The sequence below is a fragment of the Haemorhous mexicanus genome, chromosome 4, assembly GCF_027477595.1.
Source record: "Haemorhous mexicanus isolate bHaeMex1 chromosome 4, bHaeMex1.pri, whole genome shotgun sequence".
Lineage (NCBI taxonomy): Eukaryota > Metazoa > Chordata > Aves > Passeriformes > Fringillidae > Haemorhous > Haemorhous mexicanus.
Genome location: NC_082344.1, coordinates 38484960 through 38773317, shown reverse-complemented (window position 1 = coordinate 38773317; position 288358 = coordinate 38484960). Strand labels below are relative to the sequence as shown.

At 36.7% G+C, this 288358-nt stretch overlaps 1 protein-coding gene across 1 annotated transcript; it reads left to right on the top strand.

The window, feature by feature from the left end:
• The first annotated feature begins 85224 nt into the window (after nucleotides 1–85224).
• Nucleotides 85225–248145, top strand: SPOCK3 (SPARC (osteonectin), cwcv and kazal like domains proteoglycan 3). The gene is made up of 11 exons (XM_059844493.1): nucleotides 85225–85315; nucleotides 85478–85651; nucleotides 146742–146787; nucleotides 158526–158640; nucleotides 183223–183349; nucleotides 201336–201450; nucleotides 228701–228820; nucleotides 236895–237116; nucleotides 243623–243685; nucleotides 244853–244990; nucleotides 245999–248145. Exons 2-11 carry the CDS (start codon nucleotides 85478–85480, stop codon nucleotides 246166–246168), a joined length of 1290 nt encoding a protein of 429 aa, XP_059700476.1. The 5' UTR covers nucleotides 85225–85315; the 3' UTR covers nucleotides 246169–248145.
• Nucleotides 248146–288358: the final 40213 nt, after the last annotated feature.

Genomic DNA, 288358 nt, shown 5'->3' with positions numbered 1-288358 from the left:
TGTGGACAAGACTCTGACATCTCCTGCAGCCATACTTAGCTGCTCACTCATCAGTCTGCTGAGATAGAAGTGAGGAAAAAACAACACACTCAGGCTGGTCTGGGCTGCAGCAAGGAAAAACTCTTTTTTAAGGATTAAATTCAGGATTTTTAGATTAAATTTTAAGAGATGACATTGTGTTAGATCCTTGCTTTGAGAACTCATAACAAAACTACGAAATCTATTATCCTCAGGTTTTTATTCACTATCCTGGAATGTCTAAAATGAGGATTGGCTGAACCATGTTGCCAGTATAGCAGAATATAATCTATTCTGCAGTGTTCATCATCTGCTGCTATATATAATCAGTTTAATACACACACATTAGACAACTGTTATTCCATTTTCTTATTTATAATAAGGTAATGATTTCTAGACCCTGAAGACTGAACTGCAGAGAGACGTGTTATCTCAAAGAAAGCATCCTGGTATAAAATGCTTCATCAACTCTCTTCCAGATTAACAGTAGTCTGTTAGCCATTTGTTTAACAAAGCATAAGCCTTTTTCTGTCTTCTTTTACATCCTGTGTTTTTCATTTCAGCTTACATAGTCCACAAAAATAATTTCAGATTAGGAACAGTTAGCCACTGCTGCAGCGTAGCAAACAAAACTCTGAAATGCCTTCCCTGAACATAAAATGTAACTTGTTTAACCTGTTTACAAAGAAAGTTAAAATCTTAAACTTGACATCAACAAGAAGGCATATCATGCCACCCCACTCCTGGTAAAAAAAGAAGAGAAAAAAGTAAAAAAACCCCAAGCAAACTAGTAAACAAAAAACAAGCCAGAAAAAAAATCCACATCTTCTTGAAGTTCTGAAGTTCTACGGACAAACATAAGCACCATTTTATTTCTAAATGAAAATTTTTGACAAATTGTATAGATTAGGAATTCGGGTGGAAATGTGTATATTTGTACATCAATTTTTCATTCATTTAAATTAATACACTATGAAATTTCAGCTGCTCTCATTCCATATCACCATGATAAAGTAAATGCAGAAAATATATCATTGTAAATTTTAAGGGAGATAGAAAATTCCAGGATGTGATGCTTTTATGTATATACTTTTCTTCTCCACCCTTTTGTAACTTTACAGTCATTACTTAAAAGAGACTGAGCATAAAGAAAAAATTCTGATTTTCTTTTTCTATTCCTCTGACTCTGAGTCAGCACAAGGAATGGCACAGAAGGGTGCCAAAAGGATATGAGGTTCACTTTTCAGAGGAGAAAAACGAGGCAAAGGTTTTCCAGGGTGCTCTCTGCCATGTCAGCTTTTCCAGTAGTGCTGCCTTTTCTAGGCAGCTCAGCCCTGCCTTGTTTCACTTGGTTGAAGCTGCCTGTGCTGCTCAGGCAATGCTGACATGTGTGCAGCCGTGGTGTCAGAGCAGCTCTCCACACCTCAGCTCTCCTTATCCTCCAGGTGACCCCATGCCAGCTTTGCTGGTGAGGCTGAGAGTTTGGGCTGGGGTAACAGTGTGTTTGGGTTTCATACTGTCCTACTGCCATTTGCTGAGCTGGGCTGTGTCTCAATAGGAACCTAGTGATTAAATTAAATTAAATGACTGAGGTTATTTAATTTTGGTTCATTGTATTTGTTTATAGTTATCAGCTTTTACAACAATTTTTTTTTCACTAATTTATTTTCGGATTAGCTTTCTTATTGTTCATCAGCTGTGTGATTAGCAGAGAGCTTTTCACAGTTGTCAAGGAAGTTCTTATTGGAATTGGTTTTTGTTTTGCTCTTAATGACATTCTCAAAGCAAAGATTTAGAGTCTGCATTATGGTTATTAAACTACAGTTTATCTGTAATACTATAGAGGTGTCTTTTTGTAATGACTTCAGTTTGTGGATCTTATTACTGAGTAACTTCAAGACAGAGATTCATTAAATGAACATCCCAGTCATATTGTATGAAATAGGTACCTGAAGTTATGCTTATATTTCCTATTGTCTTCATAGTTTTCCATTTCTTACTTTTCTTCTCTCAATTTTTAAAAAGAAAGCCTAGTTTCATTGTGTAACTCTATTCCCCAGATTTATGCATCATTCAGTGTTCCTTTTACTTTGCTTTCTTCATCTCTTCCCATATCAATTTTATATCAAGGTGACCTTAATTTAGCTTGGTAATATAATGTAGTGTTGTTGTAGGACCACCAGGCATCACATTTATTATCCACTAGCAATTTTTCTCTGAAAATTCTGCTTGCCACCAGGAAAAGAGTAATGGAACTAAGATGTACACTCACTCATGTATTGATGTTGCTCTGAAGGTATTTTTTTTAATCCATGCCTCTAAATTCTGCAGTTCATAACTCATCATCATGGAAGAGCAAGAAGTTAGATGAAATTTAATTGCATGAAATTTCAAAGATGCAAATTGGTCAGGGAAGGGAATATTTAATCTATTAAGTTTTGAAAAGCATCTGATGTTAACATTAAAGAAGCTCAAGAGGCAACAGAATTCAGTGTGTGATGAAGTTCTTCTCTGTAAATCTGTTTTGCACAGTCTCCTCATAAACTGAGAAAAGCTCCTATATATCTGCATTTGCAAGTGGAGCAGAGAAAGGCACTCACTGTGGTAATGACATTAAGCCTCTAATTCCCATACTACTCTCTCAAGCAACTTGTGAAACATTATGCTTATGTACAGCTTTAATTTAAACATGGAAGTAAGTTTAAGCCACTCAATAAATGTGCCAGCAATGCTGTGTTTTCCCAGTAGTAGCTAGTAGGTAACTGTAAAAGCCTCTCACTTGAGGCAAGCTGGTTTGTCTGCATATTAAATGGCCACAGAGCAAACTTCTGATTTTTTCCAGTGCTGTGACTTATATTTTTTGCCAAAAAAGTATGACTTGGAGAAGTACAGTGTTCTCAATGAAACCTTAAGCAGGTGAATGAGGGAGGCATTGTCCCCCCCACACCAGACTGAGAGGCCACTTCTCTAGCAATGAGATGTGAGGGAGTCTCATATTTGATCCTAGCTACCTGACCTAATTTGAGAGGGAAAGAGGAAAAGGAAAGGGTGCTGCTGTGCTCTGACATAAAATCTGAATGTGTTCAGGAAGGAAGATTGCTCAAGATGTCTAAAAGTACTTTCTCTTCTCTCCCAATGATTCTGTGACAACCTTAGCAGTAGGGACTGTGAGCTGCTAGGAGTAGCATTAAGCCCAAAGGAAGGAATTGGCTATCCAGATGGTTAATAAAGAATGGATAACCAGACAAATTAGACTGGTTTTAGAGGAAAGCACCTCTTTGGAGTGAGAGTTTGTGATAGCTTTAAAGTTTAATGTGTAGTATGTAATAAATTAATGAATGAAAGGGGAAAGCCTTTGTGTGAACAGAATTGCTCTCATCAGTGCAGTGCATGCTCATATAATGTGTCATTTCATGTATTGTAATGTGTCTTTAAGATTATTTTTAAAGAGGATAATTTAAAAATTGCAGACCTAGAGATACTCTGCTCCCCTTTTAAATTGGATTTGTCATGTAGATTTCAGTAGAAGCTTTCTGTAAGTAGGTGCTGCAAGCTCAACCACCTTGTACAAAATAAAATCCATAAAAGTGATTCAGTAAACAGCTACATTTAAGCTTGCATTTTGCTGTAACCATGTGAATTGTGATTAGTTTCACTGACCTTAGGGCAGCTCCCATGCATGAGTTTTGTTCAACAGTGTCTGCAGGAACTTAGAAAGAATCACTTTCTAAACACTGAAAAATTAAAGATAAGAAAAAGGAAGGTAGTTTTGGTTCATAGCTTTTTTAGTTCTCAAATGTAAAAGTAACTTTTCCTAGCCTCCAAGCCCATTGTGAGCAATAGTACTGTAGGAATACTCTGTATTTTTATCTCAAGGCTTAAAACTAGTTTCTGTGGCTGCAGCTCTCTTCAGAGAGAGCAGCAGACACAACTTCCCCAGGAAAAATCCTGGGGAAGGCAGTGAGAAAGCTCAGAGAAGGGAATTATTAGAAATTCTTATCTCAATTTACTGCGCCTGTTGTTTGGCACATGTGGAATGTGTTATGGAGATTGTTTACTGAAAAGGGATTTTTTAATTGGACTCTGGTGATGGTTGTTTGGATTGATTGACCAACTATGGCAAAGCTGTGTCATGACTGTCTGAAAGGGTCATGGGTTTTTCTTTACTTTAGTATTAGTACAGTATAATACAGAATAGCTTAATAAAGCAATCATCCAGCCTCCTGAATCATGGAGTCACTGCATGTTATTCCCTGTTCAGGGGTTTGCCATAGCAAGTTTCCCTTTCTTCACATAATGCTTAATATACCTCAAAGTCATTTAATGCAATTGAGAACAATGATCACCCACTTTGTCCTGAGATTTCTTCTTAAAAGTGTCTTCATCCACTTTCTCAACCACTTCACTGGTATGAGTGCTCTTATGCAAACAGTGAGTGAAGAAAAAACTCCTTTACTTGAAATTGCTTTCTTTTTTTATCTTGGGCTATTTTCCTTTATCATCGTTGTAAATTGGCATGATAGATTACAACTTCTTTATTTTTTATGTAGCACAAGGCTAAGTTTTGAAGTCTGGCAGCTGAATAATTGAGAACAAAAATAGTTACACTTACAGCAGTCCCAGTATTTGTAGTAGCAATACAAACACCTGTGTGAGCTGGAGGGTCCTAGCTCACTGACTTCAGTGGTGGTGATTGTGATGCTATCTCTTTCCCAGGATTTTTACCTAGATTTTGGGATAAAAATGGCTGTCTGGAGGAACAGAGATGACAGCTATGACATATTTCTGCTCTTTTATTTTTTTTCTTCCTTTCAGTCTAACATCTCCTCTCTGATGTGCTGCCAACTTTGGTTAGAGATCTCACAAAGTATAATTTCTGGAGATGACAAGCCTAGTTACAGGCTTTCTGAGCACATTGATGATCACAGGATTCAATCCAGTTTATACTTCAGCCTGTGTCATAATCACTTTATGGTAATTAACCAGCCTTCCCTAATGATCAAGTGTAGCAAATCAGAATATGTTTTTCGTATTAATCTAAATTTCCTGCCAAGGAGTTGTGAGTCTTATTCTATTGCTGATTTCAATTAGATGGTTTTGTCACAGTGATTACTTAGAATTAAGAAAAGTAAGTGAACAATTAATTATGAATTATTTATAAATACTAATCATGATTACATCACAGGAAAGCTGTGTCAGTTGTCAGAGTAGAATGAAACTGGGCAGAATCTATCCAACATATGCTCACTGGTCATTTAAAGAGCCACAGTTTTACTTCAGCAGAGACTCAGACATGAGGAAACATTCCTTTAATGTGAAAATCAGAGGATGAGATGCTGCCCTTCATACTACAATGCCCAAATCTACATAGGTCACTCACATTTATTTAAGTCCTGCATTGGTAATATCATTAATATCAAAGATCCAATAACAGCCATGCTAGTGTTTCTTTTCTTTAAAGAAGACTTGGAGTCAAAACTGCTTCTACTGGGATGAAGTTCAACAAGTCCAAGTGCCGAGTCCTGCACTTTGGCCACAATAACCCCCTGCAACGTTATAGGCTGGGGATGGTGTGGCTGGACAGTGCTCAGGAGGAAAAGGAACCTGGGGGTGTTGGTTGACAGTCGACTGAACATGAGCCAGCAGTGTGCCCAGGTGGCCAAGAGGGCCAATGGCATCCTGGCTAGTATCAGGAATAGTGTGGCCAGCAGGAGCAGGGAGGTCATTCTTCCCCTGTACTCGGCACTGGTGAGGCCACACCTTGAGTATTGCGTCCAGTTCTGGCCGCTCAGTTTAGGAGGGATGTTGAGATGCTTGAGCGTGTCCAAAGGAGAGCAACGAGGCTGGTGAGGGGCTTGGAACACAAGCCGTATGAAGAACGACTGAGGGAGCTGGGGTTGTTCAGCCTGGAGAAAAGGAGACTCAGAGGTGACCTTATCACTCTCTTCAACTTCCTGAAGGGTGGCTGTGGTGAGCTGGGGGTCGGACTCTTTCTCCAGGCAACAACAGATAGAACAAGAGGACACAGTCTCAAGCTGCATCAAGGGAGATACAGGCTAGAATTAAGGAGGAAGTTTTTCAGAGAAAGGGTGGTCAGATACTGGAATCATCTGCCCAGGGAGGTGGTGGAGTCACCATCCCTCAATGTGTTTAAAATAAGACTGGATGTGGCGCTTGGTGCCACGTTCTAGTTGAGGTATTGGAGTGTGGGTTGGACTCGATGATCATAAAGGTCTCTTCCAACCTAGAAATTCTGTGATTCTGTAATTCCCCGCTCACAAATGGGGAATCCATAAACATTCAAGGTGGTGTAGCAGATTCTGGTGACCTCCTGGTAGCACCTGGAAAACTAGTGTGTCATCACACACCCTTTCTGTAGTGTGTGGGGCCATCCCTGATGCTTCTGGGCTCTGCCAGCCCCTCCCTGCACGTCTCCGGGCACTGTTCCAGCACAGCCCCTGTGCTCTGCTGGCAGGGCTGTGCGGGGCGCTTTGGGAACCCCTCCCTGCTGCCTTGGTGGGAGGCTTCTCCAAACCCACAGAGACTGCTCTGCAGGGCCTCCAAGCTTACCTTGTGTCATAGCAATAGCCCATCTGCTTTTTGGCTTCTTTGAGTTAAGCTGTAACTAGTATAAGAGAAGCATTGCATCATCTGGCTTAAGTTTAGGTTTTTAAATAAAAAATTAGACCTTGCCTTCCTAGTTTCTTCCTTCTTCTTGAACATGCTCCAAGTGGGCAGGGGGTGTTAGCCTCCCTTCCTCACCCTGACATGCTGGGAGTGCAGGCAGCAGCTCAGGATAGTGCAGCTCCTCTCTGTCAGGAGCCTGCTCCTCCTGCTCCATTGCCGCTGGTGTTTCCCATCGGTCCCACTTCCCTGGGCTTTCCCTCCTTGGGCTGCAGTTCCTGAGCTGTCCTTACCTCTCTTTCGCCACCTTTGGCCTGGGCCACCTGGAGACTCAGTGCCACATAGCAGGGGAGATGCCTGAGCCACACTGCTTGAAACCAACGTGTAAGGCTGCACCTCTCTTCAGGAAGGATAATAATGAAAATACCTCTTTAAGTATTTATTAAAGAAAGAAATCATTGTAGCTCATGCTCTTCTTTGTTCCATCAAGACTCGGTTTCTTGGTATCTGAGCAACTCTATGCATAATATGTGTAGTAAAAATAACAATATAACTTGCTTAAAATTCAAGTCACTTTCCGATAATTTTTTTAAGTCCCTCCCCACATGACTTCTGCTGTGCTAATTATGCTCCCCTGTAGGATCAATGCTTTACTCATTTAAATATGTTGTAACAATATTGTTACCAATTATCTTTACTGCTTCAAAAGGCAAATTGCTTTATGCCAACAATTAGGAAAAAAATTGCTTTGTTTTTCCTTTATGTAAATTATTTGGCATTAGCATTTACCTTTTCAAGTAGGCGTTTGATACAGGACAAGTAGCTGCATTACAGACAGGGGTAGAAAGCAAAAAAACAATCATATCTCTCAAGAGAGATAAAATTATAGTAGTCTCTGTGATAAACAGGTAATTCTTGGAAATCAGCTATTGGAGTTACATCTGCTCTTGGGAAACCTGATCAGCGGATATTGTACACAGCAGGTAGGGCATGTTCTCACAGCACTGAGAGAAATTACAACAGCCATCCTTACACCTGTAAAACACATGGTATGCCTGATTTATTTTTAAACTTAGGATTTGCTTTTCTTTAAATGTTAGGCACTGTGTGCTTCTGTGGTAACATACAGTCTGTACCAGCAAACTATTTTAGGGGCAAGTACTACTCACCTTACGTGAACTATCACATTGATAGTCCTGAACAATTGTTCACTTAAGAAAAGATTTGCTGCCTCTCCTTGTCTGTTCCTTTAACTTCATAAATGCTTGACTGTAAGAGGAAAGGAGAAAGAAGAGCAATGTCTCTTCAATAGAAACACTCACATTTGTTTGCTTGCTTGATGGAAAACCAGTGTGTGTAACTGGCAATTAAAAAAAGATTGTATACTGAAATGGACAGAGTAATATCTCCCTTTTGGGCTTTGATTTTCAGTTTCTTGTCCTTTCATTTGCTGTTTGGGATAATGAAGCAGTCACTAACTGAAGACAGAGACATCCATTTTAAGGCATTTCACAATTCAGCTTGAGTGAGGTAACTGTCTGTCTGATGCTGAGGCTTAGGGATGGTTTAATGTACATGCAGCATTTGAGGCTCACTGCTTTATTCAGTCAACATTAGGATTCCCAAAACTTGATTGAGTTGGGAAATGTCTGGGAACTGGTTAGGTAGGGGTTTTGGGGTGGGTTTTGTTTTTGTTTTTGTTTTTATTGTCTGGTTGGTTGGTTGGGTTTTTTTCTCTCATAAAAATATTACCTTTACCTTTCTCACTTAGGTGTCAGAATAACATGTGTCCATCTGAAATTATCATGTGGATGAGCTGGAGTGTTTGAGTTCATAAAACACTTGTATTTTTTAAGTGTTAGAACCAATTTTCCTATTTAACCATGGTGTAAAGAGCTTGTGAAAAAAATAATTCTTTACACTGAGCACACTGACATTAAAATTTATGTGAGAAAGGTGCCTGGGTAATCTGCATGCCCAGACAGCACCTGCAGACCAGGAGTCACTGGTTTGTCTGCAGAGCAGGGAGGTGTCTGTCTCCCAGCAGCTCTGGGCAAGACTCACCTTTTTAGCTGGGAGCACAGGTGGAGCAGGGCACTCTTTGCCACGTGGGTGACACCAGCAAGGGGCTCTGGATGTGCCTCTGCCCTCACAGGATTGTGCATGTGCCACAGCAGCCCCAGCATGAGCTCTTTACCCCAGCATGAGTGGTAAACCTGAGCTGTAGTGAAGTAAAAAAATAACTTCATCAAAATCAGAGTGCCCAGCTGGTCATGCTCACCAAGAAGTACCTGAAGTTGTGAAGTTTTAGTGGGATGCTTAATTAATGCCTATGCTTCTTCTAAAAACAACAGGTAAAAATTTAGTGTGTACTGTTTATGTCTGAAAATGACCATTAATCAGTGGCCAGTTTACCTTCCTCTTATGAACAAGTAGGAATTCACAGCCTTGTTTGGGAGCATGTGCCCTTATTCCCTGCAGAGCAAAGTCCCTTCTCCTGCAGCTCTGCTTGTATCTGTTCCTCAAAGGTCAGCTGGGCTGATGGGAGACCACTTTAAACACTGCAGAGCTGGTGCTTAAATAATATTCAAATGAACCCCATTCCATCTCCATGCTATTGTTGTAGCAGGTCTGCTTCACAAAGCAGTGCAGGCTTTCATGTCTTTCTCTGAAGGAATAAATCCGTGGCTTCATTCACATGAAAAAATCTCAGTATGATTTATTTACAGGTTAAGGGCCCAAGCACATCCCTATAAATAATGCTTTAGCTTTATTTTTTCCTTTGTGAACTTTGCATTTTTGTGTCTCCTAAGGCCTTCGGGTTATTATCACAGTGAATATCGCTACATTTTATGTACTGTGTAGGAAATGACAAGTTGTTTTCCTTCAACCTAAAGAGCTAACACCTAAATCTAGTCTGTGTAGTACTGATATTTGAAATCCTGTCTTCTATTAATTCCTACCATGATTCTATTTCTTTCCAAAGTAGATACCTAACTACCACTCATCCATCTGTTTTGATATATATTTCAAGATGCTGCAAGTAGTCCAAATAAAAACTGTTAGGTTAGACAGGTTTGTTTCCAATATGATTATGGTCATATAAAATAAAGAGAAATTGAACTAAACACATTACATAATATCGAGGAAAAAAGGTATTTTATTTTCGTAACTTTCTTCAAAGACAAGGCATAGTCTTTCCAACTTTTAAATTACAAGTATTAATGTGGTTTACTAGAAGTCTAGCTTTGACACATTATGCTACCAGCTACAAAATATTATTAATCTTCACACAGATTATGCATTAATATTCATTAACTACTAACTATAACTAAATAATTATTTTAACTGAAATAAGAGCTACAAGTCTGAAACCAGAACATTAAGAAAATTGCAGAACAAAACCAGAGTCATGTAAAACTTCCAATTTATTTGAAAATGGGCTTCCATAAGGAGATCATACTTTGGCATTGATTTTATTGCTGAAATCAATAAAAATATGTCTTTTAAAATGTCTTTCTGATATTTTCATGTCTGACACTTTTAGCCTAGTGTGTGAGAATAAAATACAATTACACATATCTTACTGGGCTACCAGATGATCTCTTGGTGGAATGACCCCAAGGTCAAAGATATAACAGGCTACTTGCTGTTTTTTATGATGTTTTTACTGGAACTGTTTTTATTAGAATTATAGTGGATGCTGTTATGTGTCTAGTGAGTCAGGGCCTTGGGACATTTATGCCACCTGTCATCCCCTTGTAACAGCTTTGATCTTGCATGCACTGGTTGAAAAAATTATTGTGCCATTTTTCAGTTTCAGCCTGCAGTGGTTTAACACAGCTACTGACACTTTTTCACAATATGAGTTGATACAGACAAGCATTTTTGAAGAAAGCCCCAAGGCTAACAACAATATTTATATCTTCTGCCATTCATGGAAAAGTAGAGCCAATAAAGCAGGCAAAGGAGCTGGTATGTGTTCCCTTTTGCTCATTAATGTTTCAGCTGAATCTGTGGGTGTTCTGTGAAAGAGTGGTTGCTTTCATTTTCTCATGAAAAGAAAATGCTATATTTCTTATTCAAGTCTATTGCCTTTAAGATTCCTCTTTAAGATTTTTCTTGAAGGATGTTGCTCATCTCCTTTACACAGAGAGATGCAAAACACAGAAATATATGTGTATTGAACAATGCTGGATTGGCCTTGAAAAAACAGATGCACTGCAGAAACAATGTGTGACAAATGCAGATGGAGAAACAGAGTGCCTGGCACAACAGGAAGTGCCTACAGCCTTCTAGGCTGAATATCTGCTTGAAGGAAGAGGGGAAAGGTTTTCAGAAAGGCAAACCTCACCTTTCTGTGGTTGCATGTAAAAGTTATATTTCTCATCCTGAAGGTCTGTCTTTGACTCCCCTGATACAATGACTATCCAGCTCCCACTGCTCTTTTCTCTGGCTGATTTGTAACATGCTTCCGTTCTCTCCCAGTGCCCCATCACTGTGAGGTGCTGTGTATCCCTCTCATATTAACACAAATTTTAAGAGTGCATTTCCTCTGAGTTCTTGCTCAGGTGCTTAAGCCTCACATCACTTTCCCTTCTTTAATTACTCAGTCTCAGAAGGCTTATAAAAGAACTTATGATCCTAAAGCAGAATGTCGAACAGAAATAGAATTTGGGTTGCAATATTCCATGTTGAACCTGTTGGTACCTGTTTGAGTGGTTTAACAAAATAAACCTTTTTCTGCCTATTTTATTCTTTACTACAGTCAAAATATCCCCTCTACAACTTCAGAACCACAATTTTGCAGCATGGTGGTAGCAAAAAATTGTGACATAGAGATGGGGCTGATGCTTCACTCCAGCATCTGCTAGAGAAACAGAAAGATTTATGGTCCTGAAATAAAATTATCCTTTCTGCCACTGAAGAATTGGGAGCAGCAGTCAGGGATGTCTATGCAGGTGCATGGGAGCAGAGCCATGGCACTTTTATGTTCAGCCCATTTGGATTTGTATTAACCAGTCCAATAAGGCCCTGTACTGAATGATGCAAGTTGTTGGGGTTTTTTGTTTGGTTGGTTTGGGTTTTTTTTAAGGTAATTAATTTTAAAAGAGCCAAGAAAGATCATTCTGTTCACCCACTCACATCTGTTTATAAAAATATCACACATGCCTTTGGACCCAAAGCAATCAACAAGATTTTAAATGAAAAAATGTCCTTGACAGAATAGGCAATAAATAAATTATCCTTTTAAGAGAGAAAACATGGTTTTGTAGATAAAATTGGACTGATTAAGACTGATTTAGAAAATATTTCTTAATTGAATCCAAGAGAGAATCTAATCTGTGTCTGGGATGGAATTTGGATGTAAACTACCTTGATATAGGCCAAGATAAATAAAATGAATTTTTATCAGTTTAAAGTACCAAAGTATGTAAAGTAGCAAAATAAATGCCATTGTTTGCATTGTGAGCACAAAATGCACATTGGGGATTTGTATGTATTGTTTGACATTCATCATAACTTGCTCACATATGTGGTACTTTATGTATTTTAATACTGGTTTTCTGGATGTTCAATTTCAAATTAAGAGGACCAAATCTGCTAGAAAGTCCTTAGAATAATCCATAGGAAAAATTGAAAAATGTTGATGGATACATTTAAATAATTATTTTTCATTTTCATCTTTTGAAGTGCTATTGTGTGGAGAAAAGTTTGGATTAGGTTGATTACCATTTCTTAGAAACTAGTCACAAAATCCAGGATAATTCCATGACAGTGTGGGCACCTGGCTGTCCTACCTAAATTAGGATTCTGAATTAGAAAGTTGAGTTCTAATGGTGAGTTTGATATTCAGTGGGCTGAATAATGTTTGAAAGTGATTTCACTTGAAAACCATTGATAGTATAAGAAATAAGAATAGATTTCATTAAAATGCTGACAATGTATTGATGTGAATCTGGAGCCCATATGGAGCAGTGGCATTCCAGCTGTTTTCCTTTGTGCCTAATTTTGTGCTGGTCAGTGAAGCCAGTGTTTCTCACCAGCTCCATGTATTGCACCCACCTGTTCTTTGCCACTGTTTCTCAGTCATCCAAGTCATCCTAAATGATGTGAAACAATAAAGTGCTACTGAAATGTCAGGGGCCAGATAGAAAAATCAGGTAATCAGTCAAAGCTGAGACACACTGAAAATTCACAGGAAGATGAGAATAATACATAGGAAGATCAGGGTGACCTTAAAACAGCATTAATAGAAATGGAATGAAATGTTCTAGTACAAGGTCAGGTGCTTAAGAACTGCTAATAAAAAGTCTACTGTAAATTAAAAATGAGTGATAAAGACAGAGATGCAGTTAATAATAGAATCTCTGTGTAATAGAGCTTTGAGAAAATCAAAAACCTTCCTAGAACGTTTAAGTTCAGAGACAGAAAAAGTATTTGTGCTTTTGTAAAAGGTTTTGGTGAAATCATGGTCATATTCCAAAACTACTAGCATACTTTCGTGCATATAATTCAATAAATTTTCTGGTTAAAGAAAAAAAAAAAACCCAGCAAAAATAAACCCCTCCTAATTCAAAATCACAAAGTATTATGTTTGTTTTTATAAGGGAAAATTAAATGACCGCCTGATGACTGCATAGTCTTTTTTCTTTATGGCAGCTGCCTCTCTTAACACTTTTATAGCCTCAGCCCTCCTTATATTTTTATTGCCACAGCTACAGACTACAATTCCTCATCCAGTCCCATCTGATTCTAGTCATTTGTTATGTTAAATATGTACTTGAAAATAGTACAGGTTATGGATTATAAAATAGTGAACTTTTAAAGTGAAAGTTTCACAAAAGAGCCTGTGGGATGATGGGGACAACAGAGGACATACCTTTGGGGCAAGACTGAAAGATCTTTTATCAGTTTTTGTGAAGGAAACTTTCCAGTCTGACCATTCATGAGACCCTCTGGAAGTCACACAGGACAGTAGGATTGCTTTTCCTCCAAGTCCTGTTCATGCCTTCAGTTGGGTGAGCAGATTAACACAGAAAGCTACTACTTCAGATAAAAGGTAAAGAAAACTTTAACAAAAACGGTAACGGGCCTGAGTAAACATACTTTCTGTTCGAAGAAAAAAGAAGTATAAATACTGTAGGAGTTATATTCTGGAACAGCCTTGAAACACGAGCAGTGGAGAAGGAAGCCTTCAAAACTAATTGGTCTTCTTTGATTAGTTTAAAATGGGATTAATTATGTACTTTTTTTTTATCATAGCAGGAGACTGGGCTTGATGGCTCTTGAGGGAGTTTCCAGTTTTTATTCTTTTAGTTTTTTTCTGATTACAAAATCCTTTTTTTTCTTTACCAGACACCAACTTTAAAATTTTTACTTACCTTTTCCTAGTTTCAGTTCGGAAAGCAACATTCAGTTCTCTTGGCACTGACACAGAAGTTCTTGTGAGTTAATAAAGGACCAGTTATTTATATTATAGCAAAAACTACTTGATTAAATTGGGTACTATGTGTTATTATTTGTCAGTCCCAGGGCGAGTTAGAATGTTATAGCACTTAGAATGTTATATAGACTTTTATTGTTCAGAAAGTGCTAAGTGTTTTACCAGGAGTAATTAAATTCACAGCAGTTCAGTGACCTATTGACCTCCTGCAATGATAGCTATTGAGTCAATGACAGTGCTCCAAAAAGAGTATTTCTCTAATTCTACAAGTTAGAACATTTCTTTCCACTCACTAGAAGATAACAACATAGGCCTATTTTTACTGTCTTGTACTGTATGTAATACTATTGTATACAGTATGGTTCTGTGAAGAAAAATATAAATACAGCTTTACTTCATAATATTCGAGAAATACTGTCTCATGATGCAAGAATGTTTACACAGACTTAATTTGTAAAAAAGTTCATTCCCTGTATCTTTATCTCAGTTTTAGAGTTATTGATTATCCCTAGAATATACTACTTGGCTGAAAAAAAAGTTATAAATAAAAATAGAGACTTTTTAAATGCTGGCAGTAATGAAAGAGCAATGTTGCATCATTTGTCTCTTTGCATCATTGGATGTTGACACAGCCTCATTAATTTTTCCTAAGCTGACATTTCCAGAACTAAGCACTTGATTAATTAAGGTTCATGTCCCAGAAATATTGGTGGTACAAGCATCTCTCATACATCTCAGTATCTAGACAAATAAGTACAAAAAATGGTACAAGTGTAAATGTGGTGGATTGCCTAGAGAAGTATGTGGTGTCTGCTTTCTTTGTCAATCCTTTGAACAATGGAGTGGTAAAGAAGTTGTATGAGAATTACGTTCACCTGAGTTGTACTGAAACTCTGGAGAGTTGTGAATGATGAATAAATTATTTTTTTCTGGTAGAGGCATGTGCCCTTACTATGTGGTGTCATGCTGAGTCGCTGAAAGTGAGACAGTGGGGACATGATGCCGTAGTGATATAAGTTTGGATTGAGAAAAACAACCAAGCCCAAAGAAAACACAGAAATTTGAGATCATAAACATGACTTGTGAAAGTAGGTCTTTTTCTAGTGTGCAGGTGTTGTGCTAGGCCATTTCAAATGAAGCCATAATAAACCAACCATTGAAAAAGTTACTTTGGGAAACATAAGCAAGGATGAAGACTTACATTGCAGACTTATGTTAAAAATGTGTGAGCCACAGGGGGCATCTGCTACCTGCACTGACCCATCTGGATAGTTGCAAGCAGTCAAACTTCCAGTGGGTTAAATATGAAGTAGGCATCATTCTTTATACCATTTGCAAAAGTACAAATGTTTCTTTCAAATGTCAGTGCGAATAGAATCTTGCTTTTGATTGTGCTTAAAGTTGTGTTATGTACAGCAGGAAATAGTGTAAGCCAGGGGAATGTGATTAAAAAAATATGTGAAATATGTGTTCTCTTGGGTGATAAAACCATGTAATCTCTGTCTTGCCCTCTTCCACCATCCAGGAAGGATGTTATAGTAAAGTTTCATGAAGATTAGTTTTGGTAAAGTCAGATATTGTGTCTACCCATCGAGGGAATTGGAAAAAGATGCTTGTATCACTAATTTGTTATGTCCCTTATATTTCTTACAGGTCAGTACCTAAAGAGGATATCCTAGCATTAAGCACAAAAAGGTCCAAAAATCTCACCCATTCTATATCTATTACTCATCTACCTCCAAAAGTTGCCCGGTAGTTCTGTACAACAAAAGAGCTTGATTATTGTCAATCAAAAATCTCAGGTCAGGTATAGGAAGAAATCTAGCCATTAAGTACAGTGCAAGCTGCAAAATTCATCTAGGAAGCAAGAAAATTTATTTTTTCCTGCCGTATTTTTTCTAAGTTTAGGCTTATTTGAAATGAAATATGTAAATTCTCTTGCACTTAGGATAAAATCATGACTTCTGTGTTGATATAGTAATCGTTTAGGAAGTTTGTCACATCATTTTAGACATGATAAGGAATGAGAAGAATAATGATAGGTGTTTACATATATTGAACAAGTATAACTGAAGCAGTAAAGAAGACTGTTGCCTCGTTATGGAATGAATATATCTTGGTGGCTCTCTTTGAGAAAATTGAAGAATGCAGTTGTAATTTGTCATGAAAACTGCATCTGTTAGAAAGCAGCAGATTTATTGCCAGAAAGTGATAGTACAGTAAAACGCATACAGCAGCCTTTTCCCCCAGTAAAATACCTGTTCAAGGCCTGAAGCTGTGGATTCTGTCAAACTCAACCAGTCTGCCCTGTAGCTATCTATAACATTCCCAGGGAAGATTGAGTTTCAAGTTGTATTTCAAGTGGCATTCAAATTCTCATGAATCTGTATATGAAACTCTCTTGTCTGGCTTTTGTATGTGTGCTGTCTTGTGAAGAAAACCGTGGCTCCGTTTTTAATTGTCTGCCTTCCCAAAATGCTGTCAGGCTAAGGCATATTATCTTATATATCATCCATGAAGAGTTCAAGATTAATTAGCCTTTCACCCATTTTAAAGGTATCATCTATATCCTGAAGGCAGAGTATGGTGTTTGGCAGCCTCTTCAATCACTTCAAATTCTTCTCTGTGTACTGTATAAATAATCTGTGGAAAAATTACCCTGTGAATAGAATAGCTAGAGGAGGCATATTCTGTACAACTCCACACTCTGAATCTATACAGATTACCCCATTTGAACATTATATGAAGGATTATGAATATTTTTCATGTGTTCTATAATCCTACAACAAATCTGACATATAAGAATTCATTCTGTGATTTTAGGGCCTCATGCATTTTTTATTTGCCTAGTAAATGTTATTAAGTGCACGCAGAAAAAATGGGAGAGCAGATGATAATCGGTTGCAGTGACAATATTTGTATGCCTTACCTATATGAGGATAATTAGCTACTGTCGTAAGCAGATTTAATAACCTGCTTGTTTATTTCCTGAGATTCCTGCTTATTAGTCCCATTTCTTGTGAATTTAAATATCTGCCCAGTATCCACAAGTATGAAAATATGCTGTCTGCTGTAATAGTTGTGTCTGCAGTCTGAAGACACACAGAACACTTTTTCTAATGACTGCAGTTTTGTCTATAGCTTGTTTGTGATGTTGGGATTTTACCTCCCTTAATGGCCAACAGTGAAGAGGGAGCAAAATGGAGACATGCTCTTTTCCTGTGTAATGCACTGTGAACTGGCATCTTATTATCTCACTGTACACTAGGGTAAGTGCTATTATTGGGCTTGGCTGTCTACGTTAAACATTGGTGACCATTGCCTGAGGGTAAAATCCCCAGTAAAAGTCTCAAAGATTAGAAAAATAAGGAGCAAAATGCTGAAAGGAAGAAAACTGTGTCTATCTACAGAAGCGTTTTAAGTCCAGTAATTCTGGGAGAAGTCTTTACCACAAAGGTGCATTTTACAACCCTGTCTGACACCATTAAGGGCTGGATTTAACCTCATTTCTGTCTTGGCCATCGTGTGGGCAGGATTTTCTTCCAGGACATGCTCTGGCCCCAGGATCTGAGTCAGCTGGTTGTTGCTGCCTGACAATACTGCAGCTGATGGAATCTAAGCTGTCACTTATAAATAAATAAACAGGCTTCCTGCATTACAAAACCAGCATTCATAATGTGGGCTGATGTACCACTTTCTCAACAAACTGCCCTTGTGCAAAATCGTCGTGAGCCGAACAGTAGAATAATTGAAGTATGAGCTTAATTACCCTAGGTTCCAATATTGCTCTTACTTCAAAGTTATTTAAACAAGCTATACTCTTATGCACAAAAAATGTGATTTTTTCTAAATGACTTGTACATTAGCCAAAATGTCTTGGCCCAATAAGGAAATGGAATACATGACCTAGTGCATATTCTCTATTCTTAATGACTGAGAACTACTTTTGTTGAAATTGCCAGGAAGAACAGAATTTACTTCTTTTTTACCTTGCTTCTATATTTTTGGTTAAAGCATATGTAGGTTCTTCTCTGAGGTCAGTATAAAACCAGCCAAAATCCAATATTTTTCTGTCATTCTCTTATATAAATTGTTTTACTTAATTTCCATTATATTTGGACTTCTTTCTTTTCTGCTGTGATTCGATCAATACAATTGTTGCTGAAGTGAGATCAGAAGGCAGTGTCTGAATATTTTTTTACATGTAAATGAGTTTTGAGCCCCCCTGCCTTTTTTAATATCCATTTTAAAGATGAGATTGTGAAATATCTTGGAGCTTTATATAATGACATTGATATATTCAAGACAATACTTTTCTTTGCATTGATGCAAATATTATAAAGCTGTCTTAAAGTTATGGATGAGAGAAACGCTTGAAACCTTTTGAGAATATACCAAGAAATGAAGGAGACACTTATATTATTAAGTACCATGTATACAAGCGTACATACTTTTCATCCTGGATTGGATTATCTTTAGAACTCCTGGTAAAAACTCACTGAGGGGAAAACATGAAATTTACCTACATCCACTGTGGAGATTAGAGCCTTTGACTTAGTGGGTCCATGCATCTCAACTGTGTCTCTCATGCTCCCAGCAAGCTGAGATAACAGGTACCTCTGGCAGGATTACTCAACCTACAGTTTGTAGCTCTCAGCTTTTCTGCATATTTCTGTTGTAAGTGTGAGAATGTCAATGTACCGGGGCGAGAGCAACAGAAGGTCATCTCATTGCACAGTGCACACTTCTCATTTCAGGGGAATATAAAATTCAGTCACTGTGTGGATTTTGGGCATTTTCCACAAAACTGCCAGAAGAAGGCCATGGCCTTTAATGATCACCAGCATCTATGCTCAATTGAGTGTGACTAGATGAAACAAGAATTCAAACTGAGTCTATTCAGTAAATTGTCTGCTGATTAAGATGTAGCTCAGTGAGAGTAAAATAGTCCCATGAGAACAAATTTCTCTGGAAAAAGCAAGTGGAAAACCTGATTTGAGGTTAGGAAGTGTTTTCTGGACAGGCTATGATGCAGAATTCTCATAAAGATGGAAGGGAGGGTGATAACAAAATTCTTGCTTACAGTTATTATTTTTGAGAAAGAAAAATGCACATCACTTGATGATACAAAAATAAAACCCCAACTCTTGGTTTCTTGCTCTTTCTGTGCAAATATATTCTTTATAATCTGCACATAGAACTCATGAAAATTTCCATGACTCATGTTGCTCAGACTTTCAATATTCCTTTTGTGAGATATTTCAGATTAGTAACTGGCACATTGTGTTGAATTAAAGAGCAGCTTTGAGTCACACACTCAGCATTGCTAACTTTTATAGGCACCTTATTGGGTGAGAATTGGCAGAATTTCCCTCAATTTCTACCTTTCTGTTGTTCTTATTCTATAGTGGATAGTAAAATATTTGAAAACATAGTAGGGAATAAAAGAAAAAAGAGCCACAGGAGGAGAGTTTATTATATAGCACAGGAAAATTCCCCTAAGATACAATCTCTTTTTACACAAAGAGAAAAATGCTGTCTGCCTATAACAGCATAGTACATTCAAGCCTTTGCAAACCACTCTGCTTCCTCACAGACTGGGAAAGGGCCTCAGAAAAGGGTGAGCTTTTGGGATGATGATGATCTACTCTGCAGTTCCTTCCACACAGGGAAAATTCTTAGAGGCAGTCTTTTCCCTCATCTTCACCCCAAATCAGAGGTGTTTATGGGAGAGCCTGTTTGACATGAGCCATGTCATAGAAATACAAATGGTATTTTTACTTTTCTAGCCAAAATATCAGTTTTTTCAATTAACTTAACCATAATTTTTATCTGACCATTCCAATTCTTACTTGAGTATGGACAATTCTGTGTAAAAATTAGAATTCTATCTGCCTTTTTTTTTTTTTTTTTTTTTTGTAATGAGCATTATTGTAAATGTGTAACTGTCTGCCCTGAAGTATGCAATAGATAAATGCAGACAGAGCATACATAGGTAATGAGGATGGTTTGTCATAGCCTTATAGTCTTCAGGGGCCTAGTATAAATCAAGGGGTAACTCATCCCAGGGGGCTCGTAATTTTTAGAGTATAGTTTTATTTTCCATTTGTATTCTGATAACAAGTCATATTTATTATGATCTTACTAATGGCATGTCTTCACTCAAGTATTAAAGAATATATAATTCACAGGTGACTAGAATGGAAAATAAATAGGCCTTGAAGAATATCATCCCTATATCATTACTCAAACCATTTTAATGAAAAAATGTGCATTTTGATGAGACAAATAAAAAGAATGCAGATTAAGACACAGAAATTGAAAATTTACAGTACACAAACAATATTTGCATACAAGCTACTGGCTTATAGGTGATTTACATTTCTTTCAGAAATTAAACTACAGCAGAAAAATTGCTGGTTTTTTTATACAGTTAATTACCTAACTATACAGCAAGTGTTTTTTATTATTATATGAACTCATATAAAGGTTGTCTGCTACACAAGTGGCATATCATATATTTGGATTCAACCCAGTTTTAAATCATGGTTAAACTGCACAGTGAATGCCAGTTGAAAATGCATCAAGACATTTAATTTGGAAAATGTACTTTTGGAAAAGTAAATACCTGAACTGGAAAGAGATGACCAACCAGTTGCCCAGCCAGCACTAGGGCTTCAGAGGAAAGAAACAGGACTCTGTACATAAAGCCAATTATCCTTCCACATTTGGTTTATGATAGCCTAAGTCCCAAAGCAGCAGATTCAGTACTGCTCTGCAAATTTCAGCAATAATCTTGGCAATGCTGGAATGTCCTGTAAAAATGACTGTGAAGTCATTAAGTAACAATACTCAGATGGTGCACAGCCAGTTTTTCTTTCAGTTGCACTCTGCTCCAATTGCTTATGTACACTCTAGGGTTGGATCAAGTTTAAACCTGCAAACTAAAAAATTTGTTTATAAAAATGGTGTTATTCCCATGCTTCACTCAAATTTCTGAAAGTGGCAGTTCCAATTTTTTGGTCCCAGGGCTGAGATTCTGAGATGTTTCACCCTAAGCTAGTGTTAGTAGGAGAAAGAAAGTTGTGATACTACTACTACTACTACAAATACTACTACCGCAACTACTACTGTTGCTACAACTACTACTGCTGCCTTTACTATTACTCAAAAATGAAGTGCATTTGTTTGCATTATATAACACAAAGCTTTTCTAGGAATGTTTATCTATATGTAACCAGTTCATACTGCCAGGTTTTTTTCCTAGTGGAAGAGACTATTGCTACGGTATGAAATATTTTAATACCAATTCCTTCTAAAATAAAACATGCAATATTGGATGAGAAGCATTTCTAATAACTCAGCAACTCCTATCAACTTTCTATGAAGAGTGCTGAATGTTACTCTTTCTTCATGCTAGTAGACTGAAGTGTCTTTCTAAACAAAAATAACAATTTTTGGATTAAAAAATAAATCTGAGGCTCAGGCATATTTATATCCATAACATAATTAGTCTAATGGGCTGTCATTTATGTTGCTAACATTCTTAATATATGTTTGAAAGATCTGGCATTTCTTCAGCAGTGCAAATATTTCTTTTAATCATGGTGACAGTTTACATGAAAAGCAAATTATATGAAGTCAGAAAATTTGATCTATTCTAAAAATTCAGAAAGGACTTTCTGATTCTCAACTAAATTTGTACTTTTAGATGGTGAAATAAATGCATAAGATTGAACATGTAGATATATTTTTTAAAATACACTTTTTGTAGTTTTTCACAGTTTTTCTTGTTTTTGCAGGCAGAGTTAAATGGCCTTTCTTGTAGGTATCACACACAGAGTATATTTTAAATCTCATAATATATAATTCCCAGGAGCATAAAAAGCATTCAGTTCTATTACACTATCCCAGTTAACATCTGATTTAGAGGATTATCAAAACCTGATATAACTGCATCTTGGAAATATTTATTCACATTTTTCTATATATTCTTGTCTACCATGCTCACACACATTTCCTGCTCTCTTTGACCAACTATTTATTCAACTGGATCTCTTAAATTTACAGGACAACACATTCATTGAATCAGTTGATCTAGCACTGCTCTTTGCAAACATGAGGCCTTTCCATGAGCATTGTGTTAGACCAAAACTGGGCAGGAGTTGAGTGAATAGCCATGATATATATGTAGAACTGTAAGGTTACAGGAATTTACATTCCTTTGTCCTCACTCATAAAATTCTGTTATTTGTTCCTGTAGTTTTCTTTTTCTTTTTCCCATTCTGCTCATTTTTCTTGATTTTTTTATGGTGCAATTTTCCTTTCCACAGTAGTGTTTTTTAAAAGTTTATATTTTGTACTATTACAGTGAAGTTTCTGAGTTTATACTAAGTAAATGTTATACAAATGCAAAAGCAAATACCCAAAGTAATTTTTAGGTATGTTAAACCAAGAAAAACTCACCTGTACCGAAAAAATAAGAGTCCTTTGCCATTAATGACTCACTGGAGTTATTTATGATAATTAAGCAGAATCAGTGTATTGATTTTTATGCTAATTAGTTCCGCTGGAGAAGATCCTTTCTACCAAGTGATTGTCATGCTCTTAGTGGAGGCCCCATATCTATTGGAAGCACTTCACAGGAAGGTCACAGCAGAAAAAACTGCAGCTAAATTACCAGGGTTAGAGATAAGCTTCTGCTTTTCCATTTTAGTCTTTTTGCATATCTAAATCAGAGACTCCCCTAATTGAATGTCTTAACCTTGCTAGCCAAGGTTTACTGTTACTGAGGCTCTTCATGCTTTAAATCTGTGAATCACTCACAGTGACAGAGCCCCATGCCACCCTCTAAGAATATTTCAAGTGGAAGAAACCAAAATGTCACAGCTGAACTCCAGAAGACTGAGACATGACTTCAGTGTCTCTTCAGCTCCTCTTTATCATGTCAGCTACGAGTGTTAGGTGACAAGGATGGCTGGGGGAGAGGTAGGACAGCATGGCCTGGCGCCTTTGTGGGTGACCAGCCTTTCCTCCAAAGTGAGAGCCCTTTGCCTGCCCTGCCAGGAGGGAGCCCCTGTTACCTCCCCTGAGCATGGCTCCAATGAGCCTTACATTGAAAAAGCTGAACTGTCTGGTGGAGCACATCAACAATGGAATGGTATGGCGTGTTTTTTTATTGCTTTCCTCCCCTGGCTCTTATCCCCTGAAAAGTAACATCGCCATATGAACACCCCATGGACCTTAATAACTGAACAAAACTCGAGACAGCTTAAACATAGGGTGAAAATGAATCATGTTTTTAATGGCGTGTGGTGTTGGGAAAAGTCTAGTTGTGGATATTCTTGTATGTAACACAGTGAGTAGGGATCAGAAAAGATCTTCTGGGTTGGGAGGTCTCCGGTCTTCTAGTGCAGGATTGTTCTTCATAAAACATTTCTTAAAAACACATTCTCGCTTTGTTTGGTCAGGAGTCTCAAGCAGTAGGAATCAAAGAGAAAGAGCATTTGAAAGGCTATTTGGCAACTTGATTTTTATGACTCAGAAATCTTTTCTCCTCTCTTAATATTATTTGGCTCATCATACAAAACTTTTTCATACTGTGTTATACATGACCTAGATGCACATCCTCCTGTAGATACTGCACAGGGTCTTGCCTCCTAAGCATCAGCTATTGTCAGAGATTCACAGCCAGGGGTTCTATTTGCCATAGTAGGGACTCAATACTCTGTCTCCTTAACCTCATTTGGAATAGATAATTTTAAAAGGTGAGTGACTAGGTCAAGTTCCTTTATTCTTCCAGCTTTACTTTCATTTCTAAGGGTGAAATTTGGTTTCCCATACACATTAGCATCCAGTGACATTTTAGATATATTGAAGCATCCTGCGTGCCCTCCAGTCACCACTGCAAGGCAGTGTGGGTCTCCCCTGCCCGATTTACTTACTCTGTACGGGTCATTGTCCCCCAAGGATGTAGCAGAGAAGGATAGGTAGCTAAATAACAACCAAAATGTCTGCACTAGACATGGACAAGTGAATTTAGACCATGAAGCAACACATTTAAAATTTACTCCTGAAATAGTGTTAAGGACAATGATTCAGAAGTATCCTTTTAGAGGCTGATAACCCATAAACACTCAGTAAGTATGTTACTTAGAGATGTCAAATTGGCTGGGAAAAAGGAAACAGCACTAAATGTGGGCATGCAGACTAACTATGCCCTGCCCCCACTACTCCCCCTCCTTCTCTCCCCCACCCCAATTCCTATGGGTCAGTTTTGAGTCTCCTTTCAAGTGCAAAATTCAGTGATTTCTGTTATCCATCTATGGATGATAATTCACTTCACAATTACTATTAATGACAAGTGTTAGCATTCATTTGGGTAAGTTCAGGTAAAGATGGTATTTGAAGAAGTATCATGACAGTTGATAATAGCATTAAAACCTAAATTAAAAAAAAATCTGAAATTAGCCTGTATCTTTTAGGAGATCATGTGAGACAACTGGAATGACCAAAATAGTATTCTTTAGCTCAATACTGAATTAAAAGCATGAGTTCCAGTAAAAGTGTTCATGCCAAATTATATTAATATATCAATTTTACCCCCTGTGGTAATTCTTTTGTTGTTCTGCAGCTCATACCAAATCATTAATTTGATATAAAATACTGCTGATGATAAGAAAAGATGTCCCTGCACTATTGAATAGTAGGGTCAACACTTTCTCCATTTTTTGCTGTAAATTTGACAGCTATGTCTTTGCAAAAGCCAAACTAATAAGGTCAAAGTAAAACATCTGTAAAAAGAAAACTGCTGGTCCAGCGATATTTCATGGTGCTGACACAAAATATGAGGTACCTCTTCAGCTTGCTTAGTGGACATATAATTTTCTATTGATACTGATATTATTTTGTTACCTTTTTTAGTGATACTGCACTTCTCACATTTTAGCTGCATTTAGTTTTGATGGTAACCAACAATTTGCTTTATATATGTAGGATTTTATAAGGATCTATTATTTTTCTGTTCAAAACCGTTGTCTATTTTTAAACTTTCCACTGAAGCAACTTATTTTTACTCAGATTTTTTTCTGCTAGTATTTTTTTAAAAGTTGGCATTGTAAGACCTTTCTATCCACTGAGAAATGCCAGCAATAATCTACAATAATACAAATATTTTTTATTATTTGCTTTAGGAACTATTAGTGTCTCCCTCAAAACATAAAAGGCTACAAATTCCCTGTAGTGAAGGAGTTGAATAAATTGATTTCTAGAAATAACAACTTTGTAATAAGAAGGACTTATAACTTCAGAACATGGTAAGTAAACAAACAATTGAAATACTCTTGTACAATATTTTTATTGTATTAAAGTATCATTGAATTAAAACATCCACTGCTTTCTTCAAAACTTGAACTTTAGTCTCTTGGTTTTTTGTTGTAGTTTTTTTTGGTTTTTGGTTTGGTTGGGTTGGTTTTTATTTTTGTTTTGGTTTGGTTTTTTTCTCAAATAAATATAGTAGTCTTTTTAATTTTGTTGATGGTATATTGAGAAGGTTATTGAAGGCCTATTAAAAATGATTTTCATAATTCTGTTGAACAGCTAAAATAGCCTTGACCTTGTGACAGACACACAGAGTACAAAACATAAATAAAATATTGTTTCCAGCATTTAAGGAAATGGGAAATACACCAGCCAAAAATATATAAAGCACTGACAAAGGTTATGCAGTAATTCCACACTGTTCCTTGAAAGACAAATTCAACGACAGCTGAAAAATCCATGTGATTCACTTGTTTCCACTGCAGCTGTAGTCTCAGGGACAGCACTTTTCAGACACTTGTGGGCAACTTCATTAGAAAAGGAAAAGCAGCTGGTTAGAATGTCTGGCCTCCAGAGTGGTGCCTGTTAACAAGGAGAGCTTAAATGGGTGCAGGAGCAGTCCCTGGCTGCATTTCTGTTCCCATCACGGTGCGTTAACTGGTAACTCTGGCAGAGTGAAGAACCCAGCTGTGGTTAAAGCACAGCTTCCTAATGTCCAGGTTTTACTTACTGTGCTCCTACCTCACTGCAATGTGGAGGTAACTTTGGGAATGGGTCATGGACCTCTTTTCTGGAGGTGTGTTGAACCACAGGACATTCATTGTGAAGCTAGTCAATACTTTTCTTCTTTCAAGATCATACAGAAAAAGTTAAGCGGTGTACTGAAACAACGGTGAAAGTTAGTTGCTTAAAAAAAGGTGCATTTTTTTGTAATTTCCCAGACATATCCTTTTGCCTGAAAGATAAATCAATCTACTGCAAAAGAATCACTGGGGAATGGCCATAATACAGTTATTTTAAAGGGAAAAGGATTGTGAAAATTGGCTCAGATGGATAACAAAAGTATTTCAAGACATGAACTTACCTAATTAGTCATGTTTTCTTTTTATAATTATTTGAATGGCCATCTTTTGTGGATCTGTTGAAGCTTAAACTCTGTTGAAAAAAGTTACATCCTGAAAAATTTTGGATGACTAGTCCACATAATAAATGCCTGGATAATCCAAAAGAGAGATGTGTTCCTCTACAGCACTCCACAGAAACATGCTTCCGAGCTATTCCAATGTAAATCACCCACCGGATTTCTAGCTTAATATGTGACATTTTTATTGGGCACACAAAAACATAAGAATTAGACTCCAAGAAGTGAGTACTTGCTTTTAAATTGAAATACTCCAAATAATTACGCTGTAACTTCCTCTCCAATTAATATTTTTCTCTTCTATTTTAATTAGGTAAAATCAAACTCAGTTTTTTTCACTTTGCAGTCTGTGCTCTTCCCCAGGGAAACATCATCTTTACAGCAACTGAAAACAACTGTTGTGCTTAAATGTGTATGTCAGTCTACCTTTCAAGGATGAAGTCTAAGATTATTATCTCCAAGCTGAAAGCTGATAATCACCTTAAATTTTCTGATTAACATCATGTCTGGGCCCGGTACTAAAGCATGTACCAGATACTAGTCTGTGCAGGTGAAAAATTCTGCTCATTATCAAAATGGGCTAAGAATCTGCTCAGTGCTTTGCCAAACACCAGCACACTTGCTTCCTGAAAAAAAATTGTCAATCTGACGATGTTTGGGATGAGAAAGGACAAAAACTGAGAAGAGTTGACTTCAAGGTAGAATTCATGGTCTGAACATTCTCTATAAAATGCACACATGGAACGCTGGATATGTTTTGCAACCAATTTTTGTCCTATATGTCTGAATGCCTGAAGTTTGTCAGCTGGAGGTAGAAAATCTGTGGATCAGAAGCTGAAAAATATAGCCTGGTCTTCTTTCCTGTCAAGCACCTGCTTCTGTAAGTGTTTGTTACTTTGTATTTATGAAACTCAAAATATACAGAAATATTTTGCCTTAGTCTCTTGTACATCAACAAAGATGTGCAATGATTCTAGCAGAGTAAGATTAGCTTGTCTTTAAAGGACTTCATCTCACTGATAGTTGCACCCTTCAAACTTGATTTGGAAGGCTTGTTGATCTTGGCTTAGGACTCTCAGCTTGCATTCCTGATTTACCACACAGGCCAAGAAGGCAAGGATCTGGTGGCTGCTCTGAACATGTAGACTTATTGGTGGGAAGCAAGGGTTTTTACTAAGATAGGGGTTCAATGAAAGGCAGACACCCTAATGACCTGATTTTAGTATGTGTGCACCCTTTATCATGCTTATATTTTTTAAATGATCATTATATAAAAAATTTTTGTAGATTTAAAGTAAATATGTAGACTATTTTCAAAAAGCCTGTTAGATGTAGGTTCTTTTTTCACAATATTATTTTCCTATGCAATTTTCTGATCCGTCTCTGTTTATTTTCTGTTCAGCTGATAGAACATTCCCAATGTTCCAGAAACATAACAAATACTTCATATTGATAGTCACACTTTTATTGCTTTTACATGAGGTTTTATAGCTTTTGGCCAAATTATCCCCTTGCTTACACTGAAGGCAAACTTTAGTCTTTAAATTTGTATGAACTAGATATGAAAACCCATAAATGCTTCTTAGTGATTTTTTTTTTTCCTAACAGCAGAGTAATAGTTCATTTTTTTTTCTATCATGTTTGTGGGAGATACCATAGTCATTAGCATGGATTGAAAGAGCATACAATGATATTCAATAAAGCAATACAGAATATGTATCTCCAAATGTGGCTTCCAGAGTTCTGAAACGGCTGTGCCTCAGCCCATCCCCTTGCATAACTTATTGAAAAAACATGGCACTGATATTTTTGACTTTTGAAAAAGCATTATTTATGGTGAATTATATTTGTCACTAAGTCAATGCCCAGCTCGGAGCTGGACAGGGGGAGGTCTCCTCTTGTCCAGGGCCAGAACTCAAAAGGAACTTCCAGTGGGAGTTCACAGTTTTTAACCCCCTGTGTTCTCAGAGGCGTATCCATGCCCTCAGTGGACAAACCAGGTGCCAATATTAAAATCTGGACACTGATTGGCGTGACCACACCATCCCAAAAAAAAAAAAAACATTTCCCCTCAAACCACGACAATTTTTCAATACATTTTCAGCTTTTCAATATCTTTTCCTGTTCTGAGATAATTCTCTTTACACTTGAATGTATGTAACTCATATTGGTAGTAAGTTCTTTGCTGTAGGCAACATGCTTAGCTAAAAGATAATGTTCTTAAAATAGAGAGAGATGTAAAATCCACATCAACTCTGTAATAATCTCTTTAAGCTTAGTGACGACACAAGGAAATGCTGCCAAATAAGGCATGTAAATAGTAAATGTTTGTATTTTCATTGTAACTGGAAAAACTTACATCAGGAGTGAAACTGTGGCCTGTCTGTAATGGCTGGAGTTTCTACCACCACTAGCTTCAAGCAGTCAGGAAGCCAGGAGCTAATGGATTAAAAGCATCACATGCTCTTAACAGAGTCACTTCCAAAGATGCTTTTGAAAGTCCTGCTCTACTTCATGATGTCAGTTGTATAACAGCAATGCACTCAAGCATATTTTTCATTAAAAAATAACCATTCTGAACTCCTTAATTTGTCATGTGTCCATTAAAAAGGAATAAACTGCTTTTATATTGTACAAGACATTCTTGAACGAAAAAATAAATGTTTTTAAAGTGAGCTGAAACTGTCTGTGACTGCAGCCAAAGAACACAATTGTCACCTGCCAATTCTCACTTGCCACAGGTGAAGTTTGGGGACCCTGACTGTAGTTGACATATGACATGAGCTAAAAGCAAACTGTGTGTGATGCAGGGTTCAAACCCATGGTAGATCTCGGCTGTGTTACTGCTGCTTGACAAGATCTTTCTTGTCTCATTTGGGCTACAGGAACAGGCAGCATGAATCTTCTTCACCTGTCTCAGCTCCAGAGTGAAGCAAGCTATCTGAAATTCAGGTTGAGGAAGTCTCAGCTTTGGAGTTTGACAGCTAAGGGAGAAACTCAGGGGACATACTCAGCTTGGGCACACTGTTTCTCATGATAGTGGACCTTTCTGGCAGTCTACTGTGAACCTTAAAGAACACTGTCAGAAAATACTCTTTTGTTCCAACTCTACTTCCTCAGATTCTTCCACAAGAGAGCCCCACTCCTCCTAGTCAAATAACTAATGCAGTAGATCACAGCAGTTTGCCTGTTACACTTAAAAAACCTAAATATAGTGAAATGAATTGGTTTCTTCCTAAGCTGTTATAGGTGTTATGTAGAATCTTGGTTGTATTTTCATGTAATTATCTCACACAGTCCTGCCCGGGGAATAAAAGGGAATTCAGAAAAAATGTTTGCTTTTCATTTCCTTATTTTCCACATCAGAAGACCCAGTTTTAAAATTATAAGACTACAACTTTGTTCAAAATATATTATAATTTCATTAAGACAGCTGATGGACTTAGCGCCCTTTGATGACAGTTATTAAAAATTATTTTATAGAACACCTGCAAAAAATACCACTGTGTTTTGGAACACTTACTCAGTGGCTTATTTTAGTAGTCAATTTCCTTGAGTACTACAAACCATAATGACAGATTTTTCTCTTAGAAGTCATTCATCATTGCCTTGAGCTTGTCAAGATGAGTAAGGCTATGCCCTGCTCTTCTATAATGGCATTCATATTTTTAAAGCCAAAGATTCCACAAAGGTAAGTCTCTAGCAGTTAGAAAAGTTTGAACAGGTTCTTTGAAATATTTAAAATCATTCCTTAATTAATATATAAACTCTAGAAAGACAAATTTTATAATTTCTAAGAGCTACTAAAGAAAACAAGAGTTTAATGTTGCTCGTTACTTTCTTTTAGAATGGCATAGTAAGTAAATCTCAATTATCTATACAGTGAAATGACAATAGGTAAAATATGTCCTTTTAGCTGCTTTTTAGTCTTTGAATTTTATACCAAATTAATTTTCATATTTATGTTGAATCTAGAGATAACACAACAAATCAAAATTCTGTGGAAGAGACAGCCATAAAGTATACTAAAAATAATGTAATTGTTCACTGAGGATGTTTGGGCATGGAGCCAGTGAATAGGCAGCCCCTATAACAGTGATGGCCATGCAGGCCTCCATCTAATTGCTGAGTGTTCAGCTGGGGGGAGACCAGAATCCACTTCACCCTAGGCCTCTCCCGTGACAAATCTGTCCACATCCTGGATGTGAATGGGGTGGGCAGCTTTGCCCTGTTCATGTGAGGTCTCAGACCCATAGACTGAAGTTTTGGTTCTCTGAGTGAAACAAAACAGGCAGGGAGTACTTGGCTGGCTCAGATTTCCAGTGGGTATCAGCATTAATAAACAGCATGCATCTTGCTTCCTATATAACCTGTATTAAGAGGCAATTAGGCTGGAAATAAGGAAATCAGGTAAGCTTATTTGGTAAAGATATATATCTAAGAACCTGAAACAGTTACTCCTGGGTTTCAAAAACATAAATAGCTTTATGCCTGTTTTTCTGACAGATGTGAATTCATTCAGCTTGAAAACCCTTCAAAGTCTGAGGTATGTAAGTTCGTGGCAGGCATTGCTCTTGCTCCAGATGGCTGCAGCTTTAGGTTTGTAGCATTTTTTAGGAGTTCTTTTTTGAGTTCTTCGGATATGCCTCCACATTTTTGAGAACATATGGTAATACAGAACAATGACGTCAGCCAGAAGGCAGAACCCCTCAGTACCCTGACCCCAGCACACTTCATTTTCCATTATTTATTTAAACATAAAATAATGGAGCTGAAGAACCTGACAGGATGATTTATAAAGAGTGCAAATAGAATGAATGGAATTTGAAAATATAGCATGTGAGGCAGACAGGAGAGAATTGAGAGTGTTACAGAAAAAGTAGTATTTTAATCTATTTTCTAGTAGTTTGTTCCATTTTTCCTATGGGAATAAAGAAAATGAATGATCAACACCACCGTGTTCTTTTAAAAGTGGAATTCAAAGATAATTCTATGATTATCTCCATTAAGATGTTTGTAAACACAGAAGGTAGAACTAATCATCTGTACAGTCTGTATCATATCTAAACCCTTTAGCCTTTAACATATTGTAGTACTAACATTCCTGTCCTGTAAAGTTTGAAAATGTGATTTTGTCATGTAAGGTGTGAGAAACGGAGGCAGAGAAAGGGGGATCCCTGCAGAAGGACAAAAATGTTGTCAGTTACAGGTGCAACACTGAAGCTGGTAGAGAATGGATTAAGTATACTGTTACAAGGAGGAGACTAAAAAGTAAAACATTTCTTTTAGAGAGTGTCTGGAGGCAACAGGGCTTTATATATTTTCAATGCAAGATTTTGAGAAAGAAATTACTTTGCTAGGTGTCTCAAAAATGCATTCCAACTAATGGGAATGTGTCCCATTTATCCAATGTAAATTCCTCCTCTTTTCATCTTTCCCCTTTTGAGCTACAATAGGATAAGCCCCACTAGTGACCCTGCATTTACTGGCTCCAGGGAGTTTTGGTGCTCCACATAAAGTTTTTCACCATTTAATGATATAATTTGGCTTACATTTTTACTTTACCCTTATCCTCTTTACCTACAGGAATTGTAGGAATTGTATTAGCTCTTTTGCACATATCCACAAAAACAGACTTTAGGTGGTTTCAGGTGAGGCAGGAGACCCTTAGCTAGTCTGAATTATTTTTGCCGTGCTGATTCCTTCTTCCTGCTCAGCTTCATCTATCTAACTGGGGAGTTTTTAAGGTTTTTAAGGTCTTGAATTTTGTCTGGAGATACATGCTTTACTTAAGATCTTCAGGTTAAAAAAAAATATACATGCAATATTAATACTTACTTCATGGAAGCACAGAATCACGAAATGGTAAGTCTGGAAGGGACCACTGGATGTCTTCTAGTCCAACCTCCCTGCACAGGGAGTCTGGCTCCTCTTCATAATTTTCTCTCATTGGGTGCTTGTGCATGCTGAGATCCCCCATGAGTCTTCTCTTTTCCAGGCTGAATGGTCCCAGCTCTCTCAGCCCGTATGAGAGATGCTCCAGTCTCTTAATCATCTTTGCAGTCCTGTGTTGGACTCACACAAACAAGTCCATGTCTTACTTCTGCTCAGAAGTCCAGAACTGGACTCAGCACTTGAGATGTGGACTCATATTTACCAAGAAGAGAGGGAGAATCATCTGACAGGAAGGATCCTTATACAGCTGGGGACACTTTTTGCTTCAAGAGTGTCCTGCTGGCTTCGATTGCTTTTCTCAGAGCCACTGAAGCCCTTCTTAGGAAAGCTGCTTTCCAACTGGTGAGCCCCCAGGACATAGAGATGCTTCAGGATATTCCTCCCTGTGTGCAGAGCCCTGCATTTCTTCTTGAACTGCATGTTCCCCTCAGCCACCCTCTGGCTTCTCCAGGCCCTCTGACAGATGGCACAACTATCTGGTGTACCAGCTATTCCTTCCTCTTTTGTATCCTCTGTGAACTTGCTGAGGCTGCTCTCTGTCCCACAGTCCAGGTAGGTCATCAGTGAGGATACTGAACAGCCTTGGGCCCGTTAGTGAGCCCTGTGATGCAGCACTCAGGACTTTCCTTCAGCTGGACCAAAGCCCCAGTAAAATTGTGGTAAGCAACATCCACAGCTCTCCTCTCATCCACCATCCATCCTTCAGGTTGGTCAAGTGTGATTTCCCCTTCCTGAGTTGACTATTTTCAGTTAAAGTTTCTTGAGTTTTCATGTGTTTGGAAATATTTCTCAGGAGTATCTTTTGCTATAAAAGGGGAGTTAATAAGGCAGATTTTATCTGTGTTATTCTCCGTATTTCACATATGAAGACACAAGGTTAGAAAGTAGATTTCTACTATAGGGTGACTTTTCTTGTATCGAAACTTGACAGACACTAATAGTTAATTTTTCCAGTGTTCTCTATTTTGTTGAATATATTACCAGACAGTAGTTACAACAATATGGGCAAGAAGAAGGAACAGAAGAATACAGATACTTTTCAATCAGGACCTCAGTATTTATTTTGAACAGTCGTTACCAAAATTAAACAACACAATTATCTCAAATAGCTGTGCTCTGTAGAGCCATCACTTTGGACATATTTTAGTTTGGGGGCAATCTGTCAGGCATGACCACTGTTCTCTCAGCAAATGCTATGGTTATAGTTCATAACAACTTGAAAAGCAAAGAGGAAAATTGATGTGGTTGATTGTTGCAGAGGTAATGTTAAGCACTTGGCTGGGCTGCCTAAATTAGGAGTCTCTCTAGCCTTAGTGTCTAGAGAGAAAAGAGAAAAATAAGCATCATCAGAAGGTATTTTTGATCCTAGGCAAACTGTGTTGCTTCCTTTGAAGCCTTTGTCTCATCAGATGATAAGAGCCATGAACAGTCTCCACATTGAGGTGAAGTTCTCAAAAGCCTAGAGGCAGGAAGAAGAAAATAAAGCCTCTGTTCAAATGAGAGACATGAATGTTAAAAGTGTTTAACATGTGGCTTCAGCCACATCATTGCCACATACCACTGCTTCATGGACCCACAGACACCCCCACATGTTCAGTAAGACTTTACTGTGCTGCGTGCTGGGATGCCTGTGTGAAACCTCAATGACCTCAGAGTGTCTCCGCGCAAGCCTGCAGCAGAGCTGGCTGCAGAACTAGAGAGGAAAGGGACTCAAAGTTTGCAAGTGGAAAGCAGCATCAGTTAGGGCCCCCCCAGAAAATCGTGCTTCTCTCAGGAGTGCTGAATTGGGAAAGAACATGTTCAGTAATGGTGTAAAAATTGAACCCCTTTAAAGAAATAGAACACAAGAGAGTCTGTAACAGAAGATTTGATTTCTACCTTTTGAGCTGACCATTGGATATCCATTTGCATCCAAAACTTTTGCATTTAGTGTCTTCTACTTTGCCACACTTCTACTGCCTCTGCATTAGAATTGACTAATCAGCAGCTCCAAGATTTTAACAGTATATACTGGGTGGAACCAATACAACCACCAGACTTTAAACACCTCACTTCTCCTCGGAATATACAGAATACATTAATTTCTTTATCAATACCTGGGGAATTTATTCTAATTTCAAATTTAGACAACAAGTTTTTATAGGTTTAATTTTTTTTATAAACTCTCAAAGAGATATAGATTGTGGTGATGTCCTTTCCTGTTCACATGGAGAACAGATAGTTGTTTTTAGAGTGTCTGGTTTATATGATATACAGTACAAGACTGGCAAGTGCTCTACAAAAATAAGTCAATGAAAGATTTATGTCATAGACATAGATACCAGGTCATTCACTAGTTTTCATGAGATGGATGAATAAATTAATTTTCTGTTATGGAAATCCACTTAGACCACACTCCTCAGAAAGGGACCTATCTCGGTCTCCTATACAGGCACACTTCTCTAAAATATGAGACAAATTGTGGTTTAGGCTTAGCCAACCCAGTAAAACCTTTCTTTTTGCCCATGCCTACAGATTCTATAGCTCAGTTTCATCCCTATGAACTTTAAGATTCTAACCAAGACGATTAAGTTGAGAAAGAGAGTGTTCTCTGCTCCTTCTGTAGACTTTGGTGATGCAGCAAGAGGCCCTCAGGGAGTGACTGGCTCCCATAGAGGCAGGTGATGTTGGTGCTCCTTTGATGACAGAGTCTGGATAGCTGCATTCAGCTCAAGGCACTTAATTAGATGTGGGTTGGAAATTATTAGCTAAGTGCTAATTGATTGATAGGGATTACTAATTTAAATTTACAGGCCTTAAACTCCTTCCTGTGTTGTATCATGATTTCAGTAGGAGTATCCTTGGGCTAGGATAACTTGTGGTTTGGGCTGAGGACCCTGGCAGCAACTTTCAGTTCTTTTGGCTCAATTCATATTTCTTGCCTTTGTTGGTTTTTTGTTTGTTTGTTTGTTTGTGGGGTCTTTGTTTTTTATTTTTCTGAGAATTCTTTGACTACTGAAGACAAAATGGTGAGGTAGGTGAATAGAACTACTTGTGACTAAAACAATTATTTTTTCTTGTTTTCTTCAGTTGTTTCTATAACTCAAAAGATGTGTGCTGACAAGCCTGTTCACACAGAGGGACTCTCTCTACATCCTATAAATCAATGTCTAAACTTGGGAAATGGTAACATTTCAGGTACATTCTTCTTTCTAGCTTCCTTTACTGGCCCCTTCAGACAGCTTCCTAGTAAAATTTTATAGGATGTAGGAAATCAACCATCAATTTAATTTTGAATAAAAAAGAAGGAAAAATAATTAAAGTTACACAGAGCTCTTGCCCAGGGCTGTAGTGACCCTTGTGGCAATGATGCAAGAGCAGTACTGAGCTGCTTTACTCTCCCACCTCCCAGTTTCTTTGAGCAGCTGTGGACATTGGCAAAAGGACAGATGTGGCAGGTCATACATATCCTGTGTATCTCCAGAACATGGTCTCAGTTTTAAATCAATGAAGTAATTGAGGTCCTTATTTCCTTCCTACAGGACTTAAAGAGCCAAAGTAAAGGGTTTGGTCATGCCAGATGTGTTGCTTGATACCACACCAAAGAGAAACACTAGTGCAAATAATTTGTTGCTGGCACAAATTAATGAGTTCTTGCTTTTAAGATAAAAAACACAAAAGACTGAGTCCTTGCTTTTAAGATAAAAAACCCGAAAGGGCTTGGCTGTATCCAAATCTTGAGTCCTGCTCTTCAAATCGATGAGCTTGAGCTGTTCAAATTGCTGCCTCTTTGCTATTTCTTGTAATAACCTAGGCTTATTTTGGGTAAGATTTCTGCAAACAAGCTCACTTTAAATCTGTGGGTTTTTAAGTCAAATTTTGCAGCCTTTACAGTGCCTAAAGTTACTGCTTCAAAGAGCAACCTATTCTCTCCTCACTTTTTTTCAAAAATCCATCTTTCCCCAGTTGTTTAACCATAAATGTGGGTGGTGGGAGAATCTCATTTCAGCTCACTTTTCCAATGCATTGCTTTGAATTTTTAATGATGGCAGCTAAATAATAAACAGTTCCCAAAGGTAACAAAATCACAGTAACATTCTGATGACTTCTCTGTAGTCTGCTTTGGAAACAAACATCTGTGAAAGATGATTTCCTTTAATGCTGCCTGATGGAGATGACCTTTCGAGTTATCACAAAAACAATGCTTTAACCACCTGCAGAGGAAGAAAAGGCAGATATCTACATGGTAAATATTTTAACTGCTGCAGGGAAAAATAAAAAAAAAATTAGGTAAATCATCAAATTACATAATAGTTGGAAATTGGACACTAGGAATTTCTCCAAAGTTATGTTGTTACTGTTGCTGTTCATGTTTAGTAGGTTATAACAACACAAAGGAATAATGCAAAAATACCAAATACCTAGGTTTTTGAATATGCACACACAGTATTTCACCTGCAAATTGGGAGAGAAAAACTTTAAAAAATATATTAAATATTAAATTCAAAGTTACCAAGACTTTGGTAAGATGTGCAAAGTAATGGCTGCAGTACAGACTAAGGGAACCTGTGCCAGAGTAGCACCAGGGTAGCAGCTGGAAGTACACTCAGTGGTGGTGATATGGGCTGATGCAAACTAGCAAATGCCTTCTGAAAAATTTCCTAAGTTGAAATGGGAAGCAGAATTTACAGGAAACATCTATAAAACAGATTAGAGTTTGAGAACAGTGGCCTGATAAACTTTGAGCATATGAGTGTCATTTTTTTCAAGGGGAAAAAAGTTCAAAATATTTCATTTTATGTCTGTATATTTTTTTTACTAAAATCCAGTTATATTTGCATGTAGGCAACACTATGCTGACATATCAATATAATTCTACATAATATTCATAGAACTCCACAGGGTTGGAAGGGACCTCTAAGATCACCTAGTCCCAACTCTCTCTCCAATGGGCAGTGACACCTCCCACTGTATTAGGTTGCTCAAGGCCTTATCCAATCTGACCTTGAAAAATATATTTACACAAAATGCAGGGGGAAAAACCCACTAATTATTCACTTTATTTTGAAATTTAATTCTAATTTTCCACTAAATTATAATTGCTTATCTTTGACTCCACCCAGCAGTGACTCCACCCAGCAGTAAGTAAGGTGTTGGGTTTTTGTTTTTTTTTTTTTTTTTTTTTTTTTGGTTTTTTTGGTTTGGTTTTGGTTTTGGGTTTTTTGGGTTTTTTTTTTGTGTGCAGTGAAAAAGTTTGTACCCCCAGAAACGCATTTCTTCCAACATTAGTTGGGGGCATTGGTTAATTTGGCCTTGAAAACAAGATGAGCCATAAGTAAAGCCTCAAAACACATTGAGCTACCAGAATTTTTGGGAAATCTCTCCATTCATGTCCTTGCTTATGCTGTCAGAAGGCATTGAGTCACAGAACGTGGCTCAATGTATATCCTTGCCTCTTGGGTTTTTTTGTTTGCTTTGGGTTGTGGGGTTTTTTTTGTGTTGTGTGTTTGGTTCTTTCCTCCTCTTTATTTCCCATTCAGATGGGCCTGGTTCTTAGTGAAGAGATGTAACAATCTCTAAAGTGTCAGTGATGTTTTCTTGTTTGTTTAGGTTTTTCCCTATTAGCATATAGATTTGACTTTCACAAAGTAATCTTTAATACTTAAGGGACTACATTCTCAACACAGCCGTATGTGGGGAGAATACCTGTGATTATCAAGAATAAAAATAAATAAGAAATCTAAAGGGTTGAAAATGTATCTTTATTTTTCCCAGACATTGATTTAATGACTGGAAAAGAGGTAAAATTGATTTTTTTTTTTTCAGAGAAAAGCAATTATCAAAGTTGGTTAACTGTTAACTGCTGGATTTAATAAACCTTAAATGATCCAGACAGAAGATAAATCATTAAAGTCAGCCTTTAATTATAGAGGCTGGGCATTTCTGGTAGGAGTTCATGCAAAATATCCTCTCTATACAAATAGTGTAAATCCATTTCTTTTAATATATCAGGTATGGTGCAAGATTTTGACAATGGTTTCCTTAGACTCAGTGTAGGTAGATCAATGTTAGTGGAGTTTTTGTAAGTATTTTCTTGAGATTTTTTTTCCTATGTCATAATTCAAGCTGAGATTAAATAATTTTGTCTATAGTTTTCCTGGCATGAGATTTTACCAGTTTACAGTTCCTTGAGAACTGTTCTTCTTTCAGCTGAGTTGACGGATACCTTTTTTCTGATACTCATGCAGCCCATTTGGATCTTGGCTCTGCAGGGAATGCATGCTACAAGATCAGCCTTCCTCCCACATAAACTGTTCTATGATTTGAGAGATAATTTCTGGATTTTCATGGACCTGTTCTCAGAAAAGCAATAACCCTCTTTTTCCCAAGTTTTGAGAAATGACTTACTTGTATGATGTTTGAATTTCAGCTTGAGTTACCTTGGAAGTGTTCTGGGTAAATAAGAGAAAAGTTTCCTTTTAAGAGCCTAAAGTGAAATAATTTAAGAGCACTGGTATCAGTAGGTACTTGTTAATCCTGGACTAGAGACATTCTTTGCTTATGGGTAGCTTATGGTTGTGAGAAGACTTGGAGGTTAAGAGGAAATGTATTACTTTGAGTTGCCAGAAATTAAGAGTTGAAGCTAATGTCAGAGGAATTTTAGAAAGTAAAAATTTTAAGTGCATCACGTTATGTGGCAAATAATTGAAGCATGCTCTCAGCTTCTACCTTAATCATAAGACTAATAAAATTCAATTATCAGTGATCAGGAGCAAGAATGTGTGAAGTATCTTCTTTAGGGATCAATCTAAATTTTAATGAAGGATTACATTTGGGACTTTGAAAACAATATAAAGCTCTATCTGTTGGTCTACAGTGAGAAAAATCATGAGGGCTGAAATATTGATGATTCAAGGATTTGGGTGTTTAAGCAGTTTGTCTATGCTGAGATTGTTTTATAAGACCTTCATTAAAATTCTGTTTGAGCAGCTAAAGGAGAGAAATAGCATTGCTAAATCCATTTTCTTGTAGTAGGACTATTATATTGTGATCCACCTAAATTCTAACTAAAGCATTTAGCCTGTTTAGGTCTGGGATATAGGCCCATATCCGCAAAGCTCTTTGAGAACCTAATTCTTATTTGACCACCTAATTGCTACTGACTTTGGGAGACTGGACTTGCCAGAATGGGAGTTAAGTGCTGAAATGCCTTGGAATAGCTGATCAGTAACGCTTTTCTTCAGAGCTGTAGCTTATGTTATGCAGGTACCTAGCTCTAATTTTTTGTCAAACTAGGCAATACCTTTCTAACCTTTTTTATTCAAACAACACGTACCTGCAAATTACAGTCTGACACTTAAACAGGAAGGCTTTTATCACTTATTCTTGTCTACATTGCTGCAGAAATATAAAAGCTAGACATTTTTGTAAGCAAAGAATGCCTTGCCAGTGCATTTCTTCAATATGCTTTGACTTTGTAGTTGTTAATGCTCTCTCTCTGAAATGTTGATGCCAACAGCTAAATGAAGCTCTTGTGAATAAGCAGGGGATTTTTCTTAACTGGAAGTGCAATATTCAGCCAGCAGAGCCACCTGATTACTTCATATCTTTATGTTTATGTAGCTAGACTCACTTCCATGTAATTGGGCTGCTGCTATTAGCAGAAACCGTTCAGACTTTATTAAACATATTTGTAAACCTAATTTTTATTAAATATGTAACACCTGCATTTTTGTCTGCTGGCTTCTGCCTTCCTACCTGAAACAGTCAAAACTAGACACATTATCCATCTGTCATTTTTCATAATCTAGACTGCCTGAAAAAGGAACTATGCATTTATATTTTCTAATGAAAAGAAATCCTCTGAATGCCAACTAGTAGACACAAATGATTATCTTTCTATTTGCCAGGCTTGGATTGTCAGACATTAAATTTTTTAACAGCCACTTCCACTGAATTATTGATGTTCTCGCTATTTAGAAAATGGATCACATCACTAGAGTAATTAGCACCCTGCCACTTCTGGCTATCTTATTTAATGTGTCACCAGAGAAGGCTGTGTGCAACTATTTCTTTTTAAGTGCATGACTAGCATTGTTTCTCATCCATTGCCCTGTTGCATATCATCCAACTGGTGTAGACAGATGGTCTTCCACGGGGTTAGGATCCAATATGCATGTGTGGCTTCCATCTTGTATAAGTATACATGCTTCTTGTTGGAATTTAGTGGCATAGATTTTTCCTCAGGAATAATTTTTACATGCAAGACAGAATGGATATCTTCTGAAATTGTTGAAATTGCAGTAAAGGCAGTAATTGGAGGTGTGTGCAAATTCATAAAACAGAGGGTTATCCCTTATATGTAAGATAACTTACTTCAGGAAAATTAAATATTTTAAAATAATGATGATTAGTAGATTTTAATCCTTTCAAATGAATAAAAAAGAATGCTGCTTTGAGCTTTATATTCAACAAATATCACTTTGTGAAGAAGTATCTACAAATTCAGAAGAAGAAAAAAAATCTAAAGGCCATCAACCTAAGTATAGGCTATTGAAATCACATCAGAGGAAAAGTTCCTTGCCATCATTTTCTATCCTTTTACAAAATTAAGATGCAGCATTCATGGTTTTGCTTTCTTCTTGATTTATATACATCTATGCACTTTGGAATTTGTTATCTTAGTCATCTGTTTCTTCCCAAGAGCCTGCTAGAAATGACTGAAAACAGAACAAAATGTCTATCAGCAAAGTAATTTTTATCAGGCCAGTAATTTATAAACATACTGCCTGTTACTTAGAAGTATAAATTTTAGAGCATATGTGGAACTGCATATTTTCTTGTGTTATTGTGCACTTAACTGAGCACTCAGTCATTCTCTGAATTTAATGTATATCAATATCTGATCCTTGAGAAAGCAGTAATAATAATGGAGGTACTTAAAAAAATAAGAAGGTGGGAAAAAAATCTCATAAAGCTCATGCTTATCCAAGTTTTTTTAAAAATCAGCATGTACCTAAACAAGAGACTGCAGAAAGAGAAACTGGCCTCATTCGGGTATTTAAATGGACAAGGACATTGATCAGCATAATAGGATGCTTAACTGGACGTGCTAGTCTATGGACTTGAATGTGTAACTGTGATACACAGTATTTAAAGGTAAGTACTGAAAGTGTTTTGTTTCAAAGGGCTTTGTTTTCTGGTTTCAGGCTATTTATATTGCTGAAGAATGTAGATTATGTAACAAGGACAACAGGGGCAAAAAAACCCAGATGCAAACAAGAATCTTCCACAGAATAAATAAAACAAAAGCTGAAACTTTAAAATGAAAACTAAGCAATTATAAACAGAATAAATATAATGACCTCCTGGCACTTCTTAAGATAATTTATTCTCAGTGATGGACATGCATATAAATTGTGTCCTGCAATTGAAAAGTGAAATTGTGTCCTTATTTCCAAGTTTAAGTGGATTTTTCTTGACGAAATTATAGAAGCTGAGGAAACGGAATCTTTCCCTCTTGACATCTAGCACATTTGGGGTGGAAGAACTGCCAGGCAATTTCTGTGATCACCTGGCAGGAGTCTCTAATTTGAGTGCATTATGCCTTAGGATGCATTTCATGCATTAGTGGAGGATAGAATCACTTAGGTTGGAAAAGACCTCTAAGAATATATAGTCCAACCACTAACCAAGCCCTGCCACACCCACCCCAAACCATGGCTATAAGTGCCTTGTCTACCTGTCTTTTATACACAGACAGGGGTAGTGACTCCACCATGTGGCAGCCTGTTCCAATACTTGATTGCCCTTTCAGTGAAAAAAATCTTTCCTAATATCTGATCTAAACCTCCTCTGGAACAGCTTGAGGCCCTTTCCTCTTCTGTCACTTCTTATGGGAGAAGAAACTGAGCCTCACCTGGCCACACCTTTCTTTCAGGCAGTCCTTGAGAGCAATGAGGTCTTCCCAGAGCCTCCTTTAATCCAGGCTAAACATCCCCAGCTCCCTCAGCTGCTCCTCATGGGACTTGTGCTGCAGACCCTCCAGCAGCTCAACGTGTTTCCTGTAGTGAACTGGCCACAGTACTCGAGGTGCAGCCTCACCAGTGCTGAGTGAAAAAAACAGGGAAAAAACCCTGCCCTGGTCCTGCTGGCCACACTGTTGCTGACAGAGGCCAGGATGACACTGGGTATCTTTGCCACCTGAGCACAGCTGGCTCATGTTCAGCCACTGTCAACCAGCACCCCAGGCCCTTTTCCTCTGGGCAGCTTCCCAGTCACTGTCCCAGCCTGTAGTGCTGCATAGGGTTGTTGGGATCCAAGGGCATGGCCCAGCCTTTTCTTCATTCACCAGATGGGTCACTTTATCATAAAGGAGATGAGGTTAGTCAAGGATTTATTTCTGTAATGCAGCACTGGGATTCGCTATAGGGTCTGCCAGATTTTTCCCTATGCCCAAGCTGTCATGATTTCCTATGAAGACCTTTATCTCTGCAGAGTTCTTTACCAGTGTTAGATGTTGTATAGCCTCCTTTTCAGTGCTGTAGAAATACATTGTATATTGTTACCTTTACCTGAAAGTACAGTAATTTGTGATTTGCTCTTACTTTCATTGGGAATAGGGCAAAGGGAGATACTGGTACCAGTAATAGAAGCTACAAAAAAAGCCAGCAAAGAACATGTGTTCTAAGTGACTAAGGCAGTGCTGATCACACTGCCAATGAAAGCACACCACGCATCTACTGGCTTTGCTGTTGTCAGACTGAGCTGCTTGCTGTGCATTGGAGAGCTGATGCAGTGCTCTAGAGAGGAGATGTGAGTCCTTGCCAGACTGCTCAACTTACTTTAATGCTGATGTAGGAGGCATTGATGTCAGGCTGGGTTTCAAGACCTGAGAACAAGGTAGCAGATGTGTTGGACTGGTGTGCTTGATGAGCCTATGCAAGCTTGTGTGTTTTCAGTAGAAGGTTGCTCCTGGGGTAAAGCTCCTCCAAGGAGGCTGCTTCCATATAGGTGCCCTAAATTAGGGTGGTGGCATTGCCCCAAGGGGAATTGTATTCTGATGCAAGTGAGTTTATGGGCTGTGAAGCACTTGTAGTAGAAAAGCAGAATATTTGATTTCTATGCAGAATGGAAAATAAGCGGTAAACTGTCCATATACCGGCTGGTATCAGAGAGAGAGACTGAGATATTTGAATCGGGCAAGTCACTTGGCTATTTTGTCTTTCTCCCTTTCTTACTGTTCTTGCCCATACACTCTTTCATATTTACTAAGTTGTCCTGAGCAGACCAAATTCTGTTTCTGCACCATGTTAAAAAACTCACTGTGCTGGATCCCTTGCGCTTCCTGATTCTGCAGCTAAACCTCTTGCTTGCTGACTCTCAGATTACTGCAGAGAAAAGCTTGCCTTCTGTTGTAGACTCAGTTTCTGGATTAGGATCTGAAACTTCTCCTTTTGTTCCAGAAGTTGTCATCTTGGCTACAAAACTAGAAAATGTTTGATCCTTCCCACAAGGTGTGGTTTACTTTTCCCCTTTGTTTCAGAGTTCACAATTCAAAGCTGAAGTTCTTCTCCAGTAGCAAACTTCAATAAGAAAGAAAAAAGGAATTGAAATGTAATGTCTCTAAACTTAATGGCTTGCACTCCTGCAGTCAGCACTAACAGGGGGATAGCACTCCAGTGGAATCTCTGGCCAGTGGAAATGCAGGACAGGAGTGGCTCCTGAGCTGTCAGTTGCTACGTGTATATCTTGGTTTGCTTTCCAAAGTGTGTACTACCAGTACTTGCATACCTTTTAAAATTAAGTCTGTAGCAGAAAAGGACTGCTATTATGGTCTCAGAATACAAATTGGGAAGTTCTATCAGCAAAAAAGGAGCATGTGCGTGTGCTAAAAATTGCTTGAATTATGTTGGGTTTATATTGTCTTTTGTGTAATTAGTTTGGTTGTACTTCAAAGAACAATTGTGGTTTACAAATCCTTTTTTCCTAAGTACAGCCTAATAATCATGAACAAAAGAGGTGTAGGAAAAAAAAATTTAAAAATCACTTGTGTTGCTTTCAAAAGTAATTATGTACACAGAGAAAAAAATAAGAGACATTGCAGACTAATAATTGAATTTAATATTTTAATTTATCTTAGATGGCTGCAATTGTCCAGAAGACTACTTAACTTCTCTTTCTTTTCTATTAGGATTATAAAACTCATGTAACATTGTGTTTTTACTCACCTTATGTCAATATGAAAGTCTTGTATCTCTCTGCTGTAAAAATCTTGCTGTAGTATTTGACTTAAATAATTACATCACACTGTCTCATGGAAATAACAATAAAGAAAAAAGTACTTTGGTGACTCAGGACTTCCTTCTCATTGACTTTCAATTATACACAGGAGTCTGCAAGTCTTACTGAGTCATACAGAAAGCTGAACATTAGAACAGAATTTAGACAGACTTCAAGCCCATACTTCTGTTAAAAAAAGTCCAATTTAGCAGTCATCTTCTCCTAAAACTCAGTACCTTCTACTTATTTGATCTGGCATTTGCCAGCCTCTTGATGCAGCCAGTCTGACCATCTGACTCTTACCTAAGCTTTGCAGAGATCTAGAAATTAGGGCAAGAGATGTTTAGTCCTTTGGAAGACTTTTCTGGCACTTCTGCTCTAGGAGTGCCCTAGAAGTGGCTTGAAACACTGGCTAGGCATGGCAGCCTTTTTTTTTTTTTTTTCCCCACTGTCAGACAGCTTAGCTGCCTTTGGGAGAGCACCTCGGGGTAGAAGCTTCAGGTGCCTTCTGTGGTTTCTAATGGTGAAGGAGCAATGGGAAAGGGCTAAAACAGTGGTTTCCAATCTCCAATCCATGAGTCTTCCAGGTCTCCCTGAACTCTTTTAAAGATAAAATCCAAAAAAAGGAAATGCAGTAAATTTAGCTAATTATTTATTTGGTGTCAGCTCACAATATAGAACTATTAAAAAACAATGACAACAAAAAACCCCACAACAAACAAACAAAACACCAAAACCCTGAAAATTTGTTTATTTGCCTCAATCTCACTGATCTATGGATTTGATCCTGAACTTAGATTTTTGGGCAGTCTTAAATGCCTCATCTCTTTACCATTACAGGGACATATAAAGTATTTAGGGATAAATAGAGACTCTCTAACAGGACATCTAAATCCTATATGTAAGACTCAAACCAGTATATTGGGGCTCTGAGAAACTCTTTATTTGCTAAAGTATCATTTTGAGCTTTTAAATAGAGGACTAGAAAGACTATCAACATTAAAAGATGGCTTCCATGTGTACCTGCATTCATGCTTAGGAGCCTAACTTGCAGCTTTGCCTGTGTTCTCTCAGAGTGCACACACAAACCTATGTCGATTTTGTACCCTGAAATAATGTTTAGTAGGTAATACAGACTCCCTGCAAAACAAAATGAAAATAATGATTTTGTTTTTCTCTTTGGTAAACTTCCTGTGAAATAATGAGGATAAAATGGGTGTTTTCTGTGGTAGACTGCCAGGAAGGTAATGAAAATATCTGAGTATATAAAGCTGCTCAATTATTTCTGGATTTTATGCACTGTACTTCTGCACCCATATGTTTATTATTTTACATGGCTGATGTTCAAATGAAAACTATGTATGTGTGTGCTAATATGCTCTACCTGGGGAATTCCAGTGCAGAAACTAATTATTTCTTCAAACTGACACTGCACAATTGATGCTGATGGGTGATGAGATTATAATTTCTTGTAGTTATACTGATTTAAAAAGTAGTGTTGCCTGTTAGTGGTTAAGGGTTGCTTGATACTGCAATTGAGTGACAGCCATAAACTCATTGTCATATGCAGTTGTGTTGTTACCTGTTCACAGTAAGAACCTCTTGGACTTGAAGTTCATAGCGATTGATTTTTCTTTTTAATGTGCTGCCAAGAAGATACAAATTCTAGTTGTACTAACATGGCTACATTTCCAGCCAATCGTGGTAAAACTGTCTCAGGGCTTGTCCATGAGGAAGCCAGGTCTGTCATAACAGCAGAGGTTTTTCCTTTATGGCTTTGATTACAAGTGGGAGCCCAGCAGCAGTGGTGTGAGGGACAGAGAGCAGAGTATTTAGGATTTGTTATCAACATGAACTGTCATATATTTATTTCTTTTTGCATTGAGAATGGACAGGAACAAGGGAAAAAAAGACACCCTGAAAAAAGATCATCTGGACATCTATTTTATCCAGAAATGAGCTTCATTTCTCTTTCTTGTCAGCCATAGATCTGCTACTCTACTGGCTCTGTGACACATTTTTTTAGGCCTTTGTATGTCCTGAAAGTAATAGTGTTGCATTTGGTTTATTTACATGTTTTGGATTCAAGGGGAAATCTCTGCCCCTTGGGAAAAATGCAAGGGCAGAGGACGAAGAGAAGAGCATAAAAGTGTATTAGGAGACAGACTGGTTTCTCTGCATTAGTTATGGCCTAATTTTAAGCCTTTTTAAAGAATTTAACATTATTTCTAGAACTGCAAAGTCAAATACTTCAAAATGGATTGCCAGGATCATTTCGGAATCATTGTCATTTTGAGCATATGAGTGGCAACAACCTTAATGTGGTCACATACTGCTCCCTTAACCCCTCTAAGTCCCTAGACTTATTCAATGTGCAGAATGTGCTTTGCAATTAGGAGGTAGGAACTGTTAGTTAACCTTTTACCTTACTACTTGGAATACAGCACTCAAGTTTATCTAGTTTGCTATTCTAACCTTCCGAGAGATACAAAAATATTTTACCCATATGCTTTTCTGTAAATCTTCACTATCCTATCCAAATGCTTAAACTAGTTTTCATGATACTGAGAAAATGGATGTTATTCCATTAGCCCCATTTCCCAGATAGAAGACCTGGGACATCAAGTAGCATCAGTATTGGAACAGATTCAGGCTTTCTTCTTTGGAAAAGCTTGCATTGCAAACTTGATGCCTTGAAAGCACGATTCTGAACAGCTTTAGACCCAGTTGTGACTATTCAGTGACTCAAACTCCAGAGTCTCAAGATGCGTGTATATAAGTAGAAAATATATTGGTATCCAGCTGTGAAGCTTAATATCAATGACTGTGGAAGTGTGATGTCAGCCTGAATCAGCAGTAGTGCGGCCAGCAGGATCAAGGCAGTGATTGTCCCCCTGAACTCAGCACTGGTGGGGCCACACTCTAAATACTGGGTCCAGTTCTGGGCCCCTCACTACAGAAAACACACTGAGGTGCTGGAGCCTGTCCAGAGAAGGGCAATGGAGATGGTGAAGGGTCTGGAGCACAAGTCTTCTGAGGAGCAGCTGGGGCAGCTGGGGTTGTTTAGCCTGAAAAAAGGAGATTTGGGGGAGATTTTATCACTCTCTACAGCTGTCTGAAAGGAGGGATATTGTAGAGGAGTTGGTCTCTTCTCAGAGCTAACAAGTGGTAGGACAAAAGTAAAGGAGATTTAGATTGGCTATTAGGAGATGTTTCTTCACTGAAAGCATTGGAACAGGCCAAGTGGTAGAGTCACCATCCCTGGAGGTATTTAAGAGATGCATAGATATGGCACTTAGGCGCATGGTTTTGTGGTGGCCCTGCGATTTCTGGGTTAATGGTCAGACTTGATCTTAGAGGTATTTTTCAACCTAAAGAATCCCACGATTCTGTGATTCTATCACAGTTCACATTAGTGTGTTGCTGCACCATTTACATCCCTTTGCTTACAGGCAGAGTTCAGCAGATCTGCATTAGCATGGCATTCCCACTTTGTCTGCTTTGGTTAGCCTCAGTGGAGCCAGCACAGCACTGTGCTGTGGACATAGATCCTGTCAGATGCAGCACTGGCATCCAGCTTGGCACTGTGCTATTTGTGTCCTTGTTCACAGGAGCAGCTTCTGTCTCTGAGTATTTATTCTGCCCCTTGTATTTATTCACTTAATCCCCAAAATAATGTAATATCTGGTAGAAAACAGGTCCACCTGTTTATTTAAAGCTATGTGGAGAAAACTAGTGCCAAATAAGGTCTTGGAAGATTTTACTTTTATGCATTTGTGCAAGGTACTTGGTTTGAAAAGCTTAATTTTATTCAGTGGGGTTTTTAGGAAAAAGCACTCCCAGGGAATTCTGATACCACTTGCCTGATTTATTCCATATTCTTATCTTCTTCTTCTTCTTACAAAAATGTATTTACTCTGTTGTTTACTGTGACAATGCCATTTTGCCCACATTTTTTTCTCTCTGCATCCATCATATGTGATCCTGTCTCTTGCCAAGCAGTTGCCCCCACTTCCTAACAAGCTATAACAAATCAATTTCTCTAAATGGATGCAAAATGGCAGACCTTTCCAATGCATTTTAAAATACGAATGTTCCCACTTTGACAACAATGTTAATTAAAGTACCATACTTTTAAAATAATTATAGCACAAGCAGCAAGGTGTGTTTTGGTTTTGTGTTTGGTGCTTGGGTTAATTTATTATTCGTTTGGTTTTGTTTTCATTCCAATACATTTATTTGATCCTATAAACCCACCTTTGGAAATTCTGGTGCAGCTCTGTTCATGACTCTGACAACTCATCAGACACTAGGAGGACAGTGCACAGTCCTGGGAAACAACAGGGATCAGATGAGGACTGAATCACAACTCACTTATTACTTAACATCAGAGGGGAAGTAAATTCTCTCATTCTTACTCGTAGGGTATCTTGCATCTCCCTTCCCCTTAGTTTGTGTCAGCTTCACCTCCCTGTCTGGGAGCAAAATGATATTCTGTCTGTTGCAGGGGTCCCTTGCTTCACATACAAAGTGCCTGGCATTCCCCCACAGAGGGGGAGTTCAGGAGATCAGCAGAACACCTCCTTTGCTTCCATGAGGACTTGTGGCCTGGCCTGCAAAGCAGTCACCAGCTTCTGTTTGCTTCAGCACTGCTCTTACCCTACAGGACAGTGCTGGGATCTTTTGTTATGCCTTCTTCTTGCTCTATTTTTTGTTAAGTGATATTCAGGGTATGCTCTTATCAGATGCTTCTGAAAAACTAAAGTATGCACCATTTCCACACGTCTGCTGTAATGGTAAGGTCTTAAAAAATGTCTTGCAAGTCACTAGTGACATTTATCTTTCAAATTCATGTTTGGTCTCTGTCAGAGCATGTTTTTCATTCAGTGTGGAATTTATTCTTTTTACTAAATCTGATGTTAATATGTGTATAACTCTGTTCATCCTCCTTCAGTAGTGCTCAGCTACTTTATAAATACACTGAACCTGGTTTTACACTGCAAGTATGACATTATCCTTCTAAGAACACTTTTTTAAAACTCTGTTTTCTGTCCTTTATGGGAGGGTGGATTTATGTTTCATACAGAGAGAATCTTAACATATGGGATGTGAGCTTGTACTATTAAATGCCTCAAACCTCCATTTACTTCTCTGCCCAAGTAATAGTATGGAGAAATCAATACTGAAGGTTGAAGGCAACTGAGCTTTTCTCCCTCTGCTTTTTCTTCAACCCAGACTGTGGTTTGTACATATCTGCTCTGCAGTCATTGGACTTCCAGAGTCAGAAGTTTTGTTGCAATAATCTACAGATCAGTGAAATACCAGGGTAAGTAAGCCTATGCCATGACAGCACAGGAGACTTCTGGTTTTTTACTCTGCAAAAGATTACAAACCTTAGGGAGATTACAAATGTACATCTATGGTGGTATTTCAGGTAGTGCTAGAAGGCTCTTTCTCCAGAAAGTTTTTCTTTTTCCTGGCTGTGAATTAAGAGGGGTGTCATGATAGTTTTGTTTCAGATGGGGTAAAGCCACCAGAGTCTCTTCTATGGCTATTTTCTGAGTAGCTGTAATGTTCTAATATTTTTCAGGCTTTTGATTAGTGTGACAAAAAAACTTTCTTCATTTCAATCTTCATTTCCTTCCAGTCTCTTAGCGATGTATCGCTAGACAGAGTACTTTGTCTATTTTAATACATGACTAATCTTTTCAGACCCATTTCCATTGCTATCTGTGCACTACAATTGCTAACTGCATTATGCCATTCAATATGGTATGCAGCAGTCCATCAATCCTCTTTCTTCATCTAAAGGCAGAAAATATATAGTAATTGCTTAATAAATCTGCCATTCCTTTATCTCAGTCTCCCATTTCCCCATTTGCATTTTTAGTACTTTTATCTTTAGGGCTGGCTGGTCATCTAACCAAGACAGGACGATAGCTAACTTTTACAGTACAGAAAGCAATAGGATTCTATGGTGAATTAATATTTTTTTTATTAACAACAGATACTAAATCTTGATGGTATAGTTAATGTCATGCATAGCTCCAACCCCTGCAGAACCTGTCTTGGGTTCCTGGGATGAATAGTATTCTCTTCATTTGCCTCAGACTTGTAACACAAAGAAGTTTCCTGCATTCTGGCACAAATAATTTGACAACAAATTATTAATTCAGGGCTGAATTCCAGCAAGGTCAGCTTTTTCCTCTATTCTTAGCAACTATTCTTTTCAAGAGGATTGTTATATTTTTAATGAAAATAGTGGCATATTATTGTTACAAGGAATTCTTATTGTTTCTTTCTGAGCAATGACAGGTGTGATCTTATTTCTCTGCTATAGTATGAGAGATATCACGTTAGATGAAAGTATTAATGATTTCAGGTTTTTATGTATAGAGTTATTTATGAATTGACAAGAATGGTTTGCCATTGAGAAATCTAAAATTCCTAGCTAAGAAAAACAAAGGAAAAGCACAAGACTTTCAGTTAGTATGTTAACCACACTCATGTTTTATACCTCATTCTGTGCTGCGCTGAAGCTTAAGAACACCCCATTCCTTAACTGAAGTTTAATTTTCTAATGATTGTTTCCCTTCTGAACTTTGGGCTGTGTGATAGGGAGGATGTGCAAGGAGGCACTTGTCACTGGTCTTGCTTATATATATTGCTTCTTGCCATTTCTGAACAGGACCTACTCTTGTGCAAATCTCCTGATTTGATAGTGAAAATTTTCAGCATTTAGGAAGCATGAACCTCTGCACACTCATAAAGCATATCTCATCAGCAAAACAGCTTTTTGTAAACATCTTTGGCCCATCCCATCCAAGCAAGTCCAAGATCTTTGTCTTCATCTTGAGAGAACTCCATAAGTCTTCAGATATCTAAAAAATATTATGAAATATAATTATGAAACTTAAGAAATTGTGGCATAAAAGCTGCTGTGGATAACTGGCATGATGCACCATCCTACCTAGGATTAAATCTCATTTTTGATGACAGTGAAACTTTTAAAGGCTCTGCTTGAGACAATGGACTAAATGGGGAATTTTGACAAATACAAGTCTCACGTCTCCTCTCTTTAAACTATGTCCTTGCTAGAATAAATACATAGCAATAGACAGAAATGAAGAAAAAATCCCCAAACCAAACATTTTTAAAAGCAAATTGGAGAAGTCACTAAGTCAAGACATTGATTGCCTGTGCTCCTGAAGGACTGTTAATAAATGGAAACACATGGATGATATTTAGTTACTTTGCCTAAATAAATGCCCAGGAAATATTAAAGGCAACCTTTGGAGGATTTCCATAGAACTGCCAAAATGTATTGCTGCTGGCTGCTATTGCAACCTGCATCAACATTCAGGAGCAATCTAAAATCACTCATTTATTTTGAATTGAGTGCCAAAGCGAGAGGACTAAGCAATTTTGAAATAAGTAAGTACAATAATATAACACACAGCTCCGGCCTTACGCTTCAGGGAACTAAGGAGATTTTATTTCTGGGGAAGTAGAGGTACATAAGGGAGTATAAAGTGGAAGAATTACTGCTTTAATGTTTACATTTTCAACATAATGGGGAAAAAAAAAAAGAGAAAAACTTTTGTCGTTAAGCTGAACAAATATTTTTTCATGGAATCTTCTACTGTAATTTTTTTCAGATGTAGAATGGATCAAATAGTGAGTATGTGACGAATCAGGCTTCCTGTGGCACGTGGTCCATCACAAGCTGCACAAGCAGGGAGACTATCTCAAACTTTAAAAGAATATATTTGAATGCTGACAAATGAGCACAGCAAGGAACAGAACTGTGCATTATATGGAACAAAGACACATTCTGAAATTGTAGATCTTAAAAAAGAGTTACAAGAGTACTTAATCCAGACTTGCAATAGAATTCCTGCTTAAAGGTGGGATAGCCACATCCAGTTAATTTTCTGACTTTTAAAGAGCCACACGTGAGTACTATAATCAGAGATCTTCCTGCAGGGAGATTGCTCTGTGTGTGTGAATATCTCTCTTTCCTCCCTCCTATAATGGAGAGACAACCTCTTTCTTATTCTTCAGTCTGCTTTCGATTCACCTAGGAATTTTAAATTCCTTTAAATTTTTCAGAGTATTCCATATTTAAAACTATTCTCATTGCTTCTATTGTTCTTGATTATTCAATTATATATGATAAAATTGGTCTTTGTTGCCCTATTTTCTTTTAATTTCACCTTGGGTGAATTTCAGTTATATTCTTTTCTTGTTCTCCTTGCAAGTTTTGATCCTATTTTCTTAGACTATTTTACATTTTTAAAAAATACTTATGTTAAAAAAATAACTTCCTTTTTTTTTTTTTTTTTGGTAGTGCTTTCTTGGATGTTTATATTAGTGAAAGTGTTTTATTGAAGTATTCTCTAATATTAAATTCACCCGCTTTACTTTTTCCCATTTTGTGTATGAGTTTATGGGCAGCCTTTTTCTACATTGCCTTGTCAGGACACCAAAAGGCTCAATCTCACTCCCTTTTAAAGTGGAAAAAAAAATCCTTCTGATTTATCTAAGGGTGAGATTGAGGCTTCTTGTAAATATCCCTAGAAATGTCTCCCAAGTTCCACATGTGCTGTTCTTCTCCCAAACTGTACCCCTGCATTTTCCACAGGTCTCATGAAACATTTCTACAGGCATTCAGCAGGATACATCATTCATCTAACAGGCAAAATGAACAGGGTAACTTCCCTGTATTTCTCACCATCTATCATTCTTTACCTTTACAACTGACCTGCTTCCTGCCCTGCTTTTCTCTATATATTTGATAAAATGTGCATTCTTGTATTTTTTTGTTCCGTAGGTTTGTACTTCAGTCAACCTTTGGTATATTAGAGTGAGTAGGATGTGTGGAAAAAAGGGCATGTGTGGGTTTTTTGCCTTTTTTTCTTTTAAATTTTCAGTGCTTTCTAAATGTCTTCATGTAGGTAAAAAGGAAGCCAGCCCTTGCTATCTGTGTAACACTTGAATATCAAGGCTTATACCTGTAGTTAAAGTCCAGATGACTTCACTAACTAAAATCTGTGAAGTCTGTTTTAAATGGCTATGCTTCTGCAGTGGTAATGTCAGTAAAAGCCTGGAACTGCTATAAATAAAACAAATATAAAGTTGAATAATTTCTTTTTCTGTCCCGTAACACCAAGCTATTTCTGGGAAAAGAAACTTAAAATTGTTTCGTGTCAGCAATGTATATGAAGTTGGCTTCTCTGTTCAGGAGGAGAAAAAAAAAGACTGGGAGGCAGAAGGCAAAAGAATAAAGTAGTATTTTGAATTATTTTTCTGTGTGACATGTCTATGTACCACTTAATTCTGTATCAGCACGGGGTTTAAAAAAAAAGAGACCCTCATAAGAGAAACAAAACAATGAGCCAACTTGAGACTTGAATCATAAATTAATGCAGGGATTTCTACAGAAATTGCCAGTGTATATACTTGGAAAATCCATTGTGCAGGATGTATCTTCTTCTAGCTTGCTTTGGCTGATCAGCTACACGAACGCGAAATGTTTCAAGTGGAGGCTCAATGGGGACTGAAGAGTTCTGATCCTAGGGAAGTGCTAAACTTTAAGAGATCTCAGCAGAGCTCAGGTTTCAGCTGAGGAGTCAGGAGACATTCCTAGTCGTGCTGGTTGCAGGCTTGGAGCTGAGAGTGGGGGAAGTTGATGTGAACTGTACTAAGCCACTGCAGATAATGACACACAGTAAGCTTTGAAGGAATTAATTTGCTTACTTCATTATTAATTAATGAATGCGTACTCTCTCTCCACCCTACACCACACCCCTCTCTCTCCCCAGACTCTCTTTTGTAGTGACCATAGGGATACTATCGTTAAAAACTAAAATTATACACTATCATTATAAACTTAAATTCTAATTTTGAAAAGAACTGTTTCTCCAGTGGCCTCAGAAATGTTATTCCATGTTCCCAATCTTATTGCTGGAACAGTAAGCTAATTTCTAAGGCATCAGGAAACTATTTGGTATGGAGGTTTTCTGAAGGTCTGGGAACACCATTTCTCCAAGAGGAAATGATCCACTTGCCAGCTAAATTCTCAGTGTCACCCCTGTAAAGTTTTTGCTTCTTGACAATGAACAGCAGCAGAAGGGTTCAGATCAGAAATGAGAAACCAACATCAATAAACTAGTCTAGCCTATAATGATACAGAATAAATAAATATAAATATAAATATGTAAATATATATATGTATGTGTGTGTGTGTGTGAGATATTAATTATGAAACAAAAATTCCATCTAGAATATCTTTGTTTAGGCTATTTTCAGTTTGGACAAATGGGAATCTGGAAATCACTTTACTGTTGCCAGTATGTATTACTATCTGTTTCTGGGTTTTATTATATTTCTTTTACAGCTGTGATTTGTGATCATTTGCATTTTTGCTGACAGGTACTAAGGGTAAGTCAATATTTATAAAGCACTTTTTCCTATGCCTACCTTTTACTAGAGACTTTCCTGGTTGTAATGAGATCTTTTTTCAGAAAGTGAAATACAATTTGGATGCACATGCCAACAATAATTGTACTTGTCCAAAGAAACAGATAACATTATAACTGCCTGAAATTTAATCACAAGAAATGCGATAATTCATATGGGAAATAATGTTTTATAATTTCTTTCTTTCCATGTGGTTTAGAGAAGTTAAGGGGGAAAAAAATTATTCTGTTTAGGCCAAGCATGCAGAACGGCATAAAAGGCAATTTAATGCAAAGCTTTTCAAATGTGTTGGTGTTTCCTGCCAACAGAAATGTACCTGAGACTACAACAATAAAAACACCGTATGAGAAGTTGGAAAAAAGTAATTATGTTTAATAGCTGTACAATATACTTTGTTTGATTTAATTTCAAATTTTAAGATTTCTCTTTTAAATTTTTGGCATTTCTGCTGGGAGCAAGTATAATGTAGCATATGTAATAACATTTCAGCTGTGAAGTGTGAGATCTAGTTCTGTCATTAGTGTAGCTGGGGTAATTCATTACATCAGATTTGTTCCATATTGATAGCCATATAAGTGAAGCTTCAACCTGCGCCCAATCTTTTATATTAAAATCCACTGTAATTTTAAATTCTGCTTTACAATAACAACAATCAAATTACTTTCTAACAGCATCAGCCTGTTGCTCTAAAAGTGAAGAAACCCCAGATCACAAACTCAACAAAACCAATCAAACAGTAAAAGCCAGCTAATCAATCAAAAAGTTATTAACAAAATATTTTCTCATTTTTGCATTTTTAATTATGTTTTCATACCAACCAAGATGTGTTCTTGCTATGTTGCTTGGAGAACCTCATAACCATAATGAAGGTAGATCTTTAGAGACAGACTTTAGATGTGTGAGCCTGGCTGGAGAGAAGAGCAGAGAGCTCGTGTGCTTGGTTACCCTACAGAAAGCCTAGACAGAGCTCTGGCAAGGGTCAGGCACACTGGCTTAGCTGTGAGCCTTGATTTGCATGCCAGCTCTTCCCAGCCAACATCTTCGTCATCTGTCATCTTCTGGAGGTATTTGGATAACTTTTGGTATCCCTGTTTACTGGAGGCATCTTGGTTAGCAATAGGGAGTGGCTGATTTACTTGAGATGTGTCTAAAAACTTTGGAAAGAATGGGTAAAAGTACATTCATTACTCAAGTATGTATCTAGCCTTTGCAAGAATAGTCAGGATGAGGATCTTTACTCATTTGGATGTGTGTGTGTGTGTGTGTGTTTTTGGTTTGGTTTGTTTTTTGCCAGTGTTCTGCAAAGCAACAATTCCATTGCACAATCCAAATTAAATACAAAAGAAGAGTCAGTAAGTTGTTTATCATTGTGTTCCTCTCAGAAGTACCAAAAAATGAATATGTTGTTTTCTCCTGGAATGATTTGCTTGAATTTGGTCAATGAGCAGTAGGGGTAGTCCATGTGGGCTGGAACTGAGACTCTGCCTACTTTGCTTTAAACATATTGAGTTGTCCTGCAAACGGGGAAACATAGCAATTCAGCAGTCCTTTGAAGTTTCTATGATTGTGATGTTCCCTGCCTAGAAATGGAGTTCTGGAAATGAATAGCAACAGGAGGTTTTAATGAAAACAGGCCACAACAAAGAAAAGCAGGAAGTTTAAAATGAAGATGATTATAAATGCAGTTTAGAATAATGATTATATACTTTTCATCAAGGCTGACAGAGATTTCTTTGGCCCGCTAGGAAAATTATCAACAGTTCAATGGCAGGAGATTCTTTATACTCAGTACTTGTTAATGTGTAAAGAAAATAAAATGGCTTGTAGGCTAAATCTTGCCATACTCTGCTATAAATTCTTGGTTTTGTTCAACACTAAAAAAACACAGAAAATTCAGAAATTTTTTTTTTATTGTTTTTATTCTTAGATAAAAATATGAACAGTTGTACATGAAAACAGTTCCACAAATTGATGAATTTGAAAATTGGTATGACCATACCGCCATAGTTTATATTTCAAGAGAACTTTTCTAAGAGCAAATTTTTGTGCTTCAGAAAGAAGGTCACAAGCAGTATACAGTGGCTTAGAGATGATATGCTAATATATCCCTAAAGAATCCAGCAAATAATTCTGAAGAAACCAGCTATTTGTACTGCAATCTCATGAAGCAAGACCTCTGGAGATGTAATCTACAAGTTTTGAGCTCTGTACAAGTACTAATCAGCAGAAGAGCTCAACAGCTCTGTAATTTTTCTCTCTGTGGATTCCCATGGTATATTAGTAAGGTGATTCATGAAACAAGTCAGCTACAGATTTATGATTTTAAATGTGTAAGTTAAGAGAAAATATTTTAATCATTTTCCTCTGTATTTATGTGTGGCTGTATTTACTATTGAATTTGAGGAGCATATACCTATAGAACAGTATCTCCTGTAAAACATAGGCAATCTGATTTATCACCTATAAATTTCACATTGTTGCAGAAGTTATATTACAATGTAGTTTTATGTAAAGCCAAAGTGAAACCTCCTTCAGTCAAGCAAAAGTGCATAGAAAGTGAGTATAAAGATTAAGCTTTTGCCATTTTATCATGCTTTGGGTTCTTGAGCTTTATTGCTATGATCTCATTTTTCAAAGAGATGTCCACAGAGCTCTGTGATCTATTTTTATCATTATATCCAGTATTTAAGATACCACTAACTTTTACTTTGTCACATGGTTATTTTTCTTTCATCATTTTTGCTTCTGTGGTGACTTCTGAAGTTTAGATGCAAGTGATACTTCTGATGTTATCACACTGTAGGCAGTGTTGATCTTCTGTCATGTTGGGTGTAGACACCAAGGGTGTAATAACACTTTATGAGAGAAAAGAAGTTGAGGAATGTGTGTGTGTGATTTTTAAATGCATCATTTACACCCGAACTATGCCCTGTGCATTTTAAATAATGACACATTTCTAGCCAGCTGCTACAGAATATAAAGAAATTCACAAATGAAAGAATTGTTATTCGGAATTTCTCCTTCCATACCGAGATGAGAAAAAGCTTGCTGTTCCACCTGTTTCCCAGAAGGTTTGGGAGAGCAAATAGGAACTGCTAGAGCTTAGGGAGGCATCAAAATTGATTTTTAAGCTATCTCGACAGTTTGAAAATACATCTAACTGGATCACTAGGAAACTAAATTATTTTGGGACATCAGTAAGTCCATTAAAATTTCTGTATCTATTACATAAAGAAACAGGGAACAAGAGCATCTAATTTAGACCCACATATTTTAAATTCAGCAATGAAAAGTGAAAGACCGACTTTGTTTTCCATTGGTAATGCCTGTTGGAAGTAGATAAAGGAGAGCTTCACGTGTTTTCCATCCATTTGTACTCCTTCCTCCTATCACCTCTGAGTTGCTTTAGTACTTCAGGATACTGTGTTTCATTAAACAGTAGGTCTTTCCACTGCATAACCTCCACAGGGGTTACAAAGTGTTCTTCAGCCTCTTTCATAGGTGGACTGGAATAAATGCAAAGGGATCCTCCTCTGGAGAATAACTAACTCCTGCATGGGAGTGTGAACTTCTCCCCAGGGAACTGAAGTAGGTAAGGGAAGTGTAGCACTTGACAGGAACAACTGGCATGTGGAACCTGGAGAAGTGAGGAAGGAGACTTGAAGCTGGTTGGCTTTGTGTATGAGGGTCAATTGAGTTTCTTTAACTTACTTGATGAATAAAAATACACTGTGTTTTTCTCCTCCCTGAAATAAAGATCCTTCAAAGAAAGAGGGGAAAAAATCAAGGTGGGCATTTTAAGGAAGTGAGAGATGTGCATGTGAGGTCAGCCATCAGCTATGTGTGTGTGCAGGCAGAGAAGGGAGACAGGGCTCTGCTCTCAGTTTTCCCTTCAGCACTGGGGTGATGGTGGATGTAACTTAAAGAAAGTTTGTAGTCTGCACATCTCATGGGTAGCCTTTGATGTCTTTAAATTACAGATGTTTAGAATAAAACCAGAGATCAAAATATCCTTGTTCAATTTAAAAATTCAGAACTGAATCTCATCCAATCTCGTATTAAGACTTTCACCTGTCCTTGATTGACTGAACAACTCCGATAAAAGAGAAGAATCTCTTAATTTATGTTATTAATTCATGTAGTAAAGACCAAGTCACTTTCCAACTATATAAAAATTAATCAAAGAAGTAAAAATAATTTTGGTAGAATAAACATTAATTGGGTAAATTATTAAGTAACTTTAAAATAAAGTTTAAAATAATTGGAGAATTAAATAATAATAAAAAAAAATCCCTGAAGAAATGAGGAAAAACTCATTTTTCAGGACTGTGGTTCAGAACTTGTCCTTTCAGTGATGGAAAGTTCCAAGGAAGGTAAAGCAAATTTTACAGCAATTTCTGGGATAAATTCATTGCAAATCAGATAAACCCATATACAATTGTAATTAAACATATGTACCAGTGCTTTCTAAGTGTTTAATGCTGGGGTGAGCCACCTACCTCAACAGAGTGCCAGAAGCAGTGCACAGCATTGCAATGCCAACATGCTATGATGACAAGTGGCTGGTGATATCAGACACTGACCCTGAACAGGTCTTCTGAGGAGAGCTGTGAAAAGTTTTGATATCAGAACCATGTGAAATGTTGATGATATTTTAAAAGCAAAGCAGAGCTCTTAGGTCTGCACTGACCCAGGACAAGCAAGGCTGATGTCCAGGTGACAAATATAAGTGGGTTGTTCCATTCTCATGGACCATTTGCTAATGGAATAAAATCTAATGGCATACTCCTCTCTTCAAAGGGATCATTGTCCAAGGGCATTGTCTCCCAGTTCAGCTATTTGGAGAAAACAAAGTTTTTTGGTTTAAAAGCTTCATGTCATATTTTGATCCTAACTTACATGTATGTTTAAAGAGGGAAAAAAAGAAAAAAAGGAGTTTTTTTGGTGCTTGGATAAGTATAAAAATATTTCAGTGTTCAAGTGTGGAGCTACCAGAAATTCCATTTTGTAACTTTGGCTCATCTTACACATTATTCACAGTAATTCTCTACTTCAAGTATTTTTCCTTTTGATGTAGAAGGAAGTGATGCAAGGCTATCTGATTATTTCAGAGTGCTATTTTTCTTGGTTTCCCTTATCTATATTAACAGTTACATCTTCAAAGAACTTGAAGAAGAATGTGTTACTTGCTCATTCTGAACTCATCTTTGAACATGTTAGGTTTTTCAGTTTTCATTCATTACCAAAGCCATAGTTTCCTTTCTAAGAAATTCTTTAAAATTGATAGAAAACCTGTAGGATTATGTTAAAATCTATCTTTGCACAGTCAAAAACCAGTGCAATTGCATGATATTCTCTCCCTCATCTCCAATCCTTTTGCTGCACAACAGTCTTGCAGAAGGAAATGCAAAAGATGAAATTCCTCAAATACAAGGAAGAATTGTGAACGATTTCCACTTGGAAGAAAGACCCTTTACAGATAATCTGTTGGTCTGATTTAATATCTCTGAAACTTCTCAAACTGTTCAGTAAAGTATGCTCTGCTCTGCAAAGTGTATTTCTGTGATCAAACTGTGCTGCTTTAAAACTTTTGTTGCCATCGAGTAGAAATAATTTTCAGCTTTACTCCCCCCAGCATGATAGTCTCAGAATGACATAAATTAAAATTTAGAATTATATTTTCAGAGTGAACGTTCTGTTTATGGGGTTTTTTTTCCTACTCTAACAACTTGCTTTTTCAGCAGTTGTTTAGTATTTATGGGGAACTAGATGTATGTCTGAAATGGCACCACTGCAGTAGTTGTGCTATTGTACTCAGTAGCACTGAGTACCTACATATGCACCATCCCCAGCACCATGCTCCAGCCTGGTCATTTAGATGGGAATAGACAAGCTCTTTTATTTTAAAAGCTACCAATTATTATTGGCTGCACACTAACTTCTTATGTTTTTATTTCAGACAAAGTGTTTCATAAGTCAGGACTATAATTTTGACATTACTGTGATGGTGATCAGTGCTGAGGACCAGTGCCCCAGGTGACAACAGCATTGTAACATCTGTGAGCTAGCAGGTATTTTGTGTAGCTTTGTATGCATCCTTCTTGTTTTCTTCAGTTTATTCTAAATTCATAGAATAAAGGAAAAGGCTTCCTTTCATATTTTCAGTAATGCTGGTAAAGTCACAAGCTTCAGGTTTCAAATTGGGTATTTGTCTAAATCATGACAAATACAATGTCTAATGGGTAAAACACTATTTTTTCCCCCTTTAAGATACCTTTTAATTGAATTCATGGCATTTACTTAGGAATCATTCAGGTATAAATGATAACTTTAAACCTCTTCCTCTTTTCTTGGATCCCCTTGCCACCTCCAGAAGCATCTAACAACAGTAAGCCTTCTGTATCTTGTCTCCATATCATCTAAGAGTCCCTTATCTCCTCCTAACATGCACAATAGCAAGAAATTATTCACTTAGAAAACTAAATAGGATAGCTGGTATCTTAGGCACACTCTCTTCTGTGCAAAGGCTCAGTTAACACCAGTGAGTCACAGAAACAGCAGAGAAGGGAAGAAGTCAATTTTGCCATGGCAAGAGGAGGTAGAAACCTGTTCACCAAGGAATCAGATCAGACACCAGACCAGGGAAATATCACTTCTCAGGAACAGCTCCTGGTGTTCAGAACAATTTCATTTGTATACAGCTGTCTGCTAAAGTTAGAGAACAAATTTAGAGACTTCAGATAAAATCTATATTAATTTATTTTTAGAAATATCAGTGTCTTAAAAACTTTTAAAAATATAAAATGCATTAAATTTTCAGGTTTTTTCATTTGGCTATGCTAGAGCTTATGAATAGTTATTTAGAAGCTTAATTTCACAGCCTTGAATATAGATTTTTCTTTTCTTTATTGAAGTAACCCTCCCCTTCTCTTCTCCCCCACCTCAGTGTAGCCTTCCTTTGAGGATTTTTAAGACAAAGATGACTTAAAAATGGATATTAACTGTGTATGAGTAAATCATGATTGTCCATCATCATCATTGCTGTGTGGTAGATGCTGTTAGATCGTGGATTAAAAGAGAGATTTGCTAATTTCAGACACTTAAAGTGGAGAAGTAGGACCAGAATGAGGTGGAACGAGAGATGTCATTTGTCTTTCAAATAGATCAGTTTAAAGGGCTGATCAAATGTGGATTCACTGTCTCAGTTCCACTTAGATGGAACTAGTATAGGAGGAACTAGTACAGTGATGTATGGAACTAGAATCACGAGTCAAATGTCTTTTGCACTCTTGGGAGATTTTCTTTTTTGTTTCAGAAAAGAAATAAAAGAAGTCACAAGCAGAGCAAGACAAAGTAAAAAGAGAAGGAATAAATGAAATATAAAATCTTATTAAATAGTAAACACTATTATCTTTTTTTTATTGTTTTTGTTGTAAGAAACGAACTAAAGCAAAGAAAAATAACCTGTTATAAAGGAAAAAAAAACATTAAGTTATCGTATTGTGGTTTATAAAGGGCTGGTGCAGATAGGTAACTGTCCACATTGGAAAGTGCTACACAATATCTCTTTTCAGTTATTGTATTTCCAAACTTTGTGATTAACATCCCTGTACAGAACATCATTCCACATCTATCTATTAAACAAAATCTTTAGGATCAAATTGTTAGTTTGAATTCTATTATGAATGAAGAAAGATGAGAGTATTTACACTCTCATAGTCATTTCCCTAGCTGCCTTCTAGTTCCTGGAAGGACAGTAAATTGCTTTGGATCCAGTGTCTTGAGTGGGCCAATTCAGACTGATTTACTGATCTCTCTGCTAGTTTGTTCTCTTTGGCTAAATATAATGTTTGCTTGCCTTGGTGAAAAATTTCACATGCTTTCTCCTTCAGACTTTCAGGGACTGTAACCTACTCACCAGGTATCCCAAGAACTATCTCAAAATGAATTTTCCTGTTGTGCATCAGATAAGAGTATTTGTTGTTTGTCATGCACAGCCTCTTCTCTGAAAAATCCATTTTGAATTGAGCTAATGGCCATTCAGCTGTGAAAAGAAATACAGCATAGAGCAATGGTAGAATTGATTGGACCATGGGATATCATCACAACCTGCATAACAATAAACCACAAAGTTCAACAAGTAGCATGCTTTAAAATCTGACCTACATTCACCACAACTTGGGAGAAAAAATCTGGGACAGTATAATCTCACAATGAGACAATACAATGAAACTTTTTTGAATAACTTTCTCAGGATATTTGGATTCTTTCCTAAGTGGTGCTATTTCTCTACTCAGCTGTCCCATTTTTCATTTTAAGAGTTCATTTACCCAGAAATATTTTCACTTCTCTCTCTGATTTGTTTTAGCTGCAGGGAAGGCTTCTTCCTATGCCATTGTGCTCATTCTGAATGTTTCATTAGGTACTTCAAACACTCAACATGCAATAAACCTTTTCAAGGAGTGTATTGAAGGAAAAAACATTGATTAAACTTTTGTTGATTTCCTTTTGAATTCTGAATAATGGATCTTCTGCTTACTTTGTGATTCTCTTGCAGTGTTGCTTTACAGATTCTCTTTTGCTAACAAATCATATTTTAAGACTGACAAAGTACTCATGTTCTTTGAGTAGATCTTGTGAATGCTTGGAGCCCTTTCAGGGGGTCTTGTGCTGTTGGCTGGGTTTTTGTCATTCTGATTGGGTTTCTTTCATTTTAATAACTGAAATAAGTTTGAAATCTGAATTATGTCCTCCCTTTTTCCTTCATTGTCTCTTCTGAATTGATACAACTTCCTAGAATAATTTGTATCTTGGATTTTACAGGCTTTCATAAGTCCCTTTTGTAATGTGTACATGTGAAGTACATGAATACATAGACTATAACATGACATATATCTTACCAAAAGTACAGGTGAAATTAATGCTAAATATATATTTCATTTTGAAACTGAGTCTAGATAGTATGTATTGTAGGAATACAAGATCATAGCCAGGGATGATTGAAGTCAGTAGAAAACACTGTCATTCAGGGACTAGTATTTTTTTCTACAATCTTTTAAAGGAAAAATTATTTTTTAAACATTAAACTGCTTTTACCAAACCACAGTCTTAAAGACATATTGAAAAATAAATTTTGCTTTTCACAAGTATGCTAAAAATTACAGGATTTACAAAGCATATGAAGTGCAGGAGGTGTTGGCAACTCTAAACTGTTTTATTATTACTGAAAAACTGCAAGACTTGAATAGAATAGCAGGATACAAAATAAAAGTATTGAATGTGATTTAAAGAATCAGCTGAACAAATCATGTACCTTGGAAGAACATTCTGTAACTGAGAGTGAGTCAGTTTACAAATGACGCCCACTAAAATCACAATAAAAAGTCCTCTCTTAAATAGAAGATGCGTGCGTAGTGGATACAGAAAAGGAATTGATGACTTAGCTTCACTTGGTTTGTCTCTCCAGGAAGGGACTTTGTTTTGCCCAATATCAGCTCCTTCCTGTGTAAAACTTCAAATAAAAGGAGAGAGAAGGAAGTGATATTTTCATTTGAAAATATGGCATTAAAGAAAAAAAAAATAGAATTTTCTACAAGAAATAGCACCTTTGTACCAGGGTTAATGCACATTTAGAGATTAATACAGTCTTTAAAGTATTTTATAAGGGATTTTTACTTTTGAAACCTAGATTCTAAAGGAACTAAATAAATGAGGAAATAAAAATACTTTTATGATAGTTTCTCCATTGATTTTTCATCAATATACCCACAAATTTTAGAAATATTTGATTCCTTTTTTCAGTACTAAACAGTATAATGAAGTAGTCTTTTTAGATGAAAAAATCACAGACTGTTGCCATGAAAACCTCCTTTAGTAATAATGATCTTATTCAATCAGAAATTAAATAGCCTTAGTACTAGGACTTAGATTTAAATTAATTCTACTCTTGCCTACCAGTTGTCTTTCAAAATACCATTGTATATTAGTTCCACAGCACTTTGATGTATCCCCCTACATTCTAATAAAACAGTGCTTTATGCTTTCTGCCTCCATCTTAATCACATGGATGTGGAAAGTCTTCAAAGTAACTGATACTTCCAGTGAAAATGTGTTGTTACCACGGAGATGAACTCAAGCTTTCCAGCTGCTGTGCATCCAAAAGTAACTGCTCACAACCCGCTGGACATGGAACAACAAGACGACCCCAAAGAGTGTGAGTGACCTAGCAGTGTATGTGAAGCCTTCTTTAACATACAACAGGCTGGAGAGAGAGCTAAACCATATAATTACATTGTCCAGCTTTTACCATATATTGTGTTTACCAAATTGTGATCAAGGAAATGTTCACATGGTTCTCAACTGTTTATTGGGTTTTTTTTTTTTTTTTGGTTCTGCCTGATGTGATAAACTTCTCTGTGAAACAGATATACAAATACTACATTAAAAATAATAAGAAGGTATGGTATTGTGAAAAATATGGAAAATTATAATATTTATATTGTGAAATAACACCGGTTTTATGCTGAAAATTATTGTATTTATTAAAAGTATATTTTGACAGGGAAAAGCATTCAGCATGGATTTTAGTAATGTTGCATGGAAAACCTGAGCATCTTTTCAATAATAAGCATATTTTGTATGTACATTATTGACTTCAGATTGAGTTAAAAATTTGAAACATTTAAATTTCTTTTGGACTTTGACTGTGTTTTGGACTCTGACTAAGTTTACATTGTTAATATGGATGTCATAATAAGTTTTGAAACATGAAATACTGACATTGAAGGAAGAAATTTGACTGAAATGGAAAATAGAACTGGCTAACCGTGTTTGTGCTAGGTTTAAGCCATTTCCAAATGGTTTAAGGAAAAAATGCAAATTTTCATTAAATTTAAATAATAGTAATTGCTAAGTGTAATACTGTTTAACTCTCTATTTCCAGCTGAGTGTTAATTTCTCCAGTTACAGTAACTAAAATAATCAAATGTCTTATTTCTGCTAACAGCTTTCAGACTTCCCCTCTTCCATCTCCATCACACAGTCTCTTAAGAAGGCTTGCAAAGTCCTTGCCTCACAGATGACTTTGTTGTCTCAAGCAGTGATATGCATGAGGCTGTCTATGAAAGGAGAGACCACTCCTCTGTAATTGGATGGTGGGGTTGCAATTCGTCTTTAAATGAGAGTTTTTCAGAGGAAAGAAAAAGTAATCAAACCAATGACAAAGAGGACCTAAAGAGAATGACAAGAGATGAAATTATAAGTAATCCTCAAAAATGAAACAGTGTAACTTCCCGTAAGATAGCAAGGTATCTTTTTCCCCTTTTTTACAATCTTGATAATCCCATAGTTGACAGTCAGGAGCAAGAAACTCCTGGAGGCCAAGTCTTTGGGAGCTGAAAATGTCCTTACTGAGGGGCTAATGGAAAGAAAGCTAAAAAATCCTGTGGCAGATGAGTACTTTTGGAGATTTACTGCTTTTCAGTTCTGCTCGGTCAAATTTGCAATCTTCTGTTAAACCAAAAGTCTTGATTAATGGAAAGTTTTGATGATCTTGTACTTTGGCACAAACATGGTTTAATATTTCTTCAAAAGTCCTTAATTCACCTACTTTATTTTGAGAAATCTGTCTGAGAGAAAGTCTTATTGTTCACATAGGATAATGCCCTTCAGAGTTTTGTTAATGTTCATTTGCAAGGAGTGTTTGTAAAGCTCAATCAATGAAGACTGCATTAGGTGAGACACTGAAGGGATTAAGGGAACAGAGAGAAGTATGTATAGCACAGCTTATCTGGGAGGCAAAAAGCAGCTTAGTGGTGCTGATGTACTTTTTCCACTCTCCAGAAGTTGTTTGAGACCGATAGCTGTGGACAGAAGTTCAACAAGAGGCCAACAGTTTGCTGTGCCTGGGTGGGAAAACCCAGGTCCACTCAACCTGATTGCATTACACGTGCCTTTCTAGAAGGTAAGCTGAGTCTGCTATGCACTGTTCCCTGTATTGTGTTCTGAGAGGACGGAGCTTGTTATTTAAGTGCTTAATACTGCACCCAGAATATGCAGAAGGTAAATTTAGAAATGCCAATTTGAACTCTTGGGTTTGGCTTGTTGGGTGTTTTTTACTGGCAAGAAAGAAAAACATAGAGGAGTAAAAATGTGTATCGTAAAAATAGTATTGCATTTTTAGAATCAGAGTCTATTTTATGAACAATTTAATGGAATTTCTGAAAATGTTATACTCATCTCCAAAGGCAAAATTTAGAATATTTTATGAAGCAAAAATAAATTGCGCACTTGTAGTATGTTTTGCATTTTGTGACTGCTTTGAAGGAACATCTGCTCTGTGAGGACTATTCAAACTTTTTAGATGTCCTATTAAAATCTTAGGCACTCTGAAGCATGCTATTCTTGAGCCAAAGAATGGGGTGAGGGAGGAAGGAGACGTTGCCTCTTTTAGCACCATGTTAGTGTCCAGGGGCACTCAGGAAAAGCGTGTCCTCATAATAAAGTCACTGAATAGTTGGAAGAGGTATTACTTTAATGTAAGAAAACTGATGGGCAGGTAGATGCTTTCTGCCATTAAGATACACTTTCAAAAGTTGCATATCCTTCTGTCAGCCTGGAGGACAAAGCAAAGTGCTAATACAAGAAGAAAGGAAAGAAAGAGCTTTAGTCTGCCATTTTACATTTAAGCAAAATTTGTTATACTAACTGCTTTTGTGATAAAAGTCCATAGTTTAAAAAAAAAAAAAAAAAAACCAAAAAAAACCAACTACATACACAGAAGAACAGAACATAGTGTCTATAAACTTGCTGTTACCTCTGTTAAAGCCAATGCTCTTCAGCCCGGGAAAGACAAACAGGAATCCTAAAAGATCCCCAAGGTTCTAAAAAGTCTCCTGCAGTTACAGTCACATCTGTACGGGGAAATTCTGCCAGTAAACGGGTAACAACAGCAGGTGCTGATCTAGATGTTATATTTGATCCATCTCCTTGTTAAAAAAGAGGGAAGAAATTTCTCAAGAGAAAGTCTGTCGGGAGATTTCTGTGATTCCCATACTTTCACCTAGTTTACTGTCAGATAGAAACACTTCACCTGAAGAATTCAGGATTTTCTAATCGAAGGAGTCACAGCTCCTTTTCCTGTTAAAATCTTCTCCCATATCTAGGCCTTTCCTCCCCTGGTCCCCGAAGACTTCCCTATGCCCTCACTGTTCTCTAAAAGGTAGATCCTATGTAGCTCTAAGTGTTCCCATCTCCATTTTAGAAACAAGATACATGGTTTCTCCAGCATTTCAGTTACTAAACCACTATGTATTATCTTGGGAATGAGAAACTTGAAAGCAATGAAAACCTGCAACTGTTTCAGGTTCTATCAGACACTTGGCAACTCATTCTGCATCCTGTGAACAGGTGCTTCCAAATTTGTGGAAAACAGTTTGGCAGTATTAGGAAGTGTTAACAATATAATTAAATGTGTATGTGCAAATCATTCAAGTATGGAGCTTGCCTCATGAGACTCTTAAGGATGGAAGCACTACAGGATAGAGGGGAAACAGGCAACTCTGGACTGATATGTGCCAGTGCCTGAGGGGTCTGAACCAGGATGATCATTGTGCAGATGGATGTGGTAGTCACATATCCTCTGAACAGAGAGTGACATAAGTGTCCCAGGATTTTCCTGGGAAGCTGTGAGAAAGCTCAGAGAAAGAATTAAAACAATTATTATCTCTCTGTAACCATTGTTTATAGATATGATTCTCCAGAGTGTGTTATTCATAGTTCACCAATAGTGTGAGAGAGATTCCTGAAGGCCAATCAGGTCTTAGGTGCCCCATTGTTTCTATAAGAGCTGTGTATTTCTAATAGTAAAGAGCTTTTCATGCCTTCTGATGATGGAGTCTCTGTGTCACCTTCTTCTGTCCCCGGTACCCCTTCGGTGACAGATGGAGATTCTGAGTCCTATGGAAAGGTGCTTCTAAACAATGCAGAAGACAGGAGCTAACATCCCAGGACATCAGAACTGTGTTTATGGGTACATTCAGCATGTCATTCCCTAATGCTGTTTGTGTGTACAAAGTATTTTTGAGAGTACAAGTGAAGCACTGGGAGATCTGGCTGAGAGTAATACTGTCTTTATGGACCTTGTCTGCTGTTCCACAAATGGGGAATATGACATTGTTATAAAGATTAAAATATTAAGTAGAAAGAATAAATATAAATCTGACAGGAAGCTGCTCCTTCAACAGTTAGACAGAAGTTACAGAACCCTTTCATTAATGTGCTTGACTGAGGGTAACTTAAAAGAATGCCTTAGTGCCAGGCATCCCTCATATATTGTGATGCAGCTCTAGCAGAGTCAAAAATGGGTAATCATTGTAATTGTTGGCTGCACTTGGATCAAGCACGCATGGTAAATGATTTGCAAAAGACTATTTTAAATTAAAGTTCTGATGCAGTATATCATTAGACACAAGCAATAACATTGCCCAGACACATTAGCAATAACAGTCAAAGCTTATGAAAAGTAGTCGTACATAAATTTAATCTTTTAAAAAATTTGACTGTGAGCTTTTTGCTTAACCTAATACTATATTTGAACTCAGCCCTGTTTTCTAAGTGACAGAGCTAGTGATCTGACTGTTGTCTTGATTTGGGTGGATGGCTTTGCTGCTTTGAAATATATTTCCTAGGCAGCTCAAGTGTAAACATTTCCACAGATGTGGAGGTTTTGTGGGTGCTTTGCAGAATTTGTCTTTGCTGTCTGAAAATGACAAACTATCCTGTTGAACTTCTCATTACATCTCCTGACTGGGATACTTTCTCTAGGCAGCATTTCTTTTGATCTTGCCTCCTTTGCTATGTCAAAATTATGACCTGTACAAAAATGTTCCTATTGTATGAAAGTGCATTTATTATTAACAATGAATTTGCTTTCCTTAAATCTTTAACACTAAATATTATCTGTAGGAAATAGTATTAAAAAATGTTCAGTCATTTTTCATGAAAATGCCAACAACATTATTAGAGCATCTGATTATGAGCTGTATATTTTCTTCATTAGCCTTCCTCTTGCCATATAATCTGGTTTACTACACACACCTGCATAGATCTATTCATTTGTGACAGGCTCACACTTTGAAAGATTGTTACAATTCCTTGGTGTCCATGGAGCAATTGCAGATGCTTTCCAAGAACCTTAAGAAGATAAGCTGCTGTCACAGTGCTTTAATTCCAGCTTCTGATGTCTTTTAAGGAAGCAGAGGTTTGCAGGGAAGACTGTGGGACTTGGGTCTGTCCCCATGTTACTGCAGGGTGATAGCACTGCTTGCCTGTTTGCTGCACTGCTGTAGCAGGAAAATGTCATGCTGAGAGGAAAGACAGCTGATTCTAGAGACAGATATACACAGTGGACTTCTCTGGGCATTAAAATGCTGGTCACCACAAGAATCTGCTGCATGGCTCTTACTGACACTCTTGCATTAGCTTTTGGAGAACAGCAGTCCTGAAACATGTCTGCAGTCACACTGGGGTGCCAAAAACCTTAGGATAATTGTAAAGGCATGGGTTCTGGTATCTGCAAGCAAGGCTCCCAGGACCAAGAATTTTTGTAATTATAACTACTTACAACCTAAGGGAGACACAGAAAAACAAATAATACCCAGTTTGTCTAAAAAATTAATTATGAAGAAAATTAAATGTTGTCTCTTTAAAACGAGGAATGGAAAGAATTATTGTGAGGACGGTGAGCAAGTAGCAGAGTTGCAATCGCTCAGCTTTCATCCCCACCTCGACTGAGGTTCGCTGGAATTAATGCGGATCCCCGCCGCCACCGGGGGGCGATGCTCTCCCGAGTACTTCGGGAAAGAGGCGCAAATTTCACATTCCCGGCGATCCAGCTGAGATGTTAGCATGACCATGAGTCTATTTCAAGAAGTTTCTAGAAGTAAATTTTAAAAGGTAAGACTATTTTGGCAGCTAACTTTTAGTCACGTTCCTAGAATTCTTGAATCTTTGACTGAATTCAATTTAAAAATCAATTTAGAAATTACTGTGTCTTAAGGAACTGGAATGTTTAATGTATTCTCCTTGATTTCAGTTGATGAAGGTTATTATTAAATATCTTATTCCTGCTCAAAACTCACAGATACTCTCATAAAACTGTCATGTTCCTAATCTTCATTGTCAGTTTATAACCATTAATCTAACATTAGATAATACTTCCCTATTTATTATCCATATACTTTTGAAGAAATTTATAATTTACTACTCTCTGACTTAAAGGAACAAAAGATAAAAGCTTTCCAAATGTTCAGAGTATATATATTGTTTACCACTACTGTTCTTCAGACCTTTAACCCAAACGTGTATTTCATTCCCTGAGTGTGCTTTGGCATTCTATACAGGACAAAACAACTTCATTCCAGCTGCATAAAGCAGTTGGCTAGTGAGTATATCTGAATGGGATCAGAAAAATGGAGAAATTAAAAGAAAAGGGAAACACCTGCCATTCAAAAAAAAAAAAAAAAAAAAAAAAAAAAAAAAAATTAAAAAGGGAGTAGTGGCATTATAAAATATGAATCTGTTATAAATCAAAACCCCAAAGATTTCATCTTTTACCTTTCAGTTTTGTTTACTGTAATGTTTTAAATACCTCCCTCCAAAAAGGGATTAGAACAACAGGCATTTTAATCAATATGTATGCACACTTTTTCAGATTGGTAAAAATGCTTCAAACAGGTTATGGAAAGGACAATCCTACTTTAAATACCCAGTTTATTATTAGGAGAAAGCATTCATTGCATGCTTTATAACTCTCTGTCTTTTTATATTATCTATGTACATGGCCTAAGATCAGGAGTAATCAAGTTCAAAACACAATTTCAAGTCTTCAGTGATTAGTGCAGACTTCTGGCATTTCTAATGCTACTTGGTGTATATTGATCAATGCAGCCTATTCATTTAATGTAGATGTCATTTGCTTCTGTTGCTCTAATTCTGTGCAGCATTGTCAGAACAATCTCCAAGGAGAGATATTAAGATGATTTCCTAGGCATAATTTTAGGACACTGTATGAAAATGTCTGTGCCATGTCTCAAAATATTACCTATCCCCATAGCTTCTGTTTTGGTCTCAGAACTATGGTCTGTCTTGGAGCTAATTTTTGTACTTATGAGATAGTTACAGGTTGATGTCAAAAATCAGAAAGCTCTGTGTCATTCACTCATTGCTGGTTGCTAATCTTCTCCTGGTGCAAGATTCTCCCCCTCTTCCAGGGGTACTTCAGGTGAAAATGTAATTTTTTATTGTGAGTCTCTCTCAAAAAGAAAGGACTGAGTAACCCCAGCGTTATGACTCTAACATGTGATCACCAATACAAAAAGTTTCAGAGCAATGAAGAATGGTGACATTCCTCCACCTTGATTAAAAGATAGTCTTCTATCATGTGGCTAAAACTGTTCTTGCTCTGTAACTCTGAATCTGAGGGAAACCCTGTTATTAGAATTAGGTGATTATTTGATATTGTTCTGATAAACATGAGGCTGGATGCTGTGCAGGATTTTGGAAAAAACTCAGACATTGATTTCCTACAACTAGTCCAGGTTTGCATCCCTTAATGAATGCAGTGCAACCCCTCCTTCAAAGGTGTTAACAGTTTGGAGTTTGGACTCTCTAAGATGCTGGCAAATTTCAGTTCCTATGTTCTTGACTCTCCCTTTTGCTGTTGAGTGTATCATTCAGAATGATACATGAAAATTAAATTTCTGTATAGAATCCAGAACTGCACTTGTACAAAAGAGTGAAAAAAATCTTGAAAGGTCCAGCCTTCTTTCTCTCTTACAATTTGAGTGATGACTTCTATTTGGAATTTGGAGAGATTATGCTGGGTATTAGGGGTTTCTCTGAAACACAGGCAGCCTCCTTCAAATGAATCCTGGAGCAAGGAAGGAGCACTCTAGGTTATTACCTGTAATATAGGGAAATTATGTTGCTTGCACAATGTAAAAAGAAGGTTTGGGATTCTTCGTGTTTACCTTGATGATATGAAGGAGTGGAGAACTATAAAAAATAAAAAAGACAAAGCAAACAAAAAAAAACCTCAAAACCAATAGCAGTGAGAGATCAGAATTACTTGCTGTTGTATCTCCAGAGTTGATGTAGTTAAGATTGGTGTGATACATGTTAATATAATAAAAGTATAAATCATAATAATTTATTATGGTGACATAGACATAAAAAACCTTTTTTGTTTACACAAAATTTTAATACCATGTTGTGTATTACCATACCATTATTTTACACTAATAAACTTGGAAACTATTGGACACATAATGTTTTAAGCTAACAAAATATCCCAACAATTATTCTTTGAAGAGCTATTAACTGAAAGTCAACTTATGGTCTAGCATGCAGCCTAGCCACATGCAAAGTGAGAGGAAGGGAAGAAGGAACTTCCATCTGCTGTGTCAATACATTCCTGCATTTCTGTTGGGCTCTGTAGGAGTCTCTGGAGGAATGAGGTCTACTGGTGGGGTACTGCTGAATCTAGGGGGTAGCTCAGTGGGTTACCAGCAGACTGACAGTAGCATCTTCACTGCTGTCCAGAAAGGCACCATAGCATAACAAAATAAACTGTAGAAAAGCACGTGATCCCTACTCAAGAGCGGAAAATTTCAGTAGAAATGTTAAACCTGTGACCTAACAAATCTGTTTAAACCTAGCTGGATTAAATTCTGGGTAAATTACAGACCTTTAAAGCCCTATACTTGTCAAGGGGAGTGGAGGAGGTTGAGAAAAGTCTTCTCCCCACTTTCCTCTGTATGCACAGCCTTTAGGCATACTTTGTGCTCTGCTAGGGCACAATGTTTGCTATGGATGCAGAAAAACTGCCATCTCAGAGGGATTTACATTTGTGATTGGAATTATGGTAATTCTCCCCATGGTATCTTGAGCCCTTTGAAACAGATCATCCTAATGGAAAATCATCTTTAAGGAAAGTACATGCAAGTCTCCAATAGATTTATAAATTGCTTTCCAGACTCCTCACAATGTGTACAATATTTCATTCCTTTCACATTTTCTTCTATGTCAAATTGAGATGAAAAGTCAATGTCCTATAACTATTTGTTGAATCCAAACTTTAAAAAGGATATTTTTCCTTTAATTTCAGTGTTTTAATTGACTTGAGTTGAAAAATTAATTTCAATTGAATGTCAAATGGCATATAGTGGTATCTCTAAATTACTTTTTTATTGTCTAAACACTATGTTCCTATTCTCTCCTATGCTCTGCCTAAGAAGGCAGATGGTTAGAAATTTCCAGGTCTTTGGCCTGGCTCTGTGACATCATCTACAACTTGTTACAGTCTCCTTTGAGGTTTAGACATTTCTGGCCCACAGAGTCCTGGACTCAGAAACTTAGTCTTTGAAATACAGAAACTACAAATTGCAGCCAATTAATTATGACAGAAACTACTTTTTAGTAGGTCACCTCAATTTTGAAAAAATTAAATCCTTCAATTTGGTTGGATGAAGTGTTAAATTTTGCTGTGTGAAAATGCCCCCAGACTAAGCAGAATAAGCGTCTTAGAAGAAGAAATTATTTTGCACTAACACATTTTAACTGTTTACCTGGATTATTTGTTAATTGGAGTGCCATGGAACTGGAGTTCCTTTCCTGTGTTCTTTGGGTTATTTTCTGGTGGTTTGTGATTTATTTTGTTTGTTTATTTTAATTTACTTTATGTATTTATTTTGTTTGGTTGTGGGGTTTCTGTTTGTTTGTTTGTTTGTTTCAGAACATTTTCCCCTGATTTTTAATGTATTAAAGGTGACAAAAAAAATCAAAATAGTTACAAGAATGATCATATGGAAAAATATATAGTCCTGATTAAGACAAGCTGCCAGTTGTGAAACACTGCTGCCAATTCTAAATGTCCAGTTCAATAGAGAGAGATTAGGCTGGAAACTGCAATTATCTATAAATTAGCGCCAATCTACTGCCAGTAGCTTCATCAGTCCTGCTAATCTGGGAGGCCAACTCTACTTTAAAGCAGTGGTGTTTGTTGTGGTCTTCTTGTTCCACATCAATTATTATATTAATTCATATATTTATGAATGTAAAATACAGCCAAAACCATTAATTGAAGAAACTGAGAGAACAAGGGAGAGATGAAAACAGATGAAAAAGAATAGGCAAAAGAGAAATTATGTATCTGTATTCTGAAAATTACAGAGAAGGAAATTAATTGGAAAGAAGTGATTTTGAAAGACAGGAAGACACAGAAAGATGAAAAAGGTAGCGGAAGTTTTAACAAATGAAATTTCCCTGAAGAATTGTGCCATTGTGAGGTTTCTTTCCTGCAGTAAATTTTATATTTTCATATTTTAAAATTGGGTAGAAATGTACAGAGGCTCTTCTGAGTTATATCCTGAAAATTCTATTTTTTTGCAAGATTTATGATCAATTTAACTTACTTTTAAATTATACAGAAGGTTTAATGATTACAGCACATTCATAATAAGAAAAGAAATGTCATTTCAGAGGCCTAGACTTTATATAGAGGTTATTTGTAAAGAAATTGTACTTAATTGCATAGCCTCCTCTCACTTCTGACTGAATTGGTAACAAGGTAAGACATACAGCATGTGTGATAGTGCCTACAGGCCCAAAACAAATTAACTTAATGGGCACAAATGTGTACTCCTGTCAAATCATGTATTTGATTAGGAATGGACTTGGCTTCAACTGTACATGTGGTTTTGCAGAAGAAAAATAAGCCAGTTAACCCATGTAATTCTGAAATATCTTGCACAGGTCTAGAAGCAGAGCCAAAGAATAGATGAGGTTTGTGATTGAACTGTAAAGCTGAGATTCCTCTTCTGTTGTAATACAGATTCCTGTAATGTTTGCACTGCTCCAGAATCTATCATGCTAACTAAGCAAAGCTTGACTTTCATAGCAAAATTGTTTCGAATATGTGCAGTCCTCCAGATTACCATTGTTGGGTGGGAGTGTTAATCTGCTGGAGGGTTGCAAGCTCTACAGAGGGATCTGGACTGAGTGGATCAATGAGCTGAGGCCAATTGTCTGAGGCTCAGCAAGGCCAAGTACTGGTCCTGCACTTCAGCCACAACCCCATGCAGCCCTGCAGGCTTGGGAAGAGCAGCTGGAAAAGTGCCTGTTGGAAAAGGACCTGGGGTGCTGGTCTACCAGCAGTGTGCCCAGGTGGCCAAGAAGGCCAGTGATATCCTGGCTTGTATCAGAAACAGTGGCATCAGATGGTACCAGCAGGACCATGGCAGTGATTGTCCCCTGTACATGGCACTGCTGATGCCACACCAGAATCCCGTGTTCATTTCTGGGCCTCTCACACAGAAAGGACACTGGGATCCTGGAGCAGGTCCAGAGAAGGGCAATGGAGATGGCAAAGGGTCTAGACCACAGATCTTGCGAGGAGCAGCTGGGGTTATTGAGCCTGGAGAAGAGGAGGCTCAGGGTAGACTTCACTGCTCTCTACAGCTGCCTGAAAGGAGCATGTAGCCAGGTGTGGGTTGCTCACTTCTTCCAGCTGACAGGAAGAAACAGCTTCAAGCTGCACCAGGGGAGTTTCAGACTAGATATGAGGAAAAAATTCTTCATGGAAAGGGTTGTCAAGCACTGGGACAGGCTGCCCAGGGAAGTGTTGAGTCACCATCCCTGGAAGTATTTAAGGCATGTAGATGTGGCACTTACAGCTGTGGTTTGGGATGGGCTTGTCAGTGCTGGTTAATGACTGGAGTTGATGATCTTAAATATCTTTTCTATCCTAAATGATTCTATGATTCTACAGTAAAGAGATGTTTTAGGTGGAGAAGGCACAATGAGTTCAACCCAAACTCTAAGTAATGTCACTGTTTCTAGCAAGTTCTATAGGTTAATTAATCAGCCTATTGTTAGTCAATAAAGTATTGCATGTAAACCTGTCATTGCCATAAAATACAGGATACTTGTGAGGAAAGGCCTTTGCTCAGTTACTGCCAGAAGAAAGGGGCAAGATGGTTCTATTTTGATCAGCTTAGCTTTTATTTTGTGAAGACTTTTGTGAAGACTTTGGCTCCTTTTTAAGTTGTAAAGACTAATATCAATCAGAGACATGACATTAGGCCGAATTTGTAGCTACCCATCTCTGATGTCTAAAAACAGGAGCCTTATTTCTTTTATTTCTCATGTAAAATATTTTGATAAAGGATAGCTTTCTTCATAAATGACACCTTATTGTGGACATTTTTAGATATTGTTAGAATTATTTAGATTTTATTAAATCCTCTGTAACAGTCTCAATGGCAGTTAATACATTAGAAGTGTCTAATATGTATGTGCTCTATTAAGAAGATAAAGCTTGATAGGATATTTGCTATGCAATAACCAGTATATATCCAATGTATTTCCAGCATATAATAACAATATATGTTGCATCCAATTGCTTTGGACATTATGCATAAAACATTTTACAGGTAAACATTAGTTTCTTAATAAATAAGATTCAAAAAAATCTGAAATATGAACTAATATAAAGGAGAATGTTTCTGTATTGGATAAATTGGAATAATTTTGTTTCAGTATTTGAGTAAACCTTGCCATTTTGATTAGTGTTCTGGCAAAACAGAAAAAAACTAACCCCTGTTTTGCAGGAAAAAAAAAGCAACAAAGTAAAGCAAAGTCTTGTAATGTGTTAAAAAACCCCATGAAAACAGTGTCAAGGTTAGAAATTTGTCATTAAATAATTTTCTTGCTTGCTACATTATGTATAGGCTAGAGCTATTGTTGAGAGAAGCATTCAGGAATTTCAAGAGCCCTGTCTCTTCAAAATAAGATGTAAAAGCAGACAATGGCTTGTGGTCAGGGAGAGTAAATATTGGGAAGGAGATTAATTAGCATGCCAAAAGAACTTTACTAAGATGAGGAGGCTACAATGGGGCTGAAAATCTCCAGCTGTGCAGAACCCTCAGGAAGGAGGAAAAAGTGGTAAATGAAGAAACAAAAAGGGTCCCCTACCTGTTTAATCAACCGCAATTATTAGAATAATTAATGTTTTTTCAAACTGTGTTGCAGAGACATTTCTTAAAAGATGCTGGTGATCTAAATAGTAAAGAAAAACTGGAGAGTGTGTTTCAGAGAGAAAATTTAAAATAACCCCAAACTCTTCTGCTATGTAATATGCTTTTTCTTTCATGTTATTTTCATTCTTATTCAAAAAAATGAAGAGCTAAAAGTTTCATTACATATTTCATCTTCAAGTTCTGTCAGGTAATTACTTGCCCAGGTAAGTTATACAAGTAAATTTGCAATATTATTCTTAAAACTTACTTTAGGCTTGAAAATGCATCATGAAATAAGGGCACCCAAACCATATCTTTCTTAACATACTATCACCCATAGTACCTTTTGTTGAGCATAGCTCAAATTGTACATCTATATTTCTGACCAACATATTTGAGCAAACAGGAAAATTTCAGTGGGTAAAAATAGGAGCAGTATCACATCTTCTTTGCTTATCCTTATTTCTCACTTTTGCCTAAGAAATAAAAAGCATGTGGAAGACCTTCTTCAATCATACTCTGGAAAATATAAACTATAGGGGGTATGAATTAGAAAACTGCTGACCTACTCCATAAACTTCTAGAATACTTAATTACAGAAAATGGCAAGAAAGGCGAGAAAGAAATTTAGATAAGTCAAAGCTCACAAAGGGTACCTATGTCCAACCCAACTTCTGAATCGCTTCTATTGAGATGGTTAAAACACATCACCATCCAACACACAAATGTCAACTTGATGCCCAGCATTGTTTGGTGTTTAAATAAAGCCAGATCTGAAAATTCAGCCACAGCTCTTGAAGCTGAGTACTTCTGTATAAGGAACACATAAAATGGAGATGCCTAAGCTAGGAAAATATCTTCTCAAGGAGATTGTGAATAACACAGGAAGGTCTTAACAGGCATTGGTTTAGAAGCTCCATCAATCTTATGATGTTAGGACTGTATTGTTCACAGAAAATCTCCTGCATACAGTGTTTGATTTGAGAGGGTGTGTCTGAGACTAGGACACAAGGAGACATTTGCCTTTTCCTGGAAGCTGTGAAGTGTGTCAGATGAAACTCCAGGATAGGAAAAGTTTCAGATATTTTATGATCTACTGAGAACAGTCAGATGAGAAGAGTTCCCAATTTATAATGAATAAACTGCATCTAAAAGAATTGATACGTAGAGATAGAAGATTGTCCTTGGCATCAAGGTGCTGCTTATTATTGTGTTGTAAGTTTTTTATTTTTGTAAATTTTTGTTCACTGGACAAGAAAAGAATTATGGAAATAAAATAATTATGAAAAGAAAAGAATTATGAAAAGAATTATGAACATCAGCAAATAGAAAAATTCATTGCATGCTTTTCCGGAGACATAAAATTAAATTTGACAATGACAACTTAAAATATTCCATAGCCAAAGGGAAAAATTGAGATTTTATCTCTAGACAAGGTATTTTTCTTGAATAGGCTTGATCAAATCTGAGTTCCTGAGTTTGGCTGGGGAAGTCCTTCACTTTGTGTTATATAAAAAGCCAGATCTTTCTGTGTTTAACACATTTGGATGGAGAAGAAATTCTCTTATTTTTGAAGGCCTGAGTTCTGGGATTTATCTTTGTGAATTCCTGTTGCAGCTGCTGTGGGTGTTGGGGCTATACAGAACATCAAAAAGATGCAGTGTCAGGAAGAGATGCCACACCATAAAGATATTTTCTGTTGCAGTTGTAGGCTTGGGAGGACTTTGCTTAGACAATTCTTGAGATAGCCTTCAGCCTCTGATCTTGGACAGATCCACATAAGTGGATCTTATTCTCAAGTGTATGTAAGCTGTCTATAAAAACAGATGGGTATGTCATTAATGCTCACCATCTGAGCTACCATGCTCTCTGGATCTTTATGGTTTCTGCCTTTTTGACAGTATTTGTGTTAGCAGAGATCCACAGGTGTTTAGCAATCTAATCAAATTCATGAAGAATGAGAAATATGAGCACCTTGGAGCATTTAGCCTCCAGGAAAAATATTAGGATTGAATTGCAGCAATAGCAGAAGAATGGGGAAAGCCATAGAAGACAAATACACTAAACCTTGAAGTCTGCAGTGGCCTGAAGTAGACCAAGAAGAATGAAAGATGAATACTTCAAAGCAGTTCAAGACACAAGTAGCAAAAGTCAAGGAGAAGTTGAGATGCAGCTAGCAAAACATCAAGGTTAATAAGAAATGATTGCAAACATAGTAATACTATAAAGAAGATTAAAGGAAAGGATGAGGCCCATTGTGGAGGAAGAATGTGGTAAGGAGAGAAATGTAAAAAAAAAGAAATTTAAAACCAGTCATTAATGGCATGTAGTTGGTTAATTCAGTCATCACAGCAATGACAAGAAAAAGAAAGAGCTTAGATAAGACTTTGTAACAAATCTATTTTGTAATTTTTATAAAAATGCAATTGTTCTAATCATCTTATAAACTCTGCCCTGAATATTCACAAAATTGTTTGAAAGGGTCTCAGAATAGAGAATCACTTTTGAGAAATTGTAGAGAACAAGCAGGTACCAGATGACTGTAAAAAGCCAAAACAAATTAAATGGTTTCTTTGAAAAAGGGACCTTCAAAAAAGTGGGTGAAAAAGAGTCAGAAAAGTAAACTCCTGTCGTTCCACCTTCCATTTCTGGAAAATACAGGGACAGGTAATTCAGCACAGTATGTCTAAATGTCTAGAAGATACCAAAGACAACCAAGCCAAAATAATTCATGTTTATGAAGTTAATCGTCTGCTCTGATCAATGGTGCTCTAGCATTCTCGACATTGACAATGAAAAAACCTCATAGCCCAATTCAGTGGGATAATAAAATGATCTGAGAACTCAAAATCGTGGTATAAAATTAAAAGAACAGGGTAAAAATATGGTAATAACCATATCATTGGGATGAAGTGCAGAGTGAGATTACAATAGTTTCCAATATGGGAAAGACTGCTGATCAGAGGAAAAGAGTAATTTGCTCTTCATGTTTTTGGTGAATAGGATTAACCATAAGTTGTAAGCTTAAATTGCAGTAAAAGCAACTTGTTTCAGGTATTGGAAGCCTTTTCTAAAATTAGTCTAGTAAAACCCACTGACACAGAACAGTGTGGAGTTTCTGCCACTGACAGACTCCACCAATGGTGATTCTAGAAGTAGATTAGAATCGACATCTGCCAGCAGTGTCAAGGAATATCTGTCTTTGCCTGTGGGCAGTGGGATACCTAGGTGTTCCCTTGGGATTCCCTTCAACATAAGTTTATTCAAACATAATAACACAGCCCTTGCAGTTAAAATAGTTAAAAAAAAATGAACTCCATACTTAATTGCCTTAAGTGAACCTATCCTTCATTTGCAGGAAGTGAGTAAAGCACTTTTGTGACAGTGTTCAGGGCATAAATTTCCTTCCATTTCCTAATAATTTCTCAGCATGTCCCTTCTCTTCCATCAGTAACCTATGCATACAAACTTTTCTTCCCATCTATAACCTCATGCATACGTTACATAATTCCAATGCTCTTTCATGTAACACAGATGTGTACACAAAATACACATTTAAATGTATACTCCCTCTTTTATTCTCTTTCCATCCTTTTTCTTGTGCAACAACCATATTACACCAGTATTGTAACTTGCAAGTATATTACCAGCTACACCATCTTCATTGCTACCTCCCTGTAGGATGCATCAGCTACTCAGAGGGGAAGACACCTGAAAAGTTATTATTCTAAATTAGCAAGTCTTAATATTGAAATGTTTGTTACTGAAAATTTGCAAAATGGATCATATTTTGGAATCGAGAAGTAAGATTTTTTTTTGTTAATAACAACAACACTTCTTGACTGGACAATGATGAAGAACTATAAGGCAGAGTTTCTAAACTCTCATTTCAAAATCATGTTCCTGTTACCATTGGTATTGTTCTCTTACCACTGCTGCAGTAACAGATTCCTTGACACATCTTAAAGATGCTATTGTTAAACACGTCAGTATGTAACAATAGTTACGTTTTCTGTAAGAAATGTATGTACATTTAAAATAAAGAATATTTCTCAAGGTGCATAGATTTAATCTTTGAAGAAAAGGTAAATTATTGAGGAAAACAAAAAGAAAACTTCTTAGTTTTGTATCTTCAAAATGCCATTTCAATCAAGTATCATTGTGTGCTTGAATAAATGGAATTACCAACTTGTGTTAAGTCCTTGATCAGAATGAGGCTCCTAAACCAATTATTATGTGGAGATCAGAGTGGTTAAAATTATAAGGAATACATTTAGAATTATTAAAGACTTCAAATAGCTTGGTTCAGGCAAAATTACATATAATTGATCATTAGCATGTGTTGTCAGTAGAAACTGCAGTGATAGGTGTTGAAGATCACTTTTTAGACAAATTGCAGTGAAACTTCTGTAAAATTCAAACCATAAGAGATTTCCCCTTTCTAAGGATTTTTACTGAATGCAAATCTTAGCCACTTTTATTCCTCTTCTCTAAGTATAGAAAGATGAACAATAACTTAAAAGTACTAACTGATATTATCTGGATGAAATTGTCAAACACAAGTGGAGCAAACCAGAACAAAACTAGATCACCTTCATCGCTGGGTAAGTGAAAACACAAATTCAGGAATTGAGATGGTGTTAAAAAAGTTTAAATAAGTAATTCTTTAAAAAAAACCCCAACACATTAGCTTTATAGAGAAATTTTTTTTTTGCCAAAGGGCAAAGCAATTTGTAGGAAATTAACATTAAGACTGACAAATACAAACTGGATTGTCAGAGAATGATTCTGTAAAGCACTGGCTCTGTAACCCACCCTGAGCATAACATGACTGTTTTATTGATTCTTATTTAGCCTCTGTGCAGTCCCTCCATCCTTTTGCTTTGAATTTTATGATTCATTTATTACAGAATATAATATCATTCTGGAGAGGTAGCATTTTTAGAGTCAGGCACATAAATCCTAATCTGGCAATCATCCTCTCTGTCATACGAGTGACAGGATTTTCATTGATTTTAGTGATACAAGTTTAGGAACAAAATGGCATGTATTATGGACTGTATGATGCAGGTTATTTGATTTAATTAATACTTTACTATCTGTAAAGTAACAGTATTTAATTAATACTTTACTATCTGTCTGTAGTAACAATTTATGACCAAAATCAAAACTTGCTAAAATCAGTGGCAATCTCATAATCGCTTCTCCTTTTTGCATGAAGTGGCATTTTTCTGCCATCAGAGAATCTCTTGATGGACTTGACCCTAGTACCAGGTCTGAAAGTAACTCATATTTTACCACAGAAAATACTTTCAGTAACTTCACTGAGAGTGTTGTGCACTAGATAAACTTGGCTACCTCGTGGTGGGTTAATCTTGGCTAACAGCCAAACGCTCACCCAGCAGCTCACAGCCCCTCTCCCCAGCAGGACAATATAGGAAGAACCGGAGTGAGAGAGCTCATAGGTTAGTATAAAATCAGGAATACTCTTTATCGATTACTGTTGTAGACAAAACACAAACAACCTTGATTGGAAGAAGATTTATTGCCAATTAAAATAAAAGTTAAACAGCCAGTTTGAGTAGTGCTAAAGGTGAAGACACAGGTTAAAAGAACAACTTTTCTCCCTTCTTTTTCCAGGCTCCTCTTCATTCCAGACTCCTCTATCCCTGACCAGCACAGGGAGAATTGAGGGCACGTACAGTCAGCATGTAACAATTTCTCTTCACTGCTCGTTCCTTCTCACACTTTTCCTCTGCTCTGGCATGGCTTTCCCATCGGCTGCAGTCCTTCCGGAAAACGAGCTCTGGTCTGGGCTTGCCACAATTTCTTTGGGTATATCCCTTTGCTCTGGCACGAGTCTTCCAGGGTCTGCAGTGCTCTGCCATGGAGAGCACCTTCTCACCCCTCTCTGGCCCCGGCGTTCCCTGCTGTTTCTCACCGTTTCTGCCCCCACTTCCTCTCTCCGCACAGCGTTTTCTGTTCTTTCTCAGCGATGCTTTCACGGAGGCACCGCCTGCTTTAGCTGCGGCCGCAGGGTGTCCGCTGTGGAGCTGCCAGGAGCCAGCTGTTCCCGAAACGGGAGAGCCCCGCACCTCTTCCCGCAAAGGCCACCCCGCGGCCTCTGCCCCGCTCCCTCTGCCGAAACCTTGCGACACGCAGCTAATACAAACCTAAAAAGCAGAGTGTTACTCAAGTCTAGGGAATAAAGCTTACATTAAAAATTAGATTAAAGAGGTCAACAGGAGGGCAAATAGAACTTAAATATGGAGGCAGGAATGCTGAATAGGTAATTGAACTATTCCTGCCCCTCGCTCAATTCTAAATTAAATTTAACTATTTCGGGAAAGCAAATGTCATTAAAGACTTGGAGTTAGCCCACTCTTGCTTTTTTAAAAGACAAAAGCCAGAAAGAGAGGGAAGTGTGCACGATCCTTACAAAAGAGATAACACGGGCAGGCGACATCACAATGCGCCTCCATCAGCGCTCAGAGGCGCCCCGCGAGCTTGTGTCTCTCCTTGTCCCGAAGGCGCGGGAAGTTCTGTCTGTTACTGTGAGTTTTGAAGGATCGTGTCCGCCTGGGGGTTTTCGCCGATCTAACTCGGGGTGCGAGGCGCCAGCGAAGCTGCAGCGACGTTCCAGCATCCACCCCCACCTGGAGGAGGCGGCGGCACCGCGCGGCCGCTGCGGGGCCGGGCGGGGCTCGGCGGGCGTGTGCCGGTGCCCGGGATGTGCCGGTGCCCGGGGATGTGTCGGTGTTGCCGGCCCCTCGCGGTTCCCGGCGGGAGCGGCGGGCGCGCGCCTCTCCCGGTGCGGCGCGCGGCGCGGCGCGGGGCGGGGGCGGGGCGGGGCGAGGGGCGGGCGGCGCGCGCGGCGCGGGAGCGGGGCGGACGGACGGGCGGCCGCAGACGGCGGCGCGTGCGGGGAGGGAGCGGGCGCGGGGCCGCCTTTCCGGCCGCGGCGAGCAGCGCGGGTGCGGGGCGCGCAGCAAGGTGACGGGCTGGGCAGCCTTCCCTTCCCCTTCCCCCGGGGCGCCGCTTTCAGGTGGGCGAGGGGGCCCGCCGCGGGCGGCTGTCCCGTCCCCTTGCGGCAGCCCCGGCCGAGGTTGGGCTCCGCTGTGGGTAACCCCCATGCCCATGTTTCCTCTCGCTCAGATGCTCACGGCAGCGGCAGCCTTGGTGTGCGTGTGTGCAGCAGCCTGGTGCAGCCCGGCGGCGGCAGCGGCCGGGGGCAGACCGGACAGCGGCAATTTTCTGGACGATAAACAATGGCTCACGACCGTCTCCCAGTACGACAAGGAGGTCGGGCAGTGGAACAAATTCCGAGACGTAAGTTCAGCCCTTCCACCCTGCCAGCAGGCAGCCGCGCCCAGCCCGCTCCCGCTGGTTCCGTTTCTGCAGGGTGTCGGGCATCCCTTGGCGAGCGGGGGCCGGGGTGCAGCCTCAACTTTCCCCCTTCTCCCCGAATTTTAATTCTTAAGAAATTGCCTGCGGCGCCTCGGGGAGGAGGATGGCAGTCCCGCCGGGCAGTTCCCGGTGCGCTCCGTCGCGGAGCGGCCAGGACCGCCCGGCGTGCCCCGGGCCGTGCGGGGAACCCAGTCCGCACCTTGGGGGCCCGGCGGGCCGGGCCGCGGGAGCCGCTTCCCGCCCTGCGGGGCGCCAGGCGGTGGAGGGGGAGAGCCGCGTTCGTCCTCCCTCCTCCCGCTTCCCGCCCCGCTGCGGGAAGGGATGCGGTGGGGGCGCGGGGCCGGGGCTCGCCGCTCCTCCAGTGCCGTCCGGGACAGAGCCCCCTCCCTCCCCGGGCACCTGGCAGCGGCGCCGGCCGGCACCGCCGCGTCTCGCCGTGCCCTGTCATTAGTGCCGGCAGGGAGGGCGGGGGAGACGGGGCAGCGCTCACGGGCCGGGGGTGCGGTGTCGGGGCTGCGGGGCTTCGGCGCAGCGGTGCGCCGTGTCCGGAGCGCCGTGCCTGGAGCCCGGGAGCAGCAGCCCCAGCCTGACCCGAATCTCATCAGTTACGAAACCTGCCGCTGTAAGGTGGCTCTGTCCTCAGCGTGCTTCGCCCGTGCACCTAGATCGGGCTGTGTTTGCTGCAAGTTGAGTAAAACGCAGCCTATTTTCAAAAGCCGTTTACATTTCTTTCAGTGGAACAGATTTTCTTTGAGCATCCAGTATTCTGCGTCCCTTGGTGTCACTTTTAAAAATCCGAATTCCAGCCATGCCAAATAATTTTCTCTTGTCTTTACTGTTTAACGTACTGGATTTCAATTTGGTGTAAAGCATTGATTTGGTTTGCAACTTCAGAGGCAACAGGTTTCTTCTTGTTCTACAGCCTGCTGGTGACTGCGGTTTGCTGTAGCAAACTGAAGTAAATGTCTCCAAGAAGTCTCTTATTTTTGTGAGACCTGGAGTGTCTTGTGATGCATGTATTTTCTAGCTTTATGTCTGTGGGATGCAAACTTGGCTATTTATCTTAAGCAACTGGGAAAGAGCTACTAGAGTTGCGGGAGAACTTATTTTCACAATAGTTTTTATTAAACAGCATGATTCTGATGTTTGAGAGCACTTCCAGTCAGTTGTCAGATATTTTTGTTTGCCTTGAATATCTTAAAAAAAATAGAGCTTAGGTTCATGTGAAAAATACCAATTCAGTATGCTGTGCCTTGGGACCTTTGATTTTGAAAAAAAAAAAAAAAAAAACCAAAACAAAACCAAGCAAAAATCTGGTGCTATAGAATGTTCTTGGATTAAAGGCTGCTGCTAGAAACTCCAAAATACATACATCAGTTATGTTTTGTAATTGGCCAAAGTCATTTATGTAAGGACTAACCTGCAAGGCTGAGGAAGCTGAGTGCTCTCTAATGCCTGTCTCCTGGGTGCCCGCTGATGTGTACTGTAATATTGGATATTAGCCAGATAATTTATTCTGTGACAAGTAGGTGTCCCCAAGGGTTTTAAGAGTGACTGCTTTGAGGAATACTGCATACTGATTCTTCTGAGGCAATTTGCAAATATGCTGGCTTATTTTTACACTGTGTAAGTTTTATAAGGCTGGTGCTTCAGTGAAGTGTATGCTTTTATTTCTTGTGCAGCAGGCTTATGTCCTATTGACTGCTACCCAGTCTGGAATATTTATTTAATATTACAGGGCTCTCCCTATAAAGCATGGGTAATTTTCAGTAATTCATAACATATAACTATAAACATGCCTCCAAAATTGTGTTAATCTACCTGTACTAGAATACATTAGAAAAATATCTTGTAAGAACACTTAACAATTATCATACTTAAATATAATATGGTGGAGAAATTTTACCATCCTGCATTTTATATAATCAGTAAATTTATTTGTGTGACTATAATTTGTTGGTTTTGAAATTGTGATTAGCAATGTGATTAGTGATTCCAAAGTGGCCTCCTGTTAAGGAACAGGACTGCAGCATTTGAAACATATGTGGTGGTAACTGTCTTGCAGAGTTAAAATCAAGGTATGCAAGGCCTGTGTTTGTAATTTAATTCTCTGGTCAGAGTAGGATATGTTTTGCAGGCTTTCCATACCCTACAGATGTAAGGGTGAGATGGAATTCTGGTGTGAAAAGAAGTATTTAAAGGCTTAACTTAAGACTTAACTGACAGGACTGATTAATGTGAAAGATAATGACCCTGACTTCTGGCTCATTGGCTCAGTTTCTTCAGAGTTTTAGATCACAGTGAGAGAAAACCCAGTCATTCAGAAAGGGAACCCTTACAGAACCTGCTAAACCAGGATATGATATTTTATTTATAAAAAGCCAAAAGCCAAGCCACCCCCAAACCTAGCTCTCTTAACATACTCTAAAATGTCATTTTTGTCACTAAGTGTTATTAATGTGCAATTACTAGCTAAGATCTTTTCAGTACTTTGTACAGGCAGAACTGTAACTGACTCTTCATTTCTTTTGAAAGGTCTTGATCATTCTGACAAATCTGTTGAAAATAAAGCAGTTGGTCTAGGCAAGAACTGTGCCTTAACATGTAACAGTGGGAAACTAGATGTGTGTTAGAGGCTACATACCTTCCCACTTCCTTTTTTGAGCAAAAATTAAGAATGGTCTTGTTTCTAAATAGGAGACTTTCCATCTTAAAGATGGGGGAGATGGGACGTGTCAAATATCAACTCCTTTAAGTTGTATGTGCAAGTCAAACCATTTTGGGTTCTATCCAAGGGCACATTTATTTTTTGCCTGAAGTGTTGCGGAGGAAGAGTTTTCAACCCCATCTTAGTGCTGCTGCAGTCCAATTGCTGAGTAGCTGCAACTATTCACATCTGTCAGTAAAATAAGTCACAGGGTTGATGTGTTTATTAAGGTTTTCCAAGCTGCCTGGATAGGCTGCTTCAGCAGCCAGTGGTGTCAGGGTGCTGGGAGGTTCTAGCCCGTGGGAATGTATCCTCAGTTTATTTCAGGCTTGGGAACTGAGGCTTTTCAGTAGATGCTGTTAAAGGGTATCTTCATTCATATTTTGTTAAATTGATAATGCTTTATGGTAATGGTATTATCTATGATGATAGCACTAGACACTTGATAAAAATATATATATATACATGTACTGCAGTTTGTCTGAAATAAAGGTTATTCCTTTTGAAAAATGTTATCGAGAAATGGCATTATATTTATGTTCTCCTACTTTGAACATCCTAAATCTCATCTAGCAAACCTTCATTACTCATAATGCTGTAAATCTGTGGAGAAAAATAGAGTATTGGAATATAGCAATTATTTTTCTCTTTCTGATTACTTTCCAAAGAGTGGTGGTGTTTTTAATCCTAGAGCAAAACAAAGCGGCTTTGTCATTTAAAATAATTTTGTCTTTTTATATCTTTACAGTCAGACAAAATTGCATACAACCGTAGTTGTCTGTTGTATCACTATCTGAAAATCTTTCAGGCTTTTTTTCAGAAATTTGAATTTTAATTTCTTTAAAATACAATGAAGCAAGATTCTATAGAGTAACTCATTTTAGAAATTGATATTTGTAAGGTGCCATGTGCATTTGTGTTCATTAAAAAGACTATTTTATATGGTAAATTTTATTTGCTGCTGGAAGAGAGATGTTGGGTTTAAATTGCTTGTTAGTGATATATATCTTTTCAGAGGTCAAAATTTAAGTGATTGCTGTATTTTCAAATTTAAGTTGATAAAGGAACTCCACAACTCAGCTTTGTCATAGTATTGCTATAGAATAATGGGGTTGGTTGATCATTGTAACCAGCTGCATCATACTATAGTGTTAACTATCATGCCCCCATCTTAATACAGTTATCAAGGATGCAGAAAGTAGAAGAAAATTAAGCAGACCATAAAACCAATCAACTAGGAAGAGGAGGTTTGCACTGGTAGTACTCCTTTTTTACTCTGCTTTTCTGTGAGGTGTTCTCACATTGACTGTTTAATGTATTGCCTTGTGTATCTACATGTGGCAAGTTTGGGCAGCTTATGTTGGCTTCCAAGAGGAGTCTTTTGGAAGTATTGAAAGATTATGTGTTTTCAACATTAGTGAAAACTAAATCTCTGTGTTTGGAGATAAATTGAATATTAGGTCTCCATAGCAATTCAGTAATAGCCAGCATTAATTATCCCCTTGTCTGTTTTGGAGGTTTAAGGCTTCTCAAAAAGAAGCCTCAGTTAAGCTCCATGCCAACTGTGCATTACTGTTGTGAGCAGAACCTCTCTGTGTGAATCACAAATATATCTTTGTGCAGTTGAGTAAGCCAAAGGCCCTTTTAAAAGGGATTCATCTCAAGTCCTTTGCACTTCATTGTGGGATTACTATATAAATATTTGGAAGGTTTTCATGCTTCTAGAGTCCAGTACCAGTAACTTAACTTGAGGAGGAGAACTTCTTTTCACCAAGGCTTTTGCAATGGACAAGAAGCCCTCATAGTTTATGGAGGATCCTAAATGTACTTTAGAGGAAGTCAGAATTTAGGACTGGATAGTGCAGCACTCATGGTCTTTTTTCTAACTCATGTTAACTCATTAGTTGTGAAAAAAGGCTTAGTGGTCTTATTTCTTCAGTACTTTTAATGGTTCAGGGTAAAAAAATCATATTATTGGGTACAGCAGCTCTTCTACAACATACATATGTCATGATCGTGATGTCAGGAGAAAATAGAATTGAAAACATGAAAGATGAGCTGCTTTTTATGTTGTCTTAAACCTAAGTTAAACCAAGATCTTGTAATAACATAAGTTACTTTGGTAAATAGGGCTTTGAATAAAGATTCAAAGATCCACGTGCCACTGTTAGCTGAAATTGGCACTTCTAAAACAGTTCAGTCCCTTTTTTCCATTACTTAATTTGTATGATCTGAGTTTTATTAATATGGTGAAGGAGGAAAAATTTGGTGAAGGACAAAGCCTAGGAGGTCTGACAGAATAAGTGTTTTGTACCTTGACCTGTAATTACTGCCTTTGAAATGAAGCTAATAAGGACTTGACTGCTCTTTTTTAAACTGTAAAATATGGCTAAGTGTTAGGAATTTGTATTAATTTTAGTTAATTAAGGAAATTTAAGAAGCTATTGAATTGTTCATAACTTCTAGAGTGAATGTAACAAATTATAATGGGAAAGAGGAATGGAAATCTTAATTTTTCCTTTCTTCTGTGTTATAGACAAAGGCTTCTAATTTTTATGTGCTTTTAATTCATTCTCGAGTATGGATTCTTGTTTTCCTTTGCAGGATTACTTTTCCTATGGTCTGCTTTTGCTGCCTGTTTCTAGTGCCAAATACTTTTTTTGTCTGAAAAGGCAGAGTCTACTAATCTCAAACTATTGTTAACACTGAACTCTTAAATGTCTCTTGGAAGGCATTAACTTGGAAGCTCTTTATATAGCTGACGTTTAGAAGTTAAGTAAATGGTAATGTGCTTTTCCTTAGATTGCCCTCATAATCTAAAGTAAAGCTGATAACATTGTTTCATCTTATCTTTATCTCCTTTCTCTGAAGAATAATCTTTATTTTATATGCTGTAGGTTATTTAGTGGCTATGGATACCCAGTCTTCTCTTGTCTTTCCATTAAACCTTATTGGGATTGACTCTAGCCATCTGTGCTTATTATAGTGCAGTATATATAGCTTTGTAATACACAAATAGATGGTAACAGTAGCAGGAACTGCACAGGCTGTGTTGGCTTTACAATCAGAGGGGAAAGATGCCTAAGAGGTTTTATAAGGGGTGGCAGAACGTAGAAAACAGTGGATTGAGCAGAATTGGAATACTTTTAGACTGACGCCATTAATCCTTTCTTCCTATCTCCTCTGTTTCTATTAATTCGTGGTAATTGAAGCATTTGATGTAACTCTCTGCAGAAGAGAGAAGTAATAGCTCGGATTAGTACGTTTGCAAGTGTTGGTCAGTTTCTGAGTGTGACTCCTCTCACTGAGTTGAAGCAGCCCTGTGTTGTTTCTGTGTCATGTCCACGTTGTCACGACTCCTGCTGTGTCCTTGTTGTCCCTGCATGCCCTCCCTTCCCTGCAAGATGTGCTGAAGGAAAAAAGAAAATCTTTCAGCAGCTGGTACTTTTTTTTGGAACCTAGCTTTAGAGAAACTCCCATGTATTCAAGCCTAAGGAAGCTTTTATTCTAACCACAGTATTTCTATCACTTTTTTATCAGTATTGAAAAAGTAATTTAGTAAAATAGCTGTAGTTTTGTTTTGTGTTAATGTTTTTAATGTAGACTTTTAAAATTTTTGATATTGATTTTGGAATGGTGTTTTTTCTATTGCTTGTTGTTTTTCTATTATCCTATTTGTCTTAACTTGGCTTATTTTAATGTCTTAGTAACTATTGAACGTTTCCTTTTCTGCATCTCCAAGTCCTGCTATGCCTAATGCTAAAAATCTTGCCTGTTTGCTTTAGAAACAAATACTATGGAGGCAATGCTAGTAAATGCCAGCATAGGGGGTTGTATTAAAAGTTTTTGTAATTTTCATATTTCTTGAAATTTTGTTTCTGAGAGAGAAGTTAGTGGCTTGTTATATCAGTGATCAGAGCTTCACTGGGCATTCTTACCTAATTTGAACAATCTTTAGTTATTTAGTTATTTGTTAGATTTTTTTTAATGTTTTTTCACTTCTACTTTCCCATTTGACACTGATAGATGACAGTAGGAAAAATTATATAGGAATTAATGATGTACCTAAAAAGGTGGTGCAGTTTAAGGTGGTAACCTTGGACAGGACACAAGGAGTGATAGAATGAAATCTTAACCCATGACAAAGCTTTTCACTTGATGATGAAGATGTGGTATCACTGCTCTGTTACTATCTTTGCAAGTGGCTGCTTTAACAGAACACAATAGGAGAATAGGTTTAAAAGATTGAAATCATTCAAACTTTTTGGTACTTTACTACTTGCAGAAAGTATTATTTTAATATGCAGTTATTAAAGACTATCCAATGCTTGACATTTTGCTGCAGAAAATTCTTATGAACTAATTTTTTATTTTCTCACGTGATACATAATCATTGACTCGGAAGAGACTGTCAGTTTGCAGCTTGTTCAGTATCTCTCTAAAAATGTCTGCAAGTCATCAAACAATTTTAGGTAGTGCACTTACACTGGGGCCTATATGCAACTGAAAACCAACTCCTTTGGCATTTTTGAGCTTGCTCTGGATGATGAAATTCATTCCAGCTGTTAAATCTTTGTAGCATAGCAGTGAGAAGTACAGAACTTACTCCTTGTTATATGCCACTGCATGTGAAAAATTATCTGTGTTCTACCTACCAGCTATTCATTAAAGCAGCAGGAAGTTATCAATATGAAGAGTGTGGGGATCTATATTTAATAATGCATATATGTTTTGAGGATTTGGCAGGGCTTGTGTTGGTGTCTGGAACATCACTTTAGGAGAAAACCCAAGAAATTATTCTTAGAAGTGAAAACAATAGATTGGTAGGTAAAGGAGCAGTGACAAGAATCCATTGTATAACGTGGCCTTCCAGCCTTTTGCAAGAGAGTAAGTTAACCACTTTAGTCAGATCAGAAAGTCTGTGTCAAGCTCTGAGAATTCTTTGTATTCTTAAAGTTTAGGGCCAGAGTAGACCATTGGATTTGACAACATGCTTGCCTGTGTATAGTGACTTATTTACTTATATCCTCACAGGTTATATTGCACCCAAATATTCTACTTTGGCAAAAGCATTTCAGGTTTCAGCAATCTTTGTGTGCTACTGGCACAGATTAAGGTTTGCTCTCTAAGGCCTGCACTAGGAGGGAATTAATTAGCTGCAATATTCCCAGATGATCTATGCAACAGATTTATGCTGTTGTGCAGAAGAATAAGGAAGACCACCATTTAAATTCAGATTGGTCTGATCTGGAAGTGTTTCCTTTTTGGCCCAAATATGAAATGACTGGAATAATTACTTGATTTTTCTTTTGCTAATTTGCTGTTTAAAAGGATTTCTTTTCTACCATCTTCATAGAATTTTCTTGTTCACGTTGTCAATAAAAGCCAATTGCTTTTATGTTTAAAAATCGCACTTGATGTTGGAACTTGATGCAAGCCAATTCAAATCTTAAGGAAGATAGAGAAATGGCTTCAGAATTTTCATTAAGATAGTCACCAGGATACATACTTTTAATCTGGTGTTCAAGTCTTTGAGCATATTAAGAAATAGGTAGGCAATCTTGTTTCCAACATCCAGTAGCAAAAGATGAATGTGAAGAGCTCCTACTTCACAAAGCCAGCAAAGGGCTGTCAGATTGCTCACTATATTGCAAATAATGCACATTATTTCATATGTGAACTGGATTAAAGCACACTAACTGCATAACTATTTTTTCTAAATTGTACTCAATTGAGCATTTCTCTCTTAAACTGCTAAGGTGCTCATTTTTTTATACATGTGCTTATTTTTACAGGTGTATATATTTAACTTTAGTCAGGACTTCTTGGTAGGCAGTTACAAGGTCCTGTTTTGATGAACTCTGGTACTTGGGGCATGAGGGGACAGAATTTTTTTACGCTATTAAGAAAAAGACTCAATTATGTTAGAAAAAAAGGCAATTGGTTCCACCTGTGATATCCACTGGTATTCATGGGCTCCTCAAATGAAAATATCCTCTCAAAGCATGCAGGGATATATGCCCAAAACTGCCGAGTAGTTACTGTAAGTAATGTCTTAGCCAATTTAAGTGTAGCATGATTATGAATCATGAGATTTCTCTCTGAGATCTGCGGGTGTAGTCTCATAAGGATGGAGAGGGATGGATATGCAGCAGTAGAATTAACTATGTAGATTTGTACTGAGTGAATAAGAGAGACAAATAAGACCTCTGAACATTTCAGTGTTTTTCATAAGTGCTGAATGTGGATTTATAAACTGGGTTGAGTTCTACACAGTGGTAGAGCTGTGGTTTGGGCAAAAGCTACCATACCCTTCTGTCTTTGCATGCTTTTTACATATGCTGAATGTTTACAATTCCTATCTTTCCTTTTTTCGTTCCTGTGTAAAAATGATGGTTTCTTAGGGCATATGAAACTATCACTTTTTTCCTCCAAGCTTTCTTGATTTGAATTGTAGCACAGTCTGTAAATAGAATTCTGACATTTTTGAGTAACATAACCCACTGGAAGACAATGACATTTTTTTCCCCCAGAAGGTTCTAAAGTACTGATAGTATGGAGTATTTGATGTCCAGCACATGGAAAAGTTGAACTGCTTTGTTGAGTTGAGTTGGTTTTATTTTTTTTTTTAATAAGTGAATGAGGCCATGTGTGTGGGAGGGCACACACATGCTTATGCTAACTGGTACCTCAGATCAATAAAAATGTAAAGTGATTTTACGCTGTCTATCCCTCATTCTGAGGAGCAAAATACCGCAAAGAATATTAGAAATATTTTAGAGGTCCAACCCCACCATGTCTGCAGTTTTATCTTACCATTTGATATCCCATTGAGTGCAGATCACTTTTGGATATATACTGAAGGTGACATGGGTTTTACAATGTTTGTGGTGTGCAGAATGAAATAATTCTGAATTCATATCTCAGATTTGTGAGGCAGTTATATGCAATAGTTTCAGCTCACTGACTGGAATAACTGCATCTTTTTTTACATTCCTATAAATATCACATAAGAACAAGGCAAGTATTTCTACAAACATGTAGAGATTATCAAGAGAATGTTTGTTTGAACTCCAGCTTCTCCAAAAAAGGTGGGAGAAGTTATAAAAATAATACTTAAAGAAAATGTGAGAAATTATTCTGTGAAGCAAAGCTGATGTTGATTCTAACAGTGCTTATCTGGTTGTAAAATGTGATCGCATCTTACATAGTCAAGATTTTAAAAAGATCCTTCTTGTCAAGCAGGTACTCTTTTAGCTGGAAAGTAAGTGGATCTTGAACTTTTTTACAATTGGACTGGGGCTTTCCAGCCCAGTTTGAATGTAGTTGGATTATTCAACAGCATGAACGTTAGGAAATGTTTTTCCCTAAAATATTGTAAATTGCTGTCAAACATGATTAATAGTAAAGAGTTTATCTGGTTAGTGCTGCTTCTTCTACAGATATCTATGCTTTTTATTCTAATGCAGATAAAGGTTAGTAATTTGTACGTGCTTAATTACCAGATACACAGATCCTACTCTTGCTTTGTTATATCAGAAAGATGGTTTTTTTTAAAATTACCAAAAAAAATTACTGGTTGAAGCTAAAATTTCTATAGCTGTAAAATTTTTCACAGTATTTATAGGACTGAGTTACGGTATGTCAATGTGCATCATTCATTTATACTGCAATAAAACAAATTTAAGCTTGCAAATGAAGTATTTTCAGATTTGACAAGTTAATTTTTCAGTTGTTTTAACTTAGGTAGCTGTAGCCAAACAGCTTGCTCATTAGACCAAAAAACATGCCAAGAGTGAGCAAGCATAGGATGAAACAAAAGACATTGTGATGTATTATTTTATGTCTCATGTTGATCAAGAGAAGTGGTTGATTGAAGGAAAATGAAGGAAAAGAAAGAAAATAATCTTCATAATACTTAATTAATTATAATTTCGAAAGGATGTGTAGTCAGCCAGCCTTATAATGTCTGAATTGTTAAAGGAAGTTGTTCAAGTAGTGTATTTTCAAGGAGTTTCTCAGAAAGTGAAACATTTCTCCTTGAAGATTTAGGGTTGTTTTGTCCATTTTATCAAATCTTGTCACTGGGTTTCTGTGGGATGATGCTGTGTTAGACTGGCTCTGAACCTGGCTTGCAGGGACTCTTGTCTAATGGAGGTCACTGAGGATGTGTTCACTGATGTTTGTGAGAGATGGAATTATGCCAGTCTGCTTATTTGAAATCATTATTTGACCATAAAGTCTACAAAACAGGCTCCTGGATATATTTTGCATCTTTGAAAAGTGGAAAGAAACAAAACTTGAGCTGGAGAACAAACTAGCTCATCCATCCAATAAGTCCTTTACATTAGGAAAACCTCTCTAGTGGTATAAAGTAGTGTAAATAACAAGATTATTGTGTGGGGTTTTTTTCTTTATCTTTCTTTTTGCTTTTATAGGTACATGAGAGTTACAGGATCGTTGCAACTTATGGAATACAATGAAAACATTGTTTCTTTATTTTGTTAAGTTACTGTATTTGAATGGGGATTTTATTTTCCTTTTCAATAAATTATTTTCCTGAATAAGTTGTTATTCTATGGTTCTCCCCCCCTGCCTCCCTTCTTCAGCCACTTGCAAGGTGTAGATACAAAAAAATCTTTCAGTTTCACTGACCTGAATCAAAGCGTTTCATTTTGGCTATTTCATCTTCAAGGATTTCTGTTTGTCTATTTAAAGTCTGTCTGATTGATTTGCTGCATTGCTCCATGGAAGTGTAGGTGCCTCTGTGCTGCCTCAACATGTCCAGCTCCTGCAGTGAATTGCAGATTGTATGATCACTCTGCTTTCCTCTTCTGCTGAATCACATGTTGCACTGTGCAAAACAGCACAGCAAGTCAAGTAAATTGGAGGGAGACAGTTATGAAGTAGAAATAAATAAAGTCAGACAAGCATTAAAAAAGCTGCACAGTGCATAGCAAGACAATATTTCTGAGGCAAGATTTTCATCCTGTGTCAGAAAGGCCATTTATATAGATAATAATATTATTATAAACTAAAGCGGAGTAACCAATTTTGTCAGAGGTATTAAAGCATCTGTTGCATGGCTTAATTCTGTGCAAAGTCACAGGGTTGATGGCAAAGCAAAGTTCTGGGATGGATTTACACAGTAGCTGTTTCTTTCATCTGGTACTAGAGTAGATTGATTATCTGGCATTGTTAATTCTTAGATGTCCCAGCTAAGGTACAAATCTGCAGGCAGAACAAGTCAAAATCAGGTTTAGGTAAGATATACCATTGTATAACTAAATTTTTTGAAGTTTGTATTTAATCTCTTTTCATATTATGGTATATCCTGCTTACTTCACTCATCTTAAGTGAAGTTCTCTTATACGTGTCTTGGATTTATCTTCTTAATAAATTTCTCAATCATTTGATGTTTCCAACATTTGTATTTTTCCCATATCTTTTTTCAGAAATCCACTAAGCTATTTGTTATTTCCCTCCTTGACTAGGCAACATAATGGGTTGTTTGTGTGTAACTATTTTCACTAAAATCAAAATATTTTGTCACTTTCCTTTTATGACGTTCACCAGAAAATTAGAAATGAGGGTAGGATGAAATGAAAGTCAAAATTTTATTGCTCTTATATCAGCTGTAGGGATTTGCAGTAATTATTTTATCCATGTGGAGATTTCTTTGACACTGGTTGCAGTGATAAAAGGGACATTTATTGAACCTTTGCACCAGGTTCGAGTCCCTGGTCAGTCCCATAAACATCTCAGGTGTTAGCGTTGTTTGGAGTCTCCAGGCAAGAACCAGTGATTTTGTGCCTTCTCTGCACCAGTTTATTTTTATGTATTTGGTATTAAAGAACTGGACAAATGGGGTGAAGGAAGAATTTCTTCCTTTTTTAACCTGTTTCTGAAAAATTAAGATCACTCCTCTTTTAAACAGTTAAATGCATGAGACTATAAACTCTGAAGCTGAAGGTCACCAGCACCTGCCATCCTTGGGGGCTTGAGTTAGTGAGCGTGTAAACTGCCCACCCTCCCTGCCCCTGGGTGAGTGGAAAGCTGGGCAGTACAGTTGCATTGTCTCAGAAATAGAACATCTTATCTAAAAAACTCGAGTATCAAATCAGAATTCCAGATCTTATCACTTAGGTCATGAATTTGAAGAATTTTTCTCACATTCTATTTTTGTTCTTTCTGACAAGTAGACTCTATAAGTCTGGAAGTCTTCCTGCTTTCCTCCTGCAAGTTTCTTCAAGAAGGATTTGAGTGAATGGTGTGCTTGCTAAAGCTAAATATCTGTAACAAGAATATGTTTTATTTGTGAGTGTATTTTTTGAAATTGGACTGTGACTCTTAGATAATGCCTTCTTGCTTTTCAAAATACAGGTGCTTTCATATTTTTGTCATTTGGTGGGGGTTTTCTTTTTGGTTTTATTATTCATTTAGAAGGAATAATGTACCTAATTTTTGTTATAAATCAGGGCAGTTTGGCACAGAAAATGTCCTGTAAAAAGTGTAGATTTTTCACTGGGACAAAGATTTAAGAATTAATCAAGTTGTAGGGGATTAAAAAGAGGTTATGGGTTTTACTCCAACAGTGTAAAATTAGTTAAGGACTTGATGCTGTGTTTTAGCTGTGTATTGCTGTTCTGAGGGATTTTTGGCTTGAGTTGTTAGGCACAGGTATTTGTAATGACTGGCTGCCAAGTAGATTTGTAGGACAGGGAAGAATCCTGAAATCTTCAAACACTATGCATTGGCTTTCTGAGACTAGTTTGTGCTAAAAAATAACGCAAATATTAAATAATTATTCCATATTGTCCTTTGATTTACTGTTTCTCATCTAGTTCTTTGTCATTGCTCAATTTATGTTGTTTTCGCTTTATTTACTGTCTTGCACACAGCAATTAAATCAGCATTCTTTGGAGAAAGCTTAAGAGCAATTTAGAGGGTTTCTGAAGAAAAATTGCTGGTTTATTATCATATGAGTATTGTTTCATGATTTCTTCTGAGAATGGAACAGCACAATTTGTGAGCAAATATTCAGCCAAAGATTTTTAAGTTCCCATTCTTTCCCTATGGATGTCTGGTTGCCCTCTGTAGGCAGCCTACTATGTGTGTTTGCTTGGAGAAGTGGAATTTATGTGATTCTTTTACTAGATCAGATTCCAGTTTCTAGGAGTCTGTATTTTACCACACTAAAAATAGCTTGCTTATTTCCTTAAATCACTTAGTAACCTGGTGAAAATAAGACTGAGTGCCAAGTCTTAATTTTCACAGCAACCATTAATGTTCTAACAGGTTAAGTGCATCCTGAAATATCAGTGATGAAATGGTCAGGTATAATGATTTGTTAATGTAGCATTATGAATGTTATATTATAAAGATTCAATTTTCAAGTTCAGTACCATTGACCAGTACTGGATAGGTTGGAATCAGTCTTAGAAGGGATCTGACCCTGGGTTTCTCAGTTGAACCAAACTGACTGCAGTCATCCTGGTTCATCAGCACTGGGACTGATTTCTGCACACTGAATTTGAATGTCTCACATCTTGAGTGCTCTGTGTTCTATCCAGCAAAGAGTTTAGGTCTGTGGCTATTGTGAGCCTGTGAACAAGCTTCCTGTGAAATCACTTCTTGTGATTCCGTTAAATAAGATTATATAATTTGTTTTGAGATTGTTACTATCTTGCCAGTTTCTGTTTTTGCTGTTCATTCCAAAAGTGTGGAGTTGTTTTTTAATAGATGAAATGGCTGAATTGTTTGGTTTTAGTAATGCCTTACTGGTGGGTTTGATATGACAATATTGGACATTTCAGAAAGTTAAGCTGTGCTACTTTGGAAAGATTAATTGTAGCATCAGTTACTTTGACAGCCTAACTCACATTTCTTAAAAATGAAAATAAAAGGAAAAGGAAAACACAAAAAAAAAGGAAATATGGTAAAATGTTGAACTACTGTAGTGCCTGAAATTATTTGATTCTTTTTTAAGAAAATGTTAAAACCACTGGATTTTTTGACCACTGAAACTTGCAACCTTCTTTTCAATTGTTTCTCATTACTGATGTAGTGTAAGTACCCAAAGCATAGAATCAGTATACTACTGATGTAGTTTAAGTACCCAAAGCATAGAATTTGTGGAGGGATCTGCTGTGCAAGAGCAAATAATGTTAATGCCAGTAAATATCAGATCAGGCGTGTAAAAACATGTAGATTAATTTTTAAATTGTTAATTGCAGGTATAACTAGCCTGAGAAAACACTATCCTTTTCAATTTTTAAAAATTTATTCAAAAGGAACATACATCAAAAAACCCAAAATCTTTTCAGTAGTTAACGTAGTTTATCTTACTTGGACACGTTTCAAAATTTTATGTTAAACAGTAAAGCTAAAAGTAAGATTGTGTTAGAATTTAAGATGGTACTCAGTTTCTGCAGCTTCAGCTATGTATCCCATCTTTTTGGTGTACTCCCCTGTGCCTAAAAGTTCTGTATTTCCTTTATATCTGGACACAAGCCACTCACCCCTTCCTGTGACGTAGCTCTTTTAAAGTTAAACATTTCTGTAACACACAAATCAACAGTTTATTTTGAACATTTCTTGGCTTACAGTACATGAATTGTAGAACTTGCCTTGTTTGTAAGCTTACTTGTTCTTCTGCAGATGTGTTTTTGTTGTAGGTCTTTCACAATAACTTGCTGAAGAATAAGCAATAACTAATCAAGAACAGCAGAAATCAAGAGTATGACCTCATTTTTTTTATATCCTAGGGGAGCACTTGCTATATGAAATGTAACTTGAATATCACGAACTATGGGCCAGGTGTCTTTTAGCAGCCAGCTCCTGTAGTTTATGTGCTTGCATTCAGCTAGAGCTGCTACTCTGAAAACACTCTTCTGAAATAGATTTGTTTGGTTTTTGAGTATCTTGGGAAAGTTTTGTGTTGCTAAGAAATTGTTTCAGGTTCTGTAGGGCTATTGATGAATTCAGCAGAAGATGAAAGTGGCTTTAAAATTGAACACATGAAGAAAGCACTTAGTTTCTAGATAACAAATAGACTTATCCAGTGGGATTTCTGTATTGCTTTCTTATAAAATGTGGAGTTTTTGATGTAAAATTAATTATTTTCAGCAAATCTGATGATTTTCACTGGAATGTTTGAAACTGTAAACAGTCAATTTGTCTTCATTAAGACTTTTTTGTAGGAAGTGAAGTTAGAGAAATGTGGTATGGAAGGCTAGTTGCATGCTCATGGACTTGTAGTATTAACTGTTATACAGGACTGTCTGTGAGAAAGAAAAATATCACCAGAAATACTGTTTATATATGAAAGGTTCTCATGGGTTGTAGTGAATTCAAGGTAGAACTCTGACCTAAGAACAAAAAGGTTGTACTCTGTCAGACTATGGAAAAAAACCCCTCTAAAATACCAGATGGAGCTAAATGTGTGGTGTATTGCTCTGTGTGAGTGCTGTTAGGAACTTGCAGTTCTCACAGTTGTTTCACAATCCTGCAGTTTATTTGTGGGCAGTGGGTTTCTTGGTGGTTTCTGTCTGTACCTTGCTGCCCCACATCACTGATTTGGAACAAAAGTGTGATACTGCAGTGGGGTTTGACAAAAAGGTATTGTGTTTCTTGATGGATTTTGGTGGTATGTAGAGATGTGTGTTGTTCTTAGCTTGTATTTAAAAAATGCCCAAATGAACCCAAATGACTAAGCAACCAATGAAGCAGCAACTTGCTGCTTGTAATTAAGTTTTCTTGTTATTAGGTTAGCATTTGGATTTGGTTGCTTGGTGAATATTTCTTTAGCATACCTAGTCTATTTAAAGGGACAAAATAAATATGCTTAGTATTTTCTTTCTGGTTTTAAGATGTAATTTCATATACTTTACATCTTCATATATTTTACTGTTAGTTTTTATTGGTCTGCTACATTGTTTTTCATATCTTTGTGTCTTGTGTTTACTTTCGTGTTGCTTTATTAGGTAACTAATGGAACAAAAGGAGCTGAGTGCTTCTCTGGGGGAAACAGGAAAATAAAATGTTGATATATATGTACAACAAGCCCTAGAAGGATATGCTCATTGATGTAAAAAATTATAGCAACAGTATGACAATTTCTTCGTAGCTGGATTTTTCAAGGCAATGTGAGGTGTTTTAGATTTATTTAGGTGCAAAACAGTAGGGTAAGTATGGGGCTGTTTGCAGGAGGAGCAGGTTTTTAATTTTTTATTGTGTGCATATATATGCACTTGGTGGATTTTTTTTTGTATAAAATTCCTTTGACTGTTAACTGTAGGTTTGAGGCATGGATATTCTCTTTTATTAGACTGAAAAAAAAAAAATGAGGCTAGATGCTCATTTTTGCATCTTCTGTAATTCTAATTTCAGAGCTAAACTTGAGGAAAGGCTGGTGTAGGTTCTTTTTTATTGTACACATTGCCACATATGATGTGGCATAAATGAAGTTTGTAGGAAAAATAAAAGCTTTGTTTGGTTTTGTTGGGTTTTTTCTTTCTCTTGCAGTCAAAAATTATAAGTTTGCAATGTTTTGCTTTAAAAGGACTCTTGAAAAAATACTGACTTGTTAAGTTTGTCATGTGTATAATTAAAGCTCTTGTCTCTTATAGGAATATTTCATTCGAGTTGTGAATACCAGGAAGAGTTAAATCAGTTTGTGATAAATCAACAGCATATTATCCTTGCTGTATCAATTATAGTGAGTAAAGAGAGAACCTTGGAATAACTTTTCTCTCCAAATGAAAATGGAAGTTGTTACTAAAACTCTACACTTTGTTTAAAAAAAGAATTTGTCATCAGGGCATCTGTCACTCCTATGGATATTAATTTCTGCTAAGCACTTTTTCTATCAGTGATGTAAATACAGCTTTGAGTCTCATGTTAAAGAGTTACAGAAACAGGTGATATTTTTCTGAAGTAAGAGTGAAGTTTTAAATTGAGTTCTGATTACAAAATTGATATCAACAACTAATACATGTATATGATGATTAATGTAAAATAAGTAGGTATAGAGAGCAAGTGCTTTAGCTGTTCTATCTGGTATCTCCCTGTGGAAAGACTGAAGGTGCATCTAGGTGGCAAAATGTTCTCAGGAGATGCATGTAATGAGTGAGGCTATGGAGCTAATAATAATAATAATAATAAGAAGAAGAATAATAATATAGAAATAGCATAGCTCTTGTAATGCAGGGCAGTAAATAAGCAAGTTTATCTTATTTCTGAGCAATGCCTAAAAAAGCAATATATACTCCCACTTTCAGTGGTTTTGGTATTTGAATTTGGTGTGTGGAGGTGATGAATGGATCTGTGTGATACTTTGAACAAAAGATGTAGCTTTACATATTTGATGTAAATACACACTTTTTTGTGTAAAAGTGCTTAAGTGCCTTTGTATAAAGAAACTTAATAGAAACCTCATTTTTACCACCTCCAAGTGCAAACTTTATGCAGAACAGTTAACCAGCTTGCTTGTAGGCAGGAGTTAGACCATCGAGCTTATTTTTGAACAACAGCCACTAAACAATTGTATGTATTGTGGTAGCAGGATATGTATTACTGCTGCTTTCCAAAACCAAAAAAGGTTCAGTGGAAATGTTGTAAAAGTAGGTTGTTGGTGTGCAATTATTTGGAGGCAACTGAAAATCACCGCTATTATTAAAAACATTCCAAATACATTTAGCTTATTCATTGTTAAACCTGAAACTTGAAAAAATATTTTCAGTTTTTGGTGTCCTATTTTTTTTTTAACTTCGTAACTGAATTTTAATTGAAATGAAAAGTAAGAGTTTTTTAAAGAACATATTTGACACATTTCAGATTTTTTTTTTCTTTCAGTAATGCTTCGGTGTGCTCCAAAGGCTTATGAGTATCAGAGAAAAGAGCCCATGCAGATCAGGGACTCTTTTTACTAATGCTATTCATAAATCAGCTCTACTGCTACAGAAATTCTGGTATTTCAGCTGGGACTTAATTCAGGACCCCTCAAAGGTTAGAAGTGACTATTTTTTGATTTTCAGAGTGCATTTTTTCTTTGATTCTTTTTATTCTAGCAACTGAAGTAGGTATGAGAGGAGGAAAGAGTCCTTAATTTGTGGGGGAAATTTAATTAGGCATTTTTTTGGCCGTGGTTCACCTCCCTTCTGAGGTAAAGAATGAAGAGCAAAGAGAAGGATTAAATTGAGAGAGGAAAATACATGTGCACACACCAAAAACGTTAAAATAGAAGGGAGAGATGGTTTTTTCCTTGTCTGTTTCTGACAGTGATTGGAGAGAGGACATAACCTCAAACTGAGTGAAAGCATTGTTTGAGATGTTCATATCCTCTGCTACATATGCACATAATATTTAAGTAATTTGACTGTTGAGCATCAACTTGGTGCAGCCTCTTCCTGTTGGTGTGTTTTTTCAAGGTTCTCAAAGACAAAGCAGCATAAGGGAAATTGGCATGTGTTCAAACACTATTAGAGGTGTAATTTAATTTGCTTAAGGCTGTTGCATCTCCCCTCTTCCTGTAAGGCTAGATGAGGAGCTCGACCCCAAAGTACCAAAATGAAAGATCACAGTTAGCACAAAGCACATGATTGAGATAGGATATTGTTATCACTCTTCCATGACACTTCATTATTATAGGAGTATTTAAGACAAGCTTAAGTCTCCTTAGGTGTGTACATAATAGTCTTGATATAATTTCTGTTAAAATAGGAGGTATTAGTTAATATGACAGTAGCCTTTCTACTTTGTTAACTGTGTTCCTGTGCATTAGACTCTGTTTTCTGTTTTTCATTGTGAACTGTCTGGAAATGGAGGAATTAGGAAGACATTTTTAAGGCTTTTAAGCCTTTCAGCATTGATTAATGTGACAGTTGGAGAGAGAGAAATTTTGCTAAAGTTTTTCTCCTGAAAGGTCATCCCTTTTCCACTTAATTTGAGCTGTAATTAATAGGAAGAGTTGGTTAAAATGGATACTATACTTGTGTGAAAGAGCAAATCTGCTGTGAGTAAAAATTCTGCTTCCCAAGTGCCTGAGTTTCTTTCTCAGGAGGTGTTTCTTCACTTTTCCTCCTTGTATGAGCCTTTTAAAACTATACCTAAATTTCTTTCTCCCTCCATCCGAATCACTAAGAAGACAGACTTGGCAGGAGTAAATTGCTAGCATTATCATCAGAGGAATGAAGACCCCAAGCTCTAGATGGCCATGTTATTTTTGCTGACTGGCTGTTACCATGTCTGCCTTAAATCAGATCATGTGGTGTGTGCAAGGTCTGGGCTCTGTTCCTGTACATCTCTAACCCCGGGTCTTGGTCTGAAAGTGTGCACATAAGTACAGCTGCAAATAGTAAATACTTGACTTACTTTGGCTGTACCAAGATATGAATATTTGACCAATGTTTCTGCCTTTCCTGCTCTTGAATTTCTTTTCTGTTTCCTCCCCATTTCTTGTATGATGATTTTTTTTTTTTGTCATTTACATGCTCACACGTGGCAATGATCTGTTGGCAGAAATTTGTCGTGTCAAATTTTCCAGTGCTGAATAATTCTTGGTAGGATTGCTCTAGATAATTTCCACTGTAGATAACTATTACTCTGTTACCCTACAATAATTTGTTGTCTTTTTTCATAGCTATGAATGTAGTCTTCATGGAGGAGTTTTGCTTTAATCTGAAGTTAATTACCTGGAAGCTTCATGCATTTATGTGCTAGGGTAAAAGAAAGAGTCCTGTGATAAGGCAAGAAAAGAGTTTAATTTTTCTTTCAGAAAAGTTTTGGTAAAGAAATAGAAGTGAAGAAAGAAAGCTGTCCTTTTCTATAGCCCATCATGACTTCTGTCATTGTTCATGTCTTTGCCATTGGGATAAAAAACCTTAAAAGCTGAGAAAAAGGAAAAAACCAGTTCAAGAGAAGTTTGGATAGCAAGAATGCTGCTTTTCAACCATGTCAGGGTGTTGTGCAGTTCTTCATGGATAGATACATATATCACCCTGATAGTGGAAAAATTCTGAGAAATCTTCTTTGTATAATTTACGTATCTTTATGTGTTAATTTTTTTGTTAAAATTATTACTGGGCAAGAAATAAAATTAGGAAAAAATTAGAAATAAATATATGACTTTTGTTGAACTAAGATTATTCAGTGCTGGGACACTTACCTTGGTTCTTTAAACAACCAGGAATTTCTTTCCTCTATTTTCCTTACCTGATTTCTATCCTTACATTTCAGCTATTTCTCTTTTTCAAGTCTTGTAAATTATGAATATTATTTTCACCAGCACCTGGGGCTAGACATTAATTTGTCTTTCCTTAGGAATAAAATGTAAATTAGATATTACTGTGTTACAAGTTGAGATAATGGATTGTTTTGCCTAGAAAAATATCAACATTAAAGATTTTTCAACATTTTTTTCAGAGAAAAAAACCCCAGATGTAAATGAACTATTTTTGCTAGCTTGCAGAAAGCCAATTCTGATGGAGGTTGGATAAACTGTGATAGTAATGTATTGTTTCTTGTTGTGTGGATTTGCTTAATATTCCAGCCTAAAACTGCTACCTTGATTTAAAAGGCCACAGTACTGCAACTGGAAGGGATAAAAAGGTGCCAACAAAAAGCATTTGCCCTCTCCCAGTCCTTCAGAAATAGCCATGTTTTGAAAAAAAAGTGTTGTATTTTTGGGTAAGTTTTGCAAAACAAGGAAAATTTGAACGTTGTCAAGGTAAAGCCCTGCTGGGTTGGTTTGTTGGATGATAACCAGGTTTCCTTGCTTGGCCAAATAACTACTGAGTAGTGAAATGGTTGTTCAGAAGGTGAAGCTGGGACTCATCTTGCCTAACTGCAGTAGTGTAGAAGCCTAGCATAAGCATGTTCCCTGCAGACTTACTTTATATGGTAAGTGGAGAGAGATGTCTGCTTTAAAAAGTTGGTTTTTTTTTGTTGTGATTTTGTGTGTGACATATCATCCTTTCAAGGTGGTCACCTTTTTCTGTCAGGAAGGCTAGTTGTCTGAGATGCTTTGTACAGATGGAACAGCTGATTTTGAGAAAATTAGGTACCAATAGTCTCCAATTTTAGGTGTTTTGTACAAGTTGATGGAAAGAAAGTTCTTTGTTATTCTGTAAATTCAGCATGTGAAGAATAAAGTATTGAACCTGCATATGTGTACATTATTTTATTTTTACAGTGCAACATTATACTGCTAAAAGAAATTGAAAAACCTTTAACCTTTATATGTATAGCTATTATGTAGTTACTAAAAATTAAATTATTTTGTTTCAATATTCTTCTACTTTCAGTCACGTTTGAGGTTTTTTCTAAAGAATAGAATAGAGTTATCACCTACAGGAATTTTCTGGATTTTTATTTTTCTATCCTTTGGTGTTCAATACAATTGTTGGTGACTTGATATACTTTATAAGCAGTTAATAGCTTTTAATGACCACATCTATATTAGAGAAGATACATTATATCCTTTTAATCTATTGTTTCTCATTTCTTTTCACAGAAGTGTCCGACCTTCAGAATAGCTCGTTTAAACATGAAATATTGCAGTGTGTTTTACATATGGTGGAGCACTGATAAAGGGCATGACCTGAAATTCTTGGCAATATTTGGAGTACTTAAGTGTGCTGTGGGTTGCTCCTTGAAGGCTGTGCTGATTAATGCACTCTGGGTATGAATGTCTCAGAACACGCGTTCCCTTGCCCCACGTGCACTGTGTTACAGTACTTTCTCTGAAGGAGGCATAGGCGTGTATATTGTCAAAAAAATCTGTTTTTGCAGTAGTGCTGCAGTCTGCAGAGTGGGTGTTGGTTTCTCCAGGGAGCTACAGCAAGAGCATTCTTAGGTGTGCTGTAGTTTGTTAAGGAAGTGTAGCTTTGTAGCTGTGAATTGCTCTTCTGTCACTCAACTCACCTCATCCATTTGTATTCCGTAGTTTCAGGGAGAACCTTCAAAAGCTGCTGATCAGAGTAATGAATTGAAGGATAGGTAGTAAATTCTGAAGAGGAAATGAAAACAGATAAGGCCAGAGTTTAAAAAAACCCTTTACTTCATAAGGTATGTGAAAAGAACGCAAATACGAGGTAAAAATGTACAGGTATCTCCATGCATAGGAGATACCAGAAAGGAGAAAAATCTGAAAACAAGAAAGAAAAGGAGAAAAAATTGTAAACAAGAAGTGAAGTAAACAAAACAGCTTTGTGTATACTAGCTGCCATACTCCAGTAGTCTAGGGATGCATTATATAGTATTTATGAAGTTCCTACTGTACGTAGAAAAAAAATACTGTAAACCTGTAGGCTTTGCACTACAACTGTTTGTTTTTGAGTAAAAAAAAAAAAAAAAAGAGAATTCCACAGTGTATTAAACTACCTATGCAGAGATAAAAGCTTGAGATTTTAGCCCAGAATGCCCCAAACATTGAAACAAGTAGATGTCGTGACTATTTCACCATGTTTTCTGATATGAAGCAGCTTTCACTGCAGATATTTTTTTCTTGTCCTACACAGGCTTAGCCTGAGAGGCAGTGAGAGTTCAAAGGATGAGTTTTCTGAATATGGAGTGTTAAGTAAGGGACTTTGTTTTTGAAAGGGGGATGGGAGTGAAGGCAGAGGCATCAGGCTAAGCATGGGTTTTTGATGGCTTATTTACACCCGAAACATCCTAACTAAAAACATTCTTTCTCCTTTAGCCAAAATTGAAGAGAGATATGTGACTAGTTCTTTTAGCAAACATTCAGTGATTTGAATTTATTTTTCTAGCTAGTCAAAAAGTCTTTTATGAACTATAAGAATGCTTGTTTTTAGCTTATAAAATTAAAGTGATTTTGGGCAACAGGATATACTCAGGAAGATATTCTGGAAAGAAGAATCCAAAGTAGACTGCATTATATGTAAAATGTAAAATAATTTTAAAAAGTAATTTGAGTGCATTAAATGGAAGCTTTGCTTAATGGAGTAAAGCGAGCAAAGAAATTTTGAACAGCTGGGAGTACGTGCTGTTTTAAATACACAGCTTTTATTCATGCATGTGAATTGAAATTGGTGCTCTGTATTGCTCAGAGAAATAAAGATGTTAGTATGATCATCAGTGATTTCGTGTTTAAAAGCAAAGGATAATTGGTACTGTACACTGCAGGAAAATCCAAGAGTTTGCTTTTTGTTTCTGTAGTGTTTCTTTCAGATGAATTTAGATATGGAAGGGTACCTTTGGTCACAGGCTTGCTAAGCTGCTGATGAGAGCTTTTGAACTAAAGTTGCTGCAATCCATCCCCCTCTTAACACTTTGCTACCAGAGCTAGAGGAGAAGCCAAAGGCTGGAGAGGGTGTGCAGAGGAACAGGAGAGGACCTCAAAGGTGGTACAAAGGAATTCCAGCCAGTAAGTCAATTTCATAGGGGCCCAGCTTAAATGCCTCTATGCTAGTGCACATAGCACAGAATTAAAGAAAGAGTTAAATGTGTGCACACCAGCAGGGAGGTGATCTTCTTGGCATGACAGAGATGTTTTTTTGTTAACTCCTGTGACTGCAGGGTTGGAATGGAAAGATATAGGCTTTAGGAAGACAGGCAGGGGAGATGGAGGGAAGGGGTGTTGCTTTCTGTGTCCATGACCATCTGGAGTGCATGGAGCTCCCTTGGGGGCAGATGAGGAGTTGACTGAGAGTTACGGGTCAGGATGAAAGGGAGGGCAGGGACAGGTGACTTTGAGCTGGGGGCTGCTACAGGGCTCCTGACCAGGAAGACCAAGGGGATGAGGCCCTCTATGGACAGACAGGAGTGGCCTCATTTTAACAAATTCTGGTTCCCCTGCAAGACTTCCAACAACCCAATACCTGTTGGAGGGATGGCACAGCAGGGCATAAGCATTCCAGGAGGTTCCTGGAGTTTGTTGATGACAACTTCCTTCTCCAAGTGATAGAGAATCCAGAGAGGAAAGGTTCTCTGCTGAGCCTTGTTCTAAACTACAAGGAGGATCTGATGGGGAATGTGAATCTGAAGGGCAGTGATGGTTGCAGTGACCATAAAGTGGTGGAGTTCAAAATACTTAGAGCAGCTAGGGAGATGCACAGCAAGCTTGCTTCTCTGAATTTCAGGAGAGCAGAGCTGGCCCTCTTCCGGGATGTGATTGGCAGAGTGCCTTGGGATAAAGCTCTGGAGGGAAAATGAGCCTAAGAAAGCTGGTTAATATTCAAGGATCACATCCTCCAAGCTCAGGATGCATCCCAACAAACCTAAATTTGGGCAAAATCACCGAGAGGCCTGCATGGATGAACAGGCTGTTCCTTGGTAAACTCAAACACAAAAGGAAGCCTGCAGAGGGTAGATGCAGGGATAGTTAGCTTTGGAGGAAAACAGAAATTGTCTGAAGAGTCAGATCAGGTGAGGAAAGCTGAAGTCCTGATAAATTTAAATCTGTCTAGGGACATCAAGGGCAACAAGAAAATCTATCACTGGTAAAAGAAAGGCTAGGGAAAGTGTGGCTGCTCTCAGGAAGGAAGCAGGGAACCAGGTCACACAGGATATGAAGAAAGCTGACATACTCCACAACTTTCTTGACTCAGTCTTCACTGGTAAGTGTGGCAGTCACACTGGTCTGAGTTGCAGGATGCAAAGGCAGAGACTGGAAGAGCTGAGAACCACCCCCTGTAGAAGATCAGATATGAGACCATCTAAGGAAACTGAGGGTCCACGGGACCTGATGAGATACAATGTGGGTTCTGTGGGAACCATCCAAAGAAGTGGTAAAGTCACTACCCATCATATTTGGATAAGCTGTGGCAGTCTGGAAGTTCTTTCTGGAAAAGAGGAAACATAACTCTCATTTATAAAAGAGGGATAGGGAAGACCTTGGAAACCACAGGCCAGTCAGTCTTACCTAAGTGTCCAGGAGATGTTCCTCCTGGAAACTGAGTGATTGGTGACAGCCCAAATGGCCTTCTGTGATGGGATTACAATGTTGGTGGATGCAGTAAGAGCAACTGATGCCATCATCTGAGAACTGTGAAGAGCATATGACACTATCCAGCATCGTGATCTCTAAACTGGAGAGACGTGTGTGTGGTGGTTGGATCACTAAGGGCATCAGGAACTGGCTGGATGGCTGCTTTGGAAGGGTTGTGGTCAACATCTTGATGTCCAAATGGAGAAGACTGGCATTCCTTGGGGGTTGGTGTTGGCACTGTGCTGTTCAGCATCGTTGTTACTGACATGGTCAGTGGGATCGAGGGCACCCTCCGTAAGTTTGCCAACACCACTGAGCTGTGTGGTGTGATCTTAATGCTGGAGGGAAGGGGTGGCATCTAGAGGGACCTGGACAGGCTTGAGAGATAGGCTTGTGTGAACCTCATGAATGAAGTTCAGCAAGGCCGAGTGCCAGGTCCTGCACCTGGGTTGGGGCAGCCCCAAGCATAAGCTGGATGGGAAATGGACTGAGAGCACCCTGGGGAGGACTCGGTGTGTTGGTGGATGAGAAGCTCAACATGACCAGCCCATCAATGTGTACTTTCTGCCTGGACAGCCAGCCACATCCTGGGCTGCATCACAAGAAGCATGGCCAGCAGATTGAGGAAGGTGATTCTCCTACTCTAGTCTACTCTCATGATACTCCACCTGGGATGCTGCGTCCAGGTCTGAGGCCCCCAGCATAAGAAGGACATGGATGAGAGGGAACAAGTCCAGAGAAGGCTTGTGGAAATGCTTGGGGTCTGAAGTGCCTCTCCTGTGAAGACAGGCTGAGGGAGTTTGTGTTGTTTAGTTTGGAGAACAGAAGGCTCTGGAGAGACCTTAGAGAAACCTTCCAGTACCTAAAGGGGGCTGCAAAAGAGCTGGAGAGGGAGTTATTACAGGGGCCATGTAGTGATAGGAGAATGGGGAATGGCTTCAAAGTGAAAAGGAGGAGATTTAGATGAGATGTTAAGAATAAATCCTTTACTGTGAGGGTGATGAGATACTGGAAAATGCTGCCCAGAGCAGCTATTCATGCCTTATCCCTGGAAGTGTTCAGTGCTAAGCTGGACAGGGCTTTGAGTAACCTGGTCTACATAAAGGCTCCCCATCTGTGGCAGGAGAATTAGACCCTAGAGATCTTTAAGATCTCTTGCATCCTAAAACACTCTATGCTTCTATGATATCTTCTACTCTTTTTTGAGTGTTTCAGCAACCTTTTCAAAATTCTGACCGGGATAGGAAGTGTTAACTATAGATCCTGATGCTTCAGTCTCTATGAGGTTCATTTAACTTTGGCACTCTTGCCAATTTGCTTTTTGATGCTCTTGAAACTTCACTTCTTTTGAAGAAGCATGAGGGAGGTTAAGAGGTTGATTTAGTCCCATCTTTCTATTTTCTTAAGTGAAACTAGAAAAAAATGTGGTATTTGTATGGAGTCAGAAATGGTAGTTTGTTTAAAACCTCCAGTGCCATTTCATTTCAGTGATTTAAAATTAATGGATTAAAGTTTTCCTTACAGAGAACAGTTTATTCACTAATGCCACATGGTAAAGTAGTTTTGCAGCACAGTAGCTTTTATTCTGAAGTCTGACTCCTTTTTTATTCAAATTGAATGTACCCTCAGGCTTTAGATTTGTGACTTTTCCTATATTAGGGTAGCCTGAAGATGAGCTCTCTAGTTCTTGGCAAGTCCTAAGCTCTTTTTTCAGAGTTTTTGTCATACAGAGCTGTGACCATCTGGTGGTAGATGTCTTATTTTTTCATTCTGGAAATGTACTTTTCCTTAGTGAACCTAAATATTCTCTAATCCCATTGAGAGTAAATAACTCCGTTCTGAAGAGCCCTGGCAATACTTTTTATCTGGATAGAATGCTCCTATTTTCTAACAGTGTCCTGGAAAGAAAGCTTACTTAATCAGTATTGTTAAGATGAACTCCAGTTCTTCAGTTTTACTTTTGTATCTTCTGTCAGTGGCCAATTTCTTATTCTTGGTTATTATAGATCTAGATTAATCTGGCATCTAAACAAAATATTGCTTTTGACTGTGTGTGGGCATGTTTTACTAGTAAAGTGTGTATATGTTCAAAAAGAAAATGGTATTTTTTCTACTTTATATTTTGAAAAGCATCACAAAGTCCTATAGAATGGATGGGAAACAATGCCACGTTTCTCTGGAAAGGAAGGAATTAGACAGTTTCAAAAGGTTATTTATTAAAAAAAAAAGATATTTTGATGCTACAATTAATGTGACTGGTGAAGAAACCTTGGATCAGGACTACTATCCCCTGGATACTGATTAGATCGTCATATTACAGAACTGTGTGAAGAAAAGCCAGGCAGATATTCTGGGGCATTCCCCACTCTTCCCTTCCCATCAGTTTTTTACAGTAGCTTATATTGCTGGCAAATGTCTAGCTTGTAATCCTTTTTGCATGTATGAAAGATACACCTGGAGAGGGAAGGCTTTGTGTAACTTGTTATTCCCAAATCTGTTCTTTTATAACAAAAGGGCCGTCCATTTACTCCACCCTGTACTAAGTATCAAAACTATTTAAGATAAAAAAGCACAAGCCACAAAGGCATAGTGCTGTAATTTCAAAATGATGCAAAGGCACTTGAGAGCAGCCAGTAATATTACAGGCTTTATCAGCATTGCATCAGTTCTTTCCTTCATAAATCTTTCACTACACAAATCAAATAGATATTTGACAAAGGTGATGTAAGGGAACAGATGTTACAAAACTCCAGTACAGTTAAAATGACTGCAGCTAAGGAAGGTAATTATTTCATCATTCCATCCACAGTTCACTAATTTGTCTAGACAAACAATTATTGAGAAAGACTTTGTAATTTTGAGGCCATGCTCATCGTAGGCTGTTTCAGACTTAGTAGTTGACTCAGGTGCAAGAATACTTCTTACTATCCAAGTCACTGGAATTTTTTGGGAGGTCGATTAGGGTTTTTTCCCCTAGTTAACTGCACATACAAAGTCCCCCTTTACTTGGCTGTATTACATAGAATACACAAGAAGATCTTTACAAATCTTACTTTAGCTGGTAGGCAGTCACTAGAGGGTAATATATTCTCATCTCACTTTTGGTCTTTCCAAATCCTCAGGTAGCTGCCTCTGTGCATTTATTTAGCATGTGAGGCAGAATTGGCAGCTTTTTGAGTGTTTGCAATCAGAATACTTTTGTTGAATGTTGCAATAATGGGGCTGCAGCATTGCCTGAAATCATCATTGGAATAAAATGTTAATGTCAATGTTGGCAAATAAAGCCTGTGTTTTCATCAAACTCTTGAATTCTTGAGTTCTTTTAAATTTTCATATACTTGAAATTCTTTTTGCAAAAGAAAGCCCCTTTGAGAATCTACCAGGCTAATTGCTTGCAAATCTTAGATTAATCTTAGATTTGATGAGAAGTGTGTGGTTGAGGCATATGTTTCAGACCCTTGGAATTTGGGGACAAGAAAATGGAAAGGAATTTTTTTTTATGTAACTTGGTCTCCTGTTGTATACTGGTCAACTTGATGTGTTCCTGCTCAAATCACAGAGAATTACATAGTCTCAAATAACGCTTATCAGGGTAAGTGTCTAGAACCAAAAACTGTGAAATTTTTAATGTAGTATTTCTATTCAGCAGTCAGACCTGATCTTCTACAGAATCTGAAATGTCTTCTTATCTCATTTGACAACTTAGTAGCTACAGATTATTTTAGGTTTGTTCTGTTCTGCTGTGAGTTTTTTCATCCATCTCTTGAGAGAAATGTTCTCAAAGATTCTACTGAATCAAATTCTCTACACTTAGAAGTGCATAGTGGTAACAATTTGCTTTTGAGTGGTAGCTGTCACCTATACAGACAAATTGACAAGTGCTTTTGAGAAACTCCACTAATTTTTTTCAGAGTTCTTTTTTTGTCCTCTGATTTATGAATTCTAGTGGCATAAATCAGTTTGATATTCTGTCTTTCAAAACTCTCTACCCTCCATTTGCATCTTTTTATCTTTCCAGGAGATGAAAAAGTTGCATTCTGTTAGTTTTTAAAATATCTTGAACCTGGCCAATGACTGGATCTGTACAAGTGGTTTGCTAGACCCTCAGAGGTATGTAGCTGGAAACGGTAGAAAAAATACCAAGTGAACAGCTGCAGTTGTGTGCTAAAAGTATATGAGGGCTTAGACGAAGAACTGTACAAGTAATTGTAACATACCTACTGCCTTCCGATGACACTGATCCCAAAGTGCATCCTTGCCTAAACATAGCCAGCCTTGGAACTGGCCACCAGGGGGCAAACTAAATGTGCATGCTCCCCACTTCTATATGTTCTTGGAAATCAGCTGCAATTCTTCATGTCGATGTTATTAGATTTTTTCCCCCTCTACATTAATGGTAAATATTTTTAAAAGAAAATTTTCTTTTTCACAGAGGAGGTTATCTTGTCTTGGCTCATTGTGTAGCACTAATACCTGAAAAACCACCTTTGGAACAGCATGTTTCATAGGAATGATGTAGAACATCACCAGGCTAGTTTTACATCTTACTGCTGGATGGCTTTTGATGGCATGTGCAAGCAGAAGATCATATGTGAGTCTTTTGCTTCTTTTCATGATCTGAAAGAGCATTAATCAGTATTAGGCTATTAAAGAGGCTCTTGTTTACAGTAGGAAGTCTTTAGTCATGTAAGCTTGGGAGCAATTATTCTAAAGTCCATTTCTCTGATGCTGCTTACACTGACATTCTTCCTGTATGTTTGAAACAAGATAAAATTTTGTTCTGTAACTCAAAGTAGTTCCAGGAGTGTCCTTTTACACTTGCATAGAACTTTGTTATTTACATTCCCTTTAAAGCAAACCACTTTACTAGACAAAATTGCACAAAAGTTTTGCTCAGGCAGGTATTGAATTTGTTCTCAGTGTAGGTATGAAAGATGACACATCTCAATGTTCATACACTTTTAGGCCAGTAGAAATAGACAGGGTAGGTTTCTTTGGAGAATTATGTACAAAATTAAAATATAGAAAGAATAAATAAAACCATCTACTCTAAACTTCTCAACTGCTTAACAAGCAGGGAATTGACTATAGTAATGAAATTTAGTAGCTTAAATTGATATTATCTTCTGTCATTGTGTACTGATGGATAGAGCTTAATTTTAATTTGTCTTTCTGTGAAAGAATATCTTTCCCATTTGGCATAAAATTATGGCTGTCAGATAAAATAGTATATGTAATGAAGTGCTATCTCATTGGAAGGGAATGGTACAATGATTTAATTTGCTGTTAGTTTTCATGCTGATTTTAGAATGTAGGTGAGTGCATTTTCTTCCTGGTGTTTGTCAGTACCAAGCTATGATGTGGTGTGTTCCTGTTTAAATTGGGCCTTCTTGGCCGTGGTTAGTTTTATTTTGTAAAAGTTTCAATATGGCCTGGGTCAATCCAATGCGAAGCTAGATGAGATATTACAGGATAGAAAGAAATGCTTTGACATTGTAGGTTCTATATTGAGTAACCTTGGTTTATAGAAATTGTGGGTTTGTTAGCCCTCATGTGCAAGACAATAATTAACGACTGTATGTTTATCATAACATTTTTCTGTTATTCTTTGTAAACATTTATGAATGTATATGTTGAGTTTTTCCTTTGGTATTCATGTGACTTTGTAGGAATTTTGGATTTGATTCATATAGAATTGGTCATTTTATAATTAGAGAATTTAATAGGTGGAAAATGATCCTGACAGAGTAAGTTAAGTATTTGGTAAGTTTTCAGTGGGTCTGCTTTGTAGGTGATATGCTGTAATATGATTTAAAATATATTGTATTTACAATATAATATTTCTGCAATGTCTGGCAGAGGAAGATTTTGAACCTCTACATCTGTCTAGAGCTACCTACTAACAAGAGCTGTAGTAAAGGACCATTTTCATTAGTGGCAGTTTGATGTATTTTCCACAACATCTTGGCCATATCCATTGTATTTCACAAAGGTTTTCTCTTGAAAGATTGAGTGGGGTGGGTAAGATGAACTTGCCATTGTGTGTTGGTATGTCCCTGAGTTGTTAAAAAATCGAAGAAAACACAAAAAAGACTAGAAACTGTCTTAAAGCAGGAAAGTGGCAAACTTCAAATACTTATTTGTGTCTCCTCTCTATGCTGGATGAAACAGCTTTAAGATTCATTTGATGCATTTAATGCTTTTGTTTACAATTAAAGCACAGCATGTAAAGAGTCAAAATCCTCTCTGTTGCTTTGGTAAATCTGTATGTGTAATAAAGTATATTTTTGTTCCTTTTTTTCCCCAAATACTCCGTATTCAGTATATACTTTTTATTAAAATAAGATGTTTGAAGCTTAAAAAAAAAATTTTGGGGAGTGTTCTTTCAGAATATCTAAGAAAGGGATTTGAAGTTCCCATGTAGCAGGCAGCCTTTCATTATAGAAAAGAATTGATGACATTACAATTGGAACAACAGTCTGCATTGATTTTCATAACATCATAATAATAATGTGGGGGATAATTTTATAATACCTTAATGCAAATCTGGTTATTTCAAGAAAAAAAATTCAATACCTATTGTGGTAAAATTTAATATTTAAAACTCAAATGGTGTTTCTGGCATATGCAACTGAAGGAGGCATACCCGAATTCTTACATGAGACTCTTTCCTGACTGAATATTAAAACATTTTCAAATTAATTTAGAAATTGGGTTTTTTTGGCATTTCTGCCAACTCCTGTCCGGTTTGAACTCTTATCTGTACTATTAATGAACATTTATTTTCCCTTTCTTCTCCCTCAGACTTGATCAACCTGCTCATGCACTTTAATAAATGCAGGGATATCTACTCCAAATGGCTCCTGGAGGGGAAATGTTTTTTTAAAAGTGACTGTAAAAATAGGAACTTGATGTATTTATTAGTGTATTACTTACTTTTCTCGAATAGGGTGTAGTGAACAACTCTAAAGGAGGTGATTCATGACTCATCAAATGAATTATTGAAACAAATTAATTCTCCAGAAGTGTTGTGTTCAAACAGTAACAGAGGGTTTTCTAGATACATCAGAAAAACTGACATAGATGGCTTTCCTTTCTCTGCCTTTTTTGTTCCAAATAAAAGTTTTTGCTGTCTCTGCATGACATGGGTGACAATTCAAGGACGGAACATGGGAAAGAAAAATTGTCTTTTCAATAATTGTGTTCCTTATGAACTTCAAAACTGGCTCAGATAAATTGTTGACAACTTGAATCTTAATGACATAAAATGCATGGTTGCTTTGTTTTCTCTTACAACTAATCTTGTTTTTCTATCATTATGAACATGTGTTGTATATTTAGCTATGTGATCCTGCATTTTTGAAGGCAGTTTTGCTTGTTTATTTAACAAACTGTCTTACTTTCAAGGTTCTTTTTATTATTATTGTTTCAGTAATGTGCACTTAGTGAATTATAGACTGCACCTTAATGAAGTAATTATTGAGGGAAGAACAGTCTGCATCCACTGTATAATTGTCTTTTGCTGGGTAATGCAATCAAATTTGTAGTTATACTCATTCAGCTTTTTGTGTCTCTTCTCTTGAGTCTTTTAAGTGGATTGTTCTAAAAATAAACCAGTTGGTATCTTTGATAGTGTAAATACTGTAGGGATTTAAAGCTTAAGATCTTTTAGAGGAAAAAAGCCCAATGCTTTCATTGATAGACAGATCCACAGATGCCTGTTGCTTTTTGTGATGCTGGCTATTAGCAGTCTGCTTTGTAGTTCTTCCACGTTTGAATTAAATCTGGAGTTTTTCAGGAGTCAGTTATAATGTAGTCTTCTAATAAAAGATCTGGTCTTCTTATTTGGACTTTATCTTCCTGAAAAATAGTGTCTGAAGTAACTGTATCAATGTCTCTGCAATGTTTTTTACAGATGTACCAGAGTGATAGAAGAAAGAAGATCAATTTTTCTTTAAGTTGTACAAGAATAAGGCTGTTTGGAACCAATATGTGCAGTCCATATATCAAACATTAGATATATCTGTAAAATTTAGATTGTGGTAAGATTGCATGCAAATGTCTATATTTTAGTTCTCTCCTTCAGTAGTTCTGTTATAATCAAATCAGCTCTAAGGAATAGGTAAAGGGTATGGCATATATGACCCTGATTTGAACATAGCTATCCTGTAGGGCTTAAGCTGTTAATGTCCTGCTCATATATTTATAACTTTGTATGAAATGTGTTTGAAACATGCAATCTTTGCTTGCAGAAGGGAAGCCAGTGATGCACAGCTGTAGAGATGTTAAGCTAACCATTGGCTTGCCCTTTGTGTTCTTTCTTGCTCTTGTTTTTTCTACAGTCTTCTTTCTTTTTCGCATAAAAATATGGAGAAAATCAAAGATTGTACATGGTCAGCAACACAATGATCCTAAAAAGCAAATCTCATACATCCGTAGTAATGACTTCTATAAATTAAATATGTGAGGGAAAATAAAACAAGTTGAGCTCAATGTCTCTAGTTCAGCAGCTTATGTCTGATAGTTGGCAATAACGAGCAAACAAAATAGCAGATAAAAGCATCAGTGTAGTTAGAGAGCCTTCTTCTTAAAAAAAAAATCTCTGAAAATCTGTACTGCTACAGTATCTTCATATATTTCTGTATATATAGCTGCTTCCCTTTTTTTGTTCTGTTTTGCCATTCACAACTATAGTTGCAGCTTTGAGTGCAAATTACTGTCCTTCTGCTGGGATAATGGTTTTACTTTGTATTCCAGACCTTGTCCTATATGGATATTTAAAAATTAAGAGCAGCATTCTATTTAACTGAATTACATGAACCATATATAATATGTGTTTCTGTAGAATTTAACCAGGAGCTGACTTGGCCTTCTGGTTAAAATAGATTTTAAGATACTTCTGAGTCAAAAGGATTTCACCAGCTATGACTTCATCCTTTGGCTTCTACTTTAAAAAGGAACCATAATTATCTTGGATATTTTTGACTTTGATTTTCAACAGCTAACCAACACACATTTGTGTCCAATAACAAAGGAAAAACATATTTAGGTTTGTACTTTGGTCTTAATATAAAGTTACTCCTGCTGTCTTTAAGCTTGACCATATATATATATATTTTTTTTAATCAGATATTTTGGATTCCCTAGCGCTGGATTTGTACCTGTGTCTGTCAGTGATCCCTTTTTCTATTTCTGAAAACTTGAGAAAAGTTTAGTGTTCTTGTCTCTAACACTAAAGGGGTTTTTAACTGTTATGAGTGGCTGTGGGATTGCAGCTATTTGGAAAACAGTGATATTCCTAGGAAACCTCAGTTGTCACTTATATTGCTTGTTTGGGTTTTGTTGTGTACCAGTAGAAGAATTCTAGCGTTTCTTATCAAGCTACAATCAATTCTGCAGTTCTTTTTTTCTTTCTCTCAGGTTAACAGCTACCTTAGTTTGTTAGATGCAGTGCTTACACATCAGGAGGTGCTGCAGTACTCACAAACTGTGAAGGTGTTTTAGTTTTATCAGTGCTGTTTCCTCATCAGATTATCAGATAAGGAAAAAGATAAACCAGCAATTTATTGGAAAATTTGTTAACTGAGTACTTAGCTCTTCATATCGTACCTTCATATAATTTTTGTGTAGTCTGTCCTCTGCTCTTTGGCCTTCCCTAAAGAATAATGTTATGGTGCATATTTCAGAGTGAACTTGATGGTCACATTGAATTTAGCTCTCATTGGGCACTATCGTGGTACTTTACTTGCCACCTTGTTTTGGGTGGAAATTTATCTTAAGCAAAAAACTGAATTGTGGTAATCATGACTAAATATAGAGCTTGTGGGCTATATTTAGGCATTTTTTATAAGGTAGGCTTTTCTGTATCTTCTCTTGGCATCAGATTTAACTAGAATGAAATGATCTATTGCTGCTACCAAAACCAGGAGAGACATAGAGCAATTCAGGCTAGAAAGACAAATGAGTGTCTCCAGAAACACATTCCGACATGGGTTTGTCCGTTTTATTCAAAAGCAAATTGTACACTTTTATCACAAGATTTGAGATAGAATCACTTTATACAGTGATCTACATTTCTAAGCAGCTAAGTATTACTTGTTTTCTCACAAATCACTTATCTTCAAAAAATTATCATCATTGAAGATGCAATTTTCTGAAAATTTAGTCAACAGTCAGTACAGAGAGGAAAGAGAAAGAATAAGCTACTAAATTGATTGTTAGAGGACTTGCTGAATTCATTTTAGAGGACTCTACAATACTGAGGCCATTGAAAAAACCTTAGTAGATATTATGGGTCCCCAGTGATCATATAGTACAATTGTGAGTTGGTGAAATGTGGAAAATTTGTGGATAGCAATCTTGAAGGTGCCTTGTGTTTTGGAATACATAGGCTTCAACTAGGAGACAAGAAAATATTAAGATTGTGAAGATCACCTGCAGAATTGCAAAATTAATATTCTACACTTTTACTTCTTGGTTTCCTATCTCTTTGAAGAGGATTTATATAAATGAAACGAAACAATGGCACACAGTTTTCAGTAACTCCCATGTAATTTGCAGGATGAGCATGTGAAGTGTATTTGTGGAATGTGATCAATAATTCTGGATTTATATCATGTTTAGGTTTAATGTGGACATAACAGAAGCTGATGTTGTGGAACTGTCTTATAGATAATGATCTAAAATATAGATATAATTTGGCAGATGGTGATGACAAAATAGAATGTGCAGGCACGTGCCAGAGCTTTGCCACTCTTCAGTGAGCATATGGATTTTTCAGGTTAATCATATTCTGATATACTTTTATCATCTAGCGAAAAATGTTTGCATTGTGGGTATATATTTCAATCCAGAATGCTACATTTATAGAGAAGAGTGAGGTAATCTCAAAGTTTGGTCACTGAAGTAAACTGCTGCTTGTTTACGTAGATAGCAGAGTCAGTCAAGTGTGTTACCCTTGACATTATGAAGTTACTTTGAGGTCTTCAGAGTTTATGTGGGTCTCTTTGCCAGTGTGTAATCTTTAAAGGTAGCATCAAGTATTCTGTACTTCAACCTTATGCTGCTAAAAGTTCAGGAAGAACCAATTTCTCTCTGACTGTTTGAATATTGCTAATAGCTACTTGAAATTTCAGTCTTCAATTTCAAAGTTTTCATGTGGTTGTAGACTGGAGATCATTGGGTTTTCTCTCCATTCTAAGTGTCATTATTCTTTACCTTTGAAAAACCTGTTTGATTGTGGTGTCTTTTAAAATAATTTTTCCCCTCCCTACTTTTATCTGTCTTTGTACAGGAGACAAATGATTGTAGGAAAAAGGCTTTTTCATACATGTATAACCTTTTTTGTCATCCCAGCTAACTGAGCTTGTGTACCCTACAGACTATGCATGTAGTAACCTATGTGTGATACCACTGTAACATCAAAAGACTTAAAAAACAGGAAGAAGTTAGTTTGTGATCTGATCAATTTTTTATTTAAGATGTGTGCTAGATTTGGGATTACAGATTTTTTTATTTAGATGCAATCTATACTTTATTGTTTAGGTTTCAACTAAATAAATAATCTTCATAAGTATTGTTTGGAAGAAAATGCATGTTGTGCTTACCCATGCAATGATTAATGACCTGTGTTTTAAATGGGCAGGCTGATGGTGTGCACTGGTAGCAGTACATGGATACTTTGGATGTGCAGCTTCCAAACATGGACTTGGAGAATGGAGCAGGACATGCTGTTATTTGAGAGTGAGCTCCATTCCAGCCAGACTCAGGACTGCCTGCTGCCAGTTCCTACTTGCATGGCTTCTATCTTTGAGTACTTTTATTCTGTCCTGCTGGAGTTCTGCCTCCTCCTTGCTTCTCCCATGTTTGCTTTCACTGCTATCCCGCTATGAAGCCTGTCTCTTGTGAGAGACAAGACATTCACAAAATTTGTCTTTGTTCTGTCTATAAGAGCACTTTCCAAACTTTGATTTGCTGCTGTAATCATACATTGTTCATAAATTGTGGAAGTCAGAGGTAGCTGCTTCTCCCAGACTCCCATTTTGCTTCTAATTTAGAAGCAGTACATGCTGAATTAGTGCTGAAGTACTCCCCCACATGTATGCCTCTCTTCAGGACAATTACACACTTCATCAGTGCCGACTGAGTTGAGTACTTTGTCTGCTGTCCCACTCAGTTTGCATTACTTTGTTTTTTTTCTTTTTTCTTCTTTTAGTCTGTGTTCTGCCTTTTTAACCACAACAGCTGCAGTCAAGGCAGATAACCTATTAATTCTGTATGTATTTAAACAGATGTGTAAAACTTGTTTTTTGATGAACTTAATTATAGTTTAATCTTTTAAAATTATTATTGTCCTTGCCCTGATTCAAAATCAGTAATTGATTTGGCAAACAGACAAAACAAAGGATGACTCAGTCATTTTAGACTCCTAATGAGACTATCAAAGAAATGCTATGAGGTATGGTATTTCTTAATGGAAATGTGCTGAATACTTGAAATTGTTGACTTGAGAATGGTTGGCTTAACTCTTCATGGGGTTTTAAAATAATGGTTTTGGGTAAGGTATCCATGAAGACTTTCAGTTGTAATGAGTTTGAGTTTGGTTTTTTTAAGAGACATATATCAACGTGCAGCATGGTACATCAGATGTTCACACTCATTATTGCCCATCAGGAGTATTGGAGGGCACTTTTGGTTTTTGTGCACTTGGCAGATTCTTGCTTTACAAAAGCTTTGATGTTACAGAAATGGTACTGTAAAATTTTGCTGTAGTTAACAGTGTTGCAGAGTTGTGTGCTGAACAGCTTTGAGAATTGATACTTTCCAGGTATTTATGTATTAAGAGTGCTATGTGCCCTTGTTCTTTGCCAGGGATGCTGTTAAAATTGCAGTATTGAAGGCTTTATCCTTTTTCATTGTTAACTGTGTTTCTTGTGTCGCTGTTGATTGATTTGGTTTTTAGTTGCTGTTTGTCAGTGAACTGAAAACATTGGAGACCTAAGACTTTTGTTTATAACATTCCTTATGATACAACACTGTTTAAATGATGTTTAAGCATTCTTTTGCATTTTCTCTCTCTTTTCACTTGTTTGTAACCTTGTGGGATAATTCCATGGAATAAAGGAGAGAGCACAAAACAGTGGATACTTCTAATTATTTTTGAGTAGTCTTTCTTCTGTAAGTAGTCCAGTTAGTATACATTCAGAATTCAGGTGATGAATTACAGGACATTACCATTACTAATAGGAACCAGCTGACCAAAAAGAAAGTTAGCAACTATTGGAAAATAACAGAAAACAAATTAGAAGATGTGGTTTAGTTCCTGTATACTTCTGTGGGGCACATTGTCATTCCCCCTCTTCTTACTCCTCAAGATATACTATTGAATCAGAGCAAATATTAAAGAGAGGAAAATAAGTGATAGAGGGTATCAAAAAGTAGATTTTAATTTATAAAAAACCTTAATATTTGAGGACTGATAGGGAGAAGGAATTGTAATGAGTGGATGTTGCTTTGCTTTCTTTCTCTAAAGACCTCTGTGTTTGTTTATTGATCAGTCTGTATCTCTTCAATAACAGACTGCAGCTGTTCTTGGCTCCAGCTGGAGATGGAGATTGGGGTGGATGATTCCACGTGGCAGGGTTAGTTGCCTACGTACAGTGGCATACATTCTAAAACCAGGAACATTTGTGTCAGTGGAAGTATTTAAATGCACAGGAACCCTTGTGGAATGTATACAAGATGGATTCACTGGAAATGTAAAGCCAAAGACAGTAGAATATTTTAACAAAGAAAATGGAAAAGTCTGAGTACCAGAAGCAATGGAAACATTGGTGGGTTCTCAGTCTTGAGGGTGACCATGAATTTTGAGAGCAGAAAAGAGGTAGTTCTCATTGAATTTAGCTCAATGTCATTGAATTTCACTTTCACAGGAGGAACAGGTAGGGTCACAAGGAAACTGAAAAATTTATTTTCCAAAGCTTGTGCCAGTCCTAGCAAAAATACAAGCTGGGTGAATCTTTTATTTAATCTACCTCCAAAACCAATACTAGTGACCAAAAAGAGCTCTGAAAAATAGGTGGTGATTTCACATTTTTGAAATGTATTGCTAAAATGATTATTTGAAAATAACAGCCATGGTCTGTGGACACATGATTTGCTTCCAGTGCATTAAAGACAAAAACCATGTATAGTTCATTATGTAATTGTCCTTGCTACTGGAAGAAAATCAAGATGGCAATTAAAAATCAAAATTCACCTCAGCAAAAAAATAGAAACAAAACTAAGGAAAAAAACGAAACATGTCATGATTTTTTTTACCTTTTGTTGTCTTTACTTTCACTCATTCTGGTTTTCTACTTTTGTCTGAGTTTAAAAAAATATCTGCAGATCAGTAAGCACAACCAGCACCTGTGTTAAGGATCTGGGATTTATTGGCTCTATTCTGAGTAGTTCCAGTCTCCCATATTTATCTCTGTACATATTAATCACTATTCTATGAATAGAACTATTATGGTAGGTTTTATTAATTGAGATAGGCTGGAGCCATAAGTATGGAATATCACTGCTGCAGCACTTTTCTTTGAGGAGCTGCTGACAAAACCGCCAGCTGGTGACTGGTGTAGATAAGGAGGACTTGCTCTGTGATTGTAGATTGCTTTGTCCTTATCATTGAGATCTCAGTATCTTTCAGGAATCTCATAATACGGCACAAGTAGAGCTTGAGATGCGATTTTTTTTTTTTATTTCACTAAGTGAGGTTTTAAACTTTGTTTGTGCAGTACTTACTTTCTTTTTTTAGTTTCTGATGATGATTATCTTTTTCTTTTCTGGTAAGGTATGGCCAGACAGTGGATATTGCATTTCAGAAAGGCAACCAGCAGTGCCTTTAAAATTCTGTTGCTCTTACTTATTTTACAAGATATTAAAGATGGACCAAAACAGAAATAACCTGGTGGAACAATATTCTATGATACATTCTGCACCACAAAAACAGCCTGAGCAATGAGCTTTGAAGCTCATTGCATGGAAGGACTAGTACTTGGCATATTATATGTTGCCTAAAGAATTAATTTCTTCCTGGTATGCTTGTTGGGAATAGATGCAGTAACAGAATGAGTAATTGGCTTTGTCAGTCAAAGCATGCCCATTTTGTACAAAATATTCAAAGGAAATTTCACCCAAGCCCTAAGGTGCTTGAAAATTTCAGATTTACAGTATACTTTCAGATTTACAAACTGAATTGACAGAAGAGAAATTGGTTGGCAGAAAGGAGTTGAACATGTGAAGTGTAAAATTGCTTTGCTTTGGAATCATTTCAGTGAAGCCATTTTTTAAAGTAATATTTTTTCCCCTTTTGATTTGCTTTGTTCCTTTTAGATTGAATGAGCTTGGGCCGGGTGTGGCCATAATTTCTCCTTTATTTCTCAAATGCTCTTGGAGGTTTTTGTGGAAATAATAGGCTGCAAATATTGTATTATTTTGTTATGTTGATTCATATCTGCATGGTGGTATATGTAAGAGAGCTGATGCTTAAAGTTGTCTTCTTATAATGGAGATGATTTGGGTGTGGAGCATTTAAGACTGGTCAATCATTTATTTAGAATCAGGGATAGGAAAAAGTTGGAAAAGATCCTTAAGATCATCAAGTCTCACTGTAAAAGTATTACTGTTCAATTATTCTGATACTTCTCTAGTAAAGCCAGAATAAAGGTGGTCTGAGTCAGATCAGTGGAGTTTTCAGTATGGATTTTTATGGTATGAGCAAAGAAAATGCCCCAACCACTCCGTGTAAATAAGTAGCATCATGTTTATAAAGTCATATTTTCTTTTAAAATTGCATAGTGCCATCCATGTTGTTTATAAAGTACCCTAAGTTAGGGAAAAGAATAAACAAACCCAAAAGTGAGTACTGAAAATTATGAAGATGTAAGAGGCAGTAGCATATTGAAGATAATACCGTTGAGGTGCCAAGGGTTAGGAAAAAGCTGATGAATAAAGAAACCTACCAAAAGTAAAGAGATTTTAAGTGGTAAAACAGGATATCTTCTTCCATATAGTGAATAATATATTGACGTAAAAGAAATATGGAAAATCGGCCTTTCCTATTGAAACTGAACAAAAAAGGACATTTATTTAGCAAGGATATGACTGCATAGTATGGCAGGAACTTGGTATGATATATAAAGGGATTTTACAGTGAGCTCTGAATTAGTAGCAGCCTTAGCAATATTACTTTGACTACTTGGAGTATAAAGATTGATACTGCTGTTTTTTTAAAGTCTTGTTTAATGTAACTGAGTATTTTCACCCAGAGATATGCCTAACTCTGCTAGTACTCTTGGCCTTAATTGTTCTTTGCAGTGAATATAGGCAACTGGTGACTTTGAAACATCTGTCCAAATTTTGTCTTGTCAGGTATTTCTAATAATGTCAGCTTTCTTTTTTTAACTTGATGGTCTCCACTTTTCCATATACTGTAATATTGTAAGTAGACCCACAGAAGCAAAGATCCTTGATTATAAATGTAAGGTCAGAAAAAAAGGCAGTATTTACTTACCCTAATGTCCTGTGTTACATAGGCCAAGTAATTTCACTGCCAAGCTCTGGAAAAACTCAGATTCCTTAATATTCTCAATCTGATGTACAGATATCAGGCTGAGCCTTAGAATATGAAAGTTAAGAAATCAAGGATTCAGAAATTATGCTTAAAATTTCAGCCTGATGCATTTACTGGTCCTGTTCTTGTTACACAGTATCATACAGCCTTGTACCTGCATGCTCGTGTCTTGCACCTCTTAAGTGGAAGGGATTTTCTATGAGCCATGCTTGACTTCAAGGGCAAAGCACTTAGGAGTTATTGTATTTTTGTTTCAGTCATGTTTCAAAGTGCAGAACCAGTAGTGAGGGCACAGAACTACAGGAAGAAAAAGGAAGGTAAAATTAGTTTATACTTCAAGCTATGTGTACTGAAACATTATTTCTTGTTTTTGTGTTTATTTTTAAATATTCAAGCTTTCTAACTTGAAGAAAGTAATAGTACTGAGCATAACATTAAAAAAAAGTTACTAAAAGTAAATTTTTTACACAAAAACAGCTGTTAAATATTTAATGAAATAGAAGTGATGGATCAATACTGTAGCATTGTCATGTCTAATGGAACATACACTGAAGAGAATACCTGAAGAGAATGTTACACTTTGGAGCCTGACTACTCTTACCCAAAGACTTCTTCAAGGGAGGTCCCCCATAGGTTTTCTATCTTTGAAACTCAGAGAAAGGTTGGGTATCTCCCAGGGTGAGCACACCATAAATCAGTTTAAGTCCTTAAACTTGATTCTACTTTAAAATATAACTCACCTGCTTAATCTATAATGTTTTTCTGCAGAATAAACTGCAGCGATTGCATGTGAAGTTTCAGTCAAGTTTTTCCCTGTAAGCTGCCATGGTAAATTAAAGAATTAAAATCCCAAGTGAACGTGTCCCTGAGCAGCCTGCTGTGCTTGACCCTGCTTTGAAGCATGGGTGAAATTAAAAATATTCAGTTGTTCATGCCAACTTAAACTTCTCTTTCTCTGATCCTGTAAAATGCAGGTGCTTATAGTTCCCTGAATTAACAGAGGAAGCTGGTAGTTATTGCTTTCAAGTTCATGTCTTCAAGTAGGCTGTTGATAAACCATACGATGTCTTTAGGGGTTGGTAGTTTTTGAGTGGTTTTTTTGGGGTGGTTTTTTTGTTTTGTGTTTTTTGTTTGGGTTTTTTTTTTTTGGTATGCTTTTTAAAGCATTTTGATTTGTCCCAGTTATGAGCCTAGCACACAGCTTTTTAATAGAATTCTGTTGCAACTCCAGTGTCACCAGTGCAGGTACGTGCTACATGTACAAACACACATTAAAAAATAAATGAGCCAACTCTTAAAGTTGTTTTGTATTATCCTAAATCATTTTTGTTTGTAAAGAAAAGGAAAATACACTTTTGGATACTGTCCAGTGTTTCCTTCTTGTAGACCTGAATATCAAGTTTCTTCTTTGTCTGTGTATTTCTTGTGACAATTCTTTTTCTCTGTTTAGTAGTTTAATGTGAGCAGTTGCTTAAGTGGGCACCTTAACATATTTATTCTGCTTCATTTTCATATTCCTCAGTTTTTCAGGAAAAGATATTTTCTATTTAAATATAATGTTCACAAGCTAAAATGCAGATTATTTAAATAAATAAAACAACATTATCTACATAGAGGCAGATATTCCTGTTAGTAATGTTGCTTATATATGTATGTGTGTGTCTGTGCACCTCATAACACAACTGTCTGATCTGTCATATTTTACTGTGGCATTAAGTAAACAGTTTGAAAGAAAAGCTCATTTGTTTAAGTGCAATGAATATGTGCATGGACTTTGGTATGTTGTTCTGAAACAGGATTTATTTCAGTAGACTTCTGGAAAATAACTGGCTTGGTATCTTATAAGCAGGTAGATAAGAGCAGTTTCTTGGATTTGTGTGCATGTACATGGTAAGCCATCAATCAAACTGTTGAGTAAACTGGTAGTTTTCACTGGCCACTTTAGACACAGTCTCTACTTTATAGTGAAAACCAAAACAAAGCCTACTATTATAAAATTGATATTTTATTTAAAAAATGTATTACTTATTTACAATGTAAGTACTTCAGTGCTTTAGTGAAAGTTTCTTTTTTGATGATGACAATAATATACAGTGGAATTCTTTGTATTTGCCTTTTATGTGTGAGAACTCTGTGAAAAGTGCTTGTCCACATTCTGATGTCTGTAAATATTCCAGGACTAGTCTTAATATTTCTGTATAGGTATGAAAGCTGCAGTGGGGCTAATGATAAGTGTAGTGGGAAGACAGGTATTGAAAAGCACTTTGCCCTTGTACATGCTTTAAAATCTGGAACTGAACTCCAGCTCTGAGATAATAAATTTGTTGATATCAGCCAAAGCTATTCAAACAGTAAATCTGCATGCAGATATGCATTCAGATTGAAAGGTCAGTATTGTTTCTTACTCCTCCTTCACTGTAAAGCAAAACAAATAAGGTCCAGTCTCTCATTCTCTGTGTTGAAAACTTAAAGATGAATTAGTGTAAAAGGACCTAGGGTAAAAAGCCAAAAGAGTTTTGACAATATGGGAGTCTGTTCAATAGGATGTTATTAAGTTGAAACATGTTGTTTGCCACTTTGAGAGGAGGTACAGAACTGGGATCTGGAAGGTGACAAGAGAGCTCACATTTGCAAATGGGTGCATCCATTGATCCTGATATAGCTGCAAACACTACTGTCGAGCCAGAAAGAACATGGAAATACATGCTTTTCTTTACTGAATAGATTTCATCATAAAAAGGCAATCAAAACCCAAAATAAAAAACAAAAATCAAAATGTATTGAGTAGAGATTTGAAGTAAATAGTTGGCATTGTAGAACTGTTCTCCTAATTTTGGTCTTTTGATTAAGTATTATCCTACTTAGGATATAGTGGTACATAGTTCTTAAAATAAAAAAGGTTTCTATGTATTTCATAATCTCATAGAATAGTTTAGGCTCAGGGACCTTTGTTTAAAGGCCTTCAGGCCAAATCTCCTGCAGTAAGCAGGGATGTCTTCAACCAGACCAGGTTGCTCGGAGTCCCATCCAGCCTGGCTTTGAATGTTTTCAGACAGGGCATCTGCCACTTCTTTGGGTCACCCGTTCCAGTGTCCCACTGCCCTCATGGAAAAACATTTCTTCCTTGTATCTAGTCTGTATTTGTGTTCTTAACAGTTTAAAACCATTAACCCTTGTCTTATCACTACAGACATATTTGGTGTGCTTCTGTTCTTTTATAGGTTTTTTATTTTAGCTATATGTAGAGGGTAAAAAATGGATTTTTTAGGTTGTGATCCTCATTTATGTGCTACAGATATTTTTTAATCCCAGACTTGGAAATCTGTTGTAATACTGTGTAGCTAGTGCATTACAATAAGAAGGCATGGACTTAATTGGTTTTGCCTATTGTTTCTCAAGAAATGTTTAGAATGTCCTTGAAGAGTGTTTGCATGAGAGGAGGATGAGAAAATAAGCTTAAACTGTGAAGACTAAGGTGAGTTTTTTTCTGTTTTCAACTGCCTTTTGTGGTAGCTCAGAGAAGGCAAAACCAGGCTGTTCTCCTTACTGATTGGCAGGGATGGGATTTAGAGGTAAAGGACATTTAACACCATGAAAACCCTAATTAAGTGAAATAAAAACAATTTCTTGTGAGAGTAGACAAAAAGTGGAATGGGTTGCCCAGACCAGGAGTTCGAATCTCTGTTCCTAGAGATACTCAAAGTTTGACTGGGCATGACTGTGCAACCTTTTGTAATTGGACATGCTTTAAGCAGTGCTTAAAGACTAGGGGACTTCCAGAGGTTGTTTACAACCTAGATTTATGATTATATGGAAAATTAGTATTAAATTAGAGACTTTGCTATACTTTAGAAACACTAGGGAGTTTTTAAGACCTTGTTCACTAAACAGTTTGTGATAGCATTTTCTGTAATTTGTGAAAGTAAATCGCAAGCTTTAAGTATTAGATCTGTTACTGTTCTGTTGAGGAAGTGTACAAGATGTTCACTTCTTTCTTAAGTCAGAATATGCAACTAACTATCCATTATTTGCTAGCTTTTTTAATCAGCAGGGTAAAGGAAATACTTGAGGGAGAATGATACAATAAATAAGTAATTTTCTTTTCAGATGTAACACAAATGATACATAATTACAGAAGTTAAATTGCAAAATATGTTTGAGAAAAATCTTGCTTATTTATGTGTACTTTACCACAAACACGTAGATCTGTGCACTCATTTACAAATCTAGAAGTTGTTGCTAAGTGCCACTACCAGACTAGAAAAATTGCTTTCTAGTCTAGTTAAAAAGAATATAGAATGGATGATAGAAAAATTTTTTGTATCTTACAAATATAGTCTCCTTTTCTGTTGTGGTTGTCTTACTGTCTCCCTTTATCTGTGTGCACAGTGATTTTGATGTAGTAATTTCCCTATCTCATAGGAGTAAATAAATATGTTCATGTGTTGATCATAATAGCAAAGAGTAGACTAATTCTACCTCCTTTCTTTTATCAGTAGGGTTTTGTTTGAATTACTCAGCAGGGCAGCTTAGAGACATATTTCTCCTCTGAGCCTTTTAAATATTTTAGCACTGATGCTGCTGAAGCAACTCTTTATTTTTTTTAATTGTTTTAAATTTCACTTCATAGTGACAAGACAGGGTGCTGGAGGAAAACACAATCTCAGGCCAGTGAGGCTGGTGCAGTGCTGGTGCAGTGCTACCCACTTCTTGATCTAGCAGCGTTGTTGGAGCATCTCTCCTAAAATCTGAGATAGGTGCTCTAGTAGAGGATTTAGGACAAAATATAAGTTGTTCAAAGGCACCATGGTTTTCCTACAGTATTTCAAGGTCCACAGAGAAAGCTGGACTCTGAATGCAGAGGATTGGCATAAGGATTCAGATCCCAACTGGCCTCACAGTCCAAAGCAGACAGGTTCTCTCAAGTATTTAAGAGGGAAGATTGTTGTTTCAATGCAGTTGGTCATAGCTGTTGACCTGGAAAACATTTTGGTTTTTTGCTTCTATCACCAAAGCAAACTACATGTGATCCTGAAAAAATATGACTAGTCGAGGGTGGGAACTCAATCTATCTTTAAAGTATCACCGAGAAGAAATGAACTGAAATGTTAATGTACTCAAGTGCTCTTTCAGGCCATTGTTTTTCTTTTCAGCAGAAGGAAGGTGGTACATATAGGCCATTAGAAATAAAGAAAGATAGTCTTCAGCTATGATTGCAGTTCATGTATAAAGTCTGCTATTACTGAACATTTCTCTAGACTAAAAAAGGGAGTTGGCACCTAGTTTTAAATGTTAGCTGTAGTTCTTGCTACTGTTGAATTCACTGCAAAGAATTCAACAATAATAAGAACTACAGTAATGGCATGTTGCTTTGTTTTTGTAACTTGCACATTGACAGCCGTGACATTCTGCTGCTGCTTGTTTGTCACTGTAACTAAGACAACTCGACATGCAGGGTTTGTAGGTAAACACACAGTAAGGGCACTAAGGATTCGATCCCTGGTCTTGGTATGTAACTTTTTTATTGCAGAACCTTAATGACAGAGAAAGGCAATGATACGTGATGTATTTTAGAAATTAGTTTCATGGTAGATCAGGATTTTCTAAATTGTCATCAGCCCTGTTGCATTGAACTGTTGTTGTCTGTAAATATAGCTGTTTTCACTACCAAAGTGCTTCTGGTTTGAGTTGCTGTACACTTGATGGCTGCAAAACCTTTGCTCTTTACACAACAAATTGGAATCAAATATTAATGTCAACATTTCGAGGAAGTGTCAGCCCAAGAGGACATGCAGACAGAAAGTCAGTCTGATTCTCCTTCCACTTATATAGTGTACATCTTCAGAATCAACATGGAATTAAATTAACAGAATAGTTATCCATGATGTTTTCTTTGTAGTCTCATTTCCCTATTTGGAAATGGGAGGTCTCAGGTGTTTTTCCAGCTCAGTCTCCTCTGTGCCAAGCTTTACTTGGGCAGGGAATATACTGGCAGACACGTATAGTGCCTTGCTGAATTTGACATGCCATATTTAATAAACTCTATTTAGAAAATCATTTCTATAGCAACATCACTGTAATATGGAAAGAAGAGAATGTGTGTGATTAGTGATAGGAGTATTATTTAGTGTTAGTCTTTTAATAAGGCAGAATATGCTACTTGGTATTTCCTCATGAAGTGAGCTCTGAATACAGATCCTCTAGGTTACACAAAAAGTAGTGGCAAGTAATTTCACCCTCTTCCAGCTACTAAAAGATCAGTAATTTTTTTTAGTATTTGAGTTTAGGATAGTATGAAACATTCAACAACAGGCAGGCTGGATATGCTCAACAAATCATTGTAATTAGTTGCATGTCAAAGTCTCTTTTTTGCATACTTTAAGTGTGATTTTTTTTTTTTTTTCTTCTTATAGTGATTAAAATAATGGTGAAGCCTAGCCCCAAGGTGAGAAAAATATTTAAAAAAACCTTAATGGGCTTATGTGGATTTTGGGTCAAGTCTGTGGGGAGATGTTCCTGAAATCTAGACTTAGAAACTTGATATAGTAAAATGGAAAATGAGGTGAGATGATTTTCACTGGATTTTTTTTTTTGATAGCATAAGGCTATGGAGGTTCTTACAGGAATGTAGACTGGGGTTTAGAGCTACTATAAAAAGAACATTTAATTTGATCTTCTATCATTTAAGCTCAGTTTAGGCTTTTAACAAAGATAAGTCTCATTAAAGTACTACAAAAAAATTCTGAACAAAAAAGACAATAGCTTTTTGTGAGAAGGAATAGAGAGTTCTGTGTTTTGTCATCCTTAGTATAGAGCAGTGCATCAGGGCTTAACTCAGAAACTAAGAGTGAAAGAAGAATTAGGAGGAGGCTGAAGTTCACAAATTGCCTTCTATTTGGAAAGTTCCCAAGATAAATTCCACTGTATGTTGTACAAATGATTAACATTTGGCAACATTGAAATTAATCTCATTTTGGGGCAGGATACAGCAGATTTTTGGTGCTCAGCAATAAAATTCTATTTTAAGGCTAATTGAAGACTCTCACTGTTTTTGAAGCACAGGGAAAACTCAAAAATGCAGAATGCAGTTTCCCAATTGGATACCAAAGGAGCTCATCTTCCTTTTCAGGGTGTGTGTGTATGTGTGTGTGTGCAGAGTTGTGTCAGTTGTAATTGCAGCTGCTAAGAATTTAGCCCAAGTAAAATACTCCAGTCTTTGGTGTTAAGTCCCTCAGAAGTAAAAAAATGCTTCTGCCAGCACAGTCCCTTCTGATACACTGCTCCCCTGTGAGTTCAGCATGGACTTGGTGTGTCATGTACTGAAGCATCAGCAGGGTTTCCTGCAGCCAGTGGGATTACTCTTTGTCACTCCTCCTGGAAAGGTCTGAATCTGCTGGGTTTGAGATTAAAGTCCATAATAACCTGACTTAAGACCTGAAGGACTGAGATAGCAGAATGCTCTTGTAGGTGGGAAAGGAGGATGATGCTAGGGGTATAGTAAGGTTGTGGAAGTAGCATGATGCAATTTCTTTGGTTGTTAAATAATAATTTGTCTTGGTCATGGTATTTTATGGTAATAGTTCACAGATATTTGGTATTGGCAGTTTGCAGTTAAGATCCAGACATTGTAATAAACATAGCTTTCTAATTTTAGTGAGTGTAAACTAGTCCTTTAGTCAAATCAGTGAAAGCAAGTTAGCATTCAAACATTTACCTTGTCTAAAAATATTTCTGCTGGTATCCTTGAGTTCTGGAGGAGCCCTGAAGACTGAAATAAGCAAAATGTAACTTTTAAAGAAAAAAAACAGTAAAAATTTTTAAGAAAAAATTTGAATGATAGAGACTAAGAGTAAAGAGTAGGTGATTAGTTAATGAAATTTGGAGATGATGATAGAGCCCATTAGTGCACATTATAAGATGCTGCTGCAGCAAGGATACCAGCCAAGAGATTTTTTTGTTTCAAAAGTTTCTAGTCTTTAGTTTAGGGTAATTTTCCTTCATCAGTTCCCAACGCAGGTAATGAGACTTTCCTTACTTGTGCTTGGTCTTTGCTGACATCTCTTACTGTAGAGCTTTGTCCTGTCCTGTTTCACGTTCAGGATGTCTGCTATCAGAGGATCTCACACCAGTGCTCTGGAAACCATTTAGGAATGGGCCGCTTCTTGATCCTTGCTTTGCTCTTCAATAAGGGATGCATTGCAGGGCATCTTACAGCACCACATGCTGACATTCATTGGAGTTTTCATATAAAGCAGGAACTTCATAATATAGTGCATATGAAAACATATTTCAGAATAATGCATCACTAAGATCTACAAGAAATGGGTCAGCTACTTTGAGATAAATTTAGATTGTGTGTGAGGATAATTCCTTCAAGAAATTCAGCACTTGGTGATATACTTTTTTTGTTATCCTGTGTGAATTAATTAAAAGAGTAGTGCTGGTATTTCTAAATTTCCGTTTTTGCTTAAAATCCTGTATATTCCTTTACTGATCTTTTGAATGCTTTTGTTTATTCTTTAGGCTTCATCAGTAAAAGTTACTGCTTTAGGGTCTGAGAAATAATATTGCCCTGTGGAGCCCTGCAGATTGAACTGTTGTTTTTCTGAATAGCTGCTGTTGTTCACGATGAGAGTGAAGCCAGTCTTTGCTCTTAACAAAAATGAATAATGATTTTATTTTCTTTAGAACCAATGGAAGATAACTATTTTGGGAAGAATTGTTCTTCAGTGATTTCTCTGAGGAAGACTGTTCTGATGCAGCAGATTTGACAGATAGCATTTAGTGATAAAAACAGTCATAAAAAACACGCAGTACTGAAGTAGGATTTTGTACATATTGTCACCTCTACCCAATAAAGATGTTAAGGATGATGGAAAGGGTAGTATCTCTGTATATATTTAAGAGAAAGAGAAACCCTCAGTTTCTTTTCCTGGCTTGCTGAGCTGAGATGTGTGTAAATAAGCAGATGATGCCTGGTACATTTACATGCCTAAGAGAAGAGCACTGTAGGAGCTGACTTAGAGAAACTTCTTCAGAACTATTCCCAAACATTTGGGCTAAAACTAGGGCTAGATCAGCTTCTCTGAAAAACAAAGGATCAGGAGGGCAAAGCAAATGTGTCATACACACAGATTTCATGCTATATCTGGGAAGATATAGAAGGATATAGAAATATGTCACATAGACAGGTTTTGTGCTATATCTGCTATATAGGGGAAGCTGAACCAGTCTGAACCCCTTTTGCTGCTGCTGCCCTGCAGTTAGGAAGCCTGCAGGTGCAGTTTTGAAAGACAGAGGAAGGCCACTGTTTCTCAGCTATTTTATGGCTTCTGCAGATAAGCAGTAAAGAGGGTGTTTTGACTCATGTTTTACTGTAACACATCCTGATTTTCTTGGTGTTTTTAATACAAGCTAATGAATTAAGATACAGAGTATCCTAGGTAGTATTTACATAATGTGGGAGTTTTTTACATGTTTTTCACCATACATGGTTAAGATATCAAAAGAACCTTAACTCTCCATAACACAAGCATAGTGGCTGGAGTTAGGAAACAAAACATCCGTGATTTATTTAAAATTAATTTACTTTTATTTGGGATTCTTAAACTTCACTGTCATAGGATTCAGCCTAAACTTCTTGTCTTGTTTATCCACCTGGTATCACCATCATGCATTTTATTTGAAACTGTTGCAAATCTCTTGCCCTAACTTAGCATAGCTTTTTGTCAAGGGAGGAAATAATTGGAATGTGCAGTGTTGTCAACATTTTTGCTACTTAGTATTTGCAGATACAATAATAAAGATGTCACAAGACAGGTCTTTCTTAAGGGATGAGGAAAAAACAATTAATCACGGATGCACTAGAACTGGTGTTTGAAAAATTGGAACATTAGAAAGCTTCTTGAGACAGCAGCCTCTCTTGATTTGTCTGAGAAATATTGTAGTGTTGTATTAATCTCCACTAATATAAGCAGAGCTTTTCTTGGAAAGGAAGTACCTGATATGGGGAAGTTCAGAATAGATAAGTAATATAGCAATATTGTAAATTTTAGACTTAAATTTAAATATAGGTTGAATGAGAACACATCTTATAGTTTTTTCCTACAAAGACTGGCATATTTTTTAAAACAAGTTGTAGTTGTGAAGTACATTCTTAAGGAGATGCAGGAATTTAGGCTACTAAAGCCTAAATTTCTTCTTAAGAATATGGGACATTTGGCTTGCAAATATTTTTCTAAGAAATGAACCCTGACTTGGTTCTGTTTAAACAAACAGACTAAGGTATGCCACTGAAATCCCTTTAATCTGCAGAATAACCATTTCTTTTTGGTAAAACAGCTGATCTTTTTCAAATGTATCTAATTATTAAGCCCAATTCAAAAATACATTGCTTGCTGAAATATGTATTTTCCCAAATCAGTTTAAAATACCATTACTGTACTAAATCACCTATGACTCTGAAGTGTGTATGTGCTTCTTCTGTGTATGTTCTTGAATTTGCTAAATTTGTGATTTTCTAATGTTGGCAAGAAGTGTGGGAATTTCTTTTCATCCTACTAAGATGACTGAGTTACTTAGAATATAGTTCTCTTTTTCTTACTGTCCTTGTTTTCTCTTGTCTTTACACTTCTTCTCTTATTGATGGTAAACTGCATGACATCCTATTTAAATTCTTTAATTGTAGATAGGAATTATTTTCTTAATATCTGTGTAGCAGTCTTGTACTGAGACCAGCCATTTTAACTATTTCCCTCTGTTCAGTTGCATACATGTTGTGTATGTGTGGTTTTCCCTCCATCCCATTTTCTGTTGACACATCTGTTCTTTTTGCTTTGTAATGACAATAGCACTGTAATTCCTCTCTCATAACATTTTGAATTCTTAATTTCTTCAATTTTGGACTGTTTTCACATTAGGGTCTTTGTCTCCATGGCAGTGAGGGGTAGACTAGAACATTGTCCTGAGCCTTAGGATGAGAGACTTCTTTTCTCTGCTGGGAGAAACATACCAAAATTCTGTCCATGCAACTGGCATGATATAGGAGATCTCATGATTGTCTTTGTAATTAATTTTCTCCAGGCTGGAAAACAAACAAGCAAACAAAAAATGTCATCAAAGGTATAGTGTCTGTATTTTTAAGCCATTTTAGGACATGGTAAAAAGATAAATTTTCAAATTCCTGAATATAAATTGATGACTAGCACTTTTTTCCCCCTCTTGCAGTGGTCAGATACGGTTGAAAAACTGTTTTCCAAAAACTGTGTGAGAACCAAGGCCTTTTCAAATCCTTTTAGACATTTAACAGACCTTTAAAACCTAGAGAGTTACTGTCCTTGTGCCCTCCCTGTGTCCTTCTCATCTTACAGGGCTTCTGTCCTGAATATGACAAGTTTGTATTGCTATGTTATACAAAAATAAAAAGGCTGGTGGAGAGAGAAAGAAGAGTTTGAAAAGACAAATTACATGAGCTCCTGTCATTTGTGGAGTAGTGCAGCATTTGATACAGAAGGTGCACACACCCCCCGTTGTCTCCTTGTGCACAAAACTGTTACTTCATTGTACAAGCCTCTCTGGCTGGTGGATGTCTGCACTGAGTATTTCTTTCTTAGCTTTTATCTTTGAAGATGTTAGCTGTTTTTTCCAGTTTCCAGAGATCTCCTTTATACAGTTCAACTTTTTTTTATAGACACAGACATAGCCTTACAATCATATTGCCATTCTCTTTCAACATACCAAGGTAGATTCCCTCCAGCCCCACATATGTGATCTGACCCTCGTGTACAGTCTGTTTCTGTTTCTGTTTTGCTCTTGGCTGTCTGTGGAACTATATGCAGAGGATCAGGGAATAAGTTTTGCCCTTGTTGCCTTGGGCTGGTGCATTGGTGAAGTGGTATCTGAGGAAATGGAACAGCAACAAGTGTATGAAATGCCTGAGCAGGCATATGAAAGTCCCACAGATAGTCTTTTGCCTCATGTATGTCATCTGTTTTCATTTTTTTTCTCCTCTTGTCTAGCAAATATATTTTAAGGCCTTCTTCACAAGTTGAATTTTGAAAGCATAATAGGGGAATGATCAGAACTTTTTATATTTGTAGGGAAAAGATGGTTCAATATTTCTTTTATCCATGATGAGAAACATAAGATGTACTTTTAAAGAAACAATGTTTTAAATTTTACTGGGATCTAAAAGCTTATAGTGTTTGTGCTTTGATATTAATTCCTTCCTTTTCAAAATGTTTTTCAGTATTTTCATCGTATTTCTGAATATATCCTTTAGTGAGCATGTGGTATTTCTTGACAAGTGATTTCAAATACTATGAAACAGTATATATATTTCAAATACTATACAGTGCTATTCAAACTTGCTGTTAGTAATGCTGCTAGCAGCAAAAGGACAGCATCCACAGAAATCTTACTGAATGGGGCTGTGCAACAGAGAGGGCTGAAAAGTGGTGGCTCCCAGCCCAGCTTCATCAATGGTGCTAGAAACACGAGGCAAAGGAAGGGAGGGGGATGAGCATTAGATGTGGGGGGCTGAGTGCCAGAGTCACTGGAAGCAGCTATTGATTCTGATTGTGCTTTGCCAGCCCCATGAATGCTGGCCTCAGGGGTGGCAGGGCCCAGGAGCTGGAGCTGGGGAGGAAGCTGATGTCAGGCTCCCTGCAGGCTGGCACGGAACAGCAAACCAGGGTCCTTTCACCTGCCAGTGCTGCAGCCCGTGCCTGGGGGCTGCCTGCCAGCCGGGCAGCAAAGGGGGTTTGCAGCAAGGCTCTGTCTTGCCTGCAGCTGATTGTCTTTCTCTGCCCGAGGAGCAGTGCTTGTGATACCTCAGGGGTGGTTCTTTATTTTGGATTTTTTCTCGTGTTCGTTCTTTGAGTTATTAACTGATAGTTATCTTGGCTCCTTGATTCTCAGAAGTATTGATGCAAAGGGCCACTGCCTTTGTCTGTATCTGAGTACTTTGAGCACTGAACTTCTGGAGGTTTTGGCTAAACTGATTATGTTTCTAATGGGAGACTTAATCTGCAGTCAAAGCTGGCGGAAGTCTCCATTTTGCTAGTGCGTAAATATCTTCTGGGCTTGTTTTCTTTAATTTCTTAAGTGTAATAAATGTGATTTTTTTAAATTTTTTTTTTTAAACTGATTCACTAAAGACAGCTTCCTGCTCTGTGCAGTTCCTAAATTTGGCTTTATGGGCAGCAAAACAGGTATTTCAGCTGGTGGGAAAAGGGAGATCCTGTTGAGAAAAAAGTATTGAGCCAAAAAATGGGCTAGATGCAAAGTCCCTCCCCTCCTGGAGCTAGTTTTGTTCCTAGTTCTACTGCAGACCTGTAGCTATGTGACATCACATAAGGTCTGACAGATCAAGCGACTTATTACATGCATCTGGGACAATTAATAAAAAATGTGCTAAGGAGCACAAGGTCCATGCTGGCTTCTTGCCTTCACAGGTGTTCTGAGATAGGTGAGATGCTGTGATAGTAAATAGGGTTCTGGGCAGTGTAGTATCTGCCTTATTCTCATGTGTGCACTCTCCTGCATTTAATGGGCTAAACTGACACTCCACATTTGTACAGCAGAGTGCTCACATGGCTTATGATAGATCAGATGTCTGTGCACTTCAGCAGAGATGAAAACCAGCATCTGATAGGCAAGTGAGTATCCACATGCTGCTGAACAGCATGTCTGCATCCTGGATGAGAATTCCAGGCTGGCTCAGGTTTCAGGTTGAGGAATTTTCTAATACATAAGCATAATGTGTTTTCCTGGTGCAATTTATAGTTCCTCAGTTATGGTTTATGTTTTGGGGTAGTACTCTCATTCGATGTGTGTATCTTAGTTACTCTGTGTTTGCTGTCTGTGACCCTCATTTATTTAAGGAAGGTATGTTATTTAGGACTGGTGGATTTCCCATGTGATGGCAGCTTTGCTGTTGTCTCATCCTTTTATTCCTGTAACAGTTCTTCATGTGACTTCATGTGACCAGCAATTTAAGGCTTTGTAGGATAATGACAATCTCACTGTCATTAGACCAAAGGTACTGGAGCAAAATTTCTGCACACGTTTCGTGCTTTCTTTTTCTGGCACTGGGAAGAGGTTGGTGCAGAGGTATCAGATGACAGCTCCACCCCAGCTCTTTCAGTGAGACTTAGGATACAAATATCTGTTACAGTCTCTGGGGAGGTTTGGGGCAGATGAGTCAAACCCTCTGCTATTGGAGTGGTGCAAAGATGTGAAGGGGAAATACTTGGGGAGCTCAATTTTGCTGCAGAAGTGAGCTTGAGGCAAGGGGAGAGCTGTGATGTGGGACAGTTGGCTGAACTGAGCTGGCTTGTTGAAGTGGAGTCTGAAAATAGCACAGCTACCAAATAGCAGAGACCTAGCCTAAAAGAGGTAAAGAGCTTTCGTGTTGGATGAGAAGCAGATGTGTGTACTTGAGATGCAGATAGAAGAATTGGAATGGAAAGCCCATTAAGAACTCCTTGAAATTAAAAAGAGTGAAATACTCAATAGGAAAACAGCTAATGGCAGTGAGGAAAAAATAAGCTCAATCTAATACTGTAGATTTTAAGTTGTTAGGGAGCATGGGCAGCCAGAAAGACTTTTGCTTCTAAAATTGTCAAATGCAATTCCATGTCCCTCTATATATTGAAGTATGCAAGTCTTTGTTAAAAACAAACCAACCCCTCTGGAGGAATAGGGAGGCCAGCAATAAAATGTACTTTTTGCATTATGGTAAGTCATATAAATCTGAGTGGAATTTTGTATGGGCAGAATTAAGTTTCCTGTTGAACAGTGTTCAGGAAATCATATCTTTCCTGCTTTGGCAACTGTTAGAAGTATTTTTTCTTGAAAAGTTATTATAAATGAAGCCTGACATTGTGCAGACTTCTTCTAAAACTGGTAGTTTGTAAGTCACATAAATAACAATATCCCTGTGCTGCAGCAGTGAAATTGTATTTTAATAAAATATAAAGATAATTATGAGTTCAGAAAACTGCTTCAATTTTAGTGGATTCTCTGTTACAAATCAGCTTTTATTTTAATATATTAGCTTTTACTGTGTAGGCCATACTGGAGCTAAAACGTTGAATACAAAACAAAGGCTGAGTTTTCTTTGTCCAATATTTCAGGTCAACCTTGGTCTGAAAATATTTTGTGAGGAAACTTCCTTCCTCTCCTATGGACACCTGCTGTTCTCTGAGTCACTCATCAACCATGTATTAGTATGTTCTTTAGAATATAGATTTCTGTTCAAGTGACAGCAGCATCTACAGAAAATGTTGCAGAGGAGAGATCGCTTAAATAATGTAACAAATGTACTACAGAGGAAAGAAAAGTAATAGGCTCATAGGTTCTGTGTCTATAGAAAGATGAAAACTTCTGCTGCATAACTCCATTGCCATGTATGGGCTGGGTTTTTTGTTGTTCGATGTTTTCTCCATTGAGCTTTTTTCTCTCTTACCATACTTAAATGTGTATTTTTTAAAAACTTATAACTCATTTTTAACAGTACAAGAATACATGTAGAAGAATATTGAAGTCCAAAAAGAAGCAATAAAAATGTTCAAGGCAGAATATATTTTTTCCTATTTTGCAATATCTTTTCTCATTAAAATGCTGTTTTGGTTCTTTTTATAGGGTTGTCAGATTTTCAGATGTCATAGTTTTTTTTTTTTTAATAGTAAGAGCTTTTCAGGAAAAAAAAAAAGTTATTTTAGTCTCAAATTGCATATATAACTGTAGCATGAGCTTTAGTTCTTAGAAACACTTCATCACTATGACCCTGAATGAGTGTAATGCTTAAATATGCATAATTTTAAGGCATAGATATTAAACTCATTGAAATCCATCATCCATGGCTATTAGAAGCCCTTTGTGTCTTTCAAAGAGACACTTGAAAGAACTCCTGACATTTCACAGAGTTTCAAGTAGAGCAGTAAGGATGAATTTTCTGTTTAAAATGTATGAGTACCGTTAGCTGGAAAATGTTGAAAAAGTGGTATGGTTACTGTTACAAATCGGTGACTTTATTCTGCTTACTTTTACAACTTGCCCATAACATGCTCAGGACAAAGGCCAGGAAAACCTGAAGAAATTCAGAAGACTTAAGCTCTGTCTTGAGATCCTGGGACACTGACTTTTGCATTTACAGATTACTACTTTACCTAGAGATGCTGTGATGCTCCCCAGTCTTCACTTAAAACTGTGTACTCCCTCATTCTGTTTTCATATTGAAATGATGAAAATGAGGCTTTGTATGCTATATAATGATCTTGATTACATTCTGCAGAGGATGTTGAACATTTTTGTAATCAAACTTACTGACTGAAGATCAGGAGAGGTCTGAATGTAAGGGGAAGCCAGGCTCTTATGCAGAAGGTTAAACACCTTCAGGAATATTTGTTAAATTATGAAACTATAATTTATTGAAGCATTTTCTTTACTTAATCTGACAATAGATTAACAAGATTAACAATTTTAATTGTTTGTAGAGACACATAAGGGTTTTGTTTGACATATCCAATAGTGGATTTTATTTAAGTAGCAGCTGATTGGAAAAATTAACTCTTTAGGAAAATCAGTATAGGTACCTATGGTTTATGGATATTTATATTTTGGATTTCTAATGGAAAATTCCATGCAAACCATTCAAATCATACTAAAAAGAACAAAACCATAGATACAACCTACAAAGACAACAGAGGGGTAGGCATGTTGGGGAGAAGAATACAGAACAAAATATGTTGTGTTGTGTATAGATCCATAAAGCTGCTTCCTTTTGAATGCTCTGCACAATTCTAGTTGCCAAGAAAGCAGACTTGGAAAAGATTCACAGAAGGGAAACAAGAAAGGTAGGGATCTGCTTTGTAGACAGAAGTCAGTCAACAAGACTTCTAGCAATGCCTGAGGGATATTATCTTTGGGGTCTGTGAAGTTGTCTGCAGTATAGAGATGAACAAGAATTGATTTCTCTTCTGGATGGTTTCAGGCCAACTTGAGAACATATAATTTATACAAGCCACACTTGTACATCCTTCCTTAAGCAAAATGCAGGATGCTTTGTCTTAGAGGGGATATTTGTCACACTGAGGATGACTTCTCTTTTGTTCTAATAGCTGAATGTTCTAGATACTCTTAATTTTTCACTATTTTTATAATAACAACCCAATTTTATGCATGGGCTCATTGTGAATGAACATTGTTGATTTAGTAGACAGAGTTTCCCACTTTGTTTTTTTCAAGAATTTTAAGTTTTGCCACTGTGGTGTAACTCCTGGAACAGAATTGCCTTACAGCTGTTTCAGACCTGTTCAGAACACCACTGTAGGAATAACATCATGAAAACTAATAGGAGGAATATTTTAAAAATACCATCATAATTGTAATTTCTGCCTACTTCTTGTGTGTTTTGAAAAAATATATGCCTGTATTTCATTACTTTAAAAATACAGTAATTAAAAAGGCAGATCACATATACTGATTTGTAGATTGTTAATCTATGCAGCACATAGTGAAAGAATGGTTAATATTGGTACAGAAATACAGTTTTATCTTCCACTTCCAGATTCTGCTCAGTTCTGTCTTTGTCTTTCAAAGCACAAATTTTCATAAAAATGTTCTTACTAATAAAACATAATCAGCCCAATACAGTTTAGGCTGCAACCACTTTTTTTTTATTTTCTTTTGGGATCAAAACCCAATGAGTGTTCCGTACTTGCAAAGATGTATTTGATGCTTGATAAATTTCTAAATTCTGACTTTGACAACTGTATGAGATTTACATTTTCTCACTAGTTAAAATTTGTATAAATTGATGGTTTTTTACATTGATCTTTTAGCAAGTGGGATGGAACTGCTGGATTTGACAGTACACCCGCTGCATTTTGTTAAGTTTAATATATACAGACTTTAAAATGTTGGGTACAGTCTTTTAAATATTTTCTTCTAGAGAATAGTTAGTTGGATTAAGACATAATAAACAATTCCAGCCATTTTTCTGTGATACCTGTTATCTGAGATGTGCAGATAAATCTATTGTCTTGGCTATGAATTTGTAATTTATTATCAAATTTCTCATAATCTTGAAAGCAATTCATTTAATTGGGTTTTTCCTTCATGGAATTGAAGCCTAATACAGCTGATGACATAATGAGGAAGATATTTTATGTTTATAAAGATGATTTGTGGAAAATAGAGCTAATTAGACTGACTAAATGAAAGATCTTACTGATGCGATGAAAACTACATAGAAAATTATCTTTCTAAAATTCATATATTTTTTAAAATAGCTGTGTTTTATTGATGATGACTTTGAAGCTTTACTTTTGAAAAACCATGCATTGAAAATGTAGCTAAGTTTTTCAATAGCTTTGAAGTCAAAGTACAGGAAAACTACCGTAACATTTTAAAAACAGTGCTAGAAACATTACCTGTGTGAGTACTGTGTGTAAGACATTTTCTATTTTAAATGCTATTAAGTAACATTTTTGAATAGCATTTTTACTATGAGTGTTGCAAATGGCCTCTAAATTACACTGTTTTGTTCTGTATAAGTAATTTGTCCCATTATGATAACTGTAATCTTTTTGTCTCCTTTTTTTTTTTTATTTTGCTGCTTGCCTTTTCTAGGAAGTAGAGGTTGGTATGCTTCTTCTGTCTTTTATGATACTGTGAGCTCTTCATGGATTCCTTATGTTTTACTAAATTTAGGTTGTTTCTCCCCCTCCAGGATGATTATTTTCGTACATGGAGTCCGGGTAAACCATTTGATCAAGGTAAGATTCTGCTCCTGGGTACTTGTGTGGGATAGAATTTAAGTAATTATATTTGTGCTCCTGTTCTAGAATACTAACAGAATTCTGTTAATTTGTGTAATTTTCTCGGTCTTCAACTAATTGATTTAAAGAGGACCAGAAATTCAGCCTAAACATCATTTTATGTCTGTGATTTTTTCAAACATTATTGATTAGAGAGAGATGGGAGCATTAGAAACCTCCAAAACAGCTTAGAGTTTCCCTTGGAAAAACACGAGGTTTGGAAGATTTTGTTTTATTGGTATATTTATGTGAAGAACTCAGGCATTTTCAGTAGGACATCAGATGAAAAGGAGTCATGCATTCTAATACTTGTCTTTTGCAGTTGAGAAAAAAATTAAGATTTTGAATGTCTCTTTATATCCAACAGATAAAACATAATCTAGAAAAACAATTTTGGGAGTCTGTCATGTTCAAGTGATCTGTCTTGAGGCAAAATGCATCTGGAGCATTGAGAATGCTGCAATACAGCAGTTTTAGGCAGAGAATACTATGAACAAAGGCAGCAAACAATCCCATTACACTTTCCCTCCCCAGGCACTGGAACTTAATACTTACTGTCTATATAATCCCCCTCATGTATGTTGTTTCAAAGTGTATTGCTGCCATTCTAAAACTGCTGAGGATATTGGTACTTTTTTTAATTGCTCTGAGAAATGCTTCAGGGGCTTTGTGTTGTCTGGTAGTACCAGTGGCATAAATGCAATGAAGAAGCAGTGCAGTGACTCGTAGACAAGAGACCAAGATATGTTGTGAAGATAGTGTTTATTCAGTTTCAAGAACTTCCTCCACAATGGATACTGACTTGTGAGGGATATTACTTTGTTGTAATATTAGAAAAATTAGTGGTTGGAGGAACTGGTAGCTGTGCATATTATAAAAACAAAGAATGTCTTACATGTGAGCCTTCCGGTCCCTAAAGGGCTCTGTGTCAAAGCTGGTGAGAAGGGACATTTTACAAGGACATGTGATAGGAAAAGAGGCAATAGCCTTAAGCAGGAGAAAGCTAGGTTTAAATTAGATATTAGGAAGAAATTCTTTACTATAGGATGGGGCGAGGCACTGGAACAAGTTGCCCAGGGAGACTGTGAACTTCCCATCCCTGGAGGTGTTCAAGACTAGGCTGGATTGGGGCTCTGAGTAACATGGGCTAGTGGAAGGTTCACTGCCAGCAGTGAACAGGGGCCTTGGAACTGGATGATATTTAAGATCCCTTCCAACCTTAACTATTTCATGATTCTGTGAACAGTGTTTTAATTCATTCTTCCTCGTTTCAGCACATTTTGAAAGGCCTTCTTATGTTAATGTGTTAAAGTATGGCAAAATTGCTCATGTAGACAGATCTGTGTGATTCTGTTTGTATTAATAAGAGCTTCTATATGGAAATATATGTCCAAGCATACCAGGAGGGTAGCCCTTACTATGAAAATGTGTAACGGTATTTATTCCTAGGCCACAAAATCTATTTTTAAAGATAGAAAAATACTGTGATTTGTATTGCAATCCACTGACACAATTTCTTGAAGCAACATCTGGCATTTGTTTGAGGAAGAGGACTTGCTCCCATTGAACAATTGTTTGCTTCTATCTTTATAAGATAGAAAAAACCCATATTTAAATGTTCTGACTGTATATTTTATATGTGTGCCTATGTGTATAGAGCTTTAAATGTTTGTGTATTTCTATAAACATCACAATGTAACTTGTTCATAAACAATTATGTGGGGCATGTATTACTGTTGGAATAAATCGGAGTGTTCTTATAGCATATTTAGTTACTGCTAAAAGGCAGGTTTTGTTCTTTCAGTGGTTTTAGAAAGCAAGTAGGATGTTTTGTGTCTAGGACTAAAGTTGACTACTTTTAGTAGCTTTTTAGTAGCTATTATACACATGCAATATTTTCTGACACATTTTCTTCATGCACCACTTTTACATCAGATGAAAATATACAGCATACTTCTGGTACATTTTATTTTTAGACTACAGATGTTAGCAGAGCTCGGAGGGTGTAACTATTGAATGAAATTGCATACACAAAGACACTGGTGTAATTTGCTGAAGTGGAAAGGATGTTTTCCTTCACTAGATAGAAATACCTTGGAGGAAAAGTGGAGTATATTCTTGTAATTGAAAAAATGCAGCATGACATTTTCTGTGGAGGTTGAAGACCCTGAAGGTATGGTTGGTTTATAGATGTATTTATGAAATTTCTTGTAGACCATTCCATTGAATTATTTTTGGCTTTTGTAGTATCAGGTTATATTAGATGTCTGTTTGCAGCAGGAATTTTGTAGGTACTGTTCTACAACAAAACCAGATTTGAAACTATTTTACTTATATTAGTTTAATTCTTGCCTTTTAGCTCTGTGTATTTCGCCTACCTAGTTCTGTAATAACTTGGGTAACTAAGGATATCCAAATATATGCAAACACTATAATTTGAAAATACATTTCTGTACTGTGAAGTGAAATAATTTTGAGTCATATTCAATAAAATAATTTGATTCAGTCATTTGCAAGTCCTGAGAAGTCATAAGGGAGTTTAATGAAGATCCATTGGTTGAAGACTGAAAACAGTCGTGTAGAATTAACTTTGCTGCATTTGATATGTGCTCTCATGATCTAATTTTTGTAGTAGAACTATTGATATTTTTAAACTAGAAATATATATTCATCACTTTCAAGATAAGTTGCAGTGCTTTGCAATTTAAATTTATTGTACTTTAAAATGTCTCAGATAAAGAAATAATGGTGTCTTTGTGGGAGGACACTATGAATTTCAAAAAGTGCAGAACTGAAAAGCTTTTTAAAATATGTCATGCTTATTTACTAGTAAGACTAAGCTATATTTAATCTGGTGAACAGTTCCCAGCTTCAGGTATTTAGGTATGTTTAGGAATTCTGCTCACTAATGAAGTACACTAAATCCTCTGTTAAACAGATTCCCACTGCTTTATGATGCTATCAGCTAGCCCTTGCCTGTAAAGATCTCTTGTAGATGTCTGAGGAGCACTTCATGGTGCTTTTTCTTAATTATCTGATGCTGTGTTTAGATGATTCTTTTATTATTTCTCTTTTATCAATTTATCTATTGTGGTAACATCACAAAAGTGCCTTGTCCTGTACAATTCACAGACTTGGCTCCTAGCTCAGGTTCACTGGGTAATACACATCTGCTTTGCTGGTTACAGCTTGCAAATTGTTTCAGTATTTATTTCTGTGGGATCATTGAATGGATTCTAAATTTTATAGCTATTTTTAAAAGAGTCTGTAGAAAGGATTTTTATTGAGGCTACGCTGAGCCCATAATAAGAGATTTTGGTTGCCTTCAGTAGCAGTCTAAGCCCTTATTTCCTGCTGTCCTGACATCTTTGCTTTACGCCCTGATGTTAGGTCTAGAGTCACCATTTCAAGGATTATTATAAGATAAAGTAAGAAGTGGGTTTTTCTGTTTGTTTGTCTTTAACATGGCCAAATCCTGGATTCATGTGTCTGTTCAGACCCGCGGATAGTTATGTCAGAAAAGTGGAAGTGTGTTTGCAGGGTGACAGTGACTGTCAGGAGCTATAGCAGCAGAGCTTCTCGAGCTGGCAGCATGCTGAGAACAGAGTGTGTGGAACTTTCTTTGCAGTCACAGACCTGCTAAAATTTAGTCCTACAAATCTCTCACTTTAGAATTCCAGCTTCTCTCTACTGTGCTGGCATGAACAAATAATGGTCAAGTCCATGAGCACTGCGTACCTGAAAATATGTTGGTGTGTACTGGGACTGCTTCTTCTTTACAGGCTCACTTAAAGGCCTAATTTGCTTATATTTGCTGCAGAAATTCAATATGAAGGCATGTAAAGTAGCTAACAGAGGCAGGTATTAAGAACATGAAATTAGAAATAGCATTACAATTTAATGGTGAGGGAAAAATAATAGTTTTAAAAATCCTTTTAAAAGAAACAAACAGTAAGCAAAAACTGTAAAGAAGAAAAATGAGCTGTACATAGTTTTACTTGAATAGAAGAATGAAACCTGAAATATAAGAAGTTGCCTTTTTGATCTATTTAACTTCTTGTATTTAAAAACCTGTTAGTATTTAAAATTACAAATATAAAGAATGTTAAGATGTACTCTTTGCAGAATTTATTTTATGTGGAGATTATCATTCAATTTTACCACAATTTTACAGTTTCCTGATCATTTTTGCTCTTCCATGCTTCTTCAAAATGCAGATATATTTATATTTATGATGTATTAGATACTTCATATGAATAGTCTACTGGATTCTGGTTTAGTTGGTTTAAAAAATTTAAAATCTGAACTTGATTACAGTAAAATGAAATTAAGATTCCCTGTGTAACTTAAGAATACTTAGCGAAGTACAAGAAATTAGAGTTCTCCAAGAGACAAAAATGGAATCATTAAGGTTGGAAAAGACCTCTAAGATAATTGAGTCCAACCTTTAACCCAGCCCTTCCAAGCCCACCACTAAACCATGTTGCTGAGTGCCCCATCTACGCATCTTTTAACTACCTCCAGGGTAGAGTGGCTCAGCTGCTTCCCTGGGCAGCCTCTTCCAGTGCTTGGCAGCCCTTTCAGGGAAAAAACTCTTCCCTACAATCCAATCTAAAACTTCTCTGGTGCAACTTGAGACCTTTTCCTTTTTTCCTATCACTCATTAGCTGGGAGGAAAGACCAATGCCCACCTCAATAGAGTCTCCTTTCAGGGAGTTGGAAAGGGTGATAAGGTCTCCCCTGAGCTTCCTTTTCTCCAGGCTAAACAACCCAGCTCCTTCAGATGTTCCTTATCAGATCTGTGATCCTGACCCTTCCCCAGATCTGTTGCCCTTTTCTGGACAAGCTCCAGCACCTCAATGTAGAGACGACCCCAAAACTAAACTCAGGATTTGAGGCGTTGCATCTTATAGCATGTTGTTTTCCAAGAGTAATCACCTTGGCAAGTGAGACAGTAGGTGGGAGAATTTTCAGGAAGATGCATTTCTGCTCTTACAGGTCTGCAGATGTTTCTTTGCCCTTGTTGTCCTATCTGAAGAAACCAGAAGCCAGTCCTAATACAGCCAGCATGTCTCTAAATAATGAATTAGTGTGTTTAGGAAAGGATAATGTAATGCTTAGGATAATATAATGTTTAACTGTTTGCTGGTGATATATCACTATTGTGAATGTTCAAGTAGTCTTAAGGTGTTCTTTCTTTTCTGCCAAATCAAGAAAATGAACATTTTGATATAAAAATAAGAAACTAAAGTGCTTTAATAAAGCTGTTGGAAAAAGGATGTTTACTTAAAAAGCTGTTGTTAAAAAGTATGCCAGGGAAGTGTTCACTTGCATTTCTCCTTGTCTTAGTGAGTTTGGATATCTTTGCAGAATATTTGAGAGTTTCTTATTATATATAGAAGAAGCTCAATATAATTGTCCTAATTTTGTTGTCACTTACACCAGTCAGAGCCCAAAATAGCTATGTTTTTCAGCAGTTTGAACAAACAGGATCATTTCTGAATTGTCACAGATAATGATAAGGGGAGCATTTGACTCTATGTGGAATTTCTCATTTACATCTCTTTTTGAGCTATGTGTAACCTATTCTCTTGGAAACTTTCAAGTAATACCCAAAAGACAAAACACAAAAAAAAGGGGAATGTTTTTGAAGCAGAAATCATAGATATTTGTGAGGGGGAGAATTTCTCATAATTTAGTCACTGCACAAGTGGCATTAAAAGTGTGATTCAGTGAAGATGATTGTTTTAAAGGGAGTGGAGGAAGAATGTGTGAAGTATTTGAAATTTTGAAAAAAAGATCAAGCTTTAGTGGGTTTTTTCCAGACGAAGAACAGAGACTGGCAGATTAAATTTTACTTTTTTAGCACTTATTTTAACCTATATTATCAGTACCTAAAATACCATGTTATGAATCAGTGTAATGGCATTTTCATGTCCATTTTAGAAAACCTTTATTTGCAGCAGTGAGCAAAATAGAAATACGCAGTCCTTTGTGTCAGATGGTTATAACCAGTGTCAGATGGTTATAAATTGGTATTAGATGTTTCTTTGTTTATCAGAACTTGTGTGTAGCATGGCTACAACCATTGCAGGGCAGCTAGAAACCCAGTGCTGACGTCCCAGAGCTTACTAATGTAGAACATTAGGAACAGTTTACAGAAGCCTGATAGAGACTTTACACAATTGTCCTTGGGTCATCAGTATGGACAGTTCTGAGCACTCTTGAGAGGAGAATTTCTTGTGTAGAAGCTACCTCTATACACACAGCCACCTTAATTATTGAAGCACTTTCTCACAAGTTAGAAACCAGACTACACAAGCAGTGATGTTCAGGGATTTGAATCTAAACTCTTAATTACTTCTTTGGCCACCTACAGAAAAACCTCCACTCTAGCCTTCTTACTGAAGTTGTAGATTCATGTATCCAGATGGGGTTAGTGTTCAGGAAGATTGCTTTTGTGAACATCCAGCTGTAGTTAGCCATTCTGCTTTAAATGCTGTGTAGTGAATCTTACATGGCAAATATAGTCTGTGGGAAAAGAAACAAAAATTGGAGATTCTTCTTTTTAGAACATTCTCATCAATTTACTGAGGTAGGCTATTTCTTGGTTTTTTCTCTCTCTTTTTTTTAAAATAAATTTCAGATTTCTAACTGCACGGTGATTAATTTTCATGTTGAAGATAAAAGGTGTTGATTCTCAGTAGATATGTTGCATGGTAAGATGGGCTTTTCGTGTTATGAATCCACAGCAATGTGGATTCAAACCACCTGTGACTGAGGAGGGTCTGTATGTGCACATGCAAATTTTGAATGCTGATCACTGTACAATTTGGGCAAAAGACAACCATTACCACTATAAATTTTAATTAAACATTTCTCTGGGCTGTGTTAGCTGGCAATATCAACTGAGTGTTTATGTGCTCTGCCTTGCTCTCCTCCCAACTGTTACTGGAAATCGTGGTGCTGGGATTCTGCAATTATCTAGACCTACAACACTTGTCAGTGAGAAATTCTGCTATAGCAGGAGAGAAACTGTCATCTTTCGAAATGGAGAAGTAAAGATACTCATGGTCTTCAGGTACCTGCAGGAATTGTGTGATTTATCAAAGGTGGCAATATGAGTCATTCCCTTCTATGGCTCTGTCTGCCTTGGCTTATAACCTAGGCATTTGACCTGATCATTAATATTTTACTTGAAACTTATAGATAATTTTATTTTTCTTTCTCCCTGCATTGTCAAATATGAAAACTTTGCAAAGAAGTCAAGACTTGCCTTCTAAAGTAGTGGGGTAAACAAAACACAGCTGAAATTTTGGTAAATGCAAACAAAATATGTAGTAGCTTCTATTTTGCCCATCAGAAATGAACCAGAACATTGGAGGAAAAAATAGACTTTAAGTCTGAAAACTTTATCCTTAATCTTTTTTTCATCTTTCATTTTACTTGGGAGTGGAAAGTAAGGAACTTGTTAGAATGCACTCAAAAGATTGTGGAATAATGATAATTTACTCTGGTTTCTGCCAAAGTGCCACCATTAATAATATTCTTATGTTATGGTTTGCTACTTTTTATTTCCTATTATATTCCCTATAAAAATGATGTTCTGACTAATGTCAGTTTTGGGGAGTACCAGCTGTAATTAGCTCACAGAAGGGATGATGGGAAATTTTCTTAATTGCTTTCCCAAATTTGAATTATAAATATATAGATCTATTAGTAATAATTGAATCAGGTTTTCAGATATTAATTGCTTCCTTACCATGTGAGAAGAACAAATCCATACTAATCTATAAAAGTCAGCAGAAGTTCCTAATGGCAGAGCCACTCACTTGTCATTTACAATGTAAGTTCTAAGAGAAATAGTAGATGATAAAAAAGTTTTTTACTTTTGATATGCTTTTTGTGACAGTGATATTTTTCTGCTTGTTGAAATTTAGGTAGCATGAGATTGCATGGTATTGTAGCCAGATACATGGACAAATGTAAAGTAGGCATGCAGACAAATAACCTATAGAAAGTACACTGAATATTAGAAGCTGTGTACAGCTGAACTTTATCAAGTTGTTCAAGCTCATATCAGACCTGCATCTTTAGAAGCTGGTTGTATGTGACATTACAGGAAGTCAGCTAACACAGTATTAAAGAGATGATTTCTGACAAGACTTGCATAAATATATTTCTTCTGTCTAGTTTCCTCTCTGTAGTGCAAACCTTTACCTGTTTTCAGTAGCAGTGTAATTGTGCTGAACAACTGATGTTTTCACTTCATTTATGGGGATGGGAGGGGGAAGCCTCTAATTTTCATAGATATGATATTTTAGTAAATGTTAATTGGATAAAAACTTGGATTGCTACCTGATCTTGTGGAAGACAATAGCTGCAAGGACTACATCAGTCCCACTGGGGGATTTTGACACTTGTGGTGATTTTGGTGTGAATACTGTACTTTTCCAAAGCTGCTTATTTTGACAGGAATGGAAAGAAACATGCAGTATGGTCTGTGCAAGTCTGCATACTCTGAATGAGGTGGGGGTGCCAGGAATGGTTTGTTAGGGTTAGCTAGAAGATGGACTGAAGAAGTAAAGACTTAGTGCCATGTATTTCTTGATAGAAATGACTTACATGCTTAGGAGAAATCTATGATACTTTTCCTGAAATAAATGTATGCATTTCCATAATAGTTTAAGATATTTAGGATGATTCCTTGTAGAGACCAGACAGACACATGGTCAGATGTGTCCCTGCATTGTACGGGGAGTTCTTTCCCAGCATGAAGAACTTCAGACCCTGGTTTTGAAAACTGTTTTCTTGTGGTTTAGCCTTTATTTCTCATGAAAATTATTCATTTGTCAGTTCCAAGTATCAAACAAAACAGGCTCAAGAGAAAGGCAAGCCATTTCCATGCTTTTTTAAATATCTAATTTTTTTTAGTCCTTTCAAAGCTGGCAAAATTAGTAAGGCAATCTGATTTGGATGCTATGTACTTTATAGTGTAGGATTGACTAGAGCATCTGATGTTCAAAGAGAAAAAAGAGGAAGACCTATAGCGGTTTTCATGATTTCTAGCAGAATTTCTTTCTATGCTCTTTCTTGTTTTATCCTTGTGCATTAACCCTTCAGGTAGTTCAATTTGTCACATTCCAAAAATCTGCACTTTTTTATCAGTAATTTATCTCATCTCTCCATGGCTGTTAAAAAAAAAAATCCAAGGATATACACTCTTCTCTGACTTCTGCATCAGTAAAACTTAGTTCAGTAACTAAGAAAGTTTTATGAAAAAGTACTGGAAAAAGGGAGGCTGTGTGTCACACATAAGGCGAGGAAAAAACACTTCTACAGGGAGCTCATAGCTGACAGTGAACAAGTTCAGCAGGTCATGGGGTGGTAATGTGAGTTGTGTCAGTGGCAAGACTGTGAGTGCTGAACAGGCTTTTGAATATAGAAATAATCTTGTGATTTTGACACCCGTGGCTCTGCTGGCTTGCTCACCTTGCCTAGTGAGACTGTACCTCACCTGAGGTGATCAAGGGTTACATACAGGGCATGATAACCACTGAGTCAGCAAATAGCAAAAGATGATGTTACTTACATCAGTAAATACTGAAAGTCCTTGTTTCCATTTGATGCCCTTCATGTTGTCATAAAGACCAAGTGGGAAATTACTATCTCTTGCTTATAAAATTGGGTTCTGCCTGTAATGTTTTGCCAAAATGTAACATATTGCAAAATCATATTTAATGGCTAGCTAAATTTGATGGGATTGTTAAAAAATACCTTCACAGTCTCAAGAACTTCAGAAATTAAGTAATCATTTCAGTGGGAGTGGTTACATGATCTCGTCTGTTCGTCCTTTCTCTATAACCTGTTTCCTACTTGGTATTAAACTCAGCATCCTTATATGATTCCAGATTTCTGTTACTTTTGGGGTTTTTTTATCTCATTAACCTATTCTATTTTACAGAAGAGTTATCTAAAGATAGGCAATATTCCAGTATTGCTACCTTAGTGTCTCCATCAGATAACATTCTGGGAAGACGTACTTGGACCAGTACCTTAAATGATTTCTAGTGGCTGGCATTACATTCTGCCTGACTTCAGGCAGAGAAAATATTTTAAATGGAATCTAAAATCGAAAGTAAATTGGAGAAGGATATGCTCTCCTTAATTTTGACTCCAATGCTCTAACCCTAGTTCAGTAATTTTTTTTTGCTTCAGTTGCTTCCCATTTGAATAGAATTGTTGTAATCAGGTTTATTCTGTATTGTGTGTGGTGGTTTATGGCTAGTTTGCCATAGAAATAAAAGTATGTAAGAAGAAGAATACCTCTTTTCAGATGTCTTTTGCTGCAGTTGACAAAATACTTCTTTTCTGTCTGCATTGAATTATTATTATACAAATGATTCTATCGCTTTACTGTTTTGATGTTAGTATGATCTATTTGTTTTTGCACAGCTGAATGTATAATTAAAAAAAAAACCTGAAAAAGTCTCTGCTCAGAGAATATTTAATCACACTTAGCACTACAATGTCATGCATCAAAACTGCAGCTAATGATCAGTTCGGTTCTTGTTTTCTGACTACATGCATGGTTACGAGGCTTAAGTTAATATCCTCTGTCAGGTCACATAGAGATGTGGTTAAAAGATTACTTTAGATTGAAAAGAACAGAAAAAACTTAAATTCTATTTCAGAAAACATGTAGGCAAATATATGCTGTCAGGCACATGGTGTGATTGTTGGGAATGTCCAGTGCTGGGCTGAGAGTTGGATTTGATGGTTCTCGTGGGTCCCTTCCAACTCAAAATATTCTGTGATGCTGTGCTATTTTATAAGCAGATTCAAGAAATGGGGAAAGAGCATTTCTGAAACACAACTGAATACTGCACAGTAATGTGCTAATGTGAAGAACACAGGAAAACTGAATTTCAGTTGTTCATTGCTTTCTTGATTAAAAAAAGGATACCAATAGGGGTTAAAAAAACAGTTTTGGAATAGTTGGATTACTTGAAAGGACACCATGAAGATTGTAGAAGTTGATTGTGTCTTGAGAGTACTTAAATTGGAAGATGTTTTTCATTATTATAGTCATGTAGGCATGTCTACTCCAGAAAGATGCAAATTTAGTGGAAAGCAACAAACAGCATTATTTGGCTCTTCCGGTATTATAGCCAGAAATCACTGTAGTTGGAATTGTACTCCAAAAATGAGTATGGATTATGACTAAAGGACCAGCTAAAAAAAACAAACCACAAAGCAGAAATAGAAACCTAGAAGGAGGTAGAATTTATGTTTAAAGATGTAGTCACACAAATCACTCACCTGTGTGTTTTAGTTTACTAAATCTCACCTGAATCACAATTTCTTAGTAAATTCAGTGTTATTGTTCACCACTTAATGCTGAGTAGGAAGAACCCAGTTGTGTCATAGTAAGCACTTAAGGGAAACTGCTTTCAAGGTGGCAATACCATTATTTGGGGATTGCAGTTAGAGAGTGGCAGTTGTTAAAAGAGTATAGCAGGGAGTACTTACTTACCTACACAACAGCTGTATTTTTTCCTGGTTCCTTTCAGTCCAGCACTGCACAAGCAGCAGGCCAACCCCCTCCACATACAGGGTGGGTTTTATCTGTGGTGTTTCTCGCCTTAATTTCATATTCTAGATAACTGTTAACAACTTTCTAAAACTATTTTCAGCTTTAGATCCGGCTAAAGATCCATGTTTGAAGATGAAATGTAGTCGCCATAAAGTCTGTGTTGCACAGGATCAACAGACTGCAGTTTGCATTAGTCATCGAAGGCTTACGCACAGGTAAATACTTCAAAAGTTAATCCTCTAGACATTTTTGTAGCGTTCATGACTTGTAAACCATAAATCCATTTTAATTAGTTTAATTACTTAACAACGTATGAACAGAGTAGAAGTGGATTTTAGAAGTCATTATGTATACATAATTTGATTATAATGTTTACTACTTGATTCTTCTAAACTAGAATATTAAAGTATACATACTTAAATATTGCAACCTGCTGGTACAAATGCATTTAGGGAAATTGCCACTGTGCCAGTACTAAATGAATAAAATTCTTGTGATAGTATCCTATTACTGTCCATTACTTTGACATCATCACTTCTTATATGAAGCTAGAGGACTCAAAACTGCCTGCTGAAGTGTAGATAACAGCCTGATGGAGTGTAAGTTGTTTGAGATTAGTGGGAGTTTTTTCATCTCTTCTTTTTCTTCTGTGCATTCTGATTTTCTTTGCATGCTGGACTGGTTAAATGTAAGGAGAAAATATATAACAAATTCATGTGTTTTTGTGGCTTTATCTGAGGCAGAAATATGAATGTGTAGGACCTGAACCATCCAGTTAGTTGTCTGTTGTGCGCTAAGGAGATGGAGTCAAACTGCATTTTTGACTAGACATTGTTCTTTTTTTCACACTTCATTAGGGGAAACAGGACACAATAGAATGGCTAAATTTCAATAAATTGATTTAAATAAGTGTCTGTTAAAGTGCTTTGCCCAGTAGGGGCTGTAAAGAGCTGAGGAAAATAAGACTTCTTTGTGTGTTGGAAGAGGATCATTTCAAGTACAGTTTTATCAATGATACAAGGAACGTTCTTTTGAGTGTCTCGTTATGTTAAATACATCCATCTGGAGCTTTTCAAACAAGCAAGATAGTACATAGTGAAAGTTGAAACTGTTCTTGATCTGCAGCTGTACTTAATTAACAAAAGAAAAGTATTTGTGGGGTTATACTGTTTATATTAAACAATCTCAGTGTTGAGCTAGACATTTTAGTTTGATAAGGTGATATTTATGGTGAAAGAATTATTATCAGACAAAGGTAGGTAGCCTACTTTCAACTTCCTGTGAAGTGTTGGGAATGTATGAGTGTGAACTGTGAAGAAACAATATAATAATTCAAAATTTCTAAGAGGCATTGCATGTCATGGAAAACAATGGAAATAATGACATTTTTTAGTTAGGTGTACTTGCAATAGGTGATGACAAAAACTCTTTTAGATTAGATGAAGATGCCTACTCTTGAATTAAGAAACTTTTTGACATCAGCCTTCATCCCTGTATTATTCCTCCCACAGTTCTTAGTACTCTTTTAGAAAGGTAATATTTTAAAAGACAAAACTTGCCTGAATATAATGCAGTCAATAATGGGAAACTTTGGAATGGCAGAAACTTGATGATTGTAAAAAGCACTGTAAATCTAGTCTTGTAAGGTAGATGAGGCAATTTTTCACCTACCTGTGCTGAGCCAATGCAGGGTTTTCCCAAGTTTTGATCTCCCTATTCCCCCAGATTACCGCATACAAGGAGAAATCATTTGCCTTGTGCTTGCTTTCTGAAAAGGTTTTCCTTCATGCAGTTTCTGACCTTTTTGTAACATGGTGGGGTTGAAGTATGACTGTCATAAACACAAAGAGAGATGTCTGCTGGGTCTCTTTACCACGCCTGATTTTCTTTGCCCAGCATTTTATTCCTTCACTTGTATCTGCAGTTTGCATACTGGTAATCAGTAGGGCCATCTGTTTCTCAGAGTTCCCAAAGGACTAGCACACTCTGTATGAGGCTTGGTAAAAATTAGATGAGAAAGCATAACTTGACAGTTGCTAATATAACCTATCTACCAGTATCTATTTCTAATATATCATTTGAGTGTAATCTGTTGTGAATAAACATTTACAAAATTTTCATCCCAGTAATCCTTCCTTTTTGCTTAGTTCGTGTGTGTGCACATGTGCAGTTCTTCTAGGATTGGATAATATGAATAATTTTAAGAAGGCAGTTGGGGATGTTTTCTGAAAAAAATAGTTGAGACCTTTTTCATGAATTATTGAGACCAACTTGCCCATAGATTTTAATTTGGACATATTTTCTGTATAGATCCATAGAAGTTCCAGAGATTTTTCCCAAGACTCTTGCACAGGAAAAGTATTTTAAAGTATGTGAATTGATACAGTGGCAAAGATGATCCCCAAGAGACTGTCAGGGAAGAGGAGACTTTGCACACTTCCAAGATAAATAAAATGTTTATAGGCACCTTTGGACTATCCGCAGGGAAAGAGGCATGAAATGCAGTTACAACTGAATAGATTTTTCTGTAGTGTCATCAAGTTGAAAGGCTCTGATTTATAGTTGAATTCTCTATTACTAGAAGCAGCATTCCCAAGCAGCTCTATTACCTAGTGCATAAATTTCTGTTTATAAATTCTATTACTTTCTTTAGGTAATAGCATAGAGATGTTGCTAATCAGTGAAGACTGATAATTGTATCACATTAAGGACTCAATTTAATAATTTCTTTCGTTGTTCGTAAGAAACCAACTTGCAGAAAAAACATATAGGCATAGACATTGTTATTCAGTCTCTGCTGTCCTAGGTGTTCTTTTCTGTACAGTGCAATCTCCAAACAATTGTAGCCCAGTTTGGATTACTGAGGGCCCCTCAGCACCACACAGTGAAGCATGGTGGATATCCCAGCCACCTGCAAGGCTGGTAGTGACATCATATGACAAGGTCCCAACAGGATTAATTAATGTGACAGCACTCTTTAGTGATGATTCTACCTGTGCTTTCATTAGTATTAGTTTCTATTAGATTGGGGATCTCAGCACTGTGATCTTACTGCAGTGTGCTTGCATTTGTATGGTTTCAAAAGCAGCTACTGTGTCTCCCTGTCCTTTTCATAGTGTTGTGGGTCGGGCAAGCCTATGGTTTTGCTCTTTCCTCAGTTTCCATGGCAGCTGAGATCATGGTCTCTCCTCGGTCTCCTCTCATGGCTCATTTCCTTTTCTGGTAGACTGCCAAGATGGCAAGTCCTCTCCTAGCACACTCCTGCAGGGCCACAGCACAAGAGCTTCCTTTATGTGCTGTCCTGGAAAGACTGAATAGCGTTTGACAAAAAGATGAAATAGGAGTTGTAGATCATTGGTCATGGGAATAGTTGGAAGTACCAGGACTTTGAAAACACAGGGACATGCTTAAAGGAGCAAGGTTTTTGTTGGTAGCAGGTAACAGCATTTGCATCTCTGCTGGCTTTAAAAACTGTGTTTGGTGTGCTGCACGCTTAGCTCTCTGCTGTGAAACATGATGTACTTGAGGGGAAAATATGCTGAATATGTGTTTAAATGTTGTTCACATTATTCCCATGTGGATTGCTGTGGAAAGGGAGTATCTGCCAGCACTACAATGCATCATAAACAGGTAATTCAAACTATGGTGTAAAATAGAATTTTCATTGATTCTTTGAAATTTGGGAATTTGTCGTTAACTTTTCATTTTGGGCGAATGGTGTTTTGCCATCCCATTGTACTTTCCAGTTTATCTTTGTTGGTTAAATAAAAGGACAGAAAACCTGTAAAGGGTGTCTATATGAAATAATGAAATGCTCTGGAGTATACCTTATTCTGTTACAAATACAACTTGCAGAATGTTAAATACAGTATTGGTTATCTTGGGATGTGTTGATGTGAGTGTTTCGGTGACAGGCAGGATATTCATCATGCTGGGAGAAATCAGCTACTCATTTTAGTTTCCAATCTCTTCCCTCTCAGGAGATTTAGTTTTTTGCATCTGCAGTACTAAGAATCTCTGGCAACTGTGAGTTCACCCCAGTGAGCTTGGGGAGGAGGAAAGAAGCTATGTGAGTGTTCTGCCAGAAGACATTTGGACAGGAATGAAAAGGATGAGTCAGAGGGACAGGGCTGTAGGTGGTAATGGACATTTCCTAATGCCCACAGTGGTTTGTGTGCTGTTTGTGTATTTAGCGCAGCAGGTGGTGGAGATAAATCCTCAAATTCCCATGTACTTCTTGTTTCCACTTTGAGTGAGGAAAGAAAGGATATGTGCAGACACCATGACATGCAGGAGCTCATTAAGACCATGCAAGCTGGTAACTAACCAGGCTCAGAAAACTGGAAAAGTTAGTCAAGCATTGACCTATTCTAGATTTACAGGTCCTGATGAATAGTGTGTTAACTTTCTTTTAGATTTGAAAGGGACAATTATGATATTGACACATACTGTAATTTTCATTAAGGCTGACATTCTGTGAATAATAGGCTGCAGTACTAAACTAAGCAGTGCATAGGTGAAGTTCTAAGCCAGTAGGTTATCTGCACATGAAGAGCAGGAAAACTTGAAAAAATGGATAAGGGTTGCTACCCAGCAGTGAATTTTAATGTAAGCATCCCAGTCAACATGGGGCAGTGCCTGTGGTTTCAAGAGAATTACTTTTATTGGAATCCTTTTTGTACTCCATGTTTGGAAAATAATATTTCAACTTACCACCTAAAGGTTAAAGAAAGAAGAGGCAGTGTGGGCTCTTCTTCTTCAAATGTTTCTCTTTTATTTATCTCAATCAGCTGCAGGAGACAATTTATAAAGGAGATGAATTCAGTTGAGACCTAGTTATTGTACAGCCCATTCCAGGATCTGACTGCTTACAGCTGGAAACCAGTGAATACTCTCTTAACATGATTAGTCTAAAATTTCTGATAATTAGGAAATTGCAAAACAGTTCTGGGCCAAAAATCATGTTTCAAGTAAATCCCAGTGTCTTTGATATATTAGAACCTAGTGACTAATATTGTACTTACTCATTGATCCTAGTGGACTGTGATTAAAAACCGGTCTCTTTTTCTTCTTCCATAAGTAGAAGAAAAGTACTGTGTAAAATTGATTTGATGCATTTAATCAATCAATGCTTGGAGGCATTAAATTATTTAGTGCATTGAAGGTGTGTGCAGTTTTTCTAGGCAGATGTGGATCTGTCTCTTTTATGAATTCCCCACAAGACACCATGCCCCCTGCCCCCACTGTGAAGGTCCTGCCATGCTCTTAAGAGTTTGTTTATGTGAATTGTGCAGATTGTCACCACAGCTCCCTGCTATGGCAGAAGTAGATTGCATTTGTCTCTGCCATAGCATGTTAACATGGAATAGCAATGTTTAAAGACCTGACAGCACTCACTTGTGTAGTGATATCGAACTCCCTATTTCTTCGGATTTTTTTACCTTCTCCAATCATTTATTCTTAGGTTTCAGAGTAGGAAGCAGTAGTAACTGGTTTCCAGTAAATATTAAGTAAGCCACAGATTCTGGTGATACTTGCAATTCTAAAAAAAACTCAACTTACTGCATTTTATTAAAGATGAAGGTAGGACTGGCAACCTTTTCATGGTAAAAACATTTCAGTTAGAGATATTGATCACCTGGAAAATAATGAGAGTCACAATAAAAAAGCATTTCTTTAAATTGAAAGTAAGAAATAAAAAATGATAGCAGCACTTTTCCTCTTAGAGCTCCACAAGGGAGATTCCAGAGATGTGTGCAGACTGGACATCTGTAGGGTGCCCAGCTGGGTGGAGGTTAGCAGTACAGAAGGCCTAATGATACAGAATTCACTCTCCAGGAATTAGTGACTCTTCAGAGTTCTGTGAAATGAAGATAGATTTAGTGACAATTGTTCCCTGGCCCAATCCTACATGGAGTAGGACCAGAATTTAGGGATTAATAAAAATTCTGTCATATTTCTGCCTATGGGTGCAGTGTTCAAGGGAGAACAATTTCACTATTAAAGTGTATTAAAGAGTGTCACTTTATTACAGACTCACGGAAGCTGACAGTGGTAAAGATGTTGCATCAACTTATCCAGTTTATTAAGGTAGAGGAGTTGGATAGCTTCATGGATTTTGTGGTGGCATTTAATCTTGTTACAACTTCCTTCAGGGTTTTGATTTAAATGACATTTTGAGGTGCTCATTTGGTTCAAGTCATTGGTCATCTAGACCTTGGACTCTGTCCTCTTCTAGTTTTCTGAAGAATGTGGAAAATCAGTCTGAATACATTTTATATGAGGTAGATTATCAGAAGATCTTCCCAGGTTTTGGTCACCTTCATATTTTACCTTGAGGAAAATGGTCCATCTCATCTTGGAAGTGATGAGTGTTGAACCTTGCAGCATGATGTGGATTAGCCTGGGTGATGTGACAGAAGCTCAGAGTAACACTGTGAAAGGAAGCCAAAACCTCTTCTGTTTCTATTCATGTGGATACTGCATGGCTGGGATTATGCTCCCTAGCAGAAAAAGTGAAGAAGTCAAATTTGTGAGAGGCTTATTTGTGCCTATGTGTGAGAAAAATTCACACACATATATAGTGCACACAGGTACATACATATGTGCACATAAATATATGTGAATGAATAAGTACACATGCATATGTATTCTTTTTGTTCATATTGTATGGAAACATGTATCCCAGATTTCCAAAGCATCATGGTTTTGAACCTGAGGTATGCTGCTTATCTCCCCTCCTTTGCAACAAAGGAAAGAAGGATTTTAATTTAGACTTGTTACCACTAAATTTCTGATTAAAAAAAGAAAAAAGGATGTAATTGCAAATCTCTAGTTGTATTAAGTAGTCTGAGCAGTTTTGCAAGCAAATCTATTAGAGCTGAAATGGAAGATTTTCTCATTTGGTTAGGAAAAAAGGAAAAGAAGCAGAGAAGAAGGAACGGTATAGCTTTGTAGCTTTCCTGTATTTTAGGTGCTGCAATGTTTTATTATTAAAAAAAAAAAAACAAAACAAACAAGCTTTAAGAAAACTGAAGGAAAAAAAAGGACTTGCTTTGGGCGGATTTTGTGAAAGTTGCAAACACCGCTATTTAGGATGTCATCACTTCACATTATAGTGCTGCTGAAGAAGGCCAGCTGGTGCAGTTAAGTCCCTTATTGGAAATTTTAGTCTGATTCATTACTGTGATTTGTAGTTGTACACAGAAACACTTAATCATTCTTATCCTCCAAGCTCTATTGAATCTACTGAAGGCTTTCTGGTTCTTTGCATAATTTGTGCTGCCAGTCTGCCAGCTTGGCAGTGTTTCAAGCTTGCTGCATTATCTGTGTTTGTTTGCACAGGAAGTGCTGCTGCACGTAGGCTGAATTTACAGTAATTCTTTTGTAATAGGCTAATGAGCAACACTACTTCATTCACAATACTAACATTATATAGCTTTGATTAGACCAATTATTGTGTAACTATGCCATTGTGATCATACTTGCACTCTACAAAGTACTGAAAGGGAAATTTGCTTAGCTGTAGCTTCATTGAACTTGCTGAGAAAATAATTTGGATTTTATGTGCTTAAGGGAGGTAAAAATTTGAATATGTTGGAGATTTTTATATGCTATGCAATTTAATTTATTAAAGTGAGAAAATGAGGCTTCTTTTTTTACTCTCCATTTCATTGCATTGGGGAGGAAAGAAGGCGACTGTCCCTGTGCATCACCCATTCTGCATGTGCTGTGAAGGCCTCTTAATTCCTTGGTGAGCTGGTGTTCCCTCCAGTGGTGTTAGTAGGAGTTCTGGGTACACAGCTAGAGGAAAACAGGATCCTCCCATGGAATTCCTTCTGTCTGTGGAGCTTTTGCTAACACTAGTGGAAGACTTCTGTGTCGGTTGCATTGTATATTGCAGAATCAGCGTTGTCTGTATCCACATTACTATTTATTAAGGTTGTTATTCAGCCATACAGTATTTATACTTCCTGCTGTCCAGCTTCAAAACTCAAAAATTGCTGTCCTTATAGAAAAAAATAAAACTTATCCAACTACTGGCTTTCTCAAATTTTGTCTATAAAAATCGAAAATACTAATTTTTTAGTGTTTGGAGTTTGGTGGTTTTTTTTAAATATGTGAAACAGACTTTAAATAAAAGAGACCAAAACAGAGGCTTTGTATTCTATTTATTAGCAGAACAGGAGTTGTCCACTATACTTTCCCCATTCAAAAATCCATGATAGGATTTTTTAAGGAAAATGTGGAGCTCAGTGCTAGACTAAATCATATGGACTTCAGTTAATTTAGTAAGTCCTGAGCCTACTCATGTTCTACCTGCTCCAGCAAGAGGCTTATTCAGATTCTCATTTGCCTGTAGAAGTGAGAGGGTGCACTGTGTAATCAGTGCACATGATGTGGTTTTTTTTTTTGGATCAAGAGAGTTCTACTTAGATATTCTACAATGAGACTATAAATTAGGATTGGATTTTTTTTCAGGAAGATGGATTTCAGCTTGCTGTGTTTCTTTCTGTCTTGCTGTTGATGGCTGAAGGCACACTCAGTTGTACCATCTCCTGAGAAGCAGCGAGTTAGAAAACTTCTGTCCATAAACTAGATAACAGGAAAGAATGTGACTTGGAAATCTGACAATCTAGAAAAGCTTTATTGGTAGAGTGTACAATTTTGACTAATACTGGGGGATGTAAATGTGCTGTCCTGTTTGTAAAAAATGGTGTGTCAGCTTTTGTTGTGTTGTTTTAAAATGGTCTTTTTCCTTAGAGTATTCCTAAGAATCTACTTTAAAGATGGCATTTTTAAAAAAAATATTAGGAGGAATGATGAAGACAGTGCTTTTAAATTACTTCTCTGCTCTTAAATATGAAGTTGTGATTGCAGTCCAGAGCAATGACTCACTGGGTACAACTGTAAATGCTGAAATAATACAAAATTATAAGAATCAAATCTTTGACTATTCCTTTATTAAAAAAGATAGGCAAAGTAAATTGAGGAACAGTTCAATGCCTCTTCCTAAAATACCTGTTATGCTTGTAATATCTTTTTATGCTGCTTTAAAAATTAGCTGTCAGAATCAGTTTTCAATGTACTTTATTATAAAATATTATCAATTCTAAAATATCTGATACAAACATTTTTAATCAGTTAATGCTTAATTTGGAGTTTCTTCATGGCTTGTATGTTCAGGGGTTTGGGGTTTTTTTTGTTTGTTTGTTTTCCAGTATTACTGAAATACTCTAATACTGGGTAATATAACATGGTGGAATTTCAGGATGATTGTATATGAAGGGTTCTTTTACAGGTTTTAAGAATTTATTTTGGTTACAATGAGGTGCTTTTATTACTACCTAGCATCAGTTCTTATGCATTTCATTTTATGTGAAAGTTATGGTTCATAAGTTGTGTATATGGACTCTGAATACATCTGTTGTTTTGCTTATGTACCAGTGGTGGGAAAAGGATAGTGTGTGAAACCAAGTAGGAGTAGTGTTCAGGGAATAGAAATCATTTTACTAATTTCCATTTATGTAAAACAATGCATTTAAGGTTTCCAATGTTGAGAAATACATTAAGTGTAGTAGCTGGAGGTGTTTGTCATCATCGAGTGATGTGCATATATTGCTGCTTTACAGTAAATTGTATTACTGCTTTTGGAAAACAAAACTCTGCATGCTAAAAGGCATGTCAGGAGTCTCCAAATGTTTGTGTTTGTGACATGGTCAATTATTTATGGGGGTTTTGTGTCTGGCAGCATTTTTATCTTTTGTTTAAAATCAAATGGCAAAACCCTTTTCACGTGTCCACATTGTCTGAAACAGGTTTGCTTTACAAAATGCTCTTGTCTGCTGCAGGAGAACAGAAGTATTTTAATTAGGTGTGTGGCTTTTGCCACAGACTGCTGTATCTTTTATATGAGATACTTATTACCTAAAAAAGTATTTTTTTTTTTTCATTTTATGCCAAAATCTGCATACTGGGATGCTTACACCACACAAATACTTTTTTTTAAAATGCCTATGCATCTTCTGTATCAGTAGTAACAATAATAATAATAATAATAAGGAAAAATTCTTAAAATCACAGTACAGTTAAGGCTGGATTTAAAGTGTCCTAAATCTGTGGGATCCACTGCCTTAATTCAGGCACTATCTATCCAGTGGCTTCAAATGTTTTGGGTTTATTGTACATGCACAGACTGTCCACATGATGTGTGACACTGTAGATTCTGTGTCAGAAATATCAAAGAAAGACTCAAGTTCTGTCTAAACAGAACTCCTGAAGGAGGCAGAGAGATTACACCTGAGGAAACCAGAACTCAGCATAGCTGTGACTCCAGCATGTTCTGGTTCAATTGCTTTGAGGGATGCTTCTTTCAAATACAGACCTTTAATGGTACATTTGAACATTCAAGCACAGGTACACTTTGGGGGTAAAATTTATATAAGTATTTTATAATAGTAGAGTGTGGTTTTTTACAAGACTGCAAAAGCACAAAGCATTCAGAATGTATCCTAATTTTTTAGACTGAGTGTTGCCTGAAGTTGTGGATGCAATAGCAACAATGCTCACAGTATATCACTTTCCCAATAGACACAGACTTGCAATTCCTAGACTGCTCCATAAAGCAATAAAAAGCAAACAAACAAAACCACCCCAAACCAAACTATCAAAATTATACAGAAGAAGAAGCATCAATTCTCTCCTGTGTGCAGGACAACTTTTCTCACTAACTAATGAGGTAGAAAGATTAGGAGACTGCTGAACTGCTTCACAGCACCTATGGATCAAGCCATCCAAAGTCATCATCTTGGAGAATATGAATTCATCAATACTTAACTTTTTCACTGTGATTTGAAATTATTTAATTCTTTGTGGTTTTGAGCATGACTGTGTATGAGACATAATTTTTCTGTTCTGCTTTCTAATTATTATTCTTTCTTCCTTAATTGTAGATTATTTTAGTTCAGAGTCTAAAATAACAACTGTTGTAAAATACATCCTTTTGAATCTTAGAGATAATGCCTCTGGGAAGGATGTTTCATAGAGAAATATACCTACGTGGGCTTTTTCTTGTCAGAGAGTTTCATATGTGTCAACGTTTAGGATAATTATTGTAATTTAGGGATTACTTCATTTCTCGATCAGCTGAAGATCTGGGCACTTAAATGTTTCTGAAAACATTTGCATATCTTGAAGAATGCATTCCCCTTGCCTTCCCCTTCACCATTTGCACATTTATTGCCAATGAATTTTTGTAGTACAAAGATTTGCATACTTACGAAAGGTGAAGTTTTGATCCCTAAATTCAACACAAATTACATTCCAAGCTTTTTCTTTTGGGTCTTCTTTCTAAAGATAACCCCAGACATCATCTCCTCTTTAGCCCAAACTCATTGGTGCAAGGTAGAAGCAAATAAGAGAAAAAATTGTCTGAGAGGAGATTTAACCTGGGGGGTAGGGTGATAAACATAAGACTACAGGAAAGTGATATCCTGAGGTTATCAGTGTTTGATTTTGTGTATTTGGAGTATGCTACTAAAGTCTATAAAAGGTATGAAGGGGCAGCCAAGATCCTCTGTATGCTCTTAGATACCATAAAACAAACATTCATGTTGGGTAGTAGGAGGGAAGGGCTTGCTATTCTCTTATTCACCATTAGAGTGAACACTGATGACCTTTATACTGTTGAGCTTTCTACCCATACAGTTCTTCACAGAGAACTCACATAACACTTTTAGAATAACTTCTAAAAGCTTTTTTTTGGTACACATTTGAGATGTCTAGAAAACTGAATTTCTTTCATATTCTAGATGTACACTGATATCTAGAAGTTATATGACATCCTATAACCATTTACTTCAAAGTACAAATGCTACACTGCAATATTTTTGTCATGCTCTAATTCACCTCTCCTATCTTCAAATTGGAAAACAAGGTAATTTCTGAGAGTATCAGTAATTGTTTATATATTCAACTGAGAAGAAAACACAAAGGGTAGTTATGAAGAACTTGGAAAACTTGTGCAGATGCCGTAGTTATAAAAGCAAACAAAACAATGGAAATTTGTAAAGAATGCAGAAGAGGATAGTCTGTAAATGTTAAAAAATCATTTTGAGTAAGTTCTCTCAAGTTATTTAGTAGTCCTTTTATCTATGGCCACCTTATAAATGGCACATACCAGAAATAGAAACACTCCTGGGCTATTGAAAATAACATCAAAGTCCTAAAGAGAAATCTGGATGAAGACACTGGAAAATGGGCACTCAGCTTAGCGCTAACTTAGTAAGAATGACTATGACAAGATTTTATTTATGTAACCATTGCTCAGTTACTTTACTTTTCTCTCATAATGAAGGAAAGGGGAGACTACATGAGGCAGCAGATTCCAGACACATTTTAAGAACCTGTTTAACTTTGAAAGACACCTCTGCCACAGAGCTCTTTGTCCTCATTGTGGTTAAAAACAAAGGTTGAGAGATGCGTGTGTGAAGAGCTAGAGCAATGCTCTAAGCTGGCATGCAGGTAAGACAGTCGCTTTTTCTGGCATGTGGCCATCCTGTTCTTCACAGTAGAGTTGTAAGTTTTGCCTCTGGTCACTTCACTCCTAACGTCCTTTTATCTGTTCCTTTTAGTTGTTCCTTTCCAGCTTTCCAGCTACTTTCTACAAGGAGGTTCTGTATTTGATCAGCAGACTGGATACAAGTCCAATTACAGTCCACAATTTACTGTCTTACCAAAGTAATTTAGATATCAAAAGACAGTTATTTATATATGCCTGAACCCATAAAGACGGCAATAAAAATAAAAGTTGAGCTAAATTATGAAGTAGGGAAGGAAAAATGCTGCTGGAGAAAGTACAGTGTCTGCTCTCAGGATTTTTTAAATTAAAAAAAAAAAAATCATTCTTTTCTACAAACAGATGCTTTCCCAGGAAAATTATGAATTTCTTTTTTTTGTCCCACAGTGAGGGCAGAAAATATCTGTTTCCATTTTTCATCTCAATAGATTATTTTTTCCTTTTTCCGTGTAACCACAGCTTTTTTATTACTCTTACTGCATTGTGATTTTGGAATTTCAAAGCTGAATTTGTAGTTGGTTTTCTAAAGCAAAGTATTCGGAAACACATTCAGCCGTGTGGCTGAGTGGTGAATTTTGTTTTGTGGAGTCATGACTTTGAAGATGAAATTGGGCAGCTGAATTAGGATCAATATTGTGTTATGGTATGCAGAATACCAGGGGTGTCCAGCTGAGGCACCAGCAAGGGCCCCAGTTTTATGAAAATGTAGACCCTCTAGGAGTAATTAAGCAGAGAATAAGGTGAAACCTTAAGTATCTGATTTTTCAGTTTTTCTGAATGCTTGGAAATGGTTTTTAAAGTACTCAGAGAATTTTCCAAATTTTATGTGCTGAAGAATGAAGACATAAAGAAGAGCCCGAAAAGTTGAACTGCCGTTCCCTTTGTGTTACCATCCCAGAAATATTGATTATTGCTGTTTTGCCTTTTATAGCATGCTTTTGCTTATTTAAGAGTTTCTCTTTTAACATTTTTGTTGTAGTTTTGTTTACTGTTTTTCTCTCTCTTCAAATAACTCTTCTCCATTTTCCTGTATTACTTTTTTTCATCACAGCACCTCGTGTTTTCACTCAGCATGGCTTATTATTTATGCAGTCATATCCAGTAAGAGATGCTTTACGGTGGCTTGAATGGAGAAGAAATAGATTATATTATCCTGTAGGTACCATTTTATGGGACCCACATTAGTAATTGAGGAAGGAAGAAAGGAAAAGTAAGGAAGAGTCTATACTGCTGATGTTTATGAACAATAATAGAAAAGGAAAAGGTATGAAAATTGGAACATTGCTGACTTCCTAATGGCAGAAAAACACGTTATATCCAGTTGTGTGCCTATCAGATTATTTTATGAACTCAAGTTGAGTTTGTTTTTTCTTATAGGCATAAGGGGAAATATAATGCCAACATAAATAATAAAAGAGAACTTATGTCACGCTAGGCTAAATAACATGAAGTAACATTACGGTAGTTATTAAAACTACTTTTGGCAGTATTATTGACATTTTTTTTTCATTGATATTCTGGCACACGTATTTCATCATGGATATGTCTGCTTTGTATTAAATTTCCATCTGTAAAATGATCTATTTATATGTGCGAATTATCAGACTAGAAAACCTCACACTTTAAATCTCTTTGATTTTCTTGCCTTGGGCAATAGCATGAATAATCTTTTATGTTTTAAAAATACCTTCATTTTTAGATGGCAATGAAAGTAGCAAAGTTCTGTTTTAAACTGTTTGGTTTGTTTCCAATACAGCAATAACTGTACCGATCTCTGTGGGTGTAATATGTCTATGACAAAAGCAGATTAATAAGTAAAACAAACTATATATTCTTTAAAATTTGAATATTTTCATGCTGTAAAAATCATCCCTTCAATATATTAAAAAAGCTAAATTGCTTCCTAATTGAGATAGGAACTTTTCCCCCAGTGAGAGTCACTGTCGACAATTCTTTGGATTTGATCAGAGGTAAATGAATATTAAAAATTAAAACTAGCATTTAGGGAACATCAGTATTTTTGCAAAATATGGTCAAGTTTTGAAGAACAAGGGCAAACACAAGCAATATGCAGCCAGAATGGAGACTGTGCAGGTGTTGCTGTTTCTTTTAGTGCTTTTAGCTTGTGCATTGCTTTGCTGAGCCAGGTTTTATATTTTATCAGAGTTTCTTGCCCTCTTCTCTCATGAAGTTTATCTAAGCAGATTTTGATACTCGTTCAGTGAATTTCTGCATATTTGCCAGTATGTTGCACAGTGTGTAATAGAACTGGTACTCACTGATGGTTTGGACTTACTGTGCCATGCACAGATGTCATTGCCCAGGCAGGCTCTGCCCTGAGCTAGCTGTGTGAGATCTGAGGAGAAGCACTCCCAACCTAAACTTAGCCTTCAATAGTAAGCAAGGAGAAAAAATAAAAAGGAAAAGTTTTATGTTCTTTCAATATAAAAGAATATCAATAGAATAAGTTAGTATATTGCAGGTGATCCTCCATGGCTAATTGTTTGACAGCCTATTTTTGCTCTTTTATTATCTTACTATGCACTTGTTGCTATATGTTTTATCTGAGCAGACCTCTGCATGATGAAAGCTTGTCAGCTCTATCTTCCCATTTTCTGATGTTATCAGACATAATTTTTGAATTTAGAAGACATCATGCTGGCAGAAAAGATAATATCAAGCTGAAAAGCCTTTCTGTCTCTTTTTTGTTTGTTTTTTCTCCTTTTGTGATAGGTTCTGATAGGTGTTCTTCCATCTATCTAAGGAGCACTTGGAAGATTACAGTACAGTAAGCTGATAGTTGTCTTCATGATCTGAAGGAATTCTCTCTTTCAGAGACATGCCATAGCTATTAACCAGTGCCAGAATGCAGAACTTTTATGGGGTACTGATTCACAGACAGATATTTCTCTTAAAAACTCATGAACTGTAAAACAGTGCTCTTTTAGCACCTGATTAACAACACCATATAAAAACATTACAGCCTTTGTCAGAAGTGACCTAGACTAACCACAATAGCCAAACTAGTTTGAGATAATAGTTCTTTGGTTTTAATTTAAACACCATATAGATGGTACTTGTAATCCTGAGCACCATTGCATAACACAATTTTGTGTCCCTTTGTGCTGTGTCTTACAATCTGTAACCACAGACATGGTATTATCTTTATGTTTTTGAAATTATTTTGGCTGTAGAATTAAGGGCAAAAAATCCTAGCACTAGAATTATCAAGACAGCTGGCCTATTTCAGGCCTTGTTCATAGAATGGTTTGGGTTGGAAGGAACTTTAAAATCAGGTAGTAAACCCCCCTGCAATGGACAGAAACATCTTCCACTAGACCGGGTTTCTTAAAGCCCCATTCAGCCTGGCCTTGAACTCTTCCAGGGAAAGGCCATCCACAACTTCTCTGGGCAGCTTGTTCCAGTGCCTCACCACCCTCATAGTGAGGAATTTCTCTGTATCTGATCTAAACCTAACTTCTTTCAGTGTAAAGACATTACCACTTGTCCTGTTCCTACGTGCCCCTTGCATTGCTCCTCAGCACCAGGCAGTCAATAGTACACAGAGAGGTCTATTATGTCTATTTGTGGTTTTCTTGTTTAGCAGAATTATTCTTGATTTAGATAGAGTATGAGTCCAGTTCAAAGTTGTTTAATGTAAATGGGTGTCCAGGGTAGGTAGAATTATCTCTCACAGTGCCTGTAATATAGCAGTTTAAAGTAAAAAATCCCACTTTTACTGTTTAATGAATTGTGGTACTTCTGGATTTAATGAATTGTGGTACTTCTGGAGGAGGGGAGAAAAATGAATTAAACCTGGCAGGTTTAAGAAGCTGAGCTGTAGGTGGTGGGTGCAGCATCAACCACACAGATGGACACACTGGTGAATGGAGTTAAATACTGTACAATAAAAGCTGAAGCGGGGGTTGGGTAGCAGGGAAGTATCACTTGCTCCAAAGCTGTGGTAAAGAGCAAAGAACATTTGTTAAAATTGATGGTTGCAGGATTTTGTGCCATACTGTGAAGTCACCCTGAGTAACTTATGCAATTAAGGGATATTCAGATCCCTGAACATGAATAATTTGAATGTATTCTTTGTAGAAGTGGCTTATTATTACACCTCACAGGTGTAATGAGGAGCTCAGAATTGTTAAATAGAATCTGGAGAGACATATAGTTTTGTATGTCCCTACTTAAGTTTTTCAATTTTGGTTCAAAGTCTGTTTCTTTAGTTACCTTCTATATTTACTCTTCAGATAGAAAAAAACCCAAGCATATTCTTTTGGAATTGATTAATGACTGATATTTCCTACCTGTAATCCTACCTAAAGAGTTTAGTATAAAGATAAATTTAAGTCATTGACAGAGTGGATATATGTTGATAATATTAAGGGAAGAAAATGGAAATCCTTCTTTCAGATATTGATTGCTGTAGTGCTTGTAAATGGCTTTTTCTTCCTTCTTTTCTGTCTTTATTTTTAAGCAGACACTGTGACTGATCCTGCGTGAGGGAAGAAAGAGCTGCGAGCGTGGGCAGCAGGGGTGCAACTTGCACTTGCCAGGCAATGAGAAAGATAGATTGAATGGGAATCACTCTGCAGGGTTCTGAATCTGATGAGTGGAATATCAGTTTATTCTTATAGTGGTGAAACAACATTTTTGTGGCAGCCAGTGTTTTGAGCCAATAGGAAAAGTAGCTATTTTCTAGGGAAAAATTCTCTGTAATTATGTTCAACATAGAATAGTTAGTGTTGTAGGAGTAGGCATCCTCATAGTAATATTAATCAAAATATTGTTACTATTTGTCTACTTTGGGTTGTAGAAGTGATTATTAGTTATTTGACTGTTTCATTTATTTTAATTTGGTTTTTATGTTTAAATTATTTTTATTCACTTATTTTTTATAAATCAGAAGCATTAACATGCTCTCTAATGAAAACTGTGCCTTTAATTGGGCTATCAAATACAGGTGAAAGAAAGCATCATATTATGCAAAATAGATTCTAAATTATTAGCTTTGAATTCTCTCTTAATAATAGACATAAAGTCATTGAAGAAGTTAAACCATTACCCTACCTTGCTGTTTTGCAATTGCTAAACATGCTGATACATAGGAACCCCATTTAAGTCATTATAATCAAATGAAATTATTACACTTTTCTTACTGCCAGGGAATTTTGGATTCCTGTTCAGCAAACTATTAAGAATTGAACGTGACACCATACTCTGGTTATTAGACATGTTTCTTAAAATTACGTTTATTGACTAAAGGGAAGAATTTACTCTTAAAAAAAAGTTTTCTGCTTTATTAAATAATGTGTAAAAGAAAAAAGAGATTACTTTTGCTTCTGTGTTATCTGTTTTAGAAAACACTGAAAAATGTCTGCTTTCCTTTGGAACACAAATTTATGTCTTTTTCCAGTAGAAGTAATACATAGTGAATATATTTATATTCAGAGAGGTAAACTCTGCAAGGCCGAGTACACACACAAAATCTATATAATGTTCTGTCTTTGCAAAGTAGAAAATGATAGGTTTGAAATGTGTGCAGTAATTCTTTTGGCTTTATAAAATGAAAGCAGTTCTGGGAAAAGGTAATAAATATCTCTAAGAAATTATTAAAACACTGCATTATTACAAGGTCAGGCACTTAGATTAGCATAAAAAGCACTTATGAAAGACATTTGCATATCTTGGTGATCAAAAGGTGAAGTCTGAGTTCATAAGTTAATATACACTATTAAAAATCTTTGTAAAATAATACATAATTGCTTTACTAAAGTGGGGGGGGTGTGTGTATGAATCTCAATTTCTTTTTTAATATTGCTTATATGTTATATCGACTAAAAAGTGTATTAAATTTTTTGAGGCTTCAGTTCTGGAATGACTTTAAATTGTGAAGCTATTGAAATCTTTAGCTTTCTTTCCATCGGTTTGATTTGTGAAAAATGTAACTATTGATTATTAGTGAGATATGTCATAGGTTGTGTAAGATTCTATAGATTAAAATAAAGCCTTTTATATATCTCTCTTTTTATCTTAATGACACCTAAGTAACTTTATAAGTTAGGAGATCCTTAGTTTCTTACCATCTGTTGAATGAGTAAAAATGCATAAATCCACTGAAAGGAAAGAAGTCATATTTAGGTCAGTTCTTATATGAAGTACAGGAAGTTCTCTAAAAGATTGAATTAGGAAAAAGAGTAGGTGAGTTGACAAGCTTAAAAATTCTGAAGTCAATGGTAATTTTGTATGATCTCTAATATGTGAAAGCAGTATCTAGTAAAGGAAGCATCTTTATAATTTAAATTATGATACATTTTCATACAGTATCAAAATAATTGCAAGACCTTTCTCTGTAACTTCACTGTTCTCCAGCTCCTATGTTGGAGGCCAGAATAACTGTGCTGAAGAGCCAAATTAGACATCCTGTCATAGGTGGGTCATTCTGCCTTGTGTAAACATTTGCTTCATCCAAGGTTTCCTTCCAGCCTATGCTTAACTTGTGAAACTATTTTTGTGATCTTTGCTTTCTGGACCACTTTATTAAGGTAGTTTTTACAGGCCACAAAGGCTGTGTAGGCAGGATACATGCTACCTAAAAGTATAAAAATTATTTATTGCCCACTGGGCACAGTATTTAGCTGGGACTAATTTGCTGTTAGACTCTACTGATGATGCTCTCCACCTCTTTCCAGATCCTCAGTGGGTTTTTGCTGGCCACACAGTTCAAGTGTAACATGATGACTTCCATGGCTCATTGAAATGGACTTATCCTCAGTGTTGTTTAAACTTCTGTCTCTGTTTTTGCTTTAATGATTTTCGGCTTTTCATATTTGTGGTTTGTTTTCCCTCCACTCCTGACTGACCTTGTTCAGCAATCTTTGTTCTGTCGGCAGTTTCACCTTTCTTACATTGCATAGTTCCACACTACCTAATTTCTGATACTTCTTCCTCACAATTTAGTAGTTTCCTCAGTAGTGTGTGCCAAGGTTATTCATCTATGCCAAATTAAAACCTCAGTCCTTAGGAGGAAGGAAGGCTAACTCACTCAGCTGTGGGTTAACTGGGAAATCCATGCCATTGGGGGATGTGGGGATGCTGGGCATGAGCTGGCAGTGTGCACTCAGCCCAGAAATCCAGCTGTATCCTGGGCTGCATCCAAAGCAGCATGGCCAGTGGCTGAGGGAGGTGATTCTCTTCCTCCACTCTGTTCTTGTTAGACCCCACATGGAATGCTACATCCAGCTGTGGGGCCTCCAACATAAGAGGGATGTGGATGGGCTGGAGCAGGTTCAGAGGAGGGCTGCATAGATACTCAGGGGGCTGGAGCACCCTCCAGTAGAGACAAGCTGAGAGAGATGGGGATTGTTCAGCCCAGAGAGGAGAAGGCTCTGGGGAGACCTCGTAGTACCTGCAAGGGGTCTGGAGAGGGACTTTGTACAAGGGCATTTAGTGATGGGACTGAAAAATGGTAGGTTTAGATTATTTACTAGCAAAGAATTCTTCACTGTGAGGGTAATGAGGCACTGGAACAGGTTGTCCAGAGCAGCTGTGGATATCCAGTCTCTGGCAATGTTCAAGGCCAGGCTGGATGGGGCTCTGAGCAACCTGCTGTAGGGTAAGGTGTCCCTGGCCATAGCAGGGGGATTGGAATCAAATTATCTTTAAGGTTTGTTCCTTCAAACCTAAAACATTCTATGATCCTATGATTTCTGTCTTGGGGTGCAGTCTTTGTATTTTTGTCTTATGAAAATAGTACATTTGCTAACTCATTCAGTTTACACTAAGATTGGTTCTCAAACAATACAAATGTCTTACCAATAATGTTAGTTTTGTAAATTGCTAAAATTGCTAAAATATGTTGTATTTGGATTTCCACATTAATCTTACTAATTTTTGTTCTGTTTATCTCTGTTTAATTCAGTTGTTGTTGGTTTATTCAGGCAGATTTTTCTTATATTTGTTAGGAGTAGTGCAAAGTAAAGAAACAAGTGAAAATAATATATTCAAAAAGACTGGCAGTAATGAATTGAGAGGTTTTTGACATTTGAAAGAAACATCTTAGTAGTACATTGACAACTGTGGTTTTCTTGCAAGAGGCTTCAACATGAAAAGGCAGCTTTAAAGGAAATTCAGGCAGCTCTAAAGAATGCAATTTAGATTTTATGATACAAGTGGTTTTTCTGATTATGTTAATCTTACGCAGCCTGATTGTGTCCCCCAAAGGCCATGGCAAAACATAATCAGGCACACTCTCTAAATTGGGATAACTCTAAAATCTCCTAAAGATGCAAATGTAGTTATTAGAGGAGAATTGTAAGAGTTCTTTCAAAAATTAGTTTTTAGTAACTCAGGATTTTTCAACCAGTTTTGGAAAAAATGTGTTTGAAGATTATCAAATCTCACTATAAAATAGGATTTTTGAATTGAATTTGGCACTCATGCGTTATATAGATATTATTAAATAAGTCATGTTGCCAAAGAGTTGCTCAAAGCTAAATTTTAAACAGGTTACATTAAGTATTCTCAAAGTATTTGCAGGCACAATCACTGTGTATACAGGAAGGTAAGTTTATGTATGCAAACAGGTACATAGGCTAGACTAATTGGGCAGATTGGCTAATTATGTTTCTAGGCAGGCATGCACAGTTTGGTGTATGCAAATTAATGCAATCAGAAGCATTGCTGGTAAATTAGGCCCATATATTTAATTTTACCCTTTAGGTGTCAACAGTATCAGATAAGGTGGAGCTTGCATTCAGTAATAGTTATTTTGTTATGAGACAGGTACCAAAGCCTTTTCAGGAAATTTTTTGGTGGAAGAGGTTGACTTTCTCATGGCATCATATATTTAATGTGACAACAGACTAACAAGTGCAAGAACATTTATAGTGATTGCAGTAGAATTGCAAAATTAAATGACAAAATTTTATTAGCTGCAAGTTAGAGTAATCTGGGTCATCTTCTTGCACGTAGAATTATGATAAATATAAGGAAGAAACAAGCGATTTATTAAAGTGAAATAACTGCCTTGTTTGCTATTTTTTTCCATGTATTAACATTTTAAAATGTAAATATATATTGCTTGATTTACATAGCTCACAGAGTTAATAACTAATTATAGTGTTACAGTTTTGTACCTATTTCAGGATATTGTTGACATACATCAATGATCATATCTCTAGATAATTTTTATCGTCACAGTAGTTCCTCAGTTATTTCCATGTCAATACTTTATATGTGTGATCATTGCCTAGCTGCAAAAAACATAAATCCCAGCACCTGGTTAAAAGGAATAGTCAACAGAAACAAATCTGATGTAATTAAATAATGATGAAAGGAAAAGTTTGAGTACATAAGTAAAATACATTATTCAGGTATTTTATGAAATGCACATATCTACCATAACTAGCATTAAAAATATTTTTAATTGACTTTTCAATTTGCCTGTCAGTGACTGATAGTCAAAACCAGCTGTTCAGCAGCTTTGGTAATACAGTCCACTTTCAGCATCATTGTACTAAAGCTTTAAATAGATATCCATACAAATCATTCCCATAACCTGGTCTCTGGATTGATACCTTCAAAGTATCATTTTTTAATAATTCCTTTATCATTGTGCCTTTCGTTACAATTTTTGAAAAATACAGATTTATCTGTTGTTTGCAAAAGTATTATTAGTTATATAGAAGCAATTTTGGTAACAGTGATCTGCTGAAGTTCAGAGTTCTGTGTAAAAGAGGAAATTTGACCTTCTTCGGCTTAAATGAGTGCCCTGGGACAGTTTGCATTTAAAAGCCTAACAAAGGAGATGTTAGTTGAGGAAGGTAATTTATCTGACTATATCAAATATTTTCTGTTTACTTCACACCTCTCTGCTCATCACAGATCTGCAATTTCTGCCTTCTGAGCTTGTTCTAGTTTCCATCGTCCTTGCAATCCTTTCTGAGACACCTCTCTTCCTTTCCTTTAGGTGACTACTTCTCTTCATCTAGAAGAAGGGCTTTTTTTTTCCTTTCTGTCTTTTCTTGTCTTCATCAAGAGCATGCACAAGCATGCAATATATATACAGAAACACTAAGCACCTCTAGTCCTTTCTTTGATTTATTTTAGGCATCTACGCCAAGTCCCCTTGTGTGTTGCACAAATTCTGCTTCCAGTCTGTTTTTTGCTGATGTCAATGAGCTTCTCCCTGTTGATGTCTGGAACTTCTGCAATTTATTTGTACAGCTTCTACAATTTATTTGTATTTTAAAGCTACTGTATCTCTGGTATACAGAAATTGCATCAGGTTAATAGTTGGGATGCTGGTCCTGTCAGTAGCCTCAGGCTACTGGGGCACTTTTGGATAATTGTGAGCTATAAAAGTAACAAGAAGTTAGAGAAAGATGCAGCCATCTGTATAATCTAATGGTGCTGGAACTCATGTGGATGATTGGAAAGCTCTCAGTCAAGTGAAGGAAGCAGCAATAGTCTAATTATTACTATATATTGTACATAATCAAAGACACAGTTTGTCTTTTTTTTTTGCTATAATAGAAACAAGATGAATTTTGCTTTGTCTTCAAATTGTGCAACTCATCAGAAAGGACTGTTACTTGTTAATTAAGGTGGTACATTAGAATTGTTTCCTTTTTAGTGCTTCCTGGTGGACATAAAAACTTCCTGTATTGATATTTTATTATTCATTATGCTACATAGAAATGAAGCTCTTTCTGGCTTTTTCAATAGTAACTGACACCCTCTGTGTACAGCAACTCAGCTTCCTGTTTACACTCTAAAAATCTGTGCAGTTCAAATTTTCATTGCATAACCTGAATGCAAACACCTGTGATTCCTGCAATTTTTTTTCTTTTTTTTTTTTCCTTTTTTTTTTTTTTTTTTTGGTCTAAAAGACCACATTTACAGATAAAATTATTCACATAAACATTGGCATGGCTTGGAAATGGGGTTTTTGTTTTTGTCATCACCAGTTTACTGTTAGGTGTGCTTTTAGCCTTTTACTCTGCTCATTATAAAACCAGAGGAGGAGGAGTTTATTTTCTCATGTTCCTTTTTATTACTCCACTCAAGTTCTTCTCAAACAATGATTCCTTACTAGCAAAATAGTTCTTGATTATCTGTAGGTGAAAGAGTTGAAAGAGTTCTCTGAGAGTTCTGCCCCATGAAAGAATGTTTGATTTGAGATTTTATGTTTTGAATATTTGTGTGTGTCCTAATAAGTCATTGCTGTATTCTAAGTGTAATCAGTTTCAGGTTCCTCATTAAGATCCCAAGGGAAAAAAAACCAAACCAGTATAAAAATCATGCACTGCTGTTTTTTTTTTTTGTTTTTTTTTTTAATTTATAAGAAATAACTTCATATATTTTTAGGTCATAAAGGAGCTGTTTCATGATACAGTGGCTGCTAAATGCTTTCATAGTCAAAAAAAATTGGAAAAATTAATGGATAAGAATTAATTGAAAGCTACAGAGAAAAAGCATGCCTGTCTAAAGATGGCTGTATACCACAAACTGAAAGTTAAAAAAGTATTGTGAAGAAGCATCATAACTTATTTTAGATTTTCATTCTGACCCAGCATAGCCTCTTCCTAAGTTAAAATAATCCATCTAGTTTCTGTGTATGTTTATATGAGGATACACATATATGATTGTGTAGATTGATTCTTTGCTCCAGTGGCTTAACTTGTTTTTTTCCCTTTGGATTATATATTGAGTGTTGACTGAATTTTGCAAATTATACACAGTGAAAGTGTTCAAAGTGGGGCAAACAGTAGGACCCCCTCCCTGTTTCTTGAGAAGTATTTATGATATCGTTCTCTAAAATCTAAATGTTGCCTCCTAAAATACCAGTATTCATACAATAGTTCTATTCATACTGTTTTTAATAACAAAAAGTGCAAGTGTCACGCAGTTCCAGCGCATTTCACTGATCAATAAATGTAACAGTCCCCAAAGCATCATCTTAATCATCTTTTTCTACTCATATGTCTTAGAAAGTGAAGTAATACACAGGCATCAGGTATTGCTGCAGTGAGTAAAGTAAATACAATGAAGAAGTTTATGGCAAAGACATTGGCAGCCCTTTATGCAGAAGAAAACTTTATGGTTCAAATTATGTATGGCTTACTGTTTGTAAAGGCTCATTAAAATACCCTGAATATGTTCTATTTTCAATACTGCTTATCAGAATTACATACTTTTTGTTTACTTACAGTATGAAAGAGGCTGGTTTAGGCCATAAACAGTGGAGGGGTGGTCCCATTTCATCAAACTGCAAGCAGTGTCCAGTAGTTTATACCAATCCTGTTTGTGGATCAGATGGTCACACATATTCTTCTCAGGTAAGAATTGAATAAAGAACTAAATGAATCTTTCATTGTTCCAGTCAATTCCAGCTCTTGGAAAATAAAATAATGTAACACAAACCATTTATTTGGTATTTATTTGTTTTGGCTAAAGTATGTGTTACAGAATGCAACTACAAGAATTCCAGTATTTTGCATGATGTAAAAGCAAAATGGTATCAAACCCTAAGCAGCATAAAGCACTAATACCTGGAGCAGCAGAGTGTAGGAGTGCTCCACGATGTAACAGAGCCCATTGAGTGCTCTGCTGTGTGGCAAAACACCATGGCCACGTTGTGAGTGACCAAAAAGTGTTGGGTGTCCCCAGCTGGGGGTAGAATAGGTGCCTGGTAAGTCAGATTTTTCCAGTTGAGCGTTGAAGGTGTGCTTCAAATTCTAGGCACTTAGACATAGATGTAACATACCCAGAAAAAAAAAGTAGTAATGCAAGGGATTGTTGAATATCTTTCCTTGCAACAGTGTATTATGAGTTTTAAGATCATAATCAAATCTTTCTTTTCTAGTCTCCTGTCTTTTCTTTCATATATATTTAGAGATAAAATAATATTTTGAAATGTTACCATCAGTTTACCCAGTCTTGTTTGGATGAAATATTTTGTGCTGCTGCTGCTGAAGTCCAGAAATCCTGGGACTGCATTATTACAGTGCAGAGGTGAAATTGTGAGATGGAGGGACTTCATAATGCTGAAAATAAATAAATTTATTTAGCATCAGTCATTAAAACTTTGAGCAGAAGAATGCTCAGCCAATATTTACAACTGAGTCTTGTTTAATAGAAAAAAGTGTGGGCTCTTGATAAACCCATTTTTCTCAGAAACAGCAGGTAGTTCAGTAGTGTGAAAGCAGCTACTGTATTCTGTCTTGCTGACACTGTGTCCTTACACTAACAAATTGTTTCATTAGCAGATAATATCCAGTGCTTCAAGAGAAGTATAATAGTAGATTAAATTGATGGAGATGTAAAAGCTCTGTGTTTGTTACTTACAAAGAAAAAATTCCATCTTGCATTTTAAGCAAAATACTTTAAGAATATTTCCTAGTATCTAAAGATTTTTAGAGCTTCCATAATTTTTGTTTGTTTTTTATGTAATCACAAATTAGTCACATCTGAAGTTTACACATGTGTAGTCACATGTAAAGTTTAGAAAAAAGAATTAGTTTCCAGGAGGGACTGGGTGTTGGATTGAACACCAAGTATCTTCTCCAAGGATATTTTATTCTTGATAAACTAAAACCATCAGAATTAACTAGTGCTTCCTAAACCCTGACAGTACTTAGGTTTTTATCCTAAATGTTATATTAGAAAATGTTTTTCCTACTAACTTGAATATTTAATTATAGGGATTTGGCCTAGAATCCTAATTTTCCTTTACAGAAAGCACTTAAAATTTTTCTAGTGCTTACACCAACTTATCTGAGGCCCTATAAATGGATTCTGGACTCTTTGGCACAGCTAAGAAATGCTTCCTTTCATTGACACTATGACTTTAATTTAGGAATTTGAGAAGTATTCTGATTTTCATTAACTGTAATCTCTTGCCTATGTTTTTTTATGAGCTAAAAGTGTGCTGGCATCTTACTAGACATTAGGTGATGCTGTCATTTAGTATTGACTTTGCCTTCCATTCAAAGGTTCAGGCAGTCTTTAAGTCTCAACTCCAGGCTGCACAGATATAATACAGATAGTAGTCTCTACAATTTTGCAATTTAAATAGATGTGGTAGATAAGTTAATATAGTTAATACTGGATGAGCAACTTTTTTATTTTTTGAACACTTATACTTCATTTATTGCAATCTCTCCCTAAGTTCTTTCTAATGTAATACAAAGACCCCCCCCACTTTAACCTCATTGCTTATTTCCTATTTTACCATATGGAATGCTGTGCTCTAAATAGCTCTCTAGGTAGAAGTGACCTTTCTGGCCTCTCATGGGCTGGTCTGGAGTAGATGTACAAAAGTCTATAAATATTGATGAGATGCAGATATTTTTAAATCAGTTCATGTGTTAAAGGTGCAGCTGTTCAAAGGGAACGATGAGGAATGAGTGGATTAAACAGGCACACTGTGCTCCCATTCCAGGGCATTGTCAGTGCAGCAGTACCTGTTATCCAACCTCAATATCCCTTGCATGCAAACAGTGCAGAAGTAACATACCACCAGAGATTTTTTGGGTGCTACTTTTTTCTTCCACTGCCTTGTAATGGTAGATTTCAAATCTCAGCTTACAGAAGAAAAATGCTAAAAACTTTCATTGCTACAGAATATCTATATTAGTCTGTAAATATTTATTTTTATTTATTGTCAGTGAAATGAGGCTTTTGTATTCTGTGCTACCTGTTGCATCAAAACAGAGGTCCTTGCCAGGTTATTTCAAGAGCAATGTTTTTAAAAATTGACTAAAGACAAAGATTTGTGTTCCTGTACTCCAGGCAAAGTTTGTTTCATTATGTCTTTAAGCTCCAGTAGGAGTTTATCCAGCACTTTTCTTGTATTTAGAAAGCATTCATCAATGTTTCTGGAAAATTGTGTAGTCCATTTCAGAAAATAAGTCATTAAATAGTAATAGTATTGTAGAACACAGCCAGACAGTTGGCATTTGTCAGATGGATGCTCTTTTGGGGGTATATCCTTGCTTTTTAGGATAAGTCCATGAAATACTTGAATTAAGTTATGTTGTGTTACAGCTATTTCATATGCGTATTTTGCTTTGGAAAGCAAGCAAGCCAAAAAAAGATGATATGTGGATTATCTAGAAAGAAAAGGTATCTCCTAAGTTGAGCTTTTCCAGAGCCGGGTAAGGATATTTGTTTCCCTTTAATTTTTGCAGTCCAGGTTAGGTTTACTGTTTTCTCAGCTCACAGCCAGTCTCATGAAGTCAGTGTAAAAGAAAAGTGGTGGATGTAAGATATTGTTACTAGCCATACAACAGTGTTGAAACAAAAATATTACATGCTGATATTTTGAGTAATCAAAGTGAACATGAATCATTGTGCTGGAAGAAATTCAGTCTAAAGAGATCCTGCCATTGCCTTGGCACAGTGGTGGTGCAATTTTTACTTAATGGCCTTTAAATAGTACTGCATGTGTTCTACAGGTGGTGGGTTTTTGCCTTCTACATTTCTCTAAACTTTGGCACTTGAAAGTGCAGTGTGCATTTTTACATTAGGAATTCTCAAGCAATGCTGTCTCATGAGGCTTTAGTACCCCTAAGTACTTGACATTCTCCATGAAAAACACAGCCTGTTTGTAGCTTCATCTTTCCTGGGATTAATAGGGAAATAAAAGGACAGGAATGCAGCTCAGATGGATTGTTTTGAGGCAGCAACTCAGCTGCTGCCATTCTTTCACCCAGGGAGACAACTCACTGCTGTGCAGCACACTCTGTAAAGCTGGTGTACCTGGGCTGAGATGGTGATGCTCAGGCTTGGGTGCTCCTGTTGGAGCAATTCTCCCATATTGCACTGTATTGTTGCTGAATTTTCAGAAAAATGGCCAAGAGGGAAAAAAAAAAATACAGTCATGCAGATGAATCTTCTTTTGAGTGGATTTTGCATATTTTGATTTCAGTTCTGGTGTTTGGTATAATAGGCTGAAGTTTTCTCTCGTAAGTTGAATGAAAATTAGTCCCACTTCAGCAAAATCCAACCTTAAATAAGATAAATGAACAGTGCTTGCAGTATTTTGAAAACACAGCAGAAATAACTTAATCTTTAAATTATGCCCATTGCCCCATGGTTTTATGCCAGAATCACTTTGGCAGTTCTGTTGTTAGCAACAATTTGCTTAAGATGGCTTCACATTGATAGTGAATTTTTAATGAAATATATTTTCTCCTACCTATGAAAGCTTCATGTTACTGATGACAACCTTGTTATGTGTAAATGGCAATAATAATTATGTTTTTCAAAAGTAATGGGTCTAAACTACCTTCCCAGACTAAGATGCAAACTGTACAGAAAAGTAGTCAGAAAAGAGGATAAAAATCTTGAAAGACTCCACAGATAGACAGGTATGTGGATTTAGATCTTTTTAATATTCAAATACTTTCTTCAGTCAAATTACAATTCCTTTCCATGAAGAGGTTCAAAAGAGTTGGGGATAAAATTGCATTGTGGGAAGGAGTGAGTTTAATACTCCATTCAATTTTTGTTTATCATTTTGCATAAATCTGAAATAGATTTCTATTCTCAGGGCATCCCATATTTTGCATTTTTCTTTTTAAATTCATTGCTACCTTTATACTTTTCAGGTATTTTTAAAATTTTAACTTAATAATCTGTATCTTTTAGCAGTGTGTTACAGCTTGTTGGGAAGAAACATAAAAAATAGGTATTGGCATTTTAAATCTTTGTTATTATTTTAAGGATTGTGATTTTATATAACTTAAATTGATTTAAATGTATTAATTAGTGTATTGTGAGCTTTCAGGTTACATGCCTGAGCTGCTGACAGTTCTTTTCTGCTTCAGGAGAGATTGCTAGAAACAGAATTACTATTACAAAATAGATTTTTTTGTATTAGTAAAAAAAAGTATTTTTCACAAGCCTTATTCAATGTATGTCAGTCTTTCTTCTTAAATTGGGCTAATCCACTATGCCTTTCCATTTTTATCTGCCTTGTTACTAAGCAATCTGCTGTAGTCTTAACTGTCAGTTGAAATGCAGCCAAAAATATGAAGGTTTTAAATCGTTGCCTGCCACCTTTAGCAATAAAATAATGTAATCTCTCTGAATTAAATTGTTTGACAGCATACAGGTTCTTTTACTTTTGCAGCTGCAAGAAGCAGCTTCTTCCAGGTGTTCTACCAGCACTGATGTGTTTCGTGAGTAAAAGTAGATTTTGTCAACAGGGGCATCTCAAAATCAAGAGTTGTGTCTCTTGCCCAGACAACACCCAGCCAAAATCACTCCTTTGTTAGTGGAAAAATTTAAAAACTTCTACAGACCAAATCTGGGTTTTACTGTTACAATGAACTTGTGGCTGAGGTCCACTGGCAAATAAAAAAATGGTGCTGGTAAATGGGGTGGGGGGGAAAAACCAAACCCCAAAAAAATGCTTACAAACCATGTCCAGTCATTCTTCTGCCCCATTCTCTCTCCTTATGGAACCTACAAACAATGAAAACCCTGTAACAAACTTTTCTTGAATGAGACTGATGAATAGGTAGTGGTAAAAATCAAATGTGTCATGCTTGATTGATCCTGGAGTATACTTTGGGTCTTTGCAGAAATAGTTGAAACTGGTTGTTTATTGTTTAAATGCTTGAAAAAGGAAAAAAATAAAAAAGAAGGAAGATTGGCTGCAGCTGGAAAATCAGACATGGATGGGTTTTGCCAGTAAGGCCTGAAATTTTATCTGGAACCTTTATATTGATAGGATGTGGTATTAAGTAAAAAAGGCAAAGAAATATCATAAGGGTGCCTAACATTATATAATCCAGGTTTTCAAATAAGGTGTTGTACTAAAAATTCCAAGTTATATCAAATTATACATAACTTATCTCCTCTTTATCTACTGCATTGAAAATAAATAGCTGCTAAAGCAGTAGAGAAGGAAGACAATAGCTTAGATATCAAAGTGCTTTATAGAAACTTTAATATTTTGAAATTCTGAGCAATTCAGTATTTCTCAGACTAGGATGATGTATTTATATGAGCAGGAATTGAATTTGATTCCCTTTTTTATTTCCAGAATAGCATGTTTGTTTAGTATATTGAATTTGCATTAAGGGATACCTAAACTTCAATACTTCAATAAAAACAAACAAAAAAAACATTGCAACTTTATGGATTGGAATATATTTTCCAAAGACTTCATCTATAAAATTCCTTTAAATGGAGGTCCACCTTGGAATGGATGAGATGCTGACCAAGAGCTTAAGGGTCAGGACTAAAGGGAGGCAGGGACAGGTGACATTAAAGCTGGGGACTGCTACGGGCCATCCCACTGGGAAAAACAAGTGAATGAGAGCTTCAATAGACAGATAGGAGCAGAGCAGAATCACTTTCACAAGCCCTGGTCCTCATGGGGGACTTCAGCTGCCCTGCTGGAGGGACAGCACAGCAGGGCATAAGCATTGCAGGGGGTCCCTGGAATGTGTTCTTGAGACATTCATTCTCCAAGTGATAGAGGAGCCAAGCAAGGGGCCCTGCAAGACAGCTGGAGAGAGACTTCCTGCAAGTGCATGTAGTGATGGGATAAGGGAGAATGGTTTTAAACAGACCATGAGTAGATTTAGGTTATATAACAGGAAGAAATTCTTTACTGTATAGATGATCAGTCGCTAGCACAGCTTTCCCAGAGATCTTGTGGATGCCCCATCCCTGGAAGTATTCAAGGCCAGCTTGGAAGGGGCTTTGGGAAAAAAAGTAGATTTATTGGCCCATGGCAGGAGAGTCTGAACTAGATGATCTCCAAGGTCCTTCCCAGCCCTCAGACGTGGAGTCATACTGTGACTCTGCATGTGTTTTTTAAAACAGTTTTATGTCTCTTTCTAGAATAGAAAGCATCTAGGCTATAAGGAAAAATCAATAAAAGAATAGGACAAAAGGTAAGTGAAAGTATCAGTGTTTATCAAAGAACTCTCATGCCACAGAAACAAAATTCTGAATGTCATTTTGTGTGTTAACTGTCAAATGGGACAGCCAGTAAAACAAGAGAAGTCACACTTCTGAAAGTGGAGGTTATAGTTCAAGATTCAGATTTCTTAAACTTTGGATTGCATTAGAGACATACATACTTATGTGGAGAACAATCTTTTCTCTGGGAGGTTCAACCATCAGAAGTTAATCTTTTGGAAATAGCGTTGAGAATGTCGTAATGGGAATCACAACTAAAATAACCTGAATCATTTTGGCTCAGCAATTCTTTTCCAGAAAAATGTGTCCACATCATATGCAGGCAGAAATGCATAGGAGCTGAACATAGGAGCTTGCATAGTTAGCCTCGTGGAGCAGAAACCAATTCTGCAAAGAAACCAACAGAGAGAAGGGTCTGAGCTGTTGAGGCAATTAATAATGTTCTTATGTTTTGTAGTTGCTTGAAGCATCAAGGCACTGAGAAAATAGTGTGGAAGTTTGAGATGAGCTGTGTCAGTTACAGCAAGGAGATCAAGAGACACAACTGCCTCAGATTTACCAAGTGGAATCCATTAAAGCATATGGTTTCAGTGGAGTAGAAAATAAGGATGGTAATAATTCAAGAGATAGGTGGGTTTAGAGTATTTTTATGATCTTTGGAGGCTGCTGTTTAGGCATTTATTTCTAAAAATTGAAAAGAAGCTTTTAATAGGGGGAGAGAATGGTTAGAGGTGACATGAAGTGAAAGAATATCGACCTGGAAACAGATTTTGAGAGTTTATATTAACAATCTATGATAAGAATGGGGTTAAAGAAGTTGAGATGGAAACAAGCAAATGGCAAATGAGAACTGGCTCACATCTTGCTCCAGTGAAAGCTGCAAATAAAGTGAAAATTGCTAATGAGAACTGGCTCAGATCTTGGCCCAGTAAAAGCTGCAAATAAAGTGAAAATTGATAGGAGAAATGCAATTATTCAAATTAAAATATTTTAAATATATAATTAAATTTATTAATGAAATGGAAAAAAAGCATTTAGCTTCTAAAAATATATTCTTACACAATGTTCATGCAGGTCACATTTGCATTTAGAAAAAAGCTGAAATACTCTGAAATTTAGGTTTCAGACACCATAAGAGAGATTTAGACCAGCAATGCTATAGTGCTATAAACTAGTCATGTTGGCCTGGAGAAAAAGAGAAACTTCAATTTTATTTTTTGTCAGATTTCAATGAGGAAAAATATCTGTAACCTTAAAGAATCTTCTTCCAAGTCTCACGTTTTGGGTTTATTTTTTTTATAATTTGTAATTCCTGCAAACTCACAATGAAATATTATAAATGTGAGCCAATTGCTACATGGATATTTTATTGAAAAAAAATTCAGACATATGACTGAGTATCAGAGGTAAGTCCTCTGCATCATAGCAATGTGTCAACAACAGCAAAAAAAAGTAACATCTTAGGCCACCATGAACTTACTGGAAAAGAAAAATAACCACTGATGTAGCAAAATTTGTCACTCTGGCTCTTCATTCAAAACACAACATATGAAAACTTGGCTTTGTGTTTTAATCCATATGTGTTTGCCACAGAACAATGAAAATTTTTGCATCTTTTAGAAATCAAGTACTAACAGCACAGAGGGGAAAGATTTAGGCACAGCTCTGTGTGTCTCTACACAAGATATATCTCTTTAAATTCAGGAAGAGATATGTGATCTAGCGAAAAACAGTCCTGCTTTGGAATGTTAATTCCCACTTGTACAACACAGTGTTTCTTCCCTGACAGAGTGAAAACTAGTATGAATGTGGAGTTTCACAGATATTTTTGTCACTGATAGCACATGGAGCCTTGTATTTTTGGGCTGTTTAATAAATTAAATCTAACTCTTGGTGTTCAGTTGAATATTAGCATACATTGTAGGTGAGCAAAAAAGCAGAGAGCTGTACAGGCAATATGCTGGTAAGAAAACTGAGAGTGCCTAGGTGTTTCACCTACTTGTAACCAACTATATAGAACTTCTTTTTCCTTTTTATTTCTTTGTCTTTTTTTTTTTTTCCTTTTTTCCTTCTTTCTTCCCCACAGTTGACAAAGAATTATTTAAAACTCTTTGAAACTTTGATGGGATAGCCCAGTATGGACTGTCTAGGTCTGTGCATGTTGCTTTTAATACTTTTATTATTTTTCGTGTAATTGAAATTAATGAACATGCCCTTTAGATGCTATTTTAGCTCAGATACAACTTTATAAATATTTCAACTTAGATATAATTGGAAGAATTGAACTTGTTTAATTAGCAATGCAATCAGCCAGCATGGCTTAGGAAGTCATATTACATTAAAAATACAGTGATAATGCATACTAATAAGGAATAAGCAAATTGTTTAAACAAAAAATTCCACTCTTTTAGAACCCCTTTGTGTCTTGTTATAAGGTTTTACAGCTTTGCCATTACTGCTGTTTTACTATTGCCATTATTCAGAAATTTGCATGCCAGATGAAAATCAGTGAAGAGCTTTACTAGCTGGTTTTCAAAGCAATGTAGTCAGCTACTTTTAAGGTGGTTGGGTAGGAGAATGAAATTATTTCGTTCACCTTTAAAAATGGGTGAACGTCTTCTTTGAATTTTAATTTTCAAATTTGTAGTGGGAACTTGAAAATGTAAAGTTAGTTTTATCTGAGCAATTTTTCTGTCTCTCAAGAAAATTTCTCCAAATTGCAAAACACTGAATGCCAGCAATGGGGTGCACCAAAGATTTTGCATACACACAGTGTTGAGTCACATTCTGTGCATCTCTAGCTTGGGTGGGATAAATTTGATGGAGAAGTTTGAAACAAGGAACCTGATGAAGTGCTGAGGTTTGGACTATACAGGAAAGACCTCTGAATAAGAGCCAGAATTTGAGTGTATGCTTGAATATACCAGAAAGATATACTTTTGCATTAGGCATGCTTACAAGAAGCTTTTATTAAATTTTCAGACTGCATCAATGTTTATTTTTTTTAATAAGTCAAGGCATGATATAATATATAACATGGTTATATATTTTTACTCCTTTGGTGAATAAGTTTTTAAAAACCAGTATTTTTTAAATTTTACACAATTTATTATATTCAAGGAATATTGAAATACTAATTTGGAGTTGAGTAAATATATTACATTTTTTTACACAAATAGTAGAAGTATTATTATTAATTATTCCTAATTTAATAGAAATCATGTATTTCAGGTATGGATTTACCATTAGTTAAGCTTTGTGTTCTTACTTGATGGTATAAAATATTAGTTAGCCTGTTTGCAATATGTATAGAATAGGATAGTGAAGTATATATTTTCCAAACTGAGTAGGTGTCTAAAAATTCAGAGAGCTGATTTTAAAAGCAGATAAGTTCTTTGAAGGATTTGCAGAAGCTCCTAAGCATCATATGTCTCTAACAGCCTCTAAGTAGGAAAGCAAAGATAAGTAGGTGCTAATTTAAATAATCCCAGTAGGCATCTATTGGCATATTTCTGTGATTTAATATGTGTTCCAGGGTGTCTGAAAAAGATTGACTGTCTAGTTGACCTGATTTCAATGATTTCAAGCTTTAAATTTTATACTATTACACTGCAGAGCATTTTAGGAAACAGACAAGAGTTAAGGTGGATGGGAAGAAAACTGTGCATACAGGTTTTCATTTTGTCATGAAAATAGTATTCTCTAATTCATAGCTTCATGAAAAAATGTGTCATCAGTCGTCTTTTAACCAAAAAATATTTTCTTTGCTCAGAGTGTTGGTTCAATAGACACATTTCCTGTTTTTTTCTGGTCAAAATGCTAGTTGGATGTCTTTATGATTGATATATTCAACAGTTGTTTTCATTTTAAATAGCAGTACTTGTTTGCTGAAAAGCTTTTTATCCAAACTCCTGTTTTTATGTGAGAAATACACATGCTTAGCAGGTTACTGATGAGACAAAAAGGCATTTGTAGATCTGGGTGATGCTTCATGGATAGACTTGCACATTAATTTTCCCTTTCTTAAGCTTGAATTTGTTGAAAATGTGGTCTCTTGGCATTATGCCTAGCTGCATTTGGCTTGAAATTCTATACCTTCTTGGCTGCTTTTTGTAAAGAAAATCCAAATTACGTAAAATTTTCCAAATTAGGTTTACCACATCATTACCTTTGGCCAGATTTTCACTTTCATTTTAAGCCAGCCTAAAGTGATTGCATGAAGCAGTCCTTTACCTCTCTCCCATGTTCTGTATCAGCTAATGGTCTGTGTTGAACTGGACCTGGAACATACCTGATCAACACTCACCCTACCCACCTTGCCCCTGTGCAGGGTGACAGGAAACACCAACTGAGTTGAAAAAAGGTACAGTTGAAAAAAGATACTTTCTTTACATATTTGACTTGGATTAAAATCTGAGGGCATAATTTCATATACCCTTTTGCACCGAATACAGAGGCAAATTTTGTGCTGGGGAATGCATGCAAGCTTTGTGAAATAGGAATAAAGTTTGAAAATGGGGAAGGTGATTAAGAAAACAGCATGGAGATAAGTTGAAGGCACATAGTACTGAGTAATCAGAGATTTTCTGTTCAGCTGTCAGAGATACCAGCTTCTAACAAGAGAGGGAAAACATCTGTAATGATGCATGACTGTGGGGCTCTGTGGGAAAGATTTCTACCTGTGAAACATACAGTGATACTGGGGAAAATATATCTTTGAGGTACTCTAGCAAAGACCTCTTTTCTCAGAGATCCCCTTGATTGCATCATACAGGATGCATCATTCATCTGACCATGAATTGTTGATCATCCAGAAAACATAAAGGAAAGAAGGAGCTGTGAGCATGTTTTGGTGGGAACATAAAGACTTGAAAGGATATTCCAAATAAACCCAGCAACTGTATTTATAGCATATGAATTGATAATTATCAGGGGGAATCTGAATTTAATTATGTGTGTATTTTTTCTTAGAATTGGACATCATGTCCTGTTTGATTTTTGAATGTACAAAAACATCAGGGACTTCTACAGAGCTGTTGTTGAGATAAGGTACACTTAAAGGGGATCACCTTCCAAAGATGAGACACTCTACAGTGCATAAATATTAAAAGTAATTTGCTAAATGCTCATTATTAAATATGATGATTTTTTATAAAGTATTTCTGTAAGTATCAGCACCTCAGCAGATGAAAATATCTGAAAGGCTCTTAACACTGAATTCACACTTTGTCCAATATTGCAGATACACTCCAGTTTAGAGAAGGGTGTGTTTGTGTCTGGCCAGACTTCAGTCTTTCAGTGTGAAGGGCTTGAAGCACGTAATGGACACAGTATTCACTGGACATCTAGATGAATATCCTGACATCTAATTTCTGCTGACTTTGGTGCTGTAGGGGTGTACCAGACCTGCTTCCAGCTGCCCAGGATGTGTACAGATGGAAAAGAGGGATTGGAGGGGAGTGTCTGCAGATAGTACCTCAAGGCTTCTGTTCATGGTCTTCTGTTCTTCACTTGCCAGAGAAGTCACGGGTGTCCTCATCACTTAGTTTGAGTTAGTTTTGTTTAAAAGCCACTAGAAATTCCTGGCAAGACAGTACTGTTGTGGAAAAATGTTATCTTTCACTGAGGTTGAAGCATTCTCAAAAAGGAATGCGAGAATTAAGTCTGTGAGGAAAAGCAGATTGATAAAATTATTGGAAATGCCGGAGTCAATGCTGCACAAGGACTTTATCTTTCTTTTTGGGTAGACTTATAATGCAGTTCTAATTCTGTTGCTTTCTTCCAGAGGGCTCTTCACTCACTTAACACACAGAATGGACATTCCTCCCTTTTATCTTATCAGGAAATTGTTGTCAGTACACACTTACGTCTTTTATTACATGGCTGGCAGACAGTTAAACTAAATTTCTGATCTATTTTAATATGTCTTTATTCCCTGTACATTTTGAGAAGTCTGCAAATAGCAACTAATTTACAGCTGTCTCACACACTGTCCCTCTGTGTGATATGTCTTTTTACAGATAGATGATGGTTCTGCAGATGAAAGTAAATAAATTTTATGTGAGATGTGGATATCCAGTTTAAGGATTTTTTTGTTAATATTTCACATTGCAAAGCATTTATATATTCAACTAATTTTTGTTTTAGTTGATCTAAAAATACTTACCATGTTCCCAAATCATATATCAGGTTTTCAAGAGCTCAGGAGAGCAAAAATACACTCAGTACCAAACAGAATTTTGCTGAAATTATCTAGGATCAATAGACCAGTATAAGCCCTACTTTTTTTTCCTTTTGTACCATCTCTCTAGTTCATTCATTGCACATCTTTCAAACACTTCTCCAAATGAACAAGATTTATGCAGGCAATAATCTTTTGACACTGGTTCATTCCTGGAGCAGGTCTGTACTGTGCTTCCCAACTGAATAAGCTCGATGTGATCTGATCCCCCCCGTGTTCTCAAAGCAAGATAAGCTACACAGGTGGAATTCCTGATGGATTTATCTAAGCCTGGTTTTAAAGACAATTGTTAAGATTCAAAAAGCTTCTCCAATGATTTGTTTTAAGATGTCACTACTCTTTTTAAAAAGTCTGCCTAGTATCTAATTTATTACCTCTCCGCAGCAGTTCAAGACAATTATTTCTTGTAACTTTCATGGTGGTATTCTTTTCATGTACCTTTCAGATGTCTTTTGCCTATTTGACAGCTGTTTTGTGAGTCGTCTTTTCTTAAGACCCAGTCCTTCAGCCTCTTTTTGGTGACTATTTTCTAGGTTTCTCATTATTCCTGTTACTCCTTTTTCATTTAATTCCTGTCTTGTTTGAAACCTTGTCACAAACTTTACAGTGCTTCCAAGCTATGTGAAATTATTTTGTAGGTTGCACTAACAATTATATATCCTAGTATAATGTTTTTAAACACCATTCAATTGTTCTTAATGATCACTAGACTCCTATTTTTCCTTTAGAATGGATGTCTAGCCAGTTGCTCCAGCTTGTTGTTTATATCTTGAATATTTTGTCTATGTAACAGTAGAACATAGGAGTTTTCTGTATTGAATCATATTATAGTTTAGCCTATTTTAGTATTATGATTATTTTTTGTATATTTCTATCTTCTAAAGCTCTTCCATGGTTAATAGGATATCCTTTAGCTCATCTTCCAAACCTCTAGAATCATAGAATAACCTGAGTTGGAAGGGACCCACAAGAATCCTTGTGTCCAACTCCTGGCCTGCACAAGACAGCCCCAAGAATCACACGTGCCTGAGAGCCTTGCACTCTGCCAGGCTTGTTGCTGTGACCACTTCTCTGGGGAGCCTGCTCCAGTGCCCAGCAGCTCTCTGGGTGAAGAACCTTGTCCTAATATACAAGCTGAACCTCCCCTACCCCAGCGTTAGACCATTCCCTTGATTCCTGTCACTTGTCACCGCAGAGGAGAGAACAGTTCCTGCCCATCCTTTTTCCCTCGTGGGGAGCTGCAGGCTGCAGTGAGGTCTTCCCTCAGTCTGCTCTCCTCCAGGCTGAACAGACCAAGTGACCTCAGCCACTCCTCATACAGCTTCTCCTCAAGGCCCTTCACATCCTTGTGGCTCTCCTTTGGAGGCTCTCTAATGGCTTAATATCTTTTTAATGTTGTGGCACCCAAAACTGCCCCCAGCACTCGAGTGAGGCTGCCCCAGAGCAGAGCAGGGCAATCCCCTCCCTTGCCTGGCCATGCTGTGCCTGATGCCTGCCAGAGCATGGTTGGCCTGCGTGGCTGCCAGGGCACAATGACTCAAATTTGACTTGCCACCAGTCAGGACCCCCAGTTTCTTTTCCATGGCACTGCTTTTCAGCATTTCATTCCCCAGTTCAACTGTATTCATCCAGGGTTGCCCCATTCTAGGGGCAGGATCTGGTACTTACCTTGTTGATTTTCATACAGTTGGTGATTGCCCAGCCCTCTTATTTGTCCAGGTCTCTCTGCAGGACCTCTCTGCCTTGGAGGGAGTCAACACCTCCCAGCTGAATATCACTGGCAAACTTACTTCATGTACTTTTGAGTCTTGAATCCAAGTTGTTTATGAGGGGCTTGAGGAGCCCTGGCCCTGCAGTGGAGCAGTGTAGAACCCCAGTTGTGGCTGGTTACCAGCCTGATGCTCCCCTAATGTTATCCCATTTACCCCACAGTGCTTTGTGTCCAGCCCATGAGCCAGGTGCTCACCCATTGCATGGTGGGTTTGTCCTGCTGTCTGCTGGACATGTTGTCCACAAGGACACTGTGAGAGGCAGTATTGAAAGCATTACTGAAATCCAAAAAGATATCAACTGGCTTCCCTTGGTCAGCTGGGGGGGTAACTTTGTCATAAAAGGAAATTGTCACGTTGGACTTCATCCTCATTAAGCTGTCCTGGCTGTAACCAACGATTGCAGTGTCCTTCACATGTCTTCCTGTAACTCCCAGAATAATCTTCTCCACAAGTTTACCAGGCACAGAAGTGGGACTGGGTCAGTATTTGCCAGGTTCCTGTTAGTTTTCCAGATTCCCAAGACCATTGAAAAGCCATGGAGAGAGATGTGGTTAGGAAATCAAGTTGGGCACTACCCTGGCATGAATCCCCTTACACCACCTCTCCTTTTTGACCACTATTTCTCATTGTGTCCTCATAGCCTGCATGTCAGTGATCTCTTATGCTCTGGAGTTTTTCAGGTGTGTTGCTTGCTCTTCTACCAGTTTAAGAGTAACATTGAAGGAAGTTTGACCCACCTTTATTTAACTGTGCTGTCTTTACAGTATCCTAGTGCACTGCTAATTTGGGGAATGATGTCAAGAGGTTTGAACCAGAGATCTGTTCCTGGTGTCATTAGCTGCTAATAGGAAATGGTTAGAGCTGCCTTGATTCATTTTCAGCTTGTGCAAGCACCATGGTGTTGCTTTGTTTCTGAAAACAATGAAAATATCTCTGCTGTCTGCCTATCCTTAAAAGGAGTTCAGTGACGGTAAAATTTTATCATACCTGTGAATGGGAGTACTGATTTGGAAGTGTTGTGTGCTGACCTTGCACTCAGTATCTCATGTACTCAGTATCTCATGTACTCAGTATCTCATGTACTCAGTATCTCATGTACTCAGTATCTCATGTATTTCTGCCTGTGCCAGGTGTTGAGCATTAAATTTTTAGCGTTTAAAATGATGGTGTTATTTGCAAATAGGACTGAGTAGACAACTTCAAAGAAAAAAAATAAAGACTAAACTTGCAACTCATGATGCTAGCTGAAGCATCTATGTAGTATTTACTAGTCTCTTCAGCAACGTTCAAGTGAATCAAAGTTAGCATTGGAGTCTGTAAAAAAAAAATCTCTCAAGATTATAATAAATAATAAATATTCTCTCAAGAAAGGATTGAAGAAATCTTCAGAAATTAAATAAAAGTATTACTTTCCTTTTTTCATACTTTTCTTTTTTCTTCACTTGTCATACTCTGTTTCTTAGTAAATCAGACCTGGAATGGGTTTATATGTCAAATATTAAGTGGCAGTCTCACCAAGGGGAGTAATCAAAAGCCTAAAGCACCACTATCTGTGGGTTTAAATCCTTAAACTACTAAGTTTGAATAATAAAAACTCTAAGATCTTAAAATAGAAAGACATCTCTTTTTTAACAGACATGAGTATTAAATATGAGTGATAATCCATTCCACAGACTCCACATACTGGTTGGAGCATTAAAATATGGATTGGGTTATGTACTTTCTGGAGAGAGGGCTGGTAGGAATCATAGTAATGCAAGCCAGGACAATTGAGATAGAAAAAGTATTCAGTTGTTTCAAAATCAGCATGGGAAGGTGTTTGCTTTGCTTCCATTTTCAGTCCTTTGTGAGATACTAGTGCTATATAGCTCTCAATTGGAACAGTTATGTTGGGGTTTTTGGGGGGAATTTAAAAGGTTCTGTTAGTGTCATTTTCCTTTAACCATACATTTTTGGCAAAAAGTGACCCATTCAGAACTGAAGTACAATAATGACTTTATTGAAGTACAGAAAACTTGAGGTAATTATTTCTTTTTAGTACTGGCATTGGTGTAAAAATGTACTCTTGATACAGTGATGCACTTCAGGTTATGCAAGCTGTAGAATTGCATGAGAGTGTGACAAGAGCAGAAGTCTGCTTAAAAAGTTGATAAAGTTCTGTAAATTCACAGTGCTTATATCTACATACTAGTGGAAACTAGCAGTCTTTCAAGAGCCTCCTTGATTCTTTCATAGCTACAGTGCTCCCACCCCTTACATATTTTTGGGAGAGAGAGAAACTTTGACTTTAGCATTCTGTGGAAATCTGAGAATCAATTAATGGAACTGCATTACAGTGAAGTTATGTACCCCAACAAAATATGAGTCAGGGAATAAAAGAGACAAATTCTGGTGAGATGTTCTGAAGTGTTGTGATGCACAGAAAACACTTCATATTTTTATTTGTTACTTGAACTGCTTTTCTGACTCATATGCTTCTGTGTCCTTTACCTATTTAATGAGACATCTGGCATCTTTTGTTCAAGGATGAAGTGTTCTCCATAACAATCTTTCTTCTTTTGCTTTGGAAAAAAGCTCTTTGTAGATGCTTCCCCCCCTCTTTGTTTCTTGTTTATGTTTTTCCTGATAATACATTGACAAAACATCCCAGAGAAAGATCTCTATGCAGAGAACTGTTTTATTGGAAGAAAAAGTAAGAGTGACAGTGTTTACCATGGCACTATTTTCTCAGCATGTTTTTTTTAACTACATTATTTTTTTTTTTTTACATGCTTGAAAGAACAATTTTGTTTCTCAGATATAGTTAGCTTTTCTGTGGTTTCTGGGTTGGAATGTAAGTACACAGATCAAAACCTCACAAATGAATCTGTTTCTGTATCAGAAAAGATAGTCACTATGCAGAATTACGTTAGGCACAGCTTTTTGTTTTATTCATTAACGCGTTTTACCACGACACTGTCTTCTTCAAGATAGAAATTCAGTGATAAATTCTATGAAAATTGACTGTTCATTGCTTCCTATCCATAATGAATAATAATTGTGTCTGTGTTTATTTGCTCATTGAATACAGATAAAACCAATGCAGTCTGCTTCCATTTAACATGGATATTCAAATCAGTCTCACACTGCAAGTGCCTTCATGCTTTAATTGAGCCTTGAAACTGTAGCCAGGCTAGGAACCAAAAACTTTGTGCCTTTCTTGAATCTAATTTTTGTTACAAAAGTAGCATGTACTGCAGAAGACTTTTCTTTACACCTGTATGCAAAGATTTAAGCATTTCATGAGGGATTGCTTCAAATTTCTTAGAAGTATATATTTTTTTAATAAGATATGTTTATGTTAATGATAGTCATTCTGTCTCCCTACAGTGCAAATTAGACTATCAAGCCTGTGTCTCAGGAAAACAAATTTCAGTGAAATGTGAAGGACGTTGCCCTTGCCCTTCTGACAAATCCACAAATGCAGGCAGAAATGACAGGAGAGGTGAGTGATGGTAATTTGTGTAATATTTTTAATACTCCAGAAGGAAGGAAGATTTTGCACACGGAATATTACAGTTATCAGAAACACTCATTATTCTTGAATAAAACCAGATGTATTTTCTTCAAGGTTGTTTCTTTGCCAAGGATTTTGAAATTGCACCTATAGTAAAATACCATGGTATTTTTCAAATGAGGTATGAGTTACTGCTGTCCTTTTTTTCATTTGCTGTTTAATACTCCATGAGATGCTTATAGGTGTATTTAAGAGAAGAAATAATTCCTTGTTCCTCAGTGTTTTCATTGAATATTCAAGAAAACAGAGTGTGTTAGAAAGGAAGGAAACTTAGAAGTCCTTGTTGCTGCTCCTAGGAGCAAGCAGTTGAGCTGCAGAACTGTTAGTAATGGCTGTATTATGGAAGCGAGTTCGTTTGAAAAGTGCTTGGTAGGAGTAAATCAGCTTTTCTTTTGGACCACGAATGAGATTATGCTGCTGGAAAATGAAGCTGCTTTGCAGTGCCTCTTAGGAGGCAGTTTAGGTGCAGCTGGAACAAACCGGAGAGGAAAAATGGTGGCTGAGCATGTTTGTATTTCAGTGGCTCCCAGGTGGTTGTTAAAACATGATACCGTCTTTGGTGCTTCTGAATAGAGACTGGGCATGAGGTTTTAGGCCACCATGGACCCGAATCTGTCAAGAAAAGCAGGACTGGAGGTCTGCATTTTCAAAATTTCTTTGGACTGGTCTCTGTTAGATGCATCTTTTTGTTCTGTCTGTATAGTAACACTTTTGATGAGTAAAATACATTGAAAATACAGAAGAGTTAGTTTTTAAGGATGATAGTTTTTTTCCTGTAGTAACCTATAATAATACAAGAAACAAATATTGCATTCTTGCATTAACACTGATATTTCATTATTTGAAGCATTATTCCAGATTTATTGTGCAGGTTTGTCTTACTTTCCATTATAAGCTGTAGCTATTGCCAAAACTATAATTTTTTTTTTCTAGTTTAAAAAACAACTTAATGTTCTTTTAACAATGAATGAAGATGACCACTGTAAAGATTATACTGTGTGCAGGCATACAAGTAAATTAAAAAACTGCTCTGAAACACTTCTTTAGGTCCCTTTTTTCATCCTTGGCAAAATAATTGATTGTGTAATTAAATATTAATTGAATATATGTAATTAAATGCTCCTCGTGCTGGAACCCCTCTGCAAAATGATAGTCATGACATTTTTTTAAAGCATTAATTTACAATTTTATTAAATGCTTTGAAAATAAATAGATAAATATGTCATCTTCTCTCATTGTTAAACAAAATGAAAAGTATTGGAAGACCCAGCATCGTGTGGCTACTGTGGCCCCTTTGATAAGAGATACAGTGAGTGTAACCTTAATGTGCTTGCAGCATCCTCTAGCAATAATTTCTGTATCTCCAGGATAGATATGGGAATATTTGCTTAACAGTGGGCATGAAGTGAAATTAAGATAATGAGGTGAAAAACATCCCTGTGAGTAGTAGGCCTACCATTCTCCAGTGTTACTCTTTTACTATGCTATCATTGCCCTTAGTTTTTACCAAAATAAGATCAGCATTCTCTCTGCTGGAAGCTGTTTCACCTGATGCAGTTATCTTTTGTGTGTATTCTTTCATGCATATTTAATTTTTCATATTCCTGTGCTAAAACACTGAAAAAAAATGTAGAGAATTTTTTTTTTTGCTTCAAAAACTGGTTTGTTTTTTTTTTTTAATTAAAAATGAACTCTTCTTGATGATTTAAGTTGCCAGGGAGTTGAGATTACTTGTGCCTAGTTATGTAAGAGAAAAGGAAAAAAGGTCTCATGGGTATAGGAATTAACACTAATCCTGTCCTGACAGATTGTCAGAGCAAGCAAAACACAGGGCTTCTCCAAATTCTAAGAAGTTTGTTAATATATTTTCTTTACAAGGCCAAAAGCCAGGAAAATTGAGAAACATGAAAGTGAGCTGAGCATCGTTGGTGAAATTTCGGCTTCTATTGTGACAGAATAAAAAGTTTCTTACAACAGAAGTTTTTCTAACACCAGTTACAAGAATACAATTCTTGTCTTTAAATGGAGCTCTGTAAATTGTTGTTGCAGTTGGACTTGATGATCTTGGAGACATTTTCCAAACTAAGTGTTGCTATGGTTCCATGATTCTAAGCTGTGTACACATATGTCAGTTGCATAAAAATTTGATGAAGCCAAACAGGCAAAGTAAGGTTAGTGTTCCTTTTTCAGGGATAACTTAAGTTAGGGCTTCCTGAAACACATCCCCTACCTAGGCTGTTTGGGGCAATTGTTGATCTTTTCAGATTGAAATTGCTGATTTTTTTGGTGTATCTAGAAAGCATACTATGTCAATGAACTTTCCCAAAACAGTCTTGGTGGGGATCCCTATACTCCTTTGGGAAACAAGATTAAACCACTATTCAGAAAAACAGATTTTCTTCTTCAAATGTATGTGAACTTAGTAATGAAATCATAGGGTCCTTTTGGTTGGAAGTGAACTAACCTAATCCTTATCTCTGGTGGATGCATGAGGCAGGTGAGGGGATCCGGGCTTTTGTGAGGGCTGTCTCATTTAATTGATACCTTTAGAAACATTGAATCCAATTGATGCTCAGGGTCTCTTAAGTCAAATCCATAAATGAAAATCTAGATGTGTAAGTTGTTAAGAAAAACAAAAGTTACAAGAAAAAAAAAAACCAAACCCAAATCCCACCAAAAAAAAAAACCACAATAAAATAAAAATATTTACCATTTTTGTTTTGACTGTAATTTAGATAAAGCAATGGGTATCATATAAACTATAAACTACAATAGGTACTCCAGTAATTTTTAAAAAGAGACAGAAGAGACAAACGTAGGGTTAAAAAAGAGAGAGGGACATCTGCAGAGCATTAGAGGCAGTGTTAGGGGAACACAAAGTTAGAAGTAAAAGAGTTTGGGGAGTACAGAAGAGAGGAAGGGCTTTGGAAGTTGTGTAGAAGCACAGTGAGAATGGAAGGTAAAGCAGAATGGGTGGGAAGCAGTATCACTTGTGACAGAGGTGTTAAAGAGACACGTGGGGAAGCGTCTTGTTTTCCAAGCATAGCCATTGCCTCATGTCCTGCTTTTGCCCCAATCTCCTTTTCAAGTATGTGCCAGGATTTGGGGTGCCCAGGTCGTACTGAGTTGCACAGCTCTGAATGAAGGAATTTCACTGAGTTGGAATATGCAGATCTTTATTTTCCTAAGCACTTCTGAGGCTTTTTTCAGTAGTTATGTGGAACCAGAAGCTGGGAAGGTTTCTGTGCACTGCATATTTTTAGAAAACTGAGGAGTCTTTTGATCCTTTGGCAGTGTCTGGACACAATTTTTTCTTTCAAATAGTTGTTATGGTCCTTTTGCTCTGAGGTGTAGCAAGCCCTGTCCCTTGTTTGTCGTGCTCTTCACTCTGATGGGTAAGAAAAAATGCACATGATTCAAAATGTGGGCACTGGGGACCACAGGCATTTCTGCAGAAATTTTGTCAGCTGGTGAGTGTATGGCTGACAGCTGTTAGCCGTGGTTAAAGACCTTCAAAGGTGTCTAAGAAGAGCATCCATGGTCAGTTATCTCAAATTTTCTGTACTCCAGAGTGCCCACATTGGGAAAGTTTAATTATTCTTAAAATTAAAAATCTTGACAGAGTGCTTTGTTTTATTTTCTTTGTATTATTTATTTCAAGCTGCACTAACATTCTGACAAAAGTGTGCAGTGACATGCCCAGGAAGGATCCTGGTGTCCCAGACAGTCTATTTCAAAGATTTGGTTGATGTGCAGTACAGCATCCTTCTCGATTATGTCTTTGGATACCTTCATCATAGAGATAAGGCTCTGTTTCTGCCCTGACAGAGAGTCAAGATTCAGCTGGGACATGCAGTCACACCCAAAACCTCAGGGCCAATTGAAGGTCCTGCAGTTTAAATGGCAGAAGCTGTATCATTGTTGGTAAAATACTGAATATGCATTTTTATGAGCTATTGAAATAGAAGAATTCAGTCTCAATAATTTTTGAGGTAATCTCTAATAAATCCTGTGCTAAGAGCTCACTTGATACTTTCACAAAAATAAGAGATTTAGGCTTATATTCATGGAAGAAAAAAAAGGGCTTCTCTTTCTTTCAGCAACTGAGGAGGACTATGTAGGTAACAAGGAAGCTCTTACAAATGTCATACTCTTTGACTCTAAGCTTTTGCCAGAAGGAGGTGAAAAGGCAACGTTGCATGCTCAAAGTCTTTTCAGTCTGAAAGACTTTAATCACAGAATATGACTGCCCTCTCAGCTGCATCCTGTTTCATTCCAAATCCTGCCAAATTGTTAATTGCTTTGTGGAGATGGGGATAAATAACAGTAGGATTAAAGACACTGTGGATACTGGTTTGTTCCGGGTGCATCAGTGCTTGAAAAACAAATAGAGGGACAAACAACCAAGCAATACTCTCCCAAATCCTCTGATTTAATTTGCATGGCATCACCTTTTCAATACATGACCTCTACTACTCTTCATGTAGTACAGATATAGATGCCAAAAAAGAGCTTTTCTTTTGTTTACCTTCAGAGAGAACACTGACTGGTTTCCAAACTTCACAAATAAAGAGATTGAGGGCCAAAATTACCACTTGTGTTAACTCCTTAATCTCTACTTTGTATTGCTGCCTTTCAGTGACAGACACTGCTGTTTTTTTTGTAATCCCCTATTTCTCTTTTGAAAAGGTAACTACAGGACATCAATGGAATAAAAATCCATTTCAAACCAACATGTACTAGGCCAATTAGGCCTAGATATTATCAGTTACCTGTTATGTTAAATTGCTGTTTGACCTTTATTTACAAATATGATAGTAGGTTTTAATTTTTTTTTTTTAATATCTAATTGTAATATTTTATTTCACACTGTCATGCTTGTCACAGAAAATTGAGTGACTATAAAAAGAAGCACAAAGGGAAAAGTGCTGGTTCTCATCACGGGCAAGCTGCTCTCAGTTAACTTTCTCTCTCAGAGGGATATGCACAATAAATTTAAGGAGGTGGTCTTGGTAGTCTGGGAGTATAGGTGGTAGCAACATTGGTTATATGTGAGTTAAATTTGCACTGGGTAATTGTCAGCTTTCTAGTTTACTGTTCTTCTTAGCCATATATTTATATTCAGTTAGTGGGGTTTTTTATGTAATTCCTACTACAGTTCTATAAAATGCAACAATAAAATAAATTCTCTGTGCTATTTTAGTTGCTTAATTTTCGTTAATTTCATTAATTTTCATAAATTTTGCTAATCTTTCTCAATATAGTCTTTAGATGAAGCCTGAAATGCCTGAGCATAATGATGAGTGATATCAGTGGCAGCACTCAAGAAGTTTGTCTTATCTGTACTGATATACACTGCTTGAGGTTGGTGTCATTGTGGGCTCGCAACAAAAATTGAATCTGTGCTGATACTTCTGCTCTTGCCTGTACTGCTGGCATCAGCATGGATCATGCTATTGATTTACATGTAGATTGGCTGTAACACTGTGACTCAGTTTCCTTGTTAGAGGAAAGTACATTATCCATAGATAAGCCTTCTTACTCTGCTGATGTTTCTGAACACTATTTTATTTTCGTTTCTGAAACCTTTTGATTTGAAAGGTGCTATGAAACTAAAATGTATTATTGTAGTTCTTCAGAGGGTATTGACTTACAAGCAAATGTTCATTTTTCTTATATTGCATTTTTTACTGGAATACACTTTTTACTTTTCAAGCTTAATGCTATTCATCTTAAACCTGTATTTTTCCAACCATCCGAGCTACTGTTTTTCACCTTTTTTACTTTGTTACACACATTTACACTAATGGTGAGCTGTAAGTATACCTTATGTATAATTTGAAGCTAAAGTGAAAATTGATGCATTGTGTCTTTTTATGCTTTGATATTTGGTTAGCCTAATTCATTAAGAATGTCCTTTTTTCTCTGTTGTATATAAGGTGAATGATAGACCATTTTTAACTTGATTTTTAATAAGAAGTACTATTGTTTATCAGATTTTAGAGCTTTACTAGGTATTTTAGAAATGGTAGGTTATTTCTGAGACAGCAGAATAATAATCTTTGAAGTAATTCATTTGTATTTGTAAATTATTTCCATTTGTATGATAGAAGGGAAATTTGCTAGCACAAAAATACTGTGTTACTGTATTTGTAAAAGGCATTTATTTAGGATTCATTACTGTGTTTGTATAATAACAGAAACTCAGTAGAGCTGATTTTATTGGTTGTTTCTTCAATGCTAAGATAAATTTTTTGCATGATTCTTTTAAATTTTTAAACTGAATATCTTCTTTTTCTCAAGTAACACTGAGCCAAGTAAAATTTTCAGCAGTATCTTCTTTTCATTAGCCAAACTCTATGCTGAGACTTTGTAAAAAGAGACTCCTCCATCATAATTAGTAGCAATCTAATGTGGTGTAGAATGACAGGGAATGTGTTTGGGATGAGAGTGGTCTGACCTATGTGCCCACCATCCCTGGTTCCCTTGTCAGCTAGCCTGGGCTTAGCCATGGCACACCCACATACCTGGGCTTCCTCTGGAAGGAAGGAAGGAAAAGACTGGAAAAGAGTCTTATAGGCTGCTTGCCAGGTATTGCCCATGTGTGATGTGGGAGTGATGAGGGGCCTATGGCTGTGTTTGAAGGACTGGAGAAATGGAGATGCAGCTGTGCAAGCTGTTGTTAGGCTCTGGAAGTGACTCAGTTTTGCTCCAGATGCCTGTTTCTCCTATAATTTCAAACCTCTTCTGCATGGAATAGTGTGTGTTCACTTTGTTTAAAACATCTTTATAGTTCAAAAAGGATGACTAGAATTGATTACTATACTGGTAGATGACCTTCTGGCTAAAAAATTTTTGCTTTTTCTTTCTGTTCTTACAGGAATTAGAATATTTGAGAACAAGCATTAAAAGTATGCATCATGCAGAAAAGAAGTGATATCACAAATGCAGATAGAGCAATGAGGCAGAGACATTCTAGTAAAAGAATACTAGTAATTCAGATCAGAGTGGAGCTGGTAGTGTAAAAAAAAGTGAAAAGCCAGAATGTGCTTGAGCAGTCATCTATAGTTTTGATATTTTCTGCAGTTAAGTCATAATTGCAGAACGGGTTAAATTTGGTAGAGCTTGACTGTTACAAGGAAGAAGTGAAGGATTAAGGGAAGATTGCCTGTCCCATAATAATACTGTAAAAAAGGCTAGAGTGCATTTGTGGTGTTTATGATAAATAATCCCTGTTACACTGCAGAACATACTTGAGAATGCTTTGAAGAAGAACATTTCATTGTTTCCAGGATGAAGTATAATACTCAGAAAGGATTGTTAGCTGAGTGCTTGTAGTCAGTATTGCAAAGATCTATGACCCTAAAGGGAAGATGGGAATATTACATGCCTGTCACTGGAAACAGCTCTTTGCTGTTGCAAAGAGCTTGGGAACTGTGAATAATCTTCTCTAGAACCTTGTCTTTGCTCTTAATTTGGCCTGTTTATTTCCAAAGCATTCCAGTTTTTATGGCTGCTTTCAGAAGCTTTTGAGTACTCAAATTTATACAGTCAAATCCTGGTATATATGTCACATCCACAAATTGACTTCTAAATGGAAAATCCCTAAGGTCTCGGTGCTGTGGAAAGCAGTTCTGTCCTACTGTGGTGGACTGCACTTGGAGAACTTGCTCCTCATGTTTCTTGTTACCAGCAAGCGAGTGTTGAACCAGCAGATCTGGCCTTGTGTTAAAAATAGTTGTATAATACAGTTTTTGATTCCTGAAATAATGTCAGTGCTGCATCTCTGCTCACTGTGTGAGTACTTTTTATCACAGGGCACCGAGGGCATGCCTGTCCTGTGCAAGCTGTGGCTTAGAAAACAGGTGTGCATGTTTGAGGAGCTGGGCACAGCATGGCACTCCTTGTCCATCCTGTGTGCAGAGAGCAACTCAGAGCTTCCCAAGCTCCATCTCAAAGCTAGCTGGTTCACTGTAGGTGTGTGGGAGTGAGCTTATACACAGGGGGTGAATGCTTAGAATGCATTGCTTTTTTTGTAACCTTGATTTCTGTGGGGTTGTTCTAACACAGGGCCATTTATACACTGTTCTTTTTAGGTAAAGACTCATTATGTACAAGATGAATAATCAGTCATTCAGAGTTGTATTCCTATGAAGTATTCATGTACTTCTCACAGGGGAAAAGATTGTTCTAGAGGAGGTTGCTTTAAAATGATTTATTATGAAAATTTTGATTAGCTTGATTGATTTCTTTGCTTCCTTTCCCCTTGTGTTTTAGTAGGAGAGGAAGCCTCAATGAACCCAATGGCAAATATTCCTTTCGAGGCAAAAAAGTTATCTACAGTGTATCAGCCTGTGCTTTTGTGTGCGTTCCTGCAATTTTCAGACAGGCAAGCTGTTATGCTGAAAGAAGATAATTAAGGCTGTTTTCATTTTAGGTTTTATAATCATTAATGTTAACTTAGATCTTGAAACAATTAATGAAAAAATTCAATTCTAGAGTCCCCAAAACATGCAAATTATTTGGAAAGTTTAGTCTGTGTAGCACAACAAACTTTATTATAGTTACTTATGAGAGCATGCTTTTTTTAGGATATATTCATTATTTTCTTTTGCACTTCACCAACCAGCTTCCGTGGATTATAAAGTGGAACCTTAAATATAGTCCAGACCATTAAAATGGTGCTACACTAGATTATTATGGCTATAATTGCCTTAATTATGTAAATGAAGGGGCCTTGCCAATCTTATGGTGCATTAAAGGCTTTACAAGTGTGTCCTAGTTGTTGTATTGAGAATAAAGAAGCAAAGAGATGCAGATCATGTGCTAAGTATCTGGATCAGCATTATCTTTCTATTCATGCAATGTAAAAATAAGCTAAGGATGCCTTTATGTTTGTGTCTCATTTACTGATGTGTTGGTAATATTTTTTACTGGTACTATTTTTATACCATCAATATGAAGTAATACTTAAAAGTCTTTCGTTACTCAACAGGGGATGGTAACTGCTAGAAAAATCAGGTGGTTTTGTAAATCAGGTAATTACTTTAAATTACTTAATTTGCTCCTCCTTCTTATCTTTTGGAGATAAAACATGTGGTGCTAATTGCATAACCGAATTCTGAATTATTTTTTCTGTTAATATGTCAGTTTATTGACAGTGAAGCTGCTTGAGGTCCTTAGGAAGCCCAGGAATGGACTGATGATGGTTCAGTAGTGTTCTGAAGGTGGAGCAATAACATTCATGAAGTCCTCTTCAAGTAGGATGTAAGCTGAGTGGTATTTAAAGAACATGTGATAACCTTTTGGCAACCACTTCTCAATAATATTGAGTCTTTAGTACTTGACTACCCTATTTACTTTAGTGCTTCAACTGTGCTGTCTCTGCTCCCTATAAATTGTTGCAGTATCACTTTTCTGAAGTGGCTGTTCTAATAGCTGCCAGAATTTTAGTGTTTTCTTTGAAATATCCAAGTCCTTTAGAAGACAGGGGTTGGAATGACTGTCTTTGGCAGCTATTGTTTCTACAGCTGCTGCACTGCAATTGACAGAAATTCATTAATATCCTGGTGATATGGTAGCCCTTTCAATTTTTATTTTTTTTTAGTGACTTATTACTCAGAGGAAAAAGTTTACTTGGGTGCCATATCCTTACTTGGTTACACAATATCCTCTTTCTTTCAATAGTAAATATACAATCAGTTCTTACACATAAAAGCAGAGGTTTTCTCTAAAACAAAATCTTTCTCACCCTTCCTGAGCATATAGACAGAAGAACAGAATTGATTTACTGTTTCACTTTTGCTTTTCTTGCATAAATGCTTGACCATTCTTTCACAGTTGAGAACCATTGTTCTCTTGGTTGGTATAAATTTTTGAGGCACTACTGGACATTTTCATGTCATTGTGTGTGTTCACTGATGCTCTGGAAATGTCTGTGCACTGAAGGTATGGTAACACCTAGGCCATGTTCACCTCACTCACTTCTAGCTGTGATCATTTCTAAAAGCTGGAAATGATGGTGCAGTGTTAGAAAAAAAAATTTAACAGTATTAGAAGAAAGTTATTTAACAATAACTCTGCAGGACAATTTTTACATGCTTCTGAGTGTCTTAAAACTGGGGAAAGATGTATTTTGAAAAACCCTCCGTTCTTATTTTGCACACAAAATAGCTAGCTTTGAGTCTTTATGTAGGTTGCTAGAGCTTTACTCAGAGTCTTGGTAAGAATATGTACTAGTGTCAGCATGATATAAATCTATTTCAAGTGATACATTTTCGCATCTTGAATGTTTTTACTGCCAAGAAGGCAGGTTTTGTATTTGTAAATAGAGATTTATTTTGTGTTCTTGATGAATCAGCATTATGAAAACATGTAATAATAAAATTATTAGATCAACCCTTTGTACCTCAAAGTATAGTAATTACCCAACTGTGTTGCTTTTTATCTGCATCACAAAATACAATACTAATTTTATTTTTTCTTGATATCTTTATTTTATATCACAGATGTGTAATTCTTTACATGTCAGAAATTCTCTAAATAAAACATTAAAGTCTTCATGGAAAATGAAAAAGCCAACTTCTTTCCTGAAGGCACCATGATCCATGAAATTAGCTGTGGCATCTGTTTTAACTGTTCTGCTGATACTGCAACATCAAGTGCTACAGCCATGTCACATGCAGGCATCAGCACTTGTTCAGTTATATCCAATTGTTAAGTTTTGGCCCATTAGCATGGTGGCACCTCTGAAACATAACTACCCCCTAAAATTAACTGGCTTTATATTGTGATTTGCTAGTACAGAGGTATGTCTTTACTAGTACAAAGATATGAAAAAAAAGAGCAAAAAAATCTTCCTATTTACCATTTCTAAGAGTACAAGTCATAAGAAATCCTGGATTGATTAATCTTCAGTAATAATTCCTGCCAATATTTTTGCATTATTTTTCCTCTCTTTAGTAGAGGTTTGTTAGAATGCTGAGAACAGCAGTAGGGCACAGAACATTTAAAAAGAGGGTAATAAAGTCCATGTAAGTAATTAAGACAGTTTTGTTCTGTTTGGTCTCTTCAGCAGGCTTGTCTCAAATTCAGGTGTGCATGAAGGTTTTAAGAAAGTTTACTATGTCTCATAGGAATCTGTTCCTATGAGAACATAGTAAACTTTCTAGTTTTTTTTCTAGTTTTTTTTCCAGTTTTCTTTTAAGGTCGGTAGTTGAAGCTGATCAACCTCTGCAGTATTTCTGTATAGACAGTTTAAGAGGATTAAAAGATACGTCAAAGACAGAGGTCACTAAATCACTGGTATTATGCAGTTACCTTCTTTCTACAGGTTGAGCTTCAGAAAAGGAATAGAAAAAGAGTTTATAGTTTTAGCAAAGTGAACAAAATACTGGTACAGCTCAGAAAAACATAGAAAATAGTAATCCTCTCTGGTCCTTTGTGTTTCACCCTGTTTAAATCTATTAAAGAGAAATAAAGAGAGTCTGTACAAGCATATCCAAGTCAGTTGGGATGTTTCTGACCCTTTAATTGAGCAGTGGATCATAACTAGACTTCATAGAAAACAGGATACATAATATTAGGAAAGCAAGTTTAAAAGAAAAGCACTACAGATTGGAATAATTTAGAAGAGTTGTCCACCAGCTTTAAACATTACTGGTTGATAGCTTTAAAGTGTTTTTTTCTGAGTGGAAAGCTGACAATAGCCAACAGTATATAGTTTGTCAAGGCTAAAGGATGCAGACAAGTGTTAGAGGCAAGCATCTGTGACAATTTACTGCTCAGGAAAGTGAAACTAGAGATTAATGCAGTTATTCACAAGGTTATTGTGTACACATGTTCATTTCTTGATGTTTCTAGAATTTCATTCACTAGGGTTAAAGGTAGATTTGGTAATGCAAGCACTGATTTCCCATGTCCACAGTTCATCCAGATGGTCTTTTAATGATTAGTGAGAGCTCTCAGTGACAGTAAGGATTAGCAGCCTGCCCCTCTGTAATGTTCATTTGTGGGCAGCATGAATCTTGTCGTGTAAGATGCAGCTCTGTCAGGATGTTTTTCCTGCATTGCATGGGGGGCTGTCAGAAGTTCATTGATGTCAGTAAGTGATGCCAGGGATCTGATTTCTCTAGCTTCTTTAAAGAGGTTCTCAGCAGTGGCAGGAATGTAGCACTCAGTACAGATGAAATACAGTAATTCAGCTTTCTAGCTGAAGTATATTCCCTGTCCAGAGAGCATCCTAATTTTCTTACATTGAGGAACTATATATTACTATTTTCTTTATCTTTTCCCTCTCTCTAGTACCAATAGTACTTGGTACTATTTATGCACATACCATGTAACATGTCACTCTGCAAGTGGTAAGTCTAAGGTATTGGTCCTTGTAAGTTAGGGTAGGAGAGTTAGAGTGAATGATAAGCAGTTAGTTACTCATTTATCTTCAGTTGTTTCATTTGCTATCTCAGTTTAATTGAAATTAATTCAGTTTTTTGCATAAGTGATATCCAGTGTCAAAAAGATTTTTCCTTTTTTCTTATAAATCTTGTTTCTAAATTCCTCCAATGTATTGGGAGAGATTTAAAAACAGTTGTTTTGTAAGATCAGACTTTGATATGACAAAAGGGGTTAGGCTTTTGATTTGCTCTATTTCTCTTCTCAAAACCTGAAACAAATATAGAAATAAGCTCGGAGGTGGAAAACTTTGCTTAGTGTAAAAGGAGCAAGAAAGGAATACAATTTTTTCCCCAAATAATCTGTGCAACTAGCACACAGAATCTGAATAAAGGTCCAGTAAATGAAGAATTAAATTATACCATCACTTGAATTGATATTTGTTGAGATATTTGAAATTATCAGTAAAATACTCCTGCTGCCAAACTTTTACCCAGCTACACACCAGTATTACAGAATCACAGACTAGCAGAATGATTGAGTTTGAAAGTGGCTTCTGGAGGTGCTCTTGCTCCACCTCTCTGCTCAAGAAGGGCAGAGAGGTGGAGCAAGCACCTAGAAGTCACTCAAGACCATGGTTGAGAGGTTGCTGGGACAACTTTAAAATGTCTCTGAGGATGGAGCCTCTACAATCTCTCAGGAAAACTCAGTCACACTCACAGCAAACTCTTTCCTCATGTTCAGCAGAAACCTTCTGTTACACTTTGTGCCCATTGCTTCCTGCCTCATCACTGGGAGCCACTGAAAAGAGCCTGGTTCTGTTTTTTTGCCCACCCTCCAGGTATTTATTCACATTTATAAGATCCCATTGTTTTCTTCTCCAGCAAAAATAGTCCAAGCTCTTTTGACATTTCATCATATGAAATTCTTTTGGTGCACAAAATATAAAATGAAAAGGTTCACATTATAATTAGCTAACCAAAATTGTCTATCATAATAGAAACTCCTGAGTGGTTTTGTCACTTTCAGTGGCAGTTAGTGACACAATTTTGGTTAGCTGTGAATACCTGTTAAAGACAAAAAGTTTTTTAAATGGTCTGAGAACTATAGCACATATATGTATATTAAGGAATACTACACTTGCTTGTGTGCAAATGCATATTTTTCTTTTTTTAGCCAAAATATAGAGAAAGAAATAGAGTCTGAGCTCATGCATTTGAGGAGCAAGTTCAGAAATGTGTAGTTTAACCTATAGCATGAAATGTAGTCAAGAAAATGTGATTTGTAGCTCAAAATATATTTATCACAAAAAATTCTTTTTCCTGTTAAAGTTTCATTTATTGTAGATTTATATGCTAACTTACGTTAAGAGAAATCTCTTAGAAAAAATATTGTTTGCCTATATTCACAGACAATGCAGATGTTGTAATACTTCATATATATATATATATATATATATATATATATATATATAAAAGAAACCGATTTTTTTATATATATGAAGCACCTAGAGCACTGAAACGATCCTGTGGAACCGAATATGGTTTTTTGCAGGGTAACATAATAATGTACAAGATACACTGAAAACTATGACCAGTAGTAGTAGTCTAGAAACCCACCATATTTTACAGAACATGAGCTCATGAAAAGTGTTTGCAAATCAGAAAGCCTGCAAAACAGCCTTTGCTTTCCATCTGCTTCAGGCACAGTGATGTAACACTCCATTCAATATGAAATAAGCATTCTAATGGGTAATGATTTATTCTTGACATTAGGACAAAAGGCACAAGGAGCCTTGGAAGTAATTTTTAAATTCCTAGATATATATATTTATATGTAGAAACAAGCTAACTACACACAGCATAAAGATAAAATTGTACTGAATTTCATTACCACAGAGGTCATGGAATAATTGCACAATATACTATTCCTTTTTTTTCTATTGCTTTACCTCAAAGCAGGATGTTTTCAGACTGGAAGAATGCCTCTTTTGCAGTTTAAGGACTTCCACAATGGAAAGAGAAATGCATATATCCATTAAAGAAGGTGTTTGCAGACAGATTGATGGTGTTGGCATGCATTCATGAAGCACCAGGCAAACAACCAGTCCATATGTGCAGACTGCCTGCACTGCACAGGCTGTGAATCTGGTGTGTCCTGGAGGCTTGCAGCTTAATGACTTGAAACTTGTGTGGTACACTCTTCTGGGAGAGCTGGACACCAAATGGTCTGGTCAGAACTTCTGCTCTTGTTCTATTATAATCTGAGTTTCCTTTGATGTCCAGAGTTTTGGGGTAGATATAGAACACCGTTCTAAAAAGTTGAAATGTGGGAACTCTTTTCCTGTGTGATTGAGCAGTTTGTTCCAGTGTATCATGTGGACATTGGGTCATTCTGTTGCATAAATCAGAATGGAATATACAGTCCTTATCAAGCATTATAAATGCTTATTATTATTGTTTTGAGTGATGAGGAATTTCTTTTGCAGTGGAAGCCAAACAGTAACTGTGAAAACAAAGTACATCTGCCTGCTGTGGTCTTGACAGAGGTCTCATTTTTTGCTATCAGTGTTTCAGTGTTAGTCTGCATTATTTTAATTTTTAAAACTTTGAATTTACTTTATCTGTGCAATATCAGGCCATATAAAAAATTGACATTTTTCTGAAGATAATTTCTTTACTTCTTTCAATGCTATAAGAGAAAAGGGTTGTATATGGACTCAAAAATTACAAATATCTGCATTTCTACTGGATAAATATCAATCAATTAATTTAGAATAAAATGTTCAGCATCTTACCTTTCTGAAAAAATGTTTTACATTGTATTTTTCAAAAAATTAATATCTATGATTTTCTCCAGGAAAAAAAATCATTCAGTAACAGTATGATAATGATAAAAGGTATTTTGTATTTTGTTACAGAAATATGTGCTGAGAAACAAATACTTTATTTCACAGGAAACTTTTCAACACCAAAGTTATTAAATTGGACACCTTGATTATATGGTGTACAGTGAAATACAAATAATGTGTGGTTCATCAGCTCTCTTGACACTTCAAAACGTGAGGAACTAAAGAAAGAAACAGCCTAGAAAGGGGAAGAAGGTGAAAAAGGAAAATGTGAATTACAAGGAGATGATGATTCTTTAATTACATCTTAGGCTCAGGAGCATAGTTTCGTGCTTGGCTGCCTTGTCTAAATAGAAGATAGAAAAACTCACTATTTTTTATGTTTATTCAGACATATATTTATGGTTTTTTGTATGTTCCTATGTTCTGCTGATGAGCTGACCTATTTTGTGTGTGTATGTCTAGTAAATGAGAGACAAATAAAATCTAAATACCTAATATACCTAGCTGACTAGCTCTCAGGGGGATTTTGGAGACTTTGTGTGAATTGCTCCCCTGTGGGCCATTACCACTGCCTGTATCCTCAGGAAGTTTCTTCAAATTGTCATCACTCTTGAGTGACTGAATAATCAGAGGAGCTGTTGCCTGCATCTTCTTCACAGGTGATCGACATCAGTGTGTTGAAAATGTCATGGTTTCTGTTTTCTTGTTTATTAATTTCTTCTAAGAGACTTACCTAACACTTGAGCATTTTTGGACTTTAGGCAGTGACTGGACATTCAGTATTCACTTCATTTATTGTGGTCACCTGTTTGTTTACATCAGATATTTTACACAGCAGTGTCATGGTGGTAGCAGGAGTGGTTTTGAGTTCAGTGCGTGTTCAATTGATGCTGTTTGGTCACAGCTCTCTCATGGTGACTCAAACAGAAATAAACAGTATTACTGAGTAGGGCTAGGTACAACTCTGGGAGAGGAGTGGCTGGAGAGCCACCCTGCCAAGAGGGATCTGGGGGTGCTGGTCAGCTGCAGCTCAGTGTGGGTCAGCAGGGTGTGCCCTGGAACCCAGAGGGCAAAACCCCATCCTGGGGTACATCAAGCACAGCATGAGCAGACAACAAACAGAGGTGACTGTCCCACTGCATTCAGCCTTGGGGGGCCTCACCCTGAGTGCTCTGTGCCCCGCACATCAAGAAGGATGTGATGGTCCTTGGATGCCTCCAGAGGAGGGAAACAAAGCTGGTGACAGGGATAGAAACAATGTACCGTGAAGAGAGGATGAGAATTTCAGGCTTGTCAAGTTTGGAGAGAAAGAGGCTGAAGGGTGACTTCATTGGTCTCTACAACTCCCTAAGGAGGTGGAAAGGGGGGTGCTGATCTCTTTTCTCTGGTATCCAGTGATAGGACGCATAGGAGTGCTTCAGAGCTGTGCCACAGGAGGGTTAGACTGGACATTTGGAAGCATTTTGTTACTGAGGTGGTGGTCAAACACCAGGACAACCTTCCTAGAGAGGTGATGGATGATCCTGTTGGTGTTTAAGAGGCATTTTGGCCAATGCCTTTAATAACAGGTGTTAGGTTATGGTCAGCCCTGAACTGGTCAGGCAGCTGGACTATTGTAGGTCCCTTCTAAGTGAAATACTATTCTAAGTGAGTAGGAATCATTTTAATTTGATTGCTAAGTTATGATTCTATTTAGGAGTCTGCCCACTTGCTTATTTAATAGATTTATCCCAAATCCAGTATAACATACCTTGAGGTGCAAACAGCAAAATTCACAAATTTCATTTCTAATATCTGGAAGATAATAAACCCAAATTATTTTATATGATTTTATATATTCTGTTCCTCTCAGCCTGTACAAGAAAATCAGTTTTTTTGAAAAGTTTGAAGCTTTAATGAGTTTTTGGTTTTTTCTATGTTCTAAGGCTTAAACAACAGTTTTGATACCATTTTAAATTGCAAATTCAATGCCTTTGGGTTTGGTGGGAAGTCTGTTCTTATTGTAACTTCCCTTATCAACTTGGAAACATTAGGGTTCAATGTAATTTTTTTTTTTTTAAGAAATATTTTTACAGCTGAAGTTACTGGCTGATATCAAAATACTAGTTGAAGTTGTACTGAAGATTTTTTATACAGAACATTAAACTACAGTACTGTAATGGCAACTGCTGACCATGCTGCATCATATCCTGCAAAAATTTATTTAGTCATGGCCATCAGCTCTGGGACGCCCAGCATAAAAAGGATGTGGACCTGCTGGAGTGAATCCAGAGAAGGGCCACAAAGATGCTCAGAAGGGCTGAGACCTGCTGTTCAGCCTGGTGAAGTGAAGGCTCTGGGGAGAGCTTATAGTAGCCTTCCACTATTTGAAGGAGGCTAAAAGAGAGCAGGATGCTCAAGGCCTTTTCCAGCTTGGCCTTGAACCCTTCAGGGTTGGAGCATCCACAACCTCCCTGGGCAACCAGTTCCAGTATCTCATCACCCTCATGGAAAATAATACCTTCCTAATGTCTAACCTAAATTTCCCCATTTGCCTATTACTTGTTCTCCCATTACTACAGTGCCTGATGAAAAGCTTCCCTGTAGGCTCTCTTGAGATGCTGGAAGGTTCATATGAGGTCTCCATACAACCATCTCTTCTCCAGGGGCTGAACAGCCCCAGCTCTCTCAGCCATTGTCGTAGGAGAGCTGCTCCAAACCTTGTTTCAACCTCGTGGCCCTCCTCTAGCCTTGCTCCAACAGCTCCATGTCCTTCTCGTGTTGGGGACACTGGAGCTGGATGCAATACTCAGGTGGGATCTCACAGGAGTAGAGAGAGAATAGTCTTAAAGTGGCTGGCCATGCTCCTTTTACTGCAGCCCAGGATTCCCTTGGCTTTCTGGGCTGTGACTGCACACTGGTGGCTCATGTTGAGTTTTTCATCCAGCACCACTCTGAATTCCTTCTCTGCAACTCTCCTCTAAGCCCCTTCTCCGCTCAGCTCGTAGGTGTGCCTGGGATTGCCGCGACACAAGACTTTGCACTTGGCATTGTTGAACAGCATAAGGTTTGTGTGGGCCAACTCTCTCGGTGTGTCAAGGTCCCTGTGGCTGCCATCCCTTCCCTCCAGCAGATTGACTGCAGCACACAGCCTGGTGTTGTCAGCAGACTTGCTGAAGGTGCACTGTTCGTGTCACCCACAAAGATGCTGAACTGTATCAGCCCCACAATATAATAATTCTCTACATTTAATGACCTTTTAAAATTACACACTACATCCAGTCCTATTAGACTTCCAGGTGTGGCTATAAATTATCAAAAAGACACTTTCTGCCATGTACAGTATGTTATAGGATTAAGTTATTTAGTATGTTATAGGATTATGTTTATTTTTCATCATATTTACCAACTCTGACTAATCTGTGAGCAGCCCTAGAAACTTAGAAACTTTTGTTTCTAAAACAGGAATTCAGTATAAAATGAGACTAAACTAGTTGTTTTTCTCTGTAAGTTGATTGCATATTAAGAAATAATAGCAGTGTTGATTCTTAAAGTAGAAATGTGTTGATGATGTCCTTTCAATTAACCAATTAATGTATGCAAACAGCAGCAAGTAAATAAGATCTCAAGTCTGTTCAGGTACCCAAGCAATAGCCTTCAAATTGCAAGTGTAAAACCAGGAGGAAGTTTTGAGGTTTTATGCAGCAGCAATAAAGGTTTTTCATCTTCATTGAATGCAAAACCGGTACTGAAATCAGTGACAACACTCCCACTAAATGGAACTAGGGTTTCTTTTTGTTTCATGAAATAAGATCCATGGAGAAACTCTTAAACTTGGACCCATTACACTGCAAGGTAATTTTTTTGGTGGTGGTGATTGCTGTTGAGTCCAGTAATCTCTGCACACATTTGCTGTGCCTCAGCTTCACCTTGCTGAATGTGAATTTGCTGTTGTCTGAAAGTCACTGAGGAGCAATATCCACATCTTGAAAGCGAGGCAATGAGCCATGCAGAAGGGAAAGCAACAAATTTTTGAGCTCAGTGCAGTGGTAACAAAACATGGGGTTTGACCACAGTGAATTCACAGGTGGCTGTCAGGGCTTGTATCTTTGAAAACTGCCTAAATAGCCCAGTGATGCAGCTGGCCCCATGGAATAGGATAATCTGGCAGGACTCTGTAGAGCTGTGTTCATTTATTGGTGATTGCTGTCAAAGAAATGAGGAACTTTTGTGTGACCAGGGAGATTCAGGTATCACTGTGATAGGTTTCTCTGTAGTTATTGATGTGTTTAAAGAAATACAAAATACTTCTAAGAGCATGGCCCAAAAAGGGCAGAAGAGAAACATGCATGAAATTGAATTTCAGTAACAAAAGGAATAGCTAGAAAATTGTGTTAAAAGTCTTTTGATAGAGAACAGAAGAATCTATGTGAGAAATAGACATAATTTTTCACTTTAAATGTTTCTTAGTGTTCTTACTAGGAAGTCTTTAAAAACATTAACAGTAGATATCATTATTTCTTAGAATAATTGTAGTACTGATTTTGTTTTTTCACTTTTAAGTCTCAGGTACTGATGCATTATTTTCAGACTCTTGCTGCTGTCACTGACAGTTTAAAACTTCTACAGATTTTGTAAACAGTGCAAAACAGTGATGCCATTATTAGGACAGTATTTTGAAAGTCTCAGATGCAGTGATGAAGAGGCTCACAGTTGATAATACTTGGCAGTTCTTTTCAGCTGTAGGCAACAGGGCTGATAATCAGCACAACCAGTCAGTGTAAACGCCTTTCATGCCTTATGATTAACAAGTGAAATTATAACTGAATAGATTACTACCTGGCATCTCTAATTGCCCATACTCTTTTTGCCTTGAAAGGTTCTTAATCACCATGTGGAAAAACAGTGTACATTCTAATTATATAGATTTTGTCTAAAATGCAACACGTTTTTTGTATAGATTTTTTTCAAAATGTCATATTTCTTTAAACAAAAAGGTTATCTTTTAATGGATTGCAAAATTTATTAAATGTAATTTTTATTGTGAAAAATGTCAACAGAATAATTTAAACAATCATCACTGTGTTGATCAGTGTTAGCATTTCTTTCCTCTTCAAAGAACCAAGTAGTTGGTCTAGACAGAAGCAAATTGAGGGTGAAATTCTGGTTGTACTGAAGTCAGCAATAATTTTACTACGGATTTCAGTAGGGTAAGGATTTTAAGAGGGCTTTGTTCTGTTCTGCATACACATGGTGCTGATTTGTGCCTTCTGTGAGCAACCCCTTTTGAAAACTTCTGTACTTGCCAAGTTGACATGCGGACAGTAGTGCATGCAGGTAGCCAGCAAAACACTATGGCTGGAAAAGAACTTTCTGAAACCTGTCTTGATACCAAGACTGACCCCTTATGTGTCTAGTTTGGATCTGATGTTGATTTTTGTCACATTCTGTGTGCTAAAGGTTCTCTGTAGCAAGTATGAGGATCATTGTTGGTAATGCAAGATTTTTGGATTTAAAATACGTACAGGAATAACCACAGTAGAAATTAGCAAGGCTAAATAAATTCCTATCTGTATGAATATTCATATACAGCTCATAAAAATTCCCTGATCTACATCAGACATTCATGAACAATCCTTTTAGTACTGAATGCATAGACTAGCAAAACATAATTGCACTTTGCTAACATATTTCATATATGCATTCGTAAACATTTTGGGTATTTGTGCCCTAACCGTGTTTTTTTAAACTCATTAGTTTCTGAATTTCTCCTTACACTTTTGATTAGTGAATTTGTGTGGAGGCACAGCTGCAGATTACATTTACTTAACCAGCATTCTAATTTCACTGAGGTGGTGGTAGTGTAGTAGAGTTTGCATCTCACTGCCTGTTGATTCTGGGCCAGGGGAATTGAGTCCTGCTGTTAGATTACTATAGAATGGATTAACTGTCATAGGTTTCTTCAGTAGTAGAGAAAGAGTTTGTCTACCTCTATTTGCCTTACTTTAGGGAAGATACAAATAATTAACTAAATAGGAGTAATTCTTCCCTCTTGGTCCTCTCTGAAAGGTCTACAGGCAACTGTGCTCTCATAATGAACAATTTTATGAGACTGACAGCAATGTTAATGATTAAACATTCAAGAAAAACACACAGGCAAATGGTTAGAGTAAATACAAAGGGGTTTAAAGCATCAGATCACAATCTAAATATGAAAAAAGTAAATTGCTGCAACGCAGCCTCGGAGCTGTTAGACTTCAGTGGGATCCAGTGTTGTAAGATTCCTTAATGCCAGACGCTTGCAGAGCAGATTGTACTTAATTTCTGTTAAAGGGTGATTCTTCAGCCCACTGTTTTAATTTTCCTGCCCTTCCATGACAGAGAAAAGGTGCAAACCAGTAGATAGTCAAAATGAGGAGCAATAGTTGTCTATCAGAACAGAAAGAAAGGTCCATCAGTCCCTTCTAGGTTCTGTGCATGGTTACCTGATTTAATACACTTTTTTGTCAGGGCAGAATATTTATCATTTCAGAAAATACCTCATTGGAAATTTTAAAATAATATATACATGTTTTTCAATTTTCTTTATAAAGAGCATTGTTCAGTGAGCTATTTACCTTTGTCTACTATGTTTCAAGGGATTGTGTGTCAAATGCAAGAAGTCTTTGCAGGTTTCTGTCAGTCATGATCTTGAAGGGAAGAAAATGTCCAGACTATGTCCCAGAGCAGTGCAGTGCTTTCAGGAATCCTTAAAACTGAATTTTGAAAGCTACCATACCTTTAGGTTATGGTTTCCCTAAAAGCTTTCACCACTAACACATTTTTGGTCTGTCCCTATTTGATACTTCCCATATCTTTTATTACACAAAATACTGGATTCAGTTGAATATACAGAAATATTTGAAAATTGTCATGGAATATAGCATATTACAGTGGAACATCTCTTTGCTATCTTCTTATGTTGTCTGTGTTCATAACTATGCAATTTACAGATTAATAACATCATTTTCATCCTCAGAAATGAATAGTTTGGAATAGCAGAGCACGATGAGAAATGATAGCCACCACTAAAGGTTAGCAGCAGTTGGTAAAGGAAGCCATATACATTGACTGTCCAGAAAATAAATTAGCATAGTCCACAGTAGGTCTGTGATACTTCTGAGAGACTAAAGAATCAGTATTGTCTTACTTAATTGCAATATCTTTGTAAGTCCACATATTTTAAAGACAGTAACTTGGCACGTAAATTGTGTGTGTTGTGGTTACTAATATTTTTCCTGCAGTCAGAAATCATTATTACATCTAAATGTGAAGTCTTTAAAAACTGTGAGGACACAAAAAGATCAGATTTATTTCATGAAAATGTAATTTATTGAAATCATTTTGCATTTTATGAAGCATTAATCATGTGCAGAATGTCTGTATGGAACATTAATTTGGGGCAGTGAGAATAAGCAGCTGCAGTTCCCTGATATGGTGTCTGCAGAATTTGTATTAATTATCTCATAACATAGATTAACCAAAGTAGAAAATTCATTATGTTTAGTTAAATAGTAAGGAAATCAGAATGTTTTTATTTGTTAATTTCAAGGTATTATCTTCCTAAAATCATTGGCCCCAGAGGTAACAGATGGCTGATAAATATCAGCTTACAGAAATACAAATATAGGCATGAATTTTTTCAGTTTAGAGCCTTTCTTTAAAAAAACCAAACCAGTTCTAACTGTACCTCTGGGATGGTAAAAAGATGACTGAAATGACTGTCCCATCCTTTAGTTAACAGGTTTGGAGGGATTTTTGTCCTTCTGCCAAATTTATTGGGTTTTGCTAGCACATTTCTTTTTGCCATATGTTACTCTTCCCATTTGTGGCAGATGATGCAGAGCTAGAAGTGCTGCTCTATATTGCAGGAATTGTAAGTCACTTGCATGCAATTCTTAGACATTTGGAGTTAGCCACAAGGGTACTAGCTCTTAGTCTGGAGCCAGGAATTTTCAGTCCAAGCAATCGGTTCCTCGGGGCTAAATTCACAAGGCTCTGCAGCATGGCAGGGTACTTGCAGAGTACTGTCACTGAGTAGTCACATGTCCTGTAATGTCCAGCTTACTACAGTAGGTAATGTCTGTAAAGGCAGCACTGGGTTCTGATGGCAGTTCCAGGGTTACTGTATTTTCAGAAGAAGGTTTAAATGGCCCAGCTGGAACAGATGCTCAGCATTTACTGTGCAGCCATATGATACTACACGACTGGTAGGTAATGCTGTCAGAGGGCATTGGGCTGCATGAGCAGCAGCTGTGGACAGCTCCTAATAATCCTGCTCACAGCTGATTCAGAATTGCTGCTCTAACCAGGTTTCTGGGTGTCTAGCAGTCCTGGACAGATGGCTGCCATCCTCAGGTTACAGCACAAAGAAATACTCATATTTTTCAGGGAGGACAGTACAGAGCTACAAAAGAGTTGATAGTAGTTTCTTTCAAAGAGGGGTTGAGTTGTTCCTCAAACACTGAGGAACCCTCACATGAGTTGTGTGATGGTCACAGGACATGAATGACTGGACACTGCCCTGAGCAGCCTGATGGAATTAGACCTACTTTTAGCAGAGAGTAAGACTGAACTACTTCTGGAGGTCCCTTTTAACATATTTTATCATTTGATTCTGTGAAACCAACAGTATCATATTGGGGTTCTTTATTTCTATGCTTTTTTAAGTCATATGCAATGATTCTAATATGTTGAAAAAGTTTGAATAGCAAGAAGTCTTGCTTCAGCACAGACTGACTGATCAGTTGCCCATCTCACATGGTGTAATTACAAGGTGACTCTAAAACATGGTTGATATGTACCCTGTTCTTCAAGTTTTCTAGAGACTCTCTTTATATCTACTTCCTGGTTATTTTATTGTATACCTGAATTTATGAGCATAGTTCTGCCTGATTGAATGAGATTGTGTGTGCTGAGGAAGATCATCTGCATAGTGTGCAGTGGTATTTCTTGCCTTTTTTTTTTTTTCCTAAATTATTTTTTTGATCTTTCACTTTGCAAAAGCTACTCTTTGATATAAGAGTATTGCAGTGTACTCATTATGTCCATTTCCATTCAATACTTACTAAGCTACAGGTAATTTTTTCTGTGTCTGAATTTACATAAAAAGGAAGCACTGTTTAAATAACTTACTTTCTATTATGTCAGGAAGCTAAGACTGGTTTAAATATGTTAGGGAATTCAGTACATTATGCTAGTGCTAAAACACCTTCTGCATGTCTTTACAGCTTTCAGTAGCACTATTTTTACTTCATTAATTAACTTGAGTTGAAAGGCACTTAAAGAACTCAGGGTGATACAGCATTTTCAAATATTTTACTTCCAATCTGCAAAGTATATTCAAATGCCAACACAAATCATAACATTTACTGTATGTGAAAACGGATTGAACAGTTGGTTCCACCTAACATTTAAATAATATTTATCATAAAGTTATATTTGGATTAAGTACCTATAAATTTTCTGATACCTTCATTTTTTTGCATAGCCATAGCTGTTAATTTTAGAAGACAGTCTCATTGCTTGAAATGACAGCAGACTCCAGTAACCTTTGAGCTAGTGACTTTGTATTACCTTGTACTAATTCTCTTAATGGCTACTAAAATTGATTGTAATAGCAGGATTGCCTTGCATTGGCATTATACAAAACCAGAATTACTTCTTGGCAGGTTCCTGAGTGGGTTCATGTGATTTAATATGCATTTTTTGATTACTGTTTAACCTTATACAACCTTTACTGTCTGTCTTTCACCATTAAAGATTCATCTCCCAGTCTATCAGGTTAAATATTAGTCTGAATAGATCTGAATTACCTCATCTTGACCTATTTTAAATCAGTACAGACAAATTTGCACAATAATTTCACTACTCTGTATGTTTATAAGCTCATCACTGGCATGAAAAGTTCCTAAACATTTTTTAGTATGTATCAACTAATTACAATTTTTCATCATACAGTATTACCTTGAGCAAGCATGTTTCAATGGCAAGTAGCATTCTGGTGAATGGATTTTTAGGTCAATCATCTCTGTTACAGAACAGGAGGTTGAACACGAATATGTTATCTCATTCCTGATTGGCTTGGTCTTGGCCAGCAGTGGCTCTGTCCTGGAGCCACCTGACATCAGCTCTGCTGCACATGGAGGAAGCTTCTGGCAGCTTCTCACAGAAGCCACCCCTGTAGCCTCCTGCTACCAGAACCTGACCATACAAACCCAATATACAGCTGTAATGGAAGGAGAAATTAAAGAGGAGCAGAGTGTGCCAAGTTAACAGCTGATTCTTTGTGCTGACCTGTCAGCAAGAGTAGTCTGATTGCAAGAGTTGGTACAGGAAGGTGTCACCATAGCAAACATAGCAGTCCCACATGTTTGAATTACAATATGTAGTCTTGGATCAGGAAACCATTTTCATCTGGTTGTTGTAATACATTTTTAGTACACATGCCTGTTTATCATTGTTTTTTTTCCCCAGTTCCCTATAAATTATCAGAAAAGAAATAGTTCTGTTACACAATAGAGAAGCACAAATACAACATTTATAAAAAAGTCAGTCCATAAGATATGCAAATGGATAGATGAATTGTACTTCAGTCTTTCATGGATAGAATCAAAGGATCAAGAGGGACTTCAGTAAAGAATAAATAATCCTGTGCTTAGATGCATGCAGTTGTACAGGCATTGATAGTTGTTGACAAAATGATGTTTCTGTCTTATTCCAAAATACAAATTGGTGTTTCATAGTGTTGTTCAATTTAATGAAGTGCTAAAAAAGCTAAGTCACTAAATGTGTTGGATTTCTACACAATAAAGGAAAAGTAAGCAAACTGGAGATTTATTTTGAAGAGTGTCACTGTGAAGCTCTGACAACTTAGGTATGAGCTCTTCAGGTTGTAGCTTATTTGTTTACTGGGAGACCTGGAAAGTGACCCAGTTTGGAAATGATAGCTATTGAGAATGGCAGTGGAAAGTATTTTGTCACCTGAGCAGGGATACATTTTTAGTCTTTTCTGCTCTTGTCATCTTCCAGACACTGTTATTTCTTTTGTCTTCCCAAACAAATGGGAAGATGGAGTTCTGGGAGGGATATCTACTTGCTCCAAGCATGCCCTTTCTTTGTCTTCTCACTGAATATGCCTCTTGACTGCACATCTCTCTCTGATACCTACTTCTGTTGCCTTCTGTACAAACTGCCAGTACTTTACAGCACTTCAGCCAGTCTGCTGCTAATCTGCTGCTCGTGGTGCTGCAGATGCTCTCTTTGCTCTGGTGTGCTTTTTCTGCCTTTGCTATTTCTGGTCATAGAATCCATCCTTTCCACCACCAAGAGGCTGTAGAGTTGCCTGTTTGCCACTATGTGCTCACAGGTTTGGCTTGTAAAACTGCATTCCAAGTATAACCTTCCACACGTTGTTGAAACACTTTTGCTGCCAATCCTATTTCCTCTTTTCCTCAGCACAGGAAAGCAGGATGAGTGTTCATGGTTATCTGCCTAAATTACACCTCTGACCTCTTCTGGTAGGGCTTGGATTAGTGTTGCCTTAATGAACATGAAATGAAAAGACAAAAGACTCTCATGGGTGTCTCAGCCTCATCTGCAGTAAGGTGTGAAAATGCCTGTGCTACAACTGGGTATAGTAATTTGCAAAGGAAGTTTTCTTTGGCATCTGTAATTTTATAATTCCTTTATACAGCAGGTATTTATTTCTCAGGACTTTCAATGGGTTCTGAAGGCATAGCTAAGCAATGCAGCTGAATTAAATAAAATTTAAAAGCTGTGGAACATATATGTTTGTATTATTATATGAGGTTTGGGTTTTGTGGGCGTTGGGGGATTTTTTTTAGCATAATTTCAAAAGTTCTGTTTTGCACCCTGGAGAGAAACATTATACAACTCTGCATTTTGTTTTTTCAGTGTGCAGTGACCTGGAATTCAGGGAAGTTGCAAACAGATTGAGAGACTGGTTTAAGGCACTTCATGAAAGTGGAATTCAGAATAAGAAGACTAGGATTGTTCAGAGGCCTGAAAGAAGCAGTAAGTGATTTCTGCTTGTCTTATTTGATGTTTTCTCTGATCCTTTTCTGTTCTTTTGTTTTTCCATTGTTAAGACCTGCCTTATTCTTGGGTGCTTTAAATAGGCATGTACAAAACTGTAACTTTGGGCTTTTCTGGAGCTGGTTTCCTATTTATGGCTAAGTGCTAATACAGGATGTTCACTTTAGACTTTCAATATCATTTGGCAGGAGAGCTGTCATTCACAATGCTTTAATTTGTGAATGCCATCAAATTAAAATAAATAAAATAAAGGAGCTTAAATTATGTGTGACCCATCTTTGATAGTTGATTTCAGTGTATGTGCTGGTAATGAAAAACAGATGGAAAAGAAGCTTGTAAGTAAAAAGGAATTTTTAAGGTTATTCTTGAAATTGGAAAAGTCTCAGGAGTACTAATGAACTGGAAACAGTAGGGGCATAATTTGTTTTTAACCCCTTCAAGTATTTAAATAGATTTTTTTTGTTGTTGTTGTTGTGGAAAGTAGTTACATTTTAAAATGTGATCATCAAAGGGCTTATTTAGAAGAACAGTTGAAGTGTGCATTAATAGTTCCAAAAGTAAAGTCCTACTGTGAGGGGAGACAAATGGGATTTCATAAGCCATAAAACTCCAGCTTTTGTTAATAAGAAGGGCAAGCTATGAATTCTTCCAGAGTATGTTTCACAGAACTTGGCCACCACTGGCTTCTTATCTTATATTTTTAGCTTTTTAAATATTTGAGATTTTTTTTTAGCTTTTGTGTGTTTCAATTTGTTGCATTACTTTTTTTTTCAAGACATCCATTAATTTCACTTAATTGGAAATGCCATTTCATTGTGTAATTTTTTTCATGCTATGAAAATGTGAATGATTCTGTAAAACAGAATGAATTAAAGATGATTCTGTCATATCTAGGAATACTTTTCTTAACATAGAGAAAATTTGTTTCTGAGGTACAGTGGTAATCTGTTGGTACCACTTTTTTGTGGTACTGAAAAAAAAGACATTTAAACCCATATATTTCCAATTTGCATTCTGGTTGGTGCCCCTAACTGGCATGTGATCTCATGCAGTTATGAAAACAAAAGAAATTCAAATTTTGCAGCCCTTAAGTAAGAACTTATTGTATAGTTGAAAAAAAAAAAGAAGTATCTAATTATGTAGGTTATTCCATTGCTCAGTTGAAGGTAAACTACAGAAATATCATGTAGGGTCCTGTTTCTTGCTGAATGCTCACTTTGAAATTTGGGCAATGATAAAGGAAATAACTGTAGAGCTGTTAAATATTATGGGTTGCATAAATCTCAAGTTAGTGTTTCAAGAAATTTGATTCCATGTAATGCAAGAAAGCCAAGTTCATATTTAATGCTTTGAATACAGTGAGATGTAGTGCAAACACAAATTTCTTAAGTGTGAGATTTTTCCCTTTGCTTTTTTTCCTTAAGCACAGAGGTGGTTTTGATAAGACCTACAATCTCTACTTGAAACAGGCATTTGTACCATGAGGTGTATGTGGATATAATACAGTCATATTTGTTATGTCACTAGTTTTTCTTCAAATTTTTACTTTATAATAGCAATCAAAGACTATATTTAGACTTAAGATCCAAGATTTTAATATGTGAGGCTAAAAATGCAAGAATCTTACGGATTTTTGGACACTCAATTTTGGAAGCCTTCAAAGTCATAAAGTTCTCTCCTTTAGCATTGTACAGAATCTGCAGATATTGTAGGAGGTACATGAAATTTAAGTCACAATTTAGATTGCATGCTATTCTGCCATATTTTAGAGAGATAGAATCAAGAGTTGATTTGGATGGCTAAGAATTGCTTTTGCAAGCTCTTTTTCATCACCAGGTAAAAGATTACAATCTCTGTGGAAAATTCTGTTTCCTATGTTACTGACTTTAAGTTACATATCAACATCATTCTGTCATAAATGTTTGACTTAGGTTTTTATCACGGCACCAGAATTTGGAATGTTATACTAAGTATTAATTTATTACTGGTTCTAAATGGGATTGAAGTTTGATGATGGGCTTTGGGATGTTTATTTTATTTTTACTAAAATAAATCAAATCAAGATTTACAAAATGGCTACATGTGAGGCATTCAGTTTGTCCTATATTTTCTTCTTTTTCTTTTCAAAACAGAGGTAAGAGGTATTCAGTAAATGCCTATATTGTTTCACACATGAACAATAACTGTTCAGTGGGTCATGTTTCAGTACTGTGGTCAGTTACTCAAATTGGATATAGCTAATTGTGAAAAAATACTGGGTTTAGATATTAGACATCCTATTTGTGCAGTTAAATCTAAACTGGGTTTAGATATTAAACATGCTATTTGTGCAGTATTGACTCATTTTTATAAATAGCCAATATTTACATGTATTAATTTTTAATAATTTGATGGGCCACTGCAGAGAGTCAGTCCATCTGTAGACAGGAAGCAATTGAATGAGTGTATGTTCACAGTAGGTTTTTTTTAATTAGTAGATTTGGGGATGTACAATTTTTTTTAAAAGTGGTTTCACTAGTGCTGTATGTTCTTCCTGTTGTGTAAATTTCTGTACTTCAAAATTTCTCATTTAATACCGCAAAATTCATACTGCATTTTCTGAGAAATGAACATGTCTGGTGTTTAGAAGAAAATATTGTGTCACTATGTCCCTGTAAACACGTAAAACCCATGAAATATGATAACCATTTAACATGCTAATGTCCTGTCTAATACCATTTAAAAATTCTTAAAACTGTTCTTGCCCAGCAAAGTTCTTAAGTAATGTCCCTCAGTGTCTGCTTCCAAAGCCATAGGAGGTCCAAGGCATCAGGCCTGTTGGTATCTAACTATATCAGGGCATCCAGCCATACTGATACCTTAGTATACCAGGGCTGTCCAGTCCCTGTTTTGGAGAAGCCTGAAAGCTACAGCTACAAATAAAGCTTGCAAAGAACTCCTTATCATGTACAATGACTTTACATTTAGCACATGAGGCTTGGTGGTCTGTGCAGAATAACAGCTGCAACAGAAAGGCACCTGAATGCAACTTCCCCCTTCAGAGTCCAATCTAACAGATCCCTGGAGTTGTTCATTATCCTTGGGGATAATGAACAACTTAAAAATCTTTTTTGTGACCCTTCTCCCCCAGGCTTTCCTGTATTCTTATCATTAAGTTCCTTCCTCACTGAAAAACCATTCTGCATTCAAAGAAGGAGTTTGTGGCATCCTCTCTGGTTGTCTCTTTGTATTTAGGTTTTTTTCATCTTTCAGTCACTCTGGTGGCATTGAGGATGGATATATTAAAAGACTTGAGCACAGTCCTTCTGACCAAGGCAGGTGTGGTGAAAGTTTATAGTGCCTCACAGGTCCTTTTTGGAGTTGCTCTAGTTATTAAATCATCCACTTTTTTCCCCACAATCATTAATATACCTTAACAGACTAAACAAACGTGTTCTACTAGAGCCATCAATATGCTGTTAAAAAGTTTAAAATGTCAGGTGCCTACATTGCTGTGTTTTTACAAGAGTGAGGTGATCTTGTCTCACTGACACTTTTTTCCAAAGCAGAATGTAACTGAGAGTAGGAAATTCAAAAAAATAATAGGGTATTATTTCCAAAATCTCTTTTGGGTCCAGATGTGGTCAAATGTAATATATCTGAAAGTATCAATAATATAGATGCTATAGATGCTACATTAACACTTCAGTCTTTTCCTCAGGCCATCTATGGTCTAAATAGATGACACAAGGGGGAAAAGCATATTTGGTCCCCTTACTACAATAATAGCCCCATTATTTTTCACTTGTGGATCAGAATTTGCAGAGTTAAAAAATCAAGTGACATTTTATATAACTGTTTAAAGTTTATTAGAATATTCATTTTATTTCTATATTAATTTTGTGTGCTAAATCACAAAATTAATGCACCATATGCAAAGCACAAACAATACTATAGTCCCACAGATATTTTTGCTAACAGGCAGTCTATTTCTGAAGAATACTTGTGCACCTTGTCATGTTAGAAGATGAAAGACAAGAGGCCAAAACTAATAAATAATCTTCTTATGTTTTGGAAATAATATCATGAAGTCTAATGCACTAATAATTTTTAAAATAACCTAAAAAATCAAGAAGTCTGAAAGAAAGTTAATTTTAAATGGCTGTTCTGGAACTAGTATAGGAAGATATTATTACACTAAAATTAACAAATCTCTATACAAAATTTTGGGAGGAAAAGGGTAATTTTTTATAGGAAAGTAAATAAAATAAGCAACTTCAGATTTTTGCTTGAAGATTTTAATTTCATTCTGACTATCCTAAATTCCTTATTGATGAAGAGACAAGCTGATACTGTGCAGTGATAAATTATATTTCCCTGCTCTTCACTGCCGAAGCATATCTGAAAACCCTGAGGTACAGACAGAACTCATGAGAACAACAGGGTTTTCCTTAGTCTTAGAGTAAGGAAAGAATTCCTAGAATTGTGGTTTTAAACAGTATTTTGGTGTCTCCAAAACACTGATGGCTTGAGAATTTGTCTAATTCCTGAGATTATTTCAGAAAATTTTCCATAAAGCTGAAGTCCAAAATTAAACAGGCTGACAACCTGAACCATAGTTCTAGCTTGCTAGAAAGGAAAGGTTCTTCCAATACATTTCTGCATGTGTCAGGTTAGCTCATGCAAAGGCATCCTCAATGCAAGAGTCTGGAAGAAGAAATTCAGCCTAGAATTAATTCTGAACAGGAATTTTAATGAATCCATCTCTACTTAAAACTAAGTCTCTAAATGAACCACATCAATGTTGCTGACTGAAATTGGTTTTGACTTAATTTTTGTACACAATTATCTTTATACACAAAGAAACATAGGTCTTTATTATTTTATTTTATTTTCAGTTATCTGCTTTCCTCTAACAGTCACTCCTGTTAATAAAATGGTGAGTCTGGTATGCCAAATAAAAAATTTCATCTGATCCATCAATCTTTTAGGAAACTGATAGTTTCTAGGAAAAGGATTCATGTTGCTTGCCCCCCGCAGCTCCCCCACCACCACTTCCATATAAATTCTTCAAAATGCTTACTGGAAGAGACTTCAGAATGCAAACTTTCACAGGGACATTGTAGCTGTACTTTATTTCTTTCTCTTGTATCTTTTGTTGTGACATGAGAGTCAGTGTTCCTAGGTTTATCAAAATACCTTTGGAACCTTCCCCATGTTCCCCACGGTTGGGAGATGGCCTTTGGTGATTCTTATGGGTTCCTTCCAGCTCAGAATATTCTGGGATTCTGAATCCTGCCCTAACCTGGGCTCTGCTTGTGTCTGTGTAACCACAGTGAGCAGGAATGTTTTGCAGCCTGAGACGGGGGACAGGGAGTGTCATGCCTGAATCTCTCTCCTGGCTCTTTTGGAGCCAGATGAGGCTCACCAAGATCACCACTTTTGTGATCAAGTAGAGAAGCATTCACCTCTGCTTAGTCCTCTTTAATTTAGTCTTTCCTGCTCTGCTCTGTCCTGATTGCATTAGGAAGGGAAACCTTTTCCCAGGTTGTGCACAGTAGGTCTCAGCTGTGAGATGCTGTTCACTGAAGGTTTTGTACTTAACCACAATATTACAAAAATCCATCACAAAAGAAAACCTTCTTGCTATGCAGCTTGCTCACTGAACAGGTAAAATGGATGGTCTAGATGTCAGCCAGGAGTCTGGCAAAGAGTGCATGTGTGTTTATTCACGTGAGTGATTTGCCAGAGACTTTTATTGCTTCAGACAGCACACTGGTATTGGGAAAAATTGTGCATTTCTTGGCATATTAGATAAACAATTTCTATATAATGCAATATGTGAGCCCTGTGAGTGTGTGCTGTTCTGATTTCCACATGGTTTCAGAAGCTGTCTTCCTCAATGTACACGTTACTTATGTGCTTAATAAGGAGGCAAAGAACAGTTTTGCCTTGGAAAGCAGATAGGAGTTGAAATTCTCCCCAGAGAAATAACCAGAAAGAGGAGCATTTCTGTTAGATCCTTTTGAGCAAATGTTTTGAATGCCCAGTATGTAAGCCATGGAGGATGGTTATATTTCTTAATAATTTTTCCCTTGGAATTGTTTTGACCAGGAAAAGAGCATGAGCTGGTACTTCATATTTTTTAGAGAGTGTTCAGAAATAGCTGCATAAAAGTTCACTTCATTATGGTATATAGAAATAAATTTTGAGTAAGTGGTTAAAATGAAAGAGAAAAACATCTTTCATAATTTAGTCATCTGAGCAGCAGTTTTTGCACTTCTAGGCCTAATGTCCTGATACTTCATCATCAAGAATAAATTACTATAATTCAATTATACTAATTATTCCTTAGTTTCTGCTTAAGGCTTTGTGTTACAACTGTGAAAAATGTGTAAAACCATCATTCTAGTTGGCATTCCAAGTGATAATATATGTAGCATGTGATTCAGGCAATAATTTCCTAGGTCTAAGTCACTGGGTGATTTATTGATTTAGTTCTGTATCAGCTGATGCCTTCACGTGTCAGGCCATGTTAGCAGATACTCAGCTCTAGATATGAACTCAAGGCTGTTCTGACTCTTTTACCCAAGTATATCACCTTCAAGATGTATTATTTCATCAATATTATAATAGAGGAAGCAAGTCATTGTTGAGAGAAAGTACTTCTGATAATTTTAAGTTTGGACAGTTCAGTAAAAGTTCTTTTAAAATGAGCCAAGACTTTTACCACAATAATCTTGAAAAGAGGTGGTAATCTGTATATAGACCTGAAGTGATGATCTTTTTGTGGTGTTGTACCTTTGGGAGAGGTGGAGTGCTCCATTTTATATCAAACAAAGCTACTTCTATCTCTATCTACACCTGACTGGTTTACCTCTGAAATACTTGAGCCATTTTTATTTATTTTATTTGTTTGAGCAAAACTAATGTTTTACCTAGATTTCAGACATTTCTCTATTGCAGGGAGTGATGGTTGTGAAAGACTTGGCTTGATGAAACAAGACCAATGAAAACTAAGAAGAAATGTGATTTTTCTCTATTTACAACACTAAAAGTGTATATACTAGACAAGAGGAAGAACAAAAACTAGTAGTAATAAGAAATATACCTGGACTGTAAATGAGAATACAAACTACTTCAGAGTTGAACTCTAAAAAAAGAAATAAAATACTTTAGAGATAAAACATAATCAGTTTTAGAAATTATTAAATCATACAGTTATTTAGTAGAAAGTTAGACCCCATGATCCACAGCACTTTTTTCCTCCAGTATCTGATGCTATTTAGCAGATAGGTTATGAGAGCTTTAATAAATGTAAGCTTTTCTTACATAAAATGTTATTTGAAGTATTAATTCTAGTGTACCAAAATAATATATTTCTATCTTCTAGGGAGAGTATGTCATGAATATCAGACTTCATACTCTATATTTAAATAATCAGCTGTGGATATGTTGAACTTTGACAGGATATATTGAAAATATTAGAACATAGTAACACTTTTCTGGTGCTATCCTGTTGCTATCAGTGATCTGTAATAAAATGATCTGCCTTTTAATTACGTTGCTGACTCCAATGCAATTTTTTTAATTTCAAGCTTTGTCCTTAATTATGCAACATGTAAGAGAGAAGATGCTGGTGGGACACCACTTAAGAATTGATTCTCTTCTTAGTTCTGTAAACTTTGCAAATCATTCTCCTGATTTGTATTATCACTTTAATTCCTTATCATATATTTTTTTCCAGGAAATCATTATCTGTCATTTATTACTGTACATAATGTGTGTTCTATATATATATATATAACATTTGACACGAAAACTCATATTTCTAAATGTTTTGAGGCTGACTGTAGGATTGATTTTATTTTAGCAGATTAATTTAGTGGCTTTAAAAGTGAATCTGACATATAATTTCTATGTGCATTTCAATGCCCTATACTGTTTATTTATGGTATCTGTGTACCACCAGAGCTATTTCCATGATGCAGCATTCTTTTGTGGTGGCTGGGATCAGCAGCTGCTCCAGCTTTCCCCCTGTATAATTTTTGATTATTTTTGTTTTGTCTCTTAGGATTTGATACCAGCATTTTGCCAATTTGCAAAGACTCCCTGGGCTGGATGTTTAATAGGCTTGATACGAACTATGACCTGTTGTTGGACCAGTCAGAACTTGGAAGCATTTACCTTGACAAGAACGAGCCGTGCACCAGGGCATTCTTCAATTCTTGTGACACATACAAAGACAGTTTGATATCTAACAATGAGTGGTGCTACTGCTTCCAAAGACAGCAAGGTAAAAGATGAGATCAGCCTGCATATGTATATGTCTGACCTCTTTGTTGGGCTTTATCTTTTTTTTTTTTTTTTTTTTTTTTGACATATTAAGAAGATTACAGTGAATTACAAGCTCTTAAATGCTGTGCAATGAATTTGTGTTAAGGTTTGTGACATATGTTTAATACCTAAAATGAAGTAAGAAAACCCAAACAAAAAAGCCAAATGACTCAAGCTAAATAGAAAGGCTTGCTAGAAATTCAAGGATTCTACATAAAGTGCAACACTGCCAATAATTTTTATACAGCTATATTGTTCCTCATGCCAAAATTTAGTATGTATGTGGAGGGAAAGAGATGAAAATAAAGAACAGTTTACTGAAATTATTTCTTTCCCAGTCTGCTTTGCCTACATTATAAAATAAACTTTTTTATTGCTAATTTAGAGTTTCTTAATGTTCAGTGAGCCTAATAAAATAGCTGAATGAACATTATGGATAAAGTTATTTCCAGTCATTTAGACCTAAAACCACTTGGTTTTTATTGCCTAATTGAATCTCTTGATAATGTCCTGATGTGATTTTGGTTAGACAAATAAACACAACCTATAGGCATTATTTTCCCGGGGAACGTATAACAATTTTAGACATAGATGAAGCATCATATAAATATATATTCAAGCTAGTTGTAATGTATCAAGGAATTCACTCATTGAATATTGTCTGCAATTGGTCAGAATAACCCCTGCATTTTCCTTACTAACATGAGGGAGTTTTTCTAAAGGATAAACAGCAAATTTCTACTGCTGATAGAGGAGATAAAACTGATTTGGTGGAAAGTTTGCTAGGCTAATTCACCCTTTTTGAAAGTTTTAGTATCAGTTTTTAATTCTCACTTATACCCTTAAAACTCTGATGATAAATTCGCATTAGCATTCAGCATTTATGGTTTCATTCTGGTTTCTGTGGAAATAAAGGTTTTTATCATGCTACATCTGCCAGTTGTAAATCTAAGTAAAAATAAAGCTGTACTTCTGTAGATAAACACTAAATAGCAGATATCTGTTCTTTGGTAACCTTCTTATTAAAAGATTAAGATTTAAACTTTCAAAACACCTTGTTTTTTTATAGTAGAACAATAACTTTGTGTGATTTTTTTATAAGCATGTATGTACTGCTACCAACACTAGCAAATTAACAATAACCCATCCCAGAACTAATGTAGCTCTTAAAGAACATAACATTTTGTTCATCTGTCTATAAAATAAAAATAAAAAATAAATAAACCCACCACAATAATTTCATCTTAATATATAAGTACCCTTAGTCTTTGGAGGGCAGTATAATTCTTTCCTATTGCCAGAGAAGTACAGAAAATTACATGTGGCCTACTATGGTCCAAGTGTTTTCCACCAATTTCATATAATGGCATAACCAAAGCATTAAGAAAACCATTTCACAGAGCAGTTTCAAGTAGTTTTGCATTTTCTTATGTAATAAACACATTTTGTGTGTAATATTTGCTTAGTGTTCTGTTGGAACCTGAGGATGGTGTTGTAAAGACTGATCTAAACACTGCAGAATTTTATTAATGGTACCCCAACAGATTCATCTTGCAGTGACACTGATACTTTGCATTGCACAACTCAACATTATCAAGCTTTTCTTCCCCTTTTTACCAGTTTCCTCACTGTCTTGATAATGGTGTTGAGATAAGGTGCTGATTTCAAACAGATTAGGTAGTCTTTGATGCCACAGTGTGTTTGAGTATATAGTAAAAAAGATGTCTGCTAAACATTGTATATGAAGAAAAACCTGAGTTTCAGCAACCCTTGCACATTAAACATGCACTCATGCTTCAAAATTAACAATGTCATAAAAATCTGTGTTCTCAATTTTTTGGTGTAAGGAGAAAAAATTCTCATAGTCTTCTTTTGTCATGTCTCATTATTAGCTGTTGCACAGCTGTCTGAGCCCTGCTTCCCTAGTGTATTAGTGACCCATTGAATTCTCCAATTGGCATTTGTTATGCTGAACCATGGAATATGTTCAGGTCTGGTTATGTTTTACTTGATGGAATGATCTAAATAAGGCCTTTAGCTAAGCCTTTGCTATTAATAGCAAGGAGATGGAAAAGCTGAGAAATTCAGCACCTTCTTTCTGATGTTTATTAAAATAAGTTGAAATTAACAGAATGCTTCAAGCCATGTAGAGCAGTTCTCTGTATTCATTGAGCTTAGTGCTTTCTGGGCAGATCAGTGGTTTTACAGTACTCTTCTTGATTAATGTTGTTCTAAAGGGAATACAAAATTTAGTCAACCATGTGTATCATACTGGGATAGCAATTTCATTGTGCATTTTAAAAGTACCTAGTGTTAGCTTGAGTCATTACCTGAGAAGCCCTCGTGGTCTTGATCTTAGTTTTACCATGCAAGACTGTCAGCATTAGACAAGTACTCAAAGCTCTTCTTCATTCTTTCTTTCTGCTTGATTACACTACACTAGACCTATTACTGAGCATTGCTAACAACTTCTAGTCAATATAGGCAACTTTTTTAGGAATCCTGAGGTCAGATTTTTCTTGTGGAGATGATCTTGTAGTAGTTGTCTCACCTTGACTAATGCTTAAAAGGTACAGTCCAGTGATGCTTATTGCATTTTTTCTTTTTCTTACTTTTTTCTTACTTTCTTTTTTTACTCTTTTTCTTACTCTGCTTTTAATGTAGTTTAGTATTTCTGAGGTGTATCCAAGGCATTAAAATGCATTTTTGCAATACATCAAAATCTGCACTGTGCCAGTGCACTTTGCAAATCTTTCTGTACGCTTTGGTCACTATGGCCCTCTAGTTTCAACAATCCATGCAAGTGTTTCAGCACCCATCTTCAGAACTTGCTTCCTTAGTTGTTCAATGCTAACATGACACTTCAGTGCTTACTTCAATGCTGAAATGCTGAGGCCTTTGCAATGTTGGCCTTTTATAGGCTGAATGTTTTTCTGCCAGTGATTGATTTATTACTGCAGCCTTGTTTTCTGGCATCCCTGATTCAGAGTAGGAGAGTAGCCAATTTTGCTGAGAGTTTTAATGCTTAGCAGCAAGTATTTCTTTACTATGGGCATCTTCATGGATCTATTAGTTGAGCACTTCTCTAGATGTGTTTTCTTAGAGGCTCTTCTGTCTGTCATATCTGGAAGACATCTTCATCACTTTAAAAACTGTCCCTCTTACAGAAGAATGATAATTATCATGATTCGTATTTGCCAGTCTTAAGATTGCAAGGACTTCAAATGTATTTATAGATAGTTACAAATGAAGATGTAACATGCTTTTATCAAGATAAATGATGATCATAAATGTGATCCCCTGGCAGACTTCTTGAACTGCAGTATTGATGTTTCAGATCCCTGAAATACAAACCTTGGATGTCCAACAATTATAATGCTTGATGCCAAGTACAGGCAAGATGTCACTGCAGCCTTATCTGCAGTAGACCATAATCCAGAACTTAGGGGCTCTGCCAAATATTATCTACTTGATTGGTGAAAAATCACTGCTTTGTTCTTGAGTAAGAAAGAGAACCTCTGAAAGTTGGAGGCTCACTGTGTGAGTAATAGCTCTTTGAAACCTATCTGTTAAAAATAATTGTCAAACCTACCAGTTTGACTCCAGTTGATCTGTAAATGTGCTATTTTGGTAAATCAGAGCTTAATTGTGCTAGCCTTGAAGCACTTCTTGACATGACTGGATATTGGTGTCTGAAGGGCTGGCGTTAGTAGCGTTGGATACTCTGGTGTGCAGCAGTGCTCTGGGCACTGACAAACTGTGAATGGCTGGTGTTGTGTGGTTCATGATTCACTCCTAGCCATGCACTGGTATTATCAGAAGGACAGTTCCTGCCCCATCTGTGAAAGTAGATTAAGGATGAAGAGGATTAGATACCTTATTTGTATTCAGATTTTCAGACAGACTGTCAGATTCACTGCTATTTCAAGAGAAACTACAACCCTGATTTTTGTAAATAATTTTTTTTTCCTCCTTGAAAAAAACTCTTTGGCTCAAGGAGTTGTCCAGTGATTGCTTTTTTATAAAAATAATTTCAGAAATCTTAAAAAAAGCTTTACAAACTTAGGAGCTAACCTGCAAATAAAGAGGGAGGCATTATGATTTGGGAAGAGAGGAAAAAGAATGTGCTGTGAGCCAAAAGGGATTGGTTGAACTTCTAGCCTGCCATTCTCTTTGACAGTTTTAAGCACCAGAGTGATTTAGTATTGTTAAGAGTTTTTGCTGCTTTTGCCCTAAGAAGCAAAGCTTAAGTTTGAATCTTGAAGACTTAACTTCTGAGAGGAGTGTTTTGGGTAAGTAACTCCCTCGTGTTGCCTTGTTACCACTTGGTTAATGGTATTCTTTTATGCCACCAAAGATTTATAACTATAAAGGAAGATTTTTTTTTTCTTTAGGCATCATCCATAATTTTTACATTTCCACATGTTAGTGTTCATGTGTACATATCTATGTTTCTAATTTAGGATTATTTTTCATGGAAAAAAATGCATGTATTCTTCCTATTTAAGTAGTTCTTCGTCGGCATATTTCCCATCTCTTTTGTAGGAGAGAAGAGAATAGAATAGAAACATTCTGTGACATTCCCCAACCATTAACCTAACCCTGCCAAATCCACCCCATTCCTAGACCCTTATAACCCATAATATTTGTATGATAAATTACTGTCATGTATTAGATTAGTGGTAATAGAAAATACCTTTAGTTTAAGAAATAATCGGTCCTTGGAATGTTGTAGCATTAACAGTTTAAATCATCAAATGTTGGGAAAGACAGAAACCTTAGTTTTGAAAGCTGATGAAATAGTGAGCATGATCATCCTCAAAGTACTTCCTACAATGCAAAAAGTAAAACGTCATGTAGCCTCAAAATGTACTCAAAGACTGAATTATTAAAATCCAGTACCTACCCAGTCATGTCAAATCTCAGTGATTTTTCAAGAGCACACAGAGAAATTGGTTTGTTGTCTGGAAGGACAACTCCTAAAATTTCTTCTGGCATTAAGACTTCTGTTGACAGTGTTTTGAAAGTGGAACCTACCCTTAAGGCCTTCACTCTAAAAAGAATCATTTTAGATTTAGTGTGAAAAGCCGGGCCCACCAAAGTTGAGGCCAGTGGAAACATTTATGAGCTTCTTTAAATGCATAGGTAAATTTTATTTAAAATGTACAACCAAGAGAAATGAACAGCCTGCCGCCAGTAAGGGGTTATTATTGTTTACTACTTCTTACTTACACTCTTAGATAATAGCAAAGGTATATTGGAATAACTAAGCTGTGCCAGCCAGGAGGCTCTGTGTTCACCAGAACTGTATTTTTGATCCCCACTTCATCTAGGCCTTTGTCACCAGAGTGCCCTCCGTAGTGACTGAGTTCTGGTCTTTTGTGTGCTCTGCATCAATGGGCTGGGCCAGTCTTACTCATCTTTAAACCAGCTCAGAGCACCTTTTTCTATTTGCATGAAGAAAAAGGAATCCTTAAGTTAAGTACATGGCAAAGATGTACTTATAAATTATCAGAGTCTGCTAAAATGGAAAATGCATTTAATATTCATGGAATGTAAGATTTTGTCTGGGAATGATGCAAGCTAAAGACACCTGTGAGTAAACTCAGTAATTCTATTGCTGGTTCGGAATGAGAAATGCCCTGGTGCTAGTAATGGTCTAATATGGTATGCAGTGCCAGTGTTCAGAGTTTAATTACTGCTTTGATGTCTTTGATTCTTTCACTCACTAAACAGTGATGTAAACACATTCACATCTTATTTTCTTCCCAGTCATGGCACATACTGCGGCTTTCTTTTATGGACAGTAAAAAAATTAAATTATGCAGAAGTAGAATAAGCTGTAACTGAATAATGGAAAACTGAATTTTAATACATATTCTGCTTCTTAGAGCCATCTAAAGTTTGGCCTCCATTTTTAAGTTAGTTTGCTGTACATGGGGCTTTGTACCTATGGGATCCAGTCTTAAATTGTTGCGAGAGAATCAATCACTGAATCTTGCAGACTTCAGTGAAGAAAACGATCTTATTTTCTTAGTGTAGTATGTGAAATACAAAATTGGAACATGAATTCTAAGAAGGACAAAAGGGGGGAAATTAAAAGATCTGTCCTGTTTTTAACGAATACATGAGGCAAGCTTCACAGTTGCATAGATTTTTATAGACCAGTAAAGTAGGATGTGATAGAGTTACTATTTTGGTCTAGCATTCCTCGATCCTCCAGACTAGTGACTGGATGCTCACTTGATGAGTTAACTCTGAGTGGTGTTCTGCACAAATCCATGGTGGTGTGCAGATTCATAATTCTGAAGCTGTAGCAAGGTAATTATTTTATTTCAGCTGTGTGTGTTTCATAAGATCAGTAGTTAGAGTGACCTTACAACACGGCAAACTGTGAAAACGTAGTCATGTGCTTTCTGTCCCAGATACTGTGTAACCTGTTTAACATTTTTTATGTCCTTTTAGACCCACCTTGCCAGACAGAACTCAGTAACATTCAGAAGCAGCAAGGAGGAAAGAAGCTCCTAGGTGAGCCATAGATCATTCTTTTGAAGGTTTTATTACTTACATAAATAACCCTAGTTAAACAGCAACACAAAATCAATATTAATCCAATGAAGATAGACCACAGTAAATCTCAGCAGCAAAATTTATGAAATTTTTGAAAGCTATTAAACTTGGTTTTATTACGTTACCTACCAAAAGCTCTTACTTCTGTTTTATTACTCTGATAGAAGGTACATTTTTACAGTACAGAGGGGACAGCATAAGGTACTCCTGAAGTGGTATTTCTGCTGATCCTTTAACTGTTATATTCTGTAAGTAATTGAAATCTTTGTTGTGAATCAGTTTATACTGCAACAATATTTCTGAAGTGTAAAGTCTTCATTTACCACTAGCCACAGTGTGAAAGCTGTGTAAAATAAAAGGCTTGGCCCGAAGCAGTCAAAACTGTATTTCTCATAAGGATGGTTTCTAACAAGAACTATACACTTCAAATGCTTTCATCGGAATATTTTGTTCATTGTGGTCTCCACTTGGTCCAAGTGATAAACAGTGGATTATTCAGCTATGGGCAAGTCACTGCCTCACAAAATAAGCCCCTCTTGTACACATAAATGCAAATTTAGTGTTAATTTTTTACAGTTTTTTCTGTGGTGTTCTGCTACATTTGTCTTCTGTGGTGGAATAATTAAATATTAGTGTGTGGTGGTTTGTAAAATACATATTAAACACTAATAACTCCTTGTAGTAGATAGTTTGTTAGTCAGGAAGTCTGGCCCTTACTATTCAGACTTGTTTGTGCTCCACAGTTGATAGAACTTCCCAGTCAGGCGTGGGTCCTCCATTTGAGCCTTTTCACCAGAATACAGTGAAAATCTGGACTGAGATATTCGGGGAGTAAGAAAATGTATCACTGGATCAACAAAACATTTAAAGGAAAATCACTCACTCTATGTCTTGAAATCAGTCCAAGACTGATATGTGATATTTTCCTTCCCACATTTGATCTGTTCAGTCACTTTGAGTCAGCTGAATTTAGTACTGCTAAAGCAGTCAGTGTAGAGTCTGAAATGATGGAACAGGAAAAGGCAGTTGCTTTCTGCCATAATTGTGACATTGGCCAAGACATTGACTTTAATATACTTATTCAACATTTCTATCTATATCTATCTGTATCCATCTGTTTCTCAGGGCAGTACATCCCCTTCTGTGATGAGGATGGGTATTACAAGCCTAGTCAGTGCCATGGAAGCCTAGGGCAGTGCTGGTGTGTGGACAGATATGGCAATGAGGTGTCAGGATCCAGAACAAACGGCGCAGCGGAATGTGGTGAGTTAAGAACCTTCTGTCATGTTTGGTTTAGAGGTGCTATTCCCTTTGATTGCCAGCCAGGTTAAATTTCTTCAGTAAGAAGTGTGGGACCCAACTACATGGAATTTGATACAAAACCCAAAAAAATATTATTTGTTACTGTTATTGCATTATCTTTTGGAACTCCTGTCACTGTGTCAACTATTAATAGACCCCTTATAAGTGCTTGGCATAGTGTGTATAAACTCAGGAAAAATTAATTTTCTAGAGCAGCATTAGATAAGTCCCATAATGTATTATGAAATTCCTTTGGGTAATCAGCATGAAAGTGAATTCGATTTGACATTTTTTTCAGTTTATATTTGAGGGAATTGCCAAAAGTTTTTAGCACACTAAATCTTCCCTTATTTTTCCCTTCCCTACAGCATTGTGCAGCTTCTTCCAAGAATTCCCATATCACCTTTATTTGATGTCCCAGATATAAAAGATGAAAAAAAAAAGTATTTTTCCTCTTTCTTTTAAAAAAAGTCATTTATGGCTCCTTTTCACTTCTTCTCCAACAAAAGAACATAGCCTGAAGCAGAGAGTAAATTGTACACAGTATTTGAGGTACAAGCTCAGGCCTATTGTCCAACTGATCCAGGATCATTTCTAGATAAATGGACAGTTTGGTGTAGTTCAAGATAATATGTAAGAAGTGAATAACAGTCAGGGTATATTATCAGTAGTCCTTATTGCCATCTCTAAGTTGGACTTAAATTTTTTTAATTGTTCCTAGCACTCATTATAGTTCTACAAATCCATAATATTTGTCCTTTTGTTAACACTGAGAAATTAATTCAATATTGAGGTGGATTTTATATGACCTTACAATCTTCATATTATTTATATTTTATTTTTATGTAACACTCTGTAGTTGTCCTGAAAGTAAATATTCTGTTGTGCCTTTTGTATGATTATGTAAAATATACTATAAATATATAGTGTATCTTGTGAGTCTTTTCTATAACTATCATACCTTTTTAGCTATCGATTTAGAGACTTCAGGTGATTTTGCCTCTGGTGATTTCCATGAATGGACAGACGATGAAGATGATGAAGATGAAATTATGAACGATGAAGATGAAATTGAAGATGATGATGAAGATGAAGGGGATGATGATGATGATGACGATGATCATGATGGATATATTTGATAATATTAGGAGGTCCCTATGTTGTACCTTTCTAAATTTCACAAGATGATATTTCATAAATCCTTTTGCTCTCCAAGATCAAAAGGGTTCTAACAAATATGTATATTTTGTATGATTATTTCAAACATTGCAGCTGGAGTCATAGACTTTTTTTGTTTAAATAAGAATAATTATATCATGTGCTTTTGAGTTTTTTAAATTCCATTGCGCTGAAGAAAACACATTGGAATTCTAGTCTGAAGAAAAAAATGTTATGTGCTACTGAAAATATATATATGTGCAAAACACACTAGAAAGCGAACCAGTCTCTTCAAAATTCTGCTGAAAAAATATTTGCCCTTACTTGGAACTGTGCATGTCCTCTTCAGAATGCATACTGTGACTTACCTTAGTTCCGTCAGTGTTTCAGGCCCTGCGACTGTCCATTTAATGAATCAGAAACGTACTGCAGTAGAAAAACATTGGTGCACAAGTAGCATCTCAACCAGCCTTTAATTAACCAAAGGTATGGAGAACAATCAGGAGGGAAAACTGTAGCAAAGTCCTCCTTTGCATTTGTAGTTATGTTTTTTATTAGGAAATGGCTAGATTATTGAAAGGATTTTTCAAAAGCAGTAGCATGGACACGCACCAGTTCTGTAATTCTAAAATTTTCTTGTCCTTCCTTTTTTTGGTTTCACGTCAAGGTCATATAAGCTTTATCATTGTTTACTTAATCACTGCTTCACCCTTTGTGGTTTCTCTGTATTTCTCTCTAATCAGACTAGCATAAATATTTACATTGGGAAAAAGATTTGCTTAAAGTTTATTACCTTTATACCTTCCTGTATTTCAGAGTATTGTCACTTGCCCCAAGGTAGTTTTTAATAAATGTATAATGATGCTTTTTATTTTCTTATTTCGGGAAATAGTTTTGCTCTTTATCTTAATTCATGTTGTTTTCTGTTACTAGTGCAGAAATTTATAGGACGTATTGTAAAGGTGCCTTGCAAAATAGAACTAGAGAGGTTTTAGCATGCATACCAGTATAGGATGTTAGGCAATAGCTAAGCACACCCAATTACCAAATTAATACCAGTATAGGTACTGCTGCTGGAATGAAGAAAATGGATTATTTTAATTTTTTTTCCTAATATTATGTAATTACCATGTGGTCTAGTTTATACTTATTGTGTAGAGTAGCACTTAAGATTTGACTGTAGAGAAAATTACTTTAATCACTGTATTTATGTTAGCATGTTAATTAATTGTGTAGACATTTTGGGACTCCACCATCTTCATTCATATCCTATCTGTTTCCTTCTGCCCACAATAAAATTGACATGACCTGTATAATGTATTACTGCAGGTTGTATAATTTAAAAATGAGTCACTGATTTCCCATCATTAATAAAAGGAAAATCAGATTCTTATTTGAATTAATTTCTACATGGTAAATACTAAATCTAATGTTTATCTTATGTAATATTGAAAAGTATAATGCATTTTCTTTTTTACTGTTTCTGTATAGTTTGCAAAATAAAAACTCTTGTAACCAACCTTTGGCCAGTATAGCCCATCATTTTGACTTTTTACATAGTCTGAAATTTAGAATCAGGAAGAATTCCTGTTTCAGATACATTTTGCCTATTAAAATATGTATTTATTTGAATAAAGCCGTTAATGTTTTCTTTTAATTAAAAATATTTGAAAAGGGCAAAACACGTAGGGAGCTTCTGATTTTCTGTAATTTCCCTGATTTTTCTATAGCTTTGTTATGTACTTTTATGACATTGTCTTCATTTCATAGTAAAGAAAGAGAGAGAGACTTCTTCTCAAGCTTGGTCATAATTTGTGGGGCATCGCTGTGTTATTTTCTTAAATAAAGACAGTTAAGAATTTACCATTCTGATAGTGGGATTTTGTCAATGAACAGTTTCTTATGACTGAGATTCACTGATATATAAATTGATTTTAAATAAAGAAGCTAAAGAAAAAGTGTTTTCATTATTGGCTGATGCTGTAAGTACTGTTGTGGGGAATTTTTTTGCATGTGACAAATGGTTATTAGATGACAAACTGAAAATGCATTTCATTAAAACTTGTGATACTGGAGTTAAAGAGAATTCATAATGTGTTTTGTCTAAAGAGATTACAGTATGAAGACCTTTCTGAAAACAACTGTCATGCAGAAGAGCCTGAAAGAAGTTTATAGTCTTTCTTCCCTGAAAATTCCCCACTGAATTGAAAGAGGCATAGTATAGATGCATTTTAGTCCCTGAGTACTAAAGCTGCTTAGCATAAATTCAGAAGTAAGTCAAGATAGTTAAATTCACTAAAGAACAGTGACAGTGTGGAATAATTTTGGGTTGTTTTTGTGGTCCAAAACTAAAACAGCAACAACAAAAAATTCAATTGTTACATATTCCTGAGGAAAAGCCAGAGAAGAGGCTGATACAGTATAAATCTTCCCTTGAAAACAACCTTTTGTTTTGCAAAAGATAGGCAACTGTCTATGGATTAATATGGTGGTGTTGGCTACCTTTCATGATACCAGAGGAACTGGAAACTGCTTAACTGTGTGCTTCTTTCCTGCATTACAGAAATGCAGGAAATCAGGAGCAGCTAGAATAAATAAAGGCAAAGGCTGATAATGTAAATGTACTGAATATCTAAACCATTCAGAAGCTTTTTCCTGCTTTCCAAAAAGGCAAGAATTTGCACAGATGTCTGTCCTCATGACTACAGTCATGCAGAAAGCAGTCGGGAGCCCTTGACTATTTTTACAGTGTTGCTGTCATTTGTTGTTTTTTCTTGATCTTACGGTTCTACACATGTATTTATAGATAGGCAAAGATTGTGATGTACATTTGGAGATTTTCAGGCAGAGTGATTAATCCTTATGCTCTTCTGAGAATGTGTGGAATTATAAATCTCAGTTTCTTTGAAAAGTAAGGAATATGATGCTCAATGCGATAAAAAATTATTTAGTCCTTGAGAGAAGTATTTTGGATCAAGGCACAGATGTGCTTAGTTTAGAAGGAAATGAATTAGTGTCATTAATTTGCTTATATGAAAATTTGATTATTGCACAAGACTGAGGAAGATGGATCTTAATGACAGTAGGAAAATTTTTGCCTGTTTTGTGCACATGAATAAGAACTGGATTTCCCTTATTCTAACTTAAAAATTCCACTGCCCGGGTAGAATAATCAAAGTTTATCAGGATGTGGATTAGCTTTATGCTTCATAGGAAATTTAAAAGTATTTTTATTTACAAATTCTTCGTGAAAGCAGTGAACTTATTTCTAATTACTAAAAGCTTTTGAAAATTGGATTTAAATAAAGCAGTGGCAGCACAAATTTATTTGAAATACTGTAATTCTTTTTACTGTTTTTTCAGCTAATTTAAGCATATTGGTCGGAAATCATTCACAATTTCATTTCAGCAAGTGCAGTGGACAATAAAGTAACAAACTGTCAGCATGTTCCTGTGTGAAGAGAGATTGGTATTACATAAAGAAGAATCCAAAGAATTGGAAGAATCTCTAGGTTAACCAGGTACCACTGGGTGAGTAATTAAAACCAAGTTTTGAAAAACTCAGCCACCTCCTGAAGGCAAATACAATGCTGGACATGCTGAATTAAACCTCTTGTCACAATTGGATTTTTGTTAGCACACTGTCTCTCTACTTGCTGTGTAGGAGGGGTACAGTTTTCTAATTTGTTAATTCTTCCAGTCAAAAGGCAGTGGAAATTACTCTGAAGTGAAGGAACCAGAGCAAGAATGGGAAGCAGAGTTGCCTAGACTAAATGATGAGACCTCCACTTGAATTTTCATTGTGTTTCACATGCTAATTGAATCAGATCCTGAAAAAGAGACTTCTGCACAGTATGTGTCTACTTGAAGGTGAGTTTTACAAGTGAAATACGTGTGCCTATTTTTAAAAAGAATTCCTATGCCATAGTGTCAGTAATAGTGCAAGACATTTTACATTTTTTCACCAGCTTTCCATACAACTCCATAGAAAAATTTGATCCAGACTTCAGACACGGACATGCACAAAGCTGGTGCTCATGCCTGTAACCATTTTTACCAAGGTGGTTGAAATTTATCAGTTAAAATCAAGATGAACAGAGAGGTCACCTGTTCACCCTCTCTGCCCTCAACATTCGCAGCTCTTTTGTGAACTCCTGGAGCATCCACCAGTCTGCTGAATTTAAAAAAGAGAAAAAAAGAAGATTATTACACATCCTTCCAACTCAGGTCATTATTCTGCTCAACAGGGAAGTGTAGTTTAGAAAGAGCTGGCTGTACCCAATGCAAGATGCTGAGGAGTAGGTCCTGTCTAGAGGTCCTGTCATTGATGTCAAATACCCATTGTTGGGAAGACTCTCCAATTCCTTTCCCTTTTCATAGTTTATTTACCTCACAGACTTAACATACTGACATGCTTCTGTGAGATTGTCTGCTGGTCTTTGGTCTCTGTGAAGGAGATTGGATCTCTTCTGCTGGAAATGTTGTGGTTCTGATTGATTCCATATGCCTGAGGGGGCTGGAGGGCCACCAGAAGATTTCTCAAGTCTGGGGTTTAAAAAGAGAGTATGAGCTATTAAAATATGTTGGTTTTGTTTAAAAGCTAGCAAAGATTACTCAGCTTTTCACTTGTTTTAAAAAACACCTGGCAATAGCAATGTATAGGAAGAATCCAGTTTTGCACTCACAATGCCATGATTCATTTGCCTTATTCCTTAAGAATAATGCAGTTCTTTGAAAGTACGCTGTAAGCCACATTTGATTGGTTGTTTGCATTATGCAAAATGTCTTCAGAACTTGTTCAGTTTTATTATACTTCTGTAGTAAATTTTATTAATGTGCAGTAATTCCATTGTGCTGCATTAGTGTTTAGGAACTGAAACATGCTTTAATCCAAAATCTTTTGGGTGAAGTTTCTATTTGTTTTTTTAGTGTAAGCATTCATTATTGAAGTAAACAAAACTTAAGAGATGGTTTTACAGGTGGCACCAGTAAAATCCAAGCCAATTCACCCAAAGTAAAAAATTACTGTAAAAACCATGCTCAGGCATGGGGTTCTTTTCGTAGGAGGCATACATTTTAGTGTTGAGTATGAAATGGTTAAAAGTGCCTTAAGAATTCTTCCTGCTGTAACATCTGTGGCAGCTACCTGAACGAAACAAATGTATCTATAGGAAGTTTATGTATTTATTTTTTATGTGTTGGTAAGTTTTCATGTTTGCTTAGTATGATGAGGATTTGTGCAAAGCAAAGATTTGTGTCTCTGTGCTGTGTCATCATTGTGACTAATGGATCCAGTTAATAGGTCAGTGTAACTCAGAGTATGCACAATGTGAAATGACTCTGCAACAGCATAAGGTGATGGTACCAGTCTGTATTTCTTCATGTGCAAGTGAACTTGTTTCGTTCAATTTCCCCACGTTTGGAAACATAGACTAGTTTCCAGTGAACGACAGAAATCAAATGTTGGGCAGGACTACTACCTTCAGCAGTAAGAACTCTAGGATCTGTCCCTAGAAATCCTGCCAGAGTATGGAAAAGAGGTTCTTTTGAAGGCACAGCAGTTCAAGTGCATGATTTAGATAAGACTGATTACTCTTAATAATTTTAAAAAGAAAACCTACCCATAGTTTAACTTTATGCCGAAAATATACCTGAATATAATGTACCTGAATATAATCTTTGCTCATGGGAAGACTATTCTTAGTTAAAAAAAAAAAAAAAAAAAAAAAAACAAACCGAGAAACAAACCAAGATCATGATTCTGAAAGTAAGGCAAGTTCAAAGGAAAGGAGGGCAGGAGAAACTTTAGAATTTGGCAGCATTGGGACGGCATCTATGTATCTGAGTAGCTGACTGATCCTGTCATTGAATTAAAAAGTGTGAGGATTCGAAGTTCATTGCTCATGGTGCTCTTTCCCCTCATAATTTCACCACATGTGTTTTTATTAGGCTATGTAGCCTTCTAGCATATCTTCACATCAGAAATTACACATAAATGCTGAGATGAGTTCAGTTCCCACAGTGGCATCTGTAGGAATTGCACCATTAAGCAGCCCGGAAGCTGAGGACATTACTGACACGTTGTCATTCCTCAGGAGTTTTATAGCAGGTGTTTGTCCAGATGTACTTTAGTATATCCATTACAAATGCTTGTTTGACTTAGTACAAGGAAGTGCCCAGAGTTTTTGCTTATATAAATGGTAATTTGCTCAGATTCTGACATAAAAGTGGAATACCATTGACAGTAGTATCTCTTGTCCATTAAGATAGCTTGGTTTTCATGTAGTGGAAATGGTGTTACTATTTTATATCTCTGCACAGTTACTTTAATTTGAATCAGCACTAATAGCAGAAAAAGTATTGCCTTCTAAGTAAATTTCCTATATCAGTTTTGTAAAGATAAAAAACCATCAGTATTGACACAAGGGGTGTCTTAAGGCCAAAGAAGTAATGAGTAGATCCCCTAATAAAACTCACTTCTATGATTCATAGATCTGACTTTCACCATAAGCACTAGCTGCCTGGTTAGCTGTTGTCTGGCCATACATAGATTTCAGTTCTAATGAGAAAGTGAGTGAGAGAAGCTCTCTTTTTTTCCCCCTTTCAAATCTATAACACATTTCTTACTGTTAATTAGAGGTCAGTTTCTATTAAAAATTGTCTCCCACTACAGTGCTTCTTGAATACCATTACATAACAGTGGGGAGGGAAAACGTGTAATAATCTTCAACAGCAGTAATGAAATTGCTCAAAATTTCTATGATTTGCTGCTGTACAGAAATAAGTCTTTTTATTTCTATGTGCAGGCAGGAACCTTGCTGTGCAGCCCCCATGTCCTTTGAGTGAATGGTGCTGTCATGAGCAGGGCAGGGTTTTGGAAACCTCTGCTGCCTGGCACTGCTGATCTCTGTGCCGCCCTCCCCGATGGCTCAGCTGTGCTGCAACCTGGCTGCAGAGGGTCCACGGAGGCTGTACACAGGCTGTGTTTGCTGAAGGGGAACTGCATGTGCCTCCTGAAGGGCTTTGTGGTACTGCTGCTGCTCCTGCTTGCCCAAGTGTGGTGGAAGAAAGGGAAAGATTTTTCTCTTTTGGCATAGTGAGGTTGTCCCGACTGGATAGTCCTGGAACAGTGGCCCCTCTGGTGCCTGCATTTCGTCTTCACAAAAGATACTTGCTCTGTCAGGTGTGTCAACTTTCCATTTCTCCTGGTTGTACCAGCCCAAAATAGCCAGCTGTTTTTCCCCGCCATTTTATCTATCTCAAAAAGAAATAAATACTGTGCTTGTGAGATTTGTTTCTCTTTTCTGAAGCACTCTTGGTCCAGCTTTTGTTAAAAAAAAAATTATTCTAAACAGGAGAAGAAAACAAGGCAGAAGTGTAAAAAAAGAGTAAACTGCTAACACAGAATTGTGGAAAAGAGTAACATGTTGAGGGTGAGAAAGCCTCACACTGCACTTACTCCTCCTAACTTTAGCTAGCTTACTGACTTTAGCTTTGTGACCTTTGTCTGCATCAATCTGTAGCCATCATTTTATTTAAACATTTCTGGGATTTCACCAGCTCATGGAGCAAACATCTGTAAATTGCCAAAGTTACATTTTACTCATGGGAAGAATTCCAGTCACTCTCCCTTAAGACAGTGCTTGCAATGGATAACTCTCAACATGTGAATTATTTCTTTGAGTGTTTAATTCATGCGTTAATATGCTGCAGTATAATTTCTTCCATTCCCTTGAGTTCTGTAGGACCAATTTCACATGCCACAAAATATAATCATCAACTCAGTATGAGAATACCAGAGCAGCTAAGATGTGATGCATTGAACCAAAGGAACTGATGTCTACTGAGCTTTGCCTTTACCCCACGGAAGACCGTCACACAGCTGTGATTTAGTAAAGTTGCAGTGCTGTCTAGCACGCACTACCTGGCAAAAAGTAAAGAGGGAAAAAATGTTAATGATTAGTGGTTATGATAATAGTTACTGTTTCTCTCTGTCCCCTACAACCACGTGTTCTTCAGGGTATGGTCTATCTTTAGTGCTAGTCTGGCCCTTCCCTCTTAATCTTACTGGACCAGATACAGGTTTTACACAAGGCACTGTCATTTCTTCTCTAAAATAGATTCAGAAGGTCAACACATGGACTGCACAAACACTTAAACAAAAAGATCAACAGCCATTAATGACACCTGTAAGGCTGCCTTTTTTTTTTCAGAAAATTAATTTCTATTAATATGCTTCTAGGCATTGCTCAGGTTTATTGGTTCAGGTTTATTGGTTCATTGGACTTCTAATTCTTCTAATTCAAACTATAAAAACATAGGGTAGATGCTGACTTTCCTTATTGAAGCTGTTGAAAACAACCAAACCAGAACTTTTTTAATACATTCCTCCTGATCTACAAGTTGGCCTTCAAGTGGTGTCTGCTTATCGGGATCACAAAGCATTCAACACTTGTTCTGAAGAATTGGCCTTGTCTACAAAAAGAGCAGGTATGACTGTCAATTGTATATATTCTTACATAGCTAAACTAATATCTTTTTCCCATTTCTAAATGTGAAGCTTTAAATCAAATGTGAAGTGGTGAGACTTCTTTTTCTTTGTGAAGAGCCTGATCATTGTTCTTCTATTCTCTTAAGCTAATATCTACTAAAAATTAGCACAGCTAGTATCTGTCTGTTGCACAAATTTATTCTCCATACATCTACATCTGTTCTACACCTTCATTTTATCCTTTTTGTCACTAATTCCACTCTTCTTGGAATTATAGCAGCAGTCATGAGGCTCCAAGGTTGTTCTTGGTCTCAGAGTTTCATATGCTCAATCAATCTCTTTAAGCAGAAGACTCTTCACATCTGATTTGTGTAGCAGCAGATGGCCTACTTCATATTCCTTGAGAATTAGCAATTGACTCAGAAAAGTTTACACTATTCTTTTTCCTCTTATATTACATTTTTTTGGAATGTTCCTTGAAAGGAGGCTTACCTAGTGGAAATTTGTCAAATTCGTTATAAAAATCCAAATAATCGAGTTGTATGTCTTGCCATTGTTGACTTTCATTGTAAATTCATCAAAGGAAATGTCATGGTAGGCAAGGGCTCCTGAGGGGCTTATTACCCTTTACTTGTCTAACAGGACTGGGAAACCCACATCTGGATCCTCAGGGAAAAAAACTACTACATGACCTATTGGCTGGAAATGGTATTCTGTGTAAAAGAGTTAGAATCCCAGAATGGGCCAGGTTGGAAAGGGCCACAGGGGGTCATCTGGTCCAGCCTCCCTGTTCAAAGAAGGTCATCCCAGAGCACATGGCACAGGTTGTGTCCAGATGGTTCTGCAGTGAGGGAGACTCCACACCCTCTCTGGACCATCTGTTCCAGTGCTCACTCACCTGCACAGTAAAAAATTTCTTGCTCATGTTCAGATGGAACTTCCTGTGCATCAGTTTCTGCCTACGTACGGCCTCTTGTCCCATTGCTTGATTTATCTTACTTAAGGATCTCATCCAGCAGTATTTTAAAAAAATGGATGAAAAAATAGTGAGCTTTCTTTCACCAAGGTTTTTGACATTAATAGCATTTGACTGACATAAAGGAGTCACTGATAATTTACTCTAACATGGTTGTGAAGAAAAAGACCTTTATAGCAATTCAAATGAAATTTTATTTTTTCATGAGAAATTATTTAATGCTGCACTCCTGTTAGAACCTAGATTTTTATGTCAATCCTGGTTAAATGCTAATTTAAAAGTATTTGAAGTTCATTTATTTAATTTTTTTTTTACTGGGTAGGAAGTAATTCATGCCTTTTTAACTATGAAGTTTTAAGACATTTTTTTACCTTTTCTTTCTTCCTCCTTTTTTCTTTTTTCTTTTTTTTTTTTTTTTTTTCCTAGAGGGTGAAATGTATACGTACAAAACCTGTATCTTATAATTGCTTTAATTTAATTTAATTCTGCTCTTGCTACCACCTGCCAAATCCCATAATGGAAGTAGTCTAATGCCATAGTGACTATGCTAGCAGTGTTGTAACTAACATGAATTTATTGTTAATGTTGCTAACACTAGGAAACAATGCAAATCTCACCTGGGAACCTTCTCATACATTTTCCAGACCTAAAATTTTTTAAGAGCTGCCAAAATTCTTTCATCTCAGAGTCAATCCTCAGAATTTTCTCATTTGGCACTTGCCCATTTCAGATTAAGTACGTTTCCTCAGTGTGCACAGTGTGCATTTAGGAACAAGGCCAAGTTCAGCTAGGGTCAAATCCCATTTATGTCCCCAGAGGGACGTTTCAGGGAAAGGACACAGATCTTTCCCCAAAGTTTCCCCAGAATTAACTGTTTTTATTTAGCCCTTTCCGGCTCTTTATTTTCTATGAGGAATTCTTTATAAAACCAAATGTGTCAATTTGTGAAAAAGAAGGATTCATGGAAGAGAAGGAGGATTAGTACTGCCTTCAGGTGTGCTCTTTTATATGCATTTTTCAGAAGCTGTTTCCTTTGATACAGGACTCTACCCATGAAATAATTTTAAAATTTCCTTTAGACATTTTTATTTGCCCTTTTTTTTTTTCCTTTTTGTGTCTTTCCTTTTTGTATTTACTTGTTGGTGTGAAGAGTAGTGGCCAAAGTTGTTTCACATGGTAGTGGTGATGTTTTACACTAGTTTGTTCTTAGGATTTGTTCTATTTTTAGTAGTCCACCAGAAATTAGTGATTTGGCATGTAGATATTTAGAAAGATAGAGTCATTCCATTAAAGTGCCACTGTCTTCCTGAACTTTACAGATTTAGATGTTTTTTATGTGCAACCTTTGGGACACCAAAATTTATCATCTTCATTTTTGAGAATAATGTCTGAAACTTTTCAATGTAATTAAAGGATTTCAATTTTATTTGATATTGCAAGGTTAGGACCAGGGATATGATTAATGCTTTCTGTGAAAACAGTGTTTAATGAAAATTTTCAGTGGACAAAGTGTATTGTTATGGTTATTGCTTCAGAATAGAGTTCAGTCTATGATGAGTGGATTCCAGAAAAGCTGTGGTAGTGACTACTCTTGGATGAACACTGGATGACAGAACTAATGGAATATTACATGCATATGTTTGCCACACAAAAGATAAGTTTAAACTTCTGCTTACAAAAGGGTGATCATAAATCCTCCATTGCAATACACAAAAAGGAAGGCCTTGTTACTAAACAGAGAATTAAATAAAAATAAATAATTACAATAAGTAAAGTTTTTATTATATAGCATATGTTCCAGATTTTGGTAAAATTTAGTTACATTATTTCCCATGTTGCTTTTAAAATGTGCAAAGTACTGGACAAGTGTATGTGTATTAAATGTTATATGTGTACTATGCAATATCTTGGAAAAACCTATAAATGTCCTATTTGTATTTAAGTCCTTCTCCTGGTCATATAGACCACTATTCTTAAAATCTTGACCATCAGCAATCCTGACCCTAAAATCAATTTAAAAACACAACAAAACTTTTTGGCAAAAGTTTTAGATTTTTTCTTCATAAGAAATTTAGAAAAGAAAAACCAAACACATTTTTTTTTCCTTTTTGCATAATTTTAAAGACAGCTTCATAATTTTTCTGGTGAACATAATTTTTCTGAAATGAACTGAGAGGAATGTTAGAACCTCCATCCTTGGAAGCATTCAAAAGCCATCTGGACATGGTCTTGGGCAACCTGCTGAAGGTGATCCTGCTTGAACAGAAGGTTGTACAAGGTGATGTCCAGATGTCCCTTCCAACCTCAGCCATTCTGTAATTCTGTGAAACTGAAGTAAGAAAAACATCTTCTACTCACTGTTTGTCATTGATCTTAGATGGGATTTACAGAATCAGAAAATCACCAGGTTGGAAGAGACCTTCAAGGTCATCGGGTCCAACCCCTGCCCTAACACCTCAACTAAACCACGGCTCCAAGTGCCACATCCAGTCTTTTTTTAAACACATCCAGGGATGGTGACTCCGCCACCACCCCAGGTAAATCATTCCAGTACTTGGTCACACTTCATGTGAAAAACCTTTTCCTAGTATCCAACCTGTATTTCCCTTGGTGCAGCTTGAGACTGTGTCCTCTGGTTCTGTCAGTTGTTGCCTGGCAAAAAGAGACCGGGCAAAGAGACCGACCCTCACCTGACTGCAACCACCTTGCAGGGAGTTGTAGAGAGTGATAGGACATGTCAACTCTTCTTGCTCACCTGTTTCCTGTTAAAGAGTGCTGGAAAACAGCTTGCATTATTTAGGGCCCTCGTTCTTTAAGCAGCACTTACTGAAATGGAGCCAAGATCTTTCTGTGCTATCCACGTGTTGATGTGGTGCAGATCAGAATCACCAACTGTTTCATTTGTAAAGCACACACATGTTCCTGTTTGATGAGAGTTTCTGCTGGCCCTTGGAGAATTCCAGAGAATAATTTTTTAATTACTTTTCTGGGGAGAAGGGAGTTTTTTGAGGAGAGGATACAGGGAGAAGATGAGATTTACAGAAAGAAGTTTGAATTGAAAGGCCAGAAGTTGAAATGGATGTTCTTACAAGACTTCTCTCTCCCAAAAATAGAACTGTTCTGTATAACACATGCCATTTATTATTTTTAACTCAAGAAAACAACCAAACTCTTGTCCTTGTCAAGGAGTACTACAGGCTGTGGATCTCTGCTGTTCAACAAAACTATTCTAATTCATGATTTTTACTCAATTGATACTTTTTGTTGATCTAGCTTTTTCTTCTTTTAGTAAAAAAAAGTTTTGATGTTTTACCATTTCCATATTTGTGGAAGTTACTGCAAAGTTTTCCATGTCATTGTTTTGGGTCTATGCATTCTGTCTGCTAATTGTTTTAGTAATCAGTTTCTTTCTCCTGCTGCTTGATTTATTTCACTACCAATCTGACCTTAAAATAAATCTGGGATTAAAAGCTTCATTTAGTTTCACAATTCAGGAACAGATAGCCATAGTTTCATTGGACTACTTGCAAAAATAGTTTGGATTTCACCCAGAAATATTGAAGCAAATGTCACTAGGAAGCCCAGTCACAGGAGAAAGAATCCTCTCCCCATTTCTTGCACACAAGGACTTTCAGTAGCAGTTTTTTAGCCAGTACAAGTGAAACCACTAGAGAAATCTTTAGATGATTTTTTTTTCTGCTGTTTGTCTTTACTAGGTTGCTTAAATATTTATTGTATGTTAGCTGTCTGGAAAGAAAGGTTATTGTGACTAAGCAGTAGAGAGAATCAGGATTTGAGTAACTCCACACTTATGACAGAAAAGGACATCTTTTCTAGTGACAGCAGGGACTGGGGCTGGCAGCACGCTGCGAAATCTCTGATTAAGTGCGTAGTTACAATGTGATGTGGCAGCTTAAGGATCAGAGAAACTCTTTTTGTATTATTTCCATGGGAAGGGATGATTGAGGGATACGAGATTTTTTCTGGCCTATTCTCTGCAAGTTTTTGTGATTCAGAAGCAAAACAGAAGTCTTTACCCAATTTTAAAATAATCCCTCATTGTCTGGTAAACAGTGTTTTTCTCTGAGAAAGAAGAGAAAAATGTCCTGAGTAAAAGTGAGTCTTGCCTTATTGTCTAATTTCTATAGGATGCATTTAATAAATTCCTTGTAATCTAAGTCTAACACGATGCAGGTTGTGTTTCCTCTAAGGTCATGTTTCTTCATCTTAGATATTTGTTAGTGCTAATCTTGAACCTCAGTCTCCCCTATAGTATCTTGATGAGTTAACATTGGACAGGCAAGAAAGCAAATTTCTAAATCTTCTTACCATCCTGAAACAAGAAGTCCTTAATGGGTCTAGGAAACTTTCACTTGCTGTGCAGTAAAAAAAAAAAATTAATGACAACATGCAGAAAAACATTTTATCACTGAAGTCTTCACAGCCTTGCAAAGCTGAAATGCCTGTCAAATGTAAGAAAAAAAAATCTAGCTAATCCACCAAAACACAATAATTAGCAAGTTCTCACATTTTTAGACCTGAATAGATGTAAAAAAAAAATTTAAGTGGCCTAAAAAGAGCTTAAAATAAAAACAGTTATCCTCTGTTGGAGTGGAAATGCCCTGTAATGAAGTTACTGGCAAATTACTCTATGTGGTGTCTAGAATATATTTACAGAGAAGCAATGAATATCTATTATAGGCAAATTTATATTCATTCTTGCTGTGACAAGGTGGCTGTGCTGTAAAATCAAATTAAAAATGGACATTGACATGTGGGATCCACATTTGTTACCACATGCCACTTCTGGAGTCCATGGGCAGTGTGTGTCCCTTCAGCTGTAGATCAGCACTGCAGTCCTGCTCAGCTGGAGTGAGTTCAGTGGCTTTTTTATCCCCCAGACTGTTCTGCTGCAGGGAGATGAAGTTGCATTGAATGGGAAGTTTCATCCTACTCCTCTTTGGAGCCAATAGCAGGTTTAGAAAATATTTTTTGTTCCAAGTATCCAACTTCTGCTAGTGAAAATATTCCATGGATGCCAAGGGAAAAACACTCTGCACTTTAAGGACTGCATCATGATGTGCAAGGATAAAAATGTGGGACAAGGGTCTAATGGCATTTTTGTTTGTCTAGTGAAAAGTTTAAGATAGATTGGTCTAATTATAGTTAAATACTAAATGTGAGTGGGAAATCATTTGAATTCCCTAAGCCAGATGGTATAATTCATCTCTCATTTAAAGCACTTTGATATGAAAATTTTGAAAGGGTCTAATGCTTAATTTTCCACATTTAATTCTATAGAAAGGTGGGAGAACAGTGCATTGGCATGTAGGATTTTACAGTCTGGGTGTGTGAAATGAGATTGTGATCACAAAGAAGTGCCAGCATCTTGCTGTTATGTAATAAGCCAGAGATGCTTTCCTGCTTGTACACTTCTAGCTCTAGATGAAAACCATTAGGAAATCAAAGTCTTCTTAGCTGTCTCTTTCCCAAATGTGCACATTTCTTTCTCATCTACCAGTCCTTCAGTTGCTGGGGAGCTGGACATTTCCCCTTAGCAGGCTGACTGGCCTTTCTTCCAATTGTTTTTTAGTGAATGAAGTTTGAAGCCCAGAGAGACTAAGGGATTAAACCTATTGTCTGAGGCTGGTTTTCCCCAAATGTGTGTCATGTGCAAATGTGTTTATCTGGGAAAAACACCACTGGGGAAATGATTTTTGTATTCTCTACAGTTGTGAGGATGTTGAAAGGTTTACTAAGGCCATCAGCAAAGAGATTAATTGAAATTAGATTTCTGTGATTATCTGGTTTAACATTTGTTAACATGAAAAATATAACAGTGTTGTGGTTTAGGAATGGGATTCTCCAATTTAGTAGTCCCACAGAAAAAAAACATGCCTCACTCGCCCTTGCCCCTCCAACTGGAAGAACAAAAGGCAAAGAACGTGGGTTGAGATAAGTACAATTTACTGGAAATAGCAATGAGATAAGAACACAAACAGTAACAGCAAAAATATTAATAACAAAAGTGTACAAAAGAGATGAGTGATTCAGATGCAAGAATGTTCACTGCAGAGCCCGTGACAATAAACAGTACCAGACATCTTCCTGTGCCACGTTTTTTTGACCAGAAGAAACCTGTTCTCCTTGGAAGAGAGCCGATTTCCCTATCCCTGGCATTGGCATAAGGTGGTATCCCTGTCCTAGCCCTGTTCCCTCCTAGCTGCTGCAAAAGATTAACCCTGTCCTGGCTGGGAGCAGGGCAAGTAGGTACTAAACATACAATTAAAAAAAGATCATTTATTACCCTGAACTACTCTGTTTCCAGTCAGATGAAGATAATCTCTTATCTAAAAGAGATTGTTTATTCAGATACACATGCACTGAAGCAAAAAAATCCTGGATGTTTTATGCATTCTTGTTCAGCTATTCTGACTCAAACTTTGATAGTGAATATTCACCTGAACCTCAATCCTTGGCTTTTTAGGTAGTTTTCAAAGTGGAGTCACTCTTCAGCTTTAAATTTTGTGCTATTTTGGCACCTTTATAAACATGGAGGGACAATTTTACTGGAATATTTTTTCAAAATCATTACCTGACCTTGACATTCTTGGGCTTACCGTGTAATAATTTCCCAATTTCTCAATTGGTCTCAATAAAAAGCTTTATAAACTTTTTTTCTAGTGGAGATACTCCACACTCAGATTTACTGTGGAATTCAAGAAGATTGCTGCTTTTTGCTTAACTTTCTCCTGTGACAGATTTGCTAGGTAACTGCATTCTTAACATTCCGCTGTCTCAGCCTGACAGGCTTAGCACCTTTTTCTCTTCCTCTGAACTTCCTTAACTGCCAGTCTAGCATATTTCAGGATTAGATATTATACTCATTTTAAAGGCAAACCTATGATGATGTACTGGGAGAAATAGTTCTCAGAAGAACTGTCAGAACTAGTGGTCATAAGAACTTTTAGATCCCTTTAGTAGCAGGAAAGATGGCCTCTATCTGAATGGAGCTGATGGGAATAAAAATGAATTTTGTGATGTGAGTTCTGTCCTAATATTCAAAAGCTGTTTCCCCTGAATCCACATCTTAGATCATTGATTTGTTACTGACAAGTATCACTTACTATTGATTGTCCTAGTCCTCAAGGGCTCTGCCTTGCCTCTAACTGTACATTTTCCTGGTGCATATGTGAGTTGTACCTGGGACTAAAGGCCTAAAGGAAAACATGGAGGAGTACACAGGTATGTCAAACTAAACCCTAGTGTTTTGTGGTCTCTGCCATTAAAAGTTACTGTATTGATGACACAAGTTCTCTAAAACTGTATTGTAGAGAAATGAAACACCAAAGTTACTGCCAGACTGGCATTAACACTATGACCGATGATTTATGCCAGCTGAGGGGTGAATAATGAAAACAGAACCTCTAGAAACATTTTTTCACCAGCTTATGGACTTAAGTACAGAAAAACTTTGACAGTATCTGCCTTTTTTGTCACTGTCATATTACCTTTGTATTTATTTTCTCATCTAGGCATATTAAAGGGAGGGAGAATAAACACAGACATTATTAAAATCTACCCATAACCTAAAAGATGCGTGAACTTCATCCATGGCTGGTGATCATGTAACTAGGTGCTCTTCTCAACAAGCTCTTGCCAAGAGCAACCTTGATAAGCCTCCTTGTAACCATGCCATGCCATCAAGGATGGGGACAAATATGCTCCTTCTTCATCACTAATGGTAAAATCAGGTAATAGTGACACTTTGCACTCTTGTACCAAGTCAGAACAGTCCTATCTATGCTGATCCTGTACACAGCAGAGTTTCATCTGCTGTTTCTAGCTTGGTAGTGTTTAATTATGATAAAAGCTTCTGGCTTTATATGGGAACTCAAAAAACAGATTCATATGGAAGCCCAGGTACCTCTTTCAATTTTTGTTTGTTTTTGAGACAAGGATGGAACATCAGTGATTTTTCACATGTAGTTTTGAGTGTAGCCAAGAAATAATGGGCTGAATGACTGTTTCTCTGAATTTGGTAACAATGGCAGCTGAGCATTTCCTACAGTTAAAATACATATTTTTATGTGCATTCACAAAAAAGAATTTCTGCCAGTGTGCCTCTGGACAGTTGTTGTTGCCTTATTGAGCACAGGTCATGAACTGAGGGGAAACAGGATGTCCTCGTGCAGTACTTCAGGTCTGAACACAGATCTACTTCATCTATTGTTTGCATTATTCTATTGTCTGACAGAGTGCCTTCAAGAAGCTTCTGAAGTGTCTGTGTGCACAGGAAGTTTTTTTTTTTTTTTTTTTGCGAACATAGGTGAAATATTTATAAAAGTTGCTGGACTGTGGTATTCATTCCTCATCTATCTTCCTGAAATGAGATCTCAGCTGAAGGAAAAACACAAAAGGGCTTATATGTGAGAATGTCTGAACAAGGAACATGTTTTTCCTTTGGTTACTTTTTTTTTTTAATATTTGGTAGCACAAACACATAAGCTGTAAAGAATTGACAGCTGTGACAGCAGAATAGGGTGTTTGTTGAAGTTATTGATGCTGAAGATACATTCTTCTTCTTGTGAAGTTCAATAACGCTTCTTAAATAGGATCAGTTTGAAAAATCCTTCACTGCAGAAAATGATTTATCTGTGTGAAGGCTGAATTGAAACAGGTTAGAGTTTACATTTAACCCAGAATGAAAAAAACTTATTATATATTTGGGCTCATGCAAGTAGATATGTGCTCAAAAGAGGGGTAATAGGAATTTCTGGAAAGCACTCCTTTTTTTTTGGCATCTCAAAGGCTTGATTTGTGGTCAGCAGCTGTCATCTGTTTCTCTTTCCTGGTATAGCATAAGTAGCTTTTCCTGCTTTCATGTAAAGATTAGAAGATAATGCTGTAGGGTCAAAGCTTATTCTAACTTAAACCACTGAAGTTAATGAGCAAAAGTCTCCTCTGTCACATTAGCACACCTGCTGCCCTGAAGTGTGTTTTAGTGATGGAACTTACAAAACCACAGAATGTATTACTGTTTTGTTGGGTTTTATTTTCTCTCAGCAGCACAGATACATCTTTAGAAAAATCACTGAAAGTGACCCTTGAGGTTATTCAGGGTGTAAATTCAGCAGATAGTTTTTTTCACTGAAGTTGCCATAACACTTTTGAACTAACTTTCAGACAACTCAGCTTCTCATCATTTCCTTTTTTAAATAATGTAGCAGGCATAAAAAGAGTCCAAAGCAGTAACATGTTGACATGGAAACAGAGACACAGAGAAAGACATTAGTATAAAAGATACAAAATATTTTGTTTTCCTTGAACCCTGAGAGAATAAGTATACATTTTAAAAAGATTCACTGCTCAAAAAGAATTGCAGTAATATCTACATAAATTGTGTATAAATATTAAATTGTTTGCAGAAGTTTAAGAAAAAGGACTTGTTAATTTATACAACTAATAACATCTTATTAAAAGAAAAAAGTTTTGAACCAACATTTTCCGAAATGGATTTTAGGTGGATTAGTCAAATATTCATTTCTGTGGAGAGAAATCTGAGGAGTCATGTTGATTGATAATAGTATGAATCTTCTAATAAAGCATTCGTAAATTCTGATGAAGTTAGAAATCAGTTGGTAGGGACAACTGAAATATATTTGGTAGAGACTCAAAACAGCTGAGCATCTTTTATTTTACCTTCCATTAATTCTTTGCTGCAGGGGACCCATATAAACTATTTAGGGATTAGGGTTTTTGCCTCTTATTCATTGGAGATTTTTCCAAGAGAACTGAAATTCTGCAAATGACACAAAGACTGGCAGAATTACAAACAGTGAAGAAGGCAGTCCACAGTTCCCTTGTTAGTTTTACCCAAGCTCCCTGAAAATATTTTTACATAGGCAAAGATCAGCCATGTATCTGGGGAGCACATAAGACTGTTGTCTTATTTGAGTGTTAGATCTTCTGTGTTAGGCAGAAGTTCTTTTGAAAAGGACTTGTGAAGACACTAATTAGTGTATCACAGTTGCAGAATAATATTTTGGCCAACCATACATATGTTATAATATTTAATGTTTTCCCTACAAAGTATAAGCCACAAATCCCAGTATTGCTGCTCTTGAAGTTATAGGTCGACAAGTGGCTCTTGGATTGGCTTTCTTGGATATGTTGTTTTTGTTGTTCCTCATTGAAAATGAAGAGAAGTAGAAGAAAAAGGAAGAAGAGGCCTCCAAGCAACACCCTGTATGGGAATCCCCATAAGCAGAGTTCTGTGACTCTGCACAGGGCTCATCAGAGATCACATGCAGGGAACACCAGGTTCCGCAGAAACTGTCGGATACGTTTGTCTCCACCTCAGAGATGTTCAGGTGCTCTGTCCAGACAGCTCTGAGGGACTATGATGGGATTGTGCCTTTTTTGGGTAGGAGTCATTCCTATACTTTCTTGGAGATTGTATTGTCACTTCTACTTAAACCAATTCAATAGAGAGCACTTTAACTCTTGTTATTTGATTTACTGAAGAAAGCTGTGTGAAGCAGAGCAATGCAGAGTCCTCAGGCCGGTGCAAAGGAGAGCTGAATTTCTGCAGAAACCAGGCCTTTTAAAACAGTTTGGCCTCTATCAGTTACATAGTTTTAAATCACAACAAGCATAATTCAAACAACCACCATACACCATGATGTGAACAGGTGATGGAGGCATGACTTGTTTTTCCACCCCTGATTCAGCAGAGTCACTTTTACCACGGTCCTTTTCTACTTAGGTCTGAGCCATGGTTTTACAAGGCCTTCCTTTTGTAAGGTTTTACCTATATGCAACAGAAAGGTAGTCTTAAATGAATTCTGGATGCATAAATTAATCTAGTTTATGCTCTGTTGATGTGGATTATTGCTTCATATCAGGCATTTTTTAGATAATAGGTTGCAACAAAAAAATGAGGCATCTTTGCTTACCTGCTCTTAGGTACAAAAGCATTCATATAAAAGAGAGAAAACAAGAAAGGAGGGAGGAAAACAAAATTTGTATGCTAAGAATCCTGCTTTATTACTCTTTTTAAAAGATCTGTCCAATATGTGCCTTCTCTAAAAGATTTTTATTCACCTTATGGCTTTTAAAATAATATATCAAATACATTGGTTCTGGAAAGGGCTGAGTACTAACAATGTTACCTTTGACTGTGCTAATATGAGTGAAGAAACTAAGTCAATACAACCTAAATCCAGAGAAATAAAGCTAACTAAAACCTGCAGAGCACAGAATAATGAACGTGTGGGAAAGGCAGTTGGTTCTGGAAAGCTGAAATGGATTCAGAAGACAACCAGACTATTTTCCTTAGAAGCAGAGCACCGAAACAGTCTGATAGCACACAAATGAGTGAATGTCAACATAAACAGAAAAAGGGCAATCATTTTACCCAGACGTTCTCATCCCCCACCTCTAAAATTATTTGCAATCTGCAATGTAATACATGCTTTGAGTAAGAAGTGATGGGGAGGGAAGGAAAAGAATAATTTGTTAACATCTTAAATTTGTGCTGCAGTTTATAATATGCCTGCTGTCATATTTTACATGCAGACTCAATGGTCCCTGCAGGCTCAAGTTGCTGCACTTCCCTAGCAAAGTCAGCCTACCTTTCTTCAACTAGATGAGGCATGTAATTGGTGATGGGTTAAATCAGCAGCCATGGAATTTCTTGTTTGCAAATAGATCCTGAATTTTATTTATATTGCTGGCTCAATGCAGGATGGTGTCTGAATGTCAGGACAAGGAGTTTCCTATGTTAGTTTCATATTTTTAACCTTTTGCATATAGGTATAAAAATAAAGGGTACTTGGGAGTGTTGACATCTCCTGGAATATTTCGTAATGAAAAGGAGGCAAGAAAAAGCTGTGCTTTCAGTGCCTGAAATCTGAACAATCTAGTTAGGGATTTCCTCATTCAAAGTAAATCCAGCTCTATGATAAATTCAACTCCTTTTTCAAGTGTTTGATCATATCACTATGCAACCCCTTGGGATTTATATCGTTCAGGTATTTACTATATATACCCTTGAGAGCATTGCCAAGTGCAAACCTGCTAACCTGGGTGCCAGTTTCTTTCCAGGTTTGTCCTTCTCACCCTTACTTAGTGATCACGTAGCTCTTCCACTTAGTATTTGTCTTGTATCTAGAGGCCAGGAAATGCAGCACAGTGTTCCTGCTACTCTTAGAGCTGACACAACTTGGTTTATTTTGGCCAATCTGAGTGGGTCTTTTGCATCTTCAGACTAAAATAAAAACAATTATCAGTTACTTTTCAGAATTTGCATTTATTATCTAGGTCTCTATCATGGAATAAGTTTTCCTGTGAATGAATCTATCAGGTTTTCTTTTTGTGAAAGCCTTTTATTACTGAGTTGTCATGGTAAAGTCAGTGTGTTTACTATGGAAAGAGAATACTTCAAGATGTTGAAAGAGAAAAGGAAGAAGAAAGCATACTCTGTAGCTACTTTCTGTATGGTATTTTGGATGAGTTTTCTTTTATGATTAATTTTCTTAATATTTTGTTTTAATAATTCAAATAAGATGACAAAGATAGCAGTGTGTCTGTAATTGGCATCCAGGAAAATATTTTTTTTTTCTGATTAGTAGTTAATGCATTGGTGACTCAAGCATAATGAAAAACAGCCCAGAGGGCTATAGAATTTCCCTAACCCTAGATTACTTTGTTTCCTTGAAGGTGCTTAAAGTTTTTTGGGGGAGCCTTTGAAATTTGCCTTTCTGTTGAATTTCCACTGACCTTCAATGCTACACTGTCCACCCATTTTATAAAGTGTTGGAAAGTAGCCTGAATGCTGAAGGAGAATTGAGGCAGAGAAAATAGGATATATAAGGTCATAACAAGTTCATAATAAAATGAAAGCAAACCATGTCTATTCATCCTCAGCTTAAGGTTATCCTACTTTCCCTGGGAAAATATATCATGTCAAAATTTCTGTGAAACTTGGGAAAGGTTCCCTGTGGTGTTTCTGACACCACATTTCTGGCAAAGCAGTATAAGCTGCAGCAAATACTCTGTCACACAATATCTGTTTTCTAGTATCTCACTATCCATGTGTATTTCCTCCAACTTTCCTCCAGGCTATTAAAAATAGAGTTTTCTTTCCTTCCCCAAAATGGTGGAAGTGACAGTAATACCCATTTGTCACTGTGTTTTCCATCTGAATGTTTCTTTACTGCAACCAATATGCTTTTTCTTTTAAACAAGGAAGGCCAGTTAATTTGTTAAACACTGTTCTTCCTTGGTTGTTAACGAATACAGTTTTAGTAAAACAAATACTGTTCTAAGAAATATTTACTAAAATGTCCTGAAGAATGCACCATTTTTGTTTTTGAAATATCCCATTGTTAAAGAGAGACTGGCTTAATCTCTAGAAGATTCCTTTATTTCTTTTATTTTCTTGACGCTGTAGTAATTTATCCTAGAAGAATTTTATTTTAAAATATAACCAAAGAAACCAAAACCAAACCAAACCTAAAAAACACCAACCAAACCATAACAACAACAACAAACAAACCAAATCAAAGCAAACCAAAAAAACCAAAAACAAAACCAAAAAAAACACACAAAGAAAACCGAACCAAACCCATAACTCAAGTGTATTTTTGTGTGCATTTTTAAGATTAAGTTCTTGTCTTATTGAAGACAAAAGGTATTTTGTCTTGTTACACAGAGAAAGGACTCAGGATCTTGAAAATCTAGTGTGTCCTTAGGGGTCTCATAATGCATCCCAGCCATTTACTGTGACTGCATCCATGTTAGGAGGATGATCAGTCTAAGCACAGTAGCATATTTTGAAGATACATTTTTGACTTGGTCAAGTTGGGAACTCTGTAGTGCCTGAGGTGCTAGAAATAATCTTTCTTGCTGTTATCTGTTTTACCAGTGGGTGATCTATATCTCTGTGTGCTTTATCTTTTCAGGTAGTTGTAGAAATCTCCCTTCTTGCTGTGAATGACAATTTTTTTTCTCTATTCTAGTCTTGCTGCTTTTGAGTGTTTAAACCTGGTAAGCAAGAGAGCTGACTTTTACCCTATTGGGTGGTTGACCTTTCTGGCAAAGAAATGGAGGGTTTATAACAGATTTTATGTGTATACTTTTGAACTGTGTAAGAAAGCTCAAAATAATGTGTGATAGATACAGTGTACTGTAAAGGGTAAGGTTATGTTTCAGTGTATACCAGCAACATTCATAATCACATTATCCTCTGTAAATTTGTATTTCTGCTGACATTTTGCCATTTGAAACTTTATTCATTTCCCCATGGTGTTTTGCATTTGTTTTATAAATGGCATGTGCACCAAGCAATGCCATGGTCCAGAAGAAAGGGAAAAAGTATCTAATATTAAGCCCTAAAGGCATCTGTTCAGTAACCTGTATCTGAGAGTAAAGCAACCATGCTGCCATCTGTTATGTTTTCTGTTTGATGTCTATTGCCCTCATTGTAGGTTATTGCAGGTCTCAAAGGGCTATGCTCACTTTGCCTCTGAGCCATTTTCTAGAGAATAAAAAATATTTTGCATTTTCTCCTGTCACTGCACAAGCTGTATTGAAAAGATTGCTTCAATTACGAGATCACTTATGTTATTTTTAAGGAGAATTGATTTTGTTTTCATGTAGTATAGATGAAAGAGAACTCTCTAAGAGGCTTTTAAAATGTGATGTTGTTGCCTTGCATGACTTTGCATAATGGTATGACATTATTTACTATTTATTTCAGATATTTAGTCAAAAAAAACCTCTCTGAGCAACTCTTTGTCACCTGCACACAGCAAAAGGCAGGCATTATTTAGAGCTGAACGTTAAAAACCAAAAAAATAACATGTATAGCAGTTGCTTGTTCTTTTCAGTCTCATTGCAGCCACTAATGTGTCATGATCTTTGTCAGAGTAAGTCAGATGTTTTATGAAGAAAAAAGCAACTCTCTTCTCTCACTATTTTCATGGCTCTGCTGAGTGTGAAAGGTGCAATACACTGCTGTGATCCTTTTCAGATAGTAATTTCATTTCTTTGCCAAGACTAACAAACAGGTAAGTAGAAGCCCACACACTTCACCTGCCAGTGCTTGCATTTAAACTGCAGCTTTCTCTGAAGCAGAATTTTCCTCATTTTGCTGAGTGAAAAAAAAAAAAAAATTACCCATGAGACTGTAAGGATGAAACTTGTTTTTGAGATAAGTAGTAATCCAGAATTTCAGAGGCCCTTTGTGACCCTTAGTAAGTGAAATAACAAATGAATATTAAAAATCTGTTCCTTATATATTTTTTTTAAGATATCAAAATGAAAACCTCTCTAACATAAATTGTTCATTAAAACTAGCCAATCTTGGGGGGTTGCAAAATATTCCTAGATTAAATAATAACATTTATAGAACCTGGGGTGGAGGTATTTATAGTCTTTTTTTTTTTTTTTTTAAGAATTCTCTCCAAGAATTAGCATCTGAATGCTTTGGAAGGTGCCATGGTAAATTCAGGGTTTACAACTCTGTACTTTGACTTGGTACTTACAAGTCAGTGCTGTGGGGAGTAGGAGGGGTGAGGAACAGCAGACATTTTCACCCAGACAGATGAACCCAGACCTTTCATCCAGACACAAAGGCAATGTCTTGGGCCAGCCCCTCTGTTGTCCACCACTGAGTGAATTCCTACAGCAGAGGCCATAATTGGAAGCAAAATATTTTGACAGCCTTCAAAGCATCATTTAACATATTTTCATACACTAGAGCAGGTAGTGACAGAACAAGGACTTAAAACTGAAAGACAAGAGGCTTAGACTGGATGTTCGGAATAAATGCTTTACTGTGAGGGTGCTGAGGCACTGACACAGGTTACCAGTCCCTGGAAGTTGTCAGGGCCATGTTGGGACAGCAGCCTGGTCTGGTGGAAGGTGTCCCTGCCCACAGTGGGGGTGTTGGAATCAGATGGTCTTTAAGGTCCCTTCCAGCCCAGGCCTTTCTATGATTCTGTGATGTCATTTAACAATTGTAAACAAAGATGACAACCAGCATCCCATAATGCATTTAATGTTTGCCCAGCTAGATACAGGAATTAAACTAGCAAATACATTTTGAGTTGCCGTTCACCACAAGTAATATAGGCCATTTCCCTGCATATTTTACCTTGTGATCTCCTACCTGAAGAAATTAATTGTAAATATGTTAAAATGTTTCCTGTTTCTTTTTTATGTTTGTGTAAAAGCACTTGCAAAATTACTGGCATTTCTTTAACTGAGATGTGCAGTGTCTGTGAGGTGAGCAATAGATGAGGTTAACCAATATCCTTCCAGATGGAACTGTTACCTCTCTCTGTTTCATCTGTTGTAAATGCTTTCCTGTAATTTAAAATGATATTTCAGGTTTCAGCTCAGAGGTTTTTGTATCCTGAAGTGCAAAGGAGAAGACAAGCTTGTTTGCAGGGGGGAAAGAAAGCAGATGACCTTGCAGCAGGTCTTGGAAAAGGGAAATAGAGGTGAAAGCACCTGTTTGAGGTGGACCAGGCACCTGTGTGTTACATGTTTAGTCCCTGTGAATTTGCTAGAGGAGAAGTATGGAGTGTTGGGCATTTAATTAGATGTAGCATTGAGTTAGAATGAACTTAGAGGCTGATCTCATCTTGGCCAAAATGTGACAAACCTGGGCTAATCTTGAGAAAAAAAATATAAGAATCTGTAAATCTCTTGAACATCTGAAGTATGGACTCAGTTTCTGATTTATTTCCCTGTATTTTCCCACAAACAATGGTAAATTTGAATTCCAAATACACCTTAGCAAAGGGTTTAAGTGAATCTCAGTGTATCAAACTTTTCTTCATACTATTTGTAAATTTTTACATTTTGGTGTGAAGTTGAAAGGCAATAAACAGACATAACTATTTATCTTTGTAGTGTCACAATATGCAAATTTTGAACTTTAGCCTCTTTCAGCTGCAGGAGTGGTTGTTGGGTGACCATTTCTCCTTCAGACACAAGGGTGAGGACAATGACTGCTCATAAAACAGCAGCCTGTTCCATATGTGATTATCTTTTTATCCTCCATGGCAACAGTTTCTCAATATGGAGTTAATGGATAGAAAAAGAACGTGTAACTTTAATGAAGGCAATTATTCTTTTCATTACTTCATTAGTGCTGATAGGTACCTTAGCTGAAGTTTGTCCAAGGCTTAAGAAATGTATTATTAGATAAAACAGGCCATTTTTTTCTAGATGTAGTGAAACACCTGTTTTAGAAGTGATGGTGAACACTTTGTAAATAACCCTGTCCATCTCCTCAAAGGGGGCACTTTGCAGAAAGCTGTCATTGGGAGTGGAGGCAGAAGACACCTGGAGAAATACATTGTGTTGCTCAGAGTAGTTTTATTCATATTCCAGAAGCAAAGGTAAGAGAATAAAAAATCCCTTGCCTCAATCACTTTATCAGTGCATAGGATTACAAAATGGAATTGAAAGTTGGAGGTTACAGTGAGTATAAGAGAAACAGCTGCTTTTAGACAGTGTTGCGTATTTGGTTTGGGGGTTTTTTGCATTATAATTATATAAGATATAATTATATCTTGTTATCTTGTTCCATCTTGTTATTAAGTGAGGGATCCAGACTTATGGTGCAGTCTTTGGAAAGATGAACAGAAATGCAGTGGGGAGTAAATTTTTATTCTTAAAAGGGCTTTTGCAGACTTTTTGCCTATTGGTCACTGAGGTCATGGCTTAAAAAGAAAAATTAAATATGTCATTAAAAAAAAAGCAAAAGAGGAAGGGGAAAGGAGAATGTAACCATTCAATTTTAAAATTACTCTGTTGGTTTAGAGAGACTTCTATTTAAATATATAAAGCCTGCTAGTCTCTGGTACTGTGTGCTACACAGGTGAGCTCCTACTCTGTGAAGTACCTTTTTTGCTTACCTCTCTTCTTTCAATGTGGCAGGAACAGAGACCATGGCCCTAGAATATTTGGAAAAGCATTTAGAATTACTGCCTACATTTGCTCATGGATGTGGTCTCCTGGAAACTGGTTTATGCTATGTAACTGTGGCATTGTGTGCTTTTAGAATCAACTACTCCTTTTGTAACTCAATAATGGTTCGGTCCTCGGGTCCCCCCATGTACTTCCCTCACAATGGTTTCTCCTTACTCCCTCCCTTTCGGAGCTGGGTCCCGGGTCCCGGGTCCCCGGTCCCCGGTCCCCACCCCCCCCCCCCCCGCCGCCTGGCATGGTAACCACCTCCCTTATCTCGAGAATTCTCTGTGTCAGTCATTCCTTAATTTGATGTATGATTTGCCCCTGGGGTTTTTCCCCTCCCCTGTGTGATCCTCAGTGGCTTAGCTGTAACCCACGCTCCTCCCTGGGTCCTTGCTATTGGTAAGCTTTGTGTCTCCTCCTATCACACCCACTCCCTTTATCAGCACCCCACGCGAGGCCCCCTCTTTGGTACTCATCCCTGGCCCCACCAGGGAAGATTAAAAGATCCTTGGTACCTATACGGGTGTCCCTCCTCCTTCCTTTGCTTCGGTACCTCGTAGCCGAGATCCCGCCTGCGCCCCCCCCGCCGCAGGCGGTAACCACTGCCCAGGGTTCCGGAGGGGATCCGGGAGTGGCACTGCGTGTGGCCATCTTCGGCCGGGCCGGGGACACCCAGCCGGGCTCCCGTACAGCTCCGCGGCTGTGGGAGAGAGGCTGCATGTAACTGTGTGCACAATGTGTCCTGTTTTTTCATGTAAAAAATACAAGGTTATAAACTCATTAGTTTGAAAAGGTGAAATTTCTGCTAGATACTACACTCAAGATACAGAGCCCTTTATTACTGTTTTTAAAAGACATAAGAAACAAACCTTTTCTAAAAAAAAAAAAAAAAATTTGACTTTTAAGAAGCTAGACTGGAAGGCCTGTTCTTCTCCACTGCAGATACCTTTTTCCTTCTATTAAGAAAAGTCTATTTAAAAGGAGTCTTTTGAAAATTATGAAGGAAAGCTCTCCTCTGTTATGTGGTGTCTTTCAACTCCATGTTTGGAAATTAATTAATTAAATAATTCTAGTTACCCATCTATTTATCCCTAAACTCATCTTCTGACACATTCAGTCTTTAGCCTTTTACTGTAACATTTTCTGCTAAATCTGCTTGGGAATCACTTCATGCCATTTTCTTCTCTTTATCTTCTTCCTGTGCTTTCTGAATTGTGTGGACATGTCCGAGAGGGAAGCAGTATGTCTGAGGAAATAACAAAGGCATTTGCAAGGAGTGGGAAAAGAGACCCTGAAGAGTCTTTATAATTGTACCACTCTAGGGTAGAGAGGCAAAGAGCTAGGTGCTTGTGCCTTCTGCTCCTTCTCCTCCAAGTTTTTAAAAGAAGCCTTTTCAGTAAGTCACTGCTCCTTCTGTGTTACTGAAGAGGAGGAAACTTTCCTCTGACAAGGGAGTCCTTAGGAACGTTTGAAATGGTCTGTGGCCAGTTGTTTTATTAGCAGCTCTCAAAGAATGAAGGTGAGGTGATTATGGGTTCATGGGTGTCTGACAGTGCATGGACTCAGTCAGCACTGCTGTGCAGTGTGCCCTGGAGTACCAGCTGCCAGGACTGTGACACCACCAGAGTTACTGCCACATTTACTAACCAAACCATCTGTCACTGTAAGATAAACCTGCGGATTCTTTTCCTGAGACAACAGACAGCTTCCAAAAATCAACAAGACCTGATTACTCAGTGTGACAAAGCCAACATACATGCTCCTGGGGACAGCATCTTATTTGATATATTAAAGTATCACGTACAGGGTTCAAAACACAGGAAAAAAATAATTGGTCCTGCCCCCAGAAATGTTTGCTAAGTTAAAAGCTTTTCAAGCTGTTTTAGGTAGCAAAATAAAATCTTTCTCAAAGGAAGCTACTTTCTGCCCCAACATTGCCAAAAATTTAAGATGAAGTAGGATCAAATCTCAGGAACTGAACATCCTGAATGTATCTGATGTACCTGTTGATGTGACTTATGCTGGAGAGCATGTGTCTTTAAAAGCTGTTCTAGGGCTCTCAGCAGGCACTACCCATTATACCCATTTCAGGCATTTTAGAAGCAAATCAAAGATATCCATTAACAGTAGGTAGAGCATTTGGTGATCTGGCCAAATAGTGACAAGTCAGTGACAGTAAAGAATAATGTCATGTTGCTTCAAAACTGTTCCATAATTCCTTATAAATTTCCTAAAAGAAGAATTTTCTTATGTAGGAAAAGTAATTACTAGTTTAGACAACCAGCAAAATTAGGCCTCGAGCATAACTTTTTCTTTGTACAAGACATTGTCAGAATTATCTCTTCTCTGTTCATATTCTGAACCTTTTTTTTCTTTTCTTTTCTGCACAATAACTGTTTGCCAGACAACTGAATTAAAGAATTTCTATATCTGTATGTCTACAGTCAGGCTCTGACATACGCTTCTGTGTAGCTATTCATTTATATACATCTTTCTTGCTCCTAACTCTGTCAGTATTTGTTTACTCTGCTTTTCACCTCTTGCCTTTCCAAACTGACAAAGGAAGGAGGCAGCCTCTCTGCATTGGCTCCCCTCTCCTGTTGGGGTGCTACAGTCCCATCTTACAGCAGAAGGCTTGTCTTAGACATAAACACTGCATGTATATATATTTATATACACACACACAGATCTACAATTCCTGGGATTCAATTCATCCCATAAAACTCACTGGCTACCCACCTGTTGTGTAAGGTAATGTTCTCAGGTCAGAAAACACAGCATCACACTCAGCCTGTTCTCCCATGCTTGGAGCATGGCACAGCAATTGATGGTGCCCTTGTTGTTACTAATCCTTACCCATATATAGGACAGAGAATAGAGAGAGAGAGAAAGAACAAGTTTATGAAATTAAATCTTTAATTAATGTAATGTGAGACAGATTTTACCAGAACTGGAGGAATAACCAAGGGATAATGCAAAAATTTCTACTGAATTGTATATAAATATAAAAATGAAGGAAAAAAATGTAGATTCCACATCAGTGGGTGTCTTCTTTTCAAAGTTAAGGAAAAATTTTTGCCATTTTGATTTAAGAGCTAGGAATTACCAGAGATCTTCTTTTAAAGCACTCTATAAAATGTCATGTTATTTGGACCATCCTTTTTCTTGCTTCCCTTGAGCTATATAGGGGCTCCATTCAGAACTTCTTTTCAGGTTTCCTTTGAGTGTCTTGACAGATATTAGAAAAGTTGAATCTACATAAAAAAGTGACCTGTAGCTAGATTTTATGCAAGACATGTCATCGTGCGTATGTGTATACATTATTTTTCTATGCTTTATGTCCAGAGCTCTTCTATGCCTTTAAATATTTATACTTCTATCATAGGAAGTCCAGCCCAAGGACATTATATTTTATAATATAAATACTATCATTATTTATTATGTTTCAGGTGCAGGCCTCATTCATTTTTGTATGTGAAAATTTTTCAATGTTAAATTATTGTCTCCAGCAAGTTTTTGTCACCATGTGAGTGCTCCAGAGCTCTGAAATAACAGATTCATCAACCAAAATTACATTTGCTTCTACTCAGGTTTCTGTGCTTTCTCCTGCACAATACAGAACTTTAAAAATAAATGTCAGGAAAACTTTGTTGCTCAGAGGAGAAATTTAAAAGAAGTTTGTAGCTAATGGAGGGCAAAAGATTCATTTTGTTCTAATATGAGGACAAAACTCAGCAAATAGTAGCAAGAAGACTTTGAATTTGGGACATTCCTTTGAGATGCTGAAAGAAATAATTTGTTTATTATTGGGGATTCACCTTTCTCCACCCAGATGTTCTTTTGAAATAGATACTGGTGTGGGGCTTTTTTCCCCACAGAAGCAGATTTACATGCAACTTTTTTTTTTCAAGAACTGAGCATGATTTTACATGTCCAAAATGACAGATGGTAGAGACACCATGATATAATACACACTAATATATATTTGAACAAATACCTCATGAAAACAAGAACAACAGTGCTTCTGCTAAGACTGTGCTATTATTTCCTCTACTTTACTGCTGAGGCTTTGCTAAGTACTTCCTCATCTTGCTTCTCCATATGTTTCCCTTTTGCAACATTTAAGTAACACATGCCTTCAGAACAGTGATGGAGAAAATCTCTCTCAAAGGAGAACTGATGCTCAGATACAAATAGTTTGAAGTGTTGAGATTGTTTGGAGGCTAGAAAAGTGCTTGCTACGTCTCTTTATAGCTTCTCTGTGTAATACCTGCACAAAGTGTATAATAAAAAGGTCTTTTCTTTATGAGCAAGGATTTAATACTGATAAAGCAGTTATCTCCAGTGATATTCTTGTGTAGAATGTCTTTTAAAATATTGCATCCCTGCACACATTTTATAAATAAAATGCATTCTAAATGCTGCAATCAGAATTCTCTCAGTAATTAGAACAGAAATGTGATGCTTTCTTCGTTATTTTTTACAAATCCTTCTGTTCTTCTTATTTATTCAGTGACCATGTTCTGAGGAAGTACATTCAGAAAGTATTGGTTTCCTCACTAATAACTCTCAAACTTAAGAAGCACTAACTGCCACTACAGTTTATTCAGAAAACTCTTACTAGGAAGAATGAAAAAAAAATTCTTTTGGCAACTGCATCTTTGTTGTATGATACTGAAAACTACTCCAAATCCCACTGAAATAGCTGGAAAAATTTTCATTGACTGCAGTGAATTTAGGATTGAGCCAATTAAAAGCTGATAGCCTCAAACTCTCTCCACACTAGTAATAATACTTAATACCTATTACACTGGTAATTACCTCTGTTTCTCTGTTCTCCTTGCATTTCTCTAGCTGTTGTGACAAGCCCATACTGTGTTTCTTTCCTCTGGCCCTGAGCTAGATTTCTACATGAGATGTGCTTTGACTGTGAGATACTATAGGTGATGCAAGAAAACAATCAAACTCTTATTTACGTGAATGCCTTGAGGTTAATGCTCATTAATTAAAATTAATTTGCTGATCTTTTTCTCAATCCCCTTCTTGTAGCTACGAAACCCACTAACAATTTATGTGTAAAAGTATTAACACAAGCTGCTTTCTCCTGTTTTATTACTAGATTTTTTTACATTTACTTTTATTTCCTCTGCTCCATGAGGAAGAGGCTACCTCATAATAAGACTTCATTGTTAGAAAGCAGAGATAAATTTTTAGCAATCATATTATAAGCAGGAAAACACCAAGAATTCTTTTTCATGGTAATAATATATTCCACTGTGTATGTTCACAGCCACTGTGTTTATAATATGCTTAGTCACAAATAAGTTGGCTGAGCCAGTTTTTAAAATAATTAATAAATTAAAAGCATTTTGATTGTCTACTTTTCTTCTGAGACACACTATCCTTTTCTAGTGGTAGCATTAAGAGCTGACTGACAGATACAAAATTCTGGTCTGCTTTTTAGTTTGCGTTTAGTCCTGCCTCAAAAAACAATTAAATGCTTAGTATTTAAAAAAAAATGAGATAAAAAAATATTTTTATTCAAACAATTTGGAAGCGCAATAAATGGCAAATCCAAGAACAGCTTTAAATGGGAAGTTTTAATTTATTTTTCCTCAAAGGATTTTTTGAGTAAGTCAAGTAAGTAATCCAAAAAAAATTCAGATTCAGAAAACTTCTCACTGTTTCCTAAAGCACATTTTTGAAGATAGAGGGGAAGTTTTCATGGTATTTTTCCCTCTGCTGTGCTGAAGCAAGGGATGATCCACTTTAAGGGGCTCCACCTGGATTTTGATGGACCAAAACATGTGTACAAGCCATGTGTCTGAAGATTTTTCATTATGTCAAAGCACAACATTTTTGGTATTATTGGGACCAACGCTACTGGCATTACAGGTGTGAGTGCTACAGGTTCTAATCAGTGAACAGAAAAGTTCCTTCAGTCTGAGATATTCCATATGTTTAGGGTTTTCTCTTTGCTTGGAGGACAGGGTGGAAAATCAGCTTTAATCCAGTTTTTATCCATTGCTCAGTTCCTTAACAAAATCTCCACTCATTTCCTCTAGTTCCCCACACCTTTCCATCACTTTTTTCCCCTTTTTTCCATCTCAGTAGTCAGTAGGAAGCAGTGGGGCTTCCTCCCTTCCTCTTTTTTAGGTTACATTGTGGTAGCTGACTGGTGAGTAGCTCAATGTGGAAATTTTTCATTTCTAAAAGTTAAAATTTCTGAATGTGGGTACATTTCCTGCTCAAGGAAAGGCCAGTGGATCAGCAGTGATCATTCACTACCTGATATTATCATCCAGCCTGCTCGTTCTGAGGGGGGAGTAGGAAGAGAGGAAGATGTAAACATTTTGAACATTAATACGGAAAATAAATTAATTTGAGACTTTGCATAGTTCTATTAAACCCTCGGTTTAGCTAGAAACAAAGGAAATGCTAACATTTGCACTTATTGTTTCAACTCTATACAGATTCATTAATCTTCATTCAAACATTTACTTACTGAATGATTCAAACTGTTAAACATGCATTCTTCTTACCGGCCAATTGAGTAAAGATTTTGTTTGAGCACTTTTGAAGTGCTGGTGATCATTTCTTCACTCTTGGAGTATATACCCAGCCCAGAAGAGGCTTGGAGCTATAGACCTTCTGAAATATACACTGCAGTAAGCAGGACACTTCAAAGGGAAGGCAGGGGAAAGGTTTTTGAAGAATAATTTTCAGACTGGTTTAAAAGAGGAGGTAACTTTGAAAAACCAGGAAAAAAAGGTCATGTCTTAAATAATCATTCAATAGAATGGGTTTTTTCTTTTTTCTTAGAAAATGTCTAGCTTGGCAAATACAAAGTGTAACAAAAACTTGGATGATCACACAGTATTGTAAGAAATCTTAGAGGGGATTGCACAGTAAAACTGTGCCTGAAATGTGCTTCAGACACAGGGAAACCAGCAGTTTCCATAACTTGATTTCCTGGAGTGTGAGAGGGAAAAAAGTCACTGCAGTACATGAGGGGAAAGATGAAAGGGTTGTTATTTTCAGATTTTCTATTCTTTTGATGTTCTGGCAGTAACCTGACAAGTCAAGGCCCTGAATATTGCCAAAATGACCAACACCCAGGTTCTTATTCTTGTCATAGATAGGACACAGACTTTAGCAAGAATTTTAAGTCCTCGTGGCATCAAAATTTTTTCAAGATGATTTTTTTCTGACCCATTTAATTTTGCCTTTAGGAAATGTCAGGTATGCCTTCTAAAATGAGGCCACATTTCTAGCAAGTTTTATATACCACAAATTGAAGAAAAAATACTCCTACAGCCTGTATTATTTCCCCTTTTTTTGCAGGTTTGACAAAGAGCCAAAATACTAATAACCACATTATTGTTAAGCTGCCACGATTACCATTGTTTTCAATCAGTTCTTAGCTTTCTAACTGATACTGAGAATTTCTTAATGCTAATACTGGGACTACTTTTAAGGCTACTTTGAAGGAGTATCATGTACCTTCAGCGTAGTGACCAAAATCCCTTCCCGAAAACCAGACTAGCATGTGTGTATTTACCTGTAAGGGCATTGCCACAATACTTTCTTTGCTCTTCCTTTCACAAATCCATTTCAAAATCCTACTAAAATTTTAAACACAGAATTCTTCATAATCATAAGCAAAACAAATGAAAGCAGCTGCGTCTGAGTGGGAAGCATCAGGCTGTGAGTGCATAAACTCTGCCGGCTGAAGAAAAGGTGTCTTGATAATTAGAGGACTGGTCTAATGGTGGCCCCTTTCAGCACCCATAGACCCGGTGGAATTCCAAACATTGCAGACATATCTCTGTGGTTGTGACAGTAAGGGGTCAAGTCTGCAATGGCAGTCACAAATGATGCAGAATCTTCTAAAGGGCAAAGTGTCAATCCTGCTCCTACTAGAGCCAGTGAGACTTCACCAGAGAAGTATTTTTGGAAACCCCATCCGTACCTTGCTGTCAATGTGAAATGCACATTTTGGATTTTGTTTTCCTGCCACAACAGACCTCTTGAGAGTGCAGAAAAAAACAATAACCGGAAGAAATAAAAGTCTACTAAAATCAGTCTTGAAATAATGGCAAGTTAAAAATCAACACAGAAGACCCACTGCATAATAAGAAAAGAAGCAATTCAGAGGTGCTTTAAAGTAAAAGTAGAGTATGAGAAGAGTGTAAAGCTCTTTGAGATACATCACCATGGCCATTGCCTAGGTTTTGTCGGCAGCACTGTCACTTTCATCTCAGTTAATCAAGGCAAAGAAATACTTTCTTCTCCCTAAATGAACAGTTCCCTCCCACAGGCACCACAGAAGTGGGTAGATTTGCAGTCCTGTTGGTAGGAGAACTTTGCTCAATAATAATTAAATGCTTTGAACAAAGTGCCAGGCAGTTCAGTACCCAGCTCTCCCAGCTGCAGAGGTTTCAAGTTACTGGAGCCAGATAAAGGTATCCTGACTCTTAAGGAAAAGATCCCTGAAAGATGCAAGATAAATGCCACCAAAAAAGCAAGTACCAGTAATGGAATAGTGCTTACACAAATTTCTGCATGAGTCCATTAATCACATCAAGAGACACTTCCATCCTTAATGGCATTATAATGAGGAAAAGCTTAGTATTTAACTAACTTCAGAATTGATTGTGCTGGTGGAGAATTTTAATGTATTACTAATGCAACACTAATTGCTGGAAATAGACATGTACAGGAACCAACTGAGATTTGATTATTTGGTTTCTATTTTTGGTGGCAAAAAGTTTTTAACTGCAATAGTAACAAAGCCAGAACTTTGTTACTCCAGAACTCCAAGACATATTAAAACAAATATTTAACTAACAGCCCTTAATTTGCTGCTGCAGGATTTACTGGATGATAAGAAGATACTGAATTAACATTATCTGGGTTTTGCTGCTTCAGTAACTTGAATGAAGTCTCATGCTTTAAACAGTGATCTTCAGTTTTTCCACTCTAATGCTGCAAGCAACATCACGTATTGCTTTTCCAGTCAGCCTAGGAGAAGACAATTGTGGCAAGTGGGAGAAATGAGCAACCTGAGAGGATCTTTTAGGCAAGGTAATGTCTGTGAGTCATAATTTGGCAATCACATCCCTACACCCTGGCTATTGTATTGATGTGGTTTTGAACCGCTGCTCTGAATCAATTTTGATAATTAATTGTTTTTGACACCAGCTTAAATAGTCTCTTGTTACCAATGGTGTGAAAAATTAGGAAAAGAGAAAGTTGGAAAAAATTTTGACACTTCCTTTTCATTTATAAATCTGCTTAAAAGGCCTGCATGTTTTCAATTAAAACTATTTTGGCTGAAAATTCTGGAAAATAAATCAGTTAGGTAATCTAGAAAATAGCTTGGTTTGAATTTTACTGTTTGACGTTTTCTGTCAAGAATTAGTCATTGGCAAAGACCTAGTCCTGAATACATTATGGCCAATTCCATTGGAAGTCCATGTACAAAGGAAGTCATATGTCTTTCTCTGTAAGAGAATGCCATTGCAGTTTAGTAAAAACATCAGGAACTATATCAAAGGAAGCTTCTCTGTCACCACATTTCAGGTGAAAGGGTTTTAATTTTTGTTTTGTTTTGGTAAGGCACAATAACGTGACATAGATCAAAGAACCGAAGGTTTCTTCTTAAATAATCACAACCTTCTTGATATGGAAAAACAAGTTAGCCAACACATGTAAAAGGTGACATCTTGTGAGTAACGATGCTTAAACCTCCTTTTTAAACCTCTTTTTGGCTCAAATCATCTAATTAATGAATGCTTCCCAATGCATTATGTTTTTTGGCCCTAATTAAATATCTATTGCAGTTATACTTGCAGTATTTCTATGATCTTCATTATCTTACAAATATTTTACAAAATTGCTCAGTGTGACAAACCATTTAAATAGTCATTTTCAGATAATATCAAAACATTCTAATGAACCTTAAAGTATTTCTAGTCCAAGAAATAAGTATGTTAAACCTCATTAAAAAACCAAATGTCTTCCTGTGTTTGTTGTTTTGTCGTTGGGATTTGTTTGTTTTTTGTTTTTAATTTGCCCACAGTTTCCCAACAGCAAGGCCTTTTGGGCATGTGTTTACATACTGTATTATTTTGTAGCATTTAGAATTAAGAGGAAACTGTTATGGCAGGACTACACGATGCATTGCCCATGACAAGAGCAGATGGAATTAAGAAGTCCCCTCAGTTGGCGTGTGTTTTGATGTTCTATTCCTTGCTACAACTTCACTAACATAGAATCCTGCCTATAAAGACTGCATATGAAACACTGCGTTGAACACATTATATCTTTTAATTTGGCATAAAATTATCATATATGGAATAAAGAGCTCTGTGGAATATTTTGAGAGCATGTAAACAGAAAAACTTAATTCAAATTAAATTTTAAAGAACTTTTATGTCGGCTGTTCAGAAAATGTGATAGGTGAGATTTTTAAGAAAATGGTGCTGTCCTAATCCCAACAATCTCATGGAGAAAAAGTGTCAGATGTAAACCTTCATTAAAGGTAAAATAGATCAAGTTTAATATGTTAGTTTCTTAAATGAAAAAAACATTTCTTTATATTGAATTTGCTAAAACAAATATATTTCGCTTTAAAGATTATTATATTTTTAAATTTTTCTTTTGCTGGAAGCAATTCTCAAACCAGTTTTTCTAAAGCGAGTGGAGATTATAACACATATTGACAACTCAGAAATAGCAGGTATTTCAAAGTTTCTGAAAATCTGAATGCTTAAATGCTTCAAGCTGAGCCCACTATTGCTCATGTAATAAAGTTGCTTCTGTCTGAATTCTGACAATATCTCCTCCAGCAAAATGGACCTTTGCTGTGAGCAGAAAGATTTCCTTCAATCCACAAACCTTTGTGAATTCTTGCTTTCAACATAAAAATATTTTTTCCTACCTTTCCTGTCTCTTCTCTTGTTTTTAGCATGAGATCCTGGAGATGAGGTCATCCCCTGCCACATCACCGAGGGTTGTTCTCCTGCAGCTGGGACTCATTTCATTGAAGGTGGATGAAGCACACATGAAGCAGAGCAGAATGTAAAGGTTTTGTGCTCTACCTCCCCCATGATGTAGATAAATATAGGCTTTTATGTCTTAAGTGTTGTTGAGCCAGAACATTTCTCAACTGCCGAAATCACACAAAGAATCAAAATTCACAACTGGCACAGCACTATGTATGATATACAAACTAACATTTTCACAGCGTGCCATCAATTTTAAAGTCTATCTTTCTGAGTGAATCTCACATGGGGCAGGCTTTCTTGGATGAGAAATCACCAGCAATGTGGCTTTATTTATGGGATTGGTCACACACTACGTGTGCTGTGGAAAGAAAAATATTAGCCATATTAGTGCATGCAGCACCATTTTTGATAATGTACATCATTTTAAATTCCCAGAGTAGGGTCCAGAAACATATGTCCTCCATCACTTTTTCAAATCTGAAGCTTTATAAGCTTCATATTTACTTGTTAAATGTAAGGTTCCCCTCCGCTTTAAAAAGAAGGAAATGTGGGTACTGTTCGACTTGTTTTTAAAAGAAATGCATGATATTTTATTCTGGCAGTTTGCATACCTGGCTTGTCTGAATAATTCTTCACAAAAAAAGATTGTATGGCAAGTTTGTAAGTAGAATAAGTTTTTTTTTTTCAGTCTCTTAAGCAACTTTTTAACAGAAATGTGGAACTAAACCTTGCTTTTAAAAGCTTGGGTTGTAGAAAATCCAGGGAATGTTACAATGGAAATGACAAAATACTTTTTATGTGCTAACGTTCTACTTGAAGGGGAGACAAACTCTATCTATATTTATAGAGGCTGTACTCAGAAATGGGAAATCTTACTGTGTAGTTTATCACAGGACCTACTTTTCCAGAAGGAGATTCCATTCAGAAGGCAGAATATCTATGAGTACGTGCGTGCCAAGTCCTGAAGCTTGAAATTCACCTGTGTTGCCCAACTTGGAAAGGATGAATTTTATGGCGAGATTACAAGCAGAGAAGCCTGTGCCTGTTTTATCTATGCGCTATATAAACTATGAATTTTCATAAGTTAGCATCAATATTCATCAGCTGGTTTAAGTCTACTGTATTTACCTGCAATAAAATATATTCTTGTCTATATGGGGCTAAAATTAGCACCGCCTGTTTTCCTGGAACACAGTCCTCAATATGTAATTTTTTTTTAATTGATACTTTAATATACATGAGGATTGTTTATTTTAAAAGGAATGCAAAGTGCCATCTCTGGGTGCACTGTTCTGAGTCTGTGTGTCAGGGTAAGTTTTTAAGTGGTCTAGTGCAGCAGTTGGTTACCAAGCAGTGCTGTGCTGAGTTGCAGACGATTCCTGTCTCTGTCTCTGCTTCTGCCATATGTTTGCTTTTCTCTCCAAGGTTATATCCATCAAAGGTGCTGACAAGCAGCACTAACAATGCATATCAGAAAGGCCTTGGTTATGGTTTTGGTATGAAGCTTGGAGTAGCTGTGTCATGGGTGGCGTGGGAGATGCTTGAGGATGCCTTTAGAGCTGAATGGATACATCCAGGGATGAGGAGCATGATTTCTGCAATAACTGTCTTTCAGAGCATTGAAATTTCCTTCCCTTTCCCCTTTCCCCTTTCCCCTTTCCTCTTTCCTTTCCCCTTCCCTTCCCATGCTGGTAAATGGGAGTCAATTCCAGGTGTTATTTCATAACTAGAATTTCTAGATTGCAGAAAAACATATCAAGGTATTTGAATGGCAAAGGATGTAGTGATAGGAAACACCATATCATTTTTCCTCAGCACAACAGGAAGTCAGCAAGGGGACATTCAGATTAATGCTTTGTGCAGAGTCTGTTGCGTTGTGAAGTGCTAACAACTTCAAGTTGCATTTTTCTAGTTAGAAACTGTAGCAACCCAAATTAAATAGAAATGCTTCTTGAAATAATTTTTTTACAGCTTTTCCTTAAAAAGTACAATATTTTTTAAAGACAGTAATTATAAGAACTTGTGTTTCTGTTGACTTTCATTCTTACAACTGAGAGCCCCAATGTGATCTAAAAGCAGGCTAGGAATTTATCACACACCTGCCTGTTTAGCCATTAGAAAAAAAATCTGAACTTCAAACATAATGCTTCATGTCTTTTATTTGGTTTTGGGTTTCTGTGGGTTTATTTGTTTTCCAGTGGATAATGGGGGCTGTGGCTGTTTATTAATGGTATCAATGTTGTATATTTTAAGTTTTTCAGTTATACATTTTAAATATTATTTTGTAAAAGTTAGTTTTTAAAATTAGTATTTTAATTTCAATTATTTTCTTCATAGGCATAAGTGCTTCATTTGCATGACTCTTGTGGTAAGAAACATATAATTACATTTGATTAATAATATTTGGAACCTGTATCTCTTGATGACCCTCTTCAAGAGAAAAGAACTGTTTAGGGCATGAATAATAAAATATGTGCATTTTCTTGCATCACTTTTACCTGCTTTAGTATAACACGTATTTACTTCTTTTCCCATTTTCCATTAATTTTGATTTTGAAATCTTGTGCTTGTATGTCATGCCTATACATAAAAAAACTCCATATAACTGGATGACCTGAGATTATTCTCTATGAAGGTTTTTACCATGGTTTGGACAAAAGGGGCAATTGTTCTCTCAGACTTGTGCAAGCTCCCTGGCAGAGACTTGGGACTTTGGCTCTACCCTGGCAGACACTCTCTCTTCTACACAGGTGGTATTTTTGCAAAAATTGTGATCATTTCTGACAGGCCAACAGGCAAACAGAAAGTGACTTTTCCACCCTGGTATCATCTATTCTGATTGCATAAATCTATCTAACAAAAGAAATGGGAATAAGAGACAGATTTGGATCCTGAAGCTGCTGGCTGTAGTGTTTTGTTCTGTGGTTGGTACTATGTTGCTTCAATCTGCCATCTATCTAAAATTCAGAGGATGAGTTACATTGCATCTGACAGAGAAATAAATATGAATTATTGCAGCAGAAGTTAAAATTTATGCTTTAATGTGATGAATATCATCAGATTATGATTTTTTTCAACTCTGACATATATATGGTGAGAAAAGTACAATTTTACTCTTACTGAATTTCATGACTACTTCTAACTTAAGTGATAAACCTCTAAAATGATGCAAACAGATTTAGTGATACAGCTTCCACTTAACACTAATAGGACTTTTAGGGCTAATTTCCTGTGCATCAACTGGAAAATATGCCACTTAATATAATTTAAACATGTATTTATAGCTTAATTATTCTCTACCATTGGACAAAATGCACCATTACATAATTCCATAACTTATTTTAATTATATCTTTTACTATGCCCTGGTAGGAGAAAACACTTTCAAAATGTTTTGAATCTCTGCAGCTATGATAAAGCTGACCACCATGAGTGTACATAGTTTGGAAAGAAACCCCAGAACCTCAAAGTGCAATGAAAACTTATCCATCAAGCTGGAGAATTCTATTTTGAAAATTGTAATGGCAAACAAAATGAGAAAAGCTTCTGAAGAATATAGTGAATTTGAGCCTTCTGGAATCATAGAGGAATAAACACCTATAATTTTACTGCTGTGAGTAGCAGAAGAGAACAGACTTTGTGTCTGAAACAACAGAACATGCCTGCTGCTTAGAAAAATCTACCCAGCTGAAGAAAATA

Bases quoted from the DNA above. Each gene is read 5' to 3' on its own strand.
- SPOCK3 (XM_059844493.1), top strand. From the start codon at position 85,478: ATGCTCACGGCAGCGGCAGCCTTGGTGTGCGTGTGTGCAGCAGCCTGG. The intron at 85,652-146,741 runs GTAAGTTCAGCC...CTCCCCCTCCAG, and splicing joins AGTGGAACAAATTCCGAGAC to GATGATTATTTTCGTACATG. The intron at 158,641-183,222 runs GTAAATACTTCA...GTTTACTTACAG, and splicing joins CATCGAAGGCTTACGCACAG to TATGAAAGAGGCTGGTTTAG.